The sequence below is a fragment of the Agelaius phoeniceus genome, chromosome 6 (genome assembly GCF_051311805.1).
Source record: "Agelaius phoeniceus isolate bAgePho1 chromosome 6, bAgePho1.hap1, whole genome shotgun sequence".
NCBI lineage: Eukaryota > Metazoa > Chordata > Aves > Passeriformes > Icteridae > Agelaius > Agelaius phoeniceus.
The window spans coordinates 20232761-20521118 of NC_135270.1; the positions used below are offsets into that span (position 1 = coordinate 20232761).

The 288358-nt window shown below is 41.3% G+C and overlaps 4 protein-coding genes across 9 annotated transcripts; 2 read left to right on the plus strand and 2 right to left on the minus strand.

The window, feature by feature from the left end:
* Nucleotides 1-21890: 21890 nt before the first annotated feature.
* Nucleotides 21891-73966, plus strand: CD44 (CD44 molecule (IN blood group)). Its single transcript, XM_077179980.1, is given in 23 exon segments — nt 21891-22150; nt 40213-40378; nt 43495-43631; nt 45031-45102; nt 45738-45980; nt 46859-46954; nt 50210-50335; nt 50974-51096; nt 52231-52356; nt 52994-53116; nt 54251-54376; nt 55016-55138; nt 56826-56930; nt 58555-58746; nt 60270-60431; nt 61571-61595; nt 61597-61637; nt 61640-61732; nt 63013-63273; nt 64125-64310; nt 67247-67369; nt 68628-68706; nt 70752-73966. Coding segments are annotated over 23 exon segments (3012 nt in total). The 5' UTR covers nt 21891-22083; the 3' UTR covers nt 70969-73966.
* Nucleotides 73967-79880: 5914 nt separating this feature from the next.
* Nucleotides 79881-166542, minus strand: SLC1A2 (solute carrier family 1 member 2). Of its 4 annotated transcripts, none has more exons than XR_013182741.1 (11): nt 160452-160599; nt 114139-114278; nt 112837-112989; nt 111959-112209; nt 108367-108526; nt 105269-105395; nt 103203-103436; nt 102294-102488; nt 98214-98348; nt 89924-92720; nt 79881-89004 (listed from the first exon to the last, which is right to left on the minus strand). XR_013182741.1 is itself a non-coding variant. In XM_077179983.1 (11 exons), the coding sequence occupies exons 2-11, from the start codon at nt 114266-114268 to the stop codon at nt 88930-88932; spliced, it is 1692 nt and encodes a 563-aa protein (XP_077036098.1). In that variant the 5' UTR covers nt 114269-114278; nt 166523-166542; the 3' UTR covers nt 79881-88929. The 4 variants fall into 4 exon arrangements, 3 of the variants coding, with proteins under 3 accessions (XP_077036098.1, XP_054490265.1, XP_077036096.1); XM_077179983.1 differs by lacking the exon at nt 160452-160599 and adding an exon at nt 166523-166542 and having other exon boundaries at nt 92489-92720; XM_054634290.2 differs by lacking the exon at nt 160452-160599 and adding an exon at nt 165067-165557 and having other exon boundaries at nt 92489-92720.
* Nucleotides 166543-169617: 3075 nt separating this feature from the next.
* Nucleotides 169618-225460, minus strand: PAMR1 (peptidase domain containing associated with muscle regeneration 1). Of its 3 annotated transcripts, none has more exons than XM_054635453.2 (12): nt 225340-225460; nt 216572-216748; nt 215705-215833; nt 209761-209875; nt 204220-204437; nt 199018-199125; nt 180037-180207; nt 177183-177395; nt 175589-175655; nt 173285-173517; nt 171631-171926; nt 169618-170666 (listed from the first exon to the last, which is right to left on the minus strand). In XM_054635453.2, the coding sequence occupies exons 1-12, from the start codon at nt 225410-225412 to the stop codon at nt 170130-170132; spliced, it is 2337 nt and encodes a 778-aa protein (XP_054491428.1). In that variant the 5' UTR covers nt 225413-225460; the 3' UTR covers nt 169618-170129. The 3 variants fall into 3 exon arrangements, with proteins under 3 accessions (XP_054491428.1, XP_054491427.1, XP_054491429.1); XM_054635452.2 differs by having other exon boundaries at nt 180037-180237; XM_054635454.2 differs by lacking the exon at nt 180037-180207.
* Nucleotides 225461-256572: 31112 nt separating this feature from the next.
* On the plus strand, nt 256573-259197 carry FJX1 (four-jointed box kinase 1). Its single transcript, XM_054635598.2, has one exon. It carries the CDS (start codon nt 257005-257007, stop codon nt 258283-258285), a length of 1281 nt encoding a protein of 426 aa, XP_054491573.1. The 5' UTR covers nt 256573-257004; the 3' UTR covers nt 258286-259197.
* The last annotated feature ends 29161 nt before the right edge of the window (nt 259198-288358 follow it).

Here is a 288358-nt window from a genome sequence, read left to right on the forward strand (position 1 = left end):
GTCCTGATGTGATGGTATTCCTAAGTGACAGGTGACGATTAAACTAGAGTGGAAGAACTAAAAGGCAACAACAAAAAAGTGTTTCCATTTCTTTGTCTCTGATTGCCATTCTAGTAAGTGATCTAGGGGTAAAACCATATGATGATTCCATAGAGGTGTGGCAAAAACTGAGGAATGAAAAACTGAAGTTCTTGTAGATCATGTATCTGATTCTCTCAGATTTTTGTAAGCAGAGGAGGTTTAATGCTGTAAGAATGATTTCTAGCCTGATTACTCTATATTTCTCTTCGTGAAAATTTTTTTTGTTTTCTGGGAAACCTCCTCAACTCAGTTGCTTTTAGGACTTAGGCAGGTTGATTTCATCAAGAGCAAGCAGTGAGAGGGACACAAAAAAAAATTAAATGTTCTTGTGAACATACAAGTTATAATTTCAGTGAGTTTATGTTTATAAATAGTGCCTAAATTCTTTGCATGAATCTGCATAGCAGTAGGATTTGATCATACTTTCAGCTGCTGCATTCAGACATGATTATTGGTTTTGTTTCCAAGTGGTTGCTTTACTATTCTGTAGTCCAAGTAAAATCAGTGGTTTAAAACTGACATCCAGTCACTCTCTCAGGTCCAGAAGAAGAGTTGATAGAACTGTTTATTATACATTTTTGATAGAATTTCCCCATATCCCTTCTGGCCCATTTATATCATATGAACCTGTTTCTAAACATGGTTTTAAATGTACCTTCGTTAAGTGCCATCTGATCACAGATTATATTTGTGTAAATTTGGACTTCTGCATGGACAGTGAGTGTTCTCTAGGTTATTTGACATAGGACAGTCAAGCATAATCCACACTGAGGCTCATGTCTGAGTTGGTATCCTAAAAGACTTTGCACTTCTGGTGTTTTTTAGAAACCTGGTTGAGGCTGGAATAGATCTCTTGAGATTATTTAGTCCACCTGCCTTGCTCTCCTAAAATATCAGTGATGGTGTGTATTTGCATATAAAGAGATGGCATGAAGGGCCAGGCATGAGGTTTAACATATCAAGGAGTGCCAGCTGGGTGCAGAGCAGTTAGGGAGAGCCAGGCATGCCTTGCTCCTCAATCCCACTGCTGCTGGAGCATTGCCTACACCTGGAATGCCTGTACTATTGCCTGCAGCTTCCTACTGGGGACAAACCTGATTGTTCTGCTTTGAAAGTCCTACTTCCCAGAAGTGATGGAGTGCAAGCACAGGGTGGAATACACAGGCAACAGAATCCTTGAAGGAAGCTGGCACTGGAGGTAACACCAAAACACAGTAGAAGAGACTGAGTAAAACACAATGCTAGTTCTACTTCCTGCTGCTTACCAGTCTGAAATCAGCCTGGAATAACTCAAAAGATGTAGCAGTGGACATGAGCCAGAAGTGATAGTGGTTTCTGGTTTCCTGTGCTCCTGTATAGTTGCTAAGGGAGAACTTTCTAGTCTTGACCTGTACTCATTTTTTATATAATTTATTTGAAGGAGTTTTGCATGCAAACCTTGCTGCTTCGTTGTTGTTTTGGACTTTTTTTTCCCTAGTTGCAGTAATTTTTGAAAGAACTTTTTGGCATACTATTGAATACTATTTGGAATACTATGCATTGGAATTCAAAGCGTATCTGAATTTTGGAAGTTTCCCCACTAGTCCAACTGATGTGGTAAGCAATTATTAGATGCTAAAAATTCTACCCTTAACCTTAACCCTCTGTTGTTTCTGGGTGGGTTTTTGGACAGAAGACAACATTTTTTTATTTTAATGCAACCATGGTAAAAAACTTCTGATCTGTTGCCAGAACATTATAGTGTGTTCCTCCTCGGGATAGTAATCCTTTAGGTTTTATAGCTTTTATTTTTGCATAAACAATTTGTAGTTGCAGAAGTGCACAAGCATAGTCATTAAAATCTGGTTAATATTGGCCAATAGAAATGTGAGGCTCTGACAGCTTGTGGTTGCAGAAGAGATAATATAAATTGTTCATATAGATTGTACAATTGGAAATGTGGCATAAAGCTTTATTTTTTCCTTTGTCAGCTTCTTAGTAACCTAATCCCATTTAATCAGACCTGGTAGAGACAGCAACAGTTTTCACCAATAATTTTCAACTAGGAACAAACTTTGCAGTATTTTTTCTATGCCTGAACTAAATAGAAAAAACAATGTGAAAATTCAGGGTTTCCTGGGTAGCACGTGGGAGGTCAGTCATGTGGTGAAGGAGAGATTTAGCATCAGTATTTTGGTCCAATCCACTGAAGGTCAAACCCATGAATTACTTTCTTCCTTGGCACAGCACCAGTTCAATGAACAGCTCTTTCATGCGTTTGTGGAGTGAAAACAAAAAGACTACTGAGAGGATGCAGGAGCATTCTTTGTCTTCATTTGGAACATTGTCTGCCATTAGTTAAATCTCAGCTGCATCTCTGTGCTCCTGTTAGTGCTCCATGGCAAAGGTACTTGGTAATTCCCAGGGTAGGAAGGGCTGCAGTGGCATAGTTCTGATGATTACACATCTACTGCATTTCTTCCTGGAAATCTGGGAGAAAGCCATTGCTGTTCAGGTGTGTCACTATTGTTTTGCCTGCTGTAGGCAATCTTAAGTTTCTTCTAAGATTTTAAATCAAATAGAAACATGAATTCTAGAGCTGAATGATCTAGAGCTTTGGTGTAGAAGCATGAGAAGGGTGATTGGAGCTGTACCCCAGATGTCAAGAATCAACCTTTTCCTCTGTTAGCTCTAAAAAGCCTTTGGTTGCTATGGCAAGGTAGTTTCCTCAGGAAACCTCACAAGTTCATTGCCTCCCTAGCTTGGTGTTCTTTATAGTGGGAGCAAATAGTCTTTTACGTCATCCAGCTTCTTTTTGCTCAGTTCTTTCTGTTCAGCCTTACAAACCGCGGAAATGGGAAGTCCAAAATCTGAGAGCAATTTGTTGAAGATAAGAGTTTTCTGTAAGATCATGTTAAGCATAAATACACAGAGTAAAGCAAACCATCTGAATTATATCCCCAAATGTGTAATGTACTAAGTTTGACATTTCTTGCAATAAATTTTTGGTGAATTCAAAAACTGAAGAGAATAAATAAGAAAAGGAGAAGGAAATGAAGGGGAACTGAAACACAGAAATCAGTCAAAGAGAAAAGTTTTAGTTAAATAATCCCTGTTGCAGTTGAATAGATGAATTGTATGAATGAAGTAGCTTGCTTTAATAGCTGGCAGGAAAAAAGCTGATCTACATTACTTTCTCATAAAGAGTATTTAAGGACAATTTAATTGAGAACTTGCTGAAGGCCTAGCAGATAAAAGCAGTCAAAATTAGTTTGAAAATGTTTTTAATCTAGATTATCACAATGTTTTAATAAAATGGCAGTGTTGATTTTCAAACTGAATTCTCAGTCCCTTTGATAAAATTTTAATAAAACCTTTACTAACATTTTTTCAGTGACTTTTAGAGTGAAAGAATCTGCTACATCTTCCCCAGATTCCTACTGAGCATGGGAGCAAGCTGATACCATCCAGCTCTTATATTAGCACGTGGTAAATAGTTTTGGCAATGGCAAGAACAGCATAAAAGCACACAGAGTTGAGATCTGTAGGAACCACTCCAGTGAAACTTGGGAGAAAATAAATGGAAGAGATCTCACAGTAGCAGCACATGTGTGAAACAAAGTCTGACTAATTGAGGTATCAGAAAGAAGTAACTGTAAAAAGAGAATCATTAGAACATGGAAAAATTTCTAGAGAACTCTTTCCTTTCTTGGCTCAGTTGTTAGTTAATATTTTCCTTTATAAGGACTATTGGAATATAAAGCCATTTCCAATCTAGTTTATGGAAAAGAGGGTGCACTAAAAAAATGGTCAGGTCCATTATACAGAGTCCATTATAGTTCACATGGCTGGCCTGTGCCTTATATTTTAGTACAGCTTCATGTGATATTTGAGAACTGTGAGCAAAGAACAGTTTACTACACAGGAAACCAAATCCCGCCAACAGCAATGTGCATTTCTCTTTTTTTATGATTGATAGCTAACTGCAAATGAGATTGTGGTATAATTTTTGCCTTAGACCATACCTACATCCAAACTATTATTCTCTTTTCCGTTTTTTTCCCCTCCTATTGATTTGATACTAGGATCTTCTAAACAAAAAATTCACACAGTGACATTTGAATTGTTTCCTCTTTCCAAATTTAAATATTTTTTTTCCCTTCCTGTTTCAACACTACATTGTTCCAGACTGATTCAGCTATTTCATTTTGCTCAAAATCTTGCTCAATTAAGTATTAGCTTTACTTCTAATGCAAAATCATCACTTTTTTAGAAGTGAGTCTGTAACTTTCCATAATAAGGGCTGAAAGATTAAAATGTTTTTCCCTAATTGCTTGCAAAAGCAAGACCAAAAACTTAGTAGCTTTTAAAGACAGTCTCCTATTAATTGTGGGAGGTGCTTGGTGCCCTGTTTGGCAGTCCAGGTAGCAATTAAGCTGACCTTTAGACCACATAACGTTTTCTCCAGGAATTGCAACAGAAACAAAACACTGAAAATGATGAGCAGACTGGGTAAACGAGAGAGTAATGTGCCCGTGTGTCATGGTTTAAAGCCCAGTGGGCAATTAAATCCACCCAGCTGTTTGCTCAGTCAGCCTGCCCCCCACCCCCTGGTGGAAGGGAGAGGAGACTCAAAAGGCTTGCAGGTTGAGATAGGAACAGTTTGATAACTGAAACAAAAATAATAATTAAAAAAAAAACAAAAAAAAAACAAAAAAACCCAACCCTGATGCACAATACAATTGCTCATCACCCACTGACTGGTGCCAGACCCTGCTCCTGAACCCAAATTGCCCTTCCTCCCAGCCCTTCATTCCAGGTCACTCCCCCAGTTTATGTACTGGACAAGGCATTCTATGGTGTGGAACATCCCTTTGCCCAGTTCAAGTCACCCTTCCTGCCTATGCTCCCTCCCAGTTTCCTTCCTTGGTGTACCTTTCTTTCCTTAGTGTACCTCCTCACTGGCAGAGCATGAGACACATACAAACAAAAAAAATCCTTGACTTCAGATAAACACAACTTAGCAAAGTCCAAACCTTCAGTTTATTATCAACATTATCATCATTTTGAACCCAAAATACAGTGCTGTACCAGCTATTGAGAAGGAATTAACTCCATCCCAGCTGAAACCAGGACACCTTCCTGCAAAGAAGGTAATGATGTTGTGGGCTGCATCAGGCAAAGAACTGCCAGCAGATCAAGTGAGGCAATCCTCCTCTCTGCTCAGCACTGGTGAGGCCACAACTGCTGTGCTGTGCCCTTTAACAGGTCTTGGCTTCGTGGAAAATTACTCCCTTGTCCCAGTATTTAATTCAGTGACAATTAAAGCTGAACAAATTTTTATCTAATATATGTCCTCCCAGACCAACAGATATAATTAATGATGGACAGAAAATCAGCACTGATACATCAGGACCGAGGAGCAATACATCATTTTCAATTCACTTGAAATGGAGTGATGTGAAAATAAATAAGGTAACAAACTAATCTGAAGAAGAAATATAGAAATCCTGGAATCAAGCATGTCAGTAGATTATTTTCATTTGTGCTGTTTTAAATTTCAAATAGAAAGATCCTAATACTCCCCTGAGATCTGCTGTTAGAGTGGCTAAAGAAAGCCTTACACATAATCTGTTTAACAGGTAATATGGGCTTTCAAATTACTTCAGTTCACCATACTGAAAGCAAATATGATGTAATTGCTACAACCAGTTAAACTCATAACTTTAATAATGTTCTGGGAAAAGGAACGTATCAGTATCACGCACAAGCATTATTTATATTGAACAAGAATGCCAAACAAACATCATAGGAAAGCAAAACCATGGCCATATAGACTGTGAGAGCTGCTTTGAAGCAGTGGTTCTGCTGCTCCTGCCCTTTTGGGTAACTGCAGAATCTTTTGACTAAAACCGTACGAAGCGTTGATTCTTCAATTTAGGAGCCCAAATGGGTGTATATATTAAAAGGGAGTTTTTCTGTGTGGCAGCCAATTTATTTGTGAGAGCAAAACATGTGTGATGGGATTGGTGCAAACATTGGATTTCCCTATAAAACCTATTATTTTTGGCTTAAGCAAATTTTTGTGGGCTTGTTTGTTGTTTTTTCCTGAAATGAATATAAGAAAGGCTATCAGTGGCTTCAGTGGATTACACACTGGATTTTTAAATCATTACTGACTCTTGTTATTTAGAAAAATACCAAGGACATCTCACTTTGGAAAAATCAGGTTTGTTTCTGAGACTTTTCAAAACAATGGTTGAATTCTCGGTCACTGAAATAATTTAGTTTTGCTTAATGCAAGCTGGTAGAAAAAACGTATGATGATTGTCAAATTATCATTTGCATTAGTATTTATGTAGATAATATCATCTGTTTATAAACCCCTGATCTCCTCTGACCTTGGAGAAATAATTTTCTTCATTGCCATAGAGGTAAATATGCACAAACTGGCAAAATTCCTGCAAGCACTGCAGTGCATCATCAGATTTTCTCAGCAAAGTAGTCTATCTATTTTAGCTCATTTTTAAATTGGACATCTCTGTATGTCACCAAAACAATGTGGCTTAAACATGCAAATTAATCTGTTGATCCTGGCAAAGAAGAATATTTTCAATATTTTGTGTTACCCACTTTGCTGGGCTCTATTACTATTGTCATTCCCTTTGCTGCTGGTTGTGTAAAATTTTTTTTTCTCAAATGCTGTGAAATTATTGTCACTATGTACACTCCTCCTCAAGCCAATGGGGCCACCTACATCGGCATAGAGCACAAAATCATTTATTGACTCCTCTTTAAAAGTGCTGTGAAGGATTTTTGCAATAGTGACCCATCCAGTTATTTCTAGTTGCAGTAGAATATAATTCCCTTTCTCTGGCCAACATAGTAAGAGAGAGCTGATGAATTAAATTATTTAACTACATCTCTTCAAATCAGAAAATCTATTTTGGAGGAATGGTTTTGTTTGTATTGCACAGATGAATATGTAGGCCTACCCTTTGAAGGAGGAACTATTAAGCTCAACAATAACATTTCTGCACTGATTATCACTGCTTTGCTTTCCCGTTTAATAATTTCTTCCATTAAGATCTGAATATTCATAAAGGGGAACATAAATGTAAATGCATATTCTTATAAAATCAATTCAGTTTCTAGGTCAGAATTGCAAAATTTCTTAAAATACAGAGTTCTAAGTTGAGAGATCCCTGGGAGGGATTTATATCCACTTTGCTTAGAGTGCTCAGGGAAATAGATATTCTTTGCTCAGGTTTTGTGTTTTAAGCCAGAGGAATTGGTGAAATAATGAAATAAAAAGAAAGAATGTTGTAAGTAATGGAAAAGGAAATTCTTTCATTATGGTTGTGATCTCATGGGTGGTGGAAAAGCTTCAGTCATTGCTGCTTTGGGAGTACATGTCTTACAGTCTGCTAAATGAGGGGAGAAATAATCCCATCACCATCAGTAACTCCCTCTCTGACCATGCATTCTGTGCAAACACAGTAAATGGGTATGCCCTGAAGTGCTGGGAGAAAATAAAGTGGGGAAAAAAATGTCTTTCTAAAAAATTATTTTGACCATGGTGATAAAGGGGGGATCCTGTTTTATACTATTCAATATTTACAAGTGTCCCAAATCATGAAGACACATTCTCGTGTATATATCTAAAGAAAAGTGAGGGCATGTAAGAAAATTCTTTGTTTTAATTTTTAATTTTTACTTAATCAGGAAGATAAAAGGGCAACAGACTGGGAAGAATGTTTTTCTGAACTAACATGTTAATGCAGCTTCTCTTTTTTTCTCTTTTGACATAATTCTCCTTAATCCAGTGAGTAAATCAGAATAGTAAAGAATTGTTCCATTGTTGCATGACTGGAAGCACAGGCAGGAATCACAGTACCGTCTTGCAAAAGGTGATATTATGAAAGGTAGCAAAGAATAATGTTTCAGAGGTTTTTTAGGAGGTAAACTATTGCCTTTCTCTTGGGGAATTTCTTTTTGTCTTGAGCACTTTTATTTGAATAGTATGTGTGGTCATCAAGGGTTTTTCAGCAGCTGTTACAAATAAATGGAGCTGCCTGGACTATGAAATAGGCACTTGATGAGCCAGGATCATGAGCCCTTGATGACTGTACAGGAATACAGGAAGCTGCACTCCATGGGGAATGTGACAGAACATGTCTCTGTATTCAGTACCTGTAATGTGCTATCAGTCATTGCAGATAGCTTGAGGATTACCACATGCTGAAGTGAGGTTGCTCACTGTGTGGAAACAGCAGAGAATATGGATAGCTCACCGTTGAACACATCTTCTCTTAAAAATTTTAAAGAATTTTTCAAAGAGAAGTTATATGGGCTCAATTCTTAACCTAACTTCCTGCCAGGAAAAAAAAAAGTTTAACACAAGTTTGATAAAACCTAAATAAAGACCAAAAAATTATGACCCACTGACTTCTTAAATCTAGGTAAGAATTTTGGGTACTTTTTGTGATGGAAGTGATGAGATTACTCTTACTTGTCTAGGGAGTAGAAAGGGGAAATTCAAAAATTAAAATAATGAGATGTCAGAAGTTCCTTCAGTGAGTTGTTAAGAGGAGTCACTAGACAAGAATGCAGATTTTAGACCTTTTAGACAAAAGGAAAAATAAGCTCCAAACATGTGCTTCTGTGTAGTTTGCATGGCTACTGTGGCATTAAAGATTCTAGTGAGACACATGACATAGGGACATTCTCTGTGCTTCCCACTGCACTAAACACTCAGTTTCTGACAGCAGAAAAATGCAGTAATGTGGTGTTGTAAAAGGAAAACTTATTTTACTGTATTTTGAGTCAGTCGCCGAAATAAAGGCTTAATCATTATAATTCCTTGAGCTATACAGGTTGGACCAAGCCACACCTAAGTCCCATCAGGAGTTTAGAAAGCAAGGGGGTTCTACTCTGAACCTTGTGACTCAACGACGGGGTATCCCTTATCCTTTTGCATCTTTTGTCTTTGTGTAAATCATTTTAATCAATGCTAAATCAATTTTCCTTTTTATGATTCATCCATGTAAGCAACAGCTGGAACCTTGCCATCAAGCATTGTTCAGCTGCATTTTTATAAATTTCTGTTAAAATCTCTTTTGCTAATACCTTTGATAGTGTTTCTTTGAGCAACCCTAAACATTCTTTCATGACAAATTGGCATAGTTGGCAGGATCCTAAATGGGGATTCACAACTGATGCAGAGGAGTGTTTCCTTGATTTGGGTTAATGCTAGATTCTAATAAAGTCCTTCAGGATTTTCATGCATTTTTGCTCTTTCTGCTTTTCTTGTAGTTTTGCTCTTTAAATATGTGATGGGGGATTCACAAAGTTTCTTGTTTTACACACACACACAAACATACATAGTGCATAGAAATATGTACACATATATATATATATACATATTATACATATACATGTATACTTGGATGACTGCATGCTACTGTGGAGGTTTCAGCCTTTATTTGCATCTTAAAATGAAAATAGATAGGAAGAAACCTGCTATCACAACTGTATTTTTTCCTTTTTCATTTTAAGGATCATTAATATGATGGACATTTACAACCAAATCTATTTCTGTTATAGTTTCTCTCCTTTTAAAAGAAATGTCTCCACAAAAGTGCAACAACATTAATACTTGCACAGGAATTATAACAGCACAGCAACAGTGCTATGAGCACAGAGATATACAGAGCAATATTTAAATCAACCAATCCTTGAATGCCAGTCTGGCCCTCTCTGTAATCTACTTGCATAGCTGATACTCTTGTCTCCCTTAAGAGGATGCTGAGAATTTCTTCAAGTTTAAAGTAAATTGTAACTAAAAACCACCCAAATAAGCAAACAAACAGAAACCTAACTAAAAAAAAAAAAAAATCAAAAAGAAACAAAAATCCTCAAACCTAACACACTGTAACACACTGTTCTGCAGCTTCTCATCTGATGTGCAATTTGTTGACTGTAATTGAGAGAGCTCATTGCAAAATACCTGGCATGTTATTTATGACTTTCCTTTACTCTTCATGTAGCCACATGCTGAAGAAAGAAATTATTGGACTAAGGTGGAAGTTGAGAAATAGGTATTTGTTCCTTTGGAAACTGGAGTTTATTTATAAACCTCACACATAGCTTCTAATTCCAATTCAAAAACTTTTAAAAATAATTAAGCAAATGTGCTTGATGCTGAATTAAAAAATAAAATTAATCATTGAAGTTTTGTTTATCCAGAATTAGGGTAGGTAGGAGGTGGTTACATGCAAATGACTACTGATTGAGACAACACTGGCTTAATTGCTGGGTGGAAATGAGTTCCCTGTCCATATCGTGGGTTTTGTCTCTTTTCTGGAGCTTGAGGTGTTGTGACTTGTAGCAGGTTTCTGAATTCTCTCCAGGCTCCCCTTTTCACTGCTCTGCACATCTCCTTCAATTTGCACCTCTTTCCACCCCATAGCAATCACCTGAGATGCAAAATCACTCGTGTCTTTGATTTAACAGAGAAGGCAAGCTGAGATTTATAGTAACTCTTTAGACTTTGGAATTTATTTTCCCCTCTAAAATCTGTCAGGTTTTAGGGCATACATACATAGGGAGAAAAGTCAACATAGCATCTGGCCTAGTGAAGCAGATTGGTTTACTGAGCATAATTCTACATTTGTAAGTGTTCATCCTTAGGCATAGGTTTCAAGTCCTAAACAAAGCTGAACTTTACAACTGAAAACAGTTGTAAATGGGGAAAACAACCTCCTTGATTTTAATACTTCCAGCATGGAACCAAACTTCTAAGACTTGAATTGGTATCTTATTCTCCTTTTATTGTTATCTTTGAGGTCATTGACAGATACAACTGGTTGCCTTTTGGGTTGGTCATAATTTTTTTGAAGACGGGCTGAACATCTGAATTCAGACTGCTTTCCATGCTTGAAGACTGGCTGATAGTACCCAGATCTCAAAATGCTAAAAGGGTTCAAAGTGCCAAAAATGGTGGTGTTTCTCCTGGAAAAAAAGGTATTTTACACTGATATGGAAAAGGAATCTTTACTCAAACCAAAAATTACTTTTCTAGCTCTAAGAAGACAAATCTGTCTTGAAGTTTTTACATTCAGGAGCCAAAGCCTAATCATAGATAGGATCAAATTCTGGTTCATTTTGGGACTATGTAGAAATAGGCAATGCACAGGCTGGAACAAAAAATCTGGTGAATTTGAGTCTCTGCCTGCAGGAAAGAAGGGCTGAGGACAGTATTTCTGTGTAAGCCTGCGGTCTACCTCAAGAAAAAGGAGCAACCATCATGTGACCTTCTGTAATTCCCCCATTTTCCCCCCCTGTTTTCTATAACTTCTCTTGTGACTCCCAGATGCTTCAGTGTTGCTTGTATGACTAGTGTTGCCTGGCTGAAACTGCTCATGAATGACCCTTGTCAAGAGTCATCTGAAGAACATTATATAAGTACATTTTGTTTCAGATCTCTGTCTCTCTAGACTTGATCTTTTCAATGACAGCATTTCTCCTGACAGATCTTTTACTTTTTCCTTACTCTAATACCATATTTATAGCAAGAGATCATTATATATTTCATGTTTCTGAGCTGCAGCTCAGAAGGGATTCACTGACCTCAGCAGAATAATGCTAATAAGAAAAGAATGTGTTCAGCCCAGTCCTCATTCCCTTGTTTCAAATCCTGTGTGCCTCTCATAATTTCTTTCCCTCTCTTCCTCTCCACTCACAGGTATTTCTGAAACGAGTCAGAGCTGCACAGTTATTAATTCCAATATTCCTTTAGCACTGCCTGCATTCTAAAAAGCAAATATTATTTGCAAAGTAATAGCTCAGCATGTAAAACACTGACAAATGTGTAATAATAGCACAGCAATGAGAGTGTACTTGACCTAGGAGATCACTATATGTGTCTATGAGAACTCTTTTGTACAAATGTTTTTCTTTAAAATGCCTGTGTCTTGAACTCTCCATTCAGCCCTGCATCAACCCACATGTTTTCTCTGTGGTAGAAGCAATTACTGAATCTGTGAGGGAGTAGAAATTATTCTAAGATCTTGATCCTGTGAGATTCTAATGGCATTGCAGAGCCCAGAGCATAATGCCCTCTTTCCATAACAATGGCATTGAGTGGAGTAAAGTGAAAATAAGTTGGTGTTTCTGTTGGAGTAAAAAAAAAAGTAAGAGGTGATGAAAAATGAATCTTATAAATTCATACACAGACTATTCCTAATTTTTCAGTCAGTAATTTGCTACATACTGACAATTTCTAATCAGGGATGTTAAATGGATAACTGAGAAATGTAAAAGTAGGGTGTGTGTGAGATGGTTAATAACACAAAGAGAGAAGAGATGGGTTAAAATACAAATGTCCCTTCCCATAAAATAATTAACCTGTGTTTCAAGAAACAGAAAAAGCTACTAGCTGAGTTTTAGTCTGAAAGCTGTATGACTGAAAGCACCCCTTGTCTGCAGCAAAGTCTCTGAGGAGTGGTAAATGCTACCATGGTGTGACTAATTCCTAGTACTGGTTTCAGTGACTGCTCAGATGTTCCAAGTACAGCACTTGAGATGTGGGATCCTCTTGAGTGAATCAGAGTCATAGTTAAAAAGGTCTAGTCATTTCATCTATTTCTCTGCAGGGGTGAGCATATTCTCAAAAGCTATTCCACTATGGAGCTGGTCTCAGAACAGGACCTTTCTAATGTTCAGATTTATTTCTTTCCTGTCTGAATTTTACCGCTTACTCCCGTTAAGCCTCAGGAGAAATTTTTCCTAGTCTTGCTTGGCTTCCTAGACTTGCTTCCTGCTTGGCAAAGAATTTATTTGGCAAGACCAAAATCTGTTACTGAATAGGCTTTACAATCTGTTGGCTTTAGGGTTTAAATCTGTTACTGATTTTGGCTTCAGTTGAAATCCATACCTCTGAAATCCTGCAGATCCTTTCCAAAGAAAAAGAGCAGGGAGGTGGGGAAAGCACAGACAGCTCCTTTCATACAGTCTTTCTTATCTGACAGGTCACAAGCTATATTACAGGTGACTTGGGACTAAATCCTGCAATGAGATGTTCTTTAGATAAGCTCACCTCAAGGGATGAGGGCCATGACTTCAGTTTGCAGTAGAAGAGGGCGAAGAGCTGTACCCAGCTGGTACTTCCACAGCTGTAATTACCAGGTATGTAAAGACAGGAGTTCCTGAAAGCCATAGATCACTAGCAGAGTGTAGCTGGTCCTAGCTAGTTAGGCTTATCTGCAAGGCTAATTAGCTCATAAGCAATGCCAAACAAGTGAGGCTACAACGTTTTCAGCTCTGAGGCTGGCTCAGCTGACAGCAGGCTAGAGCTGCCTTCGCTATGCAGATGTGCAAATTCATGCTAAGCTGCCTACTCCCTGAAGGAAGGAGGATCTGGATTCTCACACAAGAGTGTCAAACAAAGCCATCAGCCACAGGTTCAGCTTCTCTCTCTGGCCTAATATTTCTCTGTTTAAGCAAAATGGAATGACTTCAACGTGACTGCTCAGGAGACACCCAGGGGACCAAATGTCCCGTGGCAGCTGTGCCTGGAATGTTTATAGCAGGTAAAGGCAGCCTCAGCCTCCTTGGGCATCCAGTAAGGGCTTCTGGCTGCTTGTGACTAGCTCTGTGTGCTGTATTTTTACACTCTTATTTCTCAGGTTTCTATGAGTGCTTCAGTTAGTTCTCTAAAGCTAGAAAAAAGTGTAAAGTATTTTGGAACTGCTAAGTTCAGGAAGGACTGGGCCATGTGAACTGTATTTCAGATATATCTGTCTGTACAGAACTGTGTGATTAAGAAGAGAGGAAAAACTAGCTAGACTGGGATTGAAGAACCAAATTTGAATAGGGAGTTAAAAAGGAATCCTTAAATAGTTGAGATAAGCTTCAGTATCCTTATATCTGTATTTGAACTAGACTCTTGAACATTCATAGCCTATCTCACATCTGTGCCCCTTGAGATATGCCTTGTATAATTCATCACTTAAGGAGTAATATATTTGTTAGAGATCATGTTGATGCAGATCTGTGCTTCCAGGGCCAACTAATACCAAGCAGTGACTCTCCTCCTGCATATGGGAAAGAATCTTTGCAGAAGTGCATTCAACACATTCCATTTTGTCTCAAGACTCTCAAAAAACTGTGTAGTATCATTCACTTTCTGTGGTCTTGTCTAGCAGTTCCTGCTTGCTAGATTAGGGGTGTGTGGAGTTTATTATAGTACCAGATCTATCAGACTAGCAGAAGAGTTTTTTATTCCTTCTATTATCTCTGCCTCTCTACCCATTCCCCTAGGGAAAATTTTCATTAAATTATTGCAACAATTATGGAAGGGTTGCTTATAGAAAACAAAGTGAGGGGGGTATGAACCTCAGATAAATCTTCATGTGTACAAACTTCTTTATCTTAATGTGCCTTGCAAAGGGCAGGAAGAGGGACTTTGTACTGCTGAGACTTTGGGTACAATGGACAGCAGATTAACTACAGATTCTCTTGCTAGTTTTCATATCCATTTGTCTATCACTGAATTTGGTCTCATATCATGTATCTTTGAAATATCTGGTGACTCAGACGGAGATAATTTCTTGTAAATTCAGTGCAAGTTGGCTGAAGCTTTAACATCTGAAAGAGTCTTAATAGCTTTCCAGATCTGACTTGTTCAAAAAGCTGTTCAGACATGACCTGCTTAATTCTTCCAACTCTTCAGTAAAATATTTAGACAATATAAGTGATGTTTTAGAGGTGAACTAATAGCTTATAATGTATTTATTGCCAGTTGTATTTCTGCAAATGAAGTGGTTGTGAACACATTGCAAATATTTTAGACAAGCACTGTTCTGAAGAATTGATGAATTAATGAACAAATATTTTCTTTATCAGTGAAATTATTGGAAAAGGAGTTTCAAAAGGAGTTTTCATGAACCAAAAGATGATATGGAGTTGTTTAGCTATGATGATCATGTCATACTATGTAATTTGATGATTACTGTATTTTGCTAAATCACCAGCATAATGCGAATTTTGTAATGTACAATTGTATAAAACATTGAATTTCTTTTTCTCTTTTTTATATAGAATTTCTGTCTGGCTAATATCTGCTGCTGATAGATCCTGTCAAACATCCCTCAAAAGGTAACACAAAAGGACTGCAAGTGAATGCAAGCACATTTTCAAAATCATATTAAAAATAATATTTTTTCTTAAATTTAGTTAGTTATTGTCACTCAATATTTCTAAAGAAAAGAAAAAAAATAAACCAAATTTTGGTCTGTAAGAAATGTACATTTTCAAACACAGCTGTGTTGTTCTAGGTATGGATTTCTTGCTAATGAGAGAAATTTAATCCATAAATGAACTTTTACCAACTATGTAATAGTATCCCAAATGAGTGTTTATTTTTAGTTTCTAAAATGTTGGCTTTCATTGTTACTTAAGCCAAGTTGTTGAGTAGGCAATGAACGTGCAGTCTAGTGTGACAATTACCAGTTCCAAGAAAAACCTCATTGTCTGGTAATAGCACTCAGCTCCTCCCTTACCTATTTCTATAGCAGAAATTCAGGCACATGAAAATGTGCAAAACCAGAGTTTCTGCCTCACTAATTTGATGAATTTTATTTTCTGGGCCTCTGTCCCAGCCTCACACAAATCTCCTGCCTTCAGTCACCCAAAATCACCTTCCTTTGCCTGTTTACACTACAGAGAAGGGACCTTCCCTCAGAAGTCCTAGGATTTTCTACTTGACAATTCCAACACACCTTATGTAGAGGTCAGAAATAAGGCTCCAAGGGGAAAAACTGGGAAGAGTTTCCTGCCTTGTGCATTCTCCATCCATGGAGGGGCACTTAGTGCCACCTGGACATGAAAGAGCTCCTTAGGCTCCCTGTCTTCCAGCTGAGCACAGGGAGACAGCGCTCCTGGCTTTGTCTGGGGATATCCAGGTGGAAAGGATCAAACCTTAGGACACAGGCTGCTGCTGTTTCACCAATTCATTGACTCCTGGCGATGTTCAACCTGCGCAGCTTACAGGGTTTAGGAGGAATGCTGCTGATGTCTGCACATCCAACAAGGCAAAAGGACTGCCCATTTGAGGAAGAAGGTGCCACTGGTGGAGGAATACATTCCCTAAAAGTATATCAGGGCCAGACTGCTTTGTGTGTATTTTAGCCAGTGAGTTCAGCATTTCCAAACCTAGCACTGCTGTGCCTGTCAGCCTCCTCACCCTCTTCCTGCTATGATGTGTGCAGACCTGCACCTTCCCTCCTAGAGCCACGCTGGAAACAGCTGGAACCCTTGCCTCTGAAAACAAACATGCTTATTATGGTCTAAAATTAAGATGCTTTTCCTTCCCTTCCACCTTTCAAAGGAATCATAAAACTGACTAACAGGGAGACTACTGAAATTTAGTAAGTTTCTGTTTATATACACACGGGGTCTGGTTTTAGCACTCTTTGTAAATGAAAAAGATAGGCTTAGCTGCTCATTCCCACACTGCTATGTTTAAGACACAGTCTAAATGTGGATATGTTGTGTGTGGCTATGGCAAGAGTGGCACAAACAAATCTGGTGTGAACAGAAATTGTTCCAGCTAAAATTCATGGTTTACTTTCATTAGATAGGAAAATATTTTATCTGTGGATATAAATCTGATATAACCCCTCTATCCTAATATATATGTGAGTGTGTATATATATATATATATATATATATATATATATATATATATATGTATACAGGGGAAACACATAATGCAGTAGGCAGAGTTATCATAATACAGATACTGGGACTGAACTAAACACTGTTTGCAGCTGCCTTGATTCAAAATTTCTCAAAATAAATGGAAAACCTCCCATAACTTTGAATGGCTTTGGTCAGGTTTGTATTAGTCACAAGGGCCCCTGAGCATTTATCTATATATAACAGTTAACAGTTTGGTTATGCAAATATAAAGTGTTTCCTGAGTTTCCTGAATGTTTGCCTTTTGTAAAGCTCACCTGCTCTTCTGGGGTTTTAAATGTTTGATTTAATAATTCCAATATGCTGTATGAAACAGAGAATGGATGAGAAAGAATGGGGGCTAAGTAAAAGGAGAAGTTAGTGGAGATGACAGAGAGAAGTCAAGGTAGAAGTCATGAAGCAAAATCAAGTAGAAGAAAATGGAAAGACAGCAGGGACGAAAAAGTACATCCAGGAAGTGGCTTAGTATAAGCTTGATTCACCTCTTGTATAACTGCAAACAAAAGAAATGAAAGTGGGAATGCAGAATGCTGAGCACAAAGAGGGCAGCTCATGCTCAGTGTTCTGCATTCCCACTTTCATTTCTTTTGCTTGGATGCACCAGTTCCAGGCACTTCTTGCTCAGTGTATGCTGGGAAGGCCAGCCAGGGGAAGGAGGGGCAGAGACAGACAGAAATCACCTACAGGGAACAAGAGTGTGCCCTTCTCCCCTCGGTTTCCCCTGTGCTCCCCCATGCCCAGCTCCGCAGCTGCTGCTGACTCAGTGGGTCACTGATAATGTGCTCTGTATCTCTGGGACAGCTGGTGGCCCTGCTGGGGGCCCTTCCCAGCTCCATCCCCACCAACAGCCGAGGGGGAACAGTGGTGCTGCAGCTGTCTTGTGGGCTCTGGGATGGGATTTGCTGCCTGTGCAGGGCTGGCACACGAGGGCCAGCCAGGGACTACGTGCGCTGCTGCGGTGGAGCTGGGAACAGGAGCGATGGTGGGGCCGCACGGCCTGACAGAATTCCTCCCAGGCAGCTTGGGCCATGCCGGCTCTGGAGGCTTCTGCCTGCCTTGGATTAGTGAGTTGTTTAGGGATCTGGGGCAAACCAGTAAAACAGGCTGATGAATCCACACGGTAGGTGCCAATCTGGGTTGCTGCTTTTTTCAGGAGTAAACAACTAGGAGCCATTGTTCATCTTCCTAACTCTCTGCAGGACACAGGCTGTAAATTACATCCAGGAACAAAAGCTCCATGGGAGTAGAACCGGGCGCTCAACTTCCCAAGGGAGTGCTTTGCCCTCCAGCCAGAAGAGCAGCTTTTCTGGCTTCAACCAGCACAGGCTCTTCTTCTGCCTTCCCATCAGCACTCAGAGCCCAGGAAAAGTGTGCAGTTCAAGATTTGCCACACTGGAGCATTTACAACCGTTGCCATTATAAAACCTGTTTTCAGGATTGATAATGAAAATTAAATCTACTCTGAGATTGAACCCAGTCTGAAATGCAGGAAACTAGATTGCAGTCTAGGGCCATGGAGGAAATCTTATTAAAAATAGCATATTTTATTGATATTACAGATAAGTGGGTATGAAATCCTCCCTACTCCCCCAAATCTGATTTTCAGCCAGTCTCACAGATCACTCTGTAGTCTACACAAAAGATACAGAGCCATGACCAGAACTACCTAATGACATTTGTGCTTTCTATATTCACTAAGACCAGTTGCTGTTTAACTCCCCATAACAAGCTGTAAATATTCACAAAGTTATGGTCAGAAAATTATTTTTAATTAAAAAATAGTATTTCTGCTGATAATAGAAAAAAATTAAAATTAGGAGCTGTGTTTTTTTAGAAATTTTGGAAATTTGTCTTTCAGAAGACAAATGCCAGCTATTTTCACAGAAACAGAATTCCATTCTACCCTTCTTTCAATTTCTCCCATTGATACATTTTTTTTCTTTTTTCCATCAGAAGTACAGGTTCATTCAAGTACATCCATTTTCTTGTCTGTCCACAAAATAAAATCTAAATACTCATTCTAGGGAGAGGCTGTGCCACTGAGTTCAGTGGAATTTTGGTCTTTCAATTAAGCTAGGCCAGAATTTCATCCTGTATGTGAATTCCTTCAAAAAACCCAACTTTTTATATCATTGTAAGCCATGCATATGTTTCTAGGACTCCAACATATGTATTCCCTATTAGGATTTTTATCAAAATTAATTAGTGCTGCCTACAGTTCACATATGTGATACAATCACAAATTAGTTACTTTGGTGTTCCTGTGCTATATTTTACCATCACAGATTCAGTATTCACTGTTTCAAAGGCATCATAGAAAAATACTCTTTTAAATGCAGGCTGGGGTTTTATCCTTTTTCAGTCTTATTGTTTCATTCTCTTTTGAAAACTTAATTCATTAATAATTTTACAAATTTTTTGTGCCAGTAGCTTCTTGTTGCCCAGGAAGTAAGCAAATTCCAGATCTCAGATATTTAACTGGACTGACAGGCTCAAAAGGGATGCTCTGCTGCATTTCTTCAGCTGAAGATTTGCTTCAGGATTTTTCAGTTCCTATGTAATAAGGTTTTCCCAAACGAAAGGAGAAGTTACATATTTCTTACAAAGAAATCCCCCAAACAAAACCAAAACAAACCCAAAAAACAAACCCCCAAACCCAACAGTTTTTCCAGAGTCATACATCTGCTTGGACTAAATTTTCTGAGCAGCATGATGCCCTGCAGCCAGGCTAAATTTGGACTGCTGGCTACCTGAGACTGACACAAGCTGACCACGTTTGTTTGGGAAAGCAGGAAATTTTTTTGTGTCTTTTTTTTTTGTTGGAATGCACACGTGTGTTCTAGGCTGCCATGCAGGCAGGCTGATGGCATGAGGAATGGCCAGACTCACACGTCACATACAAACAGCTCATGAACTGGTTTTGTGATTTATCACATGAAATGATGTGATGTTATCAATTATTTTTCTTGTGTAGATCTGTCTTTTCCTTTTGCATTAGTTACTAGCACCTCCATGCACATGGTCTAAATGTGTCTAATCTTAGCCCAATTTTTCAGGGCAGCAACCAAGAGAGTCTTTCCAAAGCAGAATACCACCCACCCTTGCTGAACACATGCAGAAGTATTGAAAAGACTGAGATGAATAACAAGTAATATTTTAGTATCTAGAAAACAACCTTTTCATATTCAGGTGTCAGAAGGGCTAGAATTAGAAACTTCAGACCATGAAGAGACTAGGAATTTCCACTCCTAGTTACCTAAGACTCTGCCTCTATCCCTAAAATGGACGTTATTCTCCCTTTACCTGTGCCAAAGAAAACTTTTTATTTTTTAAAATTCTGTATCATTATGAATATAGGGTAATAATGAAGAGGCAATTTATGTTAATCAAAAATAGGACTCAAAATTTCCTGAATTTTAATTAAATGTTTAATTATTCTGTTTAATCCATAGGACGTGAGTTTTAAAAGTAACTTAGCAACTGGAGAACAAGATATACTTAGTAAGTTTAAAACATTCATTAACTGTGTGCCAGCATTTTGAAATCCCACTAAACTTTATTCATGGATTTTGATGCCAAAACATTTATAAATGTACAGGATTTCACAGAACTATTTCAACTTCCGCTTTAGACAATAAAGTATATAGGAGATTGTTTTTTAGCTGCTTTTAAAGTAATTTCTTTAAAAAAAGGTAGCATATTTACTAAAGAAAATGTGTTTTATCCATAATTTCAAAGTTGCTAGCTTCATAATAAAAAAGATTCCCTATATTTAAAGGAAAGATTTTTACTTTAACTTTGTCCCATCAGATAGTCTAGACCTGTAGGAAAAGCCTGTTGGAACCTGTTGCTAAAAATTTGGCTGGTTGAGGAAAGGATAGCCAGCCATCTCTAAGTCAAAAGGCAAAAAAAGGGCAAAGTCCTGAAAACCTCTTTGTGTGACCTTCTTGTGCCTGTGGCTGGAGAGACTTGTCTGTACTTTTCCATTGTTTGTGCTAACGGAGATTAAATTAATGAGAAACTTCTTTCAAGTGGGAAGATCGACAAAATGGTAATCTGATATAGGACTATTCATTCCAGATTTGGCAAGGGAAACTGAAATCAGGGCATTTCTGGCTGTTGTAAAAGGTGAGAAGTGCTGGCTTCCGTGATCCCTGACCAACCCCTCATCCCATGGCACAGGAACCACTGTTCCAATTCTCCAGCTCTAAAGAGAAGCCAGTGCGTGGAGACACCACGGGAAATCTCCAAGGCACACAAGACACAAGCCTTTTGCTTATCTACAGAGGCCTTGGGGTTTTCACCAGGGGTTTCATGAAGAGCCAAAACAAAACCACACACTGCAATGAACATCTGTCCCTGGAACTGAGACCTTGTGTGAGCCTCAAAGATCTCGTACCTTTTCATCCTGTTTCTCTGCTTTCTGAATTGGGAATAGGAGGAAAAATTCCTTCTGTACCTTATGCCATCAACAGAATAAAGTATCAGCCTTAGTCCTCAGTATCACTCCCTTCTGGCACTGGAATTATTCACTACTTTTGCTCATTTATTATTCTTCTTGGAGCAGCCTGTGCAGGGGCATCAAGGTAGAACGAGCTGTGGGAAACCGAACAGCCTCGACTTACCTTCTGCATGATGTTACACTCCAGCAGTGAGCAAAAACATTGCAGAAAGCTTCGCTGCAGAGCAGGCATTTTACTTGCTCTTAACTGAACCACACAAAGAGAAAATGGTGAGATAGGAATAAATAAGCAACATATTTTTGGGAAATATCTAGGCTGTTATAGATGCTTTACCAGGGTTTAGAAACTAGTGCTTTTATGTTCGCTTGGTTTGCAATAATGAAGAGATTTTAAAATGCAGGATGAAAAGCTTAGAACAAACAGTGCATTTCTGAGAGAACTCAGGAGAGATTACACAATTTTTCCTACAAGAACACTAAGTATAACTTTTGACTAGACTAGTGTAAGAAGAGAAGGTTTAGTGGCTCTTTAAAACTCAAGTGTGCCTGCTTAGTCAGTCCTAGCTCTCCTTCCACTCCCCCTTCTTCTGCTGCTGGGTAACTTTTGTTGCAATATGGGTGTGACTTTTGATGGAGCTTCCCCCTCCCAGTTATGTCATTACTTCAGTTCCTTTGAATCAGAATAAAAAGTGCAGCAAACTTCAGACTCATTGACTGCAGGCTTAACAAGCGTCGGGGCTTTTCTTCTTTCTGCAGCTTGCAAGGATCTTTGGATTTTGCAAAACAGTTCCAAGAAAACAATGGCCAACTTCTCCTTATGGACAGTTTTTGGATTATGTTTGCTGAAGCTCTGTCTAGCAGAAACAGGTAAGATTTTTATGAATGAAAATGCTTAGGATTGTTAAGTTAATGCTTCAGACAGCAAGTGTGCTTCTGCTAGACAGCGAACAGCTTTCTTGCAACTTTTATTTTTCAAGTGTTATCAGAGATGTTTCAGAAGTGTAATCTCATTTGTGCTGGTCTGTACAATCACGGAAAGCTCTGTATTGCTTGTAAAGGGCAATTCCAAATCTGTAAAAAGTGAATTGCAGAACATTAAAGAATGAAGTTTAAACAGGAACAGAACTACATTAGGGAATTCAGAATGGCTCTGGTGAAGCTCAGTTCGACAATGTGACTGCTGTTCCAAACGTAGTTTGCTCTCCCTGCTCCCCTCCAGACTGCAGCGAAAAGGGGGGTGGAAGGAAGGGGGTGAGCCCCCCCAGCTTACAGCTGCACTCTGGAGTTTACATCAGCTGAACCCACAGCTGAAACAAACTGCATTTGGGCACAGCCTTGCTGAACAGGAGAAAAACTGCAGGGATCTCTGCTGAAATTTGGAGAGCTTTTATGCCCAGCATGCTTCCTTCTGACTTTCTAAGGTCTCTCTGGGGCTGACTGATGAGCTTTTGGAACAAAGGGGGTTAGAAGTGACAAAGTTCAGTTGTGTATCACTTACCTTCCTGCAGCTTGGTTATCTGCTTCAAATATTTGTATTTAAAAATCTAAGGTTAATACAGAGAAAAAAAAAATAAAAATTGTATGTCCAAAGTGAATAAAAAAAGCTTTCGAAACTTTACATGGTGCGGGCTCAACCATGTTTTAGGGGAATGATCATACTTTTAGCAGACTCTCACTGGGACTGCAACTGCCTCCAGGCATTTTGTGGTTAGGGATAACAGTTGTGCTTCTATATTGTTTTTGTACTCATCAGTTCCAGAGTCTAACAAAATGCATTTTTCATGGCCATTGTCACCCAAGGGCTGCGTGTGTGTCTGTGTGTGTATAGTAAATATGTGTCTCATTTGCTTGAGCAGCAGGGGATACTTCTTTTCATGGTTGCAGCTCTGCCAGGCTGGGAATGGGTGTGTCAGGGGGAACAAGTTCCCAGTGCTTCTGTGATAGCTGAAGCAGTGTTGTAGCTTTTCTGTCTAAAATCATGTGCCCATTGTACCAAAATGCTCTTGCTAAGATCAGGTATATAGACAAAGCCTTAAGAGAAAGGACAGGGCTACTGTAGGCAAGTAAGGTATGTCTAAGATGTGTTTAAATCCTTGGCTTGCTCCACGTCTGTGCACGGTATAAATATTATAACCGCTTGGCTGATTTTGACTCCTATGAGCTGCCTGGAGTGTCCTAGAAAGCAGGGTCTGCCCTGACTCTGGGGGTGATGTGTTTTTACAGTGAGACAGAAAGCCCCATTATTGAGCCCTCGGCATAGTTACAAAATGTGTGTCAAACTTCACATATGGCATCCAGGGAAGTTTCTTTACTGGCTTAGTAAGGTATTAGAATATAGCTACAGTATATTTGAGTTGAGCATGACTTTGTAGTCAGTAATGATTTCAAAACAGCAGTTGATGGTGTTGTTTTCTATTTTTAACCAGTGATTTTGCTGTGTATCATAGACTGATGGCTATTGCTGTTGGGAAACTCCTGAATTGGAATTTTAATTCTTTTAGTACAGAATTTTATGGAATTAAAGAGGACCTGGAATTACTCTTAATGTGATTTCAGAAGGAAAAAATGAGATACAGAGAAAGCTGAAAAACTTACTCATCCTGATTTCTGTGGTGTTGTGTCTATACTGTCACTGATATGTTTCTCACTCTTGGTGTTGACATCACTTGTCTAAGGAGTCTGGATCCTGGAGGATATAGATGGTGACAGCTTGGTTAATGATGTTTTCAGAGGAGATTTTCTCCTGCAAGCATCATGTATTTGTAGAAATATTTTTCTCAAAGTTTTCCTTGATTAACACAAAGCAAGTCCTAGAATTTTGACCCCCAAACTTGGAAGAAACTGGAAGAGAAGTAGTAGTGGTAAGGATGAAATGGAAAGAGGCAGATTGAGTCTGCCTGTGGGAGGAAGGAGCTTGCCTGTTAGCACTGGAGAGGTTGCCAGAGCCCACTCCAAGGTAAGGCTCTGAGACAGGGCTCCTGCAGCTCCTGGTCAGTCACAAAGGAAGAGACCTGCTTGGCCCTTGGTTTGCATATCTATCCTGTAAATTTGTAAATAAAGCAGTTTGAAGAAGCTCTTTGTGCTAGATTATTTTCACTCAGTCCTTACAGTGTGTATCTTGGCAGTTTCCCAAAGCTGCAAAGTAACTAGACTTTATTAAGAGCTCACTTGAACTTTCCATCCTTGTTTAGTGGAAGGGTTCTGGAGCTGTCCTGGAAACACCGGCACACACAGAGCCAACAAAGCATGGCAGGGGATTGTTTTGCAGTCTTTGGAGAAATGCTGGAAGATTCTTTAGGTACTGGTGTTCACCACAAAGAAGAGCCATTACCTTGAAAATAGGAAGTCAGAGAAAGGCTTAATGAGGACAGATAGCATTGTACAATTGAGGAAGAACTCTTCAAAGTAAATGCTTTTAAAACCACTGGTAGCCCTAGCCAAGGTTAAACAAAATGTTCATCCATATGTGGTGCATCTTTCTTTCCAGAAGAGTTCCCATGACTTTTATAGGCCTGAATTGAAGATAGTGTGAATATTGCAGTTTTTCATCTATCACCTAAACCTGCATGAGGTTTGACTGTATCAAGAATGTGCCAGAAGTCAGAGACATCATGACATGCTGATAAGACAGATAAGCACCAGAGAGAATCATAAGCTCATTACTCCTAAAATACTTGTTGAAAAGATGTGATAATATTTGATAATACTAGTTCTGAATGTAGTTGACTAGTAGTAAAACACGTTGTAGAGAAGCAGAGATAAAGCATTGTAGAGTTCCTTTATAAGGAGAGGGTCAATCAGTCAAGGAATTTAAAAGTTTTTTGGTGCTCCAAATACTGTAAAAAGGCTTCTCCATCTGCTTTCTGGTCTTTTTGCATCATATTTTTGTTCCAGAACTAAGGGGTGAGTGTTTGAAAAGACAGTCAATATGGAAGATGGTAATTCTCCCCGTCTTATGTCACTGTTTGGTCTTTTATTTTAAAGAGAATACTATGTGAGAGAGCAAGGGAAAGAGTTCTGCAAAACTTGCCTATAAAATAGGGTTTTCCAGGACCAAGGCTAAATGTACATAGTTATTTGTGGACTATAACTTCATAGAGAGGATAATTGTGAAACAAACATGACCCATCACAGTAATCTTGCCTGCTTTGAAAACAATGCAGCATTGCACTGGAACAATTAATGCTGTCCAAAACACACCATATTTTAGAATCAGCTGGCATCTGGGAGCATGCTGATTCAATTTGTCAGCATTAAACTGAATTCTTAAAATAGAGAAATGGAAACTTCCAACTTGCTAGAAAGCAGAACACATCCACAGTCTAGTTTGTCCTTTGCCTTTACCTGTCAGGGTTTCTGTGTGATAAACCTGGTGGTTTGGACCATTCTCTGTGTGTTATCCACGGCTGTGGGCAGGAAGCCAGTTTGGTGTAGCTGCTGGTCATTTTCCAGGAGTCCATCATCTCTTAACAGCCAGCCATCTCTCCCTCCCAGAGAGGCAATAATAATTTCAAAGCTATCAGCCACTGTAATTATCAGTGGCCATGATGGGTGCTGCCAATAGCAGCGGCAGAGAGGGCTGTGTCAGTGCTGTGTGTTTATCATTTCCTCCCCCAGTGCCTCGGCAGTAATATCAGTAGCAGCTGGCTGTGATTTCCCTCCCTTGCCGCGGCTGCCCCCGCCCAAGGACGGCAGAGCAGCCCATGCTATGAATGAGTCTGCAGGCAGAAATGTGAAGTGGCAGCTGAGGAAAAGAGGGGTTTTCCTTGGAGAATCTTTCCAGTCAGACAGAAAGTTCAGCTAATTGCAATTTAAAGTTCAAACCTCCATGACTGTTTCCTGCCTAATGAAACCTGCAGTCATTTTTTGAGTCTGTGCTTTCAATTAGGAACATAATTGAACTTTCTTTTGTAAGCAATGGCTTTGGGACTTTCCAGTTCCTCTACATGACAACACTGGCAACTTTATATAATGCAGCTGTCTTATTTTGGTATAATAACCTTCAATTCTCATATTGTGAAACTCCAAACAAGAAAAAAAAAAAACAAAAAAACCCTAAAAGGAGTTGGAGAATAATCTACAGTTTTAGCCATTAAATCATGAAAGCATAAGCAGGGCATGCTAATTCAAAGTAAAAATCACAGAGAAGACCTGAATTCTATTTACATTTGGAGTTTGAAAAATACTTTGCTTCACTTTTTTTTTCTCTTTTCTGTTGATGATTGGTGTAGTTTAGTAGCTGGAAACTCTAAGAGACTGTGTTGTGTCTTAAAAAAGAAAAAAATGCCAGACATGCAGCAGCTGTGTTAAAACTTCATCTCTCTGCTAATGGTACTGTTCCAAAAGCAGTGTGAGAGGGTTGTAAAAGAGATTGCCAGGGTACATACTGTCAGCTGCCTAGGAAAAGGGCATTAGCCTGCAATCCTCAACTTCACAATTAATGTTTTACCAAATACCTGCTTTCATAAATGAGATGCTGCCTCTGACAGAACGTGTAATAGTAAAAAAAAAAAACCCGCCATGGCATAGCTTTTGTTAATTATGTATGTCTCACAGTGACAGCATGTTAGCAAAACAGGTTCTCAGAAGTACATTTCCCTAGGGGGCTTTTTTATTGTTATTTTTGTTAATGGATAGGTGTCTGTAAAGAAGCAGGGTGTGGCGTGTGTGGGTAGCCGTAATGAATAGTTTCTTGCAGATTTCCCATACAGAAGTGCGAGGTGAGCTGGAGCTCAGTGGATGTTCCGTGGGCACGCAGACCCCCGTGAGCAGACGTGAGCCGGTCCCCAGGCAGCAAGCAGGCTGCTGGCCAAGCCGGGGTGTAAAAGCTGAGCAGCGGCCCTGAGCCGGCAGCCTCTCCTTGGGAGAGTGCATCAGCGAGGGATGGATGGTGCGTGCCAGGGCGAGCTCTGAGCCCGCATGCCCACACACACCGGGCCCCACAGGCTGCCCGTGCTCCTCCTGCAGCGTGCAAATGCAGCAGCGCAGCCCAGCAGCAGGGCTGCCTCTCATGGCAGTGCTTCACCTGCTCTGTGCCATCGGCCGGCTCGCATCTCTGAGACGAAGTGCCCTATCACGAAATGAGGAGGTGAGGGAGTGACACAATGTGTCACTGCAAAGGACAGCCAGGTGTTCCCAGCTCCGTCCTGGTGCTCTGGATAAAGCTTCTGCACAAGGAAGATGGAGTAGTTGACCAGGCAGGTTCGAGGGAAAGTAGTGTTTGCCAATTATAAGGAAACGTGATCCATTCATAATGGAGCCACTGAGGGTGCGGCCTGAACGCATCTTTCACTCACTTCCTTATTTTTCCTCCTCCTGCTTGATTAGGTGTCCTTCATTATTTACACATCCTTTCCCTTTTCCCTCATTTGCACAGGTGTGTAAATGTAGAAAAAAAGCTTCTTTTGCTTATGAGTCTTCATATTTATAAATGTAGGGTTTTGTTCTCTGTTCCTCTATGTTGTTTATACATAAATTTGACGTATAGGAACCCTTAGAACATGGAAGTGAAATAATACATATTTTGTTTTAATCAATTTCACCAGTAGCAGTGCTGTAAAAATCAGATAAAACTTTATTGCTCTGACAGTTTTATCCTGTTTACTTGTGTGTTTGCTATCTATATATGCACTGAGGACTGGCAGCTTTTTAGAGTTCAATAGCAATTGTTTCCTGTTAGACAACAGCAAATGCAAAGTAGAGTTTCCTTAAAGAGTTCTTATTCCATGCTTATCTTTTTATGATCAGTGATGTTTGAAGCTGTTTGCCAAGTGAGAAATGACTTATATCTTTTGCCCTGCTGTCAGGGCAAAACTTCTTTAGGTTCAAGAACTTGAAAATTTATTTAATACTTAGCTGAAGAATAGTGTCTTAAATTTAGTCAAGTTTTGCTCCTGTTTGAAACAATACTTCCTAGTGATAAATATCAACTGTCCTATTGAGATTTTGGAGGTATTCCTACTTAAACTTGATGCTCTGGGAAGGGCTGTAGGGCTGGAGTGTGCAGTGGTATTAAAATACCACTCTTCCATTGCACTAGTCGGAGTAACTTTGTCTTGTGAGGAGCACAGTCTCTCCTAGCACAGAAAATAAAAATGTCCTCCTTGAGACTGGGTATTGAGCTCTAAACTTTTAAACTCCTCTTTTCCACAGTGTAACCAAATCATTTTATAGCCTACTGAGAAGAGATACTTGGTGGTTCCAGTTCACCACTGAGTGGGCACAGCTAAGGTTTTAGAGAAGCATTTATCCCCTTGACAGTTCTTGTATTAAAAGCAGTACTGCCAGTCATTTTGAGCATGTGACTGCCTAGAGAAAAGTTTCTTTCCTGCATTTGTGGCTTGCCTCAGTAAAACCCTGGATCCATTTGCTCCCTGTTGTGGTATAAAATATTACAGAGCACTTCTAAGAGTGTCTATGATGAGTTTTGTGTCTCGTGATATTTCTACAAGATCAGTTCTATTCACTATTTTTTTTTTCTTTTTTTTTCTCCTTTTATTCTTATGGCCTAATTTCCTGGATGCTTTTTAGGTGGGAAGAGATTACAGTAGTTTTGTTTTATTTTCTCAACATACTCTTGACCTGCCTAGTCTCACACATAATCCAGTAGTGATATTGTTTGTGCTCACACTGGACAGAGCACAGCATTATCTGGTTTTTTTTAAACAGTGAAGCTGGGGCAATCTTAGAGCATCATGGAAGAGTAAGATCAGCACAGTTTTTCAGGTGATTTTCAAGGGCATCTCTAGTCATATACTCTAGACAGTGTTATTTGTCTCTGTGGGTTTATGTGGATTAGAAAAAGCCCAGTTGTCCAGTTTTCCAGGAGGAGACATATTCTGTGAGTCAGAGATTGTTAAGACCAATGACTAAATCTGAATTTGCTTTCTGATAATGCTTTGATGGGAGCTTATTTTAATTTAGGTAGTACATATAACAAGTATTTTGTGTTTCTTTCTGGAGCTGGAGATAATTTTTCTTCTTCTTTTATATTTCGTAACAACTCCTATTACTTATAGATATGCCAGTGGGGACCAGACCTATTGTACATTGGTGCAGCATAAATAATATATTGCATAAAAATAGTGCAAGACTGGTAAGATGTTTCTACAGTGCCCTTAAAGAACAGTAGAATTTCTATCCAAAATTTTTGCAAATGAATAAACTCTTTAATTAACTTCTTTTGCTGAGAAAAGGAGGAAAAACTTAAAAAAGCTCTCCTTGCCTGACTAGGCTACCCTTAAAAATAAAATATAAACAATGTTATTTGCTTCAATTGCTTTTGTGTTATCACAAGCCCCTTAAAAACATAGCCACAGCACTGAAAGTCTTGGGCCCAGCAAGGTTTATATTCGTTAATAACCTACAAAAGTATTTATTTATAATGTTTACTTGATACATATCCACGTCTTCAAAGCTCAAGGTAGACATTAGTAACAAAAACAAGTGGTCTCTCCTCAGTATGTCCTCCAGTACCTTAAACATTCAAACATTTCAACACCAGCACATGTCTGAGATGTATTCCGTATCACTTCGGAAATAGATGGTGTCTCTGTTGAAATTTTGTTCTTTTTTTTTCCTTCCATTGCACAGAGTTTACATAAATATTACAACATTTGGTCAAGAGGGAGTTACCTTATCTGGTGGATTTCATCAACACCTTCAGCAGAGCTGGAGTCAGGCTGAATGTATTTAAATTACCCTAGAACTTCAAATTTGAAATCTAGGTATAGTAGTATTTAACAGAGAAATAATATTCCCAACTAATGAGAAAGAAGTGAACTGACAAACATGCTGCCAGCAGAAAATACTGATTTGTGATTTTTGTAGCCCATGGGAAGTCAGTGTTTTTATCCCTACCTCACAGGCAGGCCAACAGAGAGACAGAAATGTAGCTGTAAATAGAACATCTTCTCCAAAGCCCCAGACCCTTGTCCCATCAATGAGATCTGTGCCTCTCTTGCCTCAGTTGCAGAAAGCAGGTATCATTTCACATACAGGGCTATTTCAGATGAAAGAAGCATTATGGTTAATTGTAAGAAAAGCATTCTTGTGCAAATATTATTCTACTGGATAGGAAGTGAACAAGAGCACAGAGGACCAGAGCATTCTCTGAAAACTGTTACCGTAAAAATAGGAAACTCTCTTCAGTTACTGTTTGGCAATCCATCACTGAGTCTGGTTGTGCAATCCTTCCTTCAGCCAAACAGTATGTGTGAGAAAATACCCCTTATGAGTAAGAGTAAGTGTTTTCCTATTTTTTGAAACACCCATACTGATGCTTTAAGTTTTAGTTTTCATGTTTTGCAGATTCTGTACTGCATTACTGTATAACTCTGAACTTCATATGAAGTGTTAGCAAGTTCTCCTGACAGTTTTGTCAGACAAAATAATCCTTTTCCAAGGAGAGCCATTATAGCTTCAGGCCCCAAAAGCATAAACAGCAGCAAATTGAGGAGAGCATCTGGGAGGATGGAACTTCATGACCTGAAGCAGTAATTGAACAATTAACTCCAACATGTAAATAGACCGAAACCTATAAAAGTGCAAAAACTCGTGATCCATTGTCTATCTTGGGTGTAGCCATGGATGGGCTCTTGTAGTGCCCCAGGTGTATCCTTTGAAGGCCTTTTAATAAATACCTACTTTATTCCTTTAACACTGTCTAGCCTCTGCTCTAGGTAGCCTCTCAAGGCATCAATACAACCCCTTTTTTTGTAGACCTACACTGAATTTCTTAATAGTATTAGTCTTCTGTCTGACTTTATTACTCATAGTGGTCAGGTCATGCCATTTTATCAACATAGTCACAATCACATCACTGTTGACTCGCAGCAATTGCAAGGCAATGTATTGACACCTTTTTTCCACCCCTGATGTGATACAAATATATCCACAGTGATAGTCATGGCAACATGACTAATTGAAATATATCTTTTACTTTTTAACTTACTGGTTTTGGTATCTTGAATTGATTTCTGTATTGGGAAATAGCCTGATGTCTCCCACCCTTCCAGAGAAAGTGGTTTTATGAGTCAGTCATTCAGCAGTTTGTTACAGCAAGGTGTGTCTAAGACATGTTTTTGGGCTGTTCAAGGAAGACAAGAGGATCTATGCACGGTGATTGCTAGCAAATCACCTGGAAAAGTGGTTTCTCACTGCATCAGCTACTTCTGCTGTTCCTAAGACATCACAGAATCACAGTATGGCTTGGGTTGGAAGGGACTTCAAAGATTACCTCGTTCCAACCCCTGCCATGGGCAGAGATGCCACCCTCTAAATGAGGTTGCTCAGGGCTCCATCTAACCTGGTCTTGAATGCTCCCAGGGGTGGAGCTTCTCTGGGCAACCTGTTCCAGTGCCTCCCATCCTCACAGTAAGGAACTTGTTCCTAACATCAAATCTGAATCTTTTCTCTTTTAGTTTAAAACTGTTCCCCCTTGTTGTATCACCATCTGCCTATGCAAAAAACTCTCCCTCTTTTTAAAAAAACCCTTTAAGTACTGCAAGGCTGTAAGGCCTCCTCAGTGCCTTCTCTTCTCTAGGTTGAAGAATCCCAGCTCTCTCAGCCTCTCTTTGAAGGAGATGTGCTCCAGCCTTCCAGTCATTTTCGTGACCCTCATCAGGACTTGCTCTGAAAGGTCCATGTCCTTATGTTGGGGACTCCAGAGCTGGATGCAGCACTCCAGGTGGGGTCTGACGAGGGCAGAGTAGAGGGAAACAATCACTTCTTTGCCCTGCTGGCCACGTTCCCTTGGATGCAGCTCAGGATGCTGTTGGCTTTTTGGGCTGGGAGCACACACAGGTGGCTCGTGTCCAGCTTTTCATCCATGACAAATCCCAAGTTCTTCTCATCAGGACTGCTCTCAATGAGTTTTTCTCCCAGCCTGTACTCTTATGTCCTGGATGGATGCTTTGTCTAGTGCTCTTGATAAACTACTTGATGAGTTTTGCTTCAAGTAATGTCCTTGGTGGGAGGAAAAATATTGTGGTGCTTTATTAATTAGTAACTGTCTTTTGGGAAACAATGATGCTTCACTGTTTGAGGATGATTCCATGCATGCAATAGTGTACTGCCTTTATGTATCTCCACTGCCTAAATATATGTAGGATTTAATGTAGTATTTGAAATCACAGAATATCAAGGCCATACTGCCAGTGCTTCTTTCCCATTCTTCCCTCAAGCAAGAGAATCTTCACTGCCTGTCATGAATTGTTAAATTTAAATAAACTTTTTTTTTTTAAATAGGAAAAATACCACTGTTCCCACCATATTTGTGATAGCAACAGCATTGTGTACATCTTAATGCTTATTGCAAACTCTAGTTACTAAATGTGCCTTTTTATGAAACCAGTTCAAAAATATTCATAACTAAGACTATAAGAATAATTAAAGAAATTTAACTGCTCATGTAGCTTAGTGTATGAATAACCTGCATACATCTTAGGAAAGTTACTTGCTAGCCAGCATTTTCAGTATAAATCTCAAGATTCCTGAAACCCTAGTAAACGTGTAAGTAGACCCACAAAGAATCCAGAAAATGGAAATATTTTCCCCCCAAAAATTCCAGGAGAAGTTGCCTGCTGGCCTAGGCAATCTGGTTACAGACTATGGGATCCCTGTCATTCTTGTATTAGGGGAAAAACAAGGAGGGTAGTGGATGTGAAAATATTCTGTTCCATCATCAGAAGCTTGCATAAGAACTTTCCTTTTCACTTCTACAGATCATGTCCTAGACTGTGAGGCATATTCTGAGCAGCCTTCCTTTCTTTGGTATGTCTATCAGAGTAATGTTATCTTTGTTTTAACTGGCTGACTTTCAGAGGTTTTGAAAAGATTCCTGAGGTTCCTTTCTTTGATTGGACAAGTGACAGAGCAGTGAATAGGAGTAAGGTCCTTTGGGCTCCAGGCTGGGGATCTGTCTGCTGAGTCTGTGTGTGTGTGTCAACTGCTTTTATCCCAAATAACTAAATCAGTGTAACAGTGAAAATCAGACTACAGCTATTATTCTCCAGCTTTGTTTCGAGTGTTTCTTCGCCTGGGTTGCATGGAACTGATCCCAACTGATTCTCCTCACAGCCCTTGTTACTCATCCTTTGGGGTTAGACAACTCACTGTACAGCCTGGAGCTCTCCTGGTATCGGCAATGTTGATTATGTTTTCATCATTTCGAGGGGGGCATATCAGATAACTAATTGCAGACTATGATATCACTGCCTGCAATTTTTCCCCCGAGGTGCTGTGCAGCTGTACCACGTCCTGCTGGAGTCTGAAAACTTTCAGCTCCCTATTGGGTGAGACTATTACAAAAAGACTAATATTAATGTCAGCAGCAAGGAGGTTTATCATAAGTGATGACACAGTATCGGCTCACTCAGGATGTTTACCAGAGCAACAGTTGCCACGCAGATAAAGCATGATTGGAAGATGCATTAGCAGATTCTTTTCTTCCTACAGCAACTGCTGAGGACTGAAGCATATTTCAAGTACTTACTTGCATTTTGAGTGACTCTGTGAAGGCTTGATTTATTAAGAGCACTGCCCCCACACCCATTGTTTTAAAGCAGTAGCCAGGAGAGCTGTCAGTTAAGAGACTGGAGATTTTTGTCCATCAGCAGACAGATACAGAGACAGTGACTGCAATGATCCGTAGGCAGATTCATTAAGAGCAACAATTTAGAAGAAAGCCAGCAGCTTGAGCTTTGTCTCGCATCCCATTTCCGGTGTGCACTTCCAGAAATGCAAGGAATACTTGCTGATTTTTGTTGGAGAAAGGAGAACCTGCCACAGCACTGTATCCCCCTCTGGCCCCTGTGCATACGTCGAGCCACATTTCTTTTTCACTGCAGAGATCCACGTCAGCCCACTTGGACCTCAAGGTTAGCATGGCTGTCTCATGACTTTTCACGCAGTTAGCAGCACACAGGAAAGTGAGAAAGCTACACTCTTATTTGCTTTTTTAGACTGAATTACTAGGTACCCAAATATAACTGGGTAGTAGGAACAGCTTAGGCACAACTTCAAAGAAAGTTCTGACTTTACACCTTTGGATCTATGGAGAGTCATCTTCACTTTCTTGTCACCACACCCAGCTACTAAGAATACGTTGTCTCTATTTATAGCAGGAACACCTTGCAAACATGCAGGTAAATCCCTTTTAAACTGTTTTCCTGGACATTGCTGTCTTTAAAAAGCCAGGTGTGCAGAGAATTTTTCCCTCCCTGAATATCATATATCTATTATGGATATAATTATGTGGTGTTTTTCTCTCCCATTGCAATTTTCAAGGCTTAGAACATTTTTCTGTGCCAAACTGAAATTAAAATATGACATTTTAAAAGATCCCTGAGGAAAACTTTTGTCTGGGTTCCTTAAACCATCTACATGTATTGCAGCCATGTAAACATTTAAATCTAACTTTCTTAAGTGATTTTATTTTATTTTGTGCAAATGAATTATTTTCATTTCAGAATTAAGGGTAATTTCATACTGGAAAACAAATTCCTTATTTTGCTTTATTTAAGTATCCACAAGGGATAATTTGAAAACTAAAAATAAGGTTTATTGCCACTAAGTCTAGAAATGTATTTCCTATAAATCATTGTAGGTTTCACAGCTTGGCAATACTCCAAGGAAAGTATTTCATCGAATAACTCCCAAGAATCTGTAAAGACTTTCGCTGTCACTATTTGGAGAAGCCTGGCTTATGGTGCAGGTGGTCTATTTCTAGATTTGTTTCTCTGCTTTCTTTGGAGAATATTGGTTGGCAGAACCAGAATATCATAACTGGAGGAACACAAAACCAGCCACACTTAATGATGATGTGTGTGACTTGATCCTTGGCGCTTTTGTGTTGGGATGGTAAAGGACTACTGGCTTCATTCACATGGATCTTGCAAATTTGACTTCTGAATTTGGATCAGTGTGTAGTCATCCCAGTTTTGAGTCCTATTTTCCCAGCACAGTTTTCCTTTCCTCATCAAGCCCCGAGGGATTCAAGTATAGGTGTGTTTTAATGATGTTGACACGTGTCTATTAGTGACTGTGGCTGGGATTAATGAATCATTTTACATAACCTAGCAAACAGCTATCCAGTGGTTTTCATCACTGCCTTGGGCTTCAGTCCAACTTCTGACATAAAGGTAAAAGCCTCTGTATCCTGTTACAGTTGCCTGGGCTGCAAGTTGGTTGAGTGAACTTTTTACTAATAGACTGAAGAAAAGGTAGAATACTCAGCAAATAATGCTTTCCAGGAAAGCATTGTGTGTCTTGTAGGACCATGTGTGTTGTAGTATATTAAGGAATCACTGAATAATATTTTTTGTACATTTTAAGTTCTCACAGATGTCAAAATGGCAGTAATCAGACTTACGTAATATATACATTGACAAAATGTTTTGGATCCTGAAATGCTTTATGAATTCATCCCATATGAAATTTTGTATTCAGAGGCCATTTCCTTGAGTCAGAAATAAAATATGCATTCTTATTTAGCCATGAAGTAGTTTTCTTCAGAAACAATTGGAAAATCAAGCATAACTAGAGATAGGTCTGAACTGAGAGACAAGATCTGAATTGTCCAGATTTTAGGACTCATGTGGCCCAATTCATAGATTTGCCTGAAGAGGAATAGTAATAACTAGGATTTTCTTTTAAATATATTTTAATCTGTTTCCAGTACATTACTTTTTGCTGCTTCATTGCTAGCATGCATTTAAAGCAGGGGATAATATTCATAATGCAGGTATCAGTGCTAAGCTGGTGGTGGTTCCTGTTCAGAAGTGTCAGTACAAAATTCAATAATCTCTGATTATAAGGAAACAATTACACATGTACATCTGCCTAGAGCTAGAAATCAGTTTAATAAATATAGAACATAGTTCTTACAGTAAATGTAAATCCTCTATCTATTAAAACAAAGAGAATGAAAACTATAAGCATTGTCAAACCTCTAGTTCTGTCCCTGTTGTCAGCCCCAGTTTAGCACATCCTGGTGAGCTATCAGTCATCTTGAACCACAAACTGAAAAGGAAAATCCCCACCAAAACATCCCCCTAACATTTCCTGGTTGCCATGCAGCTCAGCGTGCGGTTTTACCAAGAAGTCTGTTAGCACGTACAAGTCTTACACTGCTTTCGCTCCAGCGGGGCAGGGTGTTCGCACATCTTCCACTTGCCTTGCTTTGATGTATCTCTGCAGCTGCTAAAAGATCTGCTGCTTTTTTTTTTTCTTTCCCTCCAATAAAAGACAGTTTGAGAATGAAACCCCCAGGTGGTGTCTTGAAAACAATGAAAACTGGGGAGTAGTGCATGAGGCATCCATACAGTATACCAAAAATCTTCATGGAAAATTAATTCCAGTGGGAAGAGTTAGCGTGAGTCAGTGTTACTCATTATATATAAACGTTGCAGAATCAGGGTGGAAGTGGAAATTGCACCTGGTTTCTTACAGTGACAGTTTCTAACAAGCCTCTCCTATTAATTATCAGGGTGTAACTCACACTTCTCTGACAGTACAATGCTCTTTAGTCTGTGTGAGGCGATTCCACTCCACCAGTGGGCTCTAGCTAGCAAATTGTCTGGGGAACCAAAGTTAGTGATTTTGGCTGACAAGTATTGATTTAACCTGGTTTAGGTGTGTGAATGAGGATAGCAGAGAAAGGTTTGCATGCAGCTGCTTGAGAGAGGGCACCAAAAACCCCAGCAAGGATGGGGAGAAATGTGGAAGTTTATGCTTTCCATGCTCATAAAGCTCAGCACAGACAGAAGCACTTCATGGCTTTGGGTTGTGTCACCCAATCTTATGGTCTGGGTGAGATTGATGACTATGATAATTCAAATGTTTTTCATACCATTTGCCTTCTTCAAGGGCTATTATTAAACAGCTGTAGCAAATCATGTGAATGAAGGAAAAAAGGAAGGATTGTGTTCCGTCAGTCCCCAAAGCCAGACAGCTCTAGGAGGAGGAAGGAGGGAAAGTTAGCGTGCTGTTGGTGATTTCACTGTGAGTCCACTCTGAGTCAGCCCCTTTGAAGATGCAAAAATGTTAAAAGGATCAGCAATAGTTGGTCACGCAGAATGAGTTTTACATTGCCTTGGCACTTGGAACACAATAAAAATCCATCTTTTGCATAAGTGTGTGACAGCCAGCGAAGTAACATCAATATAAAATTAATGGATTTGGCCTTCTTGCCCTATGGGAAAGGGTGAGATATGTGTTTTGATTTAAATTTACAGTCATGTTTCTTCCTTAATTCAAAATTACTCTGTAAACCTCAGCATGGGAAAAAAAATTAAGGTATTAATTTAGTTTAGATCCCATCATTTGTTTTTGATATGGTATTTATTGGTGTGATTAGAATTTTTTTTGTTAATTCAGTTAAGGGTCCCTCTCCATTGTGTGAACGTTAAAATCTGAGACTATACAGTAAAAATGCTGTGTTTCCAGATAGCTCATTTTTAAAATGTGGTAATTACTGCCTTCAAAGACTAGATGCTGAATTTACACAATTTGCTTAGACTGTGAAATTCTGTGTGAGTTTTGGGTACCAAAGCAAGTTTTGCTTTGGTCCTTTTTCCATACTCAGCTCTTCATGAACAGAGTGTCTCTGCTACAGCAGTGGTACTTTTGGAATAGTAGGCGTAGAAGATATCATCAAAGTGAAGACAAAGATGCTGTCTCAGCATTACTTTAGGACACAGTGCCAATGAATTGGATGGCCTCAAAGCCAGTTTTGAGAACTGGATTGCCACATTTTTGCCTGGGGTTTCCTGGACACCCACGTGATCTCTCATGCTGCACAGGCAAGGCTTCCTGGGAGCTTGGCTGGGCTTTTTCGTGCAGCTGGGCAGCACACGTGCAGTCAGCCTGGTACCTCCCAGCAGCCCAGTCCTGGGGTGCAGGGTCGACTCAGGCTGAGCATTTCCATGGAAAATAAACACATGTGTAGGCATGCAGCCCACGTGTAGTTCCATTAAGCCTATCTGTGTGAGTAAGCCTACTTTTTTGAGCAGCAGAACTCTTAGGTAATTGACTCTCTAAGTGGAATTCTCACTATGAGTGAATCTCAGAGTAGTAATAGAGCAAAAATTGTTGTGTTTAAAACCAGGAATGGGCTGAGGTTTGATGATAGCTAAATCAACTCTCTCTAAACAAAAGCAAACTTCACTTTATTATTCAGTGAATCTAGGATTAACTGCAATCAAATGGAACCCAAAGCAAGTGTATGTGGTATCTGCTTTCACAGTGAAAGCTTTTTAGAAATTAGCCTAAAATTATCAGAAAAGATGTTGATGCTCCAAGAAAATTTATCTCCAAAATCACTGAGCTTGTTACGTTAACGTAATCAAGTACAACTTTGTGATCTTATCCTCATATTTAACATTAGGTCTTGGGCCTCACAGAGTGTGTTTTAGGAAGAGAGAATCAAGAAGGGAAAACTAAAGAGAAACCTTTTTTTTTTGTCTAGGTCATTTAATAGCTGCTTAATACAGCTACTGCCTGGACAACTTCCAAGACACTATCAGGCTTTGAATATGAAATATTTGGAGCCAAAGTAGAAGTCACTGGCATGGCAGATGTGAGAGCAGCTCCATCCTAGCAGTAGTCAAGGAGTGGCAGAAGGGCCATATGTTTTTTAATGACATGTGACAACAAAATATTAAAAATACAAAGAATTGTAATTAGCAAGACTGTTAAATAGTCTGAAATACTAATTGAATACTAATACTGAAATACTAATTGATTTTGTCTAAATTAATTTTTTTTTTTTGTCAGCCAATATACTGGGGAAGGTGGAATTGTTGGAAAAGAGGGTTTTTTTCTGTTCATTTTGTGGGAAGGCTATCCAAGTAACAATAATGATTAATTCTGTTGCTTATGGTGCAAGCATTCAAGATTGGATGCCCGGCTTTTGAGCTTCTTTGGACAAGCAAGCATCAATACTATTGGACTCCTACCTATGCTGTGAATAGGGGTTGTCCTCTCACGCATCACCCAGCCCGCATCTTATCTCCTGCATTTTATCTCCTTGAGTGTTTCCTGTGAGCTATGGAAAGTTCCTTGAGGTTTACACTGAGTAGATACCCTGTACACAGATTAACATCAATTTATGAATGGACAAAAGTAATTAAAGAAAGAGTGCATGACTTGAATATTGTAATTTGCTTTCACATTTATGCTGTAGAACAAAAGAAACTGTCAAGCAAAAATCACATTAGGAAAGTTGCTCATTATTTATAATGTGTCAATGCAAATGTGCATGAATTACATCTCGTGTCTTTTAGAAAAACAGTTTTTATATATCATCTTTTTTTTCAAATAGACAGTAAGGACACACCCTTTTAATATTGGAGAAGACTGGTCTATTTTTCCCTTTCTTGCACATGGAACTTCCATTAAAATTAAGATAAAAATGAGTCATGCTCCTCTTTGCACTGGAAATAATAGCTACTCCTATGAAGTGTGCTTTGCAGTTGTCATTCTGGTCTGGAGTTGCCACTGCTTTTTTTCTCTTGAGGGAAAGGTGGGGCAGAAGCAAAATTAATTCACATTGCTTTGAAGTGTCCTGTTGTTTCCCCATTTCTCTCTACGCACATGATTGTTCTTATTTGTATTGATATTATTGTTATTATTAACCCTTTCTTCCGCACATTAGTGTCAATGGCACGTTAATTGTCCTAGATAGCCTACAAAAACATGTTGTATTGCTGTTTTTGGGAAGGCTGAAGATTTGGCTCATGCCTCAGCCCAAAGAGGGAAAGTATGAAAAAGGTGATTGAAAGTGGCAGTGCTTTTTTGAATGGATTGGTAGCTGTTACTTGTTGTGGGTTTGCTTTGAAAGCAATATACTTGAAAAAACTATTTTCCAGGTTTCAGTGAAGCATTAGGTATACATTTTTAACATCTTTTTTCTTTTCTTTTGATAACAGAATTCAATGTAAGTTGCAGATATGGAGGAGTTTTTCATGTTGAAAAAAATGGTCGCTACAGTCTCACACGATCTGAAGCAGTTGAACTCTGCAGAGCTCTCAACAGTACCTTGGCAACACTAGAGCAGCTGAAGAAAGCTCATGAGCTTGGATTTGAAACTTGCAGGTAAAGAAACTTGGAAACATAGTATATCATGACACCACTAGTGTAGTAATTACATTTGACTTACTGTAGATGGTATGATTAGCTAAATAAGTTATATTCTATAATGAAAAAACTTCTTTGTGCATGTGTATGTTTGCTCTGAGCCCAGTAATTAGTAAGTCCTTGATGCATATATTTTTTTGCCATTTATTTTTTTAAAGAAATCACAACCTCACACAGATAAAATATAAAGGTAACAAAGGACTGACAGTATAATCAGCTAATTAGGAAGATGTTCATATCCTAGTGTGTCACTGAACAATTGGTAAGATAAGTATGTGGAAAGTAAGGACCTAATTTGAGGTCAAAGGCTGAGGATGGTGAATGCAGTGAATGGAACTCAGTCTTGTCAAGGAACAGTAAAAAGCAGCAGGTGGTACTGTGAGGGGTCAACTCTTGACATCCCAGTGAAAAAATGGCCACAGTACTAGTGCATTCTTGTAATCTGTGAATGGAGATGTTTCACATGACAGCTACAGTAATTATTAAAAATCCCAAAACCACATTGTCAAGTGACCTAATTACCTGCTGTAATTAATGATGTATAGGGCAACAAATGTGGATGATACAGACTCCCCAGTTTCTCAAAAAATAACTAGACCAAGAGACTAGAAATTACAGAAAACTTTTAATTCAAGAAAATTAGGTGAATAAAAATATGTGAGGCTGAACAATCGCAATCTTCTCAGTGTTTCCTCATAGCAGAGGTTCTTCATCAACTTCATGACCCTCCCCTGAACTCCAATAGGTCCATGTCCTTCTTGTGATAGGGACCCCAGAGCTGGACACAGCACTTCAGGTGGGGTCTCAGAGCAGAGAGGGGGAATCTGCCCCCTTGACCTGCTGCCCACGCTGCTTGGGACACAGCCCAGGATGAGTTTGGCTCTCTGGGCTGCAAGCAGGCACTGCTGCCTCGTGTCCAGCCTCTCATCCAGCAGTACCCCCAGGTTTTTCTGGGCAGGCTGCTCCCAGTGTGTTTTTACCCCAGCTGGTATTGGTGCACTGCTTCCACTGCCTGTGCATTTCCTTCCTGTGCCTTAGTCCCAAAACAGCTGTGCTGGTCTCTTGGCTTGGTTTCCTGATTTCTTACACTGGTATCAAGAGCTCTTGCACTCTGTGGAAGGAATCCTTGAAGACCATCTCTGTTCTTGTCCCTGAGGGCAGTTTCCCAGGATGGCCTATTGACTACCTCCTTGAAGTGCTGGAAGTTTACTTCACTAAAATTCAGGGGTTTGACTTCACTCCTCTCCTTGCCCATTTCTCTCAGGACTTCAAACACCACTGCATGATCACTGCAGCCCAGGAGATTCATGGTGGCACACCATTATGGAGTGTAAATAAATGTCAGCAAATTTTCAACTTTATTGCAGTCTAACTTAAACAGCAAACATGGAGAAATTGAATTTATCTTCTAACTGGCACAGAAAAATTCAATGGACATGTCTCCAAAATTTTAAGACTTTCACTCTGGTACTATGAGAAATAGTCCTGACATCAATGCTGCTTGCAACTATTTCCTGTTCTGGCATGTTCATTTCACAAGTATTGTGGTGGTGGAATACGTGAACAGAGAATTCTTAGAGGATTCTTCCATTAGAAGTGGAAATGTAATTTAAAATTGTACCATGTAAAGACTAAAAGAGTTCTTTCCTCTGAGGGGAAGTCCCTCATAATGCAGTAGGCATGATCTTTTCAGACATTAGCACATGAACATACACAGCATTCTGAATTGCCCAGCACTACACCATATTTAGAGATCAAATCCTAAATAATGCGTAGGGGTAGAAATTTCTATGCAAGCCATTAAGAGTATTCTAAACTATGAAAAGTATTTTCTAAAGCTAAAATATGAAGGCAATTGAAAGAAGAAGAAGGATTTTTTTTCCCCAGGGGGAATCTGTAATTTTTAATTAATGTTACAATTCCCTAATTCACAATTTACCAGAGGACAGATTTGGACATGCAAGCCATGTAGATAGGATTTCTTCCTCCCTTCCTTCTGGCCAACCCTCCCACTCTATTACTTTCATTTGTTGATCCTGTGCTAGAAATAATACTTGTCAGTAAGCTTTAGCTCTGATTAAATGTGAGTAGGAGAGGGAAAATATGCTGTATATAACCATCCAAATGTGCGTGAATAAGATGAATCAACAGAGCATAACACAAGTAGGTCAGTATTGGTTTGTAAAGTGTCAGCACTGTAAGCTTAGTTGGGAGTGTGAGTAAAGCAATTTATAATTCCACCTACAAGAGTTTCAGAATTGCAGGTATCTGCACATTAGACATGAAACTCAAATGATGTTCCTAGATAAAAAATTGCAAAGCTGTGGCATTTGCTCCTCCCTGATAAATCATTCCTCTCAAGAAGTAAAGCAAAACCCAAACCAAACTCCAGTTCTTGTTACCATTCTCACATCTCCAGTTAAATACATTGGAATCAATCAGGTGTTACAGGATTGCAAAAGAGTAACAATGTACCTTATATAATCACAGTCTTCACTGAATTACGTGAGCTCCATGCACAATAATCACACTGTTCAACTGAAAGATACAATAAGAATTTGTGGATGAATGATTCTTGTATTTGAGTATTTTACTAGGCCATCAGTTTTTGCAGATAATGATGTGTATTGCAATCATTCTTTAAACTTGCTCAAGTACCATAAATTGAGCCCTCAACATTTCTATGTGAAATGTTTTGGTGTGTTATGTCAAAGCAATGAAAATGTGAATCCCTAAAGAATGGGAATTTAGTGTCAGGTAATACAAACTCACACTGAACAAAAAGTGCACTCACCTCCCTCACTTTCACTCCCTTGCTCTGGAACTGATCAGCCTAGCTAGCCAAAAAGATGCATATTTAATTTAAATGTGTTTAGGTCTAGAAATTAAACACAAAATGATGTTGAGTGATGGGAGACTGATGTAGCTGCATGTGAGAAAGGAGCACTCAAATGAAAAAGGAACAAAAAAGCAGCAAAACAGTATGAATAAATGCATGAACCTTTAAAAAATAATGGCTTCTTTGTAGCTTCTTAATGTTTGAGGTGTGGTTTATTTACCTCTGTTGTTCACAGGTATGGTTTCGTGGTGGGATATATTGTTATCCCACGGATCAATCCCTATCATCTTTGTGCAGCAAATAACACTGGCATTTACAAACTTTCAGCAAATACAACTGCTCGGTATGATGCATACTGTTACAATGCAACAGGTAAGGAGATGATTTTACGATGCGTTTTAGAAACAGATTAACTAAAAATAACATATGTAATCTCTTACTTAAGGTACTGGGATGAGGGTTTATATAATAAACATAGCCTGGTTTTCAGCTGAGAAATACATTTTGTCAACCTCTAGAAGTGAATCTGTCATGTGAATCATCATAGCAATGACCATTTTGTTATCAGGGTGTTTGGAACCAAATCACTTTTCTGGCCTTGGGACAAACTTTGCAGCTTCAGAACAGTTCATTATCATGGCTTAGTGAAGTGAACCAGTGCAGCAGTGAATCTGAAAGACACAACTGCTGTCAGCCCTGGCACTCAGCTCTTCTGTTCATGCAGACGTGAGCTTTACAGCCAGGAGCAGTTTTTTGTGTTTTGGGAGTGGCTGCCACCTGCAGCAGCTCCAAGGCCTGCGATGGCCATCCCCGGCACATGGACACGGCTGCTGCTCTCCTGTTTGCAGATTCATTCAGTATTTGCTCAGGCAAATCTCTGTTTAGACATGAGGCAGCTGGACAGCAACATGTGTCAGCAGCAGACCGCTTTCCTCTAAGGTTTTGGACTTTTTAATAGTTGGAGATTTTATAGCAAATTATTAGGAAAGTGTATATAGTCTGTGACAGATGCTGAAAACACTGTTTGAAAATAAAGTCTAAAATAACTTCATGGATCTTGAATTTCAGTAGATTGTGACATTTGTAGTGGAAGCAGAGAGTTCTTACAGAAAGTGGTAGGAAAAGTTCATCGATGATTTGAATGCAGTGATTTTTTTTTTGTTTGTTCTTGGTAGTGATATAATTAAAGATCTCTGCATTGGTGTAGTATCATGTGAATTGTTATTGTCTGTCACTCACAGATGACTACAATGGTGATGTCCATCCCCTCCAGATCTTTATTCCCTAGTATTATTCCCTACCAGCAGTATGAGCAGATAGCTCATACACTAGCCCCAAGTGGGGCACTTCAGCCCACAGGAGCCAGCAGTGCTCACCAGAGCAGGGCACACGCTGCTGCTTCTGCTGAGCCCTCCCCAGAGGGACGGAGTCTTGCCAACTAAAAAAGATTAGAGTTGCCACTGCCACAATGACAGTGGGTCTGACTGCATTGAAACTGTGTCATAAGGCTGTTTTAACTGGCATTGATTGCAGACATCTTCTGGAATGGTTATGGAAATGGAGAATCTCATTGTTAGCTGATGGAACAATCTTGAAGTGCCCCACCTGGGAAGGTGGTACATCAGTGAATAACATTTGTTTGGAAATTTGCTTCCAGTCCTCCTCATCTGAAGCTGATGTTTTGTCATTATGTACAATTGATTTAGGCATACATGTGATTTTTTAATCTATTTTTTTCAAATTAATACTTTCTATTTTCCTTCTTTCACAGAAACAGAGGAAAAAACATGTGAGCCAGTTGTAAAAATAGATACTTCCTTACTCAGTAACCAGGATGAAACAGGTACTGTAGTGATTAGAAAGACATGCACTTGCTCAGTTTTTAGTAGCTAGTTCTCTTATTTTTACATAAACAATCAGTAATATTAAAAAAGCCAAGCCAAACATAAGAAAAAGAAGTTAAGAGATGTTCAGTAGAAGTTAAAGCAACTAGTCACTTGTCTTCCCCTAAAGCCTATTCAGTTTGGTTTATTTCAGGATACCAAACATTTTTTGTATAGGTATTTGACATTTTTGGGACCTCAGAGCTGCTAACATCCCTTTGAGATAAAGGAATTTGCTTAAGATTGCAACCTTCATATATCTGATTTGAGCTGTTTGTTAGAGAAGCTGCTGGAAGCTGAAAAAAGGCTCATAATAAATTATTTCTTCCAACTCTAAATTCTGATTGACTTTATAAATGCCAAGACATTATGTTAAAATCAAGCCGTTTGATAAAAATAAGTGATGCAATTCAGGCCCTACAAATGCAAAAACCATATAAATTAGCATAAATGCATTAGACATATTTTAGTGATATATTATCTAGGTTAGCTAGGAGGGCAAAAATGGGCGAACCGTTGTTAATCCATAGGCACTATTCTTTATTATGCCTGTGTACCTCCTTGACATGAATGCTGTTTAATTCCGTTTCCGCAGTTATTAGCAACGCGGACGGCTCCCACTTCAACCCGGACGGCACGCGTCACACCGGTGGAGAGTCCTCCACTTCAGGGGTGGATGATGAAAATGCAGGTAGTGGATCAACTCACGAGACAACTGCCATGGATGCCTCCATCAGCAGGTCCAGCCCCTCGTATTATGGAAGTCCTACTCCAGTCTCACAGCTCCCAGGTCATTCTTCTGGAGGAAGTGAAAAAGGATTTCCTGGAACAGACTTTGGTAAGGACAGTAGGCTGACACTAATTTTTGTAGGGCCCCGCCAAATATAAATGCCATGTTCTTTTCTACTTATTTTATTTAATCTTTTATGTTGCTTGTGTGACTGAAATTATCAGAGGTCTGAAAGACTCGTTCCCATTGAACGTTAGGGGTACAGATATAAGTCATCCTCTAAGAACAGTAAAACTTACTGTGTGACTACAGGCTTTTTATCAAATCACCAATAAATTACCAGTGAAGGATGCCAGTATTTTGCATTACTATCCTCAATACATACTGAAATTAATAAAAAAAAAAGCAAGAGCATTAAGATTATAAAATTACTTTTCACTGGTGGTGTACTCACGGCATGTTATGCTTGTTTTGACATGTAGCTAGCACCATTAAAGGTAAATCCTAAGACTGTCTTGCTAAGGAACTAGGATCAGAAACATTCCCCACATTCCCCAAGGTGTGTGCAATGTATTTCTGTTGGTTGCTGTTACAACTGTTACCATCTCTGCTTGCATGCATAGTCTAGATTTTTGGACTAAACCTCAGAATATATCTCAGCAGAGGGGAATATGAATAACTTCACTCACTGCTCTAGATTCCCTGTGCTCATGTCATACAGCTACAATGAGATCTTGTTGCACATAAACAGATCACTGCCAGAATGTTCATTGTCACTGTAATGCATTCTCCTCTTCAAACGATCTGTTTGGGTGATATCCTTACTGTGTCAGTGAGATAAGCTTGTGTGGGACCTGCATCTTTCTTCTCTCTTGGACCAGTACATGAAGGAACGGAGCTTGCAGGGTGGAATAGTTGAAGTACTTGTGAGTACTGTATTGCAACTGGGCTTATGAAATAGTAATGATTTATCCATCACCATACAGATGATGAATTTCCATCTGTATCACCTGACACCTCTTTTGGGACGACAGCTGGTGATTTCCATGACGAAGATGATGGGCAGTATCCTGCAAGTACCAGTAAGATTTATGTTTCATAATAACAACATTACACATAGATCACATTAAAATTGCTTTCTTCTTCCAGAAGGGCGTTCTGGTAAGTGATGAAGTATACAACACCTCAGAAATTGGAAAGACATTGAAATAGACTACTTTCTAGACTGGTTAAGTGGGAAATGAGCTTCACTCTCTGAGACAAGAGGAGCAAAATCATTTACAGTATGTTTGCTGCAATGCTTGTACCTGAGCTCGGAAAGACTGCTGTTTTGGGTTTCCCACAGCTGGTTTGTCACTTTATGAGGAATCACAAATTAGTACAACCTATTATTGCTTGAAGTCAATTTATTTCTGAGGTAGAAAAGGATTTTTTTGTAGATTCGTGATGTTATTCTAATATATTTGTAGTTGTGAATGTATGTACGTTCCATGTCAAAAACCATGGCCTTGCTGACCAAGGCAGTGCTTTATATGGTAGTTGCAACTACCAAGCCTTTTGTGCACTGCAAAATCTAATTTCACCCTTGCTGTTGGCAATATTCATAAGAATTGGGGTCTCTGGTTACTCCACAGTCTTTGAGGACCCAAAAGAACAGCAGCCATCTTCTCTTCTTTGTCCTTAAATAGCTTTACTGAGTTGGAAAAACTGCTTATGATGTTTTTATCAAATATGTAGTGCACAGCAGCTACAATAAATAAAAAGCTTTTGAAGTCTTCTTCCACATTTTAAAGTGGAAATAACGTACATATGTTCACACTAGTTCTTATGGTTAGAGTGATAAAGATCTTTGTCTCAGAAAATGTAGTGAACCTAAAGGGAGAACATTTTAATTATACAGAGGAAATCTACAGAGGCTTGTTGTAGTAAAGATCCAACTGATAGAAGGGAAAGTTCCTTCCCACTGGCTCTTTTTTTTCTCCATCGGGGGAATCCATGTTGCTTGATTGTCTGTTGGTTGCTGATAGTTGGTCAAATGGTCTAAGTGACTTGGAGAAATGGTGCCCTCATCACTGTATTTAGAGGAAGAATGATTGTATGGATTACAGTTAGCAAGAGCTTTGCTAAAAGACATAAATTATTAAACCCAAACATCTTTTCTCAGAAGATGTGAAGATTAGTAACGCCTTATAAGTATATAGATAGAAAAAGAAATATTAGGTTGATTTTACCCCCAACCTTGAAAAAAAGTAGAGAATTTTTGTTGCTTGTTTCCAGTGAAAGCTTTTGTTACAAAATGTTGTCTGTAAGGGGTGGAGGTTTCAGAAAATCCCACCTGTAATAGTGGGGAGTTTGGTTGGCTCTGGTGGTGATTTTTCCTTCCTATATGTTTGCTTTTGTGTGCACATGTGACTTAATCTTTCCTTGTGCTGGTGTTTCTGTACCCACTGAAAAAACCTGTGCATTGTTTCTGTACAGGAAAGCTTTCTGTTTTCGTTTTAATACTTGATTATCAAATGTATTGGTCCTAAATATGTATGTCCCTTCCTCTTGCTAGCAGCTCTCTCTCATGGGCAAGATTGTTTTACAGAGGGAAAACTGGAGATATTTAACATCTGAAAAGATCAAAGAAGCTATAGAGCAATGTGATAAAATGCATCAATAATGATAAATGTGTATCACAGAAGTGATAGCATTGGCAGGTTTGTTTACAGAGGTAGGAATGATAAACTGATTCTCTAGAGGAAAAAAAAAATCTTATGAAAGTAATGCTCCTGGGCTTTTCTGATAGCTTTGGCTGTTACCCAGCAACATCACTTTAACACAGAGTGTTTAACTAATTTAGTTTAATTTTACTGCATTATAAATGAATCAGTAACCTAGCAGTCCTTTTAGAAAGACATAAAGTATAAGCTGTGCATCTCTCTGAGAAGTTATCAAATATTCAGTAGCACAGGAAAAAATGACATGGAGAGCAGTCCTAAAAAGAAGGAATAAAGCCATGTCCCAATATCTGTTACTTAGTTTGCGTAGCAGTGCAGGCTCAGTGGAATATCCTGGTCACAATTTAATTTCCCAGAGAAAAATCCCACAGACAGGGAAGTAGAAAATTAAGAAATAAGTAAAGAAAAGTATTTGTCGTATATCTTCAGATAGATGGCTGAAAATCTATGTATCTAATTCTGTAGTATGCTACAGTGAGAAACAAAATTGGTGGCTCTCCACTGTACTACAATTCATTCATAAAGTTAAAGTTTTTTAAAAAGATATATAGCTTAATCTAAAGAATTCTGTGCTATGATTTGAAATGAGCAATTTGCAAAGCTTCTTGTTCTTCAGATGATACACATTCATTCTTTCTTGGGATTTGGACATCACAGGTGGTGTGCTCCATCAAGTTAATGGGCCAGATTAATACAACATCAGCACTTTACCATTGACTTTCTCTCCTTGCCCAGACACGTTTTACTCTTTGTTATTAACAAATTATGATTCACCTCTAGGTGTGCCATGAATCAGATGTAGAACTCTTACTGATTAATGAGCTACCTACAGGAACAGTAACACTGACTGATTTTTTTTCATCCATATATGATATACACATTTATATCTATTTGCATACAAATACCCATATGGATGCACAGTGGAAGAAAAGGCTGTAGATTCCTGTAATTATTCAAAGCAGGAACATTTTTTCATTCAGAAATATCTATCACAAACCTGTAGAACTTAATATTTGATATGCTGTGTTCTGAGGAAATGTTGTGGATTGCTAATTTGATAGGAGTAAAGCTGCGCCTCTCACCCTGTGATATACTAATGCCTGCCTGGAAAGTGGTTCTGGTGTAAAATTAGCTGCCAGCATCAGGACAAGGGAAATGCATGAGCCTTTTGAATATCCTCAGTTCTGAGCTCAGGTTCTTGGAAACATTGGCTTTGTAGATACTTACATCTTTTGATTTTTTGTCATCTTGGTGGATGTTCCTCATTCTGGGCTCTATTTCAAAGACTATCTGCTCTCTCCTGCTGTCAGAGCCTGTGGAGAACTCCTTAACCTTATGGAACGTGGAGTGGTGAAAAGCCCCACGGTGCTTTTTGGTGGCTGCTCTCAAGGGAGCATGTTCTTTCCTGGGAGTGCCCAAAGTGCTTGCATCTGGCTAGGCATTGGAGGAATGTAATGACACCATGGGTTCATACATTCTCCCTGCTCTCACATGCGTCTGTGGGCATGAGCGTGCTCAAGGTGCTGCTGCTGGTGGACTGGACTTTGCTGGAGGAGAAGTTGCTTCTCAAGAAATAACCACAAGATCGTGGTAAATTGAGCCATGTCCTAACAGCTCCAGGGCCTCATCATGACAGCCTGGAGAAAACTACCACCCAAGCTTGGTGGAATCCGTTCCCAGACAACTGGTGGTGGTCGAATCCTGGAGAGAAGACGCAAGAGCCCACGCCAGCAACCAGGGGTAAAGAATGCCATGTTCAGAGGCTGCTTGGATTAGGGGGTGAATGACCAGAGAGCAGAGCAGCAAGGTGCACAAACTCTAAGTGGAAGGAGGGATGAATGGGTAACATTTCTCAGTGCTGTTCCTTGCACTGTGATGGGCTCCCTGTCACAGACTGCAGATGTGGTAGCAATGGAGCAGTTGTGCACACTGTCCGTGTGCCATGGAGGCATTCTGCCTGTCTGAAAGGGATGAGTACGGGAGCATGCCATTATGTAAAGCATGTTCCTGGGTCTGTCTTTCTTCCCGTTTGGAAGCAATTTAGGAGCAGACTGTTCCAATGGGAAGGACTTGTAGGGGAGAGGAAGGAAAGGTTTTCAAGGCAGTATTCTGCTCTACCTGCTATGTACTGTGAACATGGAAAGGTTTCCAAAATATATGTAAGAGCTTGAGAGGAGCAGCTTCAGCTGGGCCATGGCAGAGGGGAGAACCCCTTGTGAGTGAAAGGCCAGGAGCAGCTATGGCCCCTGGGAAGCACAGGGCTGTAAATTCTCCTCTGTGATTGTAAGGCTGCGAGTAGGGGAGGCAGGAAAGCTGAAGTGCCACCAGCAGAAGGCCTTGTGGGTTAGGGCTTCATGGCAGATTTAACATCATCACAGCAGGTGTGACCTCCAGTGGCAGTGATTCAGATGATGAAGACTCTTCTGAGGAGATTGTGTATCCCACCATGTTTCCAGGCTGGGGCAGGAGTGTGGCCAAGGACGAGACTTCTCCGAGTACGAGTAAGGAACTTCTGTTGGCTTTGGTTGGTTTGTTCTTTGTCCTGTTCTACCTGATGCTCCCCCATCTTAGCTGCACATACATTGTTTGAAAATTGGATGATCGCATCAGCTCTTTTTCAAATCCATCAGCCATGTCACAAAAAAGCCAAATTGGGAATGTTTGGGCTCCATATAGCTAAAAGCACTTTCTTCTATTGATTCTTGAAGTGTTATCTTCCTTCTCATTTGACTTGTGGATTTTCCTTGTGACTTCTTGGGAGTCAAGGACTGATTTCATTTGGAGGGAATTTCCAGCCTCCTAGAAGTGGCACAATTATTTCTCTTAGTCTGCCAACAATTAGTTGGCTTGCGTAGCATGGTGGATGTAAAAAACTGTAGATTCCTTTAGTTTTTCTAAGCAGAAATCTCTTTCCGTCCATTAATGCCAGGCATAAATCTAGGTATCCTGCTATTTGATATGCTATGTTGTGAGAATAGGCTGCGCATTGGTAACAGGATACAAGTAAAGCTGCTCCTATCTCTCCATGCTGTACTGGCGCCTACTCTGAAAGGTGTTTCTGGTGTGCATTTAGCTGCCAGCAGCAGGTCAAGGGTAGTGCATGTGTCTTTTGAGAGGAATGGCCTCAGTTCTCGGGTCCTTGGCAGGATTGGCTTCATGGGCTTGTCAGTAGAAGACCAGTTTGCTTCTCTGGGTGTGCTTATCTCTGGGTATCCCTTTTGCCTATCATGGATACTTCTTTCATCTTTTGTATGTGACTTTTTGTCATCTTGGTGGATGTTCCTCATTCTGGGCTCAATTTCAAGGACTATCTGCTCTCTCCTGCTGTCAGAGCCTGTGAAGAACTCCTTAACCTTATGGAACGTGGAGTGGTGAAAAGCCCCACGGTGCTTTTTGGTGGCTGCTCTCAAGGGAGCATGTTCTTTCCTGGGAGTGCCCAAAGTGCTTGCATCTGGCTAGGCATTGGAGGAATGTAATGACACCATGGGTTCATACATTCTCCCTGCTCTCACATGCGTCTGTGGGCATGAGAGTGCTCAAGGTGCTGCTGCTGGTGGACTGGACTTTGCTGGAGGAGAAGTTGCTTCTCAAGAAATAACCACAAGATCGTGGTAAATTGAGCCATGTCCTAACAGCTCCAGGGCCTCATCATGACAGCCTGGAGAAAACTACCACCCAGGCTTGGTGGAATCCGTTCCCAGACAACTGGTGGTGGTCAAATCCTGGAGAGAAGACGCAAGAGCCCACGCCAGCAACCAGGGGTAAAGAATGCCATGCTCAGAGGCTGCTTGGATTAGGGGGTGAATGACCAGAGAGCAGAGCAGCAATGTGCACAAACTCTAAGTGGAAGGAGGGATGAATGGGTGACATTTCTCAGTGCTGTTCCTTGCACTGTGACGGGCTCCCTGTCACAGACTGCAGATGTGGTAGCAAGGAGCAGTTGTGCACCCTGTCCGTGTGCCATGGAGGCATTCTGCCTGTATGAAAGGGATGAGTATGGGAGCATGCCATTATGTAAAGCATGTACCTGGGTCTGTCGTTGTTCCTGTTTGGAAGCAGTTTAGGAGCAGAGTGTTCCAATGAGAAGGACTTGTAGGGGAGAGGAAGGAAAGGTTTTCAAGGCAGTATTCTGCTCTACCTGCTATGTACTGTGAACATGGAAAGGTTTCCAAAATGTATGTAAGAGCTTGAGAGGAGCAGCTTCAGCTGGGCCATGGCAGAGGGGAGAACCCCTTGTGAGTGAAAAGCCAGGAGCAGCTATGGCCCCTGGGAAGCACGGGGCTGTAAATTCTCCTCTGTGACTGCAAGGCTGTGAGTAGGGGAGGCAGGAAAGCTGAAGTGCCACCAGCAGAAGGCCTTGTGGGTTAGGGCTTCATGGCAGATTTAACATCATCACAGCAGGTGTGACCTCCAGTGGCAGTGATTCAGATGATGAAGACTCTTCTGAGGAGATTGTGTATCCCACCATGTTTCCAGGCTGGGGCAGGAGTGTGGCCAAGGACGAGACTTCTCCGAGTACGAGTAAGGAACTTCTGTTGGCTTTGGTTGGTTTGTTCTTTGTCCTGTTCTACCTGATGCTCCCCCATCTTAGCTGCACATACATTGTTTGAAAATTGGATGATCGCATCAGCTCTTTTTCAAATCCATCAGCCATGTCACAAAAAAGCCAAATTGGGAATGTTTGGGCTCCATATAGCTAAAAGCACTTTCTTCTATTGATTCTTGAAGTGTTATCTTCCTTCTCATTTGACTTGTGGATTTTCCTTGTGACTCCATGGGAGTCAAGGACTGATTTCATTTGGAGGGAATTTCCAGCCTCCTAGAAGTGGCACAATTATTTCTCTTAGTCTGCCAACAATTAGTTGGCTTGCGTAGCATGGTGGATATAAAAAACTGTAGATTCCTGTAGTTTTTCTAAGCAGAAATCTCTTTCCATCCATTAATGCCAGGCATAAATCTAGGTATCCTGCTATTTGATATACTATGTTGTGAGAATAGGCTGTGCATTGGTAACAGGATACAAGTAAAGCTGCTCCTATCTCTCTATGCTGTACTGGCGCCTACTCTGAAAGGTGTTTCTGGTGTGCATTTAGCTGCCAGCAGCAGGTCAAGGGTAGTGCATGTGTCTTTTGAGAGGAATGGCCTCAGTTCTCGGGTCCTTGGCAGGATTGGCTTCATGGGCTTGTCAGTAGAAGACCAGTTTGCTTCTCTGGGTGTGCTTATCTCTGGGTATCCCTTTTGCCTATCATGGATACTTCTTTCATCTTTTGTATGTGACTTTTTGTCATCTTGGTGGATGTTCCTCATTCTGGGCTCAATTTCAAGGACTATCTGCTCTCTCCTGCTGTCAGAGCCTGTGAAGAACTCCTTAACCTTATGGAACGTGGAGTGGTGAAAAGCCCCACGGTGCTTTTTGGTGGCTGCTCTCAAGGGAGCATGTTCTTTCCTGGGAGTGCCCAAAGTGCTTGCATCTGGCTAGGCATTGGAGGAATGTAATGACACCATGGGTTCATACATTCTCCCTGCTCTCACATGCGTCTGTGGGCATGAGCGTGCTCAAGGTGCTGCTGCTGGTGGACTGGACTTTGCTGGAGGAAAAGTTGCTTCTCAAGAAATAACCACAAGATCCTGGTAAATTGAGCCATGTCCTAACAGCTCCAGGGCCTCATCATGACAGCCTGGAGAAAACTACCACCCAAGCTTGGTGGAATCCGTTCCCAGACAACTGGTGGTGGTCGAATCCTGGAGAGAAGACGCAAGAGCCCACGCCAGCAACCAGGGGTAAAGAATGCCATGCTCAGAGGCTGCTTGGATTAGGGGGTGAATGACCAGAGAGCAGAGCAGCAAGGTGCACAAACTCTAAGTGGAAGGAGGGATGAATGGGTGACATTTCTCAGTGCTGTTCCTTGCACTGTGACGGGCTCCCTGTCACAGACTGCAGATGTGGTAGCAATGGAGCAGTTGTGCACACTGTCCGTGTGCCATGGAGGCATTCTGCCTGTATGAAAGGGATGAGTATGGGAGCATGCCATTATGTAAAGCATGTTCCTGGGTCTGTCTTTCTTCCTGTTTGGAAGCAGTTCAGGAGCAGACTGTTCCAATGAGAAGGACTTGTAGGGGAGAGGAAGGAAAGGTTTTCAAGGCAGTATTCTGCTCTACCTGCTATGTACTGTGAAGATGGAAAGGTTTCCAAAATGTATGTAAGAGCTCGAGAGGAGCAGCTTCAGCTGGGCCATGGCAGAGGGGAGAACCCCTTGTGAGTGAAAAGGCCAGGAGCAGCTATGGCCCCTGGGAAGCACGGGGCTGTAAATTCTCCTCTGTGACTGCAAGGCTGTGAGTAGGGGAGGCAGGAAAGCTGAAGTGCCACCAGCAGAAGGCCTTGTGGGTTAGGGCTTCATGGCAGGTTTAACATCATCACAGCAGGTGTGACCTCCAGTGGCAGTGATTCAGATGATGAAGACTCTTCTGAGGAGATTGTGTATCCCACCATGTTTCCAGGCTGGGGCAGGAGTGTGGCCAAGGACGAGACTTCTCCAAGTACGAGTAAGGAACTTCCGTTGGCTTTGGATTGTTTCTATCTTGATTTTCCTGTCCTACCTGATTTTCCTCCTCCTTTGTCATGCATATATTTTGTGAAAATTGGATAATCTTCTTATCAACTGTTCCCTTCAGAAATATCTCGTATGTGACTTGAATATAATCTCTGATCCCTAGGATAAAATAGTATTTCTTCTTTCACTTCTTAAAATTAGTATCTCAATTTCATGTTTATTCAAATTTTGTTTTTACTCATGATTATTCATGACAAAAAATTTTATCTTTCATTCTATTAGTTTATTTAAATGTTAATATAATTACATCTCTTGGTATATATAACCTACATCTATTTAATAGCAGACTTCCTCTCTATTGAGGATGCTCAGGCACAATTTGAAAAGGCCAATTCCAAGTCCCTTTTTCATTGAGAACTGTCAACAATACAGTCTTGTGTTTGCTACCTTTTACACACATTGAGTCTTCTAACATCATCTCATTTGTTTTGTGACCTCAGATGTCTACGCACCATCCAGTGTTACAACTGAGATATTTTAATACATAGCTTTTTTTTCCTCGTATGAATAGTCCCACAGTTACCATCTGAGAACTCTTCTTTAATTCATAAGCCATCCATAGCTGAAATAGTTTTTGTCTGAAAACCAGAAAAACACCGTATATGAAGGTGAAAGCTAAATGCTATGTGTCACTGAAGTGCACAAACTGCTACTTGGCATTTTGATGAGGGAATGGCCCCATCCCTGAGGGCTTTTAGCATAGATGTTGCTGTTAAATACTATACTCTAATGCTCATACTTGTACAAAGATATTAATCTGTTCTATTTCTGTAGTTTTACTTAATTTAAGTACATCTTTGTGTGTCTGTTGTCTGTGCTCTTATTTAATCAGCAGTCACTGTTCATAAGCCTTTTATTTTTTTGAAGATAGTGCAGTATTTGGGTTTTTTCAGCAGTGGTTTCCATTTTTAGTAGAAAATGCAAAATCAGGAATTCATCTTGCTTTGGGACTTCTTATGTTTCTTCCTATGCTTTGGATAGTTTTGGTGTTTATTTATCTTCTAGACTCTGCATTGGCAACTTGTCCCACAGGTGTACTGCATTCCATACCTGTGACAGCTTAGTGGTGTCTGCATGATCCATGGGTGAAAGTCTATGGTCTCAGACTCTTGTAGAAGTTCTGGTTTATATATTTTTAATTGTATTATAACTTTCTTGACTAATATTGGCTTCCTGGTGCTTGTCAAGGTGCTCTCATTTTTTTGCTGACCTTCAAATTTTTGCTCAGTCGTGGGTATTCCTAACATGGTACTTCTTGAGTACTTCTTGAGTACTTAGCAAGCATGTTTTATGTGTATTGAGATACCTGCCATAATCCTTACATCCAGCATTATTCTTAAAACATGAGTTTAAATTTCTACAACTGCTCTAATGGTTTTGCAGTGCTTCTACTGTACATTTTTCTTCTGCTGCTTGTTTTTCCCATTTTTCTCGGGAAGCTTTGCATCTCTCAAATGCAAAGAAAAGAGCAACTGGTTTGTTGTGAAGGGATTTGATAAGAAGAGTAAAGACACTACAGCTAGGCTATGCAAGAAGTTCCATTTTCCATCACCTTTATGGCACACATGGACAGCAGATTTAGAGCAGAGTCAGTATTGAATCCTCCATTCTCCCAACAGCTGTGGACTCACAACACGAAACATTTCTGGAAATCACCACACAAGGCCATTGGAACCCCACCTTTACAGATGAAGAGGAGCAGGATTCTAGCTCTGCTAGCAGGGGTAAAGCAATCAAGCATTTCAGATAATACTCAGATTTCTGATATAATTCAGGCAATTATGACACTCAGGGTGCAGCTGTTTGTAATTCCCACACCATTAGCCTCAGTTCATCAGTTCAGAGTAATACCTTTACATTATTTGTACTAGAGACCTCACAGGTGACATCTGTAACATTCATCTGTCAATTCAAGTCTATCTTATGTATACAAAGTTCATTTCTTGCCACTTCTCCTCACATCTCTGGTATTTTAAAATTTGCACTGCCAGCAGTGTGCAATAAAACAGAGCAGTCTGTAACTTTTGGTGAGAAAAAAATTCCTTTTTCTACTTCAAAATTTCTATTGTGAAATCTGTAGACAAAAGACAAAAAAGGGAGCTAGCGTTTCCAATACATAAATTGTCCTACAAAGGATAATACACTACCTCCAGATGAACTGGAGGTGAAAATTTTGTTACCAGTGTAAGTGCCAGTAGCCAACCAAGATACCGAAATGTTCTGGTCAGTAGGCAAGAGCTACAGAGTGCATCCTCAAGCTATTTTTCTATGTCCATCTGGTTCTGAGATTGTTTTGAACAGCAGAAGTTTATGCAATTGGCATTAGAACAGATTCTGTAATCACACAGAAATGCTTTTTGTCTTTTAGTGGTGAAATATTGTTAGATCACTTGTATTCATACATTGATTAATATTACCTCTTTTTTGTAAGATAATGTATATGTGTTCAGTTTAATTTAAAAATTATGAACTACATTTGCATGAGCGCTGTCTTTACAAATATTTCATTGCCTGAATGTGAAGATAAATATTCCTTCAGTTTTTCTCTTCTTGGGAAATAGCACAGTTTCTCTCTCTGATAATTTATGACATATATGACACATCCAGCTCATTCTTTGCATGCTCTGATTAAGGACCTTAGCTTTACTTTTATATACCATTCATGGAAATGTTTGATACTTAAGGCAAACATATTCCAGCTGAGTTCTTATGCTTGTGTTAGGTTTATTGATGTATCTTTTCCAAATCTTTGTTAGAACATCTCTTATGGTGGTGGTACTTCAGCTGACTGCATCTTCTGCTGTGTAAACAAGTTAAAGAGTAAGCAATGAATTAATTTTATTGGTGAGAGCTTTAATTATTATTGAGTTCAAAATAAGTATGCTTATCTACTTAAATAAACCTACTTATTTAATTCATCCAATCTCAGAAGAAATTACAATTTCCTTAGGGCCAGCTTTGTAATTATGCAATTGAGATAACTCAAAAGTTCATCAGTGTTTTACTTTAAAAACACAGAATACAAACAAACTCAACAGTTAAGTTTGTAATGATAAATATGAAATATTTAAACTGTTCTTTCTATGAACTCTTCTGGTTCTCGCATATCTCTTATCTTCCACTGGTCATTGGGATCTTTTCTAGTGTATTTAAATCTTCTGGTGCTCCTGGTGAGGCTCTTGTGTGATCAGGTTTCCAAAGGACTTCTGTTTTCTTTCATCTTTCATTTCACATGAAATGCAACAACAAGAAAAAGCCAAAACGCAAAAGCCAAACACCCTTGTTATGTAGACTATGATGATAAGCATAATATGATGATGTTGAGTATTTTGATCATTATTGATTCAATCACAATCTTACCAGCACTAGTTACAAGTGAAAATGAAAAACAGCAAGGACCAACCCAACATACGCTATTACACAGCCTTCATTCTGGAGGAATCAGTCAAGAACAAAATCCTGCAAATACCACTGGCAGTATTGAACAACGTGAATTTACTACTGCAGGTGAAAATTATTTTGGAAAGGAAACTTCTACAGGTAATATTGCAGGTCACATTTTAGTAAATTTTCAGGATTTTATAAAGATTTAGTTTTAGGATGTTTTACTCACATTTTTGCATTCTGAGGCCATAACACGGGTTCTGTGAATAAACCTCAGCAATTTTGATGTTAAATTATTAATTTTTTAATTAGTATGTTCTTCAGATTTTTCCTGGATGTTTCTCTTCTATTTGTCTTGTATGTCAAGACATCTAGTAGGTTAATTCTGTAACTGTCTCCTACGTTTTGTGTTGTGTGTCATGCAGTCACAAGCTTTCAACAAGCTGTCTGCCAGGGTTTTGTCTGCAGGAAACAGAGAAGGCTTAAGTGGAAAAATAATAATGTGTGCTGCATTTTTCACTCCTTTGGCAACTGTGTTCACTCTCCTGTTGCAAGTCATTCTTGGCCCTGGGATTTTTTTTCCCAGTTTTTGTTAATGACAGTTATATCTAAAAAAAATTATCTAAAATGTTTACTCATCCCACTTTTGAGCTATAGCAATATGAAGGGAAGAAAACAAAGCAATGTAGAATAAGAGAGAGGCTTCTCTCTTTCATTGGTTGAATCAATTGAAACATAAAAGATAAAATCACGCTGTAAAGGTGGTAACTTAAAATTGATATATTTTAATTTCTGTTCCTGTGAGTGTACCAAACTTACAAGTTAATGACAGATGTGCTATACTAAGCACTCTCAACAGTGAAAGCACCACAGTCATCATCTGCCCTTGTGGATTATCAAATGCAGGTCTCTGATAATCTAAACTACTACACCAATACATAATGGCCTAATTGCAATTAAAATTGTAACACACTGTGGCAAATTTCCTGCTTTTTTGCCCCCCTTATTGGGTTGAAGGGGTTAAGAGGGTTTATGCTTTTTTACACAATTTGGGTACTCTTTTGCTTTGATTGTGTAATAAAATCTACAGGTTGGTTGACATGGATTGTGTTTTTCTAAATAACTACAAGTTTAGATATTCTCCAGCTGTATGCTGTCTTATTCATTGTGTGCACCATTCACAAATCTGAACCATGACCTAGCATTACCCTTTGTCACACCTCTTTGTGTGTTTTCCTGGAGATGCTGCAACTAATGAAACAGTGAAACTTTGAGGAGAAGAAATTGGATATAGTCCACACACTCAAATTATGTGATTAAAATCTTACTGATGGGTCATATCCTTGCATATTTATGTCTGAGGTTTTAAATTCTGCATCAGTGAATTTTGGTTTAATATTCAACAATACAAACTTGTCAGCAAGATTCAGATAAACACAACTTGATTCTGAAAAGCATGTGCTCATTTTGAGGAAGGATTTGGTCCTACTGATGACAGTTGGCAGCTTTTCTAAATATAAACCAGGATGAGAAGCAAATCTACTTTACTTCTCTTTGCCATTAAATGTAGTAGACATGTGAGCAAGACTTGTCATAGAGACAAGAACTGAAGAGGAGAATAATGGAGAAATGGATCTTTATATGCTGAGTTCATAATTGCTTCACCATCATCATAACAGCTATGGTCCCGAGCCATGGGGCCAAACAGAACAACTCAGCGCGAGAGCCAGTGGTGCCTCCAGGCTGGGATGAGGGAGAGGATTATGCCACAGAGCCTGCTGGAACGGATAGAGTTACTCCTTCCAGAGAGAGCAATCATGAAAGAGACTCTTCCACTACAGGTACTAGTAATAATGTCTGTTATGTATGTCACTTCTGTCTCTCAGATGGCCTCTCCTGGAAAGATATTGCATGAACTTATAGACGGGAGTCATTACTGATCTCTTAAAATAATCTCATAAGCTGTAGAGTGATTAATTTTCTCTGTGCCCTGTCTGGATATTGGTGAAACAGAAGATTTCAATTTTAGCTTTATAAAACATTTGTCCTTTACTTGCCACCACCACTTAGAGGGCTTTTCATTCCTTGCTGGAGCATGGCTGTGCAATTGCATCCAGCTCATTACATAAGTTATGTTATTTGGTGCTGCCAGACTGTCTTTATCATAAAGTCAAATCCATACTTAGGCAAATTTGTACCTCAAGAGGTTAATCCATACCATTTGTGAATATTCACCTGGTGAAAGAGTGTTCTTTTCGTAGACTTTACTGAAATCTTTATCCCTCTGGTTCATTCATACAATGATGAGAAGCTGGAATCTATAAAATTGGCAAGACACAGCAATCCATTCTCATATAACACGGTATTTATAACATCAAAATAGTGTTCTAAAAACATGGTGTGATCTCTTCTTCTGGAGGTCTCTCCTCTCCATCTGCCACTGGAATCTTTATATTTTGCCAACATCTCACTCCAACATGCAGAGCTTAAATGTGGAGCTTAAGGGTGTCTCAGAAGCCAGTGACAGTGTGGAGGAAGAAGCAGAGGCCTTCATGTCTTCTTGACTGTCAGTATTTCAGTACTGACAGTCAAGAAGACACGTGAAACACACTGTGAGAGCAGGTGACAATGCCAAGGAAGCTGAGACTCTGTAGGTAGCCTGGGATACAGGTCAGGGAATCCTTCTGACTTCTGCCTCTGTGTCTTTCCCTGGGTCCACTGCCCTCAGGATTCTTTTTAATTAAGTAAAAAAGCAGGCAAGAACAGCAAATGGATATGTCTCACCAAAACTGTGAGAGAGCAGTGATGATGTACACAAGGTCTCCCTTCTCTGCCCTTTTTGTGGAGAGAAAAGGGTGACAGTACTTTGAGGGTAACAGGAGGCTTGGATGGGATGGTAATGGGAAGGCCACAGCAGCACGTGGAATTCACAGCTATTAAATAATCTGTGCTTAAATCGTGTGTTATTAAACCATCATAGCAACTGTTGCCTCTCCTGATGGTGCCCACCACAAAGAGCCAACTCAACCACTTCTGCCTGGGGATTATGAATCAGAAATAAGCACTGAAGGCATCACGGATCCCATGGATGCCTCTGGGCATGAAGTTCTCCACAGGACCACAGCCACTATGGACAAAGCTGGTAATGACTCTCCTCCAGTGGGTTCCAGTAAAAATAATGGATTGTACTCATTTCTCACGTCTGGTGTGAAATGAGACATTATTTCTTCTGAAACTGACTTCTTTCCTTGTCTTTCTCATCTTCAAAGTGTGTATTCTTGTTGTGAATTTACAGTGGAAATTTTTTTCTTATTTTGTTGCATGTGAATATCCCAACAAGAATTCCTGTCTGCTTAAGGATATTTTTTTTCCTGTGTGCCCTGTTTCTTATGCCCCCTGGCTTTGCTTGGGTGTATTTTTAACTGTGAAAACAGTTGCTTTTTGGAGGTGGCTGGTAGTGCAAATGCTTGTTTTTCATGTCTGGTCATTCCTGGTCTTAATTTTTCAACATATTCTCTTAATACTGTTAAGAGAATAAATAAGAGAATTTTCAAATAAAAATTTGAAATAATTTATTGGAGTTTGTTTATGTAGTTCTGCAAGGTTCTAACTTAAATTCCCAAACTCCGCATGTTATCAATTTAAAATTATTCTCATTCAAAATACTTCTTTTTTATTTAATACAATAAGATATTTTTTTATCACACTGAAGTTGTTTGGAACTTCTTGCATCTTTTCTTCCTGCATTTTCTAAAAAAAGATGTTCTAAGGAAAAATTAGCTGTTATCCTTTCACTTTTCTACCTCTAAATCAGTTTTTATCTGGATTATTAAATCCTCAACATTTAGGATTTGACAGAGAGCTATGAAAACTACAAATTGTGTGGATTAAAAATATAGTTTGTAGATTAAAAAGTTTGTGTTCTCTATCATCTGCTCATGTTTTCTAAATATGATTGAGATTCTGTAAAGTTTCCCAGTTCACTGTTTTCAAGCTTTATGAGGTTTGACAGGTCAGTTGCAAATACAAAAACCCAAGTATGATTTTGCAGTTTTTTCAGATGTTATTAATTAAGTCATTCTAATCTGATTCCTGTGAAAGAACAGGAATTCTTATACTCATTCTGAAAATAATATTGCTGTTTTCTCGCTTCTAAACAGTGTTCACTAGGTATTTTCAAAACCAGTATTTTAGGCTGCATTGTGAATATTAGTGAAGGAAGAGGCAAACCAAAAAGAGTGTGTCATATGCAGAGGATAGTCTTTGCTTGCGGCTTTGTTTTGTTCTGCTTTTCTTCTCACTGCATAGTCTACATAGGCAAATAAATTAAAAAGGTAGAGTTTCCTAAAAATAAAGAGGGAGTAATATGTAAGGTGCATTTTTAAAATGTTTTTGAAGTTAACTTGGCCATCATCACAACAGTCACAGCCTCCACTGACATTCTGGCACCAGAAGATATAACCCAGGAAGCATGGGCACCTCACCTCGTGGTGACATCTGCTTCCTCTCCTGAGGGTGCCCACCACAAAGAGCCAACTCAAACACCTCTGCCTTCAGATGATGAAGCAGGACAGGTCACTGAGGACATCACAAATCCCACGGACACGCCCAGGGATGAAGTCCTCCACAGGACCACAGCCAGCGTGACCACAGCTGGTAATGACTCTCTCCTGATGGGTACCAGCAAGAATAATGGATCATTCTCATTTCTCGTGTCTGGTGTGAAATGAGACATTATCTCTGCTGAAGATGACTTCTTTCACTATCTTTCTCATCCTGGGGATCTTCATTCTTAGTGTGGACTTGCAGTGAAAAATCTGGCATAGGATCTGTGAACAAGGCCTAAGGGACTCCTTGCTCCTTCTTGCTGGTGTACTTGGTGGTTTCTTTGCTGAAGCATGTTTTTGGGTGATCTCCCAAATGTTCTGTGAGACATGCATTTTGGTGATTCTGAATCCCCAGGCTGATCTTTTCTTGTGCATCAGTGGGATTAGGCTGGATATGCTTTGGCACCATGACTGGTGTGGTGGAGGTGCTCTGGCAGGCTAATCAGATGACTTGATCCTGCAACTCAGCAGCAGCAGCCTCACTGGGCAGTGGTGTCCCAGTGGTGAGGGCAGTGCATTCATAGAAGAATTGCATCCCTTAAATTCTGCCATCAGTTTCTTACTTCTCTTTCTCTGTGTATTGCCAGGCAAAACCGACAGAGGTGATGCTGCTCACTCCTGAGTTACAGGGTCAGGTTGTCGCTGCTAAAGTCTCTTCTTCTAAAGGTCTCCCCTTTCCCTCTGTCACTGGGATCTGTGTATGTCACCAGCATCCTGCTCCAACATGCTGAGCGTAGATGTGAGCTTCAGGGTCTCTCAGAAGCCAGTGACAGTGTGGAAGAAGAAGGAGAGGCCTTCATGTCTTCTCCCCTCCTTCTGTGCTTTGCATGAGGAAGGTGAAGGTGCTTTCTGGCTTGCTGTGGCCCAGGAAATGATGTGGGTGGTGGTTTTTGTGAGTGCTCCCTGATCATGCCACCATCATGGCAGTCATAGAGTCCGTGGGTGATGCTGACCAAGAGAAAGCAACCAAGGAGCCGCTGGCGCCTGGCACTGCACCTGGAAGGGAAGGTGAACCAGCAAACACCACAGATGGTTTCCATGTCCATGGGATACCTGGAGTTTTTTCAGACATTGAGGACCGTTTTATTCCCTTGCAGACTCCTCTTACTACCAGTAAGAACAGTGAATTATAACCATTTTCATTTATCCATCTGTAAGTTGTTGTTGTGGACAATGGTTATTGTCCAAAAATGTGTACTAAGCATAATTGTAAATGGTTTTCATATTAAGATTTCCTTTTTTGGGTTTTGTTATTGGTTTTAACCTGCTGATAAGATGTCATAAATAGTATCTCTTTCTAGTAAAAGCTTTAGGTAAAGGCTGAAAATAGTGTTTTGCAAATAAGCTTTTCTTATATTCTGTTCACAGCATGTGGTAACACAACTATTGAAATGAAGAAATGCAAACTTTCTGCTCATGCCCATATATTTGTAATAGCATTTTGTCTTTCTTTTTTTGCTGGGCACAAATGACAGCTATGTAACCCTTAAGTATCTGTCACTTTTTCCCCATTTGTAACCTTTTAAATTACCTGAATAAGTACAAAAGAAAGGTAATTCTCTGTGATACCATTTTTTTCCTAGCTATATGTGCTGTTGGTATCTTTCCAGTGATTAGTTGTAGCTGTTACTGGGCTGTAACTGACATTTCTTTTGTGAACAGCCTTGTTTTTCAAAGGGCTATTCTTCTGATGAAGTTACTGCAGTTAACAGTGTTTGCCTATTGTACAACACACAGGCTTTGGTATTTTTTTAATGTGTGGTCATGTGCTAATAACATGGGAAATGAAGGGACTTTTCCCTATTCCCAAATGTAGTTTCCACACAAATAGCCATCCTAACAGTAAGGGGTTTTTTCCCAATTCAGCTAATCCAAACACTGATTTCATGCACTTTCTTGGAACCATTCCAGAGCAGAATTTCACCAATGCTCTGTGGACATTCATTGCATATAAACAAGATTATGTACCTATATTTTTACAGCATTATACAGAAAACACTTGAAAGCTAATTCTTTTAATAATTCATTAGTATTAATTAATACATTGTGAGGTAGAACTTGGGCTAAATATTTTTCAAGAATTTTGTATAAACCAGTAAATTCAACTCTAACAAAATTGCCTGGTTATAGTATTTTGACATAGGCATAGGACTATAAATGCAAAATAGATATTTGTCAGAATTTTATTGGAAAGCGAAATCTGTTTTAAATAATGTATTCCTACTAAAACACATTTCTTTCTGTTCACAGACCCTATTCACTTAATTAATTTAAGCTCCCTTCTTAATTTTATGTGTAGACATGACACACTATGAAAAAATGTTTGCTACCTTTCTGTTTTAATCACATAAAACCTGTAAGAACAAGTTTGAATCTTTTCCAGTGGGAATATCCTTTTCAGTGGGAATATTGTCAGTAGCCTGGCAAAAAGCTCAGAAGAGCCATTTTCTCAAAACTCTTCCTTTTTTCATTTGCCTTCTCTTGGTGCATTTTAAGAACACAGTTTATGGGAGTTACTAAGACATTACCATTGTCATCAAAAAGCTTATTGAAGGGCTCATTCATTTGTAATGTTGCCCAGTATAGGTGAAATGGAATGGAAAAGATTCATGAATGTATTGTTAAAGGCGTTCTCTGATCAAATGAATAGGTTGATGTACTGTACCACTTTTTTTCAATTGCTTTTTTTTTCTACAGCAATGTTTAAGCTGTGGTCAGACCACACTAAGTGTCCAAGTGTCCACAGAATAAAAAGTCAGTCCAGTGAAGGGACACAAAAAATAACTGTCCATAAAGAAAAAAAATCTGGTATATTGCCAAAATGAAATGGAGAGGGCTTTTGAGGTTCCCTCCCTGCCACTTGCAAGCACCTCCCCAGAGCCAGAACAGCAGGGAACGTGGCTGACCCTTGCTGCTTCTTCTCAGTGCTCAGGGGAGCAGCAAATGTAGCAGGTTTCTAAGCACACAAATTTTAATAAATGTCTGAATGCCTTTCTAAGGGGTTTTGTGGAGGAAAAGCTCAAAAATCTGCTGAGATGTAGAGTAGACAAGTTAGTAGATCCCTCTTGGTCAGCTTTCTTTGCTGCTAGATCAAGATTCTTCATTGTTGAATTTGTGCTCTGTCCTTTGTTGTGAGATAGCACCAAACAACATGCCAGTCAATAAGTTTCTTGTTAACAAAAATAATAAAAACATCTGGAAAATTCATGAGCTGGTTGCTGGCTGTGCTTCACAGAGGGAATAAAACATGCTTCTCAATTTTGCATTTGCCAGCTGTTACTAGGAAATGAGATCAGAAATATTGGACAGAAATTAGTTGTAATATGTGATAAAGAAAAAGAACTTTACAGCTGATTAGAGTTAGTGTTTAATTTCTTAGAGTCTGGGAGAATTCAGAGAGGTGGAGATCTGTAATATATTTTTTGTAGTGATAATGAAATTACTGTATCTATAGTCTACTGATAATTTTAGACTTGGGATACCCTTATGGTAATAGGATGGGCCTGGAATGTAATTGCCTAAAAGTTTAAGCAGTATGACCAGCTTAGAAAATATAAGAGACTGATTTAAGATCTAGTACAATCTTGGAACCAAATTACACAACTTATTCAAAAGTGCAAGAGGATCCACATCTAAGTTTGCAGAGAACACTTTTTTTCTTTAGGAAAATAATACTTTTAATTTTTAGAGTCCCACTCTAGCTGCCAAAGTCACAAGCATTCAGAGAACAATTGTTCAATTTTATGACAGCATTAGAGTTTTAGGTGTTCAGTTTTATCCTGTGTCAGAATAGAAATGAACCATATGAGGGAGACAAAAGGGGAGAGCCATGAGTTTTGCTTCTCAAAATACTAAAGCTAGCCATAGTTCAGATGAGTGTCATGCTTATAGTCTGTGTGATAATTTTCAGTATAAACACTCATTACCTGCTTCAGCATGCACTTTCCAGAATATGATTTTTACAGTGTTTAAGTTGCAGTCTTAATACATTGCTGTTAAATATCCATCAAGCATGTGTGGCCTAATGGCTGGGGTTTTTTGTTCTTTAGGCTCTACCTCTAGTGTCTATGGTGACCAAGGACCACACAAGGGACATCATGAATCCACAACTTCCCCTGGAGAGACCGCCACAACAAAAATAGATTCACAACCAAGGTCGGCCCGTGTACCAGGTGGGTTTTTGAAGTCAAATGTTTTAAAAATCCAAGGACAGAATTGTCTTCATATGTACTGAAGAGATGCAAATGAAGGTCGAATGCAGTTGTTCAGGCTTTGTTCTGGATCAAATCATATTCAGCATTTCAAAAGTAGTCTGAAAAATGGAGCATATTGTAACCCATATAGTTTTTCAGCAATATTAAGATGAGAGAAACCATGCATTTGGGGAATGGGATTAAGATTCAATTAACTTTTATAAACAGAAATTAAATCAAGGAAAACTCAGTAAAGTTATATGCATAGCATCATATCCATGAGAATGTTCAGTGAAAATAACAGCTGAGACAAGCTCTCCAGAAGAGAGTGTGCAGACTAAAACAGAATAAAAAGAAGCCAACACCATGAAACAACTGCAAAAGAATGCAAATATATTCTGGGACTTATAAGTGGTAAAGTCATTTTTAAAACAGAGAAGGATATTATCCCACTGTACTTAGGCCTAGCAAGTCCAGAGGTGAAACTCTGTGTTCAGTTCAAGGCATTGCATTAGTCACAGGAAAAAAATGGAGAAGAGCACACAGAAAATTTTGGGAAGGTAACCTTTGAAGTACCTTTTAAAGAACTCATCCTTTGCAGGGAAAACTGAAGGGAGATATAAGAAAAGCATGCTACGAAAAGAATGCCTATCAGTTTTTCACCATGGAGTACTAATAATTAACTAATTAGAAGAGGTAATTTGTTGCAAATTAAATGTATGAGTCTTGTTAAACAAGGAAAGGTTGTTTCAAACAAAGAAAATACAGGACATAGCTCTTGGGAGAGGACCTCCATCTGTAATGGTAGCAGAGCTCTAATCATAGTAGAAAGTAGGCTACTGGGAAGGTTGTGAAACCTGCTTTACTAAAAATGTGCTAAAACTCATCCTCCTTCTGTGCCTGAGATTGTAGATGTGTCATGCTGAGCTTTTTCTTTTGCCATTGGAGTAAATCAGTGAAACAGCTCCTCTTCACCTATGCCCACCAAAGTGCTTGCAGGTGACAACAGTGATGGGGTATTTAATCTGAGCTGGCCTGTGTATAGCTGAGTGGTGAAAATGTGTTTGATTTGCATGGAGGGACTTTGTACACCAGACAAACATTCATGGAAGCTAGGAAAAGAGTGTGACAGCTTATGGGAAGTAGAAGAGATTGTGTTTTTGCAGTTCTGTGAAATGGCAAAACCACATGAGATACATTCATACGCTCTCTTGCCCTCCCTCATCTGTCCCTGCAGACTGGCTGATCATTGTTGTTTCTCTGGTGGTGCTTGCATTGATCCTGGCAGTGTGCATTGCTGTCAACAGTCTCAGAAGGTAAGGCCACCCCTTTACATTTCCAAAACATACTGCCTCACTTTTCTCTTCCTTTGGAGAGTCTCCAAAGCTTTCTCAAAGAGCAGAGTAACAAACCACAGGAAAGAGCATCCTCTGCAAAGCTCTGTGGCTTGTAGTGTGGGGACCCAGGTCACCAATGTCCTGCACAGGTCACACATCAGCCTTCACACTCACCTGGAACCCTCCCATAAAGTCAGCAGCTGCATGAACCGTTTAGTCTTGGAAAGGGAAACTAACTGTACATAGATCACAGAAAATTGATTACCCTCTGTCTATTTGTTATTAATGGGAAAATCATCGTCACAGAGAGTGGAAGTTGTGAGATGAACACAGACAGTAACAACCACAGGATGAGCCAGGAATAATCCTCTGCCATTAAAGCATTGTCTGTGTGCAGTGTGAAGGGCTGTCTTAGACAATCGCAGTGATTCTGTGGAAACCTGCTACTCTGTTTCTTCTGAACAAGAGCCAGTATCACAGCTGGCAGTCACAAGCATATATGCTAACATTGCTCTCTGAGCTCTCAGTAGCTTTATGTACTTCATTTTACAGATGAGGAAGCTGAGGAGTGAAAAGTAATACAATTATCTGTGCAAAGTTAGCTGGGAAATTGGAAAATCCTAGCCTAAAGGATGGGCTATAATATTCTTACCTCTCTTTTCTCTGGGGCCTGTTCTGAGGTTACTTGCCTTCAACAGCTTTTTGCTACTTGAATGTTAAAATTGAGCTTTCTAACAGAGTAACTCTTTGCTTCTTGAATGTTGGATTTTAACTCCTTTTTCATCAGAATGACCATATAATATGTGGAGATTTTTGTGCAGGAAGCAGTGAGCACATTTTTCCTAGTCTGTTGGTTGCAGAGCACTCTGAGCTGCTCTTTTAAGAGGCTGTGGAGCTCCACAGCTCCTTGCTGGTGTCTTTTGGCATTTTATGGCTGCAGAGCAGGAAATCATTCCCAAGGGTGTGTGTAGCATTAGCAGAGTGAACTGAGCTACTTCAGATAAAATAACCCTCATCTATGAGTCAGTAGGCATGAAAAAAATGCTATTTCAGAAGCATCTTAGTAAAATTGAACAGCCAAATCAGTCCTTCAGGAATAAATATGCTTCCTTTAAGTAGAAAGGACTTAAAAGTCCAACTTCACAGACACATTGTCCCTCCTAGGCATGCTGGGCTCTGCCTATTCACTTTACACAAGGCTGTTTGAGGACAAGTAGGATGTCCAGCACTGTGTAGCCAGGGAGTCATCTAAACAGTAAATCTGACAGCTGTGTAAGTAGTGCTGTTTTACTATGCTGAAGGATACCCAGCCCATGATAACCAGTGTGCATCAGCTTTGGACTGGTGACTCTTTAAAAGATTGTGTGTGTGTCTGTGTTTTAATTCAGAGCTTCATGTAAAGTTTACTGGGCAGTCCTGCAGTGACTGTAACTTTAAAATCACAGTACCTATTTCCTACCTGAACATCCCAAGGAGCTCTGCTGCAGACAGCAGCAAGAACAGTTCTCCATATTTCCTTATGTTGGTTGGCTTCTAAGCTTGGCCTGCTAATACAAAGGAAAAAAAAGTTGTCTTGTTTAATGAGGTGAGAGCTTGATGCAGATTTTCTGCTTGCTTAAGAATTTGTGGATTTCAAAGCTGTGGTCCCAAGCCTGGATTTTGAAGGTGTCTCCATAGTGGGGCTGTTTACAAAGTTCATAAATGTGGATAAATTCAAATGACAGAAAAACATTTTTAGCCTTCAGTAATGAATGTTATTGCTATATGTAGTAACAGTAAATATAAATTAGATAAGTGAGCTCCTAATAAATTTTATGCATATAATGGTGGATGCTTTCAAAAATAAAAAATGCGGTATGGAGAAACTTTACACTTTGTATGGTGTAAGTCTGCACTGGCAGACACAATTTTAATTTCCAATCCAATTTTAATTTCCAATTTCCAATCACCTTTTCCTAAATACTGACTTTTTTATTATTTTTGTTGTACTCTATTTATAATATTTAATTTTTATTTCTTTCTAGATGTGGGCAGAAGAAAAAGCTAGTGATTAACAATGGCAAAGGGGCAGTGGAGGACAGGAAGACAAGTGAATTAAATGGAGATATCAGCAAATCACAAGAAATGGTGCACTTGGTTCATAAAGAACAGTCAAATGACCGAACACAAGCATGTGATGAATTCCTGACTGTTAATGAAACACAAAATCATCACGAGTTTGACATGAAGACTGGAGTCTAATGGTACCACACTGCCAAGCAGATCAGGGCTGGGGGAACCAAAATCATGTGGAACTTGAACAGGAATTCACAGATGCACTATGCTACTGATGTCTTTTGAACATAAGCATAAGTTCTATTTCTTTTTAATCACTTTGCAATGACGCCTGAGTTTAAAAATTGACATGTGCTTTCTGAAATACAGCCCCAAGAGTTGCTTTCAGTTCCCAGTCCCTTCACAGAGGACTCTCAATGTGTCCTGGATGTTAGGAGGCATACAAGTTTACATCATTATTCCCCAGATGGAAGGTCTTCACTGTGTGAAGCTAAAGAAGTATCCAGTCACTCCATCTTACAGATATTTAAAGTATAAAACATGCCATGGTAGAGAAATAAGTGAGGAAAAATGTCAAGAGTAAAAAAATCAAGTTTAACCCAAAAGGCATCTTCTACAATGTCTGCAACAGCAGAATCCTTCAGAAATGCCTTCCAGCCAGGAATGGCTGTGGGTACATTCAGAATCTGCCAGTATAAACAAAAAGTGACATTTTATAATTATGTGTGGCTTGGTCTGCAACGAAGGAAACCCAGAAGGACAAAATTTATTTATCTCTATTTTTAAATATCTATGGACATAAAGCAAGTCTTCTCGGGAGGGTTAATAAAGGCATGAAAACATGAGCTGAAATATAATAAACTTCTATTCTTTATTATCCTAGCAACCTGTAGAATTATCCTTCAGTTTTTGAGGTGTTCATTGCTCTTCTTCCCACCTCATTCATTGGTCCAAGTTTGTGCATGTTTGTAATGAGTCTGTTAGTTAAGATTATGAATAAAACAAAATGACCCCAGCTCTATCACATATGCACAAATCAAGCAATTGAGATCACTAGGGAAGCTGACAGGATTTTATTCCTGAAAATAGGTCTCTATATTCTGCTCCATTTTGCTAAGGAGATGCTGAGCCTATTAATTTTCTTCCCCTATAACTATTACATTATACGAGATTGATGATATTTTAAAAGCTGTTTTTCTATGATCTCACTCATTTCCTCTGAATTCTATTTCATCTACATTTTTTCCATCATCTTTTTAAAAACACCAAAAAGAAGCATTGCTTGCTTTTTGGTACCAGAAGTTCAATTTCTACAGAAAAGATCAAAGCAAAGGAAAGGAAACTCTTCCCAGCCATGTAATATAGTAGAGTAGCTGAGCTGCATTGTTACATGCTTTTGTTATGTCCTTTTGTGTCTGTAAAGTATTTGTATTAAGCTATGATGCTGTGCATTATATTGATAAGAATTGTCAGGAAAACAATTATTTACTACCAGTGGTCTGTGCCATTTTAAGAAAGCTTATTGGAACGGAGGGAGAATTGTAACTTCTCATTGGACTTCCCCAGGAAATGCAGGGAAAAGTGTTGGTCTGTGTCAGCTGTGGGGTGTGGATGGTCTGTAGCAGGGCTGTTCAGGAGTTCTGCTCACTGACCATAGCCTCTGTCTTTGAAACTGTTCTGCTAAAGTATGTTATGTTATGTTCTCCATCTGAAGCAGTTGGAAGGATGAATATTCAGCTGGCTAAATACTGACTTTAGCTAGCACTGATCTTTACTGGAACATAAAGCACCAGACTGTTGATTATATTTCTGAGTCACAGCCCTCCAGCAGTTTCCCATGTGCTTCATGGAAATGCTCAAGTGCCCTGGTATCTGCTGGCAGATCTGCTCAGGGCAATTTACACCTGGGCAAAACGTCCCAAGACAAGGTGATGTTTTAAAGTACTTTATGCAGGTCAGATATTTCATCTGTGAACAGTGCATTGATTTTTGTTTAATGTTTTTCTGTTTCTCATTAGAAATCAAGGTGATCTGCTGAAGGCTGTGTTTAAACTGCTGTTAGGTACTCATTCCACTAAGAATGGAGATCCAGAGTAAGAATTAAAAATCTTTAAATCCTAACTGGGTATAGGTCTCAGTGAGAAGAATGTATTTCACTGTCTTGGAGGCTAAACTTCTCTTTAAAAAAACCAAAAAGTCTGTGGCACATTATTCATCTCCCTGTTCAGATGTTAAATGAAGAAATCCGCAAACTTCTTGGTAATTTATCTTATAGTCAGTAGCTATAAAAGCACAGGCAGCACTGGGTCGGTTCTTTGTATATTTTTAAAGGAGAGATGCTCAAGAGGCAATGCCATTATTTTATATATGCTGATTCTTTTTAGGTCATGTCCTGTGACTTATGTGTAATTGTTTCATTGTAGTTTTGAAACTAGATGGCCATTTCATATGTATAATACAGTACATATTTTTATTAATCTTGCTTTTATTATGAGGGGTTGTTTGTTGTGTGTATGTATTTTTATATAGAGCACTTGATATATTTGCATATTTATTTAACAGATTAATCAGAATTAAAGAAAATGCCATCTCTAAATTGTAACTAGAAATAGTATTGCTAAAAACACATCGGACTTTAAAATCAGCTTCCAAAATAAACCTGATTCCACACTGAGGATGAAATGTAAGTCCACCTGTTAGTGGGAGAGAAGTCTTCACCTGGATAGTCATGATGAGCTCAGCTTTACCCCAGAAGCAGACAACAGCTACAACAACTTGGTTCAGTTAAAGATCTTGACGGCCCTTCCTGGCTCACTGAACCAACATTTGAAGAGTGCAGCACCCAGCAAGATTCAGGTGCTGACAGACAAATCAGCTGTGACTGACAAATCTCACTGTGTCTTGGTCTGTCCCTGCTTGGTGCCCAAGAAGAATGGGGATCTCTCCTAAAAATGCTAGGGAGCCTGCGATCAGCTTCTGTTGTTCCTTTGTCTTGAAAAGTTTCAAGTAAATGTGATCCAGACCAGTGGAATACTGTCTAAAGCAGCAAGTATATTGAAGAGAGTCTCTGTATGTTCTATGGGAATGTAATATTTTCATGAAGCAATGCAGGCTGATTGTTTCATCTGTATTTTCTTGAAGTTCTGAAAAGGAATATTTGATTAAAGCAGAGAAAGGATGTGCAGCTGTCATGTCTACCTTTGTGAATGTGAAACCCTTTCCACAATACCAGTTCCAAAATTGTACTTTTGTGGTTTTTCATAGGATAGGGATGTTTTTTGTGTGTCCCTTGTCAATAACAACAACCTCTGCACTAATTAGTTTGAAGCATTGTGCCTGGAATATTTTTAGGAGACAGCTGCCAAGTGTCTCTTTAGCACATGTCATTCTGGTTAGGGCTGGTCCTAATTCTTCTTTCTGTAGATGAAGGAAATAAATCCTCTGACAACTGTGTTCTGCCTCCACGTACAAAGACCCCAGGGTATTTTGTAAGCCAGCAGTTAATGGGTTTATTTTAAGCTATATTAGTCCATTAGACAATAATTATTTCTTAAGCTTTATTAAACAGTTCAAGGGTCTAATGCCTCTGAGTCTCTGCAAGAGCTCTAATTAGTAAAATACCTGCCCTTTTGGTAACCACAGGTTCTGACTACTTCTTCTCTGTGTAGGGGAAAAGGACAAAAAGTGGCAGGAGAAGGGCTGTTCCCTGGGGTGTGGCTCCAGCTGTGTGGGAGTGGGTGACAAAATTCCTGCTCCTTAAGGGCGGAAAAAATTGTACAAAGGTGTTTTGGGCATGAATCTGGGGGGTTCAGGATGGAGGGAGAGCACAATTTCTGGGAAAGGATGTAAAGGGAGAGTGAAATTTCTGTACTGCAAGTGGGAAAGTACCTTCAACACCCCCAGCACTCTGGCACTCGAATATTTCACAACTCTAAGTAGGAAAAAAGAGCTTTTTCCTGTGAACCTCCCCCACCTCCAAGTCATCCTCTACATCTACCACCTCATTTGCAAACTGATTTTGAATTTTCCCCTGGTAGCTTATTTCTCACTGTTGCTATGCCCTGCTGCATGGCATCCCCCATGCTGGGGGCAAGCAGCTGTGGCAATGAGGAGAGGCAAATTTAGGCAAGATGAGTAACAGTGTGTTTGCTTTGTACAGCACAGAGAATGCACTTTTTGTCTTCTCTTTCTCACCTCTTTGCAGTGAGGTTAGTAAAGGCAAGATTTCAAAAGCATTTCTGAGAGGGACTGATTTGATTTTTATTTATGCCTTAACATATATTACACACGAGGTGAAAAATTACTGCAGGGACTGTACAGGTGCTGAAAGCCCCTGTACATCCATGCCAAGTGTCAAGGATGCCTGGGGAAAAAAATGCCTGGAAAATGGAGCTGTGGGAGCAGTCTTGGCAGATAAAAGCAGATACTCTCTCTCTTTTTCCCTCTCTGGTCTCTTTTCTATCCCACTCTGGTCAGAACCATATCCTTTATCAATAAATGGTTCTTGGGTATTTCCTGCTTTTTGGGCATTATTTTCACCCAAGAAATCTATCAAAAGGAATTCTCCCTGACTCCTCTTACGGTGGGACAGGACAATTCTTCTTGCTTTTCTTCCTGTTATGAACAAGTGCAAGACTGATACAGATCTTCTCATTGTCCAAGTGAGCTGCTGCATAGGGGTGTTTAAAAGTTAAACCTCTAGAAGAGAATCCACCATCAAAGCAGCTCTCCTGACCTCAAGGCAGTTGATTATTGTCAAAGTGCAGCTAAAGCAGGGGCAGTGAAAGCTTTAGCTATGCTTTAAACACAGCCTTTCAATTTTGTCTGGATGGTTCCAGCAACCAATAGAAAGGTTTTGTCTGAGTGGCACCTTCAAGGAGTCTCAGACTTTTTATTTTAAAAGTTTTATTAAAAGGAATTGATTTATTCCTACTCTACAGGAAAAAGTGTTCTGGATGAAAAAATGGGGGAATGACACCCACCTTTATACATTTTCTGCCACAAAAAGGTGTGCACTGAACACTGATGTGAATGTCTTTAGTTTTTCTTTAAAAGAAAATTTAAAAAATTACGAAGTTTTGGATCAAAACAAGTCCACAAAAACTGTCAAAAAAGAAGATGACTTTTTTCTCAGAAACTGAGTTGGGAGTTGGGGTTTTTTTGTGGGTTTTGGTTTTTTTTTTTTTTTTGGTGGGGGAAGATTCTCCATGTCTAATACATAGTATAGCTTTTCCTTTGTACTAAAATGAAATTCTTAGAAGTAATTTGTGGTCCCACTGGAAAAAAAGATATGCAAATTTACACCAAAAGAAGACTGTTTAAATCTAAGATGTCATAAATTTAAGTCCATTTACCAGAAAAACCTCCAGCATTTTGTTTTGAAAATTAAGGAAAAGTCTCACTCAAACACCCACTTAGAATTTACATGAGCAGGTGCACTTTCTGCTGGTGCTGAAGCTGAGGCCCAGCTGAAATTAGAGGTACATAGGCTGGCAGTGGCAAGTCAGCACATGGCTCATAGGCAGTGGAGACTCTGCATATCCAGAAACTTTTAGGTCTGCTGAGTTTGTCCTGAAGTCCTTGTAACTCTCAGAGCCACCCAGGGCAGAGAAGGATGCAATAAGGCATTTTCCACTCCTCTGAAGGCTCTAAGTTTTGTACCTGGCACCTGAAAGCCTTGCCTTGGGCAGTTGTGGTAGGATGGAGTCAGTTTTAACACCCATATACCAGTCTTATGGGGAAGTGTATAAATTCTTTGGTACCATTTGGTACCAAATGGCTTTGGTACAGCTGAGTTTTAGCTTTAATTCTATATTTACTTGTAGTCATGATGTGTACATCATCTAGCTTCTGGCAGGACAGAAGGCTTTTCTTTTTTGGATAAATCTAAAAAAAGACCCCTTAGATAATTTTCAGTGACCACATTTTCCCTTGCATGAATTGAGACTCCACACTTCCATTTTTTCTTATAAGAAACAGTAATAAACTGTTCTGCCCCATGATGTGATTAAAGTCTGAGTTTGTATTTATATTATTTATATTTACATTTAAACTTAGATTTAGATTTAGATTTTATCAAAGTACTTCTTTAAAAAGCAAGTTTCCTGTTCAGGGCTGCTGCTGCAGATTGCTAGCAGCACCTTACCAGAGCTAGCTTAGGGAGAGAGTTTCCTGCAGCTGAGTTTATCTAAGGTGAGTCCATCACAGCTGAGCCCCACACACGGGACACAGTGATCTCAGCTGACAACAGCACACCAAGGGAGAAGAATGCTCCTGCACATGCTGTGGACTACAGCCATCAGTTATACAATCCTCAGAGCAAATGTTGGGCTCCTTTTACTTTTTGGATACACAAATTATGCTCTGTTTTGGCTTTGTTCAAGCATTGCCTGTTTATCTGTAACCTAGTGTGCAAGTACATGGAGTTTGTCTTCCTGTAAAACTGTTTCACAAGCATCTCCTCTGTTCAGCAGGTTTTGTTTTCCAGCAGTAGGTCTTCAGATTCACTAGTTTTATAGTTCTTGGGTATTTCCCTGCAGTTCTTTAGTGGTTTATTTTCTAGTTAATCTTTCTTTCATTAATCAAGTGGAAGTCTGAAATTAACTCAAGGAAGGGATGTTTGTTTGTTCAGCTAGTGATTTAAAAACTAACTCACCCTTTGTTCAAGAAGGTTGACTTCCTCCCTCCACCCATGAAGAGGGCAGTATCAACCCTGCCCATTGTTTACTGGCTGGTCAAAAATGGAAGAAGCCTGGTTCAGAAACAAAACTCAAATGATCCAATCAATTTAGATAACATCAGTAACCTGGTTGAAATAGTGAAATGATTTTTGAGTGCATTTCCTAGCTTGGAAATGCTAGGAAGGCAAAAAGCCTTCTTCTTGTCCCTTCACTTCACTGGGAGTCAGCTGCCTTTTCTCCCTTGCACATCTGCTCAGCATTTCTCCAGTGATGTCCAGGGATCACAGCAGAGTGACCCATGCAGCCTCTTCAGGCACCCTAGTAGAAAACAGCCAAATGGGAGATTGATCTGTTTTACAAATGACTACATGAAAAGCAAACATTTTTCTAACTTCAGTCACAAATGAGAACGAAGAGCACAACACTGTGTAAAGCAGACCCTATGTTGCTTTTCTAGATGCCCATCCCTGTACTTCAGAAGCCTTACCAAGAGTGTGAGGCCTTGCTCCTCCAGACCTTGTTCCCGTAGTTTTGGTGGGCACCAGTCAGTTTTGTCATTTATCTGTCTACACAGACACATCTTGTTTATCACCACAGAATGTGCCTGCCCCAACCACAGGACCACAAGCCCTTATCTAGCATGCAATCTGTTTTCCTGCCTGCCTCCACTGCATGCTGCACAGTGAGACAGCAGGCAGTCACCTGCCTGGCCTGGGAAGCTGCCTCAGTTTTGGGAGCCTGCACAGGGCCTTGCACAGCTTTGGAAGCAAAATGGCACCAAGCCCTGCTGGGGTGTTTGTACATTATTGCAATGCAGGTGCTTGCTGCAAATGACCCAGCCCAAGTGAGTTTAATTTTTAATGCTGTTTCCCTCCTAAAGCACTGCACGTTGGGGCCACCTGTTTGTTTCATAACCTTGTCCTGTTCACCTGTACTATCTAAGACAAAAGAGAAGACTGTTTCCAATCTAACAACCCCAAAGTATTATCTCAGTTGTTCTTTCATGCCTTAGAGGAGATACAGAAATATCTCTTAATATGGGTCCATGATTCATAACTCACTGGCTTTTATATCCCCTTTTAGCAGATTCTTTCCTGTAGAGAGGAACACATTCCAGACACAACCACACTCCTGAAATCATCTTTTTCTCTAACGCTACGGACATGGAGAAAAGGGGTACAAGGAGCTTGCAAGGGCTTAGAGGATCAGCCTTTGGGGTGTGCATTTTCAGAAGGGTCAGCTTCATATAATTGCAGTACTTAAAATAACCAATTCCTGTGAGGATTGGTTATTTTAAGTCATTTTGCAGAAACATTGCTTTGAAAAAAGCAATGTACACAGGTTGTTGTCGAGCCTTTAATTTTAAAGTTTCATTCGGCTGTGTAACAGAAGAGCAGACAGATTCCTTTTATGGAAGGAATTTGAACGTACAGAGTGCACATGAAGTATGTGAGGGATGAGCATCCTGGAAAAACTTGAGAGAGGAATTTTACATTAGCAGAATGCATTTATTAACAACACTTGTTGATGAGGCCAGATCAGGACCTTTTTGCTCTGGTATCAAAATGGCAGCAGATAGATTTACTTTTTCAGTAAATCAGATTTACTTTTTGCCCAAAGATTCTCCCAGCACCACATCAGGTCTTAGTTCGTTACTGACTCAGAGGGCAGACTGCCAGCTGAGGCACTGCCAAAGCCACTTCCTGCCATGCCTGGATTTCTTTGGAAATTTCTCAAGTGGATGATTAAGAGGAAGAAAGTCCAGGGCTGTGCAGACTGTGAGTGCTCGCAGCCGAGGTTTCGGCTGTGCCTTTATCACACACCGGTAGCTGTGCTATTTCCGCAGCGCCTGCTATTCCGAGCATGCAGCAACCTTGGAGCTTTCTCTCCATACTTGGCAACTGCCACTCCACTGGGCCACGGTTCACTCCATGAGATCTCTTAATTTATGTGTTAAATACTGTTGATTTCTTTATAAAGAACACCAGAAGTTCCGCTACAGGCTTTGTTTATTATTTTTTTAGAAAGGCTATGAATAAAAGATTTATTTTTTAGCAGCCGGGGGAGGGAAGTAGGTTTCTAAAGCAACTGCAGCCATTGATTTGTGTCCTCCTACTCTTCTAACGTCTTTTCACTTCTCTTCTTGCCAAGAATGAAGTTAGTGAATCCTGGCCTTTGTGGAAAATGAGCTCATTTGCAGCCAGCATCCTGGAATATTTGGAGGATAAAGTGAGGGGTGAGATTTCTAACTCTTTGGCAAAGTCAGGTCCATCTTCTACCCTGCATGTAGTTTTCAGAACAGGCAGCCTCTCTCATCAGACTGCTTCATCTAAATGAAAAGCATTTTCATTTAGAAAATGCTAAAACTCCTAAAGCATTCCCATATTGAGCCCAGACTGAAATGAAAAGTCGCAGATGTAAGCTGTGAAAATTATGAATCAACATTTATTGATGATATGTACATAAGAGGTACAACACTTAGTGAAATATTATATTCATGACTATTTCCAGTATAGAAAGAATGTCTAGTTTGTTTTATACATGAAAGTTACAGAAATCAGTTCACTCTGTAAGAAAGCATTAAAAGCAAATTACCAACAATCCTTGTAAAGAGGAAAGGATCTGAACTACAAAAATAGAATCAGTCTACAGGGCATTCCAACTACAATATACATGAACAGAGCCCAGGGTTGGGAGAAATTTTACCATCTGCATTTGTTAATTTCTAAACAAACTGTGCTATAGATACTGTACAGTATGTAATTTCAAAATCTCAGGAACTTTCTGAGTGTAAAGACCAACCTTATCCCTCTTGTTTTTAATCCTTTTTACAATAGAACATCGCAAAACATTCCAGTTCATGCCTGGTCACCTTAAAGAAGGGGCAAAGGATGATGAGCAGGCAGCACAGAATACTCCAGTGTGTAATTCATCCTGAAGCATCATACTGGGACTCACCAAGGATAGTTTCCATGCTTTGGGGCCTAGGTTTTATTTCTTTCTGCCTAGAGGGGATGATTCTATTTATAAGCCCCAGGTCCAGAGTATCTAGGAATGAATCAGCTTCTTGTTGCTGCAGGGTTCTATTTTCTCATAGATCTGAACCGTAGCTCTGATATCAGAAGACTTTTGCCACTGACTGTGTAGTTGATCTGTCTGTTTTTATGATGAGACATACTTTTGTAAATAACAGGCCTGTACAACAACCACAGTAGCTTTAGAAGTATTTAATTTGGCATTTGTTTTCCAATAAATGCTAATATCCCTTTTTAGCAACGAAAGAAACAGTGCCCCATTGCCCATGAGTGCATTCATCTTTCTCAGAGACTGTTCCTGCTAGGGGGATGAAGCAGAGGTTCCTACTGGGACTCCTCAGGCACTCTGGACAGAACTGGCAGCCCCTTGCTGCCTGCAGGCTTGCCCAGCCCCAGCTGTGGGACTGCACTGCTTTCCTGGCATCTGTGGTCAGGGAGGGACTGGAAGTGCCTCAGAGGGATCCTGTGATGCTGTGAGGTGACTAAGGGCTGATGATGCACAGAGCCAAAAGCAGGCTGGGCATCCAGCAGGAATGCAGCTAGATGGACTTCCCCTGATTCACTGTGCCAATTTAAGCTTCTGGTGATAAAGAGTCCAAACATTTGAAGGAAACAAGAAGAAAATAAAACAGAAACTTATCATTCCAGGTGAACATTAATTCTTTATGTCCTAACAAGTGTATTCACCAGGCAGCAAACCTATGCTGGGATCACTTTCACTCACTGCCAGGGAACTATACACATGCAGCTTCTAACACACACCATACTGGTTAGATATTGAAAACTAAAATTAACATATTTACAATGAGCTGGTTGCATACACGATTCTGAATGTTATTAAAACTGGGTACTCCATAAGAGACAGATAAAGTAGTTACTAAGCTCTGGAATCTAATCAGTCGAACGGTCAAAAAGAAACAAACCCAGATACAAATGAAAAACAAAAAGTCGAACAAAATTTTAAAACACAGTCTAATTTTCTACTATGGCTCAACACACAGAAACCAATTAAGTTAATTTAAAGCACAGCTACACATACTGTATACACCATTTCACTGAAATTACGTATTGATAGCTACATTATCTACACTAAGTGCAGAGAGGCACTGGACATCATGCTTCAACAAAATGTCAAAACTGGTATCAATAAGGTTTTACAGCTATTAGTAACTCAGCACTATTCTAACTGCAATTCCTATTAAGTTAATACCTGTTACATCTGATTTAAAATACAATATAGATCAAAATACAAGGGTATATCAACACACTTCCTACATATATATCTACTAGAAACGTAGGCTCCAAAACCTCAGCAGAATAACATGGCCCCACGGATTTCTGAATAGCTGAAGAGATACCCAGTATCAGTCACACTGGGACAGCAATCCTTCCTCTTCAATGTTTTCTTTGCTTTGAATTACAGTCAAAGAGCTAGTAGGCCATAGAAGATTTTTTTTGTTTGTTTGTTATATAGTTGTTATGAATATTTATATTAATTTATTTTTATTCCTCTAGAAACAGTTCTTTATTAATTGAGTTGAAATTATTATAGCCACGACCTTAATGGCAACAGGTATTTGCCTAATGGGAAGAAATTACCAAAATGAGAAGTAACTGTCATTTGGGTTGAAAAATATAGTGGTTATTCTCTTAAAAATACTTAAGAACACAGGAGGTATTTGTATGGATGCTACCTAGTTACATTGGTCCCATGGTGGTTCTGTTGGTCCTTTTCAAGAAGGCAAAATTAGGTGGCAAAATCCTGAACTTTTTCCACAGGCTGAACTCACACACACTGTATTGTAGCAAGATGGATGGGGCCTGACAACATATTTTTTTGCCTACCCAGATCTATTTTCTATAAACTGCATTCTGAGCCAGTCAGTTATACATTAACAGGTCCTAAGGAAGAACTGCAGGATTTGGCAAAGGTAACATCAGGAAAAATTATAAAAGTGAGGGACGATTGCCCAAGACAGTCAATCTAGAAGATTGCTCAGATTATTATAGTATTGTTCCATGATGAACTGCAGCATTTAAGGACATCTTGAAATTCCTATTTGCTTCTTGCATTTTGTGCTTTGTCTATAATTCATCACCAAACATAGCACAAAAATATTTAATTGATCCTAAATGTCATAAGAAAACTGATTTTGTTCTAAGGTACAGATCACCTTTAAAGGATTATTACCCTACCTAATATGATCCCATACAAAACATTATAAGAAAATATTTGTGTGTCTGTAAATCACAGATACTAGGTAATTTAATTCAGTCTACACTGTAGTTTCCAGAGAACAAGTACAAACCCCTAAAACCTGTATTATTCTTAACTAAATCAGTGTTGAGCACACAATATTTAACACTATAAATACATATTCAACTTCTCTGATGCATTCTACAAGCAAGAGCTCACACTGGATCATAGGAAATAAGATCTATTTAAGAAAGGAGCAGGATATATTGGATGGAAGTGTATGCAGTTGTCTTTAAGTAGGAAGGACAACCTGTAGTACACAAGAACTCACAAGTCCATACAAAACGCCAACATGGAAATGCTATAATCTACAATACTGACTGCAAAATCAATATGCAAGCACAGTTTGCTTACAGTCTTTGAAAAACTGTAGAAAAAATGAATGGAATAGAATGATACAAAAATTCCAGCAGACTACACTATTTATGTACAAAGCAATATACAGGTACAAGACAATCCAGGCTGTGTGATGCTGCCTATGACAGCTTCCCTTTGTGCAATGTTGTGTGCCATAGAGCATCACTAAAAACAGTTGCAGGACTCCTGAATGGTGAGCAGAAGACTAGAAGGACTGGATGATTTATCATTGATCAGCATTGGCTCTGCAGCAGGATGGAGTTAGAAATGAAAGGAGATCAAAGGTTGGGTTAAGTGAGAAACCTCACAAGTCTTCTTGTCTCCCCAAATTTTGCATTAGGCTGTTGGTTATTTCCATCCTGGACTAGTAGACACATACTCAGTGGCTCAGTCATATGCTCTAGGCTTTTCCAATGTTTGTAACCTGGCTTTTTTGTAAGACTCCTAGTTGCAACTGCATAACCACTTTATCTGTTAGATTTGTACCAACCATTAGTGGGGAGTCACTGGGTTTCCCCTGAACAGGAGAAGATGTCTCTGGGATGGTGGGCACCTGTGAAAGACAGTTCCTTGGAATCTTGTGCCAGGGAGGCCACTCAAAAGAGAAGAAAAAGAATTACCAGGACCTGGACATCAGCAGCGGTTTGACTCATTCACAGCAGCAGATTTCCACTGAACACAAAGTATGACCAGGAGGCAAACCGAGGGAGGCACCCACCGTGGAGCCTGTGGCAGGCATTGCTGTGGGGGCTTCCCCAGGAGTCCTGCCTCGGTTCTGTGCATTGTCTGGGGGACACACAGCCTTGGTGCCCACGGGAAGAAAGACTGATGGCTTTGGAAGGAATATGCACAAACAGATAGTTTCAGGAAAATCACGAGCAAGAACACGACATTTCAGTAACAGCATGGCAAAGCTGAACAAGTAATTTACAGCTCAACTGCCTTCTTTGACACTTCACTACTGTAAATCCTTTGTTTGTTCTTTTTACTACTTGAAACTACACTCTCTATACCATTCTTCAGGCAAAGGAAACTGGGTAAATATTTTCCTTTCAAAGTCACCAATATTATTGGAGAGAAGAAAATAACTCATCTTTCCAAGAATGCTTTCTGCTGGGAACAGATGCTTCTACATAATCTTATATGGTGAATTATAGCTGAGGTGAACTGTCTCAATGGACTAAACACCTATCATAATGGCTAATATGAAAAATATCTTAATTGTGGGCTTAAAGTCACAGTAATAAAATCAAGATAGTCTTCAGGCTCATAACAGAATAATATTACAGTACATTTTTATAAAGTGCCCTTATTTATCCTTCTGTAAATTAATTCAAATGCAGCAATAAAAAGAGCTGAATGGAAATTAAAGAGATGAGAAACAGTTACACCTTTATGTGTCCACAAAAGGATTCTTCTGAGCCCAGTACTAAAGCTCAGAGCCTTTTTAAAGATAGAAAGAGAAGTGAATGTTAGAGGGGAGGTTTATTATTGCCTATAGTTTTGGGGATTTGTGCAACTGCTTCTGTGTTGCTACAACAAGGCTGCAATAACATAAATGAAGGCAAGGAAGCAAAGAAAATCGAGGCAAGTCACCAGAATAAATTTGTTCACATGCTGATGCCTCAGCTTCTCAGATTAACAGTCTACTCTTCTGCGTGTCTACTGCCAGAAAACTAGTGGCTCTGGGAGTGATGGAAAACAAATTAGAAATCTACATTACTCCCACTTTTAAAAGTGGCATAAAGTCTAGAATTCCATGTGCTTTGAGAAAGAAATGGAGATCATCTATATCTCAGAAAAAACAAGGGAAAAATCTGTAATGAGAGTGATCCTTATTTTTGTGCTGAGTTTAAATTCAGTGCTGGACTTGTAGCACTGAAACAATTAGGTATAAAAGAAGTATCTTGGCAGAAATCTTTTCCATGTGAGAATCAACTCCATTATAAATAGCAGACAAAGACTATTCCCTAGGATGGGATTGTGAAATGTCTTATAACTTAATAGAGTCAGGAAGAGACTTGACTTTTCCTGGAACATTGTGACTCCCACAGATTTCAGTGGGGCTTTCACGTAGTCAAAGCATTGTAGGCACAGTTTTTACTACTGCAAACAGGTTTTCAAAGACATAATGAGTTTCTCACCAATTCAAATGGAAAAACCACATTTTTTAATAGGGACCAAGTGGCTTTTGCCCGACATGTTTGAAGAATCTTTGTGTCTAAGACCCACACACATTTCTTAAAAGGCTGGTGCAGACATTGTTTTCCAAGGGAAGCAATGAAGAAACAATTTAAGTGGCAAAGTGCTCCACCTCTTCTGAAGTTCTAACACAGCCTGCTTTACTTTCAGTGAACAGACACCATGAGAACACTGACCCAACTTCAGCAGCAAATGCATGAAGCAAATGTGCAAGCATGTATGTAATTTTGTATGCAATGAACTGAATCTTTGCCTGGTCTAGACTTTTCCATGTGCCAGTGTGCTGCCAGCAATCTAAAGGCCAAAGGATATCACAGTTGCACAGACAAAGGTAGAGGGAACTGACAGAGCAGCAGAAAACAATGTTAACATAAACTATACAGAAGCCAAATGACTTTTCATTGAGCTTTTTCTTTAACTTTGCCACCCCAGTACTGTGAGCAGATACAAAAAATTTGCCAGATGCAAATTAATGCATAGAAACTCCTAGTGAAAGTAAAAGGAGGCTGGCCAGTAACCAGCACTGCCTGCTGAAACGTGAATCTTGGATTAGCTGAAGTGGATGGTCCCTGGGTTATTTTCTGTTTATTTAGTTAAGTAGCAACCCAGCCTCGTGGAATGAGCAAATCGAGAAATGAAAGCCAAGAGTGAGTTACATTTTCCCACATAAACGGAAAGCTTTTTGATGATTTAATACAGTGCTGCACTGGAGTAACACTATATTAAATATTCAGTCAGGCTACAAGCAGAGGAATATACGAAACCCAACATTTCTCCTTCTCCCACATCCACATTTAAATAGAGAAATACTGTCATAATTATATTTTGAAAAATCCCTGAGTTACTGTATCTACAGAATTACTGCTTTAAAATCACAGTCTGCTATTCTAATCCTATCAAAAGATCCAAATTTATCCTCCCATTTGTGGGTGGGGTTTCTCTAGCACTGCATTCCTTCCTTCCCTAGTCTCCATCCAAAGAAGCACTCTTCAAAGGGCATTACATCCCAAGTGGATAACTGTAAGCATTTTCTAAGTGTTTCTCAATATGTAATTTTGTGGTGCTGCCTGGCCACATGTTGCTGACATTCCTGTTTGTTTCCAACTGCTGAACAGTTTCAAATGACAGCTAAAAGTGTATGGACCAATTTTCTAAAGCTACTTTCAATGCAAGCAATCAGTGTGGCTGCTCCTAAGAAACTGCAGTGGTAAAGAGGACAAAAACTCATCTATTCATGGGTGAGCTGTGCCATGAAACAGCTCAAGAATGCTGGATATAAATTGGGGTAAATGCTGTGTGTTCATTCTTGGATATAACTGCCCCCCAAAAGACAGCAAATTTCTCTTGATGAAAGCCAGCACCCTCAGAGTAGGGAACATTTTACAGTACCTACACACCATCCCAGGCACATTTCTGGCCCATAACCCAGGGAATGCTACTTGGGAAGCAATAGCTAGACAGAGGTTAGCTCTGGATATGCTAATAGCAATGACTGAAGAAAAGAGAATACAACCTGCCTGCTACTTCTCTGAGAAATCTACAATTCTATCCTTCACAAAAAAAAAAAAAATAAAATTAAATCCTCAAGATCTTTCAGGAAGCCTTTGGGAAAGGCTTCCCCCTCTAAAACATGTTAGAGGCCTACAGAATTCACAGTGGTTCAATATTGGTTAAATTATATAGGCCATTTTGCTTAGGATTTGCTTGGCCATGGCATTCAAGTGATGACAAAAATACAGTGGTAAGAAAAAAATTCCATGATAAATGCTTAAATGAGGGATACTCTGACAGTGGATTTAATCTTGCACATCATTAATGATGCAAGTAGCCTAGGCTGGCTTAGGTCCATGTGCAGTTTCAGAGATATTTATATGAATGCAGATGAACAAAAGCAGATTATATTTTTACTTTAATAGCTTCTACAGAGCCAAATAACACTCTACAGTTAAACACATTATTCTCCTTTAAACCCATGGCTGGTCTGAGCATAGACACTAAATGGCCTATTTCCACAAATGTTTGAACTCTGTTTCTTGCCATTTTTAAGTTCACCATATGCTCATATTATGATTCATTCTGAAAACTTCTGAGAGCTCCCCCCAAAATTGCACAAAGCTTGTTCTGTAAGAAGAACCTTCCAAGACCATGTGGCTCAGCTTTGCTATGGAACATTGCTTACAGTATAATGGTATTCACCAGTATCTTAAAATTGCTAAGTATTAACAAGCACCTTTAAAAAAATTTCACAAGGTGTTTATTCTCACTGCAATTTCTTCTGACAGGTTGAGCCAGATATAGTATGTTGATCAAACACTGTCTCATTAATTCAGATGCCATGTGCTCAAAGAAACATTTCTCTGACATTAGGGAGTTATATACTTATAACTTTGCAAAAGAGACAGAGATGTAATTCAACATACTGGCCTAAATCCTGAAATTCTGGTTTCATTTTCATTCAGTCCTAACCCTGGACAAATTCTCTTAACTTTATATGGAATTTGGTTTAGCAATGAATTCAGGATTTAGCCACTCTATGAAACATGACGTACTTGAAAGATGGCTCTTACTTCATAGCAAATGCTGCTGATGATCATATTCAAAAATTCTGTAAGAGTAATGGATTCAGAACATGTTTGCAGCTCATTATCAAGTACCCAATCATGACATCCATAATCAATCTTAGTAGTACCTTACTTCCCATGCATGGGGGAAACTCCTCTGACATCAGTGGAGCAGGGTGAATTGTACGGTACCACCTACTTTGATTAAAAATGGCACAACTGAGCCCATGGTTTTCTGTATTTTGCACATCAGCCATAGATTTTAGTGAAGGAACTACCACCCCTGTAATTATAATGCCTTGTATTGGATGGTGCATTGTGGTCACAAAGCAGCACAGCCCCAGCATAAAAGAAAGGCTGCACCTGCCCTGGACATCTGATAAAAGCACAGCACATGCACATACAAATTGAAGGTCTTCTCTTGATGCTAAGTTTTAGTTGTACTGATCTAACAAAATGTCTGGGACAATTTATTGACTCCTATGCATTAATCCTGCCCCCAGATCTAAGCTCAGTTTAAAGTACAACTAGGCACAAAAGTACAGTGCTTGTTATTATCAAAACAAATGGAAATCTTCAGGGATGTTTTCAAAAGGGATTTTAGCCATACAGTGATAAACAGATCAGGTATGCCACAAGAGTCACCAAAACACTTGAAGGCTTACGTGGTGTTATGTTTCTCTTGTATCTGTGACCCTGAGTCCCTGTAGTGAACTGTACTGGCACTTTGATCTTCCCATTTTGCAGCATTTACATTCTCTGTGTCTTGAATGAAAGGGGAAGTGGGTGAGAGCTCATTGCACTGCATGGAGCATTCTCCAGGTGCATCATCCAAACAGTAACACAAGGGAGACAGATGGCTATGGATCATTGCTTGGCAAAGACACTACAATGACTTGATGAGATCTTTGCTAAGTTTCAGTTACAAAATTAAGCAGAAACTGTAGATGTTAAATAAGAAAAAAAAAAAAAAAGAGAAATCTTCTTAATCATGGTATCTTCTGCAACAAGATAGCTTCAGGACTTATTAAGGATGCAGCTAGGAATCTCTTCACTTAGTTTTCCCGTTTCCAAGGCTCTTCTTCAACAACATTGAAGTCTGCAGATTTGCCATTGGTTGCCAGTGTTACCTGCAAGTAATTATCATCAACAAGCAACTTAAAGGCCAAGGCATTTTGACAAGAAAAGTAGTGAGTTTTATATGGAAGATTATGATATTTACAGGAATTACATACACTGTTACTTATTATATAAGTAAAATGTATTTATTCAGAATTCACAACACTCCCAAATAGTGAGACTCCTGTTCATTTATTTATTATAATGACTAGAAAACATCAGTAGTAGAAAAATATTCCACATTTTCTTAACCTTTACTACAGCTTTGTTTTTTTTTAATCAATATGTCAGATTCTACTCCTTATATCTCTTGTACATTTCTCTGGGTAATGTCAAAACCAGATTTTTTTTTTTTTAGTGTAGAAAATAGTGTGGAATTTTCAGTGGAATTTTTTTCAGTGGAATTCCTTAGCAAAGCTGCATACCTGATGCAACATGAAAAATATGCAAGGCCAGAATAATCATAGATGTGTATCTATACAAACTCACCTACAATTACACCGCCTTTAAAGGAATGGAAGAAAAGACATGTTGTGAAAGTATTGCTCATCATACCACTGTAACAATGTAGTGAATGATTTTGACTACAGTCCAATTAAAAATTCATAGTAATGCTAACCTGGTCTCACATGATGTACAGCAAAACCTAAATCTTTCCTGTAAAGATATATGCTGGAATTTTTAGGTTCTAAGTATGGTAAAAGACCTATAGAGATCTACCAACTCACAGTGAACACTGGATAATGTGTTCCATTCCAGAGACCAGTATAAGTGAACCCATGTTTTAAGAAAAAAATCTCCAGCCTAATGACTTTAAAAAATCAAAAAGGTAAAATGTCAATTTAACTTTACAAAATTGATGTAGATCTTGATAAAGTGAGAGAATCTTCATTTAATTCTAAATGGATGGCTTACTTTTTCCTAACTTACCTTGTAAGTTAACATCCTCAGCTTCAAATGAAAACTTAAAGACAGAGCTGAAATTCCCCATGCTGGATAAACAGGATGCATGGAAGCATTGGGACATGGAAACATGACAAAATGCACTGATTTTTGAAACAAAGTCAAGCTTTTTCTTAGATAATTGGAAGGGGAAAACATGCAAGTACAGGAATGAACAGCTTATTCAGAAATGAAAATCACACAGAGTCACGTGAAATATGATAATAAAAAAAATACAAAAATATCATGCAATAACAACCACTCTAACCCCATACAAAGGTAAACTACTTATTAATTATGTACACTGACCATGCAAAATTATAAACTACTAGTGTTATACATGGAATATATTACAGAAAGTAAATAGAAAGGGCATGCTAGTAGATTAGCTTTTCCATATCCTGACCAGAGTTGCAGTAAGCTTTTCAACCCACCAGTGCATTGGACAGGATGAAGAGATGGCTTTTCAAATTTAACAGCTGGCTATTTCAAAACCCCAGATCCTACTCTCTGTTGCCTTTGCAAGTCTAACACTTGGGAGTTGTAGACCACTTCAACATGATCCAAATGCTTTGCAAGTGTCAGCATATATTCATAGCTCATCAATTAGGTCACAACAACACATCCTTTTGGCAGCTTGCAGACAGAAAAGAGAAGTGACCTGCTCAAAGTCAGTCTTGTGCTCAATCCAGTAAAGCCTGGCTCTTTTCATGAGACTGATACTGTAAGCAGAGCAAACCTAAAACAATTAAAAAGAACAAACATTTCTTGCTCATAAATCACTGGTCCCAAACTTGAATTAAAGGGCGTGCTTAGGATGACATACAACACCATTTCCTTAATCCATGGTTTTAAGGAAATCTGTTGCCTCAGTTGAGGGAAATGATATGTGAAACTGAAGGAGAAAAAAGAGTGCAGCAAGTACTGATTTCAGCAACAGGCTACTACTTTATAACTTGACTTGGATTTCCCTGCAAATCTGAGAAACTGGGAGCAGACAAAACTATCAGTATTCAGTTCCATAAACAATCTTAAACCCAGCATTGTCTATTTAACTTAAAAACACTTTTCAAAAAATTCTAAAAGAAGTTATCCAAAAAGTGTGTGTGTGCACATGCTCTTTATCTTTCTTTGCAGAGAGTTTCCTTTTTTCTTCAAATTTTAATCTCTTGTGTCCTTGCCTTTTTTGAGAAATATAAATTAATGACAATTCTCAATTTTGTGTAAGCCTGTATTCTCTTTCCACTTCAGATCTTATTTTTTAAATTTTCCAAATGGAAAAAGAGTGGGTCTGAAGAGAAAGGGGAGAGCCATGTCAGAAAAAAAGTATGATTTTTTAAAAAAAAATCACTTTTTTGAAACCTTGGAAAATTCAGGGAAAAATTAAAGATAGGATGAATGTTGTTTGGTTGTTTTCCTGAATTCAATATTAATTTTTCCCCTGAAAATTCAGGTTTGGCCTGCATTCTCAGGAAGTAAGCATTAGGAAAAAAAAAAAATAATTCTAAACATTATCAGCCAGGCTAGAGACAATTGAAAATGACAGTATAGGATTATATTTCCAATAGAAATGGTGATCTGCTAATGAACTTAGTGCAGTCATTCACAGCTAGATACTGGCTCAGTTGTGGCAACTGGAAGGTACAAGAGAATCTGTTTGGATAAATGGCTAAGGTAGGCTGATTGGCAAATCCACTGTCTCAAAGACAGTGCACAGCATCAGACTGGAGCATTAATCAGTGAAAAAAAAAAAAAAAGACTATGAAATTAGAAAAAAAAGACTATGAAATGAGAAGTTCCACCTTGTTTTACTTTCTTTTCCCCTCCTTTTCAAAAGCTCTCTCTGGATTTTAAACGGCTCCATCCCAGTGGTGGGTTCTTAGTGAACTTTTAACCACTAACCTCCCGAGCTATCTTCACATTCAACTGGTGGGGTTGCTCAAGCTCACTTCACTCTGATCAAGACATCATTATTAGTATTAATATTGCATGTTAGTTACAGCGAGGTTACAGAGGAGAGAGAGTGTTTGTGCCTTAGTGCCTGGGGAAGGAACGCTGATAGAAGAGAAGCAGAAGCGTGCTGTGTGAGTGCAGGAGCATTCTCATGCTAAAGCGCATTCAACGTGTCGACCTCTGAACAGCATATCATGAAGGCAGTCAGCAAGTGACAACACCTGCATCTGAATTGCAGCCATCCTTCATTTGGGTTGGCAATTAAGTTCTCTGTTGCCACAGAAAATTAAGTAAATGTCCATAGAAGGTGATGCCATATTCTCTGTGTCTTGGCATATTCCATAATACGCTGCATCTTGCCTTTTGATATGTAAACAAAGTACATGATTTTTTCCCATCAAATGACAAGTTTTAAGAAGAGTGCAAAAAACCATCTTTTGAACTGCTCAAACACATTCAAAATGTCTGGGGTTCATGGACCTTGTTGTCACATTGTTATTTGCAGAACGATTTGAAAAATACATGCAGGTTAAAAAATAAGATAAAATAAAGCATGCAGTACTATATACATGTCTCAATATCCATAAATGTGAAAGGTACCTTGCACTCATCTACCATGACTGAGTTGTGAGCTGCAAAAACACATTGGTTTGAGTTGTTTTCCCTATGATTTTTCATGTCGTCATAGATTGACTGAGTCTTGGTCATTTCAATGTCTTCATGCCCTTTATGATGGGAATCAATGGTGTCAAGTTCTGCCTTGGAAAGGTGGTAGACAATGCCAGCACCAAAAGAATCCCCCACTACATTGACTGACGTTCTCATCCGGTCCCTACAAAAGAAGAAAAGGCAGAGGCTGAATGGCAAGAGAGGAAGAAAAAGTAGGGCATGGCAGCCCTCTTTATGGTACAGTTACTGCATTTGTTTCAGGAAGCTTAAGGTATCTTTTTAACAGAGAGTTGAGAGCTTTCAAGGGAAATGGGAGACGTTTGCTTTCCAAAGGGACTGTTCAAACTCCTATGTTCCAGCTGCCTATTCCCATGGAATATGGCAAAGAATGTATGAATGTATGCTAGGTCACAGCCAAACTGCAGAGATGTGCTTTACTGAGATTCCCCATGCCTTCTTCTGGAGCTGGAGGTTTCAATATCAGGGTGCCAGGCTCACACCCCTGGCTTTGTTTAATCTGAATTTATCAGAGCACTGAACTTAATGCAGCCAGAGAAAAGGATTTTGGTTCTGATGAGCTGTTCTCCTTTCTAGTTTGAATTAACAAAAGGCCTCTCCCTTTCCTCTCAGTGAGCAAATGATGGGGAACAAAAATGCCTGAAATATCTCCATAATGCTTAGGCTATTGAAGCTCCTCTCCTGGCACCATCTTTACAGATGGCCATCTGTTGGTGTGGCAGCATGCCCACTCACACTACGTGTGCCAGAGCTTGGCATATGAGCAACCCAAATATAGGTCATGGCCGACAAAATTATGAGCCTGTGACAGCATTTCACTAACGAGTGCCCCTTGTTGTAGGAGGGTGCCAACAGAGGCTAACATGCTTCATTACAAAGAAATATGTTTGTTGGCACTTTCTGGACAGGATGCCATTAAACAGACATGCTGCCTTTCTCCTGTCTTTAGTGTGGCTCTATCTGACAACAGTGAAGTCACAGTTGTGGATTTTCCCTGACTTCAGAATTCTGCCCCAAACCTGACCAAAGTTCCGCAAAAATGGAAGCTGGGTCCTGATGTCTTTCCTGATGCAGAAAAAAAAATCATTTACAATCTCATTTGCCTCTTCATATCTGCACTAAACATAAAACTCCTAAAAACCTTCTGACCAAGGGCTGCAAATTAAACCGACTGAAAGCAGCCAAGTCTAGCTCTGCCAAATAGGTCAGAGAAGTGATTACACTGATTAATTCTCAGAAGTATATTTATGAAGATTCATTTACACAAAATGGCCAGGTTGAACAGTGTGGACATTTGCCAAGTGACAAAAGCTAGCATATAAGACCTCATTTCCCAAGACAGTGATTAATTTCAAAACAACCTTTCTAGTATTTCTAGTAATAGATTTGTGTGACATCTCCTTTTTCTGTGGAACACCAAGAAGAAAACATCTAAATATATAATGTTTCAACTGGTAAACATTCATTATTCATCCTTATTCATGACCATATCAAATTTTGAGCACCTTTTAACATCTTTGCTCTACACATCAGTAAATCTTCCTTTCTCAGTTGTGGAATTACAGTCCCATTCAAGTTTCTCCTCTCCCTCTCAACATTATCATGCTTACATATTTACAGACTTTGGGGTGTAATATCTTTGCTGAAGCAGTTAATTTTCTGGTTTTTGGCTTCAAAAGAACACCCAGAAGGGGAAAATCCCTACAGTAATTCCTTCAAGAAACAAACCAACAACCTATAGGAGGAAAACATCCTTCCAGTTTTGCTTCATGCAAATTAAATGCTTTATACAGTTCTCATCCAATGCCTGTGAAAATACCTATTTTAAACCTGGTCAGAGTAGTAGAATAGGAAAATAAGACTTTCTGGTGTGATTTTTAATTAAGACCATTATATACACTGAACCTGGCCATACAACTCTACAAAAAGAACACCTACTTCATTTTTTTGCATGAGTGGTGTTAAATTTGGAAAGGATTCACTGATGCCAGATGACAGAGGGATAGTATAGCATGCCAAAAAACCCAAGGTGGAGAGAATACATAAATATAATTGAGGCAGAATTCAAATTCTGGAAGGGTCATTTGAGGAGATGCTCCAGCTCATGCACACGTACTACTAGCTGAGAGATAAAGCAATACAAACTGCACACTGATGCACAAAGTGCTACACTGCACGATCTGAAGGAAACAAGGAAGTTCCTCTCCACAGAAACAGCAAAGTCTCAGCTGTCAGAAATCAACAGCAAAGTGCCACTGACCTCTTTTGGGGCCAAGAACACCCTATGAAGAACACAGACAATTGCACTTACTCTTTTGTTAAAACCATCCAACCAATTAACCATCCCAGGCAAGTGGGATGATGTAAACAAAACAAATATAGGAAAGTTACAGTCTAGACCCTGTTCATTACATCCAGACTTCACCTGGGTCTGAATATTCTGACTCTGATCTAAGCCAGTTCTTAAGCAACTGAAGATGGCTTATGATTGCTGAAGCCTTGGCTTAGATCAGAGTCAGAATATTCAGACCCAGAGTCAGAACTGAAGCAATCTTTTTCTGAGTTACTGAATGAAGGTTTAAATACTGGATCAGCTGCCCAAGCTTATTTTCCCTAATTCCTCTCTCTTTGCTGCAAAATACCACTAATCTGGTAACAATGATATTTGCTAAGCTTGTCAGCTCACATCTGGAGAGTACCCAGTTTGTGGCTCAAGCAAAATAAGCTCATTTTATTCCATCTGTTGGGATATATTTCCTGTCCTGTTAAATGTCACTGCTGTGTTGCTCTTGCTTTTAAACCGTAATAGAGACTGTAAGAGTTGTGAAACCCTGGGAAACTTGCCTGGTTGAAAGAGCTAACACTGGCTATGCATGCATGGGAGGTAGAAAAATGGAACAACCCAATAGATACTGGAGAGGCTTGAGAAAAAAATCAATATTTCAGCTCCAATTTGAAGGAGAGAGTGTCAAGTTTAAGTATTTGACATAAAGTGATCTTTGTGTAACACAATGACCAAATCATGCAAAACTGGTTTTGGTAAGACCACAATTTCAGATGATGGTAGCACTGTAAAATCAGCTGATGTTCTGATACTTGCTTTTATCCAAAATAATGAAAAATTCATAGAGTAGAATATTTTTTTTAAAACCTATTTTATCTGAAATTGAAATGTTATTGAAGGGATGTTCTAAGTATTTGTACATGGCTGGTTGCATTTACTCATGGGTCCCAGAAAACTGGCTAGAATTGGGTCTTAAATATTTTATTAACTTTCTCTTCTACATTCTGTTAGAAATACTGTTGTAACATTATTCAATGTTTGTAGGTAAATAAAATGTGTTTTTACATTTAATTTCAGATATTCTTTAGGTGTGGTTTGTGTGTGCAAAAGCTTGCTCAGAATTTGGCCTGTGTGCAAAAGCTTGCTCAGAATTTGGCCTGTGTGCCTTTTCTTAATATAGCAATATCAGCAGCATCATTTTTCATAGTTCATTAGATCATTATGGCTACCACAACACAGCCACTGGAAGATGGAAAATGAAGCTATCAGTTGCTGAACATAGATTAAAAAGTACAGTGGCATGACATAGAGCTTTTCACCTCTTCTTTTATCTCTTTTTCTTTTACCTCTCAGTTCTGGATCACGCTGCACTGGCACTGCTGATCAGTAGGCCATGAGGATCCAAACACAACCATTTGAGCTGAAAGTTCTCTTGCCTTCCATTTATTTTGGAAAGACATCTTGAAGTACTTCTTTCAGAATTCCTATCCCTACATTCATCATGGCTACAGCTGCACAGTACAGAAGTTTTTATTTCTTAAGCAAGGTTGGATTAAGCAGTTGGGACAATGATGCTGAAATGCAACACCCACTAGTGGATCACAACTGCTGATAAACTTACAGCTCTAAGGCTTGCCAGAGTTGGCAGAGCTTCTCAATCCACAGGAATATTTTAAAAATACATTTCTCTAAAAAACCAAGCAAACCACAGACCTCTTTTGCACATCCTCCTACCAGCTGCAGAAACCTACCTATTTGCCTTACTTGGAGAGCGAAGAAAACCAGATATTTAAAGTATATTTTTATATATTTTTTCTCACCTTCTTCCAGCTGCAGATTCCTGTACCACTTTCCTGTTTTCAACTATGACATCATAAATATTATAAACCCACTGAATATCACATCTTTCCCTGTGCCTGCTGTATCTTCTCATTTCACCATTCTCCATCATGATATCATGAGATTCAGTTATATATAAATAATCTAAGTCAAGTTTTCCCTTTGCCTCCTCAAGCTGTAAATTCCTTTCTCTTTCTTCCCTGAAGCAGAAATCAGAGCTACATGTTATCCTTCAAAATTCTTAGTGACAGATAGACCACGCCAGTAGACCCAAAATACATGCCAGAGGATTGATTTAGTTTCTTCAATTCTTCTCAATAAGCCAAGAAATAATGACAGAAAATTAAACTTCTATTTTATCTGCATATGTACATTCTCAAGGCTGCTATTTCTCCTTGCATAATTTTAGTTGTATATCTGGAACTGAAAGTTACCAGAAGCAGGCAGCTGAGGCTGCTAGTGTAGGAGAAAACACATAAATAATACAGTTACATTTATGTCTCCCCTTCTGGGCACCACAGCTGGAGCAACAAAAACAAATGTCTTTACTACTTCAAAGGATATTATGGGAGAGCTGGCTGTTGGCCAGAATAAACCAGAATATACTGTGCTGCAGCAGTACAGGACAATACAACAATACTGGCCTCTCTAGAGGCCAGTACAACTTAAGGGCTACTAAGTCTCTCACCTCTGCCCAGATGACAGGAGGATATCCCAGCTGTCAAATTACAGCAAGAGAAAGGATGTGGCCTGGCATACCCTCTGTCTGTATTTACAGCTTCTGTATTCAAGTGTTGAAGACCAGTAGCCTCAGAAACAATATGTGGGTTAGCTGTTTCTCACTGGAGGACCTGCAATGGCACTGGAGGACTTTGATCACAAGTTCTTGGAAATGAAAGCCATTCTTTCTAGTCTGAATGATCTGTCAGTAAAATGAAACTAGGGAATTACCTTCTTTATTTCAGTTTTCATTCTTATTTGTCTTTGGTCTTTGTCTTGCCCTGGAACAGACTCTTTTTAAAGGTATTTTACTTTCTTATATACAAAAAGAAACCAACTTTTGCCCCTACAAGTATAAAACATTTGATACTACAAATGCCCACATCTCTCTATAACCTGCTGGCAGCATCCTGATGGAACTTGCATTTTCAGCGTTCATCCTTCATTTTAGACCAGAACTATAACAAATGGAAATACGAAAGCAAAGATTAGAAAACTGCTCTTGAGTGATGGGAAGGCATCATTAGGGAGAAGATAATACAAAACCGCAAGCTCACAAGTGTGCAAAGGGGACCCTTGGCTCATGGAAACTGACTTCAGGAGCTCTGTAACAGTTTGTAACATCTGAGCAGCTGCTTTCAGAGTCTCCTACTTCACTGAATAGCCCATTTCCTCCTTTGGTTTATCTCAGAGGAGAGACTTACAGTTCTTTACGACCAATGGCTGTAAAGCACTGTGGACAAACATTACTTCACTGCCTTTTCTGCACTGAGCAGCAGCGTCAGCACAACTTACAAAAGCCAGTCAACAGCAACAAGCAAACTGATGTCCTGGGTAGGGAGACCCACGGCAGTCAGGATCAGCAGCATAGTGACGAGTCCCGCGCTGGGAATGCTGGCAGCTCCAACACTCGCAAGGGTGGCAGTCAAACTGCAAAACCAAACATCAAATGGGAGTAGCAGGAAGAGAACACGCACTTTACTTGCATACTCATGTGGCCATTAGGAAGGCCATTTTTTAATGTGTTCTTCCCATAAAACACAACTATGAGATAAATCAAGGTAAGTTCAGGTCATATTTTTCACTCTTGTGTTTCTCTAGAAATATTTATTAGGGGATGCCAGATCAATGGGTTTTGTTCAGAGAGTTGGAAGAGGGTTGTCTGTAAGCTAGTTATGACATTCAAAGCTGTGTTGTGGTGTTTTCTAAACTCGACAAACTCATCCAGGGCTTTGAAACCTGAGTTTTGACCATCCCAACATGCCAAAGTTTGGTGACTACAGGTTGAATTTTCAGAGTGATTCATTTCTGTTTATTTATGTTACCTGAAGACTGAATTATGAGTTAAAGGCTGAGAGAAAGCAGTTATTATTAAATACAGAAGAATAAAAGTCTGGTATCCAGAACTCCCAAAATATAAGCCAGCGGTCTACCAAGCCTAGATACAAATCAGCCTAGATGAAAGAACAAAATTCATGTGATTCTTTCATAAATCAAAACCTGTGTTTGTTTTTGCCTCATATATTTTGATGAAGATCAGTAGAGTGAATGTCTGAGCTTCAAATATTTGTAAAAATACAACACGGACCATAACAAATATCAGCATCATTGGGCAGTCTTATAAAGAATGGAAAATAAATTTGTCAGAGAGCAAGTCAAGGGGAGAAAAACAGGGAAGAGGAGAGGGAGAGGAGGAGGGTAAATAAAAAGGAAAGCAGGTGAGAGGGACAAATTTGATTTTTGTTTTTGCCTTGTTTATGCTATACATGAGGCGAAAAACTCCTACAGGGGCTGAGAGCCCTAACGCATGCCAGGTGTTAGGGAGGCAGAAAATGGAGGGATGCTCTGTCTCTGGGGGCACTTCATCTGGCAGCCAGTCAGGGCAGAGCAAAGTTCCACAACTGGGCTGCCCAGGAATAAATGCTGGGAAATGGGGCTGTGGGTGGCACCTTAGCTCCTGAAAGCAAGAACTGTGCCACAGCAGGTACCATTTCCTTTGGGCTTCCAGGAGGGACCGGGAGCTCACCCCACCGCTGGTACCCAACAAATCTGAAAGTGTGTGGGAGGGGCTCACAGCTGGTCTGTGAGTCAGAAAGGGTTAGTGAAAGAGAAGGAGCCAATAAGACCTGCCTTTGCTCCTGAAAGGAGCTTCATCAAGGCCATCAGCATGGAAAGGAGGGAGAGAGAGAGAGAAAAACAAACGAGGGGCAGGCTGCCTTGCTCCAATGAATATTATGTTGATTTACTTTGGCCAATGAATAAGTATAAACTTTGTGAAAGAGTATAAAAAGACAGCATGCTGTAAAATAAATATAGAGAAGCCTTCTTAATTACGGTGGGTTCTTCACATTGTTATGTCTGTCTCGACAAGGACAAAAGTGCTTCCAATACAGAAGTAGGGGAGAACAGACTCTGCAGGAAATGCTTGCCCATTAGCCCCAGAACTCATCTGTGAGGATGTTAGCCTGATTTAGAGCTGCCAGATGCTGTCTGGCTGGGTCTGACCTAGGCTGCAGTGTGGTTGTCAGGTGTCTGGGTTAGAGTGCAGGCTGGCTCACTAAACACCCAGATAGGTCCAGCAGATGTGCAGGCAGGATGCTCTGCTCTGCTGTCAGGCTTTGCACATGATGCAAGATCCTCAGGCACTTCCAGCCTAAACTGGTAAGGGATTCCTTCCAAACTCTGTGAGCAAATGCTCCTGCCTGCCTTCCCACAGCAGCGCTAACAGACCTGGAGGGGAATGAAGCTAGCAGAGTTCAGAACTAAACAGAACCTGTCTTAGCTACTAAGATCACCGTTTCCCAAAGAACACAGAAAATTAGAGGAATTAAATTACCAGTATGAAGTAACTAAGGCTGGTCAAAGGCTAATTAAATCTTTATGAGGTTATGTCTGGGTCATTTGAATATTGTCAGCATCACATAGTGCATATTCCAGAAAAAACCTAATAATCTTTCCTTCATTTGTATTATAATCTCAAGAGATAGCTCTTGTCATATTGCTGTAGCAAAAATGCATGAAGAGGGAAAGCAGTGGTTTTACAAATCGACCAAAGTTGCTCCCTGCTTTGTAAATGTCAGTCGCAAAGCTGGATACACCACCCTTAATATGGTGAGATCAGGAAGAGCCAATTGCTCAATCCCTCAGAGAAAGAGAAGATGAGTAACTCAGGTTCAAGCCTACCAAATCTCCTGGACAACAGCAGATTCCAGGTTTGAATTTCCCTGGTCTCAATTTAGTTTAATATGTGGCATCTCTGAAATGACAGTTTCCAGTTTTAGGAACAAACATGGATCATGCAGGTCTAGCATCTGCCTTCATTAGAAGCAGCCCTGAAAACCTTTTACAAACTTGGCTTTACTATTTCAGGAGTCAGGGCAGGAAGTAAACAAATGGAAAGTGTGGAACTAGTATAGCTGGGCAAGAAACATAGAATTAGATGTCCCTTTGAAGGAGTTTCTTTAGTGTTAAAAAGATTTAATAAAAGAAAACTGTGTGGGTGAAAACGACAGGAAGAAGACAAACTTGGCAGCCTTCGCTTGTGGTTTCCATTTTAACTATTCAAAATGTTAGACCTGCTGTCCTCATCAAGTTAAAATTCCCTTACAGTAAACAGCCTTCAATCACTCTTATCCTTTTTTAATGGGCACTTTCTTTTGTCCTTACAGATGCTCAGCTTTCTTCTGGATAAGACAATTTGATATGAAAAGACTACATTTAATATTTGTTGGGTTAGAGATAAAAGGTCTGGGAGCATCCAGACCATGCCATAGATAATCTCACCCTGAGGATGGGCTATGGATGGGCTATGGATGGGCTATTCTCAGTTCATTATTTTTTTTCCTGTTCACCAAAGTGACAGAAAAAGTAAAGGAAAATATAAACACATAGAAAGATTTTTTAGGTATAACTTTTTCTTGTAGTGTATATAAACAGATATATTCTAGAAAGTTAATGGCCCGTACATGAGTTGTAGCACACCCCTAACCTAAAAAAAAAAAAAAAAAAAAGCATTTCATTGGACAGAGAATGCTTTATATTAGACTTGACATTGTTTTGTGTGCTGGTTTTGGCTGGAGTAGAATTAATCTCCTTCACAGTGGCTGGTAGGGGGCTGTGTTTTGGATTTGTGCTGAGCACAGGGTTGATAATACAGAGATGTTTTTGTTATTGCTGAGCAGGGCTCACACAGAGCCAAGGCCTTTTCTGCTTTCCATGCTGCCATGGTGGTGAGGGAGCTGGGGGTGCAGGGGAGGAGACACAGCTGGCACAGGTGACCCCAGCTGACCAAAGGGATATTCCACACCCCATGTGTGTGGAATCATCAGTGCATAAAGTGGGAGGAAGAAGGAGAAAAGGGGAGTTTGGAGGGATGTCCTGTGTCTTCCCAAGTGACTGTCACACGTGGTGGGGCCATGCTCTCCTGGAGGTGGCTGAGCACCTGCTCACCTGTGGGAGGTAGTGGATTAACTCCTTGGTTTTCTTTGCTTGTGGGCACTGTTTCTGCTTTCCCAATTGAACTATTGCTATCTCAACCCATGAGTTTTCTTTTACCCTTGTGATTCTGTCCCCAATCCTGCTGGTGAGGGAGTGAGCAAGTGGCTGTGTGGGGTTTGGTGTCCACCCGGAGTTAAACCATGACAATTGTCAACTGTAGAAGTGTAAAACACCAGCATGCACTATGGCTGCAAATATAGAAAACACACCACCAGAGAACCAGGACCCATATATGAAATATTCATTTGCATATCATTATTAGAAATCCACAGATTTCATACTGAATCCAACTGAGACCACTCAGCTACCAAGAAGACATCCAAGCCAAAGCATTCACATTTTACAGTCTGTAGAAACAAAGGACTCTTTTGAACTGACCTCACAGTAACTATCTGGCCTCCATCCAGGTCAATTCCATTCATCTGTGCTATGAAGATGGCAGCCACAGCTTCATAGAGGGCAGTTCCATCCATGTTAATTGTTGCTCCAACAGGAAGAACAAACCTTGTTACACGCTTATCAATGCCAAGATTTTCTTCGAGACACCGGAATGTGACAGGTAATGTTCCAGCACTAGGGAGAGAAAGCAAAAAACACAAAGAAGGCACAATTAAAATCAATATAACAGATACACATAAGGGAGCAAAATTAGAAATTCTAATACCATTGTTTATATTTTCTACTTCCGCTTTCTGCTGTGATTTAAGCCTTTTTTAGACAATTTTTAAACTAGGCCTACATTTAACTGGAAGTGGGACTGTAGCCAAGACATGAACGTGGCTTGATGTAGCATGAGAGCTTGAGAGTGCCTGCATGAATCCTCAGCTTTTCACTGAAGTCCAATTATTTTGCAAAAATTGATTAAAATAAAAACTGAGAGGATTTTTCCTTTATTTTGTGAAACCTAGAAATGTTTGTTTTTTCTTTCTTGAATGCAATGAGACTGGTCTTAACATGCTCTGAAAAGAAAAAGAATTATCACTTTTCCTAGTTGAGGAAACAAGCACAGAATTAACACAATTTGCACAAGTGATTAGGCAAATGGCAGAAAAGACAACAAAAGAAGGAAGAAAAAACAAAAAAGTAGGTCTCTCAGATGTCTGCAGGTCTCTCCAGAGATACAGCCTCTCTAGAGAATCCTGAAGGCAAGTGGTATTTTGATTTATTGAAAGATGGTTGTATTAAAAATAGTTTTGCAGTGAAGGTTAGAACAGCAGATGTATCATGTCTAAACACCAGGTAATAATCTGCCAAAAAATAAAGCACACTGGTATTTCTCAGGTGTACCTGGAAGCTGTGCCTAGAGCTGTGATCCATGCCTGGAAAATCCCAGCAAGGAATGAAAATGGGCTTTTCCTTGTTATCACAAAGTAGAGCAGAGGCAGGAAGATCCCTCCATGGATGACAAGACCCACAATCACAGTGACCATGTACATGCCAAGTTGTCTAGCAACTACTTCTAGGTCCTTGATTGCAATGATTTTTCCACAGATGAGGCAAGCAATACCCAACGGGGAGTACCTGGAGAAAGAAAACAAGCATAGGCAGAACTCATCTTGGCAGTGCAGTCATAGAAACTGTGCTGAACCAAACAGACTGGAGAAGAGCAGGGAGCTCTCAGGCTCAACACTGAGGTGAACGTCAAGAACTGATTGAAATTCAAGGGATAGTTTTCACATATTGTTTAAAAGCGATGGCCATCTCCAGCAAATCCCCCATACTCTTCATTTTCCATCCTATCAAATGGAACATGCCTTTCCTGAATAGCTCTCAATCCTAAAATAACATTGGACAAGAATATGATAATGTTACACAGGCTTGTATCATAAAGAACAGTGCAGATTTGTTCTTAAAATGTAACTTTTACAACCCATTGATTATCTGGTTTCAGGAGGTTGCATTACTTACTTCAGTTAAACTATTTTTTGAAATGAACTGATTATATCTTGAAGGCTGGAAATGTTTCCACTGTTCTTTCAATAATTCAGACAAATGCTTTTTAATTTATGGATTCTTCATTAATTATGTACTTTTGTTACTTAGGGTATGGGTTTTACCTCCTTAATCATTAGAACAATACAAAGGAAACAGATTTTCAGAATAAAAGTGCTTCCTGGTTTTTGTTAGAATATCTCATGATTTCTCAAGCAGTGTGCCCAAGGCCTGGAAGCCTTCAATCACCTCAAATGCAAGGCCAGCTGTTATACCAGTTATCATAAAATGCCACGTTTCAGTGAACTTGACAAAATGCAGTTCTTACAGAGAGTTACATGTTGTCAGAGCCAGATGTCTGTTTTGTTTTATGCTTATGTAGCAATGCCATGTTCCCGAGAGTCTCTAGGTGCCATGGGAGTTGCAGATGTCTGTGCTGAGCAATCATAAACCAAACAGAATGTAACTCTGCATAAGGAAGTGCTTTTTTCTTTATAAACACACACTAAAATCCCCTTGCTTCTGGCCTCAACAAATCTCTAAAAATTCTAAACAGAGATGAACAAAAGGAATTCCCTACATCAATTTCCTTTTTTCATGAGAAGAGAAATAAAAATCACATTAATAAAAATAAATATTTACAGTGAATTTCTTGAAACTTGAAAGACTTCCTGCTGTTGCAACACTGACTGCTAGAGAATGTTTATATTGTAGGCAGGGTATTACGTCTTGGGTCTACCAAATGGTGCTAAATAAGAGTAAATTCTAGCTCCTGGAGGGTTATGGGGAGTTATGACTTTCTTTAAGGTAAGTCAGGCCCCATTATTACAAACAGGTAAACAGGTGTACTTCAGAAACAGGGCAGATATCTTCCAGTGATCCCATTGCAGCAAGGTTGTAAGACATTCTGCAGAAATTATGAGTGAAAGGATTACACATCACTGAAAACTACGGGAATTTTATTTGATGCTAAAGTATTTTTACTAAAGAAGACCATTAATAAAGTGTGTCTACAGGCTTTTTTTTGTAATTATACCTTCAAGGCAATACCCTGGGATTAAGCTAACCTCCCAGGAAGATTGGGATACTCTTGTGTGGGCCATTCTTGCTTGCTGAGGTGTTCTCCTCTATAATGAACTTCCACAGTCAATGTGGCATTTGAAGGCCTTTCCTGGTACATGCATTGTATTTCAGCACACAAAGAACAGAATCTCTACAGAAATGTTTCAAGTTGGGTCCTAAATAATCCTCACCAAATGGAAATAATGCTGCTGTGGTTCTAATATACCTTTCAAGGCTTTAGAAAGTCAACTATTTAATTACACCGTTTACTAACAAACTGGGCATCACCATATCAAGGTTTTATAAGGGCTTTTTAAAAATTACTCTTTTTGTTCTGTGAGTTAGAACTACAAACTTACCACATGATCATGGTTACTAACTTCATTACAATCTCATTCAGGATGTTGAAGAAATCCACCATCATCTTGGCCTGTTCTCCCATTTTCCCCATAGCAATGCCAAAAGCAATAAAGAATCCTATCAAACCTGTTGGGGAAAATTGCAAGACAAAAAAGAAGGCTCTTAGGAAGTTTTTGCACTTAGACAATGTCTTGGTGCTACCTGAAAATCCAGATTTCACAGAAACGCAGAATCGCAGTTTAGGTAAACTTGGAAAGGACCACAGGGGGTCATCTGCTCCAAGCTCCCTACTCAAGCAGGGTCATCCTAGAGCACATCGGTCAGGATATCAGAACTACAGGGTATTACAAATGTCTTGGGATTTTTTAATATGCACTCATGCTCAACTACCATAATCAAATCCAGAAAATCTTTTATTCTTCAATGTTTTACTAATTTCACAGCCCAATTACAGTTTTGTTGGGTTTTTTCCTGTATTGATCTGATCATCAAAAAATACATATACAGTAATCTTCTCAGTGCCATTCAGCTATTAGAAACCTCATGAGCTCTGGCAAATGGGAAAGGTAACACAATGCTGCACTCTAACTCCATTGTTAAAAGAGTTTCTAGAAACCAAGAGGAATTTTCTCAGGCTTTACAAAAGTGCCTTGACAGACCAGTCAGTCCTGGACTGTGGGGAAAGGCAAAGTAGCCCTAGAACTTTTGTAGGGCAGAAGTATTCCTGTTAAATGAAGAAGGTAGAGGTGGGAGGAGAAGGTGGGTATTGCACTTAACCACAGAACTCCCAATAAGCAGGTTAACCTCACTGAAAAAGCTATCAGTTGATACAAAATTGTAGCATTCAAAATGGGTAACATTTGGCTCCAAATGTAGATTTATCTGGAGTATTGGACTATCGGTGTGAAAAAACAATGGATGCATCTGTCATGGATTACTTTGGAGCTGTTTCTTCAATGCTAACCTTTTGCATCCAGAAATTTTCAGTGTCCAGAATTGGATTATTAACTGATACTGACAGATGGTTTGAATCTTCAGCCATTCTTTGAGGCTAAATTTTCAGTCATGATATGAGTCCAGTATTTAACAAATGTGTAAACTAATCTGGGAAATTCCTATGGAAAAAACCTTTTGGGACACAAAAACATTCAATATAAGGGAATATGAGCTGCCAATACCCTGGGAAAAGACAGGCTGTCCCATATCTTCACACTGGGTTTAGCAACCAGATTTTTTTTTCTTCTTTTTTTTTAATCCAGTTTCCTGTATACAAAGTCATTCTTTAGAACCAAGCTATCTTTGTTGAGTCAGTTGAATAGGGAAGTGAAGCATATGTTTGTGTGCCACAGAGCGTAGAGAAATGATGAAAAGCTTTTCAAAGACCAAGTTACTTCCTGGAATTCAGAATCTGCATTAGAAAATGTTAATAGGTAGTTTTGTTCATTAATTCCAAATGAGCTGTTATGTTAGTCATGAGAGTCAGATTGGTTCCTATTTGCAGGAATTTGCCTGGCTTGTACAGATTATCCAAACTGGATGGCAATTCCCACAACATTTTCATTTCTTCATTCAAAAATCAAACCCACAACAAACCAACCCAAAAAAACTCAAGAACATTTGAGAGTCATTGGTCAAAACACCACAGCAAATTCCCCAGCTATATTTTCTATTTCTTTTCTACAGGAATTGCATTCAGCCTTCTAGATCTTTTCTTATCCATGACAGAGCCTACACAAAACAAGCCCAGCATTAAATGGAATGCATCTCTCACTCAAAACAACTGTTTCATTTTAATTCATAAGGAGAATTCTGGGAGAGAAAAAAGCAGGTGAGGGTAAACAGCATTGGCAACGAGCTGCTGCCTCATGCCTGGTGCAAAATGCCAACTTGCAGCTCTGAAAGTGGCTCCTCTGCCCACAGATGCTGAATGGAACGAGAGTCATGAAAGCAGGCAGGATATAGGGCTCTTGTAGAGCAGGCTGCTTCACAGAAAAACAAGACCAGCTTATAGATGCTATCATCTCCCCTGTATCTAAGCAAAGCAGCCAACCAATTCACCAACACCTCAGGAAGGTCTGCAGACAGCACTGTGTCAGCAAGAGCTGTTCAGTAGCTGTAAGAGGCCATTTGCCCTTCAAAGATTATGGCCTAGTGGTGAGAGAAAGCAGGGGATTAGGTACCCCAACATACTGTCCCACTTTGAGGACACCTATAGACAGAGAGGTGTCAGCCTCAGCCTTGTGGATGTGCTGTCACAGAGCATCTTCAAGCGTAGGTGTGAGGCTACAAGTTGAGAGCTAATCTGTGAGTGACTTCACCCACATACAGAAAGGAAGGAGTTGAAGGAGGAGCACCCCTCTCTCAGATGAAAAAACAAGGATTCTAGACACAGAAGAGAAAATAGAAGTGGTGTGGAAGCTGTTTGTTTCTTGTGTGCCCCCATCCCAGACTGAACAGTTGCTTCAGGAAGGGGTGGGAGATAGGCAAAGTTTTCCTACCACCTCCACTTGCTGGCTTGTTCAGACAAGATGGCATGATGGCAATTGCAGCTGGTAAAGGTCAGCAGCCAAGATGAAAGGAGGAGGGAGTTGTGACTCAGAAATGTGTCAAGCCTTTCTGGGAATTTTCTTGGGTGGTGTGGTTCACACTCCACCTCTCACTTCAGGCTCTGCCTCAAGCCAAATTAGTTCAGCACACCCAAGACAGCTACTGGAAACAACTTGGATCCATCAGGGGGTGTGTGAAGCACTGGCTCTTGAAGCTCTCCCCCATACTGTTTTTACCAATATGCATTAGTATTAGCCTAGGTCAGCTTCTTCTAGGATGAAAGGATATTTTGGGTAGCTCCTACATGCTTTGCCACTGTACTCCTCCAATTCATAACCACAAAGCTGCCAATCCAGAACAAGTCACCTGCTGATTTCTGTGATAATCTCAGAGACCAATGGACAGCCAGTAGGTGATAACATTTGATGATTATCTAGAGAGACTAAACATGCACTGAAGACCAGATCAAACAACACTGACTACCTAGCCACAGCAAAAAGCTGTGACATACATCTCACGTACATATTTGACTGGCAGGAAATTTTCTTACCCAGGACATTCATGCCATCCTTAAATTCCAGTCCCTTCTTAATGACCATCTGGGCTTCAGGTGCTGCTGTCTCATTCACCATAGCAATAGCAGAATCAGTGACATTAGGTGGCTCTTCAACAGGTAGTGGCACCAGCACTCTCTTGGTGACAGTTTGGATCTGAAGGCAATAAAAAGGGAGGATGAGAATGGAAATAGACTGAATACCATATGGTAGACAAGGAATTAATAATAAAAAGTTTTCACTTGAAATTACAGGGAACTATATTTTTAAAGTATTAGATATGCATTCCACAGCCTCTTAACTCTTCTTCCAAAACTAAGTTTATTTTTCAACAGTTTCAAGTGCTACAAAGTACTGGGGGTCTTCCTCATAACTCTAGTGTGAAAAGTATGGCAAATGCATGTTTTTTATCACTACAATGAAACATTTCACAGATAGTTAGTCCCTTTGGCCAGACAGTTCACAAAGGGTGCTTCCCAGACTGTGTGTCACAGGCTGATACCATTTGTTTAGCACCAAAAGCCAGGTGCCTCTAAAATCACTCATGGCAGCAGCTCTGCAGTAAGGCTTCTTATTCAGGATGGTCTGTCCACCTCAAGTCATCCCAGTTTAATGGTTAACTTGAATCAAAAATTCAGGACATTTCCAACACTTCTCTTACAACTTTTGAGCTCTTGACTGCAAGAGCTCAAAATGAAATATACACAGTGCCCTGAGATCTCCAATTAAAAGATTGTGGAGGATAGATAACAGAAAAATTACCAATGCTGCCAGATTCAAATGTGACCACCTAAAAAAAAAAGGGCATCAGCTTCTGAAGGCATTTGGACCCACTCCTGGCACATGAAAGTCACGGTAAAGGAAAAGCTGGGAAGGAGTGGTAGGAGGAGAAGTGAGCTTGAGGTTACAGCTAGGGAAAAAGGGAGGAGGGAGTGGAAAAAGAGAGATTTGTGATTTGCTGCTTTTAGAAGGGATATTTTCCTCCCACTTCACACATTGACCCTTTTTTCTGCCTCTTCATGGTCCTGGGACAAGCAAAACGGTTTGGAAGCTATGACTGCTTTGCCATGTTTTCCCACCTGCTCCCTACTCACCTTGCTCCTAGAAACACTTAGCAAGGTAACAGAAACTGTGCATTAGCTTTTCAAAGAACATTTCCACCTCTTTCTTGTTGACATGGACGTTGTAGTACTATGGATGAGGATCCAGATTTGATCCATAGGGTGTAAAGCCTTATGGTTTTAAAATACCTTACATCTCTCCTTCTGAAACCTGCTGCCTAAATCTGGAGAGGGGGATATAGACAGAAAACCTACATAGCTTTGCATGAGAAACTCTTCAGTTGTCCTGAAACCACCTAACATTATTGAATGCCTACTTTTTTTCAGAGTTAAATTTTATCTGAGGGACTTTGTCAACAGAGTATTTTTTATGTGAGGTATTCAGAATGCAAGAACTGAGTAATGAAAATTAAACTTAAAATATTAGACTCTTCACACTCACAAATTCCACTACAGTCACTTAAGTTAAAGGTCCTCAGCAGTCCTTTGCTCAAGGTCACAATCTCTAAAAATGCTGAGTCTGACATAAATCTTAGATGCTGACCACATCTGAGACTAAAAAACCATTTAAATTTCATAGTCATATTCACAGATGGTCCCATGGTTTTTCTGCTGGAATAGCAATTTTCATTATAAATTTAAACTTTCTTATGGACCATGTGAGAAAATTCAGGAGACATTGAAATGTCATGACAGCCACAGTCCAGTTTGCAAATGAACAGTTCCAAAGCTGCACATGAACATCTTCATTGGCTTTTGCCTGGTTGCAAGGAAAGGCACAAAAACTTCCCCATGCACTGTTCAGCTCCATTGCTGTGCACCTTTCAGAACCACTCTTTGCATGATTACTGCACAATATTTCTTCCACCTAAGGCTACCTGGAAACTCTGAGCGTCTATGGAGAGAGACTGCATGAATGTAGGAAAGAAAATATATGCTGACACCATTAAAGCAGGTTATTTTCCTCTTAAAGAGAGAGAAAAGTAAAGCCTAACTCCTTACAGAGGAGTTTAAGTGTATCAGAAGCAAAAGTTCCATCTAGTCACATTTCACAAATGAAATGTGGCTTTGTGGCAGAGGTTTTCAGTAGAAATTAGTCTGGAATCTGCTAAAATCAAACACTGAAAAGCCAAAAAGCTCTTTTTTTTTTTTTTTTTACTAAATCTAAAAATAATCAGTGAAATTAGTGATCCATAACTAGTGAAATAACCTGAACTTTGGTTAGTTATGAAAAAATACTACTAACACCGAAAAAATAATACTAACATTTAAAAAAATATGACCCAGGGAGCTTAATTCTTCTTTTTTCTGCTTTTTTTGTCCCTTTGTCAGGATATTTGACCACCTTCAACTGACAAGAAACTGAATTTTCCTCTCTTCCACACTTCAAATGAGGGAGAGGAAGAGAAAACCATAAGCACCTTGCTTTCCCTCACTTAATTTTGCAAAAATACATTTCACATTACATGTGATGTTTAGCCACCCACAGTTTGACCACATGACTGACATTCCCGTGATGATTTGGAAATATTGAGAATGTTCTCTCTTTAAATCCCCAAGGATTATATGTTTTTATGTGGAAGTCCATGTAAGAAGTGAAGCAATCCAAACCCTTTTGGCAGTTTAGGTCACCCTCATTCTTCCACTCTCCCATGGCCTCTTCTCCCTTCCCCCCCTTCCTGTTCCTTTTTTCTTTGGCTATAAACACAGCACCAGCTATCGTGCCATTTCACACAAGAACACTTAAGAACAGGTTTGGCAACAAATCCTGTTACATCAAAAACACCAAAACGAACCCAACCCCCAAAACGCCCTGTCTGCATTACTTTCAAACAATTCAGTTGGAGGGAAAAGCAGCTTACATACAAGAAATATGCTTAAGCATATTTTACTTCTTAAAATCAAGGTGTTTTGATTAAGCACTAGTGAAAAGCTTTTAGACAAAATTAACTCCCTACAGGGCAAGCAACACATTGTGCAAGCATCCTTTCTTCCCAGCATGCTCCAAAGCTGGTGAGATGGAGCCACCTGTAGGTGCATCAGCCCTTTGGAGCAATTATCCCCACCTTATCTGGACACTAACACAGCAACAGAGGTTATGGGAGGTTGGGTTTGGGGCACATTTTTGGCAATGAGCTGGAATGATGATCATCCATATATTCCAATCAGGGCATTGCAGAACCATTATCTCTGTAATTAACAGCCAAGTTAAAATTCAACCTGGGTGAAAGACCAAGCCAGCATTCATGACCATAGATACTGTATGAAAAACATGGAGAAAATTAAAGATTACTTAATAACAAAATTTAAATAAACTTCATTAAAAACACCTCCATGAATTTAAATAATAACTACAACATAAACCAAGGCAGCTATTAATAATGTTATTTCATTTACCTGCTCAAGACTTTAGACCTGTATTCCTCTTTACATCATCATTTCTCTGATTAAACTAATCACTGACATTAACTCTACAGACAACCCTGACAAGATGTGTAGAATATTACTAAGGAGCAGAAGGACTTACCTGCTGAAAGCATGCTTGAACCAGATTTTCAGGGAACAAGTTTCGGATCAAATCCAAGAAGGCATCCAGACTAGATACTTCATCATTCTTCTTCCCTTGCCCCAGCTGTTTCTTGAGTTTTGGATTCCCTGGATGGATGGCTAAAACCAGAATCACACCCAGCACAGCAGCAATAATAGTGGTGGACATGTAGTAGACCATGGCTCTTGTCCCCAGGCGGCCACTTGCTTTAGCATCTAATCCAGACAGCCCTACAGGTGTTTAAGAGACAAGCAAATATATTGGCACTCAATGTCCAATTAAATAATTATAAAATAAAATCCTTTATAATTTTCAATATTTACTGACTACCTCTGGGTGCCTACTTTCACCCCTGTGATATTCTCACCATGAGACAGATTACTGATGCTTCTCCCTCTAGTTCTTATGTGTAAAGTGTCTACTGCTAATAATTTGAAGAAAAGCATTTAAAGCTCCATATAATTGCAGAGGAAGCATTGAAAAATAGAGAAGATCTCTACCATCTTTTGCCCTTGATTTCTGCAAACTGGTCATGGTCTGGCTGACACCACACCTTCAAGAAAGCTAGGCTCATTAGTGTCAGGCCATTTTACTTGCAAGCTCCAATCCAGAAATTAGATCAAACAGCATATTAAGAAATTTCTGATTGTAGCATGTGTGCATGTGCTTGGAAATAAATTCACTGGAGCATATACATACTAAAGCCAACCAAGTTATTCAGAAATTTACTCTGAAATCCTCACTGCGACTGCAAAATGCTGACAGGATCCCACCATTATTCTTCCTCCATCACAAAAAGCAAGCCAGGTGATACCTGCAGAAAGCATCTTAAAGTATTTATGGCTAATGGATCTTACCTGTGATTAAACTGGAGATAATTAAAGGGAGGATCAGCATTTTTAGCATCCGCATAAGTATGTCTCCTGGGAAGGCTATTAGCATGATGATGTCAGGGTCAATAGGTGTTGCTAGGCGAAGAAGACCCCCACACACTGCACCCAGGATAACACCTGGAGGACAAACAAAAAAAGGAACAGGTGGGTATTGGAAGGAACTGCCTGATGTGGAATACTGCACATATCTTTGAAGAAAACTTGATTCTTAGGGCTCGTGTCTTATTCCTTTTTTTTTGATGCTCTGCATCCTTCTCCTGTGCTGATGTTCTCAAAACACAAACAAACCCCTCATTGTTTATGTGGATAAAGTGATAAAACTTAAACCTCCTGCTCAGGATTAAGGCTGTTAAAGCATAGATTAGGGGGGAAAATGCCATGTCTACTTTCATAACATGATCTTTGTGAATAGGTATTTTATGTTTACATCAAGTAAGCTTTTTTTTCCTGATCCCAAGTCCAAGTGTAATAAAACCTGATAGCAAAGCCTGTGTTGCGATTCACAGGAACTATGACTATGAAGTATCTCTTGGATACAATGAAAAAAAATACTTGTATTTAAAACTTTTTTCTTGGACAGCATCAGGTACACCTTTGAAAGGCGATTCAAGGCAAACATTTCAGCAGTATGTGGTTTTGCAGGCTGAAAATATGGAGATGAAATTTGCAGCTCAAGACCAGTTGCAGCTGTTTTTTCAAACAATAACAAGATTATGTCTACAAATTTGCTGCATATGGCTGTTGGGCTTTCAATGAAAAAGAAACAGGCAAAGAGCCAGTGAACCACAATAAAATGTCAAACTGTTCCGTATATGGAAGATGCTAAAGCCAGAGGCAATATTCAAGATGAGATCATGGAACGCTGGCTTACAGCTTCAGAGAGGAAAGACAAACCTTAAAACCAGTGAAGTGTAAACTGAGAGATAAAAGAAAATTTTGAAGAGTTTTATCTTTTTTTTTTTTTTCCCAAATCACTGAGAGAAAAAAAGAGTAGTGCATTCAGTTCTACTGGATGACACTGACCTGACTGGCCTTGGGGTATAAATCATGGTCCTTTCCAAACCAGATACCTCAGTGGTGTGGATTTGCTCTGTGCTGTGTCAGGAATACCATGCTCACCTGAACTACACAAGCAGTGCCCATAGGCATCCTATCTCCTCTCTGGCTGTTCATCTGGAACAGCTGAAGGCCACAGACAGGGGCTGTGGTGCCACAGGAACAAATGCAGATACACACAGGGTGTCCAGAGCAGCAGATGTAGCTTACCAAACACAGTAAGAGTCAGGAGCAGATTCCTGTGGAGGGACTGGCAGAACTGCACACATATGTTCCTGGATCTGTGCTCCACTGGATTTAAATGACTCTCATGCATCCGGACTTCTACTTGCTTAGGCATATTGTTGGCACTAGAATAAAAAGTGAAAATCAAGTAGAAGTTATAGCACAAGATGCCAAAAGGGAAAGTCTGGATTACTTCCATCATATATAACTGGGGAATCTGATGCATATTCCACCACCTCCCACATTTCATAAACACCGCATATTTACTGCTCCAAAGAAGTCTCTGAAATGGCAGTGGTGTGTCCTTCTAAAGGTGTAGCCATCACAGAATTTTTCGCAGTTATTTCTCAAATGGTAGAGATACAATCAGAATTAATTCACTGGACATAGCATCATAAATGTTTTAAGGACTAAACTACTGGTATGGAGCTAGAAAATTCAGTTTCCCCAAAAACCACGGCTGTTTACTTAAGTAGAAGAGACAACTGAAGAACAAAGTTTTTATTAGCAAAACGTATTTTATTTTATTAGGAAAACGTAGATTTTAATACCTTATTTAATTCCAACTGAGGATAATAGTTCTAAAAATTAGGATTAATTTGGAAAAGAAAGCATTCAATACCATTTTGCTTAATCTTTTGAAAACATTTATTTTCAACATTAACATTTTTTTAATATAATCAGAATGCTGATGTCAAGACAATACTTTTAACTTGGTTATAATGAGACTTGAACAATTGCCACTGAAAATTAGTTAAAGAATTATGCATTCATTTCCCAAGAAAACCTTTGGTTTCATTGAATTGGCAGTGCTTAGAGGAAAAAGTTTTTTCACTAGCTCTGGTTTATATTTGAGGAAGTGTGTAGTGGGTTGACGCTGGATGGATGCCAGGCACCCACAAAGCTGCTCACTCACTCCCCTCTGCAGCTGGACAAGGGACAGAAAATTTAATGAAGGGTTTGTGGGTTGAAATACAGACTGGGAGAAATCGTTCATCAAATATCATCATGGGAAAAAAAGGCTCAACTTGGGGATATGAGTTAAATTTGTTACTAACAAAGAGCAGGATAATGAGAAGTCCTTAAGAACGCCTTCTTGCCACCCTTCTCTCCTACCCCAGGGGTGCAAGGAGACAGGGCATGGGGGTGGGGGTCAGTTCATCACCAGAGGCTTCTCCCACAGCTCAAGGAGAGGAGTCCTTCCCCTGCTTCACCATGGCGTCCCTCCCACAGGAGACAGTTTCCTGTCAACTTCTCCAGTGTGGCTCCATCCCACCAGCAGCACTCCTGCCAAAGCTGCTGCAATGTGAGTCCCTCCCAGAGGCACACAGTCCTCCCAAAACTGCTGTACCATGAGTCCCTCCCAGGGGCAACTGTGCCCCTCCAAGTGTTGCAGTGTGGGTCCCTCTTACACAGGGTGCAGTCCTCCAAGGACAGGCTGCCTCAGCATGGGAACAGGGCCCCTCTCTCCATGGGACTCCGAGCCTCCTCTGGCGTGGGGCTCCTCCCTGGGCTGCAGGTGGATCTCTGCACCCCAATGGGTTCCCATGACCTGCAGGGCCTCACCATGGTCATCAACACTGGCTGCGCAGGAATCTTGGCTCCAGCGCCTGGAGCACCTCCTCCCCCTCCTTCTCCACTGACCTTGGTGTCAGCAGAGCTGTTCTTCTCACATGTTCTCACTCCACTCTTCTCTGGCCACTTATCTGTGCAATAATTTGGGTTTTTTTTTCTTTTTTCTTTAATTTGTTATCACAGAGGAATTACCACCATTCTTGCTTGTCCCAGTCTCGGCCAGCAGCACATCTGTCTTTGGAGCTGCCAGGGACTGGCTTTGGTGGACATGGTGGAAGCTTCCAGCAGCTTCTCACAGAAGCCACCCCTTCTCCTCCCCTGTTACCAAAGGCAGGCCATGCAAACCCAATAGAAAGTGATACACACATGAGTGCAGGACTGCAAAAGTCATGCCTCTAATTTTCTCAATAGCTGAGAAATTATATAAATAGCAATAGACTCCCTTTTTATATATAAAATATTAAAATGCATTAGAAAAAATATTAAAAATGCTACTATGAATCAAACATTTCCCCTAAAAGGTAAGGCTATGTAAATATGAGAAATAGGTAAAGAACAAAATTTTTATTATCAAGAAAATAATACTTTTTGAGATCTGGTCTTATGCCAGATTAGGACAAGATTTTAGAAAATCTTCCTCTATAACAGTAGACTGAGGTTTACAGACCTCAAACAGGTCTGAAAAGATGTATGAAGTTTCAGTGTTCTCAGTACTGAGCCATTCCCAATGAATCAAAACTTTTTTTTTATATTGTACTATTTCTTGTCTTTGTAAAGTTTTTCAACAGAAAGTTATTAGACTTGTAATAAGAATCCAGTCATTTTGATGCAAATATTTCTACAATTTTCCCTTTCAAACTGAAATTGCATTTCTTTCCAATACACTTGATGGTTAAAAAAAAAAACCCACTTCAAAGTGCATTAGAGAATACTCCTTCTTCTTTTTTTTTTTAAGGGGGAAAACCCCTCCAAGTGTTGTAACCTTTATTCTGCAATTTTAAAAATATTTCACAACAGTGTTCACAACTAAATGTGCTTCTGACAGTGAAGTAACAAAGAATACCAGTGCACATTCTGACAGCTCAAGTGTGAAGCTTGCCTTCTTCTCAAAGACTTATCCATGCAAGTATCAGAGATACACAAGGATTAGCCAAGGGATAATGTGCACAACTTGAGGAATTACAAGAAAGATGAGACAGTGTCTGCACTTTTCATGTACATGGGCCCCAAAGCCATGAAATCACTGGTGGAAATGTGCCAAAACCCCAAGGAACTTGGGATCCAAACCTTGCAACCAAGGATTACAACTAGTTTCACTTGCATTCCAAGGATGAATATATAACTTGTTCTGACCTATTATTCACTACAGGTTAATTATGTACTCCTCAGAAACTCTGAAATATGGACAGCTGAAACTAATTCAAAAGAAAACCTTGGAGTCTTGCTCACTAGTAAATAATTGGGTGGAACTGAAATGGATCAGTAAACAGAAGTACTTGATGATTTTACTTTGGGCTAATCTTAGTTTGGTTTCCTGGAACCTTTTCCACTTTTCAAAATTTCACACTCTTCATCTACTTCAAGATTGTAGCATGGAGTGAAATTCTGGTAAGTATGGGCTTTTTAAAGAAAAAAAACACAGTAGGAAAATATGCTAACTGTGCACCCATGTTACAAAAAGTAATGACAGGTGAATATCAGAACATGAAAAATGGTACCATAAAGGAGTTAGCACTGCTTTTCAACAATGAGATATTTATCACAGGACCAGAGAGGAAGTATTGTTCCAGGCTTTTGACTTTGTTGTGGGAGGAGAGGAAGAGAAAAAATAGTGAAATATAAACCTTCTATGAAGGATAAGAGAAGCTTCTTGTGTAGCACATGACAAAATTGGAATTTTGCAACAGAAATTTTCTATCCAATTACTAGAAGAGGAAAATCTGTTTATCTCAGAGTCACGGAAATTAATTTTTATCTTATGGACTGAGATATCTTCCTTGTGCTGGTTTTGTGCCTCTCTTTGCATCTCGTAAACGATACTTGGCTCCAGAAGAATGAAGAATTTTTGCCCCTGAAACCTGCAGTCACATGATGAGATAACTGCAAGAAGTGCCTATTGAAGTCAATGGAAGATGCACAGATGTACGTCAGGGCAGAGTCATGGGCCCTTATGAACCAGACCCCCTGGATCTGTTCTACTCCTCTGCCCTCTCCCACTGACACTGCACACTTTCTTCATACTCTGAAGGCCACAGTGCCACGTTAAAGCATTCAGGGAAGGACTTAAGCATGTATAAGGCTTTCTTCATTTTCATGCTGATGGAAAAAAATGAATGCATGACGGAGTGGAGCTTGACTACATCCCAGCTCATGGGCAGTACTGTACTCAAGTACAAAGCCAGAAGTCTACCAACAACCAGAGGCCCTCCTACACATTTGAACATCCTTAATTTAAGCTCAATGTTAATGGTACCTCTGTACATAGGTAAGTATCACAAAACAGTGAAGAATGCATTTTAGCAGCTGTGATCTCTCAAACATGCACATAGTTAAATAAATCATTGTTGCATTGTGCTGAGCTCCTATGGCAGTTCAAACAAAGGGCCCATCCTGAATGCTTATCTGAAACCCATCTGACCAAAACATCTTTTAGTCTAACTCCACTGAGGCCAGAACATAAAAACATAAATTAATTCTGCTCATTATTTTCTTATGTCATTATGACAAGCAGCCAAACAGCTAAGCTCCAAAACAGCTCCACAGAGAACTCATAAGTACAGAAACCTTCAAAGATTATAATATTTACTGCTAACTACAGATGCTTAATAACATTGACAGGATTTATGAAAAATGAACCAAATATTGGAAAATAAGCAGTCAAGTAGTCACATGAAACAGCACATACCAAGAGCTAGACATACGTTGTAGCTTTTGAATAATTTAACAGGATGTTCTGCTTAGCTCTGTCACCTACCCTTCTCCCTTTTGAGGCTTTCTCTAGAAAAGAGAGAAACTCCTTTGAGCCCAGGAGATTTTATTTTTATTCACCTTAGTAGAGTACAGAGCTGTCCCAAAATGAACAGTCTGGTTTTTTCACTGATTTCAAATGTGCTTTACCCTGAGAAGTTGATACATAAGTGCATTAATAGAACTTAGTATCAGAATTAACTTCAATTTTACTCCCTTCTAAGCAAAGAAACAACCTCTTGCCTGAATAATCCAAAAGTCAGCTACTGTCCCTCAGCTTCACAATGCGCACAAGGTACAAGAAAAAGAATCTGTCCATAAACATTTGAATTTACATTATCTAAATATTTACAGATAGTTTTGCATGTGAGATATACAGTGCCATATGAGATAATCTATTTATCTGCACTTTTTAGGCTGTAGTCTGTTTCTCTTGCTGGTTGCTACACATAATGTGCCAAAATGCAGGAAAATAACTTATTAAAGCACTAAAGTCCCTGGTATGTTTTGTTCCTATTTCCTCCTAAAGCATTTTCCTTAGGTTTTCTCTCAGTTCCCTCTGGACTAGTCTGCTCTCTGTATCTCTTCAAATTCTTATTTCTTTCTTGTATTCACACTGAAGCTTCTAGAACTAAAAGGCTGGGGGGAATGTTTGCTTTTCCTTTGCTACCAAATGTAACTCCTTTCCTCACAAAAGTTAAGGGTTAATGATCTACACAGTGCTTGAGTGACAATGCTCTTTTATTTTCAGTCAGTTACAGGGAAAGAACTCTCAATCTCCCAAATACTCCCCCATCTTGGCATAAACCTAGATTACAGACTACAGGGGAAAAAATAATCTTTCATTTAAATGAAAAATGTAGGCAAAGGCCAGTGAAAACAGATGCTGGGGACAAAGTAAATTATCAGAGACCATTTTTATTCCGTTCAAGGTATTTCAGCTCTGTCAATTAATCAAGCAGGTATTCTCAGAACAAAAGTCTGCTTTGTTTTGTAGCAATTAGTTCAATCGAGGTAGCAAGAGCTGTTCTTGAGAAAACAACCTTGGACAGACAGGCTTAAAATCAGGGTTTAAGAACTTCTCTTGAGCTACATGTTTATTGTCAGACCAAGCATTGGTCTCTTCTGAAGCAATGAGTAAACAGCAGCTACAAAAGCCCAATTGTTCCTAGAAGGACTGCTCTTCTTAAGGAAAGAAGAAAAAAAGAGGAGGCATAGAAAGTTAAATCAGCTTTTTTGACCTCAGAATAAAAAGTGAACGGACTGCAAATCTTGTCTTGCCGACTTTGTAGTACTCAGACAAGTGGTTCAATCGTGGCTGGAGCTGAAAAGCCATGGCAAAAATGGTCTGATGAAGTTTGGTGGACAGCAACCTTGGTGATTCCTCACTGGCAGAGCTCCTCCTAGCAATCAGTGGGATATCATCAGAGTAAATGAGAGCTTAATATGCTCTGAGGAATATTTACTAGCAGCTAATCTCTCTCCCTTTCCCTGGAGAGACAGTATAACATTAATTATTAAGGATAACATGCTGTGTTCGTGACAGGGAGAGGGAGTATGGATCTGCTCCACCCCATGATCAGTTTACTCCTGTCTCATATGAAGGAAAGGGCCTGCTCTGGTTGCTAGATAAAAGATGAGTGACTAGGAAAACTTATGGAACATCACCAGAACAAAAGGGATTTCACTAGCTGGGTTGAAGGAGTCCAAACTGTTTGCCACAACTCTTTTGAAATTAGGGCTCAAGCATGAGCTCACCAAGAAACTTCTAGTTTGAGTTCAAATAGTGTTCTCTGCTGCCTAAATTAATTATATCATAACAGCTGTTGAGCTTCTTTAGGGAGACAGTTTTGGATTTTATCATTCTGCTGTGCCATGCCATGTGCTATAGTTTGGGGGTTTCATTTCTTTCAAATCACACTGGAACTGGTAAAGCTAAGCATATAGTGCCAAAATATGACAGGCCATGCAGGTGAAACAGCAGAAATATTTTTATTATGGAAAACACACATTAGCTTTGGCATCACTCCTGCTATATAACGTTCAGTTGTTAAATGTTGCATTATATATCAGTAAAATAATCTGGTCAGGTCTCAGCTTCCTGACAAAAATAAAAAAGTGCAAAACCAAACACACAAAGCTCACAAACAAGAGTAACATAAGCTTCAGTCTGCAAAAGAGTCTGCAGTAACAAGGGTTTAAATGGCTTGCTGCTGCTAAGCCCTTCTATTGAATTTTAAGTGCATTGTGTAGGCTTTTTTCTTCTTATTTGTAAGACATTAATGAATTCTGAGTGGAGATTTACTATGGAGCCTGATTTGGCCTAGGGGCTGGTATTATAAGCAACACCCTCAAGTATGACTTGCCTTTTTGTAGCAGGAAAAAGAACTTTTCTCCCTGGAACAATTTACAGCCATGTTGTTTCCTCTGAGTTAGCATTTACTGCACATTCTGTGCCCACAGCATCCTTCTGGAGAAGCTGGCTGCTCATGGCTTGAATGGGTGCACTGTTTGCTGGGTTAAAAACTGACTGTGTGGCTGGCCCAGAGATGACTGGAGTTAAATCCAGCGGAGGGCCAATCACCAGTGGTGTTCCCCAAGGCTCGGTGTTGGGGCCAGTCCTGTTTAATATCTTTATCAATGATCTGGATGAGTGTTCTCTCAGTCAGTTCACAAATTACACCAGGCTGGGTGGGAGTGTTGATCTGCCCCAGGTAGGAAGGCTCTGCAGAGGGATCTGGACAGGCTGGATCAATGGGCCAAATGGCATGAGGTTCAGCAGGACAGAGTGCTGGGTCCTCCCCTTGGATCACAGCCTCAGACAGTATGACAGGCTGGGGGGAAAGTGGCTGGAAAACTGCCCAGCAGAAAATGACCAGGGATTGCTGGAGAACAGCAGCTGAACATGAGCAAGGGCAGGGCCAAGTGTGTGCCCAGGTGGTCAGGAAGGCCAATGGCATCCTGGCCTGGATCAGCAATAGTGTGGCCAAAGGACCAGGGCAGTGATTGTCCTCTGTACTCAGTACTGATTAGGCCACACTTCAGATCCAGTGTTCAGTTTCAGGCCTCTCTCTACAGGAAAGATATTGAGATGCTGGAATATGTCCAGGGAAGGGCAGTGGAGCTGGGGAAGGGTCTGGAGCACAAGTATTGTGAGGAGAGCCTGAGGGAAGTGGGATTGTTTAGCCTGCAGAAAAGGAGGCTCAGGGGTGACCTTATCACTCCCCAGAACTGCCTGGAAGGAGGCTGTAGCCAGGTGGAGATTGGTCTCTTCTCCCGGGCAACTACGGATAAAACAATTAAAATGGCCTCCCACTGCAGCAGGGGAGGTTTGGATTAAAAATTTGGAAAACTTTCCTCACCAAAAAGCATTGGAACATGCTGCCCAGGGAAGTGGCTGAGTCACCACCCCTGGAGTTAGTTAATGTAGATGTGGTACTTAGGGTCAAGGATTGGTGGAGGAGTTTGGAATGAAGATTTAACAGTTGGACTCAATTATCTTAAAGGCCTTTTCCAGCCTAAATAGTTCTGTGATGCTCCAGTTATATATTCAAGTGGCTGATCAGCAGCATCCTCACTGAACCTGAGAAGAACAGTGGTCTGTGTGACCTGACTTCTTACTCTGATTTAGTTACCAGTTTCATCTCTTTCTTCTGATTTTTTTAAAGTATTTTTCCATGAGATCATTTAAGAAAACAACTCTTCATGATCTACTAAGGATTGAGTTTGCAATCCTTAAATTTATGCTACATTAGTTTACGCTTTTAAAACCCTATTAGAATAGTCATGAGATTTCATGAGACTCATTAAATACTTCCTTTAAGAGTTTCTCCAGCTTTTAAATCTGACTTGGGAAGCTAAATTGTCCTGGAGAGAGAGAGAGTAGTCTGTACTTGATAGCAGGTGCAAAGGAAAATGAAATATAATATCACACTAATTTTTTACAAGTGTATGATCCTTTTTTCCATATCTATCCAGGTCTTTTCACAAACATGTATATCACTGTGGAAGAGAGACTTTTCTCCCCCTCAAGGTTTCTTTATGTCTGACTGACTAATGTATTGACTTATTTATTAACTAGGCTGCAGGAATACGTCTCAATAATAAGAGAGGTAAAGATGATGAACCTGCCAGGCAGGAATTCTTTTCTATTCATAATCACACATCCTGTGTATGGCCACATAGATGGCTTTCAATAATCTCTTTAGACAGACCACAATGCATGGATAATGCCTTTTCCTATGCTCAGTTTTTCTTATTGACTTGCAGCTTAGATATCGTGGAGCATTTCATAGCATGTTGTGTGGAAAAGAATATTAGTCTCTATGGGGGAGATTGTGAACTAAATTCATTTTTCATGGAACCCTGCACCATAAACCACATGAGGCCAAGAGATCACATTGAATCACATGGATTTTGTTAGAAAGAATAGAAGTGTATTTTATACAGACATGTATGTACCTCCATACCTAGAAACTCCTTGAAATTGTCAGGTAGATAGGGATAAAGCAACCAGGATAACAGCTAGGTGTTAGAAATGATGAGACATGTCTGCAGTAAGTTGCAGAAGGGGAGCTGTGTAACACCACCTGTGTACTCACTGCATGGTGGGTCTGATGGAGGGGGGCCATGGGGAGCTTTACAGGTGTCCTTCCATGTGGCAGCCGTGCCGTACCTTTGGGACCCTGCAGAGCACTGCCTTCAGGCATCTCCTACCTAATCTTGTGAAAAACTGACCTGAACACCTCAAGCAGTGTGTGTATTGGAATGTATGAGTTAACTGACTCTGATTTAAGGGTCATGAAAAAGCCTGATGGAAAAAGATTAAGCTACAGTTTGTAAGAACAAAGCTAAGGTAGTTATTCAGACCTCACACAGACAAGTGTCCATGTAGGCTTCCACAGTCCTTGGCAAGATTCAGATTTACTCTGTATTTCAGACTTTAGAGGGATATCAGTTCTATATGCAAGAAGGGACACCAGTTTGTTTCTTGTTTGGAATAAACAAGGTGCATTTCCATCTCCAGGGATTTTATTCTACACATCATTCAGAGTGTAAAGCAAGAAAGTGTGGTTTAGACCAGACAGTATAATACCTAACATAAAGATGATCATTTATGTATGTAATAATGCACATTGGAATATCTGCCAATTTGCTGATAGGACTTTATAGTGGTGTAACAACCTGGGACAGTGCATGCTTCATTACCCAAGAATTATGGACTGAGGCTGAGATGAAGAATTAAGGATGAATCATACTATTATCATCATGGCAAATTATACAATAACAGTGTGCTTTGTGCAAAAAGTTCTTTCCTTACATCCTCAGAAACTCTGAAACAAGTAAAATCATGACCTTGCATTTGCTTCTACTTGGGGTGTGACAGGCAGCACAAAGAAAAAGGCTATGAAATTACTGGGGATTAGCATAGTTTTCAAGGGCACTGGGTAAAGATTAAGCCAGTGAGAATGTGAGAAGACCAGAGATGTAGCAGCTCCTAGACATGCTGGCTAGGGACAAAAAGGAGTAGAAGAGTGGGGGGTTTTGTATAATTCAGAATAGTCCACAGAAAGAGAGACTGATCAAGGAGCTCTGATTGAGATAGACAGTAAGAATTAATTTGTCATGACAAGGGGGAAAAATGCAGTTTCTCCTATTAATTAATTTCTTTAGTAATGGCTCTTGAAATACTTTTTTTCCTGAAGTAAATTGCCACAGGTTTGTGACTGCAGGTGGCTACAACAGTGATTTTTGACCACATCACTCACACAGAACAAGTTTCTAGTGGCCATGTAACTCCCCCCTGCCACAATGGCTGAATTAGTGCATCAGAACTCTACAACTAAGCAAGTTTTAACTGAATCTGAACAGTTATTACCATTCATCTAGACATCATTAGGTATAAAAGGATTCAATCTCAATTGCTTAGTTTATTTTCTCACCAAATCTGTGTATTAACTATTTATTTTAAAAGTATGATATGTATTAATGAGAAGAAAAAATACAAAAAATTAGGAAAACTCTCTATGGCCACCTCATCATGACCATTTTTCTTTATCTACTTTGAAAATTCCCTATAGTTTTCATAGCAGTACGAAAATGCCCACCTACCCATCTAATGGCTCAGGAGTCTTAACTCATGCTGTGCTGTAAAATTCCAAGTGGTTTCAAAACAGTTCCAAAGTATTTTCCAGCTAAAAACAGTGACCACAGGTGTTACTGCTTTAACCTGCAAACAAAAGTTCCCTCTCATACCAAAAATTTGTGTTTCTTTTCCAATATGCTTTAGAAGCTACACATCCAACAAATTGCATCTCAAAATACTAAAAGCCCTTTATGTTTTCTGAGAAGTGACTGAGTAGTGCTGTGCTATGCATAGGTTTGCTATGCACATTCAATCAGAAGACTAGAAAAATCAAAATAAAAACCCCAACCATCAGAGCTACTCTCCAACAGCCAGTGGCAAAGGTCTGAGATAGCTGACCATTCATATTTCAATATTTTCCTCTAAATCCTGTAAAGTGCACAGGTAGATACAAGTTTGACAAAGCTTCAGATAATAAAAAGCGACCAAAAACACACTCAAAATGCATTTGTTTCCATGAGATGTTTGTCAATGAGCCAGCATGTAACAGTGTATCCAGCACTAATTCTGTTTGAAAACATTCCTCAGTGCTTCCTGTGGGGAAAAGCTCTCTTCCAGAAACTGTTGTGGATGGAGTCAGAAACTGCACAAAGAGCAACTACTAAGAAGCCTACAAGAAAACAGTTGAACTTCTATGCAGAAAATGTCAGAATTTGAATTAGTGCATGAAAACTCAAAGTCCCAATTTGCTCCTACGTACCCTAATGGATATTAATTCTCCTCTGAGTACAGATAATGGTCTTTCTCAGCTGTTCTCCAAAATCTGACTTACAACCATAAAGCTAGTAAATTTGATTACTGCAATCTCTGAGTGCCAGAAACCTCTACAAAAGTGCAGAAGTTTCATAGCATAACTTTATAAACAGATTGTATTTGTTCCCAGTACAATATTACCTCACAGGGTAAAAAAAAAAAAAAAAAGAAAAAGACATTTTAAACTTTTTCTCTCACCTTATGACATATTTAGCTTTAAAAACATCCCATTCAATAAACTCCTTGCCATTCTTTTCTCTTATTTCTTTTCTTTTTTAGCTTTTCTTACCTAGAATGACTGCTTCCCTTTTAATGCAACTACACTTTTGTTGTAGCCAGATATTCAGATTGCTTTCATCACAACTATTTCTCCAATAAAATTGCTTTGGCCAAACTGCTCATGCTCTTGAAAAACATCTCAACAAAAATTTCCTGGGCTGGGCCCTGAAAAAGTGAAGAAACTTAGTTTTGAAGACATACTAGCTCCCTGTAGTATGTTAAAGAGATTACAGAAATCACATGTAGCATAACAGAATCCCTTGGGATACAGCCTAAAAAGAGAGCTCTGTGTGCTCCTTGGAGCAGTATTTGTGATCATACACAGCAAGCTTTGAAGAGTGCATGCCATCTACTGGAATCAAAAGGACTTCTTACAGAGGAAGTCCTAAAAACAGCAATGACTTTCACCCAGTGTAAAGCATTTTTTCCTTTGTCTCATGTGCCTTTGTAATTAGGGTTTGGAACCTTTTTTTTATATTGTGCCTTTAAAATAAATGAAAAACAGTGGTAATCACACTTTGACCACAATCTTGTGAAAGGAGGAAAAAGTTTCCTATTCCCATGGATTAGTAATTTATTCTAGTAGCTGCATGAAATGGAATGGACATTCACATAAATAGGTTGCTTGGGTGATCTGCTTCTATTAATCTCTCTTACCAATATATCAAAGATGTCTGTTGGGAAAGAACACCCAGAAAACCCGTAGTATTAATGTGGGAAGTCATAAATACAAATTGGCTTTCAGAAAGTAGAGTATATTTATGATTACGGACCTGAAGTTGGGTGACTGGGTTCCTTTCTACATGTGACACCCTCAGGGCATGCCCCACTCCATCAAAGGATCTGCCTGTGTCCCCCAGGTCTGCTTACACTCATTTTATAGATGAAAGGAGTTGAGAGAATGTCATGAATAGCAGGAACAAGATTCTTTTTGGCATTCCAAAAGTCTCTATCTTAACAAGCATTTTCTCAAACACTTTATTTTTCTTGCTTATTTATTATTGTCTGCTGGACTGTAGCACCACTTGGAGTAGTCTCAACTGAAATACTGAGTTGAGTTTAGTGGTGCCTTCTCAGAGAGTTGTTTACCTTCAACACAGAGCAGCACAGTTACTGTGTAAGTGTTGAAGATGAGTCTTTATATCCAAAACTAGTGAGGCCCAACAGCAGGTTGCATTTCTGTGAGGTGCTGAAGTTCGTTTTCTTCACGGTACAACTACTGCTGCTGCATGTGAAAACTAGGATGGATTTTATAACCTTGGCCAAATTCAAACATGGAAACTTGAATTCTAAAATGTTCAATTTTCCAGTTATTCCATGGTGTTTTAATATGAAGAGTGAAGCAGGTAAAACTAGAGGGGTCATTTAACTGGGTTTGAAATCTCTGACACTGAGCAGCTCTAGATACCCAGGACATGACTATAAGAAAAGCAGGTAGCACAGTATTTCCCAAAGTACTGTCCTGGCATTCATTGGTCTGTAGGTTGAGGATTTCAAGTGTTATCCCATCATAAATGGTATGATTCCTTCAATACAAAGTTAGAAAAATTAAGCAGAAGGACATACCACAAGCAATTTTTCCCATTCTGCCTTGTGAGATTTATAATCCAGATTGCTTAAGGAGAGACCAAGCCTAAGATGGCTTTTCTAAGATGGAACCTCTGTAGAACACACTGTACAAGTAGAAAGCTTGCAGACTTTTAGCTTAAATTATATTCATCTACATCTCCAGTCATAAATTACAGAATGGTCTTAACCCAAACCACATGCACTATGTCTATGTTTTCCATTGTGAATTCCAAAGCATATTATGTAAACATCATGTCCAGCAAAATGGTGATGTATGGCAGGTGCTTTAGTCCAAGGAATAGAAATTTTATGCCCCATAATGAACTCCCATAAGGTAAATCCTAAGGCTTCTGCTGAGTTTTTACAGACTTTTCTACTAAAGTCACTTGAATGTTTAGATAAAGTTGGAGCTGTGGAAAATCTCACTCACTTTTGGAGGAAGTTATTGCCAAGAAATAAAGAAATCTCACATCACTAAAGATCTAAGCAATGGATGTCTCCACATTAGCTTGAAACAGGATAGTAAAACTGTGTGAAGCATGACACTGCTCAGCTGTCACTGGCTCATCCCCAGGCCAACATGAGAGGAAATGCACACAACTGGAGGCTCACTTTACAACATATCACACCCAAATAATGATCTTCTGATCTTTTAATCTAATGAAAAGAGATCCAGGATGCAGCTGAGAGTTAACTTGGCAGCTCTTGCACATGTCCTTAAAGTTAAGTACACATTTATCTGGTTGGCTGAACTGGTCCCTATGCACTGAACCACAGGAAGATACAGCCCCAGAATTTACTAGGCAACTTCTCATAAAAAAACCCCAATTTAAAATGGAGTTTTAAACTGCAAACAACTGATGCCTAAATATCAAATTGTAACTAATGGCTGTACATATCCCAGCTTATCTTTTTAATGATGACCAAATATTAAGTTTCTAAGTATTTATGGACATTGAAGCTAATACCGCTTTGAAAGGGCCTAATGGTTATTTTTACTTTATGCAGATCACCTAGAAAATTCTATTTAGTTAGGAGGCTTTAGCTTATATTTCTTTTATTTATTGCATTTGTATTTAGTTGCTTCAAAACTCTAATAGCAAAGGACACTTGAAACAATGATTCATTGCCATTGTCCTGCTGTTTGTAGCCGGCAGTGAGCTGGAGTCCCAGCTGGCCATACTGCTTCTGACTCCTGGCACTCTCACTCAAGCTCTGGCTGTCAGCACAATGACCACAGGGGTCCTCAGTGCAAGCCAGTGCATCTCTTGATCATTTACATTTACAGCTTCTTCCTCATCAGCAGATTGTACCTTCAAAAACAGCAAGGGGGAGAAGCAGCCACAGTGGACACACTAAAAATACACTGGACCAGTAATGCTGTAGTTGTGTCCATTTAATCATGGACTGAAATTATAATGCAAAGTTAAAGAAGGTGCTTTAAGGTCTGTGAAGAAATTGCTATTAAAAATCCACAGAGTACATGACCTAGCTTTGCATCCCTGCAAACAATACAGTATGTACTACTTTAGCTGTCTTTGGCTACATATTTAGTATACAGATTTAAGTGGGAAATTTTTAAATGTTTTCCACAGCAAACCTAATTGAAGAAGCATTCTCTTCAAATGCTCTTTAAAACTCTGCTGCCCTACCCACGTATCCTGCAGTTTAATTTCTGGTACTTTTCCACCAGATTAACTAACAGGTAACACCAATCAAAGCACAAAGTTTGTACTACTGAAATATTTAAAAAGCTCTGGGAATGAAAAATCTGTCACCATGCATTCTTGTGTCTTTCCTGAGGCATCACAGAGTCACTGACTTGAAGATACCTCATATTTTTTTTCAATTCTCTTTCCCTCTCTCTCACTGCCCAGCTCAAGCCTCATACACTAACCTTGCTACTTTCTAATTACTTCAAACTATAGGTTTTCACAGTTGCATTTACTGTAACACAATTAAACAGTTCAGTCTTGCAGTTCTTGAATCCCTTAACTCAGATTCTTCTGCTGCTAATGCTTCTTTAAGCTATTGGTGCAGCCCAAATATCACCCCATTGCTCAGTGAGTGGCCAGAGCAAACATCTCCTGTGCCCTTTTGGCCACTTCATCCTTCACAAGGCACCGGTCACAGAATGTTTCAGAATACACAAGTGTCCCTTAGGACATTTACACAAGCACTGTGACCATCCCCAAAAATGATGAGCAGGCTCTTTCAGCTGATGGAAACCAGAAGATTCATCAAAATCAAAGTATTTTCTCTAGAGAAAATATCAAAGTATTAACTTCTTGAAGAGGAGCCCTCAGCATTTTCTCTGACCAGTTTCTCTCCCTGTCTCATCTCCTTCATCTGTCCCCAGTCCTCTCCTCCACAGCAGCAGGTGGCCATTCCCCATTCCTTGCTGTCCCCCACCACCTGCCTGCAGAGGAGAAACTCCAGCTGTGCCATGCTGCACATCCAGGCAGGCTTCCCAGAACTCAGGTAAAAGTCACCTTCCAGAAGTGTATGCGAGTGACATTTTGAAAAATTTCAAGCCAGAACCAATGCATCACTCCTCTTACCATAATTACTATATTTATTATATTTCTTGACAGGTTCACTTGAACCTTCAAGGGGTAAAAGCGCAGTTTGTTTCAATTCCTAGCAGCAAACTCTCCCTACCAGCTGCCATAAAAATAAATTCTATTGGAACAAATAATGTCTTCAGCTTTCTTAACATGTTATGAAGTTTTACTTCTAGCAGATTTCAGAAGGGTTTTGCCTGGCAATCATGGCACCACCCACAAAGAGAAAGATCTCTTCTCCCTCTTGCTACATGGCAGAAATCTACTGGAGATGAATGGGCACACTTTTTGCTGGTAAAAAATGGTGTGTTTTCTGCAACCACTTTATGAATTGACATATAGTGTCAGAAGGCAAACTGGGCTAAAAGAAAATCCAGTTTCCTAAGAACTTCATGGAGCTCAAATTTTGTCCCAGGCTAATGTAAATTTGGGGACACCCATTAACTCCTCTATAGTTTTTGTATTCTGGGCTATAACTGACAGGTGGCAATGAAATAATTTTATAAAACATTTCCATTTATTTTAACCTTGGATTTATTCCTATTCTGCCTCCTTTTTCATTATTCTGCTTTAAACTCTTCAACAACTGAAGCTTAAAACACTTAATGGAAAAAAAAAAAAATCTTCAACTGATGCAGGAGGCCGTGATTCTTTTTAGTAATGTGAACAACACAAGGGCTCCATTTTGGAAGGAAAAGGCCTCATCTGAAATGACTCAGGTAATCTGACATTCACACTTGTAGAGTGGCAGGAGCTGGAGAGTATGGTTTATGCTAGAGGTACACTCCTTGCAGCTGTCTTGACTCCCCACAGTGGTTTGAGAGCTGGTGCAGATTTGCAGAAGGCAGCAGAGGCTTGGGCAGAGCAGCACCTTGCACCCCACTATTGCTGGGGTCTCAAGCCCAAGTTACCTACCAGGCCTTGCCTTCACAAGGCAGGCAGCTGCTGAGGACCACAATTAATGACCTCTGCATGTTTGCCTCTGGCTCTCTGTTTTAGTCATTTGATCACTTCCATGGCAAAGACTAATGCAAAACATTTTTACACACATTGCTTTTTCCCTGCATTTCAGTACTGCCTTGCTTGCTAATTTATTAGCACAAATAATGACTCACAGGTGTTTTGCAAGGGATTATTTATAACAGGAAGCATAAGTGTTAGATGAGAAAATACATTCCCCACCTATGGTTAAAAATAAACATGAAACATGAACAGTAAGGGTGAACAAATATGGTATAGGAAGGTAAGTGAAAATATACAAGAGACCAAAGTTATAAAACGAGGCCTTAACCTCTTCTATTCATGTATGAAATCCGACTTTTGAATGAAAATATAGAACCTCTGCATTTTACTGTATTTTTTCAACAAATAAAAATCTTCTTGGCATCTCCTTTTTTTAGTTACTCATCTCTAGAAACATGGAACTTGACTATCCACTCTACTAGCATTGCTTAGCACTAATATCAAAGACTAAAGAATGCCAGAACCTGTTACCCAGTTTCCTGGGTTGCTTATATGAAGAAAAAACACACTATTCTGATTGCTCTCCCTCCTCTCGCACATGACTTGGGTTAAAAACAACTTGGCTTGTTATTGCACTTGCAGAAGTGTGCTACAGATTGCCTGGTATGATGAAATGCACACCTGCACTAGCAGAAAATCTACTTTTAAAGCCATTAAATGGAAATTGGTTTGCTTTGTTAACACAGTATTTTTATATCACAGACACAATCTTATTAAACATGTTAAATTCAGTATTGTTTTTAATAAGTTTTATCTGTATGTAGCAAAAAAGAAGATGAGGGTTGGGGAAATTCACCAGAATATTACTACAGTTTTTAACAGTAAAACAACACACTTGGTGTCCATTACTCCATAAATGAGCCTTCTGTCACTCATTTCAATGTCCCTAGTAACATCAGCTTATTTTGTCTCTCTTCTCATTTCCTGCTTTATATGAAAGAAGTGTTATTGTCATTACAAGTGTATAAAATCTAATTGAAAGGGGATGTCCCTTATTCTATTCATGTGTGTGCCCATGACCATATTTCAACTCCCTTTACTCTTACCTTGGAACATAAAAGGTTTGTCCTCCATGCCTCCCAGTGAAAAGCTGTTCTGCTTAAAAGAGTCTAAGAACAAAATAATTCACAGGTTTTCTACAAAGTCACTGAACTAGCATGTTACAGTCTAGACTCACTTACTTCTACTAAAATAATAGCTCTTCAGACCATTATTCTGTAATGTCCCAGACTGTTAATAAACATCACCTAAAAGAAAGCTCACCTTCATGCTGAATCCTGAACTGTATTTTTCCTCTTTATTAATTAGCTTTTCCAAGTTAAGCAAGGTCAGCACATCTCTTTTTCTGTCTCTCACTTGCCTGTCCCTTTAATCTCCTTACGCTTATTTATTTTCTGAGCTGCTACCTCTCACACATTGACAGATTTATACAATTTTTAAGTCCTCAGCCCACTTAGGAATTGTCTTGGGTTCTTTTCTTTTTTTTCTCTTGGAAGAGGGATTTTTTTTTCTCTTGGTTGTACAGGTATGTATGGAAAGAGAAGACCTGGCTCTATGAGTAACCAAAATTAGGAGTACATAAAGCTCAGCAATATCTTTTCCCTGGTACAAAGGAATTTATCATGTGGGACATTACCATGTCTCTCAATTGCCTGTTTAATACTAATTCAGAGCTTAGTCAAAATTCAGGGCTTGAGAAAAATTCAGCAAAGGTTTGGAACACATTCCCATTTTAGATATGCTAAAATGAACGTCTGTGATTTCCTAAGGTCCACACATATTTTCATCTTTGTAAGGGACATCAACATGATTTACTCCTCCCATCACCAGGCATAATGCTTGCTTTAGCCCAGGCTATTAAGAAGTATGGGAAACCATCTGGGTACCCTGATTACAGCTACTCTGGCAAGACAGCAGCAATACCACATTATGACAGTTTGATAATCCAGCCAGGGGAGTTCTGATCTGAGTTTAGCTTGAAGTGATTGATTTCCATACAAGGGAAAGGAAGCATGCCCCAAGATCTCCGTTTGCATATTTGTTTCTCACACAGATCCTCCAGGCAGTTTAAATATCTGCTATAAAATCAGATTCACAAAATTACCTCAATTTTCTTAAACTTCCTTCATCCCTGGGCCATATTTGTATGACAAATAAATGAAACATCATAGAATTCTGGAAACCCTATGTTTTAGTTTGTGACAGCATCATTAATGCAATTTAATGCTTTTCTTTTTGAATAATAAACCCCTCAGCTGTTCAACACAAATAAAGTAATATATATGTGGTCTTCATATGCTCTTTGAATAAAATATAAGCAAGAAAAATCCCAGGAGGTCCATCAAATGCAAACATGCAATACCAAAACAAACATGTCATCACTACTTGCCAAGATACATACTCATACCACCACTCCTTGGTGTATAACCTCAGAGAGGAGTTAAACTAGCAGTAGATTTACAATTTCTACTCTGCAGATTCCTGACTAGGGGTCACATTAATTATTACAAAGGTTAAAATGTGAATCTTTATACTAAAGCAAAAAAAGAAAATTACAGCTGCTGATTTTGTTTATTCTTGCTAATACATATTTATTATAGATATATATTATGAGCATCCATATATATGGTTGCACATAAAAATCTATGAATTTTTTTCCCCTCAAAAGCAAAACCTATTAGAAAACAAAAGTAAAGTAACAGTGGAAATGTTTTAGCAGCCTTAAACACAAAAATGGTTATGTAAAAAGATAGCATTAGAAGTTGTTAAACCAGGTTAACTCAGGAAGAGACATAAAAATGAATGCTAATATATCCAAAGTATACTAATAATCATGTTTGTAATCTGAAGCAAACAAATAGAAGAACTCAAATTATATGTAATACAATAAACAATGTCCCAGGTCTGCGTATTTGAACATTTTTTCCCTAGCCAAACCTTTCATTGTTGAGAAATATTAAAGTCATACAGGTTAGAAAATATTCTTAAATGCAGAAATACATTTGCAGTTTTTCTAAGAGCTTCTGAAACTCTGCATTTGCAGAGTAAAGTGACATAGGAATTTTTTCACAGGAGCATGAGCTAGAAAGCGCCAAGTAACAGAGCTTTATTCAAGTAGTATTTGACTGTGGACAGGAAAAATTAACACTCATTTGCAAGAAAATTATTCAACACAAAACTAAAATCTGATAGTGAAACTTCCCCACCAGTTTCTTTCCCACATATCTCCTACCCAAAGGTGAAGCAAAATAAATACTCCATACGTAACTGAAGGAAATGAATGATGAAAGCACACTACTGAGTTACATAATTGCAACATGGGTCCTTCAAGTCTTTCTCCAAGTAGCAGCTGTTGTGGAAAAGAGCAAATGGGATTCAACAAATACCAAAACTTTGGCTTCACCTGGCTCACCACTGCTTGCCAGAAAGGCAACAGAATAACCCAATTTACCCATTCTATTCCATGGTCATTGCGCTGGATTATGTGTTCTTGTAGTAAATGCTGCACCCATTCTGTGTTTACTAGATTGAACCCATAGAATAGCTATGAACTTAAAACCAAACCAAAAATGCCAATAGCAATTCAGATTTTTAAATGAAATAGATGTTAAACCTCATGTAAGTCCAGCAACTTGAAATTCATAGAGAAGATTGTGCTGGATGTAAACAATCAGAGTTTAATAAAACAGTGTTCAATATTTCTAGTCATTGCTTTCTTTTGCCTGCCTCCACAGGTCCAGCAACCCAACCTACAGGCTCTTTCGAATATGACATGCTTCTGACTTCCCTTTAATGTAGAATGGGAAAAAAACTTCTAAAGAAAAATCTGGACAATAGAAACATTCACACTTCTCAACGTAGAAGTTGTGAAAGTGGTGTTGTGAAAGTGACCCTTAGCATAAAGCTTGCAGTGGAATTCGGCCAGAACACCAACTCCCCCATGTGTCTTTTGCCAGTTGCTGCTGAAGTCAGCATGGCTCCAGCCAGTGGTATAAAGAAAACATGTATGTGAAGGAAAGAGAATTCATAACCAGACATTTCTTGTTTGTTGACATTTTCAACGAGCAAATATGCAGCCTTGTCACATCAGCCTGCATGCGGTGCTATTGGGGCAGGAGAGCTTGTTCCTAAAATCCTTTGGCAGAGGAGAATGTAAGACACTGCAGTGATAAGAAAGGTCTTACAGCAGCACTGCAGCTGTATTGCCCTGGAGTCATGCAAAGTCTATTTTGCTCTGCAGCCAGTCTTCTTCCCTGTTGTCTCTCCTGGCATGGGCTGTGACACACCTGCTGTGCTAGACGAGAGAACAGTGGCATGAGGAGCAGCAGCAGCATCTCACTTGTGCCTTCTCTTCCCTTTCCACTCACCTAGAAGCAGGCAAAAAGTGACTTAAAAAAAAAATACTTTTTACTGAGGCATGATCCTGAATCTATGCCTAATGATAAGGAGACACATTCAGCTGAGGAATTTTAGCATATGAGGTGGTATTTGAAGCAGGAAAAGTAACATCTGGCTAGCAAGGGCTTCAGTATTTCTATAGATCTGAAGGAAGACTGGATGTCTGGTCTGATCCTACATTGCCTATAAGTTTTACAGTGCTTATGTATTTAATTCTTCCTGCTCCTTGCTTGGGATTTTTCCACCCTAATGTCTCTATGGTCTGAATTAACATTCATTTTTAACTGCAATCAGTCATAAAAAGGTGGTGGTGCTGTCAAATTATTTTTTTTAACAGCTGAATCTGCTGTACCTGTGCCAAGCAATCTGTAACCGAAGTGATGTTTGAAATGTGGGATAAAGACTCAAAATGAGAGATTAATAAAGAAATACAGAAGTAGGAAAGCAAACAGCACAAACAACTTGAATGAATACCACCTTTGTTCTTTGCAAATGCATGTGAATGTCCTAACTCCAGTTTCATAACTTTGCATTCTGACATAAAAGGAGTGTACACAAGGAAAAGAGAAAGAGGGAAATTTTAATGGGAGATATTAACTTCTAAAGATAAGGACAAGACCTCATAAAGACACCTTCTCTTACTTAACTTTAATGTACAAGGGGGAAAAAAACTCACCCAAAGCAAACTTCCCTGGGTACATTCAAACCTCAAATCTTTGAGGGGCACAAACCATGCACTATTGTGCAATTAAAAGTGTTGGAGAGTACACAATGTTTTCTATGATGGAGTAGATTTGGTTTAGCTTCTGTTTTAATAATGCTTCAGGAAGTGCATGTGTGACTGGCACTCAGGATAAAGGTTAGCAGACAGCAAACAACATGCCCTCACTGTGGTCACTCTCTGAGCTTAGCTGCTGGTTTTTGCAGATTCCTCTCTTGTTTGGTTACTCATGGAGAAATAGGCACAACCTTGATTCACACTTCAAAACTAACAACAGAAAATACAAACAGGAGGGGAAAACAACTGCTGTTTGAAAATATTTTGCTAGAGTCTCTGAAACCTCTGAGTTGATGTAAACTATTTCAAGTCTGACTCTGCCCAGGTCCAGACCAGGTGAGCTCTAGAACTGACATATTTTGCTCCTGCAGACCTCTGTGGGTTCATTCAAAGAATGAAGAGATAACAAGAAAGATGGTTCTTACAAGGATTATTTTGCTCTGTTATCTATTTTATACACTTCTCATGCCCATAGCAATTTCACCTCTGGTTTCAAAGAAAAAAGAACCTTGAAAGATCTCCCTTATGCTCAGCCATTAGAGACTGAGCTCAGCAGGTGGAGACTCAAGCTCTTGGGCTATGAGCTGTGTGCAGCCTCCTAATGCTGGGGCCTGTACATAAGACACGGTGTCATGGTCTCACGTGCTTGTCAGAAATGATAATGCTAAAGGTTTTAGAAAAGGAGCCTGTCTGATTACTCAGCCTGACCCAAACTGCATTAAAGGTCATTCAACTATCAATGGATGCATCCCTTTTTAGCAGATGCCTCAGGAGCCCTTTTCCACAGCCAATAAAAAGGGTACAGACAGGAAAAGTAACTGAATACCACAATAATTAGAACTGATGATTGCTGTGAAAACTGTATGAGATTTAGGGCATTTGATATATTATAAAATATTATAGGAGTATAAGAGATTCAGATTATGCCATCCTTGGCTAGGATGGGCTGGGCCCCTCCAAGCCCCATGATGTCACTGCATTACCCAGACAGTGGTGGATTTGCCTTCTGAGCCAGCTGCATGACAATGATCAGATTATATTTTGATGAAAAATCTAAAGCTGTAGTTGCACAAGGTCTCTTTTTTTCAATCAGGAGCTTCTTCAAAGGAAGCAGAAAGGAGCTAGAATGAAGGCCCCCATTATTCTGCCAGGCAGCTGAGATGACCAGGTGTAGAAGGCAGCTCAGCATGCACCCTCCTACAGGAGTGAAAAGAGCATGTTTCCCCTGGATACAATTCTCCAGAACTGCACAATCATCTAGAGCTGCAGGGCACTAACAGGAGAGGTTTGCTAAAGGTTAGACAAGTTGAGACAGAACCCAGATCTGCTCTGTTCTTCTAAGACTCCATGCTTTTGAACCTGAGCCAAACCATACTCAATTTAATGGGGGATTCCTATTTCTTTTAGCAATTTTCAGAGAAAGCACTCAAACCTCAGGGCTGCCTGATAGGAGGATGTGGGCTCCTGGCTCTGAGCTATATGCCAGGAAAGATTCCTCTGAGTAGGAAGAAGGAGCTATCCCATTCCTGCTTTTGTAGATTTAAATCTCATTCATTACATGTCTGTCCAAAAAGGTAAACTGACTTAACTGGTAGGAGCAGCAATTCTATTCCTGTCTAGTATATTCCCTACAATCCCACAGATACTAATCCATACTTTCCCCCCTGTAACACATCTTCCAAAGACTTATACTACATTCCCCACCTCAATTTTATCTAGCTCAGATATTATGATTTCAAGCAATTAAAAAAACCCCACTATTCAGTATTGATATGCTGCAGAGGGGAGCTTGAAACCTTTTATTTTACCCCAGCAATTAGTGTCTACAATGCCATCAAAGAATATTTCCATCTCCAAACTTTTGTCACTGGAGCATGGAAATCATCTGCTATACAAATTCCTTTTGGGGATACTGAAAATAGTGTTCAATGTCTTAGGGAAAAAATGGTTCCATACAATACTGTCAAACAAATAACTAATCATTTCCTTAAGCTAAATATTTTCTGGCTTTTTGGGACTGTATAGCTTAACTTCAAATGAAGAAGCAGATTTAATTTTAAAGCTGCAATACTAACATGAGCTGAAATAAACTCAAAAGAATCATCAGTCCCGTTGTTTCAGGAAGAGTTCTTGCAAACAGAACAAGAGGAGGCCACAAACACTGAAAAAATCCTATTTAGTTGTTACAAATGTAGTGCACACATTATTTAAAACATTTGCCTTTAGAAATATTTTCAGCCATACCTTTTTGCTGATATGTTTTTTCTGTCTAGATTTCCCAGTCTTGGTTTGAAAAGAAAACAAGATTTCTGCACTTGTTTGTTTCTTTTTCATTAAAAAATACAAAATTCATGAGATTCTGGAAAAAAAAACTTTAAAAAAAAAAAAAAATATATATATATAGTCGTTCATTTGAAAAACACGTAAGAACAACCAGTCCAGAAAAAACTAAGTTCCATGTTTTACACAAACATGCTTTAAAGGCTCTATTACAATGGCTATAGGAAAAAAGCAGAGGATTTGCATTCCTGATCATATCCTCTTCCCTTTAAGGTTAGTGGCAGCTCTGCCCATCAGCCCAGCCTTTTTTAATCCAGCCAAAGGAAAAGAAAAAAAAAACACACAACAGCTCAAAACTGATGGACCCTGTGAAAAAATGTCAACCATCCAGAAAGAGATTGTGCGGCAGACTTGATAGGAAGGCAGATCTTGGACTAGAAACATAGGCAGGAATTTTATGACACCTGGCAACTCTTTCAAAAGCCCAACTGAAGCCAGTTCATTGTAGGCATCACCAACTGCCTTACAGGAGACATGATATCTGCTAATACAGACAGATACACATGCCTGTTTTATCAGTGTTCTTCCTCTGCTGTGGATTTAAGTTAGTATATAAGTGCCATTGGCAACTATTAGGACAATTTGGCATATCTAAGGAATAAGTTAAATGGAATGAGCTATCTCAGCTTTATTGGCAATAGTGGAGACAAGCCAGTTAATGATTTTTTAGTTAATTAGTAGCGTTTTGAAGAGTTATAACTCCTTTAGACTTGTCCTTGACTCTGTCATGAGTTAACTGTTACTTCGGTGAATTGCCAAAATATCCGTGTACCTTCATTCACCGGCCAGCACAGCAAATGAATGGAATGCTTCTCACAACAGCATTATTAAGAAGCTGAAATGTGTTTGAGGCCAGTAGAGGTTCCACTGGTGTTTTACTTTAGCTTCAACACAGAAGTCTGATTGATTCACACTTCAAAACTAACAAGCACAGGTATGATCTCTGCAAATTTGTATCCAAATTCTTTTATGCTACCCACCTTTTTCCTTGAGAGGGAAAACAGATATTAAAGGTGTGTACAGAAAATGCTTTATCAATATATACTGGTGAGAATTTCTGATGTTTCTCAAGAATAATTTTCCGTTTTTCACCTTCTTCTTTCTCAGCCTGCTGAGCTGGAATTCATATAGGTATCAGTTCTAGGTAACGTTAATTTTACAAAGTTAATGTTAGGACTCACATGCCTTATATTTCAAAGATCATCAGCATGGGAAGGTCATGCAAGGTAAGTGAGCATGCAAGTGTCAGTACACCCTTAATTTGCACAATTGTGTAGATGTGGCCTGGCCTTGTCTAGGTGCTCTCTTCCAAAGAAGAATCTGAGACACAATACTGAGAAGCTAGTGCGAACCTTGATGTACTTCTTAGTAACTTTATTCCACAACAACCCACCCAGCATCTTCTGTCTCAAGCTGCTTGATCTCAGCCACCCCAAAAAAATCAGAAATTATTTGCAGGAACTATGTTACAAGGACAATAACACATAGGCATTTGCCATAGAAAAGACATTTAAATTTCTCTCATGCATTTTAAAACATTTAAAAATATTGACCTTAGAAAAATTACCTGACCGTCAGGTTTCTTACACCACTGTTAGAGAAGTCTGATTTTGCTAAGCCTAATTCTCCTTAGGCTGGCATCAGAGATTCATCCTGGAGTCAAATGAGCTCTGTAGTGAGAACATGGACCATCAGTTCACTGGATTCCCTCCTGGGATTGTAACAATGCACATTAAATGAAAATTAAAGCACCCTTAGGCCAGAGTTACCACAGGCTTTATTCCCTCTATTTAAATTTTGTTATACCACTCAGCTTAAGAGAGTTAAAACAGCATAAAACTAAAGTGATCAACAATGCAGCATTTTGCTGTTTGCTCAGTTTAGATTACTTAGCTGCCAAGGATAATCACCTAAACATTCTCCTCTCATGCTTTACCACAGACATAATAAATCACTGTCCTTCTATTGTAGGATTCTAGACAGCTTTTGTCAAAAACCAGGGTGCTCTAATTCAGACAATGTACTAAACTCTTATTTAGTTCTAATTACACTTCCCAAATAGTGTCTTTACCAAGGGAAAACAAAGAGGAAACTAAGATAGTCTAACAAATTAAATCCTATTTGTGGTTAAGCACAATAGCAAAAATGAAACTTCTTAGAAAATCAGAATATGCCACCCAAATTTGTAAAGCTTGAATGAATTTAGACTCTGCCACCCCCTTCACAATGAAGATCATCATGTTTCAACTCAAGACTCTTCTCAAAACGCAGTCATATTATAATAATGTAGAAAGACAATAAAGTAAGATTTTTCTAGAAAGAGAACGACATCATTGGCCTTACTATCCCAATGACAGCACTCCCTTAGGTGAGCATGCAGAACACTTCCTGACCCACTGAACAGTGCAATTCATCCCATCTGACAAAGTTCTTCACTTTTCCTTGTTCTCTCTCCAGAGGCAAGTCAATGATTTTGAAAGCACACAGTGAAGGACACTGACTGTAACCTCATTTGGTCCGCAGTACCAGACACGCAAACACTATAACAGAGCTCAAGGAGACCAGTCACCAAGACATCTTGACACCTTTCAGTAAGAAGCAAAATAAGTTCCAGTTGTGAGCTGTGAGTTAAAGGAGGCTCTCTGAAGAGATGTTAAGGTAGAGCTCTCACCAAACAAGAGCTCTTTGAAATGTTCCACTAGAGAGGCCCTAAATCCAACCTGCTGGCAAAATGGAAAGAGGTTATGTTGAATATAGCAAACCATCAAGAAAACACCATATTATAAACCCAAGTGACTGATAGCTTTATTATGATTGGAACAAAAATCAGTTTTATTTTGTGGTTGTACTGCATCTCTTGTAAGCTTTAATATAACAAAGGTAACTCTTCCCATAAAAAGTTAGATATTTAAATTAAGATATAATGTCAAGGGGGGATCAGAAAAGCATTCCATTATGAAATAGGCTGCTCTATGGGACAGAAACTGTTTTTTATCTGTGGCTGTAGTAGACTGAAGAAAAAAACCTTAATGTTTAGTGAGGAGGCTAATATTAGGTGCTATGAAAACTATTCTACTCAGCAGAAGTAAACTGTGGAGGCTGGGGAAGTAAACTGTGGTGGCTCTTTGCTAACCCTCTAGTTCAAACAAAAAAGAGTTGGAGAGGGACTTAATACACAGGCAGATAGTGAAAGGACAAGGGGGAATGGTTTTAAACTAGCAGAGGAGATATTTACATTAGATGTTAGGAAGAAACTTCTTACTGTGAGAATGGTGAGGCAGTGGAACAGGTTGCCCAGAGAAGTTGTGGATTCCCTATCCCTGGAAGTGCTTCAGACCAGGTTGGATGGAGCCTTGAGCAACCTGATCTAGCAAATGGTGTCCCTGCCCATGTCACGGGGATTGGAACGAGATGATCTTTACGGTCCCTTCCAACCCAAACCACTCTTTCCTTCTGTGATCAAAGGGCCTTGATTACTTGATTGCATTTAATCTCTTACTAATTATCAGTCTGCCTCAGATAGTGAATGTGTTTTACAGTTTATGCTGGGAAAAGGAGTCATGCTGCTCTCTGTGAACCAGGTTTGATGTGCTAAATCCCTAACAGTGGCGTCTGGGTTGTTTGGGATCTAAAGCGCCCTGACACTTTTCAAAGAACATGGCATTTTTAAGCACCAAGAATTTCAGTGGTGTTCATTAGCAGGAAGATTCCAACTGACAGGTCTGTACACGTGCTTCTTTAATAGCATGATGCCATTTAGTCATTTAAAATAACACTGGATTCCTGATTTCTTCAAAAACCCAGAATACCACACCCCATCTAGTGCAGAGGTATTAAAATTGTTATTTATCATATCTCAAAACGAGACAGCTGTTTCTTTGCTCTGTGATTGTGATTCCATATTGTTTGAAGCACTGGTGTCTATTTGTAGTCCTTGTACCTATTCATGGACAAAAGCACGACAGTTTATTTTTAGTGAACTTTTTTCCCAAGCAGTTTTATTTTAAAGCTGACTAATCTTTGATGCACCACAGACTAGGCTGATCTCTTGATAAATCTTTGCTTAGATTGGTGGCTGAGCAAGACGACACCAAATGCTTTTTCAGTTAATCCTCTTTTATATCTACCTTTAGAAGAGGGTAAGGAAGACACAGAAAGAGCCACACAGCATGCAGCACCTTCCTGGGATCCTAGTGCAGCCTGGAAACGGTGGGGCAGCCACATGCATTAGGTTGTATTCTCTTTCTTACCACAGTCTTTTCAGCAGCTCTACAATGTATGATTTTGTTAGCTCTGTCTGCAATTACTGACTGCATCTCAAGGATGCAGAGAGAGGAAAACATGAATCAGATTTACTTGCTCACATTTTCTTTTATCTTAGCCTCTCTAAAAAGGATGTTAGAAAACAGCTGAGGGAGAAACAAGCTCAATTAACGGAATTGTGCATTTTTGGATATATATTATTGTGGAGTTTTATTACATAATAAAAGCCATAATAGTACCAAAGCCACCAACAGTCTTAGAAATCTTTCTCCTGGAGTCTCTGACTGACAATTACACAGCCTGTGAGACAGAGATGGACAGACACACAGAGAGATCTCTTTTGTGTTCACAGCCTTGTAGCTGCTAATTCTAAGTGCCCCTTTCCCTTATACTAGGAAACATGATGAAATGATTATTGCAGGTGGCATAAAGGTAAGGGTCACCTGGACATCACACAATAAAAATTAGGAGGGAATTCTTGGGTGTGAGGGAGGTCCCAGAGGCAGAAATACACATGTATGCACAGCAGACATATGGGTACAAGAAAAACTATTTCACACACTAAAAGTTATGAGAAGGACAAATAGTTGACTCCATCTGTCCTGGAAGTGTCAGCCTAGACCTTGAATTACTCCCAGATGGGTAGAGGTAAAGACCCAACAAATTTTCCTAATCTGTGCTGGAGTAATGGCCATGTGGAAAACAGGGGAGCTCTGGCAGGCACCTCCCCATTTCACCATGTCTCAGGGCACAGACATAGTCTGATTTTCTTCAGTAAGGAAAAAACCCTTGGCTTCAGCTTCCTGATGTGCTCTGCAGACAGGAAGAATGCAGCCTTTATTCTTCCAAGTAATCTCACAGGGACTGCTTGTAAGAGGAGGCATTGCAAAACCAAGCTTGAACTCTTCTGCCCCATGCTTAAGTAATTTCCTTTCCATTTCACAGAGGGAACTAAGATACAAGTACAAGAAAACACTGGATCATTTTGGTGAAATGACACCTAGAGGTACTACTCAACTCGAGATGTTTATTGAACTCTGGGCAGTGAAATGCCTTGAAAGTGCAAGTAAAGGTCTCTATAAATATTTGACTAAAAGTTATAAACCAGTCTCTAGCCGTAGCATTTTGCCTTTCTTGGGGCATGAATTTTGGCTCTGCAAGGGACGGCTGAACTGGCTGCAGGACAGAGGAAAATATACAAGTGTCAGGGATGGGTGCAGACTAGCAAAAAGCAGCATTGCTCTTGCTACCATCAGAACTTCTGGGGTTTCTGGTAATTCTCTATTTTTAACTCAGTCATGAAGCAATGACTATGTCCAAAGCAGTATGTGTTTATTACAGCCAGCCCCTGTGGGCTGAGTGGTAATCAACACAGAGCAAAAAATATATATCATCCCCAAACCTTGTGGATTTTCATGGAGGTTTACTGATATTTATTTTTATTTTTTTCTGTTTATCCTCTTCTTTTCCATTTTTTCTTTTTTTTTTTTTTCTTCTTTTCTTTCCTTTTTTCAACCTGATTTATAATTTTTTTTTTTAAGTCACAAGCAAGAGGGAGTTGCCTTAAATATTCCTGAATCAGGATTTTATCTGGGTTTACTGAATAGCTAAATTATCTGCTGAGGACAACCCCACTGCTAATCTTATGGCCCCACACATTCCCCAAAGGCCACCTACTTCCCCCCCTGCTATCCAGTTTTCAGTGGATTGCATTTCAGGGTCACTCCTTGGCCTTAGTGAAGAGATCATTTCCAGCCATGGACTGCACCCCACATGGGGAAGGAATAGATGGCTTTGAGGCAATAGTGCAGATAATGAAGAAACTGGATAAGCAAGTGCTTACTCTCTATTGTGCACACTGAATATGTCAAGTGTGGTGAAAGGTCTCAAAACCCTAGGGACAATAGGATCCCCCTGCAGAAGAAAAAGGAGGGCTGGATTTTTTTTTTTTTAATTTGACCTTCCTTCTCCCAAATAAAGCTCTAAACCAGACAGGTTTAGAGATAACCTAACTAGTAGGTTATCTGGGCACTTCCTGAGCAATTCAGGTGGTATGCCTTGTGATGTCGAGGTCACTTGCCCAGCCTGCTCTTTAAAATTTCAAGGAATTCATCTTCTACTCTTCCCCCTAAAAAGGTCCAAAATTGTCTAAGGAATCTTGTCATTAATACATAAATACATGCATACATTTGGATTCTTTTTCAGTAAATTCAAGTCAATTTTTCCCTTTTTTTCTTTTTTTATCTGACTATTCCTAGTTATATTTCACGAGGACCAAGGAAATTAATTGCTTTCCTTTCTTCAGAGTACAAATATTTGTCTCAATTGGCAGCATTATATCTCAGCTCAGAGCTCAGCAGTAGAATGACCTCAGATAAGCACAGGCCACCTCCTTAAAACATCAGAGCAGTAATTTCTCCTTCCTATGGCAGTAATAGTAAAGACTAACTCTTTTTTTCCCTCTCATTCTGTCAGCCTAGGACAGAAAACTGACTTCTAACAAAAACCTGACAAAGAGCAGGAATCTGTGCTTTGAACTACAGGTTTTCCCAAGAAACTTACAGTGCTGCCACTTATTTGAGGTTAGCTGGTTGGCCTGCTGAACAGATGAACTCTTCCATTCCCTCTGAAATGGGATCACACATTTACCTCTACAGAGTTGCAGTGAGGCATGATCTGACTTGAACAATTGGCAAGAAAGTTGCCTACTCTTCAGTTTATTGCTTTTCCTAGAAATAGAAGAATGTCCTATGATAAGCACAGGCAATTTACTAACAATGTTAATACCAACATATCTCCTTCTCATGGAAGTACTAGTAAAGGCCAACTCTGCTTCTCTCTCTAATTTTTTAGCCTAGGATAGAAAATTTCTTTTTAACAAAAAAAACCAAAAAACCCTGACAAAGAGCGGGAGTCTTTGCTTTGAACTGTAAGTTTATGCAAGAAACTTGCTGTGCTGCCACTCATTAACGTCAGCTGGTTGGCCTGATCTGCTCCCAGCTTTGTTGAACAGATGAGTTCCCTTATTCCCCCTGAAGTGGGATCACATGTTTACCTCTATAAAGCTGCACTGAAGCATGATCTGACTTGAATAGTTGGCAAGAAAATCACCTACTCTTCAGTTTATTGCTTTTTCTAGAAATGATCAATGCCACCTGCCAGGTGTCTCAGTAAAGTGAAGCATCCCACACCACTGATTTTTTGGTTCTTTTTTTTCCAAAGGCCTCATTAAGGGCTTGTGATGGACTGACAAGCAGATACAGCTCTAGTCTGTTTGGCTGATGAGGTTATAGTATCTGTTCTAGACCATCAGATATGGATTTCAAACCCTGTGCATAGAACCTGTCTTTGGTCTCATTCCTGCATATCAAAGCCTAGATGGAGAGCCAAGAAAGGACAAGAAGAGCTGTGGAAAAATCTATGCTAATAAAGATCACAACAATAATTGTCAGCCTACAGTCATGTCTGAGTCTACCAGACACCACAATGTGAAAAGTTGGAGTTCGAGTAAGTCTTTGATTAAGCTGCACATCCCTACAGCAAGCTTTGAATTTGACTCAAAGACACAAATTCCTGTTCACAAGGCATTAGGGTGATGCATTGCACCCTACCTCAGCTACACAAGTGGGAAAAAAAGGTCTCTTATCTGGAGTCATCAACCAAATCCCTTAGTGAGTAAAGAATAAAGACAAATCTGAATAACCAAATAAACCTGACTGTACATAAATGAGAAAAATTGGTAAGTAGGATCACACCAATAAATGGTTTTAAAGAAGTAATACACAGCAGCAGTTATTCAGAGCCTTTTGAAAAAATAAGCATTGTGTCAACAAATTCTGTAAGCTTAAGGTAGTTGTCTCACCCTCTGTGAGCAGCTGTTGTCCACACCAATCCCAGAACACAGTAGTGCACCTTGATCTTGCTATTAAAGGTGGAAAAAACTGTCCTCAAATCATGCCACTGGCATATTTCATTTCCAAGTGAATTGTCCCCTTATCTTCATGATGATTTTCATACTAAGCCCTAAAAAGAATTTCCAGGAAATTTTATGAAAGAAAATGTTTGAAGTATGTTCAGGAGAGGGCAGATCTGAGCAAGTAAAATCCACTATGAAAACTCCTAATAAATAGTGCAAAACCAGGATTTCAAAGCTTATCAATATAGCTTCTATTTTCTTGTAATATTAGAAACACAACAATCTTTCCCTACATATTTATTGGTCAAAAAAATATTTTGTGGATTACTGAATGTACAAAAACACCCTTAAAACCTTCTCCATGCTTTTGCAACCATGACAATTCTGCATAGAAAAACTGTATCAAAAACTAGTGGGAACCCAAATATTCTCCAAAATTTTTATTTTTATAGTTATCACCTAATTTTAATTTAAAATAGTAATTTTTAAATGTCAGAGGTATCTTGTACAAAATAAATTAAACCAAGCAAATTTTGCATTGAAATTCTGAAGTTCAGAGGAAGAAATTTCCTTTTAAACGTATCCCATTCTGTCTCTTAATGGTTAGAAAAACTGTTAGAGCTGCTTAAAGTTTGAGAGTGGAAGACAAAGCTCCAGGATAAAATATATAAGAAAAAAAATCTTATAGCTTACATGATGTACTATGAAATTCCCATGCTACCAAACTCTTGCACTATTTTCTCATTAAAATACATGACTCCACAGTGATAAGGAACAGAATTTAGCATTTTCTGCTGCTGAAAACACCAAATGATTTGAACAGTGTATGTCTTGACAAAGGGCAGGTAGATGTGTGTACACTGAAGCTGAGGTTGCCCCATAAAACACACAGCCTGAAACTACCTGAGAGATGAATGGTCTTTATAAATTGCAGGCAAGCAGAAGGTCATATCTCAGCTGACATAAGCTCATGGAACTGTACTGAAGTCAGTAGAGTGATGATCAGTGGACACAAGAAGAAAATGTATCTCACTGAGAGTAAGTAACAAGAAGTGCCCTTTCTTTCCATTTTCTGTCTGACTATACTTCCTGGAAAAGCATTGGTTTCATGTTAAAATTATAATAGGATCTGTTTCTCCTAGTGAAGGACCAGTTGTACATGGACACAAAGGCACTCACACAACCACCTTCAATGTTGAGTTAGAACAGCTTTAGTCTGTGTCCTTTGGCCAGAAAAGTCTATGTCACATTTTTACACAGCTCCTTCAGTTCCCTGGAGCACAAAAGCAAGTCAGAAGGAATGGTGACAGGTACATGGTTTGCTTCGTGGTGCTGACCATGATGTCAGAAGGAGTGTCTTGTAGTTTAGGCCATTTTTACCAGCTTGAAGTAATTATTATTTATAACAACACATAACTCATTACTGCATGAGTCGTGCACATGTTGTCAGCCTTGCTTCTCTAATAGGGCCACTCCTCCATGACGGATGAAGCAACACACAATGTCACAATGTCTTCTATTTTGGGAGAGGCAGAGTTAATTTCACACAGTTGAGGGTGTTGGTGTTGCAACTGAGTGGAACTGGCTGCCTAAGGGAGGGGAATTGGGATCATTCTTGGCCTCAGTCCAGCCTGACTCGGCTGTGACTGAAACACACAACCACGAACAGCAGTTTTGTGATATATGTAAAAGGAGTGATTTCAGTCCCTAGGAAACAATCCCACAAACCACAAAAACATTACTTGTGGCACACACAGCAGGGAGAAGCCAAAGGATAAGTGTCTGTTGGGACTGGATTCACTCCTTGCAAGCAGCAAGACGAGATTTTTCAAGCATACACAAATCAGATGCTTGTACTTTTGGAGGCCTCCTTAAAAGACTGTACTGAAGCAGAGACCTTCCTTCCCATGGAGAAATACCAACCCAAATCTAATCCTCTGGGTTACTCATTTAGCATCCCTCATGAGCACTGGATTCATACTGACCTAGAGGAGACAACAAGCATGCTAACATGAAGTAAAGCCATCAGGTAACTATGGTTCAGTTTGAAGTCTAAGGCTAGGAGAGAAACAAAACTCAGAGAAACTGCATATGACTAAGATCTAGAAGGCAAATGAAGTGTAAAGAGAAGTTTGGCAGGCACATATTTCTGATGAGCTGTGAATAAGATAGTAGGAAGCAGAGAATAACAGGTAGGAAAAGTTAATTCATAATCTCTTATGTTGAACTAGCATATGACAATCCACATTAAAAGTTTTAAGTGCCCTACAGTATCTAATTGTCTAGACAGAATTTTAGTTTGGCAGGTTGGCCTTTGGGTTCAGGCTCTTGTGTGAAGACCTGACAGAGATCAGATCTGGTGGTCAGCACAACCACATCCTTCCTGCTCCACCAGATAAGGTGCTGTGGGGTCAGGCTGCAGAAGGGCTGCTGCACGCCAACCCTGACTCCCAGGGCTCAGCAGTGCAAGACAAGCAGAACCAGCCTGCCCCTGCTCAGGCTGACCAGAATGGTTACCATGACACTGCACACAGGCTCATCTGACAGACAAGACACTGGGCTGATGAAGCAGCACAACTCTCCTGACTGGAACTGCCCTACATCCCTCCAGCCCAGAGCAGAGGCAGAGCTGTCTCAGTACAGCGAGGGGCTGAAAGAGCTGAATCTTGAGGCTACCTGTATGAAGAGGCAACAGCTAAGTTTCAGCTCTCTAATTTCTGACCAAGTCCACCTCTTTCTGTACCTCAAGCATCCACCTATACATTCCAATCTGCATTTTACCAGCATGTTACCCTAAAAGCAGCAGCATTAAGCAAACAGGGAGGAACTGCTCTTTCTCCACTTCTTAAAAAATGTGATTACCTGAGTTTGATGATATGAACTGCCTTTCTATTCTGCTTTGGGAAGCAAACAAAAAAAACCCACAGATATTAAGTTCAAACTATGTCATAGTTTCTATTATAAAGCAGATCTGAGTATTAGGAATTCTATCTTTTTAGTACAGCAAATCTTTGCTCTCCATCTGCTAGCAGAATTGAATTCCATGTTTTTATTTTCATAAGACAGGAAGAAAAATTCACTCCACAACTGCAACTTAGAAGTTGTATTATCACTGTATTACTAAATGGAGTTTCATTTGCCTATTTACTGTATCTCATTACAGAAAAAAAGTCCACTTAACATATGTGAGCACTTTCCTCACAGCCTCACTAAGGAAGCATCTATTTGGCTTGTTTTGGTTTTCTCAAGTCATCTTTTTTTAGTGTTAATTACACCCTCCCATACAGTCTTTTGAGTCCTTGTAGTTATGTATTACTGTATGGCAGCATTTACTGTTAACAAAATGCTCTGTGTGAAGAGAAAACTGGGAAATATCACATAAATGTTACTGAGCTTTACCTCTTAAGGGGATTTTTTATCCACTGTATCACAAGCAATCATGCACTATTTTTTTATAACTGTCCTGATTCTTTTACATCCACAGCACAAGGGAACCGTGCCACAGAGGGAACAAGGCAAAGTCTGAAACAAACACAGAAAGGCCTGTGGCTCTGACACTGTATTTCTAAGACAAGTATGAGTCAAATTCATTTCATGCACAATATCCAGTAGTTTTATTAGCTGCCAGGTTCAAACTTGCAGAGTGCCTCATGTACTGCTAGCTGGTAGTAAGAAACAAGCAGAGTCAAAATCAATTCTTCAACCCCACCTCCTGGCCTCATCTGGCCAGTCCTGTTTATGACCAAGCTGAGGAAAACAAAGCTGCTGAAACACAGTGCACTGAAAGAAGATGTGATTTTTTTGAGGGAGGCAGCAAAGCCTTTCCAATTCTAAAGGCTTGCCTGCACTAGTAATCCATTGTGGTGCAGGCAAAAGTAGCATTCTGGGTCTCCTATACTTTCAAGGTATAGTCAGTTACTTTCCCTTTGCTTTGAGATAATCCTACCTTTGTGAGAAATTACTGCAGAGTAGCTCATGCACAGTCCATTAGCAAACAACTTCCTTCACAGAAGGCAAGCCCATACATTTCCAGACAGAATGAAGGACTTCTAAAGAAAGACTTTCAGATAACAAGAAATCCAGCAAAGCATTAGTATTTACATGCGACACATATCATGTATCCTATGAAAGTCTGGGCTTGAGCAAAAAGACCAGCAAGTTCCACCAACACTGCTTTTTTGCTGCCAGCCACACTGGCAATAGTGTCACTGAAGGAGGAGTAAGCCCAAAATGAAATTTTCCACTATTACAACTGATGAGAAATGATTGCCAGAACAAGGGCAAATAGCCAGAGCAATCTGTACTGGCAAACCCAAATAAGAGATGCAAAGCTGGCCAAGAGAGGTAGAATTAAATGTGCACAACCTTCCTCACATTCCTTTGTAATTAGCTTTTATTTGCTGTTGCAAAGTGTTAAGATCTAAAAAGTAACCAAGAGGCAGAATACCTACCTTACATCTATTGAAAGAAGTATTTGTTTAGCACTGCAAAAATCCTAGAATGCACCTTTTCCTCACTTTCTTTCCAATTAAAACCTGACACTTGTATAATGAATTAGTTCTAGCAAGTATTGAGTCTGATTCTAGTTCAGGTGACTAACTATTGCCAATAGTCTGAAAAAAAATGTGACATAGAGGTTTATAGTGTAAACAGAAGAGAGCAGGTGGCCAGCACTGTTAAATCCTACTGTAGTTTTTGTCAGGGGTCACTACTTGATCAGTTCAAAAAATTGAGACTGAAAAATTTTCAGGTCTGAGGGATGCTAAAATGTCTGTGCAAACATGTGGAAACTGCATGTGAACAGTGCTGTGCATGTGAGTGTGGGTGTTTGCACTCACAGTCACTGAGAACACGCACTCACAGGAGACAGTCTGGTTATGAGTCTGCCAAGAACCACCAAGGAGAGCAGTGCAGGGAGGGTCTTCAGAAGAAGAAGCTCTGTCCATACAGGCACTAAACAAGGAGTACAAAACTTCCACTTTGTATGTGAATGAGAGATTTTATGACACTACTGGATTTAAGGCTAAAATCTGGAGTCTTTTCTGTTCCAGATACATAATCTGAGTATTTCAAGAGGAATTGCAAGTGTAATTTTTAAACAGAAGGATACTCATCTTAGAAGACAGAAAGATAAAGATATAGCTCAGCCACTCCTCTACCACCTTCTCCAAACTCTGGACAAAGGAAATGCTGAGGAGGAAATACAAGATAAGGATGTCTAGTACACTCATTAGCCATAATAAGCAAAGTTTTGAAAATTAAAACACCTGCTAGAATATTCTAATTTATACAGGGATGGGACTGTGAAGATCACTTCCACAGAGCCCAAATACTTCTTTTACACTGAACTTGGACCATGATGAAGAGAATTTGACAATAAAATCTTAAGAAAGGTGTTTTGAGGTCAGTATACCCAGACACACAAACGAAATGATAGTTAGGCCCTCCTCACTTCAATGTAAATTTTGCAGCACATCAAATGGGACAATTTACAACTATGCCATATTTTTCAGTTATGTCCTAGAGACACCTGACAACTTAGTGGCAGATTACCACTTGGGACGTAACAGTGACTTCATGCCTGAATGTGTTTCTTTTAGTATGTGTCTAGTATGCATCTTCTTTACACAAGACAGTCCATTCACAATAATTGTTTATGGCCAATTTCAAGGAAACACACTATTCTGTTCTTTTACTCTTTGTAATGCAAAAAATATTTTTCTAGGGTGTGATCTTGCTATCAACTGATATAATAACTTTTCTGTCTCCTGCTACTCTGTCCTGCTAGACAGAATCTAAAGTTATGGCATGAGTGTAAGTCATTAGGAAGACACTCTATGTTGAAACATGACACTTTATTCCAGGAAACTGTTAAAGGAACAACCAGCTTCAGATAGGTTTTGACTCTCCTGTTCCTGAGCACTCTTTTGTAATAGTCCACACAACGAACAGTGATGGAGATTAGCAAAATGCAATAACCTGATCACCTGCCAATAGAGATCTTTCCATTCCAGCTTTTGATGTACATTTGGCACTAGTTTATTTCCCATCACTGGTAAATGTCCTATCTATCTTTCAGGTATGTGCCCTTGATGTCTAAAAGCCTAGATTTACAAATCAGCCACTCTTAATTAACCCATCAGTTCACAACAGTGCTTATAAACAGCAGTTCTGAGAAAGGCAGTCTGTCTCTAAAAATGAATAATGATTGGCAGGTTTACAGATAATTTAAGCTTCACCTTGAAAAAAAAACCAAACTGAGAGAAAGCAAAAGGAGAATCTAAGCTTTCCCAATCAATTCAACAAATGTGAAGACAACATGGTATTTTTGTAAGAGGAGGGAAACCACTGTAGGTCCAAAGAAGTAAACTGAGCCCCTCATCTGGTCTCCATTTGTTCTAGTCAAGCAGAGCAAAGGCATAACCAACATCATCTGTGATGAAAAATATGGGAAACAGAGAGTTTTGCATTGCCTGACTGGCCATGGAGAAAGGAAAATTTTCCTATCCACACCTGCAGATTCTGGTGTGACAGGGAGAAAACTTTACACTTAACTCTCCATCTATAAAGACAAATTTTGGAAAATTGTTCTTCCTGTACATGTCATTTTATCCACAAAGAGGCTCACCTTAGGCATATTAGTCTAATAAACAGACTGGAACAATAACACCTCTATGTAGCCATTCTTGATATATCATGGATGAGAAGAGAGGTTGACCAAACCATCATTTTTCTTGATGGCAAGGAGTATAAATAGAGGGTAACTGGCTAGAAGTTAAAATCCTCCTTCTCTTTCTTTTCCCTCCTCCTTGGAAATAATGAAGAAACAGTATATGGCAGTTATTGTTATGTCCTCATGGTATCCAAAATCATGAAACACTTACAGGATGGTGCATGGTCAGTGAGTAACCCAGGGTAGTTATGAGGCATTAACACACAGGTAAAAGATGGTAATTAATTTGTGCCACTCTTTTCAGTTCACAGCCTTGCAGCTACATCTGACCTCCAGGCACCAAGTGCTGTTTCTGCAGCTTCAGTTTGATGTTTAATGTGTCTGTCCAATCCATGCCCCGTTCTGCCAGGGTCCTTTTATCAGCACTGACCAGCTTCCAAGTGACAGTGTTTAGTGCTCCCTTTGCAGAAGTAAAGCCAGAGGCTTTGATGTGAGAGCTCTATCATTTTCTTCTCATCATCTCCAGCACTCAGCAGGCTATGGCTGTCAGAAGCACCCTGGCAATCTCAGACATCTGCTGACTGCTTAAATCCTCCTGTATTTGCATGAGGAGGAGGGATATGTCAGCTCTTACACTGATTCAGGCATCACAGTGATTCTGTACCTTCAATGCAGAGCCTGAATAGAAATATTATGAACTGTTACCACCCAGTGGAATTAAACTGTCACTTAACACTCAAGTTCATTGTATCAATCCTACACTGTCATTCCATCAATTTGTCAAGGAAGTCTAAGCAATGAACAAGTTTTATATGCAGGTCAAATAGCATGACATACAGCAGAAAATCATTTATACTTATCAAAACAAAGGGCAAACCCAGACTGAGTGGTCCAGACACATGGGAAAACTTCACAAATTAAGTATTATTGATTTTTGTGGTTTTATTGTTAGGGGCCACCGATGCTGACTTCACGGGGTATTTTGGGAACAAGTTTAAATTGAACAGAAATAAAGACACAGGCATTCGAGCTTTTCTAAGACTACATCTTTACTAGACAAGACATAAAATGCATTATCTTCTCCTGACTTGGACAATACATACAGATTAACTAACCACTGATATTTTCAATTAGAAACATTTATCTGTAGGTTAGTGAATAAATAATGCCTACAAATTGAGTTGGTTTTGGACTCCACCTTACTCCTTGCCATCACCATGGCCGCTACATCAAAGGCCCATAACAACTGAGGCTGTCTCTTTTTTCAGCTGCAAAAATGCACCACACAAAGAGGGTTTGGTGATAAACACTGCCACACCTTTGCTGCAGCACCTTGCTGGAGCTCTGTAAGAGAGTGTAATTGTCCAAAGCAGACAACTACCTGTCTTTCCACTGTAAATGTACATAACACAACACAGGTAGGCTCTGATCTCCAGCCCAGGCTTTTGGACACTGCCAGCACAATGACAAAAGGCTCAAGTGGATTGATCTCCTACGATGCAGAGGATTCCAAAACACATACAACTGCAAAATTGAAACACCTAAACAATGTACCTCCTTTGGAAGGTAGGTAAGGCAAAATGGTGTAAGTATTTAAGAGCATGTGGTAACACAATACTTCCATCTAAGACAGGAAGCTGTTCAGAATCCAGGTGGCCAGAATGGGATTCCTTCAGTGCAAATTTAGCTGCATATGTTCTTGGTTTATGTTTCACTAAATCCTTAACTGCAACTGATAGTAACACCATCATTATTAAATATTATTGAGGAAAAAAAGAAGTGTCCTGGCAAAATTAATCACCATAAATACCAACCAACGTATTGGGATTTTCCCCTTTGCACTATGATCTTGTGTCTACTGCCAGGCTGCCAAAAAAAAATGAGGCTTACACAACCACACTGTCCCTGTGGGTTTATTGTTTCCTGCTGCCCAGTAAGTCTTTCCACCTATTTACTGATTTCAAACCAGACACAATTAGGGGATCAACATTCACAAGACGCAGAAGCCTTAGTTATCGAGTAAGAATGAAGACCCCCTAGACCTCCCTGAGAGAGGCTGCAGTGGGAGTTCAAGCTTTATTTGGTTTGCAAGGGTGCCACCGTGTGACACAAACCCGTTACCAGAAAAGGTGACAGGAATGTCCTCCTCAAGGCACTCCAGCAACTCACTTGAAGAAACAGTGACTGCTGTGAGGCCCTTCTGCCCTGAGTGTTGAGCCCATTACTGTATCTTTCAGAAGATCCTCCCCAGGTTCCCCTTGGAAAGGGTTACTGGGAACCCCCTTCAGCAGACCACCAGGGAACAGATGCCTGCAATGGGACAGGAACAAAAGCAAGAAGAAAAGAAACAGCTAATCCTGGAAGCAGTAGAAGGCTTCCTACTAAAGGGCTTTGGTATTACAGTGAGACACGTTTTGTGTGTTTTTTCCCCTGCATAGCTGTGAAGGTTCCTCTGGCATTATTTATGTCAATAGAAATACTATTTTCTAACAGTTTCCAGCATGGAACACTGCAAAATGCCTGTTCTAAGTCCTCCTAAAATGTCAGGTGAGCGATTCTGATCTGTTTTCCACTACCTGACCTAAATTCTGTGATATAAATAGCAACCAGGTGTTAATTAATTCCCATATGCATGCATGTATGTGGATGACATGTGTTTCTATACACGTGCGCTTTTTGAGACAAATCTTTTCTCAGTTACCACAGCAAAAGTAGGTCTTACACAGATAAGGACCAGATGCTTAATTAATGAGAGAGTTTTCTGCCTCAAAGGAAGTGTACTAAACCATATATACTTGAGATGCTGCCTCTGCCATTGAACATGGCCCAAAACCCTCTGCACACTTGGCATGAATTTGCAACAGAAGCCTCCACATTCTGTGTGATTGGAGACCAAGGTTTACCTCCAGGCATGCTGTGTCCTGCAGCAGTCTGTGCTGCTCATTAGTGACTTACACAGGCAAGTCTGCACGGACTCAAAGGCCACAGCAGCACCTCAGCTTGTGGCTGCAGAAGGAGCCATGCTGCCAGCACACACATCAGCAGCCAGAAGATGAGGAGAGCCTGCCAGGAACACCTGCCCACCAGGGAACACTTACCTGAGGTGTATCAGTGACCAACTGAGGGTAAACTTATATTAGCAATTTAGTCCAAAGTGAGCTTCTGGAGTGAACTTCCTGAAGATGCCCACCTGCTGTGCTCTGGTTCATGTTAAGGAGCTGAATTACATTTGGATTAAGCTACACCAGGAATGTACTCTAGAAGCACACCTAAGTAACCAGCACCATGTGGACTTAGCAGGTCCAGCTGTCTCTGTTGGGTTAGATTATTACTCATGTACACAGCCTGAATCCAATCTCATGAAAAATCAGTACATGGATCAGCATATTACAGGATGGTGTGCCAGCAGTACAGGGCATCACAGCCATAGCCAAGAACTAGGATATGAATATACTACATGGAAATGGCTGTATACTGTGTATTTGTCATGCACAGAATCTCAGAACAGTTAAAGTTGGAAGGGACCTCTGAAGAGCCTCTAGTCCACTCTCATATCCCCAGCTACACATTACGTATGTGTTGTCACTTTTTCAATTAAGGAAGCCATGGTTCCAGGCAATTGTAAAACCCACAGATGCTGGCCCTAATTTTTGTACTCATAAATAATGCTGATCTTTTTTTTCCTTGCCTTAAGAAACAGGCTTGAGACTCTGTATGGGCTGAACCTGGCATACAAAGGGTACCTGTGTCTGCCTGTGTGCTAGCCTGGCAGATCCAGACTAGTGCTCTCCTGCACTCAAGATAATTAGCTGGACTTAGAGGCTGTCCTTAGCTTGGATACAATACCAGACTAATACAGTTACAACACTTTCAGGATCTAAACTGGTCCCTGGTCACGTTGCTCCTCCACATTGGAAACATGTACCAGAAGAGTTTGTACCAGAAGTGTTTGTCAATCCCTCTAAGAGGGTGCTGCATCAGACACGCTTGTCCAAAGGAGTAGGAATGAGCAGGTTTGTTCCCTGCACCTTCCAGACAGCCTTTGTGAATGATGAGCAGTGTCAGAAGCTTAGCAGTGCATGTGACTTGTTTAGCAGTGATCTCTGTCATTGTCCCCGCAAGAGAGCAAATCCCCAAGATCCAAACTTCACTCGGCTGCTGGGTAAATGACAGTACAGAAAGTACAACAAACAGTTGGAAAGGCAGACACCCAGGGTTCCTGCCTCAAGGGAGATGAAGTCCACCATCTGGAAACCACATGGTATGGCTTGAGGAGGCCACCAGTCAATCAGACATGCAGTCATTCCCACATGTGAAGCACAAATTTGGCAGTAGGGCTAAGTGAGACTAACTTGAATCACACAGAGATGTGAACTAGCAGGTGATGCACCCTTAGACCCATTTACCTGTTTTCCCTGGGATAAATTAATGCATTTACACTTTTGATAAGTATCAGTTTGAATGCATTGTGTGAACACTTTGTAAATGTTCTAGTACCAAACTGACCATTTTCTCAGTGACACAGATTTTACACTTGGATACATCTTTGACTATTCTTAATCCGCCAAAGGGATGATAAATTAAATTTAAGCTTGCCCCAAAATACCTACTTCAGAGGTGCTATCCATTATCCTCTTATTAGGGATGCAGTTGATAATGAGCTATCAGAATAAGAAAAAGCTTAACTCACGGATGGGGCTCAAGGACTTTGACTTTGGGAGTGCCAGTAGCATCCTGCTCACTGAACATTGAGGCAGGCAACCTCTATGCCTCAGTATGGTTACCAGTACTAAAAACCAACGCTGCAAAACTGCAGTTGTGAAAATCAACACTGCAAAATATACTTGCAGGGTGTGAGATTGACAGAAAAAAAAAGCTCAAAACTGAGGAAATTTTGGAAGCAACACCACTGAACCAGCTGAAGACAGAATCAGATATGCCTTTTTATGCAGCCTGCAGAAAAGGAGGATGAGGGAGGACTTTATTGCTCTCTACAACTAAGAGGAGATTGTTGGCACCTTGAAAAACACAAAAAAAAACAGATATTGTCCTAGTCTACTCAAAACATTTCCTTAATACACAGTGAAATATTTTCCTTTATATTGGAGAGCCCACCATTTTAGTGTTCTTAACTGAAGATGACACTAAAAATTTATTTTTGAAAGTAAAAATTAAATTATTTTCGTTTTTAAAATCTCATTCTATCATCTTTTCTTTAAAACACTTAAACAAATTTGATTTCTCTGACACAGCAGTGAACCTGAAATACTGCATTTTCTTGAATTCCACACTAGTTTCCTAAAGATGTCTGTAATTAGCAGGAATATTCCTTAATTCTTTTATGTCCTGGTCCTTTTTTAGTTCTTCCTTGTAAGAATCCCAAATTTGGAATTGCTTATGTACAATCAAAGATGTTGAAGATAAAAGTTAGAAAATATGATGAGCTTTGAACTTAGTCTGTTTTCTTTCCTAAGGACTGAAATGTATTGTAGTTAATTGACTTAAAACTTCAAACACACTGAGAGCCTTAAAATTAATACAGAAGTAGGATTAAATATATAAAAGCGCACTTATTTTTATTGCTTGTATGCCTCTGGTAATAACATTTTAGAGTAATGAGCTGGAGGCTAAAACTGTGTGAAACATTGTACTGAGTTGGCAAAAGAGGAGAGGAGTTTCATTAGTGGATGGACAATTACAGAAATGATGGATTTGACAGATCCAGCCAGTGTTTTCAAGAAATCATACAATTAATTGCTCTAAATAGCAGGCATTATAAGACATTCTGCTGGCGAAGGGAATTAAATCCCACAGAAAATGGAAAGGTATTACACGAGAAGGTACTAAAGATGAAGGGTCACTCGTTAGCACTGCACCCTCACCCCACACCCCTCACATGCACAGACTGCTTTGGAATGGAGACAACTCTTTACAGAGACAGCCCAACACTGAGGCTCTTGTTAGTGTGGGATCCACGTCCACACCGAGTCCCAGCATTCCCACTGTCACCTACACCACTAAGGAACCCACATGCCAACTACACTGACTCTGAAAGAGGACAGAGTTTTAATGTTACTCTTCTTAAACTGAAAAACTGTGACCCTTTAAACACTGCTCACAAATTTACAGTTTTTAGCAGTCTTCATTGGGGCAGCCTTTAGATCAAGGGGAAACAGGAAAATGAAGAAGAGAAAATGAAATGCTGTAATTTGCTAGTACAGCAATACAGTACTGCTTTGGACACCGACTTCTTAGTGCATTGTATACAAACATCTACACGTACATCCACGGAGAAGGCTGTACATATACATATATACACATACATACATTTAACTCACAGAAACCTATGGTAAGATAAGGCTTTTGAAAACTTCAGTCATTTTTTAAGATAGCCCAATCTCCCTTCATATATCTAATCCAAAAAGTTCAAAATAAATAAGCACCTGTAGATTTTATAGGAAACATATTAACCCCTGTGTGTCTATAAAATGATCTGAATATGTATAAAAATGGAGTTGCTGCCTAGGTGACAACTTCTTTTTGAAAGGATATCTCAAGGCGAGACTGAAGGCTGGGGCCATGAGAACTATTGTGTCATTTAAGGATCACGAGTTACTTTCTGCAAAGCCTAATTGTCTTTTACTGAAATTGATGAAAGATTTGCAATTGACAACAGTGAAATGAGGTCAGAGCCACAGCTGATATGACTAATTACCAAGCTACATTCACTCCATCTGTCCCACAAAATGTCTAAGAAAGGGCATAGGGTAAAACATCTCCATCCTATGCTGGTGCTCATCAAATCCTGTGTAAAAATAACAGTGAGAACACTTGGAAGATTTCATCCTCTGAAGTATCTAAACATTTGTGCCAGAAGAATTCCTCAAGTTTCCATGTAGAGAAATTTTGTGGGTAAATTATAGAATAAGAACTCAGATGACAAGAAATGTGTGGGTGTGCTTGTTGTATGTATTGTGGCAGATCCTGAAAACCCACTCTCCTATGTAGGTGCCTGAACCCTACAATGAAATGCCAAATTAGTTTTCCTGACTCACCTAGGTGTGTCATGTTGTCTCCAGGCTAGGTGCATAATACATGCTGGCAATCTCCCTTTCAGGCTTTGTCTTGACAATGCAGCAAATGGCTTATGACTCCTGCTCCAAGATCCAAAACCATCACAGCTGCACGACTAAAAAAATAATCCTGTGTAGTAAATGAATTCTTAATGTTCAAATGTGTTCAAAAAATGTTGGCAGGTTAACTTGTATTCACAGAGCTTTATACCAGTAAAGTATTTATTATTTGTGCCTCCTGTGTTAACTTATTTTGACTAATAACCATCCATCTACCGCTAGTATAAAACCTATGTGGGTTCCACAGCTGTGGCTAATTTTGGAGAAATCAAATCATATGCTCTGTGGTCTGGACCAAACTTTTATTTTTGGGTGATCTGGTAGCACAGACAAACAGTACTCCTGAAAGTGGAACTGCAGTTTCAGAGACAGTGCAACTTGTGATGAAAATAGGAATATCTACAGATGAATGAGGAAACGACCAAGTTTGGAGAGGAGAAATGTACCTCAGATGAGAATTTTTGTTTGTTTGTTTCCTTCTAAGTAAGATACTGACAGAGTCAAATACCATGGTGGGGATCTCTGCCCTGCCATGCAGTTTACCTGCTAGTGTGAACAGAACAGGAGCACTGCATTTGTGCCATTTCATATTACACAAACACCATTGATATTGTGTATGTAGAACTGAGAAGCACTATTTCACTAATCAAACCACAACGCTAAGCAATTACCCAGACTTCTGTCTATTCAAACACAGTAATGTTTCAAACTCTTCCACTTCACTGATTCATTTTGTTAGCGGGGTGCATACACACACAGACATGCCTATTAACTGTGCACCACAAATCTGAACAGGTGCCATCTCTGTGCTTTTCATAAACCTTGCCTGGGACCACTCTCCAGAACTGAGACCAATGGAAGTGGAAGAGCCCACATCAGGCTTATTAACCTCTGCAAAACATGGTGATCACACTCAAAGTGCCCACTGGGAATGGCCACTGGCCCACACTGACTCCCCGAGCATGCCCATTGACTGGGAGAGGGCTGCCCAGCCAGAGGCACGGGGCTGCCCTGAGGCTGACCTGCACACAGAGGGCTGAGCTCCCAGCTCACACACCTGCTCTGCCTCTGTTTGAGCTCTTCTATGGATGCAGTGATAGTGTCTCCTAGTGGCTATATTCCTGAAGGAGCAGAACCTAATCAAGCTGCACACCTGAAACTCCTGCTCTTCAGAGGCATACAAAATGCAAACATATCTCTAGATTTTTAGAGTACCTAAATCAGCACTCTGAAAGATTTTTTTTTTTTTTTACAAATAAAAAACCAGCAAAACAGTAGCAAGGTACTTTATTCTTTTCCTTTAGTAAGACTAAAGAGAGAGATAAGAGCCATAATAAAGCCATGTGAAGCAAGGACTTTGCTCAGAGGTCTGAAAGCAAGCATGGGCATCAACTGATCAGAGTCACTCTCATGTAACCTTTAGGTCTGATCCAGACCCTGTAAAAACAAAGGAAATGCTGAAATGCTCGGCTCTCCATAGATCAACCCACCACGTACTGAGCCCTACACCAGACACCACAGTCTGTGGGTGTGGACTCATGTCCTGGGATCTTTGTACCACACTAAGCACTCGTGGAAGGCAATGCCAGCACAGATCAGGAGGCCAGGTCTCCCAGCAGCATCCCACCTGCAGTCATGGCCAGCAGAGGATGCTTAAACAGAACATAAAAACAAGAAACCTTGAACTGCATCCATACTTGGTGCTAGCCCTTCCTCCTTGAACAGGATATTTTCCGTTTTCAGCACCAGCTAAACACCAAAAATCCTTCTTAGTAATGAGATCTGTATCAGGAGATTTTGTGAAAGAAAGACTAAACCTTTAATATACAGACAGCATAAACCAAAACCTCACTAGCTGGAACTACAGTAAGTTAAACCCAGAAGGCACATGGGTCTGATTTTGCCATGTTGTTGAACGTTTCCTTTCCCATTTTCTTCCAATTGAAGTTTCCCATTGCTGACTATCCTCTTGGAACAGAAAGATTTGCACAGCATATTTCCATACATGGATGAGCTTAACCAAATAAGATATTGAAAGAAAAAGAAAAGAATGACTGAAAAGGAACAGGCAAGGAAATCTTTCCTACCAAATCCTGTCTGCAAGTAATGACTAACTCTTAACAATGGAGCATGAATTTACCTTCCTCTGTACATACATCAGGGCCTTTTGTTGTTTATTAAACATCCTGTCACACACCTGAGAAGATTTTGAAGATTTTACATAAGCTTCCCTGTGAGAAGAGTAATAAGTCACTACAAAAACTATTGTAGTTGGAGCAGTTTTAACACCTCAAAATAAAACCTTTATATACTTCTGATCTCAACTAATATATCTAGCTGAACATCCCCAGAGTGACTAGGTGTAAATATGGAATGTATCCCTTTGTTCCCATCTCCAGTAGGTCCTTTTCCATGTACCTGTGTGTGCCTGAGATAGTCCCCATTGCTGCAAGCAGAGCAGTGTTTCTGCCACCATTCTCACATTGTGCCAGTGCTGATGGAAAGCATTTCTTGAACAAGGTCCAGTCAATATTCCCTTTCCCTGATGATCCCTTTGGTGCCTCAGTTTGCTGACCTTTACGCCAGAGTGAAAGCTAATCTCTACCCCCAGCTTTTCACTTGAGGGAAGAGAAAGATGAGAATTCAGTTTTGGAAGAGGTTCTTACTGGTAAACATGGATTGACAATTGAAACGCTTCCCACTCAACTTCTTTTTCCACACCTCCTTCAGCTGTCACAGACTGCTAACTGAATCATACCAAACAACAATTTCAGTTTGTCTTAGTCTAGGTAAATTTCCTACAAGGTTTGAAAACAAGGCCTAAACTTTTTGTTTCTTTTCTCACCCTGACAATTTAGCTCTGTTCCATAAGAAAAACAAAAGCACACATCTACTGAAGCCTTTCTGGTTTCGGCACTCTGATCTTTTGTAGCCCACCTATTCAGTCAAATTCTTTTAAGAGCACCTCTTTCTCTTTCTACACACAATTTAAACCCCCTTTCATCCAAAGTTGACAGAACTCCCTAACACAGCCACCTCTTATTAAACTCCTGTACTATTGATCCCACCTTCCACCACTGGTCCAAAACAAGCACAGACCTCTACAGCCACGTCATGTGGGAATACAAACAGCAGATGACTGCACCATCCAGAGGAGAGTGATAGTTGGGGTAGTCCAAGGATACAGAAGGGAAAGAGCTGCAACCCTAGGCTGGTCCTTCCACCTCTGAGCTTCTTTTTCATGGCTCTGATCATTTGTTGACAGCATCTAGTTAAATAGAGGAAATGCTACATAGGGCAGATTAAACTGCTGCACTGCCACCAAAACAAAACCGTACAAACTCAGTGCAGAAATTCCCTGCAAAGGTAAGGCAATAGCAAATGATAAATTAATGATTTCTCTCACAGTCCTGTGAAAAGGCAAAGAGCCTCACATATAGTCCTCTGTTAGACTGGGGGATTGTCCTTTTCCCAAAGCAACCCAAATCAACACTTTATAAGCTTCCATTCCTCCTAAGCCAACTGCTTGGGGGCCGCTGCACAGCCAGCTTCTTCTTCTGACCAGGTAATGGGAAACTTGTGTGCACACCCTCCCAGACATGTGTTGGGTTATTTAAATCAGCTCAGCAAGTCTTTTAGCCTGAGAGACACAAAGGCAATATAAACAGAGCTTCCTTTTGCACTCTGTCCTTAGAGAGTCCTATCTTGAGCAGATCATGCTGATACAACATGACAACATCCAGGGATAAAGGGGAGGCTCACACTAAACGCAGTCTAATGCTAGGTAGTGTTATAAGAGGGCAAGCAGAGATCAATGAAATCTTTTCTTTCCTACAACCAGCAAGTCTGTAAACTGGACAAGCACCCTGGCTCATCAGAGAGCGATGAAGTGGGCGACTCCTGCAATCTGGGCATGGGTAGGGACAACGGTTTCCTTCCAGAAGACACTACCAGAGCTGAACTGTGTTTGCTTTTCTTTAAAGCCTGTTGTAGAACCCTTTGCCCTTCCCAGCATTTTTCTTGCTAGAACTTTAACGCATTTGGCACAGAACTGCAAAATTGCACAACTCCTCAAGAAGTTGGATTTGTTTCTTGCCTTTTGAAGGGATGGCTGGGGGGACAGGTTTTCGATTATTTTTGAAATTATAATTATTGTTACTATTATTATCATTAACATTACTGTTATATTTAGGAAGAAGCTTCCCCCTCCCTTCTGAGTGAACCATTCACTTGTACTCTTCTTTCACAGGCAGGTGGTTTAAGCTTGATCTGCCCTCCAGGGGTTAAATAAAGAAGTGATGGGAAGGAAACCCAAGATCTTTTCAGTGGCTCATATTTGAAATTTTTTCCCTCGCTCTCTTCTATATGTGGATCGTCTGCTTCTCGTTTCCCCTCGCTCCCTAATTATTGTGTTAGGGAATGGCGAGGGGCAAGGATTAACAATGAAGCAGATGACAGGAAACTGTTACCAAAAGAACAATGCCGGGCATTTCCCCCATCCTCCCGTTCCTCCCACCCAAGAGATGGTCCCCCTCACCCTTCTGTCGATGCCATGGTTCCGAAAAAAACCCTGTCTTCTCAAGGGTCCAAGGGATTAATTTGGACAGCAGGGCGCGAATGAGGTTGGTTCTTTGGTATAACCCTCGCTCACGTCTGGGAAGGAGCACGCAATTCCTTGTAATCCTGGGGGCTCCGCAGGGCGAGGATCCGGCAGCTCCGCTCCTCGGCTCTCCCCCACCCCGCCGTCCCAGAGCAGGCTCTCGGTGCCCCAGGGACCGGCGCTGCTGCGCCGCGGCCGCCCAGCAGTGGCCGGCGGGGCGAGGAAGCGCTGGCACCTGGGCTGCGATCCCCGGCGCCCTCCCCTCGCCGTGGGGAGCGTGTGCGTGTCTGCGCGGCTGTGTGCGAGAGCTGGGGGGCGACTTCACATCGGCGCGGCGCTGGCTGAGGCTGGATTGGAAGGTTTAGCCCTCGAGCCGTGGATTTGCAGTCAATCCCTCTCTATTTTAGGCACGGGCTGACATCACGAGCCGTTGTTACTCCTATAAATCCCCCCCAACAGCTCCTTGGCAGCGGGGGGGGGTGGGGGGGGGGGGCGGCGGCGAGCCCCTCGCAGGAGGAGGGCCGGGCGCCGCCGCCGACCGCGACCTGCCCCGTTCGCCGCGGCCGCCACCGCCTCCCGGGGCAGGCTCGGGACTCCGGGGAGCGGCCGGGAGCCGCGGGAAGGCGCGATCGCACACACACACACACAGACAGACACACAGAGAGACACACACGCGGCCCCGCTCGGGGTGTCCGCCTGCCGCCGCACACCCGCACGTGCCCCGGCGAGCGGGCCGGCGCTCGGCCGGCAGCGGGATCCCACAGGCCGGCCGAGGGGCTGCGCCCCCGCAGCCGCGGCACCTGCCCCGCCGCGCCGGGGCGGCAGCAGCCTCCCGGGAGGCCCGGCCCGGCCGGCCGCTGTCCGCGCCGGGCTGTCCCACCGGGACGGCCGGGGCTCGCTGGCGGGACCGAGGGGCCGCGGGAGCGGGACCCCCGGCCGCAGGGACGCGCAGGGTGCGGCGCGGGGCGGTGCTGCCCCCTGCCGGGAGGTGGGCGCGGCGCGGCGCCCGGGCCCCACCTGCCGCCGGCGGCCCCACAGGCCCGGCCCGGCCCGGCTGGGCCCCGCACCGCACGGCCCCCGGGAGCGGCCTCTCCCCGCGCCTCGGCCGGGCCCGCCCCGCGCCCCTACCTGCGCCGCCCCGCCCCGGCCCGCCCCGCTCCTCCACCGCGGAGGCGCCGCGCGTGGCCGCGGCCCGCGGACCCGGGCCCGGGGGTCGCCCAGGGCGTTTTTGCAGCGTAGGGAAGGAAATTTCTGTCCTGTTCTGTAGCCGCACTCAGGTGCTGGAGCACAGAACGCTCGCCCAGACACTGCCACACGCCTTCGCTCCCGTTTCCCTCAGCTGGGGTTCTGCCCGCCAACCTCAGTGCTGTCTCTCCATCCAAGTCTGACCAACCTGATGTCTCGTTTCACAGGGAACAAACATTTCTGCCACAGCTCGTTCCCTCTGCACCGAGGAGGTGGCACGGAAAGCCAGCAGCCATGCGGAAGCCCCCTGACACGATAAGGAGCTGGGACGCTGCAGGGATTGCACAGCTGAGCAAAGCCTGCCTGACCCTCCGCACCACTCCCACTCCCCCAGGATGCTTTTCCTGCAACCAAGCCAATTCCAGTTACTTGCCCTTAAAAAATGGCAGGATGCAGCCTATCACGCAATCCCCAGTCCTAATCAAATACACATTTTTTTTCTTGTAATCTTACCATGGACGTAGGCTTTCAACAAAAATCTTTTACAAGGGCAATTCTATGAGAGTAACTGAGAGTGCCTGAAAAGAGCTTGTATTTCAGTATGTCCATTTCCTATTTTTCAGCTAAGCGCCCTGGCTTTTGGAAGTAATTTAATGCAGCCCTGAAACATACAAAGGAAAAACATACACTCGTTGGAGGGAATAAGAATGCAGAGAGTGTTTTGCTCTCCTCTTTCCATAGCAATATCCTTATGGCCTTTCCAGAATGCACAGCTCTTTTTCCTTGGAGGGAAAATGAGCTGCTATCCATGTTGTGCTATTTCACACCCTTTCTCCAACAGATGGCACAGATCCTCACCTGTTTAGAAAGAGATGTTTGAAATACTTCTACATCTTAAAAATAGAGGCAAGCTATCAAAGATGTTAGCAATTCCAGGTCACACATTGCTTTTTTTCAAACATTTATCCCTATTTTTCCTCATTATTGGCATTAGATGCTAACCCCTGCATAGTTCTGCTCAGTCTGTAATCAGGAAACTACTGTGGGTAAGCCTGACAAAAAGGATGGACAAGCTGGTTTGTAATTCCTGGGAATACTTGACATGGTACAGGTGCTTGGATATGTTGATATGACTGCTCACTTGTACATGTGAATACCCATGTCATACAACCAGAGCAAAAAAAACATTATGTGGGCATTTAGAGATAGCCAGATTTGAGTCTGGGATTCAAACATGATTGAAGTCCAGAAATAGAAGCAAATGCTGCAACCTCATCCTCCTCCTGTAAGGGTTGTGCTAAAATATGAACCCTGGGGTTGAGCCAGGTGTCTGGCTATCTTCTTACTTCTGCTTCCTTTGAAGAGCATCATGGCTGTGAAAAGAAGGGTTTGAATAGTGTTGTGTGTGCACAGCTATAGCAACCTCCTGAGATTTTAATTCCATGAATTTCTACAAGTTTCTCTTCAAGAATGTACTTTTGTGTGATATATAGCTAGTGAACAGCTATATTGTTGCTGTCCAAGCCCAGAAACTTTCAGCTGATTTGAAGCCAAATGGGGATGGGATTCAACACTGAGGAAGAGTTAGAGGATCAGTATATATTAAAATATAGTTGATCTTTAGAAAAAGAAGAATGAGATCTAAGGCTGGAATTAAACCAGACTTTTGCAGATCTGTTTGGACTGGGCAAAACCTAAAAAGAGAAAAAAGCATTTAGAACTTCGTCTCTCTCAGCTGTAGCAGTGGAGAGCAATAATACTATGGAAAGCAATGCAGTCATGGTGTCCTAACTGAGAAGACAAGCAGCTCACGGGTCTTCATAATTTCTGTTTACCATTAAATAATCCAATAATTATTTAGAGTGTAGAAACTCTCATTTAATGTAATCATGAAAGAGCTTTCTCATTTCACTCTTTGTAATGGCTGTTAGGAAGAAACACATGTTGACTTTCTGCAAGTTTGTGCTTCTCCAAAACTGACACCTAATTTACTCTAAGCCATTCTGTCAGCAGGGGAGTACCACACATTCATTGGCATGTGTTCCTCCCGGCAGAGGAATGAAACACATCATGTTTTTCACATTTAATGCAGGATTTTTGTTGCTGTTGTTGCCATGCACTTTGTCAGCCAAGCATAATCTCCTGGCAGGAGAAGACAGACAAACAAGATAAAGAGAAGCAATATACTTTAATTGTAACCCTTAAACTTTTTGATTTAAGCAACATCATGTGGTCCTATTGCCAGTGAAAACAAGGAAAGTGCAAAAGCATACACAACAAGTATTTCTGCCAAGAAAATAGAAAATAAATTACATGGAATGATGTCCAACACTATTTGTCCTTTTAGCAGCAGTTTTCAGATTCAAAAGTGGGTAGAAACTACTGAATGCTAAGAAACTCATAATGAGATTTTACAGCAGCAAAGAATCAGAACTGAAATCAGACTTGCTAACTTCAAGGTGCTATAGCCATGTGATAGGCAGAACACAACTTCAGGATCTGAGTCCTTCTTGGTAAGAGCACTAAATCTTTTCATCAGATTCCCAGCCCTCACATCCAACTACTGCTGTAAGCTGTTTTGGGCACTGTAATAATTTGAAGGTCCTAAAACTCCAGGGTGTCATATATGACTTACCAAGAAATCATTATTGATGGAAGACAGTAAGTACTGTCTCTTCTCCCCAACTTTTACAGGGTTAATCCCTAGTCTTTAGCCATGATTGAATAGAGAATGATTTAGTGTAAGAGCAGTGACTAAGGACAATGAAGGTTCTCAGGTGTCTCCCTGGACAAAATGCCCAGTAGGAGAATCTTGCCCTCTGATGTCAGACAGTTCAGCCTCAGTTCAAGAAAAGTGCCTGCTAAGTGTGAGACCTGGACATTATTCTTACCCTGAAGAGCTACAGAGGAGTAGTTTTACCACAAATGTATGGGAACTAATGGGAACCAAAAGTTTTCCTGAAGTTTTCATAGTTCTATGAAATAACCCACTTGGAAAAAATGTATTTAAAAGATGTTTCGTGTTTTCATCTGTTTAGAATACAAGGTGAAAGAGAACTTCTCAGTACATTTCATTGTAGTGGTTCATATACAGTAGTAGGAATGGGTGCATTAAGAAAAAAGAATCTTGTTATTTATATTTATAAATAGCCCTTGAATTTTATGCTGATTCTGCCTTTTAGTGTTCCTGAAGAGTCCCAAGTGAAAGTTGGGACATGCAAAGAGACAAGGGCAGTAGAGAGTTCCAAGTGTGTGACACATATAAAGCAAAAATGGATCTAAATAATGTCAGACATGAGTATGTAGGTTAAAAAAACAAACCATGGTTTATTTAAATGTGTAAAGTACTTGGGAGGGAAGAAGATTACATTGTACTATGGCAATACAGACAGCACATACCACAACAAGCTCATCCGTCATAATGAATTCAGGCTACTCTTTCCAGACTCTTAATCCACTCAGTCACACAGATCTTTGGGAGAAGCTCACCACCAATTTCTCCAGGGAGCTCCACACTACAGATTAATTTCAGACAGAATTTACTGTCCTGTTTCTGCATGTCAGACTCAGGAGCAGAGCATCGTCCTCCCACCAGGGGAGACAGACAAAATATGGCAAAACTTCTCATGCACTAAGACCCTCTGTCATGGGTTAAGTGAAAGTAGCCCGATGAAATATCTGATCCTAGGACGAATTACCAGGCTGCCTGCCTTAACCTTATCCCAGATGTGTCTCATCACTGGGATGAGAACCCTAAAGTAGCAGAGACTGAGAGAGATATTATATTATAAAATGCCATTTCCAGACTCAGATTTTTATTTCATGTTCTTCTCAATCCAGTCTTTGAAGGGAAGAGCTTTGGTGAAGCCACTGTAGAGTTCTAGGTTGCAAGTTTTATCATAACCCCAGCTCACTAATCCCATCAGGTGCCACCTTAGCTCAGGAGATGCTTTTCCTGGCAAAGTTATGGCAGCAATCCCACCAGTTTCAGCAGGGCAAATATTAGAAAAGGCTGTGTGGTCTTGTTTGGCACAGAACATGCTGTCAGTGATGCTGACTTGTATCCCATTATCCTCATACTGTTGCTCACACAACAGTGAATCCACCATCTGAACAACTCCCATGCGGATTGTGTCATTCTTGTATCCGAGATCTTTAACGTCAGCCAATACCTTCCAGCCAGTAACCATTATCTTTAAATCCTCTGTGGATGAAGTCAAGTCATGAGAAGATGACAAGCAAATGGGTTGAACACGACTGCTGATCCTGGCTTTGTCCAAGAGTTTTATGACAGCTATATCAGAATCAAGTAATATAGGGTCATAATTGGGATGCACTATGATGGCAGAAATCTGGAGAGGAAACACAGGAGGAAGAATTGTAGGGTTAACAGCAATGGCAGGTCAGCAGCACTCTTCCATACTACCAAAATACATTTTAGTTTATCTTGCATACTTCTCCTTTACCCCCATCTATGGTGTTCTTCCACTCAAATGAGAAACATGCAATACATTACATAATATTGGGGCCAAACTTTTACTGCTCATGTCCTTAATGAAATCCTATAAGAACAGATAGGATTCCTTAAGAAAATACTGTAAAAAAAAAAAGAAAGTAATATATTTTCTTACAGGAACAGAATGAAAAAGATGGGATTAGAGAAAGAAACTAAAAAGGGGTCAGGAGGGAAAGCATCAAGTTAATTATGGTATTTTGGATAAATTCCATTAATTAACTCAGACACACACCCCAAATTTCTCCCCAAAAAGAGACACACATACCCAAATTTGCTGTATTTCTCATTTTGATTTCAGCTTTTCTAGTTCTGCTTGAAAAAATCAAATCGCTCTGGTGAGCCCAAGGTGCTATTTTTGGAGCTGGAGTCAGACACAAACTTCTTTTCAGTTTAGAGCTGTACGGCCTTGGGGCTGAGAAGTGAAATGTGCTCATGGCATCAAACCAGGATTTAGAGCACAAGTGTTTCCCTCATAAATTATGCTAATCAATTTTGACAGTAGCTGGCATCTCTTCTACTTTTTTACTGGCAATATCACTCAAGACATTATGGCCCACAGAACCTGAGCTATTTTCTTAATTAGGGGTGAAAGTATGAGTTGGATGGCTTCGAGGAATTCAATGAACTACAGCATAGGCCCTTCTTATGCCATTCCACTTGAGTCTCTACACATGCATTTCAAAGAACAACATGTAAGAGAATGCATTGCCCAAAGGGTCAACGTTTTGTCCCTATACAAGACAGATGTGATCAGCATCTACCTGTGCTCATCATTTTTCACTCCCGTCGGGCTTACTCACCCTCAGGTTCTGGATGGTCTTTTCATCCCTGTCATCATCTCTGTAGAATTTGCCCAGAACCACCTTGAGCTCTGCTGTCTTGAGCACGATGGTCTTGCCCAGGTCAGTGACACAGTGGGCTGCCACCACCACGGTGCGCTCGTTCACCAGGGCCCCACTGCAGATCAGGATCCAGGCCCCCTTCCGAAGGCTGTTCTCCTTCACCCCACTGGCTGTGCGATAGATGGCTGCTTGCCATGGCCACCTCATAGAGGTCACTGCCTTCTTAAGGGTGATGTTCTCTGCTTTTCCACAGACTGGGGGAACATGAAGCAAAAAGTAGGTAACACTTTCTCCCCAAAAGAATCTGAGCATTACTCTTAATTCCTTCTTAGAATGTGCCAAAATAAACTAAACTGCAGTGATGAATATGAAGGACAGTTGTCTAATTAGCCTCCGTCTCTAACCTGCAAAATTATAGGAGTATTTGATATAGCTTTTTAAAACAATATTCAACTTTTCCATTATTATCTAAATTCCTGGGTAAAGTAGGAATGTGGATTTAGCACTTGAGCAGATGAATTTTCACAACAATCTTATCGAGTTGCACTATAATGAGATGACTGCAGAAAGAAATGAAAAGAACACCCTTGATTCTTGTTTATCATAAAATGCCATAAAGCCATCAGTGCACTAAAATTCACCATAGGCAGTCACAGTGTATTTTTGAGGCCTCTCTTGGCACAACTCTTTGCACAGGTCAATTCATGCCTATAAGAACAGACTTGCCTTGTGACAAGAATGTTGAAGCAAATGCATCTAAATCAACAGTCATCCTGGGGAAAAGAAAAAGCTCTGCCTTATTCTAGGAATATCTCATCCATGCTTGGAACTGGGGTAAAATCCCCTATCATAAAAGGTTTAACTTCAGTTGAAAGAGTTACATTGCATTGTTGCATTTTTTCTTCCTGATATGCAGTGTGTGCATGTCCATAGTGAGTGCGATACTTTTCAAAATATATGATATGATCTCAAAGTAAAACCACAAACAAGAACAATAAAAATTTGTTGTTAAGATCTACTTTTCACAGTTTGCTTGATGTCAGTTGTGGGGTTTACCAAATCTTGTGACGTTCTTACCCTAACTAACTTTGTGCACTACCTCCAGATTAGATTTTATCTAGACTTACAGTTTGCAATGTGAACTCTTCCTTAGAAGGGCTTATTAAAGGAAGAGCCTCTTTAAAATTGCAGATTCTCCCTTCTATTGCTTAAACTTTGATGGTTTTGTCAGCTGTGTGCCAAAGTATATGAAAGAAAAAATGAAAGAAAATGAAAGAAAAATCCCATTTGTAGTAAATAATACAGAAAAACATGAAGTGGTAGTGGAAAGCTATTTCAAATCAAGAGAAAGACTCACTATACCTCTTGCTCAATAAAAGAGTAGATAAATTAATGGCAAATTACAGTGCTGAAAGCCTGATCACTTTACCATCAAGTTCTACTGGTGGATAAAAAGACACATATATCCTTCAAGCTTTATTGCTCCTTTCTCCCAGCTGGAAGTATAAGCAGCCTACACTGCTGTGACTCCCTAAATATCTAACATGAATACGTGTCATGTTCCCTCATTCACCCAAGAGATATGCACTTTTTTTTTCCCTTGGAGACTCACTTGGAATACACACAGGGGCTCTCCCACTCCATTTTCCTGTCTTCAGGCAAGTCCTCCTGCTGCTGCCCAGGCGGCGGTAGAAAGGAGAAACGCACTCATACTGGAGCTGAGTGTGCAAATGCTGGTACCCTGGGGGCAGTTCTCCAAATGGCAGTGCTGGCTTCTTGGTTGGATAGATTTGAAGCTTTTGCTTGCTGAATGCAGAAGAGTAAAGTTGATGCAAAGGTGTTTCTCTGTTTCAAGGCACAAAGAACACAATAATTATAATGTTATAAAAGCAATCATTGCCGTAACTTTATCGCCAGTTGTGTTAAGTATCATTTAAAATCACATAAAGTTTGCTCATGAAAGAATAAGGAAAAAACATAATTCCAGCGTAGTTTAGCAATACTCCCATTTACATTCCACTATTTTATTTACATATATCTGCACATATATATAATTACACATATGCTTATACATATCCTATTTGTGTCTCTTTTTTCATTTTACAGTTTCTGAATTGAAATCAATTGCCTCTGAATGTGGAAGTTTTTTCCATTCACAAAAAGACTGAGACACCATTTTTTAAATTAGGAAATTATACCTGAATTTGGCATTGTCATTATTAATTCTCAGTAGAGGGGAGATAGACACATCTTTTCTCTAGTGAATATTTTAATAGACAGTATTAGGAATTGATTCAGATTAAATGATGTTGCTAAAGTTGCTTGATTTGGCAATTAACAGAGATAATTGCCTCACCACAGAGATTTCATAATTTCATAATTGCTAAGCTTCCACTTAGAAATTGTACTGATTAGCTGAAACAGGGCACATAATTAAGAAATAAATATGTGCACCACCATAGATATGGACCATAAGCTTGACTACAGTTATTATTTAGAATGTGTCCCTTGCTTTAATGCTTAAAAGCTCATATCTACAAAAAAAACCCTTTTTATGCCTGAAAGATTCAGCAGGAAATTAGTTTCCCTTGAGATTTCTGGTACTGCCTACATCCAGAAAAGACTTTTTTTTTTTTTTTTCCTCATGATTACTTCATTTTTTATCACAGAGAGACACAGACACCTCCATCATATCCAATCTTTGAGGCAATACATAACAGGAAAGTAAAGTTACAAAGAACAAGAGCAATTGCAAGTCTCTTGTATTTTGGAAGAAGGATGAGAGCTGCTGTGGTCATATTTAGTCTGCCAGGGTACCATTCCAAACTCACAGATGACTTGCAATATTGCGTAATCTAGTCTTTACCTCACTATAGAGGTAGAATGGAGATTCTACTTCAAGGGAGTAAAAACAGTCCACAAACATGAGATGCCATCATCTCATGGCATCTTATGGATGGGAGGACATGTATGTTCTCTCAATACAGCTGGTGTTCATATCTGAAACATTAAAGTCCTGTATCCAAAAGTTAATAGAGAAATTTAAGAAAGAAAAATCCCCTAATGGCTACTAAAGCCTCATGTCAGCTTCTCAGGGCCATCTCTCCAATCATACATCACACACCTGGAGAGTGTCAGTGACTGGGAAGTACATGCTTGCCTTGTTCCTCAGATCTTCTCTAGCCATTATGGCCATTGCTAGAGACAGGATATAGCTTGAGCTGGACCTTCATTCTGACCTGATATGACTGTTCTTAAGACCAAAGATGAGGACAGTTCTTGCACTGAATTGAATACTAAATTAGTCATGTACTTCAAAAATAACCCTGAAATGAGAAATTACTACTTGGATGAAAATGAACCTGAACATTGCAACATATCTAATTCTGATGGGATTTATTTCAAGAAATCATCAGAAGGGTAAGCCCAGGAAGGATCTAATCTTTCATTCCTTCCTCCCCTCCTACTCTACTTCACCCTCTCCCTCATACCCAGCCTATTTAAAATGTGCTGTATTGCTTTGGATGGTGAAACTTACTGGGAGCAGGTTGCATTGCCATACCCTCTTCTCTCCTTGTGCTCTCCCTGTGCACTAAGATGGCACATGTTCATATTTTTCATCATTAGCCCCAAGGAACTTTCTTAGACTGTTCTCAAGCTTGCAAGCAGAATTCCAGCATCATCCTGTAGTTTGTCTGTCTCTATCTGTGCATTTCTTCCTGACTGCCTCCAGGTTGCAACTGGCAACCTATGCTTAATCAGACCTCCCCTCCCAGCAGCTCTCATTGCTCAATTATCAGTGGATTTGTAGGAGTCACTGCTCAGGCAGGCTAAACACATGGACTGAAAAGGAGAGGAGGGGAAAAGCAATCACATTTTTTTTCTTTAAACTGTAGTTGACATATTGCATTCTCACCTTGACTGAACCTGCATTGGAAGCACTTTCTGTCTCACCAGGTCAGAGATCTTTGGCTCTCTGCAGGCTAGAAAAGATATAATGTTGCACAGTACTTTTTCACATTCACAGCTCAAGTGCTATGGTTCATGCACATTTCCAACCTTTCCTCTCTCTAACTATAGTGGACTGGATTAAGAAAAGAGGCAGTTAAGTTACAAGCATTAACAATCCTAAAACCTAAAGCCTTGGAAAAATACTTCTTCACAGTTCACAGGATCTATCCCATTTACAACAGTGGAAGCTTCTGAACTAGTCTGCATTGGCACTTTCAGGCATGGAGGAAGTTTTTTCCATCATTCAGTGTGTCTGAATGCCACACTTGCACCACTATGGAGGATGGTTTTGTATCAGAGAAAACTTTTCCAGTAATGGAATTATATATAAAAATGCTTCATTTCTATCTGTGTAGCCCCACACAGGTAATTGGCATACAGAGAAACGCTGCAGGATATTATGCACTTCTAGGAGTCTGTTTGTGCACTTATGGAAGGAATTGGAGGCTCTGATTCAAAGGAACACTTCAGAATTACCTAAATATGTGTAAAATAACAGAAAGGAGATGTAAGATTTCTAGTTTGGCATATTCAGTTTACTTACTTTAAGATTAGGATAAAATATTCAAGTTCAATTAACTCTGCCAGGGTCTCCTTCCTGCTGCCCTGAATGGAAGAAAAGGAATCTTGCAGGATGGATTTTATCTGTATGCCTTGTTCTCTGTGTAATTGAACAATATCTAGTTCTTTGTGATTGTGTTAACCATTATGTCAGTATCACAGTAAGCATCAATAAAGATGCTTTCCACAGATGACTGCATGCTTCAGAGGGAGATTATTTTCATCTAAAGCAACAGAATAAAGCAAATTGCCCAGGAGACAGACATATTTCCTTATATTATCGTCATTTCAGTTTTTAAAAAATCCGTATGTCAAGAAATTGTGTTCATAAAATGAATTTAGCAGTTCCCCAGCCCTAATTCATTCATTCATTCATTCATTCATTCATTCATTCATTCATTCATTCATTCACTCACTCAGGGTTTCATATACACTTAGTAGAATAGATCCAGGATTTAAAGGTGTGATGCAGTGTTTTGGTGAATACATATATTTAATCATATTGTACAGGTTCTGCCTTTTGCATTCATGACTGGTCCCATTGTTTTAAAAGGATTGTGACAGGACAGTTATTCCCTGTGACAGCAACTGATTATTAACAGTCTCATGAGACAATTATTTCATTCTATTTCAATTCCCTCCTGACCTTCTTTCATCTTGATCTTACGCAGGTTCAGTCCTAGAATGAGGATAATAAGGGTCTTAGGGAACATTCCTTTCCCTGTCCAAAGATGGAATCTTCTGGAATCATTGGCAACTTCTCTGTCTGAGTATAGCAGCCAGCAGAGCTGGCAAACTACAAAACTCCGTATCAGGTATCAGCCAGACAGCTTACTCTTAGCAAATATGATCATTTGTTCAGTGCAAATGATATTAAACACAATCCCGTAAAACCATAGCAGCCTGCATGAGTTGTGGTAAAAAAGTTTATAAACTACCTTTTATGCAGATTGGTTGCTTCCCTGACCATTCTCCATCGTCTTGGCAGGTCCTTTGTTCATTGCCACTAAGAACATACGAGTTGTTACAAAAGAAAGCAATGACTGTGCCAATTTTTGCATAGCGTCCATTCAAGAGCCCAGTGTCTTCTACTACTCTTCTGTAGCCATTGAGTGGACCACCAGGATCTGAGCAGTTTTTTTCTTCTAGAACTAATGATAGGGGAAAAAGATAGTAACCATTTTATTAGGTTCACTACGTTATTTTCACCCATGAAATTGCTTGGCATTTCATTCAGATGTTACTAAACAATCTACACTTTATTAAAGATGCCTTTTCAAGACCCATCTGGGATTGCTGTTTTTGAAAATGTCAAATATTAAAGAAGAAATTATAATATAGGGATGTCTGTTTATAATACACATTTCAGTCTCGCTGAAAGCATAAGATTCTCAAATGGGTAAAAATTCTCAAATTGTTAAAACCTTAAGAAGTAGCTGACAATCCTGAAAAAGAACCTTGACTTTCTATGATGTTAATGTCCCATTAATATTAACAAGGCTTCTTCAACAGCATAAAAGGCTGCACTGAAATTATTTGCAGGAAACAGGCCTTTGGCATTCTTTTCCATTTTCTGTATTTTCAATACTTCACTGCACTTGGATATAAAACTAGACTACTTAATTTTGCTTTTATGTTTGGTTGCATTTTGTTTTCTTAGCACTGAGAGAGATATCTCAATAATCCAGGGAAATACATGAATTGAAAGAGAACATATGTATGTATTTACTGACAATAAAAATTTAATATGAAATGCTTATTCACACTATATTCTGCCTATAAAACCTCTTTTAGTTCCTCCTTCCCAGTATTTTCCACTTATTTTAAATTCTTGTTGTGTTTTTGGTTTTTTCTGGTTTTTTTTCTCAATAAACTTATATTTTTGGCCTAAATCTGGAGGACAGTATTCACTATGTGATGCTAGAAGATGATTTTTCCTTTATTTTTAACTCCTCTGCTCTTTCTATAGCTGACAAGGTACATTTTTTTTCCCTTTGGATTTCACCTCAGTTTTCTTGTCAGGACAACACTAACATGCAATCCTATTTAATTTCTCTGCCTGGTGCCTCAGTGCATGATAACCAGTGCACATCTAGTTCAGACAGCTGGTGTTGGTGCTGCTCACAGAGTGCCCAGAGGACTGGGACATATCAATTGACCCAAAATTACCTCTTCATATCAGTGCTTCAGAGTTGGCTGCCTGCTGAGCCTCAGTTCACAAAAGCACCAACATATAACAAAGCACTCAGACATTTATTTAAAGTGCTGTGAAATCAGCACAGTTACAGTGCAAAGGTATGGCCCTGTCCTGTCACAAAGTCATACCTTGTGCCCCCAGACAAAGCCCAGCTCAGCAAAGCGTGTGAACACACAGCCAGCCATAACAATGCCACACCAATGAAGAGCATGTGCTTTTAACAGTGAGTATAGCATTCAAGCCAAGTCTATATTTCAGTGTTTTCTTTGCAAGCATAAGATTTTAGCATATGCTGAAGACTATAAATGTATTTAAATACTTTTCCACAAGTTATATTTAGTAAACAAGGATTTCTGAACCTCCTCTCCATCAGGAGAAAGGGAAAAGCAGAGCCCTGTCTCCTTTTTATTTGGTTCCATTTTCCTCCTGTGTACCTCCACAGGCTCTCTCAGTTGTGAACCATAAGTGACTGATAACTTGATAGCAGCTAAAGACTACAGAGAATCCCCCACAGAATAATGCTTTATTTGCAAGTTGCTTTCTGCACTGATGGCTGGCCTGGAGGCATCATCTGATCACCACAGTGCCTGTTTCCAAATGTACCAAAAGCTTGACCATGTAAATCACTTAAGGCCTTCTCTTATTTCAGTACTTTGACAGTAATTGTCTCCTTCCTTAGGCTCAGGGTTATGACCTTTTTGATTTATTAAAAACACAGAGGAAATATCTGGGAAGGAGAGACCTAGCAGTTCAGTGACTGCCAAGTCTAGAGACAGCTCTTTCTATAGAGCTTTAGCCAGGGCCATCATGCAGCAGGGACTTGGCACGATCTTGACGTTACATTTACTGCAATTGGAGACCTCTCTAGATAGAAGAATACCTATTGCTTGCTCTTTCAAATGAACTTATTTGTTTTACAACACTCCCCCCAAAATGTACATTGTTTGACATAACACACTTAGAAAACACTTTATCAATTGAAACAAATTATTCTGGAACACGAAAATGAAATTATGCAATGCAAATCAACTAAAGGAAATTTAAAGTCTCTTTGGATGTCAAGAAGGAATTTCACAGCCAAACCAATGTGAATGGTAGGCATGCCATCCTGCACAGTCAGAATCAATGGAAGTTTCTTTTACATCAACTTTTATCTAAGATGGGAATTGAAATAAGAGTCTAGTGTTCACACAGTAAGCTCCTATTCACCTCCACAGAGTACACCAGGCTTCTGCAGAGAAAGTGTCAGACACACAGAGTAATGGAAGTAACTATTCATTGTTGCACTATGTCCCTCACTTGGCTTTGGTCCTAGACATTTTCTATGTGTAAGAAGGATACATGCCTAAAGACTTTGAGGTTATTAGTTTTCAGTAAAGTGATGTTTCAATCAGACCTTTATACAAAAAAGTCTTGCAGGCTGGGGTTCCAGCAGAGTAAAATAAGAATTCCTAGTACTTCTTAAAGACAGGAAGACAAAAGGACATGTTATGTCACAGACCTACCAAATTTCAAGCAAGAAATTGATAGTCTAGTTTCATGGGAATACATTGGCCAAAAGATTTGATAAGAATTAAAACTTAAAGTGACCTTACCACATTCAGGATGATGTGTTGACCAAATCCCATCAAGCTGACAGTAGGCAACACGGCTGCCTTTTAAGCTGTAACCTGCGTTGCACTTGAAGTAAACCCGGGCCCCGTATTTAAAGTCATCTCCTTCCACAATACCATGAGCAGGAGCACCTGGAGTCCTACACATCACCACTGACAGTTCAGATATTTCAAAAAAATCCACTTTATTACAAAAACAGGACTGTGTTAGGATGATTCTTTACTTATAACATAGAAAAACCAATTACAATGGACACAGGAGTCAAAATTAAAAGACCAGCATATGCTGATCTTTAGAAAGTTGTTTAGACATCAGCTCTACACACACTTATATCCCACTTTTCAAAACCTATCTACATCATAAGGTTCAATAGGATTACTCTGAAATGTCACATGATCATAAATGTGCATAAATGTTTGAATTATTAGGGCTCATTTGCTGGGAATATTAGTACTTGAAATACTTTCCATCTTAACAAGGTTTTGGAATGAGCTACCACACATGGTCAAGAAAAAAATCTAGATCCTTAAAAGCCTTATACTGAATTTCTTTCAAATACCTCTTTACATTTTATATAGATTTTCAGATAACATCTCAGAAATTATAAAGCATCATTATTTGTGTAAATCAAACATTAACATAATTACATTTAAAAGGAACCTTGATATTTACTAAACTGGGATTTTTACCCTTTCCACAGGATATTGGGAAAATACAGATGATGTTCTATATAATTACTGCAAGTAGTAAATATTAAATTAAGCATCAAAAGCAAGATTTCTCTGACAGCATCAAGCCAACCATGCTAAGGTCCACCCAGCATGGTAAACAATAGATTTGAAGGAAGGACTATAAAATCAGAACAAGCATGTAGAATACTTTCCTGGCATAATCTGTCAGCATTCAAAAGTCTGAAGCTCAAGGACTACCTGAACTACAATGTCATTTTTGGTATAACATACCCTGCTGATATTTTCTTAACATTTATTTGTCTTAGTATTTTCTACACTCAACCACATACTCAGTGTCCACAATATCCTGTGGCAATGAGTTCTACAAAGTGCAAAAAGTGCACTGCCTTCTTTAGTTTTGTTTCTAGCCTGCCACCTGATAATTTTATTTGATGCTGTACTTTCTTTGTTATGAGAGGCAGAGAATGTCCATGCCTTATTAACCTTCTCCAAGTCACTTCTTAAGGCCAGTTTCCTGTATGTAGAAATTACATGTCTATTTCTGTAGGTAATCTAGGAAACACATGGTTTATTATCTACACAGTTACCCATCTCTTTGGCTTTGTCTAGGCCATTAATTGTGAAAAACTGCATGGGAGAGGATTCAGTGCAAGACATAGATATGCATATGGGTTTTTTACCTACCACCTGTGGTACTCTGCTGACAATAGATAGACCAGTTATAAAGAGATCATCCCTACTTTATGCTTTTAGAATTTGACTTCTCTGTTTTGCCTCATAGCCAGTTGCTTGCTAACTTGCAGCCAAATTTTTATCCTTAAAACTTTCAGAGGAAAACTTGTAAGTCCTTTGCTCTGTAATCCTTACACAGAGCCCACATAAATGAATCCATGTATATGGACTGTGGACCATCCAATAATTCACATAAAGAAAACATCAAACAATGAGCTGGAAGAATCATTTATGCACTAGTGAGCAAAGATCTTGGCAAGAAAAACTGTCTAACAATTAAGCATTAGAGTGAGGCCTGGACTATTATGCTCCTAATCAAATCATGTCCAGTTAGGGGAGGTCAGCATTTCCTCTTGGCTACAAGTATTCTTCATTAATGTCATCATTAGCAAAAGAATAATGAGAAAAAATTATAAAAATTAATTCCTAGCCCTTGATGTTATGTGAAATATAGACACATATATATACATATATAGGTGGATATGTGTACATATAAGCATATAGATAAATGAAACATAAATAATGGGAACATAGAATTTCTAGGTGTTTTAAGTTCTCAGAATACTCATCTTCCCACTCATGATCTCTGTATTCCCAGTCACTCCCTCCAAATCTTTCTCTGAGCAGCAATCCATTTCCCTACATTTACATTTCTTTCTTTCAATGTATAGTTACATTCAGCTTGTCAAATGAGAAAACTAGACCAACCATCGATGCACCTCTCAGACTTCTACTTTTTGTCATAAATACAGGTTTTCTGCTTTGCTTATGGTCCAGTTCAGCTCTGTAGAACAAATATTTTGGTGCTTTTGTGTTCTCGGTCCATCCTGGGAAAAAATGTCACCAAGCTACACTTGCTTTCTAACTACCAGTACCTGTCCTTGTTCACTCCCTAAGTGCTGAAGAGATTTAGTTTCTCTTCCTTTTGATTTGTTTGTTGCCAGACTTTCTTTAGATTCTCTGCACCCCTGGGAGCCAGCTGGAACAATTCTGTTTTATTTATGATGTAAATTCAGTATTTCATTCACAGATTCATTTAATACTGAACTATGGACTAGAGCAGAGGACATGGAGGCAGAAGGTCATGAGATCTAATCATAGCTAAAGAAATGTGGTCATAGGTAGGTTGCTTCATCTACTGTGTGACAAATGAGAGCACCCCTTTCATCACAGGGATGTCACAAGCATTAGCTCATACCCATTTGTGTCACAGAGCCATTGTAGGGTTTCTCGGATGGCAAACACCTTAGCATTATTAATAGATGTGTCCATTTTGTTACCCATGCCTCTAGTACTGGTTGTCTGTTCTCTTGTAACACAGGGATGAATTTGCCACTGGAGACAGAGCCACTCCATTAGTTTTTTACAATGGATCATTTTGTAAGCTCATTCTTTCTCTCTACAAATTAAATGTGGTTTTGAATCTTGAGATGCTCCCTGCATCTCAGTCCCACAGCTGAGTTCTCTGTTTTCAGTGATATTATCTACTCTGAAAGTCTCATACAGTTACTCTAGTGCCTGCTTTTACTGCTTTGGTTTGAACTCTATAGGTTTTTTCTTCAGTTTGACTTGCCTTTTATCCCTTTTACCTAATGTGTTTCAGGGAGCTCTTTTGCACCTTTTCCCTTTACTTGTGAACACTTCAGGCAATGGAGTTTTGAAGAGTTATTATGAAGGGAATCCTAGCCCCCATGTGTTTCATCCAAGTCTATCTTATTTTTTTGTGGATAGCTTCCCATCAAGAGTGAATTTGACTGGTTCTTACATCTTTCAGAATGGGCACTGTATTTCATTGAATTTTCAGACAGCCTTCTTTGTTTGAGATATTTTATTGAAGTCTTTCTATATTCTCTCCTGGTGTACAACTAAATCCAACTCTCCAACAGACATTTCTCAGAAGTCAAAAAGAAAGTAAAAGAACATTTTGTAAATGTCATTCATACCTAGCTCTGCCCTCTGGATACACATTAGTCATAAAATCCAACCACATGATCTGACCCACTTCTCTTCAGGTTCTAAGCTTTCTAAGGTATTTGATATGATTTCAGATTCCCTTGCTTAGGCAGGATGGACTGAGAATTTTGAATATCACTCCTCCTTCTGTGCATGGTCCAGAGAGAGGGCTGGGTCCCCCTCACAGCTCTCACTCACCTCCAGCCACCCCCATCCCAGCTGTACCTGTGCCTGGTCTAGCCTGACTGCTACAGCACAGACAGGGCTATAAGCTGTTTGGACAGCATTTCCTTGGGAAGCACATGGTGTGCTGGCCAGGAGCACTCCATGAGCTTGAACCACTCCTAGGCCACTAGTTAGACTGCTCTGCTCCACGTGAAAAATACCCAAACATTTCTACTGCCCTGTGACTCTGGCTTCCTGCCTTTGGGACAAATTGGACATGTGTCAAGGGTTCAACCTCTGCACCTTCCTCTTGGACCAAACCCACCATGAACCCAGAAAATGGACTAGATGTCTACAGAATTCTACTATGAGGTGGTAATGGACAGCCAAATATGAAAGACATTCATTCAAGTTCTGTCAAAAAACATCTGAGCAGCCCAGAGACTCCATGAGGGTCAGGCTGATCCCATTCTTCCTGCCAGGATGTCATCAGATCTGCAAAGATCCTGGTGAATTTACATCTAGAAAGGTGAAACTAATGTTATGGAAAAATAATCCTGAAAGTGATTAAGAGCTAAGAATGACCAGCCTGCTCATGCAAAAGTTAAAAACTATAATGATTGAAAATGTAAAAAAGAGAAAGGATACATTAAGATGTTTAAAGGAGGACAAAGTATATTCAAGCAGGAAAAAATTAGGAACAGGATAATTCTTACTCAAAAAAATTATAAAAGTCTCCTTGACAAATGTTGGAAAGGCATAGTAGGATGTAAGTAGAAATTTTATGAGTCTTGTCATTTGAAAACTGAAACTCCAGCTAAAAAAAGTGGAACAGAAATGTAGGGAACAGAGCAACACCAGCAAACACATCATGAGCAGAGAGATTTTTGTTTAATTTTTCCTTATTTTGCTACACAGTGTTGTTCCTGGAAAGTTCTACAATTAATCTATACAGCCATGTTAGGTAACCTTTGCCACTTTAGGGTTTGAGATGAATTTTGGCTTGAGAGCAAAGTAGGAAGGTATATGAGAGAGTTGTTACAGGCTCCTCTGGCAGAAATGCTAAGTTGTGACAGAACAGCTGTTAGATAATAAAAAACAGAGCTGCCTCAAGTGTTTATATCACAAACTCACACATTCCTGATAAAACTTATTATACTTCTTGCCTCTTACTTTGGTCTCTTGGGAAAAAGAAAACGATTTCTGGCCCATATGAAACATTAAAATGGCTTCACATTTTGTGCCTAACTTTCCTCAATCTGAGAAAAACTTGACTAGAGGAATAGTAAGTTCCTGAATTTTTGAGTAAAATATTCTATTATTAATAATAACAGTACAAATTCCTTTCCCTTTTAAATTATATGTAAGAGACACTCCTTAGATCAGAATTATCTGCCATTTAGAAATAGTCTTTGGGCTCATTTTATCACCAGTGAGATAAATTAGATGATCTCTTGAGCCACACTTTTCTCTCTCCAATATCCTTCAAATCCTGCCTGATGGAATTATCATTTGCTTTTGTCCCAGAGTCTCTTCATTAAATGAAAACTATTTTTTCTGCTGCCTTCCTCTCACCCACTTTGTTAAATAATATATACCCCTTCATACATATAATTTATTATCTCTATATTCTGCACAACCTTTCAATAATATATTGCATGCTTGAAATAAATCTCATTTCTCATTGCTGGTCCTAATAAAAGGTTTATATTTCCCTTTTTGTCCCTCCCTGAAATTAGGTGCAAGAGCTTGTATGGAATTTTGCTCTTAATTTGCTTACAAAATATTTTAATATTGTTACTTGCATATTCCCAAGTCAGAGTTTGGCTTTCAGGCTGAGCTGTGCTAATGTATATAGCACATTTTGCCTATGGAGGATAGCTCTGAACATTTTTTATAGAATTATTGCATGGTTTGGGTGGGAAGTGATCCTAAAGATCATCTAGTTCCAACCTCCCTGCCATGAGCAAGGTACCTGTCATTAAAGCAGGTTGCTCAAAGCCCCATCCAGCCTGGCCTTGAACACTTCCAGGGATGGGGCATCCACAGCTTCCCTGGTCAATCTGTGCCAGTGCCTCACCACCCTCACAGTAAAGAATTCCTTCTTGATATCTAACCTAAATCTACCTTCCTTCTGCTTAAAGCCATTCTCCCTTGTCCTGTCACTAGCTGCCCATGTGGCAAGTCTCTCTCCAGATCTCTTGTAGGCCCCTTCAGGTACTGGAAAGCTGCTATAAGATCTTTCCAGAGCCTTCTCTTCTCCAGGCTGAACAACCCCAGCTCCTTCAGCCTGTTCTCATAGGAGAGGTGCTCCAACCTGATCCTCTTCCTGGCCCTCCTCTGGACTTGTTCTAACATGTCCACATCCTTCTTGTGTTGGGGGCCACAGAGCTCTTCTAGGTGCTTGTAATGTTGCTTTTGCATAAGCTGTGCTGGTTTGCTCAGGAGGCCAAACACTGAAAATGGTCACAGAAACTGCATGTACTAACCAGCAGGGGAATAAGAGCAGCTTCTGCTGTTAGGAATCCTAGCATCTTTCCGCAGAAAAAGAGAGTTGTGGACTTAGGCTGGAACACCTGGGGCCACCATGCCACCTAAACCATTCTAATGACTGTCAGAGAAAGCCTGATAGACTGAAAGTGAAGAAATTTAAATAACTATCCTCAAAAAGAGGACATTTTGTCTGGAGGAAGCCTAAATTACATTCTGTTCCCCAGTGGGTGCTGTCATTACCCTGCATGCTGCTAAAAGTCACAGCAGCCCCTGAGCCAGAAAAACGCCTGCACAGGGATCCTGAGCATCAGGATTTGGATCTGAGCTTTGGATTTTTCATGGTTTCACAGCAGTGGCTAACAAGGGCTCTGGAGCTAGAGGACCTAGAAGCCTGAGAAATGTGGCTCCAGGATCCTGTTGCTGGAGGGAGCACAACATGCAGAGTATGTGGAAGTGACTTCTTTTTTTCCTCTCTGTGATTAAGAAAACAAAAATTAAAGGAAAAATACAACAATAATACAAATTTCTTTGAAATTTACTGTTATGAAACCATTCTAACAGAAGACTCCCAGCCAGCTCCACCTACATGCACTTCATACAGCTCACTGGTATTTGCAAAGGCTGCCTACAGCCAAGCCTGCTAAAGTCAATAGTGGCAAATCCCATCCTGTTTGCCATTTTGAGTGTAAGTCTGATTTGATCAAATTCTTTTCCTTGGTTTAAGTTTTGTTTAGAGGGCAAGCCTGATTACCTGAGTATCATAACATAACAGTAATATCTGTTTTTCCAAAAAAATTTATAACATTAGCATATTGGAATTTTACTATTGGAATTTTACTCTAGCATGGAGTTATCAAGTGATTAACCTGAAGGCAAGCAGAGAGTGACTGGCAGAGCTAGGAACAGTCCTGTTATCTCCTGACATTCTTACTACATTTACACTTAAACTGACCTGACTTTGTGCAGAAGTCAGCAGTAATTATTATTTAGTAATAATAATTTAGTAATCGACATACTATTCTCAGCAGCAGGGTTTTGTCCAGAGGAGGGGGAGCCATATGGGAGCAGATAGCTCAGAGTGTCTGAACACAAAACATGTGAGTTGAGGAGGGACCCAGGCATGAGCAGCTCAGCAGCTAGTGCTGGGTATTGTGATTCCCTTTGTAAAGAGCTCTTCTGAATTCAGACAACATCTGTAGTCTTCACTAAAAACAGAGCTTATTTCCTAATGTTGGCCCATGAGCTCTGTCGGGTCCATGTCTCTGATGTCAGTCCAAATCTCTGATACCATTTTTTCCTATGCTTATCCCTTCTCTCCCCAGCATGCATCCACAAGGTGAGGACACCCCAGGTTCTCACAAGGTTTGCCAGCAGAAAAGAACTGCCATGGGGGAGGACTCAGATGGTTTCCCAGAGACATCCTCCTTTTGCAGCTTGGCATAGCAGCCAGAGATGGTTAATACCTAACACAGAAGCCCACAGAGATTAACTTTAGCCAAAAGCATAAGGATATTGGCTGTCAAAATATTTTTTAAATGGCTGTATCCTCCAAGAGGGAATGAGGTGAGGGATTCCTGGAGGCCATGGCTCAGAGTGCTCAGACCTGCTTTTCTACTGCTTCTCATAAGTAGTGCACAGGGCTTTCAAGCCAGCATATGAGTTTGGCAGTGGATTTGATAAAATAATCTGCATTGGGAGGTGTCAAGCTATCCTGCCATCCTGAGGCAGCATGGCTGTGCATTCTTCTCTGCTCATTAGAGACCTTCTTGTATTAGGTCACACACAGTGTGAGGCAGGAACCCTGCCTCCAGACTGATTCTTTAGGAGTACCAGTGTTCTGGTCTGGCTCCTGTCTGCCTTCAAGGTTCTCTGCATGCTGGGATCATGGGCATATCATAAATCTGCTGATAGCAATATGGGGTTCGTGAGATCCTGTAGTGCCTCATAGAGCAAACTGTGTAAACTGTGGTGGGAATGTCCTGTGACACTGCTGACACTCTCTCTGAGCCTACAATTGTTTCAGCACAGGCTTTGTTTCTACAAGGAGCTCAACTCACAGTGATGGTACTTATACTCAGGAAGGAGCCTGGCATCTTCTGATGCTGTTCTCAAGAGCAACTCTCAGCTCAACATCTCCTGAATAAATGGAGCAAACACTGCAGGATCCAGCATAAAGAAACTAACATTCTTTCACCACCTCCCTGAACATCCCACCTCTCCTACACTGGAGAGCACTGATGACTAAGAATCCACATGAAGGAGCCCAGCTGTTCTGCTCCAGATTCTGGCAAGAGCTTGATGTGAATGGGAGCCAGAGAGGCTCGATGGCATTAACTTTGCAATGTGATCTTCATTCTTCCCCACAGCAGGAACAGACTGCTGGGAGCTGAACAGCTTTGGAGGACAGGTGGTCTTGGTCAGGACTCTGAAGAAAATGCTTTCTGGGGGTGGTGTGTGTGTTTACACGGGCTGTGTCTGAGGGGGCTGGTGATGACTAGAATGCTCGCTTGTCTTCTTTGATTCCACTCAAAACTTTTACTTTTTGGAGCTGACAGGCTCTGCACTTTAGATGAAAAAAGAATGTAGCTGCAACTTTTAGAACCAGGAATTAGATGGGGGTGAGCAAGGAAAGCCAAGAGTGCTAAGGTTTGGATTGAAGACTAATAAACTAATTTTTTTAAAGCAAGACGCTCACAGCAGAGATCAAATGATTGGAAACACCACAGTAGATCATGTACAGGAAAGGGCATGGAAACTAATATGTTCAAAAGGTGTTCACAGGAATGGCAGTGTTTCCTGAACAGCTACAGCCACATATCAAAGGAGCTCTGCTCTACTTGGTCATGCCTGCCACCACAGACTCAGCAATGAGTGGATGGGGCTCTAGGCAGGGGCCTCAGAGGTACCTCAAGCCTCTGTGTTACCAAAAGCACTTATTCAAGTCTAGGCTCTACAGAAGTGCTCATGTCATGGTGATTGCAATAGCTAAAAGAGCCAGTATCCCTCAGGAACTTGGCCTTCAGTATCAAATACAAGTCCTGAAGGAGTAGCAATTATTCCCCAAAAGTGTGAGCGTGCACTACAGTAGCCTCCATTTAGGTTTTTGGCAAGGGAGGATTTTTGATAAACTATCTCTGCCCTCAGTCACTTGTGTTTCAAAAGAGAGGAAACACTCTAACCTTCTTCATGCCTCCTGTGATGTCCCAGGACACATCCTCCCAGTTCCATGCCCAGCTCCTGCCACAGCTCATGCAGAAGTGCTGGGACAAGCTATTCATTACAAAGGTCTTTGGCCTTAATTTATTCCCCATGAAAGAGTCCTGGAAGTTCAAATCACCTCTCATTGTTGCATTTTGTCAGTCCTCACATTAATCTTGGAAATGTCAAAGGAAATCATAACAAGAGCGGCTGATCAACCAGCCCCAAGAACCAGAGAGTAGGTTTCCAGTCCTGCTCTCTGAGCCTCTGCTTTTGCAGTAGTTCCACCAGCTAGGAATAATTACACAAAATTATGACGTAATCCCTACTGAAAACCAAATCTTTTCATTCCCTTCCAGCCAATTGGAAGTTGCCTCTGATGTTTTCTAACTCCCTGCCTCTGTGAATGAGACCGTATCCATGAGAAAATATGCTTGGATCACTCACTGTGATTTATTCATCCGGAGGCAATTTGGAGGCTGTTGCTTACAATTAGCCACTTGATCTTTATCAGCATTGTTCTTAGCCCTTAGAAGGCTGTGTCTCTGGATACAACCTTTCCGGTACTTGGATGGCCTATTTAATTACACAACTGGACCTGTTTGTTCATGGGATACTGGACTGAATGAAATCCTAACAATCCTCAACATTCATTTTCTCTATCAGTAGCAAGAACTAATATTTATCATCAGTTCTCTAATGTGTCCCTTGGAAAAAAATCACAATATCATCCTGCAGGGAAGAGCACTGTCTGCTCAGGGGGAAGATTATAGGGCAAGAAGCAGGTATGCTCATTATTATATCAAATTACAAATGAGAGGGTAAATAATCCTGAGGTGTTTCATTGCGGAGATGTCATCTTTCCAAATAAACAGGGACAAGCCCAGGCAATACTGGATGGAAAAGGCACTCTAAACAAATGCATATTGCTGTGAAAAAATGTTTCTGAAGGCCCATTAACTGAAACAAGAGAACAATATATAATGATATAGATTCACCTTGGCATAGCTGACAGAATATTTCATTCAGCCTTTTGCAGGGATCTGAGCAGAATTTCATACAGGAAGTAAGATCTGGCATTGCCCATTTTAGAAAAAGAGATGGAAATTACCAAACGCTGAGATGAGAGTATAGGGAAAGGAAATGAAGGGAACTGAAAAGCAGAAAAGTACTAAGGAAGTAGCAGGGCAATTTGATTGGCTGTGAAATGCACTTTCTGAGCTCTTGAAGGAACCAAAGTGGAAAGCAGGAGTCGTAAGAAAGAACAAGTGGGATTCTGCCTGGTCAATTTTGTCATCATTCCTGCCTCCTGGGGCCAATCTGCCTTGGCAGTGTTTTGCATCGCCAGCGAACAGCATGGAAGACCATGCAATGATGCCCATGAAGGGAAGTGTGTAAGGTAGTTGCTTCAGAGGTGTTTGAGTGTATAATCCTCTAGGAAGAACAAAGCCTTTTAATGAATTTGGAGGGAGGGGGAAGGGAAAGAACAAAACTGTAAGCATTGAAGAAAGCTGATTATTTCAGCGAACTCTCACAGTAGTTTTAGGGTTACCCCAAAGCACTGCAAGAGCTGCAGCCTGTATGCTTGCACCCCAGAAGTACAAACAGTGTATCAGCAGTCTTCAGAGAGGACTGAACAGAAGGGCAGGAGAGGGAAGAAAGAAAAAGCAAAGTTGTATTTTGGGTGGGTTCCTGCAATTGGAGTTTACGACGACGTGTTTTCAGGCCATAGACACTGGAGAGAGGCCAAGCAGGAACAATTGTGACCCATTTTGTACTTCTCTTAGGGCTGTGCTTTGTTTTGGGAGGGTTAGCAGTTGCATACAACCCATCACTGTATTCTGGAGAGGTAGGTTTGGTGTTGGCATCTATTGTAGGGAGTGGGTGGTTGTTGAGTTTGCGGATCTCCTTTATGTCTTTGGTGTTGTCTATGGTTTATTTGGGTGGAATGTCAGTGGATTGTGTTTATTCTTTTTTTTTAGTGGCAGATTCTTTTCAGGATTGGGGAATTGGTTGTGATGGTGTGGGACTTGTTTTAGTTCTTGGAGATAGTTTTTGGGGGAGTTTACCGAATGCTGATAGTTTGGGGTGGCTGCTGTTGCTGTTCAATCTGATTTTAGTGGTGTAGCTATGTTTTATTCTTTCAGGGTGAGGATAGTTTTGGTGGGGGCTGTTACTAACTTTGTTGTTTTGGAATTGTGTGAAGGTTATCTGACAGGATCATTCAAGCAGTTTAAGGGTAGAAACGAGACAATAGTTTAATGTCAAATACCAGCTTTGGGAGTTTGAAATTGAGGTTTAAGTCCTTTTCTTCTGAGGTGATTTGTGGAATTCTAAGAGGTGTAGTCTTCACTCATTGGTCCAGAAGACAAGGGGTTTTTTTCTAAACTATTAGAGTATTTTTAGAAGTTGAGTATTTTGTTTTTCTAGGGCTCCAGTAATAGGGAAGAGGATTAGGAGGGTGGTGAAGTAGGTGAGGGAAGGCTAGCTGGCCAACAGTGATGAATGGTTGATATAGGCAGAGATCCTAAATCTATAATCTACTTTGGGCCCTTCACTCAGCCCTTCCAACTCCAAAAAACCCAAAAGTTACATCTCCTCACACTCAGCTCAGAGGCAGAAAACATCTCCATCAGCAAATTAACAACTGTATTCCAGTCCCCTCCTCTGTGACCTTTGGAAAAGGTGGGGGTGAGCTTGAAGTGTGCCAGTGATGCAGACTGGTTTTTGGGCTGCAGGCAGTCATTCTGTGCTGAAGAGCTGGTTTATGCCATGCATTAGAGGAGGCTTTTCAGAAAGACTCAGCCTCCTAAGTGATTCAGTGGTGAAATGACAGGCAAAAGTATCTTTGTCCCATCCAGTGTGGCAAAAATACCTGAGATGTAGCTTGGTCCAACCTGTCCTCCTCACACTGATTCATCCTTCCACATGGCAAGTCATACCAGGGAGAATCCTATGGATGTTTTTATCTCTAAGATGTCTTAGAAGGCTGAGGAAAAAGTTCATTATTGTTTTGAGGTGGGCAAGTAGAGATTGCTATGAATATATTTAATGTAGTTTAGAAATACACTTCTTTTCCTATGGCAGGCCTATGCTCGGATAGATTGCATTTAAAGAGAGACAATTTCTTGTTTATTTAGATGTTGGCTATGCCTGGGGCTGTGCTCTGGGCAGAATACCATGGAGTTTTACCAGATATGTTTCACTTTCTGAAAAACTAAAAGAATTGTCTAGTTAATTGACACTGAGAAAGTAACAAAGCAACAAGAGGAGTTGTCAGTAAAGCAGACGTTCTGTCTCTTTCAGCCTTGCTGTCAGTGACACTTACTCACTGGAGTTTCAAGACACTATAAAAGTATTATGAGATCAAACACTGGTAAATGGTATGAGCACCTTCCTCCCAGAGAGTGTGTGATTTACCCAATCCAACATTCTTACTGATGGAACTGAGGGAAAGGCCAGTCTTGGGGACCAGATTTTTGCAGGTTGATTTACAGCAGCTGTTGTTTAGTGGCTGTTTCAAATGTTTGTAGCAATATCCATCCTCAGCCATCAACATAATTTTTCCCTTAGGTGTTTCTGTCCTCCTATGAGGCATCTTGAAGCTCGTGTTTGTGTAACACAAGCTGCACAGCTTTAGTTTATTGCTTAGTGAATTAAGACAACCCAGAACTGATGTTAGGTTATCTTAAATCACCACACATAGTGTTTGGTGGTTTGGCAGGTGGTTTCTCTGTGAGCATTTCCAACATCCTTCTAACCGAGGGAGAAATCTCCAGAAAATATACTGAAGTGAAAACTGGGAGCAGAAATCTACCTCCATCTCAACACAAGTCCTTCAAATTCCTGCAGTAGGCACTAACCAATACAGATTGCCTTGTAAGCACATGATTTTCCTGGAAAGGAGCGTACTGTGGGGCAGTATGTTGTGGGGCAGGATGTATGTTTGCTAACATCCTAGCAAACATCTACACAGCATCACAATGTACCTCTGAGCAGCTCAGTAAAACAAGAGAGGGCATTTTGCCACCAGAACTGAACTCTGAAGTGACTTATTAAAAACCTCTCTATATTATGTTGCCTCTCAGAGGCAGTTCCAGGAAAGTTCTGGAAAACAGCCACCTCTGAGACCATTCTGTGGTCACACTACAGAGCTGCTGCATGACAGGCTAAAGGGGGGTTCTGTGTTATACTTCAGCCTGCAGCCCCTAATGGATTTTTGAAACCCAAGAACTGCCACACTGAGTGAAAGGTTTTTGTGTGGCTCTCAAGGCAGCCCTTGGATTGTAACAGTGAAAAAAAGCCACTAGCCTCTACTCCTTAGCAGCTCCAGGTATATATGTCCTTCAACAGCAGGAGCAGGGTTTTATTTCCTATCCCATACACACATCCCAATAGGAGGGACGATGGAAATGTGGTGGAGGAGTGGTAATAATCTCATATCTTTGACATGACCACACAAAAAACGTGACCTTGACACAAGTGAGGAAGAACTCTGTCCCTTTAAAAAAATCTGTAACAAGCCATTTTCCACTGGAAAATGGAAGTGAAGCCCAAAAAACAACCAAAAAAAAAAAAAACCCAAAAACCCAAAAAAAACCCCCCAAAACAAACAAACAAAAAAAATCAAACAAAAAAAACCCACCAAAAAAGCCAACAAACAAAAAACCCAACCAATCAAACAACAAAAAAAGACCCAATGGCATTCCCAGGAGCAGGAAAATTAAGAGTCATATTTCTATTTGGAACATTTTCCCTAGCTGGAATAGGACTAATTTCCAGTGCAACACTGCAAGAAAGGACTCGGGGGTTTTTATTTAATTATACCTGAAGTTCTCCATTGTAATCATGCAGTGTAGGTAAGGTGTAACACATGTGAGCTGTAAATGGTGAAGTGATTACACACTGATATAATGTAATTATACACTTACACAGTGATTATGGCACTCCTTGAAATCTATTACTGAGAATCTTTCTGACAAAATTATATTAAAAAAAAGCCCTCCAAGCATGCTATTAGAAAACTCTGCATTACATATCGAAGGTTAGGTAAGAAAACCTATGTTCAGTGTCCAGAACCTCTCCCCAGTGCCTCATCCTCAGCTCTGCTGGGTTTCAAACTCTGTCTAGCTTATGCCAAGCACTGACAGCTGGGCTCCTTTCTCCCACAGCAGAACAGGGGGTGAGGTGTGGTTGGTGGGATGTTAATGCTTCCTCCCTATTTTAGATATAAGGAGGCTCTGATAGGATGAGCACATCCCTAAGAACCAGCCCAAGTCACAGATATATGGGGCCAAAAAGGATGGAAGTGGATTATATCAGCTGTGGGGAAAGGCCTGAAAGCTATATTCAGAGGCCTGTTGGCACACAGTAAGGCCAGCCCTAGCAACATCAAAGGCTACAGCAAGGAGTTAGTTTATACAGTTTTGTCAGTTGGATTAGACTCTTCATTAGGATGCAGAACAAACCTCTCCTACTTGGCAGACAGGAGCAAGAAACAGAATAAAAATGGAAATCAGATCTCAGCCCTGAATTCCCCATTCAGCAAAGCTCTTCTTATTTGCGTAGGAACTCCAGTTTGCCTGGCTTTGTTTGAAATAAAGGTAACAGGAAATTTCTGGGCAGGATGAGGTCAAGGTCTCTTGCTTTGGGGCCAGCAAGCCCTGGGAGGACTCTGAGTCAGAACAGCTCGTTCTAGGAGGAGGACAAGCAGAGGGCAAGAGCATTTGCTATGGGGTACCAGCAATACTGTCTCTACAGCTGCATCCTCAGCAGGCAAACTCAACAGGGCAACTTTGGAAAAGACCTTTCTTAGTTTGAGTTGGACAAGTAGTTGTCACACTGCACAGAGTCATGGGCATTCTGACACTAGAGTGGATGTTTTTTAGCAGGCAGGTTGTGCACTAGTCAGCTTCTTACTTTTCCCCTGCATCTTTTGATGAAGTTGCTGGTTTGTCTCAGTGTATTTGTATGCTAGGAGAACAAGATTATCTGATTTTGTGGGTTCCTAATGCCTCTGACAGCATTAGAATATACAAAGGTCAAAGAGAAAAGCCTGAGTTTGCTCTCAGTCATGTCAGCATGACTAAGGGGTCATGGGGAGGGGGATGTAGGTATACTGCAAATTCACTTTAAGGTCAGAAAGAAGCCCAAGTATTTAAAAGAGGAGTTAGTTTTCTCTACCTACTGTATCATGATAGCAAAGTATGTTTATTTTAAGAAGGTATTTTTGCTATCTATAGGTGTTGCAGACATCTTTCATGAAAAATCCTTTCTTAGGATTTTTCCTTGTGAGAAGCTGCAGTTTCAGCAAGCAAAAGTAAACAATGGTTATCTGCTGCTGTGGAATGCAACAGGTAGACCTGTGATTGGTCTCGTGTGGATGTTTGGATTTACTGACCACTCATGGCAGAGCTGGCTCTTGCTCTCTGTCTGAGACACAGATCTTTGTTATTCATTTTTTTCTATTCTTAGCTTAGCTAGCTTCTGAAGAAACCTTTTCCTTTCTATTTCTTTTTAGTATAGTCTTAATGTAACATATATCATAAAACAATAAATCAAGCCTTCTGATCATGGAGTCAACATTCTCGTCTCTTCTTCATCCTGAAAACCCTTGTGACCACGGTCACATATAGGATTTGTGTTTATTGTGTTTTGAGTCAGAAGATAGAAGGTTAGCATTTGTTTTACAATTTCATATAATTTTTTTTAAATGGTCTCAGGAGTGAAATAATACATATCTATATAAAATATTTCTTGCCCTGAAACAGGACTGACTGAAATATATTAGCAGCTGTCAGAAACATAAATGCCTACATTTCACTCCATGCTGTTGAAACCTTTAATTCACTATATTAGCCCTTTAAATTGTAAACAAAATGTTAATTTCTTGGCTGCCATAGTAGAAGATAAAAGAGACTGCTAGCTGTAAGTAACCTGTACCTTGGATTATTTTATTAATATTGCAGATTGTAAGTGGCAGGGCAATTAAGGTTAAATATGACTCCAGGAAAGCAGCTTGACCAATGCTAAATAGATGGAATTTAATTTAATGAAGGAAACAATAGGTTCCCTGTGGTTTATCACATTAAGGTGATCTCCATAATACCAATAGTGATTCCTACGTGTTTAAAATTAAACTTGGTAACAGACAAAAAGATAGAGCTGCATTGGGATGGTAAGGGAAAAAAACCATTTCTGATTCTGTCATTAAATACTCATTGCTAAATTTGTTTAATTTGGCCTTAACTCATTCCTGAGATAATCCTACAGTCTCTCTTCATCTGAATCATGTCCCCTGGATTTCTTTAAAACCCTGATATCTCTCTGGGTACCTTCTGTTCCACCACCTCAGAGCTTCTACATGCACTTAACATTAAGGGGCTGTAATTTTCTTCTCTCTCATACCTATTTTGCATCCATTAACTTTAATGGGATTGCACCTGGTTTCAAGAAAACCAGACTGAAAAAAGTCAGTCTTATAGTGCCCAAACTCGTATTCCATACTCCAAAAGTGACTATTTTATCACAGTTGTCTGCAGAAATAAATTGATTTCCCTTGTCTCTACCTCAAAATACAGCACTTTTGCTGAAAGACCTAACAAAAAGAAAGATTTTGAGGAAAACACAATCTCTCTTTAACATTTAAACTAAAAGGCTGTTCAGGAAACTGCAATTAGCTTGTAAAGAATTGCAGCCATATACATTTTTCCCAGTTCTTCCTTTTGTTCTTAAAAAACCAAATCAAACTTTAATTTTCTGGCTTTTCTCCCCTTACATTGGAAAATACTTAGGATGCATTTTGGCAAAACTGAAGGAAATATCTTAAGAAAAAAAATTACTTGAGGCTGGAGAGAAAAAAGATTTGCCATGATGTTTTCTAACTGTGAGGTTTGCTATTCACAGAGAAGGCAGTAATATAGATGCTGGAAAACAATATTGTGCCTAGCATAAGCAAAAGGCAAACATATAGCCACAAACATCATAACAGAATTTTATCCACCAAAGTTGTTCCTTTACAAATAAAACTAAAAGATTCTCATCAAGTTAAAAATCTTACTGTATATGTGTTTAAGTGTCTCTCTTTCATCCTGTTAGTGCCTGTACCTTTCATTGCTTACAGTGACAGAAATCCCATCCTATTGTTTTTCAACTATCTCCCCTGTTGTTTGCATGGGTGAAGCTTCTATACTGGAATTACAAAAGAAAGTCAGTAAAAGAATATGAGCTCCATTCTTTGCCTTGCCTGTACTGTAGAGCCTGCCAAAACTAGGGCTGAGGTTTGCTGGAAATGTAATTATTTGAAATTTTGGTTGGTTCTGAATCAGACAGGAATCTTTCCTTTTTTTTTTTTCCCTCACTCTGTTCTAAAGGAGCAGAACTAATCTTGCTGAGCAGTTGCAAAGAGCTCAGGAGTTTCCAGTCCCTAAATGACCTGCTAAACAACTACTCACAGGAAAGAGGCTGTTAGCAGAAGAGCCAGACACTCTTAGTCCTGAGGTCAGGAACTTCCACTTTTTAGCAACCTCTTCCCTAAAGAAAACATACCAGGAATCTGTGCAATCTGTTCAGAGACAATTTTTTTTCAGGTTTCTGGAAAATATGAAGCAACCTCTCCTCATGTCTGAGCTACTTCTGGATGCGTAGAAATTGAAAAGTCTTCTACCTCAAAATGATTCATCAAAGGAGATATCATGCCACTATGATTTAACTCCCCTGACGAAATAGAAGAAATTCCAGGAGATAAATCCACTCCTAACAATGGCATACACAGGGAAAAGATTTTGAAGTGAAGTTTGGTGTATATTAGTTCCTTTGAAACCTCTGCTTCCCATTACATGCATTTATCTATCCCTCCCTGTTTTCATATCTCTATTGATACAATGTCATTTGTGTGCCTTAGGGCCGGATGAATGCCACAGCAGGATAGAGTAAGCCATGCTTTCTGTCTTGGGCTAAATATGATCCCAAGTGGATTTCACCACTATCTGTGAAATCTTCCAGGAACAGCTCAGTGACTTTAAGTATTGCAGAATGTTCCTTTCAGCTAGTATAAATGATACAGCTTTTATCATGGCATATATTGCAAAATTCTTACACCCTCATGCTCTTATGAGCCCTGTTAGAGGAAGATATTCTCATGCATGAAGAAGTAAATCACTGGAACCGACAATTGATTTGAATCTAGTAATTTTACAATTCACTTGTCAGGACAAAACCAGGCGTATGACTATAGGTGCATATATGAAGAGAATCTACCCTTTTTCATTTGTTTTGATCCCAAGTCTCTTTCATTCATGGTGCCAAAATTTTACTTTCCAGGGGACTGTGAGGAAAGATGAATTTCCTATGACTAACTCAGTCTAGAGCATTAAGCACAGGGCTCAGCTGGGGTATGTGTTTTCAGTAGAGAACAGCTGATGCACATAGTAGAAAGCAGCAGGCAGAGATACTTCTGTCTGATAAGGCTAATCCATTACAAAGATTTCTTGTGTGCCGTTTCCCGGCTTCAAGTCGGTTTTACCTTTTTGCACATTGACATAAAGCTCCAGAATGACTGAGTGGAAATCTTCATGAACTGCAAGAAACATGTCTTAAAAAATGCCACAAGAAAGTCAGTGCATTCTCTGAATCTGTGACTGACCAAACCTACACACCACCAACACTCCTTACAATTAATGCATCAGTGACAGCCCTGGAGGCTGGTCATGCACCAGTGCCTGTACTCACAGTTTTCACAGCGATTCCCTGTATAGCCAGCCAGACAGGCACACTTGTAGGTGCTGCTTTTGTCCAGAATGCATGTCCCATCATGAAGACATGGAGATGAAGAACAAGCTGTAAAAGAAAAGAAAAAATGCTCATGGTCTGTCATAGGATGGGGAACCTACCTGTTTTTCCTCATGGTGGCTGTGTCTTGGGGTAAATTACATATTAACATGGTTAGAAGTTAGAAAGGCAAAGTAAAGGGCCTGATGCATGTCAAAAAGTCTTCTGCCCTTACTTTCTAGAGGAGGGATCTAATAAGCATAAGCACTTCTTTTCCCAGCATACATTACTTTTACCATCTTCCTTTAACTGCAGCCAAGTGGTGAGAAAGATTTATGGAACAAAAATAATTTACATCAAGTTCAATTAATGTTTAGAGCTTAGACTAAATTAAAGAAGTCTAATAGCAACCTACATTTTTCCTGCCATTCAACCCAGAGTTTAGGGATAGGTTCTGGGATCCGTGGTTTTTGCAGGTTTTTTTGTGTCTCGGACCTTGTTGGTTTAGATTTTGGGAGTTGCTTTGTCCCTGGGAAACTCTTGCATACAACAATCTATCAGTGATTCACATCAAACTGTATACAGTTTGTATACACCAGCATAACTTAATATCAGAATGTGTAATTGTGTATTAAATACCAGCAAATTCCATTGTGTAATAACATAAACACACAGGTTTTTTGGTGCCTGCTCTAAGAGGAGACGAGTCAGTAGAACTGTTGTGGTTTAACCCCAGCTGGCAGCTGAGTGCCATGCTGCTACTCACTCCACCACTGCTGGAGGGGAGAATTGAGAAAGAAAAATGAAACTTCATTGGTTGAGATATGAACACTTCAATAATTGAAATAAAATAAAATATGATGATGATTATAATAATAATAGGAATAATAATTACATTGAAAGGGGGAGAGAGAGAGAGAGAGAAATAATGCTGGAGAGGAAAAACTATCCACAACACAGTAGTTCACCATATCACTGACTGAAGCCCGGGCCCTCCCCAAGCAGCAAACCATGCTCCCAAACAACTCCCCCCAGTTTATATGCTGATCATGATATTCTGTGGTATGGCATATCCCTCTGGCCACTTTGTATCAGTTGTTCTGGCCATGCTCCCTCCCAGCTTCTCCTGCAATTCCTCACTGGCAGAGCGAGAGAAACTGAAAAGTCCTTGATTTAGAATAAGCACTACTTCACAATCACTAAAACATTAGTGTGTTACCACACAAAATCCAAACCACAATATGGCCCCCTGAGGGACAGCACTTGTCACTGATGTCCACTGGGGCACGGAGCTGTTGACCACCACCCTCTAGATCTGACCATCCAATCAATTCCTCATCCACTGAATAGTTCACCCATCAAATCCATCTCTCTCCAGTTTCGCTAGAAGGATGTTGTGGCCATGTCCAAAGGCCTTATGAAAGTTCATAGACATGACATCTGTAGCCCTTCCCTTGTGCACTGGTGTAGTCCCTTGACTGCAGAAAGCCACTAGATTGGTCAGGGCAGGACTTGCCTTTGGTGAAGCTGTTCTGGCTGTACTGAATCACCTCCCTGCCCTTCATCTGCCTTAGCACAGCTTTTGGGAGGACCTGTTCCATGAACTTCCCAGGCACAGAGGTGAGGCTGACAGGTGAGTAGCTTCTGTGGTCCTTCCTTCTATCCCTTTTTTAAAATGGGTGCATTTTTATCTCTTTTCCAGTCACCAGGGACTTTTCAAATATCATAAAAGTGACTTGACAACTACATCAGCCAATTCCCTGAGGACTCTGGGGTGTATGTCATCAGGTCCCAGAGACTCATGTATGTTGAGGTTCCTCAGGAACAACACTGATCGTCTCTTAGAGTGGGAAAGAGTTTGCTGCCCCAGTCCTTGCCTTGCAGTCCCTCAGCTCGAGGAGTGTGGGAAGAGAGGTTGCCAGCAATGACTGAGTCAAAAGAGACAGGCTCTGGCCCTCCCTGCAGCCAGACCTGCATGGCTCCATGTTTAATTAATGTGGCAGCCCTGCCTGGGTCATCACCTCCTTCCTGGTGCATGCAGAGGTCAGGCTCCTGCTGAGGGGACACCACAGCTGCACTCCCTCCCAGGGGGTGCTGACCCCTGCCCGGGCTCTGCTCTGCAGCTGCAGCAGGACCTTGCCCTCCCTGCGCTCCCAAGGTGCCATGAACTGCTGCACACCCTGGCTGCACCCTGGGCTGCTCTGAAAGGCATGGGGCTGGCTACAGAGGGGTGCTTGTTCTGGCACTGTGCAGATCTCCTCAGCCTCCCACAAGCTGCTCAGGTGTCTCCCAACTCAGGAAAAGCCCCTGTGTGCCAGGATCTGTCACTGCCACCATATGGACCGACCTCAGAGCAGCTTCTCTCAGAGAAGTTTCTTATTATCCAGATGGCATGAGGTAAGAACTATATAGATGCCACATATAGAGTTCTCTGGAGGCTTCAAGTGGTGATGTAAGATCAATTTATACATGGCCAGGCAATGAATATCTTCCATGTCTCATTGAAGATTAAGGTCTGAATAAGAAGTAATTCATTCTTTAAAATAAAATATATATGTGGCAATTGTACTGTATACAACTAATGTAAAATATCACTGAGAAAGGGAAGGAGAAGTAGAAGACTCCTTACAGACTGGTATTTTTGTAGTCACTGGTTAAAGCTAGTGAACTTTTATCTTTGTCTTTGTCCCAGCTTTGTCTCCTGATTCTGCAAAAGTAAGCAAGTCAAGTGAATAAGGGTAAGTGTCAGGTACTCTCCTTGAAAATGCCTGATACTAAAAAACCATTAAATATTTTTTCTGTTTTAAGGAGTCTTGATTTCCTGGCTTAAGTCAAACAACAAGGGACAATACTACAAATTTTTGAAGTCACTATGTTATGTCCACTAGCTTGGGTGTACAGAAAGGAAAGCTTTATTGAAAGTCAGTAACTGGCTTTCATCTAACTGGATCCAGCATATGTCTAATCCTTAACAGACTCTGATAGTTCCCCATCTGGCCTCCCATGCTTCTCATCTGAATTCTGTTCAGTGACTTCTAGTCATTCATGCCAATTACTGGTTCCCATTTCACACTTGGCATGGGATGGGACCTAGCACCTGCTTCCAGACTAGGCAGCACAGGAGGTTGGGTGGTTTCATCCTTTAATAACTATATACACAGTGACCTTTCCTAAAGGAGATATAGGCTTTGCAGCTTATTTTGTATCAATCAAGATCCTTCTGGAATCTGAACCAGTGATCTCTGTGCAGTCAGTGCCCCTGCTTCAGTAAACTATGGCTTCTAAGCCAGTACAGAGCTCACAGGAAGAGGAGGCAGAAAAAGAAGGAATTCACTTTTGACAGACTTCAGTCCTTTCCACTACACCACTAAGGTGCTGGGGGACACCAGATCACCTTCATTTCCTAGTCCACATCCTGTAAGCACCTCTGTTGCTGCTGCTCCCACCTGTAGCATAGGGAATTGCTTTAGTAAGCCCCGTGAAATCTGTTCTGGGGACCTTGGCTCTTCCACAGTGCTGTGCACAGAAAGAAATTTCAGGGCAAATGCTTCAGTTTTCAATGTGCTGCCAGAGCTTTCGATCCTGTGCTGCTCCCACTTTCAATTCTATGCTGCCCCATGCACACTCTATTCTTCCCTTAAATGGTCCTGCTGGCCAGGTTAGTGCTTCACATAAAAAGACACTGGGAGTGTTTGAAAAGCCTTTCACTGCACTACACATTAGACCAGAACAGCCTCATAATAAAGTGCACAAATAGAGCTCCTCACAAACTCTGAGAAGCCCTTTACAATGTGCTCTGTGTGGATTACCACACTTGCAGCCTCACAGCCTCAGAATAATTACCACTCAAAATGGGGCGGAAATAAAGTGCTCCACAATATTCAAATACCGAGTGTTCCCTGCTGGGCAGAGAAAACAGAACCAATTCAGCTTGCACCATATGGAAAATGTTAGTTCCCTGAGTGTAGGCAGCCCTTATGCAACATAGCCCACGCCACACTCATTTGTTCTATATCACCTCTCCTGCTGTAAGCCCAGGCAAACTATCAATAGCTAACAGGTACTAAAGGTGACATTTGAAGAGCAGGGCAGGCTGAGAAATGGCATAGGAGCTACATCCAGAAGTATGAACATTTCATATTGCTAGATACACCTCTGATCATTGTTAAGAGCTAGGTTTGTGTATTTGTGTAAGGGTTATATAAACCAACTAAATTTCCTGAGCCATATATACCCTGGATGACCTCACGAAATGTGGGTCACCAGGGTGTACAGAAAGCAAGTTATGGTGAGTCATAGATCCTGCAGGGTTTATCTATGGCAAAACAGCACAGTCTGATTAGTCTTCTGTGCCAGGAGTTCTGTAGATAGATTTGACCAAAAATTCCTTACATAGCTAAATAAGGAAGATCCAGGATGAGCGTGGAGGCTGCTGCAAATCCAATGGCAAAATGACAAGCTAGCTACACTTTCAGTGCTATTTTGAAACTATGGAAAGCAAGGTAGGGGACTGAAGCACTGAGTAGTAATGAAACCAGTAATTCTGGAGCCCCACTTCTGTCATTCATAAGACTGAGATCATCACAGAATGGGAAACGCCTCTTCATTTTTTTCTTAAAGAAAATAATTTGTTCTGTGTACACACTTGGGAATTTTTTGTTTGTTTTGGTCTTGGTTGGTTGGGGTTTTTTAATTCCTAATGGTACATGAGCCAACACAAGATGTTGGCTTTTCACTGCGAACAGGGCATTTTCACTGAACTATCTATGAGACTTTGCATCAGGTTTTTGCTGCTTGAGACAATGACTCTGCCCCTGAATACAGCATTGAGCAGTTCTGCCACTGCAGATACACGTCCCTTCCTCTACTTCCTCTGTGCTCTTAATTCTTCAATTCAAACAGAAAAGTCACACAAAACAGCAGCTTTTCTCTGCTGGCTGATGTGCTTGTTCTTCACACAAGTAGAAGGAATTCAGTCTTTTTTAGAAGAGCCTCACATTCACATGCCATCTGACAGCTTTTGAATCTTCCCCATACTGACTTTATGTAAGTTGCTGTTGGCAACACAGCATGAAAGTTTTTAATGAAGCAAAACAGGCAAAGAGATTAGTGAAATTGAATTAATGAGAATGAGTGGCATGCTCCACTTTTAGACTAGGTTACCTGTAATTTCTTCAAAGACAGCATGAAATCCATCAAAGTTCTTGGATCCATCAGACTGGAAGAAGACATGGAGTGAAGACCCAGTGCTTCGGATGGGAGGTGGCCTCTCATTTCCACAGAATTTCTTTATTATTCGACTGTCCAAATTGTCCCCATCACGAATCTCCACATAGTCATACTGGCACATATAATCAAACTCCAGGCTCAGCATGGAAAATCTTGGGGAACAAGAACAAACAGTCAGACATTTACCTGGGTACCCTGAATACTATTTATTTGGGCATTTAGGTATTTAGGGCCTACCCCCTCAGTGAATCAACATGCTCTTAACCACACAAAGACCCCTCACTCATCTCAATTTTTGCATCATGACCCCTAGAAGCTGGTTCAGCTCTATATAGTTGCTCCATGAGAACATACAAGTATCAGAACAGTGAAGTCCAAGTTGAAGTCATACAGTCTATACATGTGCATTAGGTCCCTAACCATAATACAATGTCAGAACTTTCATCCAGGGTCAGGCACTGCAGAGGGTATATTTCTACTGTCATTGTTCACTAAAAAATGTTCTATTTGGCCTAAATAAAGTTCTAAGTACTGAAAGGTACAGTATAAAATAACAAGGTTCAAAAGCTATCTACATTCAGAAGTCAGCAATTAGGGATACAAGGAGAGCTTGGGTATGTAACAGAAGCAGAAACAGCCACAGAAACAGAATCAAAATACTAGAGCACGTTTTGCATTAGAAAGCAAAATGGTAGTAAATCCCCAATGTGTGGCACTTGCCTGTCTTTTGAGAGCAGAAATAAGGCACAAGAATTAGTGCAGAAGGGAAATACTTAAAGCCTTTTCCCACAATGTCTGTCCTTTCCTAGCTTCGATCCAGCCACTGTGCAAGGCTTTTGTTCATTAATAGCCATGCTATATGCTGCCACTGGAATTCAGGTGGGCACAGGGCCAAAGCACCCCACCAGAATATGAACGAGAAACAGAAGGAGCAACACCATAGTGCCTCTGGAGAATGTGCAATGGTCAGGGGGCTGGGCTCAGCCTTGGTACAGCAGGAAAAGGAGAAATGGACCTGGGAGAGGCTGTGCTACTAACTGTTCAGCAGGATATTTTAAAAATGAAAATCATTATGTACTCCATCTTCCTGAAGACTCCTAACACTGCAGATGTGCATTTAGGACGAGGCTGTATCCCCCACATTGCCTATTCCAGTGTGGGCCTCGCGGTTTGCAAAGACTGCATTTTCACACCAAAGAGGTGAGACAAATTTTGGATCTGCTCCTGGACCTCACAGTCTGAAGGGAAGAGAATTCTGGAGCCTGTTTCATACTATCCTTATCTTGAGACTCAGGCGCCCATGTTAAGGAGGGCTCCATGTTCCTCTACCTTCCCTTGACAACTCATGAGCTGACTTAAGAGGCCTCTTCACTCAGTCACCTTTGTTCAGGTTACATGGCTGATTTTTGAACATCAGGAGTACACTACCTACAGAGAAATGGCTGAGCAGTTGTAGGAAGCTGCACCAATGGAGTAGAGCCCCTAATTTTTTAAAATCATCTGATGGAATGTAGAAGAAAAAACAAAACATCTGCTTTAAATATGCATTAGAGAGAAATAATTCAACTTTGCTTTGCATAAAATGCATGAGTTGAATTCTAGTTCTGTCAGGTCTGTCAGAGACATCCTCACACGTATCAGGTTATACACTACATTTTCAAACCTTCTTTCACTGGTGAAACATACCCCAGGGATCTACCCTTATGGAAGTTACAGAGCAATACAAATTAACCCATTCATATTTGTAACACTTATCAGGCTACAGTTTATCCTGGCCCAATCCTAAAAATACTTTCTGGTTTTCTGAACTGGTACATTTCTGATTAAAATTAAGTATGTGTGCAAATACAGAAGGAAAATTTCTGGAATGCCCAGTATTATGTATAGATGTAAAGGTAAACTGTCTCTTGATGCGTGTCCCTGAACAAAGAATATCAAGACATAGGCACAGGGAATGAAAGATTCATACACAGAATACTGGTTTTAATTGTTTGCTTTCTCTGTTTCAAAAAATGATGAAAACAGAGTGGAAAATGTGAAAGGCATAGGAGTTCTGACTTGCATTTTATTTAACTTGGCAAAGAAGCAGATACACTGTACTGACGACATGGGATCCTGTGATTAAGACTCAGAATTGGCAGGTCAGGAAACCTGCCAAAGCTTTTAAAAACCTCTTGGCCATGGCCCAGCTGACAGGACCCTTTACAGACCGTGAGGTCTATTGCTGTTTAAGCCTCAGGTACACACAATTCAACAGACCTCAGTTTCCTCACCAGTGAAAGCGTAATTATATCATAATTCTCTTGGATATTATAAAACTCAGCATGCTAATTTTGTGCTGCAGGTCATCAGATATAAAATGAAATGAAAAGTATTGTCTTGATTTCATCAGTGGCTGCAGCGGACACACTGGCCAACCCATCTGAGGAAAGCTTCTAGCCAAAGGACATATTTAAAACTGTGCCTCTGCTGAGGCACTAAAGACAATAATTGCAAGTTGTGAACTACTTCCACTGTGATACGACATCCTTGACATGACTCAGGCTGAGGGAGCCTGTACATCACAACCCAAAAAAAAACCCCAAGGCTGGCAAAACAAAGCAGAGAAAACTAACTACCACCACAACATGGACACTATTTATCAAAACAGCTCTACTGAGCCAACCCCCAAAGGACTGCATGGCACAGCTTAAAGCAAGGGAAGATTTATCTGTGCTCCTGGGAGTTTTACTCTTCCTGCCCTATGTAAGCAAAGACAACCACTTTATTCGCCTTCTGTATCACCCTGTCCCCATCCCTGCCCTTGCAAGCCAGAGTGGCAGCAAACAGGATTTGTGCACAGAGAGAATGAAAAAAGGAGTTCTTTTGTTGGCAGTTGTGCTGATTCAGCACAGTGTTGGCTGTGCATTACAGCTCTAAGCAGTTACCACCCACAGAGGGGATCAGCACGTTTATATGAAAATACAGTGAAGGAAACATGGATGGCAGACCCAGGAGGCAAGCTCTGTTGCTTAGCTTAGGTAAACCTGCCCTTCTGTGTAGGAGTAGCCTAAAGGTGAAGTTTTAGATTAAATGTACATGTTTTCCACAATATCTAACTGCTGAAATACCTCAATGGACAGCTCTGAGGTGGTGCATCTTGAAGATGTCAACTGACTCACAACACACTACAGGGTTACCTGCTGTGAGGACCTCCTGTTCCATCTTTGCCAAGAAGGTTTCCTCTATGACTCCTGCAGGACTTGCAGGGTGGCAGGGTTAAGTGTGGACTTTCAGGAGAGTTCCTGATCTTTCACTGGGAGTGCTATGTCATCTGCTGAGATTTCTAGGCATTCAGACATTAGACTCATCATCAGGCTAGGCAAAGGGCTTTAGGATTCTCCAACGTTAGCCAGCTCAGATAAATTAGGTGCTGACAACAGAAGTTTGGTAGTTCAGGCTTCCCTCTTGGACTCCTTCACAGTTGAAATGTAACATTATTTCACATCAGGGTGATACCTAGTATTATGTTTATTCGATTGCAGGAAGGAAGGATGGACATAACAAGGAAGAGAAAGGCATTCTTGTATTAAAGTTTTCCTTTTTCTGTAACAGCAAAGTTGAACAGTGAACTGTGAACCATACAGTGAACTGTATGGATCTCATGTGACATGTCTTCCAAGTCTGCATGTGGGTGGCCCTCAGGGTCAAGAGTGGAAGTCTGATTTCTCCAAAGAGTTAGTACATCTGTTAACTACAGCACTCCCCATTCTACTGCTTTGAAAACAGAGTAGAGTCTCCTTTGTGCAGCCACAGCAAGTTCTGCTCTTCAATATAGTGTTCTTTGTTAAAATAACCTCTGGTCCCCTTCTTGCATCTTGTGCCTGATGCCATCTGGCTGTAAAACTTCACTCAGAGATAGGTCTCTGCATGTAATTCAATAATTACATGCATGCACAGGATCCATTTCCACTCTCACACATCCATCCCCACAACAGCAAAGACAGGGTGATACCTGTAGCTCTTAAAGAACTTTTTAAGCCTCCCAATTAACAAAGCCCTTTTCAGAAATGTAGAAAAATATCACCTCCCTAAGCTTGGGCTGTGCAAATCATACACCTCACCAACAATATCTCTTAAAAAGAAGGCAGGTACAATCCATGCTGACTGACACTGATGCAAAGTTGTGTCATGTGCACAGAACACTCTTCCTCACAGCATTCTTCCTGTGTCTTCTACACAATGCTATCTAGGCAATAACAGCTCATAACTACACAACAGGCTTGCATCTGCAGGTCTGAAAAAAGTGCATTAGTGTGGGAAAACCACAAGCTCTTTTCAACTGATTTGTTGTTCTTCCTCCCATTAAGTTTCTCTTCAAACATATTTAAACTGTTTAAACGTATTTTAACTGTTTATGTATCTAGCATAGTTCTTTTGTCTGGGCTCCAAAGTCGGTGAAATATTGATGTGAAGTGTGAAGCTATTCTTTTTATTATATTAGCTAGTTTGTTTCCATCCCCTGCCATCCTTCCCCCCGCCCCCGCTCCATGTGTGAGCACCCTGCTGTGTACATTTGGAAACATTATTAATTACCCCAACAAGAGGCTCTCCTGCACTAGGCAGGAACTGTGAGCTTGAGGCATTAGGGGTTGGTTAACAGGTCCAAGCATACACAGCTCAGAAGAGCAATGAGAGGACAATAGGACTCAGGCTGTGTGAGTGGAAGTTTAGGCTAGACATTAGGAAAAAATTAATCACTGAAAGAGTGATGGGGCATTGGAATGGGAGGTGGAGTCACCATCCCTGAAGGTATTGAAAAAAAGACTGGATGTGGCAGTGAGTGTCATGATTTAGCTGATAAAGTAGTGTTAGGTCACAGGCTGGACTCGATCTTCTCAAAGGTCTTTTCCAACCTAGTTAATTATGTGATTCTATGATTCTATGACTTGGAGGAGAACAAATCACATCCTCCAAGCATAGGAATGGTGAGAGGAATAACTGAGGCTGATAGAAAACATGGTTGGTGAAAACAGTGGAAAAAAAAAAAAAAGAGGGAAAATGAAGGCTAAATGCAAGGTAGAACTCATGGGCAACTCTCTCCTTGCATGAGACATTATATTAAAACATTCTTATATCTTTTCTTCAAAGAATGTCTTAGTTCAGCCTGGTACAGCTTAGTTCAGAAAATATTGGGTGCTTTAATGTCAAGGTCTTGAAAACACCTCTAAAGAGACACATTGTGCCCAATGCCTGAGAAACTCTCCTCAGCATCTATCTGTCCTAAATGGGAATTGAAAACACAGCACTAATCTGTCCAGAGCCTGTCCATCACAAGCCAGACCAGGGGAAAGAGCTGTGGTACCAAAAGCAAAGTGGTTGCTATACCTTCACTGCCCCAGGGCTCACAGCTGCTGACTCTCTTTGACTCTTGGTTACCCACACACCCCAATGTCCACCTGAAATCAGAGCTGGCTAAAAGTCAGCAGGACGCACCTTAACTCAATGTTAAATCCAGCTTGAACATGGATTGTCCATTCACATCGTGCATTCAGTGGGTAACCCTCCAGCAAAATCTGACCTCTGGAGGCCCGAAGAACCTGCCCACACCCTGGGGAGAAAAAGAAGAAAAAAAATTGTGTGAAGGACCTTCAAGAGACATTTGAAGAAAATATAAGTAGAAATAACACCAGAAGGGGATGACAGGGTGGCTTAGGAAGATACACTCTTTCTTACAAGGCAGTGTATAAAATACTGGGACAGCCACACAATGGCTGTAAAGAGTTATGACTATATTGGAGTATTGTCTAGGCTAAGAGTACCCCTAGGAAAATTGCAGTTGATGGCTTCTCCCTGGTTTGCAATGCAACTTCATGAAACCATTTCTTGCAGTTTTTGCCTCTCTGTTAATTAGCCCACCTACACACCTGTCTGATGCTCCAGCTCAGAACAGTTTTGATGGAGTCCATGCTGACATTTGCAACCATTGAAACTGAGGAAGCTGGTGGGAAAGTGACACAACTACAACGAACACCTGAATTAGCTCAAGCAAAAGAATGAGAGAAAAAATCTGTTGCACCCAACGTCATAGTTGCTAGTCCCTCATAAGGAGACTCTAGGAGGAAAAAGAGCTGATATATTTGTAGAGGACAAGTTTTCCTCAGGATTCACTACATCGTCCTTGCATGTTAATGCCACCGTGCCAATGAAGATATATAAACATCACAGCTCCTCCTATCATCAGCGTGACACTGATGACTCAGTGTGACACATATAGAATATACAGCCCTTATCTCTTCTTTCAGGTTCATTCTTATCCTTCCTCTAGTCTTGTTCCACTCTGCCTGTGCTGCTCTCAGTTTTTCACCATACTATGGAATGTACTTCCGCACCACCAGGATAAAATGAAGTGCTCCAGTCACTTGTGCCCAATCTAAGAAAACCATCAGAGGACAATGAGCTGAACAAACAGCAGACAAGGTCACACCGGGGGAGCAATATCTTTTCATGAAAATCCTGCAGCTGTCCCTAGGCATCTGTCCAGGGATAGTTGTCCTAATTCCTCATCTTGAATGCTGAACATTTTTAGCCCAGAGAGTTCTCTCACCTTCAGTAACCTCTCCCTTTTCCCCAGCTATAAAATATGGTTAATTATATTTTCCTCTGTGGAAGATGCAAAGTTGTTTAGTGATTTTTTTCAGAGCTTACTGTGAATGCACATGCATGTCCTAGCAAAATGCACAGTTAAGTCACTATGTATCAGACAGAGCTAATTTTTCAGTTCCTACTTTCCTGACTACATCTTTCTGAGTGGAGTCTTGCACGTGGCTACCTCCCCTGGTAAGCCTTCTGTTGCTTTGCTGTAGTATGAGGCTGTATCTGCAAGACAAAAATTGCAATTCAGTCTAACAGTGTCACCTAATCAGAAGAGCCTACACACCGCAGATGAGGATAAGCAAAAAGTTGAATGACCCAAAAGACCTCCACAGCAATTCTCTCACTTCTTTTTACCTCTTCAGTCCAACAGAAAGCTCTGCTGCTTCCGTCTGTTTCCCTAGAGTAACCCTAAGCTTTTAACCAGTAACGCAGGATGAATGTTTCCGACTGAAACAGAGGGTTTTAACACTCGCCTCCGGGCCCTTCCTTCCCAAGGGAGAAAGGGTGACAGTGACCTGATTTGGTGAAGTACTGAGCATCTGTGGTTCCCATTGATCATAGTGTCTGGAAATCAATCCTGCTGCATCTGGTCTATGGGGAAACATGAAGACTGCAGGTCAATTCCCCCTCTTTCTTCTTAAGAAAGTGTTGCTCAAATGAAATACCCTTTGTTCATTTACCCTCGGTTACCCTTAATTAAGCAGGACCCAAGGAAACAGAAATCCCGCTCAGAAGAGTTCCTCAAAAGTGTTTCATCCTCTTCTGTGGCTCGCTCAGTTCCCTCTGTAAAAGGCAAGGATTAATGAGTGTGCCCAGCAACCACATTAGGATTCAATGAGTACAGCAGGATCTGCTGTGGTGAAAATGATAATGCTCCTTCCCACAGCAAGAAACAGGCCCTTGTGCTGCCATTGGCTCCTGCCTCAAAAACAACCTGGGACAAAGCTGCTAGAAATCTTCAGAGGGTTTGACAGGGGGCTTGGACCACCTCAAAGAAAGTTTCCCTTTCGTCCTGAAGGGCTTTTGAGTTTTCGATGCCTTTAACAAAGGAAAGCCAAAGAACTGGTGCAAAGAGATACTTGTATGCACAGCATACTAAACACACTTCTCTGTTTGCTGTGGTACAGCCTGAACTCTCCGAACACTGGCGCCGAGGAAGTAGGTTTGGCCAGCAAAGCAGGTGGTCCAGAGACTAAAGAGGAGCCATTCAGTGACCCTCTCCAAAAGAACGTTCTCAGGTTTGCTCCCACCCTTCTCTGCACGAAGCACCTTTGCGATCACATCAAATCTGTGCTCGTTAATCTCCAGCGCTTCTAGCAGAAGTTAGGCTGACTCCCCAGACCAACAGTTCAATCATATGTTGATCAAAAGGAGTCTTTTCTCTTCCTATTCTAAATCTGCAGGAGACCTGGAAAGCCCTCAAAAATAATTTACATCATAAACACAAATGCTGGCAAATTCTGCCTCATTTACAAAAAAATAAACCACTTTGGCAGAGTATCAACATCCTTGTTCCGTTCCTGTTCCTGAAAAAAAGACAGCTTTCAGGGCCACAGTAAGATTTCCTCCAAGGCTTGTTACTAGCAGAGAATAAAAAAATTCAGGAGACCTCTGAGTTGTAGCCCACAGAGACCCATGGGTCTATGGAGGGAGAGGTCCTGAGACGACCTTTGGTAAGAACACATTATCATCTGTTTGAGTGCTGCATCTCAGATGTGAGGCTCCTTCAAAGTCAGGATGACTGAAAAGAGGAGAAAGACAGTAGAAAGGTTTCTGCTATTCAGAAACAGGCTGATATGGGAAGGCAGCTGTCACTTGTCACAACTTGTTGCTTCCTGTTGGTTGCTGGTCACCAGTATTATGTGAAACAGTAATGTTCAGAAAGTTTCAAAAACTACAAGTACTCTTGTCTGGCACTGGGTCCACATTTGGACAGCAGAGCTGAGAACAGCTGTTAGAAAACACCATTTTCTCCCCTGCTTTGATGGAGCATGTGCCTTGAAGTGACATTACAACTTGGGGCTGGCAAAAACTGTTGGAGTTCAGGGTACAGAGGAAAGAGTTCTGCAGGGTTGGTTTTCTTCCGGTTTCAGAGCCTGATGTGCCTCTTGGGTCATGATGATTCAATCCAAGAGAAGTCCCATTAGGAAATATCCTAGCACCCAATTAAATCTAGTCAGTGTGCTTATTTCCTAATAGTACTTCATTGGCCTACCCTATGTAATTTATGTTTTTACCAAATGATCTGGTATCCTTTGGGGGGTTTTCAGCCATACCCATGTTTCCAGCTATGCCAGCAGATACTACAAACCGGACAGACCCATGGGCCATCCCGTGGTACTTCTTCCTTGCCATGGCCCTGTATCCTCGCTACTTTTGCTGGCAGTTCCCACAGATCTCTTCCCGGGGGCTCACCCTGCGCTGGCCAATGCTCTCAGCCCCTGGAGCGCTGCGGCGGGCTGGGCCTCACTGTTCCCCCGTAGGTATCCAGACCGTGCCCCACCGCTCCCCCCGCCGCGTACAGGCACTGATCCTGCCCGCAGCTCCCCCGCATGCCCCGCGCTCCCCTCCCGGCGCCCATCCCGCGGGATGACCGGGGCCTCACGGCGCGGCCTCCGCGGGCCCCCGGCCGCCCCCTACCGCCCGTGCGGGCCGCTGCCGGTGCCTGCGGGGCCCGTGGCGGCCGGGGCTGCAGTGCCCGCCGGGCCGGGCGCGCCGGGCCCGGGGCGCTGCCTCAGCACGGCAGGGCAGGGTTGCGGCTGGAGCGGCGCTCGCCCTCCCCGCCGGCCCGGCCCGGCCCGGCCCTGCAGGCGCGCACGGTGGCAACGCCCGGCGGCCCCGCGAGAGGGAGACAGAGCCCGGCGGGAGCTGCCGCCCGCCCCCCGCCCGCACGGGCCACGCCGTGCCCGGCAGCGCTGGCGTTGGCAGTGTAGGACGGAGGAGGCAGATTTTTTACATCCCGCTATTACCGTGCTGGCGCTTCTTTGTAATTCTGGGATTTCTTGGCCCTCTGCCGCTGGAGAGGCACCGAGGGCTGGCTGCAAAGTTTGAGCTGTGATGCCGTATGCAGGTACCAAAGAGAGATGGCTCCTCCTGTGCTCTCCCAGCTGAGGTGTGCTAGCACATCCACGGCTCCAGCAGCCTGTGCCTGCGGGCATTCCAAGGCTACTGCTGGCCGCCCTCCAGACCCAAAGCCACATCGCCGAGAGGCGCAGTCCGGCATCCGGCACCCATCATGGTTATGGGCTGCTTTCCAGACACGCGCTTTTCTCCATGCCTGAGCCTACCATCAAGGCCAAAATTGAGATAGCCACAAAAGGGGAGCTCAGGATGTGCTGGCGTCACAACTATCCTCTGTGTCCCCATGTAAGAGTGGAAGAGACAACAGCACTGTCTGACCTTCCTACCCCACCTCACCCCACCACAGAACTACATGAAAGAGAACACAGCCTCAGTGTCACACTGGGTCCCTTAAAAGAGCAAGTAGTAAGAAAAACGTTATAAGACAAAGCTGTCAAAAATTTCAGTACTGCAGAAATATCCAAATAGACCTCTGTGTGAAGGTGTGTTTGCTTCAATACAAGTGGGAAGAATAAACTGAGATATACTGTGGGCAACCAATATATTCAGGCAGATGGAGGAAAAATTAGATGAGCTAATGACTATTTCTTGGCTCTTCTTTTAAAGAAAATTCCAGAGAAGCTCTAGCGTGCACCTAGAGAAAATGGGACTAAAGTGTTCTCAGATATCACACCGTAAACAGCAGGGGACTCAGTTGATCAACTTCCAAAGCCTCAAAGCTGAGATAGGTCTGTTGCTGAAGCATGTTGATTCCCCACATTCTGCTATTTGAAGCAATGATTTTATTTTATATGCTTTCACCTCCTGAATGGTCATGGGCAATGTTGTGAAAGCAAGTTAAATTGTTGCTTTAAAATCAATGACTAAGAGCACACAAGCCTAAGGTATATAGCCCAATAGACAGAACAGAGTAGGGAAAGCAGACTCTGCTTTTATCCCTTCCAGTGAAATATGAACAAAGAGACAGTCAATAAAAATTGAAAGAGAGCTTCACCTTCCCTGGTGGGAAATTGGTGAAGGAAATACCAGTCTTAAACATTACACAGTTAGTTGATGGAATTCATTATTGAAAGACAGAATTGGGATTAACAATTTAGCGAACTAAAAAGTCGGAGCTTTTGTACACTGTCAGGAACAAAACCTTTAGATATTGCTGCTGGGGCCTGAAACATTCATTGTTGTGACATAATCAGAAGTTACAAGACAGTGTTTTCTAGAGGCACCTTGAAGTGTGTTGAAGATGTGTGGCAGAGGAAGGAAACCCTGGGATATCCTTGGGGCTGGCAGGGCTTGAAGGAGGACAGAGGGTAAGCTCTTTTTGATAAAGCTGTTGCCCTTGTAAATGTTTATGCTTATGCTCAGGGGCTATGATGACGTGAGTCCAAGAAATCCAGATTACAGAAGATTTCCGGAGTCATAGTAGTTAAAGTTTTAAAATAAACCAAACCCAAACAGACATTTAGTAGGGTTCTAACCCACCATGACGTGAGGCCCAGTCCAATTCCTCTCAAACAAGCACTAGGAGAGAAGTTTTTTTCCTAATTGTAGATCTGCTTACTGCCTGGTTGTGTTTGCCTTCTCCTGCTCGTGGCCTTTGCAAGAGTCGCTGTGCAGGAATAGCTGGAAAGGCACAGCAGAGCCCTGGCTCTGTCCCACCACTCCCTGTCCCTGCCATCCCTCCCTGCCTGTGCAGGACACTTACTCATGCAGTCCCCTCCATACCAGCCAGCTCTGCACTCTGCACAGTAGATTCCCTTGATGTAGAAGTCGTCGAGTGTCCCTCCCCAGGAACCATTGCGACAGGACTTGCAGTTCTCAAAGATGGTGCAGCCTAAAAAGAGAGCCACTGTGTTAGATGAAAGCCAAGGTGGATTGTCCTGTTGGGAGAGGAGCAGTGTCTGTCTTTTCCACAGAAAACGCCAATGACGTTATTAATTGCAGAGGTGCTGACAGCTCTCCCGCTGGGAACCATACCCAACCTCTACGCCCTAGGCAGCTCAGACTCTGAGATTTGGAACCAAACTCCTGGTCTGACTTGCCCAAACCTCTAAATCTCATTGCTCCAAGTGTAAACGCCTCTCTCAGTATCTGAATGTGTGTGCTGATGCAACTTGGGCCCAGCCTAAATGATTCTGATGACTTCTAAACTGGTCCTAGCTCCTCCTGCTCTCTCCTCCTATCACATTTCACTTTTCTTTTTCCACCTTGCTTGTCGGACTTCCAAGTTATCTCTCCTTTTTTGTTTTGGGGATGCAAATCAACCAAGAGTACCACCAAAACACTCCTGGTGTGAAGCCAGCTATCGTGTCACCCTTTGGCAGCTTCCAAGCCTGCCCAAGACATCCTGACAACACAGCAAGTAGAAAGTGTTGGGTTTTTTGGCAAGTGATGCTACCTGCTTTGAGGGAACCCTGCCAAGTGTCTTGCTGCTGTCAGCTGGCAGATGAAGGAAATGCAGGACAATCCCATGCCTCAGTGAGATGTGCTTGTTCACCACTGCCCTGCCCAGCATCTGCCATGATGCCTTGGCCAAAGATTTGGTGTGAGCACAGCATGGCCACAAACATACCTGGGTGGATTAAGCAGGAGTCACACTCATTATCCTCATTCCTGCAGCAGGGAATGGTGTAGCCCACTCTTTCTTTCTGTCCTGGACAGATGCACTCGATTTGGTCGTATTCACAGCACTCCCGACACATGATATTCCACTCAGCTCCTGGGCAGTTTTCATTGATCACTGTGTACTCTGCAGGGAACAGAGAGGAGGACACACAGAAACAATCCATTATCTGATGAAGACGGGCAGGATCTGTTGTCCAGTGGTTTATCAGATCATGGATGCCATGAGGCTGGCCAAGGTCTTCAGCCCAGAAACACCCAAACTACGCGGCAACATGCACCTGAAATGTCAGCATGGTTTGCATGTCTAAGGAACACACAGGAGTTTCACAGTGCCAGCCAGAGGAAGCAAACAGACCAGAGGGAAGGAATATGTTCACTTTCTCTGCAAGGCCTGCCCACTTCTGTGGTGAGAAAAATAGCTTTAAAAAAACACAGAGGATGATATCATATGAGAAAGTTTCTTCAGATTGCAGGACTGATTTAAAGCATCATCTATAGCACAGATTATTTAAACTATGATAGCATGTTTTGGTTGTATTTCTGCTTGTGAATTTGCTATTCTTGAAAACTAGGGGGCCCACCAGGAAAGGCCATTTTTAAAGATGGATTTTATCTGGTTTTACTCCCTATTTTCACCCAGAAGCACATGTTGTTACATTTTACTTCACTGCCAAAGGAAACAAGATTTTTTTTTGTTATTTTAAAGGTTCATTTTGCCTGGCATTTCTAATATGGTAACATCTTTCTATTATTTAGCATAACCTCATATGATATCTAAGCTATGCTGGAAGTACCCTTTTAAGAAACAACTTCAGACTGTGACTCAGGACTGCCACAGTAAGTGCAGATCCTGTCTTTCTCCACCAGTGTGCTGTCTAAATTCTACAAAGAGAGATCCAAGGAGTGCACAGAGCTGTCAGCATGCCTTCTAAGCAGCTGACAGCCCTGATGACTGCTTTCATGGAGTTTGATAGTAAAAAGAGAGAGCAGACTAGAAAGATGAGACATGAAGGAAACTTAATGAGACTAGCTCTTTTTTCCCCTTCTATCCTCCTCTTCTTTCTTTTTTTTTTTTTTTCCTTTTTTCTTTTTTAATTGTGGTTAGGTAACAACCTTTTTCCTTGAGTATTAAACTCTGAGTAACAGGGTTGCCTTGTCATGAAACAAGCCATATATCTCTAAGGTGAAACACTCCCATCCATGCCTGTACCTGTCTGCCTTCTCACACGACTGGTTTTTTGTTTCATTGTCACTGATAACCTAATTACTGTGCCTGCTGGAGCTCCCTACCACCGAGCCTTGCTGCTCTGTCTCACTTGACTCTCCATGACCTCATGAAGCCTGGTTGCTGGAAGCTTATCTTCTCCTCTAATGATTTTTACTGACTCCATAAAAAAGGACCACCAAACTGTTTCTTCTTCTTTTCCTTTTTTTTCCCGCTTTGGCTGGGAAATTAAATGCAGCCCTTTGTGCTCCTCAGAGCTGAGCCTTTCCCTTGTGCCTGGTGTACCAACCAGGGAGAGTCCACTGCTGCTCTAAGTTTAGGAAAGAGGCTGCTGTTTGTGCTGAAACCTTTCCATCCCCCCTCTCTGCCCCTATAATCGTTACAAAAAGAAAAACTGTTCCTTCCATCCAATAAGATTCTGTATGTTTTTTATTCCAGCAGTGGAATCTTGCATTGAAATAATCTTATTGTTCAGCAGTTATAGACCCCTTTGCCTGTAGATCTTTACAAAGTTCTCTTTCCAGATGGGAAAATGAAGCACAAGGGAGGTGAAGTGACTTTGCTCAAGGTCCCAGGGAAAAACAATGGTAGAGTGGGGAATTGAACTCATGCCTTCTAATTTCCAGAATGGCAGTCAATCATCCTGGCCAGGCTGGGGCTTCTTAACCTATGGCTATTATTCCCTTTTAATTAAGCCTTTTATCTATGAATTGTATCTGATTCAGATTCCAGAGAAAATTAATTACACACATCTAATTATCTCCGTGAACTGACACTCAGTTTGATACATCTCACCATACAAGGCAGACAATAGCTGTGTCTCTGGTGTATGGGGTGGGGGTCTCACTCCTTCCTGAAGCAGCACTCTTTAAAGTCTGACTAATAAATAACTACCCACCACTCAGAGCTTTTGTAAAGCTCTCAATCCTTCAAATTCTCATTCAAATTCTCATTATTTTCCTGACTCAAGATAGAAATCTGATTTATCTCAAGCTTGCTAAAGCCTATTAATAAAGTGGATATACTATTCAAGAGAATTTTTTGTCTGTAAAATGATGCAAGTACTCACAGGCAAACTTACATTGGGGTGACAAAGGAATGTCTCCATCCTTGCAGGAGCTCACATCCTGGCAAGGTAAGGCTGTGAGCTACACAACTTTCAAGTTAGCGCCGAGAGATGGGCTGGACCATGTGACATCCAGAGGTCCCTTTCAACCTAAATTACTCTATTCTTCCCTAAAATATTACAGATGTATTTGCATGTAGGTAGAGAGTGTGAATGTGTGCATATGAACATTTATTTTCATATGTTGAGCTTGTGTACACAACAGAGCCAAAAAGCAGAGGCCACACTTATTCTTGGTGGATCAAATGTGTGTATTTGTAGAATAAGTTGACCTTGAGGTAATGTTTAGTGTTAAGAAGGGAGCAGCTGATCTTGGCTCTTAAAAAATTGTAGAAATATACTTGCTGCCACCTAGAAATGCTTTTTGCTCACTTCTTTTGTCTCAGCTTAGACAACGAAAATGTCTAGAAAACTATCTTTTGACTCACTGATGATTTAATTCCCTTTCAGGTTCTCATTTTCTGCAGTTTGGGCAATTTATATAGCCTTGACAAGGAAATATGTGGATGTGAGATTTTTTTAAGTGGCCTTTCTAGGATTTTCTTCACAGAAATCATGGAATCTATTATTTTGAGGTTCCATAGAAGCTATTCTTTAAATAAATATGATTGAAGAGTTTATGCATCCCTTTAATAATAGCAGGATCTCTTTTATTTTTCCTCTGGGCTACTGAAAAAAAGGCAAATAAAACCTTTGCCTCAGAGGTTTAAGAGGGATATGCAGAGAGTCACTTATGTGTGTAAGCAATGTTTGTTTGTGTGGCTGAGCTCAGCCTGTGCTCCAGGGAGGCAGAGGCATAACCCTGCTCCCCCTTGTGTGTTTGGGGATGGGCAGCCACTGGCAGCTCCCCCCCACACACTTGGCCATTATTACCACAAAACAGAAGAGAATGAGGCAGAGAAAACTGGGGGAAGATTTATTGACTGAGTAAAATGCTGAAAGCAAGGCCTCGGCCAGCTGTGGCAGAGATAATTGTGGGGTGTTTTGTGAGCTTTGCTTTGATAATCTTCCAAAGCAGGCAGTCTGGCTTGCAGGCAGTGACTGTGTCTTTGATTTTGGGACAAGCCGGAAGAAGCTGCTTGACAACCCATGCAAAATATTTAACTGCAACGAACAAACAAGACTCTGGACAGGCAAATAAACAGTGGATTAATTTATGAGATTTTAATGATGGAAGGAAAGCCCATTAAATCCAGGCATAAACAGCTCACATGGAAACAGCTCAAGACCATGGAAACCATGCAAGAAATGCCTGTGTTGGGAAAGCACACAAATGTCCAGGGCATGTGCTGGAGGGAAGACCTGCTTGGCTCAGAAGCCTGGCACAGCCCAACACAACACTTCACCTGATGCTTTGGGTCCAGCCTGAGCAGGATTCTGAGGTGTGAGATCAACATTTTCAGGCTCAGATGGCAGTGCAGTCATGCTTGCTGCCTACATCTGCACCTAGCAAGACCTCCTAATCCCTACAGCATGTCAGATCCTAGAGGCTGTCATTGATGGATTTTGTGGGACACCAGTTGGAGGCAATGCTCCAGACAGTGTTCTCCTTGTTGGCAGTGTCAGTCCAACAACAATTCACCTCAGTGATGCTGCTGCCTCCCTTCATGCCCAGGGCTGAGATCAGGCTCAAAGCTTTGGTGATTCAGGAAGAGATTCACAAGCACAACAACATTGTTGCCTCAGGGGTGGGTCAGGCCACTTCATCATGGTGAAATGTCAGCTTCAGCTGACTGGTCTTTTGCCATGGTGCATTTGTATATCATAGATACCTCGCTAGATGGAAAGGGATTTCTGCTCCAAAGATCCGAGAGCTGGGAAAACTGTGTAGCTGAGAAGTAAAGTGAATTGAAGCAAGTCCAATTATACCAATTATTTCTTGAGTCTTCCACTTCTTTAAAAGAATGAAGATTTTTTTAGAGTACAGTCACTTTAAGCTGATATAAGCCCTTGCTGCTGCTGAGATGGGACATTTTTCTCCCCCCTCTCCCTGACTTCCCATTCCCATCCCTGTATTTGTGCTAACAGTAGCTGCTATGTGGAGGGATCAGACAACTGATTGAGCAAAAACCAGTTTGCCATATCTGTCCTTGGAGGGAACTTCCTATGCTGCAAGTCCATTCTGTTATCCTGCGAAAATTATCCTTCCATGCCTCAGTTTATCCATCAGTACATTGGCAAACACTATTTAAGCTCGAAGAAATATTATTTCAAATCGCTTTGAAAAGTGCCATTTGCAGTAACAGTGCAGTGTAAGTAAGACCAGATACAAACAGATAGATACATCTCTCGACTCTGAGTCCATAGAGGATGACTTTTTGAAGGGATTATTTAACCAGTTTGTGTTCCACAGATGAGAACATGCCCCTTTGTGTTTGATTTCATCTTTGTTTTTCAACATGCTGCTCAACAGCTACTGTCTTGAAGAAAGGAACAAGCAGTTGAATTTGAAGGAGCAATTTCCTAAGGCTGTTAGTAGGGAATGTTTAGCTCTGTAATAATTCTGAAAGGATTCTTTAACTTCTCATTAAAGAAAAGACAGCTTCAACAGAGATGAAACCTAGTAGCAGCTTACCCTTTAGTTCCATCTCATTTTTCTGCTCCTTTCTTACTTGGCTCTACTGCCATTGCACAGATATGCAAGCTGGGCCTCATCCCACAGCCTCAGGTGTGTGGACATTGACAACAGGAAATGCTCTGAGTGCAGCACTGGCTGAAACTGTGGCTCCATTGTGATGAATAGTAAAATTCTCCATTTGATTTCAGTGAGGCCAAGAGGAAGACACCTTGGAAGGGAAGAGGGATGTTCCCTTTAAGAGACTTTTACTGGGGCTCTTGGAAAATGATGTACCCCAAACCCTTAATAATAAAGGAAAGTGCAGGTCTTTATTGTTAACCTTTTTGCCTCCAATAAACTACTGTGCAAATTATGTCTGTTTGTCTCTTTGATGTGCTAAGAGGATGAAAGGGATAATGCTGTCTCTAAAACCACTTGCTTCTCTTTAGAAATTATGTCCCTATTACTCTTTCAGCAGCTGGGCTAATTAAAAGAGGAGCTGAAATACATCCCTGTTTTAGCTTTACTCACTGTGCTTACTTTATGGTCACAGATCATTGCTGAATAATTAGACTGCTGCTCCTACAGAGTCAGATAGCAACCTTTTCTGCCTGTAGTGTGTGCTTTCACACAGTGGCAAGTGGGGAGAGGCAAAAACAAAGGATCTCTATTTTAGAAAAAATCAAAGCCAGTGGAGGAACACAGGAGGAAATCTACAATACTAAGTGGAATCTGCCCACTTAATAAATGCACACTAATTTGACTGTCTTTTTAGAATACCCTTCTCCTTTAGTTTCTTCTCAGTATTTATCACCTGGCATTTGTGATCTTATTATTGGAACTGTGGCCTTTTGGCTTATTTGCGAAAAGCTGTGACAGGAAGAAATAGCCAGGTTAAGACTCTTCAGAGGTTGCCACATCACCCTTCAGACTTCAATTCTCTCTGGGACAGAGGATCTTATTCTGGGCAGAAAAATTATACTAGTGTGATCAGGAAGAGAATTTGTCTTCTCTGTGCTGCAAGACAAGGAACAGGAACAGGTAATGAATGTAGAATTTTTGAGTAAGTGACAGCATTGATGATGTTAGACTTCTGCAATAGGAGAGAATGTTTGGAAATCTGTGGAGAAGAAGCAGCTGCAGTATTGAAATTAATTCATGACCACATAACATGAGAATGTGCTCTTGTCCTAAACATAGAGGAGTGGTGCTGGACCTGTCTTGAGGACTTGCCTCTTGTAATGGTATGAGTTCTGCAACATGTTGATGACTGAACTTGCAGTTAAATGTTGCCCAGATAGAAACAGTCCACACAGACTTCAGCAGCCCTCCTCAAATTTTAGTCCTTACAGCTCCTGTGGAGAGTGTAGTCCAGCCCTGACCAAGGACTGAAGATGCTCTCAGCCTGCCAGGCCTCTGTCCCTGCTGATGGCTTGCCTCCCTGCCCTGTGGCCTTCCTTCGAGTTTGCCCCCCACCATGTCCCTGTTCTTGCAGGAGGGAGAGGGGCATCCACATGCCCAAGGGAGGTCCTGCTGCTGGCAACTGCATCCTCCTGTGGTGGTCAGGGGTCCTTCAGGGCTGGTGGAGAGAAAAATCCTGGGCATTGGCAGGCTTGCAGGGACTCCTGGGAGCTACTTGAAGAGACCTCAGGGTCAAAAGCGAGTAACCCCAGCATTTTTTCCAAAATAAAAAGCAAGTCTCTTCCCCTTTGTCCATGCTAGGAACCTAAACATGTGAACTGAAGTAACCCATTTGCTAAGATTGAATGCATCTGGATGTGTCTGAGTGCATCTGGCCTTCACTTCTCTAGACAGAGGCTGGAGGGGGAGGGGAAGAGAGGTTGGGAAGGGTTTAGATAGGCAGAAACACACAAAAACACACATATATTTTTAAGGAAACATGAGTCACTTGCACTCCAAGTTTATTCCAAAAAGTAAATTCCCAGACCGCCCTGACTCCTGCCCCCAGCTCTCGAGGCAGGCCCTGTGCAACTGGGTGTGATAAATATGGATAAAAATTGGATACATCTGTGGGGAGGAGACAAAACGCTATTTTCCAACCTGCCCTGACATGTTAAGGCCACTGCACTTCTGAGTTGCTCCCCTGTCTCTGAGAGCCCCTCCTGCTGTGGCTGGAGGGGGCTCCTGGCCCCCTCATGCTGCCTGCTGTGTGCCAAGCAAGTGCCAGCAGCTGCTCTGCCACCAGCAGCAGGGCAGGGGAGGCATGGCAAGGAAGGGCAGGGGGCAAGGGGGGCAGCTGACAGCCACGTGTTCCACAGGCTCTTCCACACTGCTCCTGGTGTGTGAGGAGTGGGTGTTGGGGGAACTAGCAGCCTCCCTCCAAAGCTCACAGCCCCACAGCCCTTGTGTCCCACTGGCCATTGCTGTCCTTCCTCCTGCCTCCCCTTGTCACTGCTGCCAAAGGGATCAGTGCTGGATTACTCTGCAGGTCAGAGAGAGACATGCTGCCCCTGCAGCAGGAGGGGTTTATGCCCACCCAGCTGCCCGAGAGCCACAGCCTGCACCCAGGGATGCTCTGCCACTGGCAGGGCTAGTTCTGTGCCACTCCAGCACATGGCACATGCCATGGAGCCACCTTGCTTGCCAGTGTGCAAGGGGGCAGGTGTCTGAGGGACAGGCCACTGCAGGGACAAGTCAGTGCATTGGCACAGGGGAGGGGAGAAGCTCTCTGTGCTTGTGACCCGGGGGAGCTTTGGCAGGAGGCCAGCCTCCCAGGATGGCTGCAGGTGCTGCTGGCCAGCCTGGTGGGCAGATGACCCTGGTCATCACCCGTTCCCTGTGTCCTGAGGGCTTGGCAGGGAAGGGTACTGCAGAGGCAGACTCTCTGCTGCAGCCCCTGCTCAGGGGGCCTCTGAAGCACCATCCTTGACACCAGTTCTTCACAGCCATTGAGATCTGAGTGCCTGCAGATCTGACAGCTCCCCTGGTAAGAGGAGTCAGCAGTGCTGAAATATGCAGCAGCTTCAAGAGTGGGTGACTTGAGGGCACCTCACCTCCCAGTCCTTAGGGCTGCAGCTCCCAAGAAAGCACCACGATGCTGACAGCTGGCTGCTGCAAGCAGGTCTGGACACCTCCAGGTGTAAACAGCCCAGGTTCGTGGCCATAACTACAGCAAATTTGCACTCAACAGTAAATGCTTTTTGCTCAACCTTATCAAGATAATACTTGCTGGCTCAGCAGAAACTGGGATGGGGCTTGAGCACAAAAAAGATCGTTCTACTTTAACAAGGCTTCCCCTTCGAGAGAATAATATTGGAAGAGCTAAATCCCAGATTGGAAACAATGTGTGGGTTTTGTTTTCTTTTTTTCCTTCACTTTTTTCTCCCTTGCCTTCATTCGTGGTGTTGAGGCTGGAGAGGAAAATCTCTGTCTTGCCAAACTAAACAAATTACGCTTTACAATTCAGAGACTTAAATGCCCCTTTTTATCATCATTTCCGTAGCACTGAGTGTTGAGAAAATAAAAGGAGTAATAAGCAAAGTGATTGCATACCTTTTTCTTAATGGCCATTGGCAAACAGATTCAGCCAGTTGTTTCTCTTTAAGGCTATTAAGTTTGCCTGAAAATCATTCCTGGGTAAACCTACACACACACACACACACACACACACATTCCATGCTGACAAGAAAAAAAGTACATAAAGCAGAGCCCTTTCTTTCTATTATTGCTGTCCCTGCGGATCTCTCTGCTTTCCATGACAGTGCATGAGATCAAACCCCTCTGACCACACTGAAGGAAGGGGGCTCACTCGACCATGCCGGGAACACACACGCTCTCTTACAGTACCTCTTGGCAAGCAGGAGATGAGCAGGAGCTGGAGAAGAGTGAGTCCTACAAGTGTCCAGGGTGCTGGCTCCATGCTGCCCAGGCCAGTGCAGCGGTGTGACTGCTCGGGAAGGGAAAGCAGGCAAACAGCTTTTACTGGGACCTCACCAGCTCCAGACTGCGAGGGATCTCGGATTTCAGACCTCAGCACGCTCCCATCCTCACCAGAGGGGAACTACCTTCAAGAGACTTCTCAGGCGTCCAGAAGCACACGTCACCCCAAACCTCTCCAACTGCTGCCTTAACCCTTTCTGGACTCTGGCAACAGATCCTTTCTGTGATGGCTTTATTGGCTCAGTGCTCAGAACACAGATAGCCGCTTTCCCTATGTAAAGAAAGCTCTTTTAAAGCGGGGAGAAAGAGAAGTGCAGATATGTCTCTCTATGAGCCATCCCGGGTGAGCTGAAGTTGCAGGCATCTCCAGAAGGAGGCACTTTGTCCTTGCTCCCCTTGGGCTCGTGGGGCTGATCCATCCCGGGGGGTGGCAAGGCAGGGTGTGGGGTGGGTGCAGAGAGGGATTCCTGTCCCACACTCCCACAACTGGGCAGCCTGGCCAAGCGACACGGTTCACTTTACGACGTGCTTAAAATAGCCGTGCATTTTTATGGTGGGGCAGATGAATGAATGAGGCTCAGTAAAAGTTCACTCCACAGTGGATGAAAACCACAACACACAAAAGGAATCACTTGGCACACGTGTGCTTGTGCTAGTCAAAACCTTCTTACTGTCCATTTCTGCCAGGAAACGCAATTTTGGCAAAATTGAAATGTTTTGTCGGAACATGCTGATATTGAGGAAATGTCTAATCCAAACAAAGGAGACCATTTAGTTTGGGTTTTATCTTTGTGTCATATTTTGTTTTGCCTTTTCTATTAGCACATGCTACTGACTTTTTTTCTGGTCTTCAACCCATATTTTATAGCAGCATACTTAATTTTCTCTAAATTTTTTCTTGAACAATTTTTTTACTACTTTCCAAAGGACCTTTTTTACCTCTAAATCAGACTTTCTCGATTTGATTTCTATAGCAAGATTTCAAAATTAACATATATTATGAGGGGGGAAAACTGAAAAATTGGCATTTGCTTTGGAGTAGGAAATCAAGTAACCCAAAAAGCTTTAACAAATACCAACAGTTTGTAAAACTCAGGCATCTTGAGCAGCCTCAAAAATTTGAGAGCCATTGCCAGTGGAAGCCTTGAGTAGTTCAGTGCAGTGCAAAATCCCCTACACCTTCAGGTGGTCCTTCATGGGGTGAATTCCTTTAACCGGACATCTCTCTAGTTTAGGCTTGTCTGTCTGCCAACCTCTTGACTTTACAGTGTGAACAGTCTTTTCAGGTTTTGTGCACCTTCCATATAAAACAGTACCAAAGTATTTTTTTCCCAAATCTTTAACACTGATGAAAACCTACCATTTAGAATACTAACAGAAGAAGACCTGAGATGGGTGTCAAGATTTTAGCCATTATGGCACACAATCCTTGCTGGGCTAGCCTGACTCCTGCCCTGGATGCTTTTCATCTCAGGAGCTCACCAAAGCTCTCCAAGTCCCACTGGGCCTTATTATGACTCAGTTACTATGTTCTCCTGGAGCCCTTGGTGGACATCTCTTGCCCCAGGGCCCTGAAACTCTGCCTTGTTGGTCCCTTGCTCCTTTCTGATCATCCATATATATGCTCTAAACTCCTAATTCCAGCTTTGGGCTCCTCTAACAAGCCAATTCTGGTCAGTGCCAGGAGGAAAACAACGGAGGATAAAATTGAAGCCCCCAAGAGTAGATGAAAACAGTGAAAACTGGAAGCTCTGACATCTTCACAAAGAAACACTAACCTATTTTAAAGCCTGTGGAATCATTCGTTTATTTCCTAGCCATTCTTTCCAGTAAGCAATTAAATTCTTTAGGCTAGTAAGACCTTTTTGGACTGCAAGTTGACTTACAGATGTCTGAGGCTTAGATATCTCTGAGGGGGACTGCTCATGGGGATGCAAACCAAAATCTGGGGTTGGTGTGTAAAGTGAATGCAAATCACAGAGCACTGAATGAGGCCAAACATAGGGAAGCAGAGTTTTAATGCCAGACACAGAGGATTTAATACATGGTTTCATAAAGGCCAGAGCCACTGGGGAAAATATGCCCACAAGGGCCACAACTATTCCTTTGAGTCAATTCCTATGGTGAGACCTTCAACATGGTAGAAAAGGAATAGAGGAAGTAGTGTCTTTGCAGGAATCAGCTCTGCAGGGACACCTTCTGTTTTAGGGTGGAAAAGTGGTCCTTCTATACTAAGGAGGTGTGAACTAAAGGGTTAACTGGTAGATTTATGACATCTTTTTTTCCTTTTTTTTTTGTCTCTGAGGGAATGTAATTATCCCACCAGAAGATATAGCCACACTCAGCATTACTCTACAGTGCTTAGCTTAGCTTGGCACCTTGCAAAATCAGTTTAGTTGGTGGATCCACTGCCTCCTTAGAGAATGGCTCAGCAGCCAAAGAAGAGAATTCAGTCTTAAGCCCACAAGTTTGCACATGGCCAACCTAGAGGGGCTGTCTGTTGGGATGCAGTTTTAGTCCCTACAATGACGATGGGCAACCTACACAGTGCTCCTGAATGCCCTTCTTGCATTCCTATTAAGAGGCAGGGACCAAACCAGGCCCAGTGCACCAGCCAAATATTTCAGGTTGTATGTAATCCCCCATGAAAGAAAGCTGAAAGCTCTTAACCATGTGTCTGTGCTGCTGAGGAATCTCACTGTAGCATTTGGCTTCGATGCTGTATCTGCCTTACTGCTGGATGTAAAGGTTTGGAAAGTACATTCCACTGAAACTAAATTGTAAAAGAGACTGCTGCAAAAACTGATAGAGTTATTGTGTATTAATAATAACTTCCAAGTACCTAGAAATCCATTTCAACTTAGAGTAAAACAAGACCTTCAATAGTTAATAATTGACCACTGAGTGAATAATTAATGTGCAATTAATATCACCAGTTTCTAATAATTTGCCATGAAATCTTAAAAACAGTGTGTGGTTCAATCTGCAAAAACAGAAAGAATGTCATTGTTTTATATTGGGGAAAAGTGACATGCAGGGATATGAGCTGAGGCACATATCCTGAAAAACAGTGGCAGGTTCCAACAGAGTGGAGCACAGACTTCATTCCATTTGGTACTTGTAGCTCTGGACTGCCCTGCTTGAGAGGACTCAGTGAAGAATAATTAAGGATGGATATATAGTTCTGAATAAATTCAGTTTGGACTTGAAATAAAAATTATTGCTTTTCAGTCTTAAAAATTTTAGCGAACTTTTTATTTCCCCTCAACCTACAGAAATCTCCTGTTTCTATTACTGGAACATTGCCAGAAAAATTTCTGCTTTTGTGACTTCTGCTCAAATGATTCTGTCCCAAATGTTCTTGATCATTGTCAAAAGCTCCAGAGGTTCTGCTAGGAGGAAATCTGTGATTTCAATGTTACACACTTCTCCTATTACAGAATAGATGCCTTCACAGGACCTCCTTCTTACAAGAACATTTGGAGCCCATTTCTTTTTTACAGGCAATATTCCCACTTAACTAGAGGAGTCTTCTGCCAAAGAAAGAGTTTGAATCATCTGGACTCAAACATGCTCTCAAGAAGGTTGCTGGAATTGGGTCTTGAACTTTAATGACTGCCCAATAGTACCCATGCCACTCAAACAATATATGGGGAAACCACTGGAAAAACATCATAAAAATAAAATGGTTCCCTTCAGATGGTGGAAAGGATTTGTATCTCAGGGGGAAATGAAGTTCAGATGAAACCCAGATCTGGTACTTCAGGAGTAACAGCAAGAGAGGTTAATGAAAGATTAGCACTAATATTTTGCTTCTCTTTTCAAAGCATTGTTGTCCAATAGGGAGGGTCCTTTTAGAGGAGAGATTATAAAGTGTTTGCCTTTAAAATAAAGCTTCTAAACTAAATTCCTGACCTTACTGGAATATCTGAGGAACATTTTATAAGCTCCTAGGATTATCAAGAGTATACTTTGCCCTTTGGGCTTCAAGTTCTGCTGAGCATGTGCAATGCAAATATCCAGTGTTCATGAATTACATTGGAATTGTGGCAGCCTACCCACACAGGCACCTACAGATAAGGGCCCTTTGTTTGGCTTTTTCTGGCCTGAGCTCTGCAAAAGATTCCCATCTCTCTGTGGGTTGTTAATCCTGTGACTGGAGCATTACAGTCCAGGAGAGCTAACTTGGTGTGAATAGAAGTGGCCAAAAGAGGTAGGAGCTGCAGTGCCAGCACACAATACAGCCCTTGACCTAATGGCATGTAAAGATGTAAAGAAAATTAAAATGCTTTGTTAGAAAGCATTTGTATTTGATAATGTATTTGCTAGCAATATTTTGTCAGGAAAATTGAAACACTTCAAAGTTCACAATTCCAAATATATTTCTGGACGGGTCAGCAGAAAAATATGGCCAGAAAACTATGACTGCTTAATGGTGCCAACCAAGCAATATGCCTTTTTTTCAGTTATTATTACATGTCTTTGTCTGGATGTTTTTTTCAGTGATCCTTCTGTGTTTCACTTTTGTATGCAGTCTATGATTATCTTCACCATAGCAACGTATAAGAAAAGAAACAGGTGGAAGGTTTGGCTTGAAATTAAAACTAGCCAGTAGGCAATCCTACTTAACAATCAGTCAGACACTGATATTACTGTCTAAGAGGATAATAAAAAAGGGCTGCAATTATTTATTTCCTTGTGTGGAAATTAACAGCTTGTAGATTCAGTCATTCTTGTGATACACATTTTTGGTTTGAAGGTTAACAAATAAGGCTTTCTAGGTTAATGAATAAGACTTTTAGTCTGTAGAGCAAATTCAAACTAATCACCAAAACATGATACACAGAAGATTAGGAATTGTTTTGATTTTACTTAAGTTGGACTTATGTTTTATAGTCTTGGGTACATGTGAATAAGGATGGAAGCCAAGAAAGAATAAGGTTTTGGGCTAACCATGTTCCACCAAGAAGGCCAACTGCAGCCAGTCAGATGAATGTATGCATAAAACAAAGGTCAGAAAAATGTATGTGGGAAATAATTGGTGGAAGGTCAGCTTTCCATAGGTGCTCAGTATCTGATTTTTCAAACTGTAAATGTAGAAGAACAGCAGTTCTGGAGGTGCACTTCACAAGCTGTGACTGTACTGTGGCTAGGTAATGGAGATAATGGAGTGATGTAGGACTCGAGCAGTGCTGTCTAATAAACTTAGAGCTTAGCCTCAAGTACTGCTTTTTTGTCATCCCCTTTTCTCCCTTCATTGATCCTCATAAAACTGAAATTGAGGCTCACTTTCTCTGTCCCCGTAGGTCAGATTTGCCAGAATGTCCTTAGGAAGGTTCTGTGAAAACATCTATCTGGGAATAACAGTGAAATTCCAATAACAAGGAGTAAAAAAAAATCCACCATTTATGCAGTTGTTTTACATGTCATACAAGTAAATAATCATGAAATCTACAATAACACACCATTTATTTTCCTGATGCAACTTTTGGGAGTTCTGCTGCACATCATTTTGCACCATCTTACACTAATCAGTTCTCAGGTTTTTTGTACTTCTCTCTTGGTTGACTTGACCGACCTTGACAAAAAGGGAGAGACTGAAATAAGATGACAAAGATGATAAAAAGCAATATATATAATGATTCAGAAAGAAAGAACAAGATTACCCCGACTAATAGATGAAGTGGCTGAGATCTTTCAGACCAGCAGTCTGTTCTGAGAACAGTTGGACAAGGTCACCAGGGGATTGCAAAATTTGATCTCATGTTATAAAAATATATGCTGCTCAAAATCCCAGACCAATGTGCAGTCATGTCATCAATTTTTATTAAAAAAAAGAAGTCATCGCCATCTTCAGCTACTGCAAAACCAAGCACTGAGAAGCAAGTTGCTGAAAAATATCATTTTATCCACTTTTTCTGCCCCTACCAAGCATTGATGTGCCAAGTTGAGAGTCCTGATGGTCCTGCTCCCACCTTGTTATCCTCCATGTCATCCTTGTCATCTTTGAACTCTGGTGTGCCAGATCACAACTGCTGTTTTACTCAAAAACTTTGAAAAATTTTCCTAACAATTTTTCTTTTGTTATTTTTAGGCAGTGATACTGGGATATGAGTCGGATCATGTGTTGTTAAATACTGTCCCTCAGAATTTAACCTGTGCATAATTCTGAAGCACAAATCCCATCCACTGCCCTTGAATAATTCTCAGGGGAAAAATTGATTTGTGTCTGTGAAATCACCAACTGTGGCACTTTTCAGGAATGCAGCCTCAGCAACTATAGGATATGTTTGTACCACGAAATCCTCCTCTGTGTATTGAGTACCACAGAAAAATACATCTTGACATAATTCTGCTACTTACATAGCTATATAAACTGGGGAGGTTTAGACAACTTATAAGCTGTTACTCAAGTAAAAATGCCCTGTATACAAAAAGTGTGAACTAAAGTGTTTATTCAAGTTTTAGAAGATCTTGTGTATCTCATAAGATGTTTGTTTAAAATATCCATGAAGGTAGTACACAGTGCTGATCACAGTGTTATTTTGGGCTCTAACCTAGTAAAGAATTTAGGCATGTGCCTAACTTTGGTTGCATCAGTAGTCTCATTGAATTCAGTGGGTCTTAATGACTCATTAAAGTTTTTGATGCCTAAAAGTGCCAGTGGATAGCCATATCTGAGACTGGGAGAAGTGACAATGCCAAGGGTGATATGGAAAGTTTTCTGCCCAAGTCCTGGGGTGGCTGGGCTTCCCTCACCTGCAGAGATAAGAGGCATCACTATCAGTACTGCAGGTGCTGCCCTTGGCCCTCATTTTGCAGAATGAGTGCTGCCTGCTTTGTAGAAGAAATAAAAAGAAATAGATTCCATCAGAGCTGATTTCTCTCTGGGATTACCACCAGACTAGCACCAGAACACTGCTTCAGAGACACTGGAAGAGTGACAGGAATTCTAATTTCTAAATCCTTCAGCATACATTGTTAATAAGTGTATCAGGGTTTTAGCAAGTATTTATGTAGAAAACTCCAGGATTAGAAATCAACACTGCTGGTTCACTTTAAAGATTAAAAAAACTCAATTGAAACAAAAGTAAAAGATTTTTCCACAGTATTATTGCTCCCTTGGCTTTCAGCATTCAGCGGTGTGCAAGTTGACAGAGAGGGTATTGATTTTTACTACTTTGAACATTTCTTCCTAGAATGGGAGCAATAAAAAGGACTAGAAAAGAAATAATAGCAATTCTTGTTTTCTCCAGCAGGGCTTTGATCTTACAAGTTTGAGCAGTAAAAGAAAGGAATAATCTATTCCATTGCACTCTGTCCTGCTTGAAAATCCACCTTTCTCCATCTTTGTTATTATTTCTCTATCTTGAAGCCATGAGAGTACGTGTCTTGTGGCAGCACAGGTTTAAACTTCCTGCATGACACCTTCACGAACTCCCATTGCACTATAACACAAAAAAACATTCAAGAAAAGAAAAAGTCTGTACAGAAAAATCTGCTTCAAGTAGTTTTAACTTCTTTAGTTTCTGCTGCAAGATAATTGACTTTTGTGGGGGGGTTATTCCTATATATTTGGTTCTGTCCACAATCCCATTGTTTATATTCAGTCACTGTTTTCTGTGTGAAGAATCTCTTGGCCATCGACATTTGGTTTAGATTTCTTTTCATGTATTTTTAATCGAAGGAAAACGTGATCCAAAGCCAAGCAGATTGTGCTGGTTTGGGTTGCCACTCATCATGAAGCACAATATTGTCTGCTTCTGCAAAGTGCATGTGCCAGAAGGGTGGCAGGATCTGGCCTTTGGTGGCAGCCCTGCTCTGCTGTTCTGGCAGAGTAAAGCTGCTTTACATGTTTTAGGATTTTGTCAAGTAAAATAAGCCACGTGGGCCTCACTGTAAACCAACAGATGGAACAATAAGATGCATGTGAAAGAGATTACATATTCCCAGCTATCTGGAGTATATTTGGTATTGTCCTCTTCCTCCCTGTGGTCATAACTAAGGTGAGCCCACTGCATTCTTTTACAGCTTTTCTCTTTGAAGTATGACCTATCCACTGCAAAAAGAAGAACAAAACATAAATCAAAATGCCTTAATAAACAGTACTCAAAAATAAGTTGGTGAGACTTTTTTTTACCCTGTGTGTAGGCACAGAGTAAAGATTTTAATCAGTTTAAGATTCTTTTATAAGGTCAGAGTGCTCAGTGTGATTAACTAGATATGAAATTTGGCAGGCAATACATTCATAATATGATCTAATAATGTTTGGTAGTGTGGGGAGGGAAAGAAAGAAATTGGCTGAGAGCAGATTGCTTAAAAGTTGGCAACCTTGCAAATACTGTAACTTCTTTATGGAAATCTCATCAGAATAATGAGCCAGCCATCTTTTCCAAGCTTGTGCAGAAATTTTCCTTTCAAAATATTTGTGCCTGAGAGATAATGGATGACTTCTATTACTGGAGGGCTCCTGCAGTGCACTTTCAGGACTAACCTGAAGTATCCCCTGCTATTTCATTATTGGACCACAAACTGCTTTGCCAAAAGCCTCACTCCTCAATCCATCCTTTTTTTTCAGGCCTAGGGCTCATAGATCTGCTGGAATATTGTCACATAAATGCAGCCAGGCCAGACAAGATTAAGTATCCTCTTTGTATAGTATTCTGCCTCCAGAAATGACCAGATAATTTCTTATTAGTTCACCAGATAAAACCTTAAACTCATTGAGATAACCTTTCTAGCTCACAGTTCTATCTTGTTCTCTATTAATAAAGGCCATCTCAGCTCCTGAAGTGTTTTTGGTTTAGTAATTATGCTTCTTACCTCTTGCTCTCTCTATATATATGTTTAATTCCTCTTTAAAACATGCTAATGTTTTGCTCCCAGAAATGTGTGGTGGAATTGATCGATTATCTAACTTAGTTTGCACACAAGAAAAATTTATCTAGCCAGGTTTGAACTTCCTACATTCTTTTTCATTAAATTACCCTTTGGTTTCCAAAACCCAAGATAAAGAGTTAAACCATACCTCTCTAACATTTTCTTGACTTACCAGCTTGGTATTTTTTTGTTAAGACAAGGCTCACTGGCTTTTTAAATGTCACCAATAGACAAGTTTAGTGTTCTTTACTCTGCTTTTCTCCTTTTCCTCTCCATCCTTTAGTTCCACATTATCCATTTGAAATGCAGTGATTGGGATGAGGTGAGTATCCCACAGGGGTCATTCCACTGATAAGATCAAAGCATTGCATCCCTCTCTTGATCCTGCTCTCTGTCCATACTTGCTGGTGTGCTGGGTTGCAGCTGCCCCTGTAGCCACCACCTCTTTGGCCTGCCCAGAGCAGGATCCAGCTCATTTGCCTGTTCTTTCTTCCTGCCTCTCAGACAGTTTTGACCCATACACTTTGTTTCTGAGCCATGTTGGTTCAAATTTATCTCTGTCCTTCTATAATGCACCTCAGAAGCGGCTGCAGGAAGTCTGAGCTATGACAACCACCCATCCTCTACCCACTGCATTCCTCTCCTGCAAATTCACTGGGTTTTTGTCTTGCAATGCCTCTTACTATTCTGAACTCAGAGGTCCTCCCAGCACCAGCACAGCTGCCACTGTCCTCATCTACTGCAGCCTCAGATGGTTCCTGCTGAACTTCTGCTTTCACCTGTGAAATTCCATTATTTATGATGTGGATCTCCCCTGCAGCCCTATTGGCATGAGCAATCATTGTGAATATCACCTACTTTTGCCACAGAAATTTTATTTTTTTTAAATATATCTTCATGCCCTTCTTCCCCATAGGCTTAAATAGGCAGGCATTGGGTTCCATTGCAACATCAGCATCAAGTCTGAAATTCTTGCACTGAAAATATTGCTTATGTTACAAATGAGAAATTATAGCACTGCTGTCAGTAAAGAATGATTCATCATTCTGCAAGGCTCTGGCAATGGGACAAAGGGAAAATACTCAGGAAAAGAGAGTATTTTCCCAGTGTTGGTAAAATGTTCAATAAAATAAATATGATCTCCCTAGAGATCACAGGCAATGAACATCTAATTTCAGCCTTTACAGGAAAGTGTCACTGTTTCTTTTATTCTTTGTAAATCCACAGAATAAGGGATGTCTTTATAGAAGATTAATATCTAGATAGTGTTTTTCCCAGGAAAAATATTTACCATTGCTACACTCTTTTGACTCTTCATTAATTTACACATGTTCTCAGTATTAAATGCCAGACAGTTATTTGGTGCAGCCTTGGGCACACGCAATTCATAGAACCATGGGATCATAGAATCATAGTATGTCCTGAGTTGGAAGGCATCCACAAGGATCACTGAAGTCCAGCTCCCGGCCCTTGGCCAGAAAAACACACGGTATGCCCAAGACTGTTGTCCAAAGCTTCTTGAACTCTGCCAGGCTGGGTGCTGTGGCCACCTCCCTGGGGAACCTCTCCCAGTGCCCAAACACCCACTGGGTGAAGAACCTTTCCCTAATATCCAACTTAAACCTCTCATGATATAGCTTTATGTCATTCCCTCAAGTTCTGTCTCTGGTCACCAAAAAGAAGATTCTCACTATTGGAGACATTCTTTAGCATTGCAAATTGCCTTTAATTCACCCATTTATCTGTTGCGTAAAATAACTTTTAATTTATGAAGCGCAGAACTAAATTGGTGATGAGCCAGTGTGACAGTGAATGCCACACCACACTCCAAGAGTGCTTTTACTGGAAGCAGAACCCCTGCTTTGGAGCAGCTGCCTCAGTCCCAAGCATGAACCCTGGTGTCCAGAACTGCTCTGCCATGGAAAGTGGGGCTGTAAGCACCTCAACAAGTGCCTGCCAGAAAAAAAAGGGTGCCACTCATTCAGACTTACTGATAGCCTGCCTAAGGGAAACACTTTGGGAGGAAGGGCTGGCTAACAAGTGTTCATGAGCTTCTCCAACTTCTCTGCAAGAGAAAAGTGAAACATGCTTAACATCAAAACAAGAGGACCAGATATTGGTGGTGGGCTGTATAAAACTGAGGAATTCCCGAAGGACAGGAAATCTTAGCAGGTGAGAGTATCAAAGAAATGTTTTCACAGCAGAAGGTCTTCTCCTAATGTGTGGGAATAGGTAGTCAAAGCAAGCTGTTCAACAAGGAAGAAAAAAGAGAGAGAAAAAAAACCACCATGACTGAAGAACAAAGTGAATTTTATTTATTGCTCAATTCAAATACCTGTCAAAGAAAACTAAGATACATTTTTTCTACTTTGTTCACTACTTTTCTTATGTTTACTTTTATTTAAGTAAATCATTGTATTTCACAAGGTTTTACATCCAAAGGGTTTACTTTCTTTGTCACAGAGTTACACTATTATCCCAAACACTCTCCAGGCAGAAATGCCAGAAAGAGGCTCCTGCTCCTGTGGCTGGCTGGTTTGGGCAGCTGCACCAAAACCAGGCAAACACATCCTGTGGTGGATCACACACAGTCAAGAAACCTCTCAGAGAGATGCTTATCTTCAAAGGGTAATGTTTACCATTGAATGGGTCCTGAAATGCTTTCTTCAATGGAGATGGACTGGAATATCTTATCAAAATCATAATCTGGTTTAAACTGGCCTATCAAATGTGAGGTTTAAAAAGTTTTCAGATGTCTCCAAAAATGTAGTTATTTCTGGCATAAGGGCTTAGCTGTTGGGTTTTTTTCCTTATCCTTTGCTTTTTCTTTCCAGCTCAGCCTCTTATCCCTGTGTAATAGAAGGAAAAGACACGATCAAAATTTCATGGCTAATGCTATGGCAGAGTTCACAGGTAGATTGAAAATTATTGATCAGGCCAAGTTTTTCCTTACAGCTGGAAAAAACAGACAAGCTTTCAAGCACACAAGCATGAATAAGTCCAGAAGCTTGTCAGTTTTCCCCAGCTGTGAAACTTGGTATTTATTACAAGAGCTATTTCCTCTCTCTGTGACCTGGTTTGTATGGATCCTCTGGGGGCACAGTATGGAAAACCTGCTGGGAGCAAGGGAGCCCAATCAAGTGTCCTAGCATTCCACTTTATAAACTGGCACAGCCTTGGCTGAAAAGTGCCTTTGTTGCCCTGAAATCACTCTTATTCAATCCACAATAAAATCAGTTACAAATAAAAGCGTTTTTTCATGACATCCAAAATAGATAATATTGTCTCAGAATCTATGAAAGGCAAAGCTGAAGCTATGGAAGGAAAACTAATTTGAGATCCACTGGGGAGAGAACTCCCTCCTACGGACCTTTCTCTCTGGCTTTTCCCAGCAGTTCATTTTAGCCTTTCCCCATGCCCACCTGGCAGGGGTAATCCTGTCCATTTGCCTTTCCCCTCAGATTTAATCCAAAGGGGGGGTTCAGCTGGGCAGATTACCACAGGCCTCAAGCCTGGTTTCTCCTGGAAGCCTTCCAGAGAATGCAGGCAGGTCAAATCCCTCTCCCTGATATCCATTTATTTCTTTTCTATCCAGGCAAAATCCTGATTATTCTTCATTAAAATATGGGTTGTTTGACTTTAACTGCAGTACACCAGGTGTTATTTTCCATTCTCTGACCACTTGCCCATGCACTGTTCTTCCTTCCACATCCTCTCACAGCCATAAAAGTGTGTAACTTTGCATTACACTGGACCTCACACATCACAGTAATTGCACATTAACAAGTGTACTTGATTGTAGCATCTCTGTGAGATAACCCCACACATCTCCTGACTGGATTTTGACTGCAAGAAGACACAAAAGGAATTAAACACTTTGTGGCAATTGAAGATTTGGCATTGATGACTGTGAATATCTTTCTTCTTAACACACTCAAGTTGGTATCCTACTGTCACACCTCATAGCAGTAATGAATGCTTTCTCACAGCTCTGAGCAAGGAGATGATGACTATAGCTCATTTTTTACTTGAGGGACTGAGACAGATGGGCTGACAGATTAAGTTCACAAGTGTATTTGTCAACATGGTCCAAAATTAGATGCTTAGGCAATTTTTTTTGTTTGCTTTTAAATTCTATCGTTTCTTCTAAGAGCACCAGAGCAGACTCCCACTGGCTTCCACTACTGCTGTCAGTCACCATCCTTCTGGTGGTCAAATCTTTGGATGCCAAGTGAGGAATCCTGAAAAACCAAATTCAAACAGGTGAAAATCTTGGCTTAAGAAACCTGGATGAAGTGTTTGAGTTTTCTGTGCCACTCTTTAGCAGAAACTGTGGATAAAATCTGCTGGATTCTGTCTGTTAGAGCAGAAGGCATCCTCTCTTTCTTGTGTTCTCTGATTCAATTCTCCACAATATAGGAAATTTCTGCAGGCTGTAAGGCAGATGTCTGACCACTTCCTACCCTTGGTTAAACACCAAAAGGCAACATTTTACAAAGCTCTCTCCCTTTGTGTCACTCTGTACAAGATAAGCAAAGCAATTGGTAGAAATGCTTGTTTGGAGGATGTGCCTTTGTTTGGGACTTTCGGTGCTCCCAGGAAACCCTGCTGTCTGAGCAATTGCTGTTTTGTTTTTGTTCCTTTATTTTAAACATTCTGAGACATTTCAAGCCGGGAATGAGCTGCAAGGTCGGCTTCTCAAGGCTGAGGGTGAGACTCACAGCTGGGCTGCCTGTGACTTGGTGACTCTCCAGCCAGAAACTTCTGCCTTGACTGAGGCACCTTTCTGACATTTGCTGGGATATAAGGAGAAGCAGAAAGAAACAATGGCAAAAGGAAGTGCAGGGTGAGTCTGTGCTGTCCTTGTTCCTTTCAGAGACAAATAAACAAAGGCTTGAAAAGTGGGACATTTTCTCCCTCCTGAAAAACCTCCATGCTCTTCTTGTTTTTAACCTTTCAAGCATCAGAAAGGTCAAGACTTATCAGAACTGCTTTTCCTTGTGGAAGTGCAAGGATATCTGTGTTGCTGGCTGTATAGAGCAGACTGAGATCAATCTTCAGCAAACTGATGGTTTTTTCCTCCAGCTGTCTTTAGTAGTGTTGCATTAAACATGTAGTAACAAAAGCCAGAATTTTAAACAGTCAAGGTATAATTTACTTTTTCTCTAAGTTATTTGTGCCATACCTTTATCATAGATATCATAATCCTATTAGTTCTTAAGCTGTCCAGAGGGTTTATCAGGAAAAAGAGTAGAGACAAAATCTGAATTTTTTATGTGCAAGGTATCTGCTGAAAAGTTCTCTGAGAATATCTGTAAAATGCAAACACTTTCAGGCTTTCTTTATAGACAGAAGAATGCAAAGCAAAGACATGGGTTCCTCCCTTTGTATCATCTCCAAAAGCTGGGAAAAGCTGTGGTTAAGTCACCATGGAGGTATTTAAAAGGTGTGTAGACAAGGTGCTTTGGGACATGGCTTAGTGGTGGAGTTGTTAGTAGTAGGTTTATGTTGGACTTGATCTTTTATAACCTAAATGATCCTATAATTCTGAGAGTTTTCTGATTTCTCCTGCTCTGGCTCTGTATGCTGCTTTCCTTACACAAGAGGCCCACAGCTGATGTAGTGAAAACCAAAAGTCTTTCAGCCGTCAAAAGATGTTCATCTGAACAGTAATACCTCTGATCCCCCTGTAATTTCAAAAATCTTGGGTTCTACTTCAATGCAAAAAATCCCCCTGTAATTTCAAAAATCTTGGGTTCTACTTCACTGTTCCCAGGGCTGCCCCAGGGAACAGTGCCACAGGGATCCCCAGTGCTCCTGGAGCAGCACTGGACCAGGGTTTATCACACACAGAAGCTGGTCATGTCTGCACAAAACAGGCAGTGGGTGAGGGGGAAAACACTGCACTGGCTTGTCCTCTAAAAGCTGCTGCAACACCAGAGCCCTGCTTCTGAGCAAAGCTGTGTGAAATGTGCTCAGCTGAAACACAACATTGCATAGGATGAGTGTTACACACTTGAGAACTTTGGTCAAAAAGGATCCCTTTGTCTGGAAGGTACCTGGCCCCAGTTCTGAGGAAATTTGGATGTAATAATGAAAAACATAAACTTTTTTTCTTTTTTTTTTTTTTTTTTTTACTTGGAAATTGCTGAAGCTGAGAGAAGAGAAATCCACTGAGACAGGAGCCAAAGAAAAGAAAAAGGTTGTCATTATTCTCATCTACTCTTTTACCCTCTCCTCATGATGCCTTGCCAGGACACACATTGAAAAGTTTACTGGCTCCTTGAATTAAGGAACACAACTCTCTTTCTTTCTGTACAATGAAATCAGGTATATTTCAGGGTGACACCAGGGAGAGATACTCAACAATGATGTCTTTTGTACAAGTGAGAGGCTTTATTCAAGAGGAAGATAGCTGTGATGTTGATAAAAACAATAATTTGTAATTTTGATATGATGTTTTTCCTCCAAAAGACCTCACAAAGAAGAACATTCTTATCCTATCATTATACCAAAAGGGAACTTTTACAAGAAATGAAGGAACTAGTCTAAGATCAAATGGTAGATGGTGGGTGAGAAATAACCACTGTCCTGTTCCTGTCCCACATGTTTAGCCTGCCCTGGGGAACATGCTGAAGGTAAGAGTTGCTTCCTCAGTCTGATCTTCTGAGGGAGGAATTAACACTCATGAAATTTCATCTTCTCCCTCTCCTGCTGCTGCTGCTGCTACTCTTCATCCCCTCTTGCCAGCCTGGCATGTTTTCTCCAGCCCCTGAGCAGGCTGGACACAGAAGCAGCATCACTGAAGAGGGCAGGTTTGCTGTGGCTGTCACTGCTTTGCTGCAGGGCAGCCAGTGCTCTGAGCAGTGAGCTGCACACACACATGCAGGCACAGCTCACACCACACACTCTGCAGCTCACAGCAGCCTTGCTGTGTGGGAGTAGCCTGTCCTGCCCTCAGAGCAGCAGATGTCCAAGCCATATGTCTCCTCCTTAAGAATCCTCCCAGCCTGGGACAGTCTTACAGCAAGGTAAGGGCAAGGGCAGTAAGGAAATGCAATATCGCCTTACAGGAGGAGAAAATTCCAGTCTGGGAAAGAGATGCTCAGAGCAGCTGAATAAGAAACAGATATGCATTCACTTGCCTGAGATTCAGGTGTTATTGCCATTGAATGCTGAGAAGCAGTCTTGTGATGTCATTTTTTAAAATTAAATAACAGTTAAACCTGATCCATTTTTTATAAGGAAATATGTCTTTTTCACAAAGATCATTTCCAACTTATTGTACATACATCATTAGGGGATAGCAGTTACCAGAGCCTGGAAATCCAGGTGCTGAGCTTTGCAGTGCATTGTGCTGCAAGGGAACAGCCTGGCAATACTTTACACAACAAGTTCACCCAGTGATTATATGGAAGGAGCTTCACCAGGTGAAGCCTCTTTATGGCAGATGCTGTGCATGCTCAGGGAGAGAATCCCTACCCAGATGGGTTATGGTCTCTCTAACGTAGACACTTCAGAGCTTGAAGGCATAATGAAAGGGGATGTCTTGTCAAGGATCTCAAGGGAGTTTTGTGGCAGAAGTGCAAACACAATAAATTCAGATCTGCTGAGCCAAAGCCTGTGTCCCGACTTCAAAAGCCCCTGCCTTTCACTGAGCAATTTCAGACTACTTTTTTCTTGTCTCTCCTCTCCAGATGTTTACTGGAAACTACTGTGGCATGGTCGTTAGAGATTCAGATCCACAAAGGAAATAAAAGAAACAAGAGAAACCTCCTTTGGGCTACTCTGGATAGAACTCAGGAGGTTTATGTATGGAAAATAGCTGTTTGCCAGGGATTTAGGGGTTGAAGGGAGACCTGTGAAGTGTCATCACTAGGGCCAGGATAAATGGAACAAACCCCAGCACATCCTGAACAGATATATCATTTTCAACAGAGTTGTCAATTAGCATGGAGCAAGTCAGATGTCACTGGAGAAAAATCTCTGCTCTTCAGGGAAGGGAGGAATCTCTCCGTGACTCAAGAGCAGATGGTTTGGCAGCAGCAGCACAGCCAACTCCTAGCACTGGATTAACAAATTACAGAGATATGCTTTGCATTTACAGCACATGACTGGAAAGAGGGCTCAGGAAAAAAGGATAATGTGAGAAGAACTCACATGTAATGTCAGCTGAGTGGCCAGAAGGGATTCTCAGGAAAGCCAGCAGCCTGCAGCAGGATGCTGCCTGTCTCCCTCTAGCAGATATACACTTCTGTTGGGTCTAGGATCCTACCTTCTCACTTGAGATAAAAACCAGCATTATAAAATGCTGATCTTACCCCCTCTCTAGTTCTCACTGCTTAAATTGATGCTGAGCCTGTGTCTTTAAGCCCCGTTTGTTTCTTCTCTTGTTGCCATAGCGTTTAATGTTTCCATGTTTGAGATTTCCTTTTTTTTTCCTTCCAGACATTACTCCATCAGCACAATTCCAGACCTGGGATTCCAGCCACTTTTGGCTAAAGGGAAACTCATTTTTGTTGCTATAAAAATATCAAGCCATGTAAATGCCTGTGGCTCAGATTTAGGTCCTGTGTCTAGGAATAGCAGCATAGCTGAGGGTGAATAAGAGAGGTGAGGAAGAAGCAAACGTCTCTGTGCATCTCATCTCATTTCTCTAGGTCTACCTGTCCTTTCAAGGACAGAGAGAGGAAGGGACCTTTGCCATCCTCTGGCACAGCAGTAATCCTTATGCTTTTGTCAGGGTGATTTTTAGGGTGGGATGTGCTTACCTCAGGTCTGAGCCTCTGGTTGTGTATCTGAAAACCAGAAGTAGTGAATGGATATTTAATTGCCTTAGTAAAGAGTCTGCTGGTACAGGGATGGAAGATATGAGCTAAGCACAAAGTACCAGCAATATTAAGCTATTTCTTACAGCATTATTAGCACTGCTTTCTGCAAAACATTGCCGTTGACTCACCCTGGCACTCAAATTATTTAGGCTGTACAATGTGTCAATCTGTTACAGTGCACTACAGATTGAAAGAATAGGATGAAGTACTCTGGGGAATATAGCATTAAGTTTTAACTAGCTCTAAGTAACTGCTACTGCTAATTATTAACATTATACATTTCACTAAATTGCATTAAAATAAGAAAAATTTCTTATTACTTCAGTAGCTTAATTAGCTACTGTATTATGTCATATTGTAATATATCAGAAGCAGCAGTACATGCTAGCCATGTATTGAGAAATTACATTAAAAATGCAGATAATTTTAGAAATGGAGAAAATTAAATTAAATTGAAAGTAATTATTTTGCAAACAGAACATTTTATACAGTGCTTTTTTAATTTTAACACTTTTTCATTCAAATTCTACTTTTGACCCTCATGAATTTCAAGGAGAAGAAAATCTAATCTCAGTCCTGGGACTTTTCATGAGATTAAAATAAGAAGTGTGGTGCCAAATGCAAACAATTTTCCTGGTTTCTACCCACTTGTGGTTTTCTGTGGGTTTAGATGAATATTTCCTGAATACTCATGGGTTATGTTGCTCAGGGAAAACCCCTGAGAGAAAGGAATTTCAATAAAGAGCTTGTTGGCTATACTATGGTGATTTCTTTTTATTACCACTTCTTGAAGCAGTATCTCTTTGTGTTTTCCCTTTTTTTTTCTTTAACTTCACACATGAAAGAATGTTTCTGGCAAAGGGGAAACTAGTAAAATCCTCAGGGTGAAAGTGTCTCATTTGAACTGTCTTGAGAGTCCAAAAGAAAAGAGGGCTAACAATAGAAGCAAGGCTGAGAAGTTGGGTAAGTCGTGGTTCGGGAAGCAAAAAATGTTGCTCAGCTCTGGGAATCCCCAAGCCTCCCTGCCAGAGCCCTGTGCAACAGTGCAGGAGCTTGTTGCTGCAGCAGTGAAGAGCCACTGCTCTGGAAAAGCACAGGCAAATGTTCTGGCTTCCCTGTGGAGACTCTTCCAGAGGCTGATAAGGCTGGCACAGCACAAAGCAGGTCTGCAGCAGAGCAGGAATTACAGGCCCATTTGTTGGGCAGCCCAGACGAATGAATGGTGGGCAATACCTGACCTTTACAAAGGGTCTCTAGCTGGGATTTCTGTTATCTGAACATTTCCCATCACTGTGCCTCTCTAGCTTTGCTAGGATCCACAGTGAAGCCTATTAAGCCATCAACCAGATGCACAAGTAACTGGTAAGGACTGACAGGTAAGGTGATCTGCATCTTCTCCTTTTCCAGGTTCCCTGGCTATCAGAGAATGTGCACATTTCTGGGCAAGTCAAATTAGAGCCTGTGGTAAAAACCAAGGGGGATGTAAAAACATTTGCAAAATCAAGATGTACATTCAAGCAATATTGTCTGATGCTGCACAGCAGAACTGCAATTGTGAAAATCAAATCATGGCTTGAGAGGGGGAAAGCTCAAACTGCATCTAAAATCCTAATGAGGATTTGAAAAGATCCTAAAGAGGATCCTCAATAAAGATCCTAAACAGGATCCTAAATAAAGACCCATACAGGCAGATTCTCACAAAGATTAGAGACATACAACCACTTATGGAAACTGCACATTGGAAATCCCCAGCTCAAGCTTCTTATTAGCACAGGGCTGCTGACTTACCCCTGGCAAGGGCAGGGGGCAGCTGTGGATTCATCTTCCCTTCCCTGAGCTCCCTTCTGTACATGACAAGCTAAAAATGATTTTTTATTCCTGCCTCCTTGCCAGCCAGCCTAATTGCCCAGCTAATTGCCCCCTCACCAGCCAAGTAAATATTCAAGCTAAACTCAATGTTTGAATTTCCACCAACAGAAATATTTTGGAAATTTAATAGCACAGCTGTTCTACTAAGGCTGCCTGAAGGGAACTCTTACCAACTTTTCTGGAGCAAAGGTTGATTTCATCTTCTGCTGTTTTATTTTAAAGGTCCAGATCCAGATGATGTCATCTTTTTGCCAATTGCACTCCTGTGTCAGCTGCATCCAGTCAGCTGCATCCAAGAATACAGAATGTCAAAGGCTCTGAGCTCCAAGAAACATCTCAGCTGGCACTTGACTCCCTTTGGCTTCTGGACACTGAGTACATGTGCACAGAAGGCTTTTGCTATTTCATCTCAAATCTGACATCCCAATTTGTAGACCTCTCATCATGAGGACTGATTTTGATTGTTTGGTTTTGACTTCCCCACTGACAGTGACAGCCATAAACACAAATGTCCAGCCCACATCTGGACAAACTCATCAGGGGATGGGTGAGCAGCTGGCTCACAGGATGGACACAAAGGGTTACAGTGAATGGGAGGACATCAGATGGTGACCTGTCACCAGTGGGGTTCCACAGGGCTCCATCCTTGGCCCTGCGCTCTTCAACATCTTCATAAATTACTTGGATGCAGGATTTCTTCATCCAAGGTGGGGAAAAAGTCTCATAGAGACAAGTTTTGAGAGAGCTGAGCTGTTTACTGCTATGTTGGTATTCAGACCATCAAGCCCTACTAAAAACAATAAATCATGGAATAACTTGTGTTTAAGTAGAGATTCTTAGTGATCCACTGTCAGCATCTAAACAACTGTTGACATTTCAGAGCATTTAACCATGAGCAGATTCAAACTTGATGTTTGAAGTTAATAAAGCAAGTAAGATGGGTGTTGCACATTAAATATTATTTTGTTTCCCGGTCAGAATTCATAACATGAGTTCATCTGAGCATGTCACAGCTGTAGTCTAAATCAGGGCCTGAGCATCATCCGCACATTGCATATTTAACTTAGTAAATATTGTGCTTTCTTTGGTTTTGGCAGCAGGAGGCAGGAAGTTCTCAAAGTCCTTGTGTGGGCTCCTGAGTGCTGCAGCTCCTGATGAGAGGATATACAGAAGGAAGGTCCAAGGTCTTTATACAGGCTTTGTCCTTGTCCTTTGTTCTAGCAGGCAGAGAGAGAGCACCAAAAGTAATTTCAGATAATTGCTTCAGGTTGCCTGGCCATACACTGGCATAACACAGCAGCACAGAGTGTGGAGCAGGTTCATGGGGATGTGACCCCCTACAAAGCCAAATTGCCCCTTGTTGGTGCTTAATTTGAGAAAGCTGTAAAAAGGCAACTAGAGAAATGCAATGTATTTCCCTACACTTAGTTCTGCTCCATAATAATAGACTCTGGAATGGACTTTGTGAAGGGACCTGTATCTGCCTCAGTGGTTTCAACATCCCAATGCCAAACTTAAAAACAATTTTAAGGTGAGGACTGGAAGGCAGGGTGGGATGCAGGTGGGTCCTGGTGATCTGAACAGAGGAGCTGACACAGCACATGGGCCCATGCAGTTGTTTGTCCAGCCCAGAACCAGCTCAGCTCCTCCCTACCACCAACTTGCCACTTCTTCTGGGACAGATTACTTTAATCTCCATCTCTGCTGCCACTCCATATCTGAGGAAGTTCAGATGTCTATTCAAATCTATCTCAAAGCTTAAAAAATATAATATATATATATATATATTTATATATACACTATATAAATATAGTATATTTTTTATACACACATTTTCTGTATGATGCATTTGTTTGTTTGTGCTGTGTTCTCTTATCTCCCTGGTCTGTTTTCTTGTGACTAAGTTGAAAAACAGCTCTGTGATGCCTAACAAAGAGCAGGAGGAAGAGAAGAGAGTTCACTTCAGTAACTCATGACTGTGTTTATTTTTCTTAGCTTTGAGGGATTTGTTTTATGACTCTCACTAAACTGTTTACAGAAAGTTCAACAGCTAGGCAGAAAGTCACTCACAAGGAAACTAGGCTAAATTAAAACAAAAATGTTGGTCAGCTTCCCAGAGGAAAGAAGGTTTTTCTCTGTTATGTCTGTTCTGCTCTTCTTCTCCACCCACATACTGGAGAAGTTCAAATGGGATAAAATGGGGGACTGGGTACAGATGAAAACTGAAAGAACAGTAGCTGATCTGGAAGACAGTGAAATTCATTTATCCCTCAAAATTTCTGGCTTTTTCCAATCTTTAGTTTGAGATCAGTGAGAAGGACACAGACCTACATAAACCAGGAGTTATGTGAAATGACAGTGTATAGCAAAATTCTACTGCATTGACTGTCTTGAGTGTCCACCAGCAGGACAAGCAGCCCCTCTTTGCCCAGCACAGTGGAAGAGGCTTATCCTACAGAGCACATGGAAGGCATACAGCCTAGCTACAGCAGAACTATAAATTATCCTTATCTTGCAGTTTTACAGCCCAGAGCTCCAGCCACTCAGCAGTGTTACTCTTCCTGCTGTGCTGTTTAGCAGCAGCCACAGACTTTGCAGCTTCAAGAACCTCAAGTATTGCTTTGGGCCACTTAAGTTATGCAGTAACTAAGAGGCTTTCCTGTTTGTAGGTAAACTGGATTTCATTTAGTTAAAATACATTTTGATTCGGAAAAAAGCATCATGGTATTTTTAATAAAGTTCATTGAATATAAAAATGTTCAGGACACTTAGATATAGGGCAGATCTAGTTCCTGAGTGTAGTCCTTAAAATTGGAAGGGTCCTTTCAGAGTTCCTTTTAAATTGCATGCAATAACTATTGCTTGCTTCTGACCTTTTATTTATTCCCCGAGAGAATGCTACAGAAATACCAGATAAGTAAATATGTCACCAATAAGACATTTATTGAATGTTAATCAGGCTTAGAATTTTGAATGGTCACACTAAGATGTAGAGGGTCAATGTCTCAATGTCACCAACCCTAATCACAGAAAAATCATGAGCTTGGACCTTCAAAACTGGGTCACCTTCATGACTCAGATGTGTGCATGTGTGTGTTTTGATTTCTGCTTCACACCCTGTCAGACATAAGAGTCCTGACAAGGAGCATCTCCACTGCCCAAGGAGCAGTGCTGCATGCATCACTGAAGCTGCAGAGACACAAACCCATTAGCCCACTTGAGCCTTAATTTAGGCTAATCATAAAAGTGTGCTAAGAACTGAACCTGGGCTCCTGAGCTCAGACAGGGAGCATCATTCATGCAGCTAGACCACATCCAGCCTAGCCTTGAACAATTCCAGGAATGGGCCAGCCACAGCTTCTTTGGGTGACCCCTTCCTGTGCCTTTGGGTGATCCCTTCCATCCTCACAGTGAAGTATTTCTTTCTTTTTTCCAATCTAAACCTACCCACTTTCAGTTTAAAGCCATTTCCCCTTGTCCTATCAGTACACACCCTTGCTAAAAGTCCCTCTCCAGCTTTCTCATAGGCCCCCTTCAGCTACTGAAGGCCCACAATGAGGTCACCCCAGCTCATTCTCTTCTCCAGACTGAACAATCCCAATTTTTGTCTCAGCCCATCTTCACAATGGGAAATCCAATGACCTTCATGTCTCTCCTCAGGACTCTCCAACAGGTCCATGTCTTTACTGTGACAAAGACCCCAGAGCTGGACACGGCATTTGACGGGGGGGGTCTCATAAGAGTAGAGAGGCAGCATCACTTCTCTTGACCTAATGGCCATGGTTCTTTTGATGCAGCCCAAGACATGACTGGCTTTCTGAGCTGAAAATGTCTTCTTATATCCAGGGTCTCATCCACCAGCATGCCCAAGTCCTTCTTGGCAGGGCTACTCTCAATCTGTTCATCCCCCAGCCTGTATTGTTGTTGGGGGTTGCCCTGATCCAGGTGTAGCACTTTGGACTTGGCTTTGTTGAGTCTCATGAGCTTCCCATTGGCTTTGTTGAGCCTCATGAGTTTCCCATTGGCTTTGTTGAGCCTCATGAGTTTCCCATTGGCCCAATTCTTGTCCAGGTCCCTCTGGATACATCCCATCCCTCAGGCATGCCAACTGCATTGCTCAAGTTTGAAGTGTAGCCAGGATGTCTCAAAGTGACCAGCTGAGGGTCCTCACTAGGTCCCCAGCTCTCTAACTTTGGTGTTTCATCCCACAGCTTGTCACAGGCCAGCCCGGCATTATTCCTCTCCCCCTTCAAGTCTAGCTCTCACTGAGCCCCACTAGCTCCTGAGTGAAGACACTCCTCCTGCTTTGAGAACAATGATTCCCACCTGATGCCAGGTGCTATGTAGGCTATTCCCCTGTCAAGATCTCCAACGTTTTGGTGGTTACACCAGCCCCAGAGCCATGTATGTCATAAACTGGGCCCAACTGTTTCTTCCAAAGTCACTGCTTGCAACTGGAAAGATAGGTGAGAAGATGACCTCTGCTCCATATTCCTTTACCTGTCCCAAGGCTCTGAAGTCTCTTTTGATCCCTCCTGAACTGTGCTGTGACTTCATCAACCTGCCACATGGAAGAGCAGTAAGAGATAGACCTCACTCTTGTTTGAAGTCTGAAAGTGTCAGTCAATAACTCATTCCCAAGAGCAGGAATGTGTAGAACAGTTATTACAATAGGTATTGCAGCCACAGTCAGGGCTTCCAGCAGAGACATCTGCTGGATAGAGTGAGGAGGAGTGGAAATCTCATCATCTGAGTCACTTAAAATTGAATAAAATAAAACCCTAGAGAATGTGGAAAAGAAAGAGCCCTCATGAGAGAGGAGTGAGCCTCTGTGTGGCCTGATACAAAGGACTATACTGTCACATGAGATGGAATTGTACCTGTCCCCAGAGGTAGGGCTGCTCCCCACGTGTGCCTGGAGGTTGTATCCTGGATCCTTCAGGATGTTGCACATGATGATGTGTACCCTGCCTGCTGCTGCACAGCCCTCACTGCCTGAGTGTCAGGCCAGGGATGCCCCTATGGACAAGCTCTGGGCTCCCTCCAATGCCTGTGTGGGTAAGAGGCAGAGAGAGCAGAGAAACCTGCACCATGCAGGCACTGTGTAAGGCTTCCTCTGGCAGGACCTATGGGTCAAAGGAGAGGGACTGGGACACTGCTCCAAATTCCTTACTGCCTCACCTGGCAGCTGCATGTAGGGGCAGAGGATACCTTCAAGGAGAGGAGAGGCTGGAGGAAGAAAAGCAAATGTCCAGGGATTTCATACATTTCTTTTGTCTGTGTCTTCCCCCTTCAGCACTCTTGGCAGCCAAAGAGGGTCCTCTGGCCTTGGAAAGAACCCAGCTGCTTCTCCAGGCAACAAATGAGAGAGAAGGTATTAGGAGGCTGGAAACTCAGTTTGCTGTTTAAGCTGGTCCTTTTCTCTGCTTCACTTAGAGACAACTGAACATCTGGATTTCCACTGGCACAGCTGGGGGTTTTACTTTAAGTCTTATTAGAACAGTTTCACTGGCAGTGGAAAAGCTGCAGTTTTTTAGGACTTGCTGAAAATTTTAAGAAGTGTCCTGGGTGTATTTTTGCAGTAGAAGCTGAATGTTATGACCTTTTTTTTTTTCCTTTCTGTGACAATAGTAACTCTACCTTTAGACCTTATTTTTCTAGTCAAGTCTGGTCCACTTCAGTTTTTAACTGGGCCCATCACAGAGCTAAGTGCCTGGAGAACACATTAAAATGATGATATTTTTAATAGTGATGGTATTTAACCCCTGGCACAGCTTACCAGAAGGTGATGGAGGCTCTCTATCTAAAGACAGTATCTTTCCAAACCATACATATTTCTCCACATAAAAACTCATGGCTTTATGGCTTTACAGGAGGGGTCAGGAGGAAAGAAGGCCCATGGGCTATTATCAAGGTGGTTTGACCTTCTCTCTTCTGGAAAGACACTAAATTTGGAGTTCTCCTCCCTGTTCTGTTCTGCTACAACAGGGCAGGTTCCTAGAATTACTGTATTGAATAATATTCTTCACTCACATGTTTTGGCAGCCTGAAGGAGGAGAGAAGAAAACTTATTGATATAACTGACATAAATATTGTAGGCCATGGTGTCTTAGCTTTCAGGACACCATACTTGAAAACAGAGGCTATTACCTAATGTGTTATTTATCCTCTCATGGGGTAATTACCTTTTCTCTCCCTAAATCACCTCAGCAGTTTCACTTCAAGAGGTCTTGAACCTCTTTACCTCCTGATCTCAAAAAAAGGTATATTTTTAACAGACACAAATGGCTAATGTTTCCCTCTAGAATGGACTGTATTTGAGGGTGAGTGGTGATCTCCCAGAACTGTTCCAATGTGCATGCTGAGAGTTTCAGTGAGCAGCTCACCACTGTGCAGCTTTGCCAGTTCAGATCAGCCAAGGATTTCCCCCCAAGCCATGAAAAGCAAGGCCATCATGCCTGATGTTGCTCACATGAAAAATCCCCCCAGCTTAATCATCAGCTGTCTGGAGAGGCTGGGTTGTATTTGTATAATGGATGCTGCTGACCTATCAATTCAATTTATTTCTTTCATGACAGCTCTGCAGAGTCTGCTTGTTGGAGACCCTGAGAATGTCAGTCTGAGCATAACACAAATGTCTTTCCATCTTTTCTGCTCACTTTTAATGGGGATGAGAAAATATCCCCTAAAAGACTTTGCATCATCAGGCACCTGACATATCTTATGAACACTTTCCAGAGCCAGGCACAAGAGCTCAAGTACTTACTTATTTATTGCTTTGATATTAAAAACAGAGAGTCCCAGAGCACAGGGGATATAGGTTCCATTCTATGTACAGAAATTGCCTAGCTTCATATTCTGCATGATACATCAGATTGAAAAAAAGTCTACAAAAAACCAAAACAAAATAAAACAAAGCAAAACAAAACAAAACAAAACAAAACAAAACAAAACAAATCTTTATATAGTCCCATGAGCTTTTCTGTGAAATCAACAACAGAGTCAAAGCAACAGTAAAGCTTCCAGATTTCTCTATTCCAGGCTGAGACAAGTTTGCAAATACTTCCAGAAATTGCCAACATGCCTGCAGGGTAACATCTCTAAAGTACACCTCCCTGATATGAAATGCAGAGCACCTTAACTTCTTCAGCCCTCCCCCAGTCACAACCAGCTGCAAATCCTGCCCTTCAGTTGCTGGAATCTCATCATGAGGGATGCATTTTTTAGGCTGAGAAATACAAATCCACCTTGACAGAGCCAGTCAGGCATACACATGGGCAGTGCTGCTGATAGGTTTGTACCAAGCACTCCCAGTGTGAGAATAACTACAGTGAAACTAAGCAGCTTTTTGCACACTAACTTGTTGCCTGTATGGTTTATTCCAAACTCCCCACCTTTCCCCAGGAGAAACAAGCTGTATTGGCACTAGCAGTTTGAAGGTAACCCCAACAGCCTGTTGTAGGTAGCTTTGCAGGCACAACTCTTCACCCCTAGCCAGCTAGTCTAAATAACTTCCTTGCAACAGGAAGAATTGAAACACACAGGCTACACTGGCAAGAGGGTCTGAGCCTGCAGCAGAAAAAGAGCCCTGCAAATGAACCAGTGTAGGTTACTAAGGTGAGGAGAATAGATACTGCCCTGATGGAAGCTCCTGATGCCCACATTCACCCTAACCCCGAGACTCAAAATGCAAAGAGAGGAAATGTCAAGTGACAGGAAAGTGCAGCACTGAGGAAGCAGGGGCATGGTTTTGCTCCAGCCTGTCTGCAGCAGCTTTCACAGCAGACCCAAGTCCCACAGGTGGAGGCACACTGTACCATGTACTCAGTGCTCCTCTCCCAACAGCAATCTCAAGAGATCCCTTTAGAAATGGCTCTCACTGGTTTGGGAGTTCACTGGCACTAACTCACTGTCAGGAGCCAAAGGTGCTAAACAGGGGTGGGAACAAGCTATTCATGCACAGTTGGGGAAATGCTGGATAGAAATAAAGGTGTTTGGTAACCTGACTGATAAAGAAGAAAGAGTGCAGATAGAGCTGGAGAAGTACTCAAAGTGGGAACAAGCTGTATAAAAATGAAATGTAGAAAAAATGTGCTGGAGCAGAATAAAAGGACTCTATTCCCATCCTACCCTGGGATCCTGAACCCCAGTGTAGAGTATTTACAAGGGCTTCATGTGTTGTGCTAGTGAGAGAGATCCCCATGAAGCAATAGCTCAGGCTCAGCCCCTGCAGTCTCCAGGAAAGGAGCTCACAGCCCTGCTGTGGTTGATGTGGCAGTCACCAGACTGGGTAACTTGGCATTGAGATGTGTTAGGTGTGGCTTTGAGTATGCAGTAAAACCAATGTTGAATAGAAAGTGTCTGTCAGTACTCAGTGAAGGGAGAAAAAATTTCATGAGCCTGGGAATTACTGGAGGGGGCTGACTAATTTTTGTTGTCCAAAAAGGTCTGTGCTGGGAAATAACTTCCATGCAATGCCTCTGCAATGTGGGGGCGGAGGCGTTGTACTGAAGCCTTGAGCTGTGGGAGAGCATCACTCAAAGATATGCAATGTTAGCACAGGCCAGAACTCGCCTGAGCCAGAGGGCGCCTGCTCATGGCTGGAACAGTCCTCCCTGCAGCAGGCTACAGATGCATCCCCTCTGTCAGCTGCAGCTCCAGCCATGGAGGAGGCTCCCTGCTGCCCTGGAGAGCACTGGTACACCTCTGGGTGCTTTGGAGGTGCTAATAGTTTCAGGCCCTGGTGCAATGGAGACTCACTCTGTGCCTGGTTTGCCAGCCTTCCTTGCCAAGCAGAGACTGTTAGCAGAAGCAAGGCCACTCAACTCCAGCATAGATACAGTGTCCAGAAAAATAAAGTCCCCATCTGCTTTTCCACGATCCTAATCCTATCAAAGCCCATTAGAGTTTGGCATTTGTCTTGAATGCAAAATAATTTTCACTGCAGGGGAGAAATTTTCAAATCTCGGTTCAGTTCCTGTTTCTTCTGCCTTTATTGGGAAGAACTGCTGTCTGCAATGAGAGACACTCCACATTACTGAGAAGGTGGGTACTGGGGTGCCAGGAAGAGAATGAGCAGAATAAAACCTTCACTAGACTAAAAACTGCTGAAACACCAGCAGTCAGGTATTCTGTGAGTCTAGCTTTGCCAGGCAGCTAAAATCAAGTCAATGTAAGAAACAACATGGGAAAGCCAGAAATTATTTTGTTATCTTTTCTCTTGCTAGGATTCTGGGCCTGGACAGTAGCCAGCACTCCCTTCCCCAGTACAGGGCTGTGAGCCTGGAGACTTTCTCCTTTATCTCTGAGCTGCTCATTGCAATGTCTGCAAAGCACTAACAAGACATCTGATTGACCCAAATATATCAGTGATCACAGTTTCAGGAATGCTTAACATGCTGTAAATTGAACAGTTTGGCTGATGTTTAACCCTCTACCAATTGTCTGGTTTTAAAAATATTGCAGCTTGTAGGCAGGATTATTAGCCAGAGGGCTGGCTCAGCTAAACTCTGGCTTGTATTCCTTTCAAAGAGTGCAGCGAGGAGGCAGAGTATTTGGGGGAAGTGATGTTTCCCCAGCTATTGATTTAAGGGTGTAGTCACAGTATAGCCTGTTGATTAACTGCCTAACTTACAAGAGGCAAGCTGTAATTGAAATTAATGTCATGCATAACTTGGAGGTTATGTCCACCTTAATAACAGGAAGTCTAGTGTCCTTATCCATGGCAATGGTTCTTCTCTGGGGAGAAATCCCAGCACAGACACTGGCAGCTGGATGCTCACTAGAAGCATAATTCACCTGAAAGAAACACAAATTCATATAAAGCAAAATACATGTCCAACCTACGTATGGTATAAAATTAGTTTTTTGCTTTCAATAATTTTCCAGCAAACTAGGAGTTTTCTTAAACCTATTTCAAGCTAGAAAATGGCAGAGAACAGAGGCAATTCTGTGTCATTTCTTGGGTAAAAATACTGTTGGATAAAAGCCTCCTGCTCAGAGTAACGGCACTGTTCTCATCGACCACTGTGAAGTGTAGCAATCACCAGCTCCAAATCGCAAACCTGGCGTTCACCGCGCAGCTCCTGTGGCTTCAAAGGGCGAAAATGTAAAGCGTCATCTGGCAATAAGGCTTCAGGGTGGGAACAGCTCGGGACCCGAATCTATCTCACTATGATGATTCCGCCCCGTGCCGGCGGTGCCGCCGGCGGCTGCAGCGCGGAGCCGGGAGCGGCAGGAGGTGCTGGTGCGACACGGCCGCGGCCGCACGGAGCGGCGGGGAGGCGCCCGCTGCGCTCTGCCCGGGAATTTGAGGCAGAAGACAGGGAAAAAAGCGAATTCGACTTCTGCTTCCCCCCCCCCCCCCCCCCCCCCCCGCTTTCTTTGCGTTGTTTGTGGTGGGTTTGGGGATTTTTTAAGGTATTTTTAAATTTTATTTTATTTTGGTTTGGTTTTTTTTTTTTTGTTTATAACTGTGTGTGTGTATCTGTGGGTTGTTAAGGTGTGTTAGGCGAGTTTGAATGTTTTTAACAAATACTTATATTAAAAGAAAATAAACTGTATTCCATACAACCTGGAAGACTGGAGTGTGGCTGAAACACAGAGTTGTTGTGATGCCTCAGAAGAACAGAAAGAGTTCAAGAGACGAGAAAGGGAATTTTTATCTTTTGCAGTAGTTAAGATTCTGCGTGCAGTGGTTTTGCTGCACTGATCCAACTTCAATAACTACTTTGGAGGATAGCCACGGCAATGATAGCAAAAGGGAGAGGTGTTTAATCTCATTCTGCTCACAAACGTGTTCTCTGCAAGAGAAGTGCCCAGTAAAATACTGAAAGAGCAGAGCTAAGCATCTTTGGCTTGAGAAGGCAGAAAAATTGAGATGGGGAATAGAGAAATAGCTACTCTTCTAAACACCTCACAAGAGACACACCTCGAAAAGAAAGGCTGGCGGTCGTTCCCTCGGGCAGGATATCCCGCGAGGGGGGCTAACCCCTCTCGAGAGGGTTAAAATGCCAGGCAAAGCTGGTCCGTGACACACCTGGTGCTCGAGCACCGCGCACATCCCGGTGACAATGGACGCGAAGGGCGCTGCCCTCCCTGCAGGCGAGCCCCCACCGAAGCTCCGTGGGGTCTCACCGCCACGCCTCGCCCACGGTCACCGGCGGCCCTGCCGGGCAGGGAGCGCCGGCATCACGCAGCGCTGTGCGGGTGGGTCCGGTTCCGCTGCCGAGGGACAGGTGTCTGTCCGGGTGTGCACCGCGCGGTGCTCGTGCTTGCAGCGATCCCTTTGTGCAACCACCTGCCGGCTCCCGGCCCCGCGCGGCGCCGAGGATCGGGCCGGGCCTGAGGGGTGATGGAGCGGAGGTGGTGCCGCTCTGCCGCTGACCGCGGCGCGACCCTGCCGTGCGCCCGTGGGCGGGAGGCGGCGCAGTCGCGCCCGGGGCTCCGCGACCGCCCGAGCACCGGCGCGGGGGGCGGCCCCGCTGGCGTGCGTACCGCCTTCCCCTTCCCCCTCCCCGCTTTCCTCCCTCGGTGTGCAGGCTCCTTTGTGCTGCCTGCAGCGGCGAGGAGGAACCGGCGGGCCAAGCGCCCGCGCCGCAGCGCTCTCCCTTCCCGTGGGCGGGCGCCCGCCTCGGCTCCCACGCCATCCGCGACCTTTCCGCCTCTCCGACGGGGCTCTCCGCCGCGTGTGGGACCGCCACCCCCGCCGCGCGGGCCATCGCCGTTTTAAGCGGAGGGCCACGCCGGGAGACGGGGCGGGCCGGGCGCGCCCCCCCGGCTCCCCCACGTGGTGCGGTGCCCGTGTCTCCCGGCCGCCGGCGGAGCTGGGCGCACACGGCGTGGGGCAGCCGCCGGGGCTTGCCTGCTCCCGTCGCCGCTGCCCGGGCGGCAGATCCGGCTCGCGGCCATGCGCCAGAGCTGCGCTGAGCGGCCGAGCGGCGGGGCTGCACCGCCGCCGCGTCCCGCGGTAGCGGCGTGAAGCGCCGTGAGGATGAAGCGGGCGAGGCGGGCCGCGCCGGGCCCCCTGCCCGTGCTGGGGCTGCTGCTGCTGGGCGCCCTGCCGGGGCTCTGGACGGTGCTACTGCGGCGGGAGGCGGCGGCGCTGCCGGAGCCGCGGCCGCCCGCCGGGCAGTCCCCGGGGCGATGGGGCTGGGGGCGCTCCCCGCCGGTGCGCGGCGAGTCCGGCGGCGGCGGGCAGAAAACTTTTCGGACGCTGCTGGCGGTGCCGGCGGCGGCGACGGACCGGGAGGAGCGGGACGGTGAGGAGCGGCTCGCTGTGACCGACTCGCAGCCGCCGGCCGACACCGCCTCTCCGGTGGAGCGGGGCATCTTCTGGAGCCGTGAGCTGGAGGAGCAGGTGCCGCCGGGCTTCGCGGCAGAGGAGGCGGCGGCGTGGCTGGCGGCCGCCCGCGCAGCCCGCGTGGCCTCGCTGGAGCGGGGCGGCTGCGGGCGCAGCTCCAACCGGCTGGCGCGGCTGTCGGACGGGAGCCGCGCCTGCGTCCGCTACGGCATCAACCCGGAGCAGATCCAGGGCGAGGCGCTCTCGTATCACCTGGCCGGGGTGCTGGGCATGCAGGAGCGGCTGCCGCCCATGGTCCTCGCCCTGGTGGAAGCCCGTGGGCGGCAGTGGGAGCCGGTGCGCGAGGAGCTGCGCGGCTCGCACTGGGCCGAGGGCGCCGTGGTCAGCCTGACCCGCTGGGTGGACAATCTCACCGCCGTGGTGGCTCCCGCGCCCTGGGGCGCCGAGGCGGGTGCCGGCCGGCGGCTGCAGCCGCTGTCGGCGGGGGAGCTGGTCGGGCTGTCGCCGTCGCAGCTGGTGGAGCTGGTGCAGTGGAGCGATCTGATCCTCTTCGACTACCTGACGGCCAACTTCGACCGCCTGGTCAGCAACCTCTTTAGCCTGCAGTGGGACCCGCGGGTGATGCGCCGCGCCACCAGCAACCTGCTCCGCGCCCCCGACGGCGGGCTCGTCTTCCTGGACAACGAGGCGGGGCTGGTGCACGGCTACCGCCTCCTCTCCATGTGGGACCCCTACAACGAGCCGCTGCTGCGCTCCGTGTGCGTGTTCCGCGAGGGCACGGCCCGCCGCGTGGCCGAGCTGCACCGCCGCCGCAGCGCCGCCGCCGAGCTGCGCCGCCGGTACCGGGCGCGGGAGCCGCTCTGGGCGCGCCTCGGCTTCCTCTCCGAGCGCCAGGCCGAGCTCCTGCAGGCCCGCGTCGACTTCGTGCACCGCCACATCGCCCACTGCCGCGCCCAGGCCGCCGTGCTCTGAGGGCTCCGGCTTTCCTCCGCTCCCGGGCAGCGAGGCTGACTTGGCCCGGCAGCGGCCGCGGGCCGGAGCTGACCCAGTCGCTGCCCCGCAGTCGCTGCGACTGCCGGGGACGGGGGAAGTAATGGGCTACCTGCCTGCCGGGGCTGTCGAGAGGAGCGATTGATTCGCTTTGTCAAGAGCTCTGGAGATGCAGAACGCAATCGCTGCCCCCAGAGTTGGAAAAATGAGAGGGTTCAGCATCTTCAGTTCCTTAACTCTCTTCGTGCACTCCCCCTCATAAGAGACCCCATAGGAAAGCAGTCGTCTTTTGTCTGGATTGGGGTCGAGTAACTTGTTTCCTTCCAACGAAGGCAGGCAGAAAATTTTTTTATATATTATTCCTTTTGCAACGGCATATTTAAGTATGAATGTTGATGTTCATAGACCAAGAACCGATTGCACAATAGGGGAGCCCCTAACTAGCAAAACTGCCCTATTTATGAAACTTATTTCCTACCAGTTTTCTTTAACGAGAGTGAACCTTTCCACTGATTGTTAAATCTTGTTGATGAGAAGCGTATAGGAAGCCCATATTCTTAGGTTTTTGTGGATTCATTGGGTTAAACTGCTCTGATTTTTAAGGGTTTGCTTGTAATCATCATAATTTAATCTCACCAGTAAAGTAACTGACTAATGGGTGGCACAAGAAGATCTCCCATTTTTAAAAAATATTGTTATGTGCTAAGACTTTGACACAATAGTTAAAGTGGAGGAAAAACTGTTTCATGCACTTTACTTTGACTTTTTAATATTTTTTTTATAGAAGACCTTTTTATTTTACAAAGTCTGCCTTTTATGTACATTGTATATGTTCATAAACTTTTCTGTAACATACTAAAGAAACTGATATTTCAGTAAAGTGTGTTAATGTTTTGCCTTCTGTGGCCTGGATGTTTGCCTGAGCTTTGACAGGGAAGCATGCATCTCCTCGGTCTTTCCTGCTGGGTGATGGAGGTCACCACTTCACAGCTTGTCACTCCACTGAACAGAATGAACTTTTACTCATTCCTCTGAGGCAAGGAGTGGTAGAGTTAAGCTTTCAAACACTACTCTCATTCCTAGGTGTGCCTGAAAGGGGAAAAGCTCTTGGAGCGGCTAAAGTAGAGTGCGTGCTTCAGCTGAATAGACATTTATCTGGTTTTCAAAGCCTAAAATGGACTGCCTGGGCTAACCCCGAGATAACTGAAGCAGTTAGCTTCAGCAAGCTGACCGAGCTGCTGAGGGCTAGCTGTCAGCCTTTTTGGGTGCTGGGACTGGATACCAACCTGGCAGGTCATGTCAGCTGTTCCTGCTCCAGAGGCTTGTCCCGGGATGGCAGTTGCTTTCACTGGTGTTCATACTGTCTTCCCATTTTGGTTATCTTTGCAATGAAGAGATTGAGGCAGAACTGAAGAACAAGAAAGCTTTTTAATCATGCTGAAGTAGTTGGTGGGGGTTTTTTTCACTACAGAAGTTCTGTTCTAGGGCGAAGTAGTAGCAGTGGACATACAAAATAAAATATTGGCATCTCTTGCTTTTTTTAAATATACCAGTATTCATAGAAGAGGCCATTGTATGGCTTGAAATAATGCCAGAATATGGACAAAGGATAAACTAATCCTTTTTAGACCCCTAATGCCAGTATATATCCTGGTATAAACAAACAGCAGCATAATCTCTTCTACATCTGGACAGGCAGCTCTTGGTGAAGGCATCAGCATGCCCCAGTGGCTGCTGTGCAAGTAGGTGCTGTTTTCAGTGTTGAGCAATAACCCTCCCTTGAACTCAGGGAGGGATGTGCATTCCGACCTGCAGGAGGTCTTTGGTCTATTAATATTCATTATTTAGATTAAACTTCACATAAATACAATTTTTGTTGGCCATTAGTGTTGTTGGGGGGGTTGGGGGTAGTTTTTAAATAAGACAAGAGTTTTACAAACAAAAATAACGGTTGATTAATTAGATATGTTAGATAGTGCATCTTTGTGTATGAGTATTTATTTCAAAATGTCCCAGCAGCCTGCAAGACTAGCTTTCATTCAGCTGCTGAACTGTCAAGGCTCTCTATTGAACTTGTATTTATAGTTCACTGCATTTATCTCTAGGAACAATGCACAGAATCCCATGTGACATTCCCTTGTCATTTACATGATAATACACAACTTAACTGTAATTGCTAATTCTTCTTTAGCATTGCTTTGTAACTGGAATGCAGCAGTTTCTGTAGCATTCACCTCATAAAAATATATTTAAATAATAAACTGCTGGCATACATTTTAAACCACTGTGAAGAGCAAACTGCTGTGCCATAAGCATCTAAGGTTTTATTTCTGTTTAAGTACTTCTATAGTTATGGCACAACTGTGGCTTTGATGGCTAATGAGAAGTAAATCTTGTTTGCAATGTCTTTAGAGCCAGAGCCTTGCTAATTACCTCTTTCAAGAAGAAACATCATTTCCTATTTGGTGACTGGTGACTACCTCAAGTTATATATAGGTTTATATATAAGTTACATGTTCAAAAATGGTGTAGTTGTAGGTTGGTGTGAAACTAGAGATACTGTGCTAGGGAAGAAATGCCCTGGGAAATGTGTTCATTCAAGAAGGATGGACAAAACTAGCGCAGATGGATGACGGTACTTCATTCTGTTGCTCTATTTTATTCTTCTGGTGCAGATCATCTTCTGTAAAAGCTTTGAATTATCATTATATTAAGGCAAACTTGCTTTTTTCTGTGTGATTTCTTTAAGGCGAACAGTGCTTTGTGAATTAGTGGTCTCACTAATATGTGCACTTTTTGCACGTATTTTAGCTGTATGTGCTGTGTTACATTTGACTATCCTCCTGCAGAACCAAGGGATGAAACTGTAAAGCTTGATGTGTAATTTCAGTGGCACTCCTCTAACTCTGCTTACTTCCAGCAGAGTTTCCTTTGAGTCAGAGTAATCAGGCAGGCAAGGAAGGCTGAGAACAGGAAGACTTCAGGACCTGAAAGTTGTGAGTAGAAGGTTGTCAGTAGTAGGATTGCCAGGTTCTGGCTATGCATTGCCAGCAGCTCAGCAGCACTTTACCTAAGGCTCAAGGAATTGTCTGCACAGTCTGAGTCAGAATGGGGCTGTAGGGCTTAGACCTCACTCAGCAGACCACTTAAGAATGCACTTCCCGATGCTTTTCACAGACTTTCCTTAAAGTATGTGTTGAAAGGTGGTGCCTTGGTCAAATGTGGCCTCTTGCACAGACCTGAAGAGGCTGGGTGAGGGTCACAGCCCAGATGTGGTCTGGGTCTGTCCAAAGTGTGAGACAGGAGGTGCTTAACTAAGTAAAGTAGATAGGAGACCTAGGTGCTTAACTGGTAACACAAGCTTCAGGGGGAAAAAAACCAAACCAAACCAAACAAACCCAAAACAACAACAACAACAACAAAAACCCCAAAACAAAATGGGGAAAAGTAGCTAGAGAGGATTTCAATGCACTGCATTCGTTCTGTATTTCTGTATGTTTCCCCAGTTAAGTTCAAAAAAACTCCTGATTTTTTCTTGCATTGGCATCTGAGGAGGCTTGTAGGGTTAGGTGGTTGCTGCTATTCCCAGCTTGGGTTCACATGGGGACACTGTCTAGCACAGTGAAGGGAGGACCGAGTTCACAGTTTCTGAGAACTAAAGGATATCAAAATTGGCTACCGCACCCCCAGAGTGCACCAAACAGCAAAGCCTGTGAATTCAGAGGGGCTCCCACTTGGTGAAAAAAGCAAGAATGTTGTTTGCAACACAAATCTCCTTTGCTTCTCTTTGCTTGCATCTGAAGTAGTTTCCAGTATGGATTTATTTTCAGTGTAGATTTCTCTTTGAGAATTTCCTTCACAGCTTGGGAAGCTCTTCCCAGGTGCAGAGTTCTCTTACCTCTCACACAAAGCAGCTGCCCTTGGGATGGAGCTGTGTTGACCTCTGGTGCCACACTTTGCTGCCCTGCTGAGGCTATGTCAGCCCATTCAAAGGTTGGGGAAATAGCTCAGGGCCAATGGAAGACAGTGAAAATATAGTTAGTAACACTTTGACTCACTGGTCATACAGCATGCTTTTGACACCAGTGTATTCTTTTGCTTTCCTTTGAAGTTTGATGCCTTTTTTAATGATAATAAACTTAGAATTATCTCACTGACATTACTAGGTGGTCCAGGACTGTGAGATAGGAGATTATATTAAAACTTAATCCCATTTTGCATGTTATTCCTACTTTGCAACCACAGCATGAAATTTAATCACTCCTTCAGAGCTGTGCTCCCTGGGTTAAATGTGGCAAAGCTCCTGGGAGAAGGGGCTGGGCTGCACAGTAAGCAGTGCCTGCTGGGCACCCACAGAGCTCCTGCTACTCTCAGTGACCTAAAAACCTTTTACCTTGCTGGCTTAGGTCCTAATAGAGCTCTCCCTTCTGAAGCAATGCATGCTTATCTGAGCAGAAGTTAACTTCCCAATGGGGTGGTTCATGTATTTTATTGTGAATCAACTGGTGTTTTAACAAACATTATCAGTCCCATACTCAGGGACTGTTTAATCTGAGTGTACTTTGGGTATGGGGCAGAAACAAGGTGTTACACCTGTGATGCCTCAACACCCTCGTGTGCTGTGGCTTCCACTGCCTGCTCCAGGGCTGGATGAGTTTCTGGGAAAGAAGGATACACACAAGCCTGCATCAGTCAGGGTTGCTGCTGTGTCCAGGTGTGAAAGGAGCTGTGCAGATAAAGGAGACTGATTCCCTCTGAAAGAGAACCAGTGCTGTACTCAAGGAAAAGAGCTCTGGCTGGATTATTGGAGGATGAACAATAATAGGACTAAGAAAAGGGTCTGACCTTGCAAATGGATTGTCTGGTTTTGCATGATTCTGCTATTCAGCCACTGCCTGTAGGGTTTGGGTTGTGGGGTTTGTGTGTGTGGCACTTGCTCCATTTCTGCAAGAAAACAAACAGAAGGGAAGACTGACTGCAAAATGCAGTGATTGCTGATGCAGGGGAAATTGAGCAGACATCCTGAAGACCCAGACTCTTCCAATTCCTATCCCAAGGAGGGATACACAGGTAAGGGGATTTCAGGTGGAATGCAAACAGAATGCAAGCTGGTTACAGGGACAATTAGACAGGGAAATTTAATTGTACTGCCAGGATGTAACCATGCTTTTCCAGCCTCTGTCACCTGGGCTTTTTAATTGGACACACTGTCAAGCCAGTCTTTGGTCTCAATCCAGCAGAATGTGTTTTATAAGGAGTATTCAAAGGCAAAAGAAATTAAAAAAATAAAAAAAAAAAAAGATGTAGAGGCACTTTAAAGCAGGCAAATTCCATCCAGATGGTGGGACCAAGCAGCAAACATCCTTAGATGAAATTGGATGGCTGCAGAGATAGTGTGTCCCCGCCCCAGCCCCTTTCTCTACCTTCTGTGACAGGTTTTTTGCAACAGCCTCTGAAATGGGCCTTTTTGACAGAGTCTGTGTCACAGAAGAAGGAGAAAAAAGTGTGGAAATTTTTGGCATTCCTGGTATGGAGGACCTGTCTTTTCCCTGTGTAGACCATTGGCAACTAGTGATCTTGAAAGAATGGGCTCATTTTTAAAATCTCTCCTTAAATGATTTTGTTATCTGGCAGATTTCAGCCTGTGTAACATTATGTATCCTCAATGATTTTTATTGCCTTCAGCATTTTATTTAATCAATATTATTTGCCAAAACTCGTAAAGTACTTTACCCATTCTGAGTTTTGAGCAGTTCACCAAAAACTCTCTTTTGATGCCAGAGAATCCATTATATAACTTTATATCCAAGTATGTAACAGTTAATGTTTACCCAAACTATTTGAACTAGAGGTTGCTGTCAACCTTGGGGCATCCTCAGATCTTACACCTGCAGCTGTGTGATGGTGAGGATTAAGAGGTTTGGGATTGGTGTGGTTTTGTGTGAGTGAGGCTGGAGTGGTCTCTTTGCTCCTGCCACTGCCTGCTCCTTATGTTCCCCAAAAGTATGTGCAGGAGTTAAAATTACTGTTGGTCTGTATGGCCTATGGCTTAGGTTGATTTTCCTGTTTTGACTAAATGTAGCTGAAGGGCTTTGTTCTGAATAGTATCTCCCAGAACACAAAAAAGAACTGTTTTAAGTGTTATTATCCACCATGTCCTGCCTCCCACCACCTACCCCTCCCTAAAAAACTCCCTCTTCTGCCAAAAGCCTTCTCCCCTCATGGTGGAATTTTTAAAAAATGCATTGCAGTGAAGCCAGACAGGCATTTACCTCAAGTGATAGCAATGCAGTAATGCCCCCCAGTAATGAGGTAAGGAAGAAACACATTTTTTATCAGTGTCTCCAGCCTCAGCACAAAAGAAGGGAGGTGTATTTCTGCATAATGTATGTTTCAGTCAGAAAAGTTATAATTATTTAATGTCCCTGTTTTGCCAGTTTCCTTTTTGTGTCCTGCTGTGGGGTAAAGGGCATTAATAAACTATGGTTTCAAGCTGCTGTTGTGAATATTTTTTAGCAATACATGATTTCTTGTAGGCAAGCTAGAAGTCTGCTCCAGAATTTATTTATTTAAGTGATTGTAGTGAGTTAATTTGCTTTAGTTTAGCTGGGTCACCTTTATCACCCCTAAAGTTTTCAATGTCCTTTACTGTATTCAAGCTAAGGGGAGGTAATTGCTTCCTTTGTTTTTTTGAAAACATGCAGGATTTGCTTACCAGTAAAAGAGTTAATTTTTATTTTTTAACAGTGCAGTTCAAAGTAAGGTGGCAGATTATGGATGAACCTGGGTGCAAGGATCTGAAGGATATTAATGGTATTATTTTCTCTCACACCAGCTACCCCGCAAGACATCTGCACAGTGGAGTTATTTCTGGTTTAATAGCAACCAGAGATCAAAATTAAACCCTCTGTTTGTGATTTGTTAAATGCAAGTAACACACTAAAGCATTTTCTGATTTACAGCCCTGCAGGCATAAGAACATGAATTTCCCTGCAGTTTGGATGCAAAACCTGGTCATGAGTATATCCACAATGTGTTATTTAAAATATGCTTTTAGAAACGACAAGGGGAACTGACAGTGGAGCCTCTTGCTCCTTTCTTTGCTGACTAACCCAGCAGATTGCTGGATCCCAGCTAACCAGAGCCGGCTGTGAGAGTCAGGATGACAGGAAGCTTTGAGACCTCCCCTAGGTTGTGCCAAAATTGAAGCCATCATCTTCTAGCTCATAAAAACAATGAAGATGAGTGGTTGGAGCCGGTATAGTTAAATGGATGCTCCTGGGTTGCCATCTGTTTTTCTGTAATCCCAGAATCACAGAATGGATAAGGTAGGAAGGGACCACTGGAGGCCATCTAATCCAACCTACTTGCTCAAGCAGGGTCCCCTGGAGCATGTTATTCAGGATTGTGTCCAGACAGCTTTTGAATGTGTCCAGGGAAGGAGACATTCTTCTTTAAAAACACAAAACAAATAAGTACCCCTCCTTAGGTTTCTATTAGTGCTTCAGGTGATTAAAACTAAATTAGAAATGTAATTCACTTATCAGTGAATAGTCCAGATAATGATTTTACTAGTATGTTGCTCCTCCCAGTCGAGATACATAAACGAGGTTTTGTCAATACAAAACAGTTTTTGTCAATAATGAGGCTCCAGGCAGTTTCATTTCCTAAACCTCTCCAACACAATCAGGGTGGTGCAGTAACTACAATTGGTATTCCTTGAAATGAAGCCATACTGATACAAATAATTAAAATTAATCATGTATTTTATAAAAGAGAATATTTAAGATTTTTTCCTCATAACAGGCTACAATTTTTCCCCGCTTTCAGACTGTCAGGTTTAGCTCCTTTATGCTGAAGGCAGAGGAGACAGCTGCTTCGTGTGACAACATCTATTTCCAGTTAAACAGCACAGCAATCCCGTCTGGTTTTGCAGTGCTTTTGGTGACATCAGGAAGGTTGTCTCTGATCAAAGAGGCATAGGACAGGTAGGCTACTTACTGAAGTATGGATCTAAGGCTTGGTTGCTTCATGGGTGATATACTGATGCTTTGTGAGTGTATGGATAGTTTGGGTTAGTATGTAGATCCCTGTTGCACATGCAGTGTCAGAAATTGATGTGAATTATGACACTAGTGAATTCAGGTGTTAGAGAGGTTCTGTTTTGCACTGGGAGAAGAAAACCCTTAGGATCACCCCCAAACAACCATCTCCCTCTCTTCCTTCACCTCCCGTCTCTTCAGCTGAAAATAGAGGTTTGAGTCACAAAGCAAGCCAAAGCAAATTCAGGAAGGATCAAACCAGGTGGCCCATGAAGCTGCAAAGTCTGTGCTAACCCCAGTGTAATTCTGTGTCAGCAGAGTGGCAGCTGGCGCAGAAGGTGGAGCTGGGATCCTCCAGGAGCAGTCACCCTGTCTGCCACAGCACCATGTCACAGCTCTGTGCTCTGTCTGGCCACATCATCAGCTGTGCTGGGGGCCAGGAACTGGGACAGACACAGCTCTCTTCCTACACAAGAGTGAACCTCACACATGATCTCTAGCAGGTACCAAATGGCAAAAAAAAAAGTTGTTGCTGTAAATTTGCTGATGCAATGTATCTTCTTGCTCCAGACATGGTGCTTTTCCCTGCCAGGATCATTTTCAGCGCTTCAGCAGCTGCTCTTGAGACATAGTTTGACCTCAGAGGTGGGAAGCAAAAGTAGAAGGATCCATCAGGAAGAAGGGAGACATCCTGCAAGTGAAGGCTGCAGCTGTGAGCAGCTCAGCTGAAGTTTGCCAGTGGAAGGGCTGGAATAGGGACTCAGCCAAAACATAGAGGTGGGATGGCTGCTTCTGCAAGAGGCTCAGCAGAGTCCAGCCAGCAGGGAGGAACAGGCTCCAGCCAACTCATCTGTTCTGATGGCATTGAAAATGCTTAAATCCGTATTATCTGGAAAGAGAACTAGAGTGTATTGACTCCTCACTTTGTTCAAAGTGCTCAACTCCTTTTCTTTACCATCCAGGTAATTTTTGCTGCTGTCCACACTTTGCTTCAAGTTCTTAGATGTCTCTGATGTTCACACATGCTGGTACATGTTACACAAGTCTGCTTGCCCCAGGGTCATGCTCCCTCCTCTTTGCTCCTCTGCATTAGGAGGACCTACCCACACACACGGTGCCCCAGAAACACCAGCTAGGGTGGTAAGAAACACATGACATGCTCTTTTATGTTGAAATGCAAATAAGTGTTTTTCTCATTGTAATTTTTCAATCTGCTGTCATTTTAATGATACCCATCCATTTATTTCAATTCCAGCAACTATCAGTATGTTCAGAGTCATCAAGAGAATTTTTTTCTCAGAAAGAAAAGTATACTCACTGAAAAACTTTAAAAATTATCCTGCCTGATATGAATTACTCAGAAAACTTGTTAATATTTCAGTTCTCAGTTTGCATAATAGCTGAAAAATATAGGTGTGCCAGATGGAGTCTTTTATGCATTAGAAATTACAGAATTTTGACTTCTAACATTTCAGGTGTGCATACGTCTTTCTGAAATTGTTTGGAAAGAGCATATACAAGAAAAGCATTTCCAACATCTCTGAACAAGTGCTAAGACTCAAAGATATAGCATGGATTCATAATAAAGAATAATATTCATGCTTAATGATAATGACATGAACCATTCAGAGACAATAAATTTGGTGCTAATATTGATGATATGCTTTGAACTTTTGCAGAACCTTTCATGATGTATTCAAAGCATTTTATGAGGATGAATTAGGCATCACAGTGCTCTTGTGGCATGTGTCTTACTGCTTTCATGTTACAGAGAGAAAAACAGGTATGAAGAAACCATGAGAGGATGTTTCATGGCACAGAGCCAGAGCACCCAACTTAGCAGGAACACAAGGCCAGTGATGGGTGAGCTCCAGCACTGAAAGTGGAAGTGAGCAAAGGCAAACCTTGCACCCATGTGGCCAAGACTTGGACACAGGGTTTTTTCTACCAGCCATGCTGTGCAGGCAGCAGCACTCTCTCACTTCAGTGGTGCTCTCGATGCTGCTGGCTGGCAGGAGCCTTCACCATCTGCCACAGGCAGGAGGGGCCCTTGTTTGGGGCCCCTCTGGGGACCCACTTCCCCAGAGCTGGCAGCTGGCAGCTCAGGCTGCCTGTGCTGCTGCCAGGAGCCAGCAGAAAGTTCGCTCCTGCTGCTTGGCTGCCCCTGCACCTCTGCCCTTGATGGAGAAGCACAGCCACATTGAGAAGCTCCCCTTGTTTCCCAAGAATGCCAGACGGGTCTCAGGGTAAAGAAGAGGGATTATAGATACAAGCTTTATCCTTGCATAGCTGCAAGTAAAAGAAAACTGTGACATCTTTGTCTCATATTTCTCCCAGAGTCCTTGTGTGACACATGCCTTGAAGGGCAGTGATATGAATTCGATGGAATAACCCAACTTCAAGTACTCCTCAGTATCCAGATGAATTATTTCTCTTCCCTCCCATATTTAGACCACATCTTTCTGTTCTTAATGAGCACAAATGTGGCATCAATGTCTCACATACCTACATCTGTTGGCTTCTGGGATCCTGACCACAGAAAGATGGCGTAATACACAGCATTAAAGTATGCTATAAAATCCATGAGGTTTTACCCAGCAGTGCTGTATTAACTGCACAAATTTTATGAGAAGACTGTGGTGCTCTTTGTGCCTGCCTTAGCTAGCAATCAGACTGAGCATCTTTGGATATTGTATTAACAGGAGACCAAGAAGAAGCTCTGTGCTGGTGAAGCTGTTCAGGTGAAGCTTTTCCTCTCTTTGTACTGTTGACCCAGGAAGGCTTGAAATGTGAAGGTGGGAGCTTGCACAGGGATTAGTCCAGTGTGATGCTCTCATCTCTCTGGAGTTGTCTCTGGGCTTCTTGTAGAGGGTGGTGTCCACTCCTGCTTGTCACTGGCCTGACCGGGTTTCCTTTACCTCAGCAGGGGCACACACAGTCCAACAGCACAGCTGATTTCAAGCTGTTCCTGGAAGAACAGAGTTTTAAAGCTGAAATTTGAAAATTTGTGACTGGAGGAGTCAGTGCAATGCTATATATTAGCACAGAAATGTTCACTTACAGGGGCATGGTAATGACTTGAACAGATTTGGTATTTCAGTGCCCTTTTTTCATGTGGATGTGGATAGATATTCAACTAGGAAATGGTTTTTCCACTGCCTTGCTGTTGGTGTAGGAATTTGCGCTTTGTGTAGATCCTAATGACTGTAAAATTAAACCTTACAAGAAAAGTATAGTTTAATGCATTTTACTCATACTCTATTTGTATAAATAAAACCCTAGGGAGAAAGCAGAAGAAAATCAGGCAATTTTATGTTGTTGACGACCTGATTCAATCACTTCAAAATAACTGGGTTTGAAAAAGAAAACCAAAACCTTTATTAAGACAAAGGAATGAAATTAAATCACTAAACATAGGTGAGCCTTCTGTATATCATCAGGTACCAAATACAATTTTATCACAAATATGACCTAGTATTAGCAAAAATTTTGAGCATTCGGGAACACAGGAAGGACCTTCTTTTGTATTAAACCACTGCAGCTTGAAAACTGATTTTCTAGCTTTCTACCAGTAGAAGTCAGATGAGAATCATATTTAGAATATTATTAGACTGAAATATAAATGTTTGATAATGCTTGGAAGGTTTTATGTTGTTGTCATTTTGTTGTGATTTTTTTGTGTGTTTGTTTATGGTTGGGGTTTTTTTTGGGTTTTGGGGTTTTTTTTGGTGGGGTTTTTTTGAGTGAGGTATTGGGTGTTTTTTTCCTATAATTACTTTTTGAGACTGACTTGTTTGAATGTTTGTCTGTTGAGAGCTGCTGATGAATCTGTTAGTTTGCATTAGACTGTGAGTACTGTCTGCTGAAATAAATCTGGCATTCATATTCCCCTCACAGAGCCTCAAGTTTTGCTCTATCAACACTTTTCTTAAGTTCACTTCATTAAGAATTCAATATGACAGGTTTGCACCTGGGGGCAAAGCCTGTTCCCTTCCCTCCCCTCCTTCCCTAAAACCCCAAGTCTTTAATTTTCCTTTGTTCAGGATAAAATGAGATGTAAAGTATGTGTTGCCATGGATGCAAAACTGAGAGCCTATTGATCCTCCCCTTTACCAGGTAGATTTCAAGCAGAATATTTAACATCAGAGGGCACTATGGCATGGATTCCCAGACAAAGACAGATTGGGGCAGGAAGAAACGACTTTAAAATTGAAGTTCCCATAGCTCAAAAGTGTCCTGGTGAAATAAAGCAACTCTTATGCCCCCTGGGGAAGCTGCTGGACTTGTTGCCGTGTGCTTGGCAGCATTCCTCTGCCTGCACTCGCTCCCCTCCTCCTTGCATTCCCACAATGCCAGGGACATGGTTCATTCCTATTTCCCCCCCAGACCCACTCAGAATTGAGCTGTATCCCAGATAAGAAATCTGTTGTGCGTGCCACAGATGGTGCAGCAATGGTGTTTGAATGCTGTGGGAGAGCGCTGTGAAGGGGAATGTCTGCGAGTGCTGCTGGAGGATCCCCACTGCGGAATAACCCAGCAGGGTCAAGCTGCCCATCCAGCTAGGGCAAGCTGGGGGGGCAGGGAGTGTGGAACACACTGCCACTCACAGTTCAGGGACTTCTGCAGACAACACTTCTGCTGCTGCATTTTTCTCTTGCAGCAGATGAGAGCAAGCACCTGGATTTCATGCACAGTACATGGAGTAATGTTAGCCAATGTAAGAAGCAATCATCTCACAAGAGTGTTATCATGCCAGAGAGGGACACAGTTGGGCTGTGGTACAAATAAATACATTTCAAAAGTGGTTTACAATGTTTCCCCAACTTAATTTCAACCTTATTTTTTTATATCTATTGTTTATGCCATGGCTTCATACCCTTTCCTTTCAGGAACAGCATACTTAACAGAACATCAGTTTTCAATTGTAATTACATTGGGCTGTGGCCTCCACAGAACTTCGCTAAAATTGTTGTATTTAATTTTGTCTAAAAAATGTAGTGTTGCTTCCACAGACTTGCACCAAAATTGACTCATTAGATTAATTTTTTCCCCACAAGAATGCATTATTACAGCTTGCACTTGTTCTTCGTTGCCACAAGCACACGCTTTCATCCAGCCTGGGTCATGTGTTAAATGCTTTTCCAGGAGGGTTCATATTTTTTATTGCTGGGCAAGCTCTGAGTACTCATGGGCAGAGCAGCACCAGAGCCCTGCTCAGCAGTGTCTGGTTCAGAGTAGAGGAGGCCAGAGGTGAGCACCAAGCTGAAATTAGCTTCTCATTCAGGCAGCTCGATGTCTCTGGTAGTGGGGCAGAGGAAGGTGAGGGCATCTGCAGCAGCAGCTGGGACCATTGTTTCCCTTGTTTCCAACAATCACTCCGTTGTAGAGCCCTTGCTCCTTTGTCATTCATAAGACCCTCTGCTGCAGAAAGGCACTTTCTTTTTTCTAACTGAAAAGGGCTTTAATAAAGCTATTGTATTTGATCACTGGCTAAGGAAACAATAATTTAGCATAATAGAAAAAGATCATTAATGTTCAATGAACCTAACACTCTGCTCCAGTTTTTTGTTGCCCTAGAGAGATGGAGTAAACTCTTCTTCCTTAATTGAAGACTAAATAGAGTACATTTCATTTTTCATTTCCAGCACTTTTTCCAATAGGCTTGTGATGTTTGCTAATGTGTGCTGAAAGGGGTGGACTGCCTGGCAGCGGCAGAGAAATTGGGTGGGAGGGTTTAGAGCACATAAAAACTCGTTTGTTCTTCATCAGACAGGTCTCTAGGGCCTTCAACTTCTTTCTTGACAAGCCTAATTTCTAAAGCCCCTAAGGACTGTGCCAAGGAGATGCAGTAGTCCATTACATTACAAAATAGAGAGGAACAGAGGACAACACTCACGTCCCCAAATGTCCCACAGCCATCTCTCCATGGGACACCTATCTCCAGGGACATGGATAGAATTGGGGTCTGGCTGGCATTTTGATTGGAAATGTAATTTTGTATGAAACCAAGCTGATAAAAGCTTACAAGCGTAAGGTTTGCACCACTGCAGTTCTGGATTCAAATCCAAAGCCCACTCCCAGGAAAGTGCAGCTACTGTTCTTTGCACTGCAGACAGCTCAGGGCTGCCTCCATCTCTACAAATCACTTCAAACACTTTAGCATTGTCGTTTGCAGTCACCTGCACTCACATCCCCTGCTGGAGGCACAGCACAATTCCTGAGCTCTCCCCTCACAGGGGCAGGAAGTTGCCTCTACATCTCCTTTGTCAGAATGTTGGCTGTGAGGTTGGCTCTGGCTGCTGTGGCCGGTGTGGGAGTGAGCTCTGGCCACGTTCACCTGTGTAAGATGAAACACATGGCAGACACTGCTGTTTCAGCTCTGCCCAAGGAGCTTGCTGAATAAAATGCCTGAGCTCAGCTGTCGTGAAACAAGCAACTCCACAAAAAAGCTGTGGCACAGCTAACAGCATCAGTGTAGCCTTCATTTAGTGCAATAAAAAAGGGCACCGCTAAAGACTGGTTTTCTCCAGGAGTGTTCCTTGATGGATTTTGCCATGGGAGAATGCACCATCCTCATTCCCTGACGTGCAAGAACAAAATTAGAGGACACAATGATCAGCAGTAAGAAGCAAACTGAAGCAGCCCGGGTAGCGGTGCTGCAGGAAGAACTTGCCCTACAAAAATAATAAAGGATTTAACAAAGCATGTTGCTACGTTGCCTGATGCTCAGGCCAGACATCACTGAGAAGAGCCATGACAATTGCAGTGATAATTAACAACAAAATTAACGATAATTGCTTGTTCTGAAGCCTCAGCGAGTCCCTGGTGATGCAGAGCAGGTTCGCTGTCCCTGAGGAGTTGCTGTGTGGGCGCAACGGGGTGTCAGAGCGTGCATTGCAGAACGCCACCTGTTTGGGGTGCAATTTTTGGGGGTGTCAGGCTCTGCTGGGCCATGGACTCTTCACAAACTCTGCCCACCAATCCTGGCAGGCAGCAGTCCCGGTGTAAGGCCTGGATCCCACCCTGGCCCCGCGCCACAGTGGGAGCACCAGGTGTGGGGGTCGCGGTGGCCCCTGAGGCCCTGAGGGAGGCGGGTGTGAGGCAGCGCTGCGGCCTGTGAGGGAGGGAAGATGTCACCGCTGACAGCAGCGGGTGCTTCCCATGAGGGGGACAGCTGGGAGCTCCTGGCATAGCATCTTTGCACCTGGCTCTTGATAACCATCAAAAGGGATTTCCTGGAGGTCTGTGCCACCCAGCCAGCCTCTCCTGAGCACCACCAGCCTGCCGCCATGTCACTCCAGGAGCGGCAGAGCCTGCAGGCCTGCGCAGTCAGGTTAAGGACTGGCAGGTTAAGTCATGGCAGCTTAAGGACTGTTCCAGGAACCTGCTGGCACAGGGCACCATCATAAACCTGGTAGGTCTCTTTGTAATGTCTCCCAAGAAGTAGCTTGATGGCTGCTTTCCTGGAAGTCAAATGAAAGGGCAAAGCAGTGGCAGGCTTTTAAAGCAATAACTAGACATGGGCAGGGAGGACACTTGGATGAAGCTCCAGGGATTGGAAGTTCATTTCTCAGTCATGTTCATTAACAGACAGAAGAGTCAGTGGAAGAAGCTAGCACTCCCTGTGTTCTCCCATGTTCCTTCACTGCTGGCTGCTTTGGGAAGTTCCTCCTCAATCCAGTGCTAGTGAGGGAGGGGAATGGAGTGGTTCAGGGTGGGCTGTTAGCAAAATATCAATCCTCAGGCCTTCAAGTTGCTTCCAACCATAGCGGGTGGCTGCTGCCATGTGATGATTGCTATGGGTAGTGCATACACCATAAGTGCTGCCTCAGCTAGCAGGGTTTTCAAAAAGGCTAATGGTGAAAGCTTTTTTCCAACTGCTAGATTAAATCATGGTGCAAAAACATGCTGTTATTACTTAACATATTTTGTATGTAAAATTGGGATTTCAGTCTTCAGGTTTTATAAGAACAGGCTCCTGTTTTGTGCCCAGGGTCCATTGTGACTTTAGTGGAAATTAGGCATATTTAACTTTTTCTGAGAAATGAGGGCTGCTGTCTAAGGGAATTGAAGAAATGTAACATGAAGTCTTTATTTAATGCTTCAGGTTACTCCTGAAGATCACAACTTTTCTTTATTTCTAAAGGAGGTGTCACATCACAGACCTGTTCATTCAAGCAAGATTTCTATGTAGCTGTGGGTATTCTTGTTTGTCCATGTCTACATTTAGACATTAAGCAAACCAAGAACTCCAGAAAATCAGGGAGAAACCTGGCTAGCTGAGTTGGGTTTTTTTGGAGGAGGCAAGGATCCCTTGTTATATTCTGTGCTTTGGTTCAAGATACTACTAGAAGAATGCTAGAGCCTTTGAGACAGCCTCACCTTCTTAAAGTCTTTTCTGGAGTCTGGTTTGGAGCAAAATGACCTCTGGCTGGCTTGGTGTTGCAGTAAGATTACTGACAGTCCTTTCTGCCACTGCATGCCCCCTGGAAGTTGTTCATAATCTGCCTTTGATCCATGCTGACTCTTACCTATAATGTACTCAGGTTAAATTAATTGAGTGTTACTGATTTATATTTACCGAAATTTAATCATTATCCACCCGTCTCCATTACTGACAAGATAAATAGTTGCTAGCTAAAGCTTTAATTTCCTTAGAGTACCATTTTTCTTGAAATGAGTTTGCAAGCTGGTGTTCATCATGTGTCCTCTGACACCTTCCCAGGCAGCTGCTGCCTGACTGCACCATCTGTGTGAGATGGGCTGTGGCTGAGGCCACTCAGGTAAAATTGTTATGAGTGAGAAGCACTCTGCAGGACAGCATCCACATCTATGTGTTGGTAGCTTCCTGCTGAGTGGAGTGAGGGTTGGTCAGGTGGACCCCAAATATGATGGATTTGTCTGTGCTGGAAAGGCTTTAATGGCCAACATGTTTTAGCACTGGGATAGATCACAATATCTGCAATGTGTGTGTGTGTAAGCCTAAAGGACTCACCTCCTATCCTAGCAAAGAAGTGCCCCTGCATGTTGTCCTTGTGCCCACTTATTAGTTTATGAATGCTTCCTTTAAGGAGGACAGTGATGCAAATCAGTTGGGACAGTATCTCATCCTGCAGAAGAGCCTTACAGCAAGGGAAACCAAGGGTGCAGACGATGCCTCTCACTGATCAGTGGTCAGAGCTGTGGAGCTGCCAAAGTGGAGCAAGGTCACAGCTGAAGCTGGAGTCAGGTGGAAATTGTACATAAATCTCCCTGACTTCATGTTCAGTGTCTGCAGTGTCTCTTAAGAAAGAGAAAAGTGTTCATGTTTTCTCCCTCTATCAGTAACTTCATGGGGAGGTTAGTGACTATTGGGATTCTTCTTGGCTCATTTAAATCATTCTGTTTTCTATCTTGAGTATTGCAAGTCCCTCAGGATACTTGACACCAATGGTGCTTGGAAAAATGAGTATCTATTGGGAAGCAATTCTGCCAGCATAGCATCTGTTAGAAGTTTATGGTTTCCTTTGCTTAGCAACTTGGGGCACCTGTGTGAAAACATTGTGGCTTTTGATTTTTATCTCTTGCAGCTCTTTATTCTTATTATGTCACAAGCTGGTTGCTCAAGAGATAATTGTGCTGTCCAAAGTGGAGGATGCAGTTCCTAGCAAGTGTAGTGATTGGCATTCCAGAAACGTCCTGACACTTAGGGTGAGAAAGGTGGGTGAGGATCAGGGGAAGTTCATTCATTTCCATGCACCAAACCCCGAGTACGTGTGAAATGGGATTTTATTTTGTTTTGTGACTGTCTGGTAAATGAAGTTTAGAAGGACTCTTCAGAAGTGGGATGAGTACCTTGAAGACAAAAAGTCTTGAGGTAATGGTAATTGGTTGTATGACAAGGGGGCATTCACCTGCATCAGAAGGAATTCTGTTAGTGTCAAACAAGGTGCATCCAAAAACCCCCAGATTGTTGGTTCTGTTGTTGGAAGCCATCAGTGCCAGTGGGGGATGATCTCCTTTCCCCCTCTCATTGTCTCCTGTGGTACAGTTAATTTAGTCTGGTCTTTGCCCCACACTCACTTTGGAAAACTTCTGTACCAGCACTGATTCCTGTCAACTGTGCTGTGACAAACCCCTGGAAGGTTGAAACTATGGGTAGCCATGGCATCTACACCATTTCTTTGTTTCCATTGGGAGTGGAGGCAAGAACCCCAGTGCCTCATAGCAGAGAATGCCTGTTTGGGATAGCAATTTCTTTTTCATGGTGACCGATTGTGGAAGGATAAAGCAAACAGCAGCATCTTGATGTAAAAATCCAGTAGTCTTGTTAATACGTGGTCTGGATTGATGGGCAGAAACACAAAGAGGACCTCCAGCATTCTTCCTGTTCTTCAATGTGTGAGCAAGAGGAAGTTTGTCAAGAATGATATCTATGAAGGGCTAGATTTAGCTAGGAGCCTTAGCTCAAGTGTCACATCTCCCAGCTTTGGAGTCATTAGGCAGCTACTGTAATACCAAATGCTCATCTGATTTAGGGCCTATGCTTCCCATGCTATGTGTGAGAACAGTTACTGCCTGAGAGGATGATTTAGGAAGCCCAGAATGTGGATCCATGAGGTTGACAGATGCTTAGGAGAAATATATAGTTTAAGCTTTATCCTTTGTCTTCCATGCCAAGGAGAACACCTGTTTCATCTTGGAAAATACAGCAATGAACCCTTTTTTGTATTCCAACTAATTATTTATGCAGAGAGGAGGAGATAGTGAGATATTGAGTCCTGTCCCAGAAGGCCAGCAGACCAAGCACTGGATCACTTCTCTTGAGAGGACCTGGATTCAGGTCTGTCAGACAGCATCACTGAGCCTGCCCCTTGTTAGAATGGTGTCAGCTATGCAAGAAAGGCCATCATGAAAGCACTGTTTAAATTTGTTTTACATGTGGCCTGCCTGTGGCAAAGGCAAAAGAATGATTCAGTGGATGAATTAGATGGGAAACAATGTGCAAGGCTGCTGCCAGGCTGCTGGGTCTCTGAGACTTAGGCAGTTTCCTTGCTAGAGGAGGGAAAAAGAATACTTAGAGTATTGTGTTGGTAGGTGCTAAAATGTCTTTAGGATTAGATGGGAGTTGAGGATTGACATTTTGGAAGTCAGCATTTGAATCAAGGTTTAGTTATCTAAGCCTCCCTCTAGCAAGGTGTCAGGACAGGATAGGATTCTGTTCTGTTAAATGCTGTAGATGAAATCAGAAATTGCTCCTGGAAAACAGCTCCATTAGACTTTGCCTCAACTCTTTCATTTGCCAGTAAGCTGCTGCCTCTAAAATAAGAGCACCAATTTTTTGCAGGGAGTTGTTGAAGCAAATTAAACAAATATTTCAGGTATTCCTAAAGTGCCTCACACTTCACATTTTCTCTCCTGAAGTATGAATCCTTGATTGCTTCCCTAATTAGTACTTTTTAAATCTCTCAAAATTCCAATTTATAAATAAATCAAAATAGATATTCAGAGTATTAATTTATCAGACACTCAATGTGCACCCTAGAAAAGCAAATTTAACACCTGTGCATGCAAGGAATGAGTGCCCCCCACAAACTCCTGAGCCACTGACTTTGTTGGTGGCAGTGGAGCATCCAGGAGCATCTCTTGTAGCCCAGCTTCATTAACAAGGATGCAAAAAAGCCATGAGAAAAATGAATTGCCTATGCAATTACATTTAATTTTCTTTCTAGAAGGTTTCCCAGTTCACTTGGCAGCTATTCTTTCTTCCCCCTTTTTTTTTTTTCTTCTCCAATTCATGCTTTCTTTCATTTTTTCCCATTCTTTCTTGGTCCTTTTGACTGAACAAAAGCAGTCCCACAAGGGCAGGCTAATGTATTCATAGTTTTGCTGCAACTTGGCTGATAAAATAAGCTGAAAAAAATGCTGCCTCCTATTGTTTACTGAGAATCTTTGTTGTGCTTTGTAGAGTTGAAATGAGTGCTGTCTTGTGCCCTCTGCTCCCCATCCTGCCAGAACAGAGCCTGTTGTGTGGAACCTGTTCAGGCTGGAGATGGTGGGAAGGCTAAAGTTCAAGTTCACAGACCCAAAAGGAAGTTACAGAAATGATTGCTTGTTCGAGTGTTCGCTTGCTTGCTGCTGCCTTTCATTCTCCTTGATCTAAGCACAGTGTATTGTTAATGCCTATCTGAACATTGCATTAAACTCTAATTAAGCCTGCCAATCAAAAAAACTCAGGAAGCAGCCTCCTAATGTGCCTAGTAGTAAGTTGTGTTTTCACCCTCAATTTTCTGACTGCGAACATGTAATGGGTTTGTGAGGGTTTGTTGTTGTTTTGTGTTTTGTTTGTTCATTTTTCTCTGAACTGCAGACAAATACTTAATGAACTTATAGCCCAATGTTCACCTTAATGACTAAATTTCATTATAAAATGGCTTTGAACAGCATCACATGAAAGATGTGATGCTACCAGGCGGTGGTTAAGGTCACACTGAAGGATCACGGAGAACTCAAAGCTGTTAGCTCCTCATGCAATGTCAGAAAATATGCTAGTGCTAACGTGATTGGGACAGGCAAATGTGACAAATCATTCTGTAAGGCCTTTTTGTAAATAGGAGAGCATTGGAGTACTGGATCCTCTATCTGACATTGGAGCAAGAACCACCAATAGTTACAGCTAGTGTAAATCCTAATTTGATAACCAAAATCCAAAAGTGGAAGTTTCAAATGATGTGGCTTTGGACCATCCCCTGATGCATCAGGAGAGAGGAAGCTGGAGGTCAAAGCCATCCTCTAGTATCATTTTGTAAACAACTCTAAAAGAAGAGAGGTGGTTCCTAGTCCCCAACATATTTGTCATATAAAGCATATTGGTAGGCTTGAGATAACAGTATTTGGTACAAGATTTTCATGACTGTAAGGAAAAACAAGAAGGGTTTGCACATTACAAAAAAAGTCTGAAGCCTCAGTAATTTCCTTTCAGAAAGACACCAGAAGCTTAGCTGCCTTTTAAATTAAACAGGATAAAATAATAGCATAAACCAGAGACTAGAGTGAGACTAGCCAAGTTGCCCCAATAGGTCTTCCCCATCTCTAGCACTCAGCATCTGTTTTCCTGTGGAGCACAATGGTGAGTTCTGCTGTTTGGAACTGCTGACTCTCATACTTCGGTGAAGTTTGCATCAAGTGTGGAAGTGGTACAGCATTTGCGAGCCAAAGCTAGGCAGAAAGGCCATGGAGGAAGGTTGTGTCTGAAAACATGCTGCTCCTAGATAGGTTATCCTGGCTCATGGACCTTAATAAAAGATCTCAGACTAATTAAACTTTAATGCTATGGCTGGGGAAAGCTGACAGCTCTGCTCTAGCCTGACCCATTTCTCAATGTGCTTCTGTGCCTGCCTAATTTTTTTCCCCTTCCTTTCCCTGCTGTAACCCTTATGGAGCATCTGCCTCAGACAGAAACAAATGGACACTTGTTCTCTGGATGCCTTGTCCTTGTGTCCTTGTTGATACTCTCAGGTCCTGAAATCCTCCTGCCCTTTGTTCCTCTGCCACTTCCCCCCACAACTCTGTAAGAATTGATTAAGCCAAACACTGAGATCCCGCAGGTCCTGTAGTTATTTTTAGCATTAATGTTAGAGCTCTGCAAGGGATAGAGGAAGATTTATGATTTTGTCTCCTACAAATCTCATGGCTTTTCCTATCTCTTTTACAACTTGGATGGCTTCCAACATCCCCCCAAATACTCCATATTGCCTTTTATTTCTTTAATTAAAGAGCTGTGAGAGCCAGCAGTTTTGCCTCGTGACTGTGGGGCAGAGTGGGTCCCTCATCCTTCTGAAGTTCAGCATGTTGAGCTCTAGGCTGCAGACATTGCAAATCTTCATCCTGGAAAGAGCCTTTTTAGCACTTTCTGTGGTGAGCTGGGAGAAGAAAGGTTGCTTAAGCATCTGAGCACCCAAACACATCTTTCATAGTGAGTGCTTGTGTTATTTTCTACTTTAATGTGTTCATCTACCCTTCAATTTCCTCCAGTAGCTGACATATCAGGGCTTGACTCCAGCAGGTTCTGAGTTTGTACTTGTGGGAGAGGTGGGAAAGATTTTTTTTTTTTATTAAGAAATGTCAAGAATTAATTTGTGTCTCTCTTTGCTTGTGCCTTGAATGTTGCTCTCCTCCCTGAGCTCTGCACATTCAACCTTGGCCATGGTGCTTCAGTATGACCAGGGTACAGCTCTCTCCATGGATTTTTTCCCCAAATCAGGCGTGCCATACACCATAGCTATTTCCTATGTCTTACATCTCAAACCCATGTTTACACCCCACTTAAAATGAATTTGATGCATCAGGGAGGCAGATGTAATTACCATATATTTTCCAGCATGTGTTTAGCCATGCAGGTGTGCCCTCTTCTGCCAGATGGGAGCTTCTGTTTTCTCCATCCTCCTCTGGCTTGCAGGTTTCCTCCTCCTCCCCATACACAGGGAGAGCTACATTCCTGGACTGTGGGGGCACAGAATGTTCCTTAATGAAGAATCAGGAAAAGTTTGCATCTAAATTATTCTGCAACATTTCTTTTTGGTGCAACATTCTCTAAAACCTTGATGATTATCAGCAATGCCTAGTAATGTGCCTTTGCAGTGATGCTGGAGGCTTTGGGAGATTTGAGGGGTTTTGTGGCTCTGGATACAGGAGCAGCTGCTGTATTAGAGGACTCCACTTCTTCCTCCACACGTGGCTGTGCTGTGGTGCCAGCCATTGTAGGACTAACCAGCTAGGGGTGTCTCCAATTATACATTTCCACATACAAACATGAAATCAATATGCTGAAGCAATTAACTAGACTTCATAAACTTCAGCTGGCAAGCTTTCTGGAGTCTGTTCAAAAAAGCAGCTGCTTTGGCTGAGAGGGAAGTGAGCTCAGGGCATTTCTTTTGTTTAACTGGTGAGGAGGACACAGGCAAGCTGAAAGGGAAGAAGATTTAATTACTTTGTTTCAACCTCAACTTGAAAAAAAATTTAAAAAAATGAAAAATATCTCTGTATCTTCAGTGTTATCAGTGGGGAAATTAATCTTTTCAGGATCTGAGTAGGATTAAAAATTTGTCTTTACTCTCTACCATCACCTCTTTTTGGTAGCAATCAGTGAGTTAATTCTGGTAACTTCTGGTTTTCCAAATGGTGGTTCTTTTGCCTGAAGAGCTGAATGAGATGACTGCTCTTTTGACAAGCAGACCAAAGCTGTCAGGCTCCTTTTCCCTGTAGGTAACGATACTTCATATTCCTGGTGCCAGATAGTATTTGACATTTAATTTAGGACCCTCAGTGCCTGCATATAAAGCTTTACTATGATAATGATAAAGTGTCTGAGTGTTGGATTTGACAGTCTTTTCTTTCTATCTTCTGGTACATCCCCATGCCCAGTTTGGGCTGAAAGATCTGACTTGAATTACGAGAGGAGGAGACTTAACCCTGATATTTTTTTAATTAATTGAGAAGGCCTTACTTGAGGATAAAATAAAATATGATAAAATATGATGAATCTTATTTTATCTATGAGATCTTTCATTGGCTCATTCCTAAGTTGGCAGGCAGAATTTATTCAGAGGAGAAAGAATGGGTGATAGATAGGGTCAGCAGAAGGACCTTTTTGTATATCATTCATCCAATTACTCGTTTCCTTACAAAATAGCACATACTGTATTGATCAGTGGAGAATTTCCCATAGAAAAAAATCAGTGCTAATAGTATCCACAAGGCTGTGTTTGTATTGAGGAAGAGATAGCTGGATTTTTTTCTGAAGTCATGTTTAGCTGCATCTGCATTGAAGGTGCTTCAGTCTATCCTGTTGGGGAAAGTAGGTCAGGTCAGTAGCTCTCAGAAGCAGAGGTCAGTGATGCCATGGCAGCTTGTCCCCTCTGGGGAGCAGGGGCTGCTCTGTTCTGGAGGGAGCAACAGAGGAGCAATGACAGGGACAATATGTCTGTCTTTCATAAGCAGACAAACTTGGAAAGAGTGAGGTGGTGATGCTGGGGCCCAGGCCGTGTCAGTGGTGCATTGTCTTTGCTGTTCCTCTCCCTGGTGCACTTCCACAGGCTCTCTGCAGCAGCAGGATTTGAAGACTGCAGTGTCAGTGGATTTGAAGACTGCAATGTCACAGGATCTTGAACACATGTTATTTTTATGCATAACATACACATATTAGCTGTCCTGCCCTCTGACTGCAGAAGGCTGATTTACTCAGTGGTCTTTCAAATTACAAAAGGTGGCACAGAAACAATCTTGTCTCAGGAGATATAGGAACACAGTGGCAAATGAGCTAATTTTTTTCTCCTTTTGCCTTCCACTATTTAAAAATGCCCTGTTACTGGTTTCGACACCAGTGCTCTGTCACTTTTGTTAGTTGTGTGGTGAGAAAAAGCTGTGGTGAATCATGCTTTTAATGTGCAGACTAAAATATTATTCATTAGCGTGTTGGAGACAGCCCTGGTAGAAACCAACTGGGAGGTGAATTCTTACAGAAGATCAAAATTGCTTTACAGAGTGCTTGGAATCTAATGTATTTCCCATGAAGAAGTTATGTACCCAGCCCTATTGCAGGGACTAGAAAGAGTAGATAGATAGTATTGGAAGTCTTTTAATTTAAAGTAAGTGGGTATGGCACAGTGTGGGGGAATGGATTTTCTCTGAGCAGAACAAATATTCTACATAACGTTTTCAAAATACTGCCTGCCTGCCTGCATGAAGGCCCCCAGTTCCTTGTGTCACTTCCAACCACACACTTCCTCTGTAATTGTGTGGAGTGCACTTGTTTCTCTCCAGCTCTTAGCAGTTAATAAGATTGCTATTTTAAAAAACCTAAACACCCAAAACTCAAAACAAACAAACAAAAAATCAAACAAAAAAAAAACCCACAAAAATTGTCCCGTTATTCTTGGAAAATCCTGTGGCTGCTTTAGGATATGTGTGATGGAAAAGGTGTGTAGCTGTTTAAGATGTGGTTAAAGCATGGTGAAGAGACAGCTCACACAGCGGGGCTGGAAGTTCACTGTTGATTCTTAGCTCCAGTGCATATCTGTATTCTTGGGATTGGGAATAGCCAGTGGAGATTAGCCAGGATCCCCACTGCCAGTCTGCTTCATAAACAGTCTGCAAACATGCTGCATTTTTTGCACATTTTTTGTGTCAAGGTTGCTTAGACTGCATTCCAGGGCTTCTAATGTCTCAGCAGATAGACTTGTCTGGGGGCTGGCTGGCAGGTCTTGCCTTGCCTTGCTCAAACCTCACTCAGGAGCTGGTTTTAAACTACCACCACCCTTCTGCAAAAGCTCTTCTGTTGCATACTTTGTAGTTCTATGGCAAAACAGCTCCTGGCCATGGCTGAGGCTTTTAGAGGAGACACACCTCTGTGACAGCAGGAGAGGCTCTAGTGAGAACAGGAGCTGAGGCAGTGGGGCTTGCAGGGGGCTGTCTGCAGCAGGTTGTAGCCACTGCCAGAGCCATCCCATTGGTGCTGCCAGAGCAGAACACAGAAACCCACAAAACATTCAGATGGAAAGATATTCTGAATAGAATATCTGAAAGAGATTCTAAAGATATTGAAGTCTGCCCTTCCCTCAGGGCAGGATCATTTGTGAAACAGATATTTGCCTAACCTTAAAATGCAAGCCTTCAAACTCCACAGCTTCTTTGGGAAGTGAGTCCAAGTCTGTTACTACTTTGAGCATGAGAAAGCCTTTCCTAATATCTTCTTTAAAATATTCATTGCTGTAACTTAAACCCACTATTACTAGCTCTTGAGTATTCCTACCACTACCACCTTCCCTTTTTCATTAAGAATAACTATTGCAAGTACTTATTCTTTATTAATAAGTGGCTTGTTCAGTGTTCCCACTTGCAAAAGTGCTTCATACCAGAAGCTCTAACATGAATTTCAAATTAATTCATTAAGTAAAGTGGGGGGAGGGTTAGCAGGATCTGGCTGAAGTGATCTAGAATAATTAGCTGTGCTATTAATATGTCAGGCACAGAGAAGCACTATATGATAGTGCCATTTATGAAATGACAAAGCAGAAAGAAGACATTTGCCAGTTTTTGATGGAATTGTGCAGACAGCTGTAAGATTTTCCTTGGCTGCATGGGAAAGGCAAAAAGTAGGTGAAGGGGCTGATGAGTTGCAGGAAAAGGAAGCACTGGGAGGGTTACCTTACCTCAGGATCATAAGTGGATCTTAGTTCAACCATCAATGGTAAGAGAAGTCTAGCTGATCAGAGTTCTAGCTGTTTGAGAAGACTGAGTGAGGAAAGCACCACACTTTTTAGTGAACCTAAGGGTAAAAGTTACAGGAAAATAGACTGCAACTTGGAGAACAAAGGTTAAGTGCTATAGAAGACTAAATACACTGAAAGCAGGTCCAAAGAAGCAGCAGATATGAAAATAGTTGTGAGGAAATGCTGAGGGCACAGAAGAATCGGGACTGTGGGAAAGATAGTGGAGAATTTCTCACTACCAGACCGGGAGGCCATACTTTTGTTGCAGCTGCTGTAGAGCAGGGAGCAGCAGGGATTAGGTACAGCTAATCCCACACTGCATGGGTTTGGCATGTGCATGTCAATGTTTTGAGTGTTAATTATAACCGGGCAGCCTCACACTGCAGGCCTGCTGGGCAGAGCTGCTTGTAGACCATGTGTTTCTTTATCATTTCCTTGTTGAGGTTTATTATTTCACAGCAGAGAAATTAGAACCTGGTTTGGGATGTTAAATAAATAGATGTGCTCTAGCAAGACACAAAAGTGTCAGCTGAATATGTAGATAATTAAGAACTCCTCAGCTGTGTTGAAAAAGGACTGTTGACTGTTATCCCTGCTTTATACTGGCCAATCTACCTGGCCACTCCAAGCAAACAGCCATCAAAAGGTGAAGTGCACATTGTGCTATGAAGATACTGAGTTATTGTCAGAGACATGTTTCTGAGGGAATTAAACTGTGTGATAAACAGATGAACTTGGATATATGCAAAAGACTGTTCCTGAAATTGCTGAGAAGGGAAAATGTGGTTTTAATTGCCTGCTTTTTACACTCATGAGTGTCTGGACCAGGAACAGAGAAGTGTGTTTGTCCTATTTTGTCAACTGCCTGAAAGAGCAGGTGGGCTGCCTCTGCCCTCTCTCAAGGACTGCAACGAGGTGCAAAGCAACAAAGAGAGGAGAGGGTCAGGAGAGAGTCAGGTGACATGACCTCAATGTCTTGTCAGCCATAAACTTGATCTGTCCCTGGGCAAATCATTCATACTGGGTGCTTGGGTGCCTGGCATGTCCAGCTCAGCCTGGACATGTCACAGCACCTCTGCTGTGGGGGGGGGGGGGGGCTGTGGATGACTCCTCTGTAGTCCTGCAGTTGCTTAGTGCAGCTGCTCTGTGTTGCACTCCTTGTATTATGTGACCTGTTGTTCTCAAGTGAAAGATTTCCTTTTGTAAAGTACAGTGGTTGAAGTCTCACAGGGTTGCATCTCAAAGATCCATGAAATTGAATATAAGCCTCCCTTTGAACAGACAGATTTTTTAAAAAAAACTAGTAGAACTGTTGGAGCTATGTTTAAAAAAGCCCAAAACAAGGGCTAAAAAAACCACTAAAACAAGGTAAGTCAGCTGTCCATCTGCATTTTCCTCTTTGAGCACCCAACAATTGTACTGCAGGGGTGGTTTGAGAGAAAAGTAGAATTTGATGTCCTGATTGGTTGCTGGTGCTGCTATGTTCTCATTAAGGCATTAATGTGTTCTCAGGGCTTTTGGACTGAGGTCTTTCTCCCCTCATTAATCCCCTTGTCCATGGAGGGGCTAAAACCCCTTTGACAATTTTATTTGCTATGTGTAGAGAGTGTAGACCAGGGTGGATGTGGCATTTAGTATCACTTGTGGACTAAAATATCTCCTTGAAACCAGTGAGGGTTGTTGCTATCCAGAGAGCAGAAAGGGGACCCTTGGCTGCCAGGGTCAGTGGTCCTTCACAGACGGCAACTTTGCCCACTGGGGGATTGGCAGCGTGGATGATGAACAATGCCACCTATGGATCTGGTGAAGAAGAGGAATCTCCTCACCTGCTGCTGGCATCTGCTCCAGTGGTGGAGAACAGAATTACTTCAGCAGGACAGACCCAGCTCTCTTAAATATTTTATTTTATTTTTACATTCTGTTATTACTTGACAAGCTGTCATTGTTTTCTGAGGAACACAAGCAAAGAAAGCAAGTTGCCTTTTTTTGGTGTTGTTTTCCTGTTTGTAAAGCAATAAAACTTGGAAGGTACTTCAAGAAGTAGAAAAAAGGCACTTCACTAGCTTGAGGGCTTTCCTCCATGACATGAAAATGATGGATCCTTTCCAGGAAGATATCATTGCCAGACTTTTCCTAACAAAGATTAGGTTTATCTCTCATTCTGGAAAGTCCCATTTAGGCAATGTAAGTGGGAAGACTGCCTGACTTTTTTCCGTGCATTTTGTTGTAGGTGTGAGTACTCTCTAATTTTCCAAGACAGTGCTGAATTTAACCATGCAACAGCTGGTGAGTAATGTGGTAGTCAAAAGTTGTTGGAAGTCACAGCAGTTTTGCAGAAGTGTTGGAAGTAGGTAGCTCTAAAGTGTAAGACATGGTGCTGTGACATTGCTGCCAATTCTCTGGTTTCTCAGGAAGCTGCACACAGCGCCTCCTGCAAGAGAGACATTAAATTTAAATTCAGATTGGAAATGCATGGTTATTCACCTATCCCTGTGTGCAGAGAAAATTTGAAGTAATGTGCTACGTGAGCATCTGTAGCTCCAAAAACAATTAGCTGACGAGCAGACACCCAGTGAGTGCCACTGAGAAATACCTCCGCCTGACTCTGTCTCTGCTTCTTATTTTTTCCTTCTCCCAAATGAAAAGCTGGACAGAAAATAGGGTGAGGATTGAAAATTCTCTCAAGGCATGGCCCTTACTTAGAGTAATCAGGTTTTATTTTGGGAAGAGCTCTGTGCAGAGGGTATTTTTGGCACTTGGTTCCAGTTACCTAATTAAACTTCTTGAAATGACAACAACAAAATGCATCACCTCTGGAGCAGACCAGAACTTTGGAAAGCAGCCAGATAAATTGACTGGGAACAAATAGAGAAATTCCTATTCCAAGTTTATAAATTTTAAAACCTGGATGGGGTAGGTCTCCAGTGATTTGTTGCTGTTGTGCAGACAGGGCAGGTCAGCTCCTGGCAGGAAGAGAATGTCCCCTTGTTCTTTGCTTACCTTTCTCCTTTTCAAATCAGCAGCCATTCAGATAAGTGTCTGAAGTGAAGCTCCTGCCTTGATTTTTATTATTAGATCTCCATTTTTATTCTACTGCCCCGGTAAGTTCTTTCTGGAAGATGCCTTGTGAGCAGTTGTGAAGAGAGCTTTCCACACAAGCTTCACCAGTACACAACCATGTTAATTAGAAGCAAACCTGTAGCAGAGAAAGTTACCATTCAGGGTGCTGTTACCATTCTAGGTACCTTGCCTATCAGTCAAAGTTAACCTGTGCCAGTTCAAAAATGCTAGTGTCACCTAAAAAGTGTTTAATTTTTCTGTCTCTGTTGCAATTGCAGTGAGAAATTTTAGTAGTACACTTATCAAGGTCACCTCAACACTTTGTCCTAAGCAGTTCTGAATGGATTATATTATTACCAAATAACAAGCATTTTGGATGAAATAGTCTAATTCTATTGCTATTATTTTTGTCATCCAGAAAAAAAAAATGTCCAGCCTTTTCCAGCAACAGGACTAGAAGGAAAGCACTGCTTTACATTAAAACAAATGGGCAAACACATTTTGGCAACTTCCCTCTTAGGAGCTAGAGTGTCCTGAAAGCTTGTTAGCCAGTTTAGGGGTTTGGCACAGGGGTGGCTTTTGGGGTAATGAGTGACCTTTTCCCTTTGTGTGAGAAGTTGCCCAGTTTTAACCCATACTGTGTGTATGCAGCACTGATTACCAAGCTTTCTTGTGAACGTTAAGGTTTTCTGTTCACTGAAAGGC

Bases quoted from the DNA above. Each gene is read 5' to 3' on its own strand.
- FJX1 (XM_054635598.2), top strand. From the start codon at position 257,005: ATGAAGCGGGCGAGGCGGGCCGCGCCGGGCCCCCTGCCCGTGCTGGGG.
- SLC1A2 (XM_077179981.1), bottom strand. From the start codon at position 160,486: ATGCACCTAGCCTGGAGACAACATGACACACCTAG. The intron at 112,990-114,138 runs GTAAGCTACATC...TTTGTCCTCCAG, and splicing joins CCTGACTCTTACTGTGTTTG to GTGTTATCCTGGGTGCAGTG. The intron at 103,437-105,268 runs GTAAGTTTGTAG...TTCTTTCTCCAG, and splicing joins TTAGTAACCATGATCATGTG to GTACTCCCCGTTGGGTATTG.
- PAMR1 (XM_054635452.2), bottom strand. From the start codon at position 225,412: ATGGAGCCAGCACCCTGGACACTTGTAGGACTCACTCTTCTCCAGCTC. The intron at 175,656-177,182 runs GTAGTTTATAAA...TATCTTTTCTAG, and splicing joins GCAACCAATCTGCATAAAAG to CCTGCAGAGAGCCAAAGATC. The intron at 171,927-173,284 runs GTGAGTCTCCAA...ATGTTCCCCCAG, and splicing joins AGCCCCTGTGTGTATTCCAA to TCTGTGGAAAAGCAGAGAAC.